Source organism: Lonchura striata, chromosome 9 (assembly GCF_046129695.1).
Source record: "Lonchura striata isolate bLonStr1 chromosome 9, bLonStr1.mat, whole genome shotgun sequence".
NCBI lineage: Eukaryota > Metazoa > Chordata > Aves > Passeriformes > Estrildidae > Lonchura > Lonchura striata.
In genome coordinates, this window is record NC_134611.1 from 25,061,766 (window position 1) to 25,311,773 (window position 250,008).

The 250,008-nt window shown below is 37.6% G+C and overlaps 4 protein-coding genes across 12 annotated transcripts; 3 read left to right on the forward strand and 1 right to left on the reverse strand.

The window, feature by feature from the left end:
• Positions 1 to 4,217: 4,217 nt before the first annotated feature.
• Positions 4,218 to 84,698, reverse strand: CAMSAP2 (calmodulin regulated spectrin associated protein family member 2). 4 transcript variants are annotated; one of them, XM_021547206.3, is made up of 18 exons: positions 84,198 to 84,698; positions 71,610 to 71,869; positions 44,853 to 45,014; positions 44,106 to 44,189; positions 38,149 to 38,181; positions 33,915 to 34,056; positions 30,666 to 30,805; positions 22,898 to 22,991; positions 21,718 to 21,811; positions 18,986 to 19,056; positions 18,404 to 18,473; positions 15,400 to 17,596; positions 14,199 to 14,335; positions 13,486 to 13,706; positions 12,383 to 12,482; positions 10,324 to 10,439; positions 8,985 to 9,103; positions 4,218 to 7,484 (listed from the first exon to the last, which is right to left on the reverse strand). In XM_021547206.3, the coding sequence occupies exons 1-18, from the start codon at positions 84,334 to 84,336 to the stop codon at positions 7,179 to 7,181; spliced, it is 4,485 nt and encodes a 1,494-aa protein (XP_021402881.1). In that variant the 5' UTR covers positions 84,337 to 84,698; the 3' UTR covers positions 4,218 to 7,178. The 4 variants fall into 4 exon arrangements, with proteins under 4 accessions (XP_021402881.1, XP_021402890.1, XP_021402899.1 ...); XM_021547215.3 differs by having other exon boundaries at positions 12,383 to 12,455; positions 84,198 to 84,697; XM_021547224.3 differs by lacking the exon at positions 38,149 to 38,181.
• A 301-nt stretch (positions 84,699 to 84,999) lies between these two features.
• DDX59 (DEAD-box helicase 59) lies at positions 85,000 to 110,019 on the forward strand. 6 transcript variants are annotated; one of them, XM_021547250.3, is made up of 8 exons: positions 85,000 to 85,095; positions 102,880 to 103,703; positions 104,869 to 105,036; positions 105,608 to 105,697; positions 106,080 to 106,331; positions 106,495 to 106,647; positions 107,128 to 107,256; positions 108,882 to 110,019. In XM_021547250.3, the coding sequence occupies exons 2-8, from the start codon at positions 102,891 to 102,893 to the stop codon at positions 109,143 to 109,145; spliced, it is 1,869 nt and encodes a 622-aa protein (XP_021402925.1). In that variant the 5' UTR covers positions 85,000 to 85,095; positions 102,880 to 102,890; the 3' UTR covers positions 109,146 to 110,019. The 6 variants fall into 6 exon arrangements, with proteins under 6 accessions (XP_021402925.1, XP_021402957.1, XP_021402943.1 ...); XM_021547282.3 differs by lacking the exon at positions 85,000 to 85,095 and adding an exon at positions 85,689 to 85,712; XM_021547268.3 differs by lacking the exon at positions 85,000 to 85,095 and adding an exon at positions 91,697 to 91,887.
• A 2,060-nt stretch (positions 110,020 to 112,079) lies between these two features.
• KIF14 (kinesin family member 14) lies at positions 112,080 to 133,611 on the forward strand. Its single transcript, XM_031505518.2, has 29 exons — positions 112,080 to 113,217; positions 113,581 to 113,835; positions 115,235 to 115,322; positions 116,761 to 116,859; positions 117,760 to 117,812; positions 118,161 to 118,191; positions 118,546 to 118,653; positions 119,779 to 119,895; positions 120,514 to 120,632; positions 120,939 to 121,111; positions 121,440 to 121,587; positions 121,688 to 121,751; positions 121,955 to 122,139; positions 122,855 to 122,957; positions 123,172 to 123,332; positions 124,110 to 124,257; positions 124,880 to 125,032; positions 125,623 to 125,749; positions 126,339 to 126,432; positions 126,935 to 127,073; positions 127,465 to 127,568; positions 127,981 to 128,075; positions 128,795 to 129,016; positions 129,163 to 129,347; positions 129,919 to 130,077; positions 130,604 to 130,723; positions 131,653 to 131,727; positions 132,382 to 132,520; positions 132,641 to 133,611. The coding sequence occupies exons 1-29, from the start codon at positions 112,139 to 112,141 to the stop codon at positions 133,000 to 133,002; spliced, it is 4,905 nt and encodes a 1,634-aa protein (XP_031361378.1). The 5' UTR covers positions 112,080 to 112,138; the 3' UTR covers positions 133,003 to 133,611.
• A 39,481-nt stretch (positions 133,612 to 173,092) lies between these two features.
• ZNF281 (zinc finger protein 281) lies at positions 173,093 to 177,957 on the forward strand. The gene has a single exon (XM_021547583.3). The coding sequence runs from the start codon at positions 173,163 to 173,165 to the stop codon at positions 175,779 to 175,781; it is 2,619 nt and encodes an 872-aa protein (XP_021403258.1). The 5' UTR covers positions 173,093 to 173,162; the 3' UTR covers positions 175,782 to 177,957.
• Positions 177,958 to 250,008: the final 72,051 nt, after the last annotated feature.

Here is a 250,008-nt window from a genome sequence, read left to right on the forward strand (position 1 = left end):
ACACTGAGTACTACTATTTACTTCCAAACTACTTGGTGCTTAGTTGCCTTTGGAGGTGCTGCTTACGAGAAAATGTAAATATAGGAATGAAACTGTTTTCCAATACATTAGATGTCGTTAGAGATGATAAATCAGAGGGAGTGTGGAAAAACAAGATGACTAATTGTCTAAACTGAGTGCTATGTATAACTTCACTGAGCATAGATACAAAAAGCCCATTTAAAACTTCGTTTAACCTACAAAATTCTAGGTAAACATACGTAAGCTTTTAAATTTAATCTTGATTTTACAGTGGTTTTACAGTAATTTACTAATCTTTTGTGCAGTTGTTTTGTTTTCAGCGGAGGTCCTGAGACCAAATGTCTGGATAGCAAGAAAGATAAAGCTTCTTCCCACTTATGGATCTAAAAGAAAAATTATGACTTTAAAATTATTCTGTTCCCTGCTCAGAATGGACCTTTCACAGGTAAGCAGCAAATTCTTAAACTCCAAAAAGATATTTCAAGAACTATCAGGAAGAAATATGGAAGAATATGTAGCAGTAACACATGGCCCTGCTTTGGGGGTCAATCATACTATTATTAACTTTTGGTGAAGATACATTTAGTAGCATTCTATGGGAAGACAGCCAATGGAAGATCTTGTTCTCTGGTTGTTTGCAAGTCTTTGCTTAAGCATAGAAACGTGTTTGGGATGGTCTCAGCTTGCTTTGAACTCCCTACTCATTAGAGCAAAGAAGGTAACTCCCACAAACAGCAAAGTTTTTGGGTGTGGGTTTTAGAGAGCTTGAAAATCAAGATTAGTGGAGGAGGAGATCTGCATTGCCTAGTGACAAAACAGGGCGCTGCAGTCTGTGCTTGGAGCACTTCAGGAAAGAAAATAGTAATTGTGTGACTGCTTTACAAATGTTGCAGGTGAGAAATGAGATACTGGAAAGCAGCACTGTGGAAAGGGCCCTGGGGGTCCTGGTGAATGGCAAGCTGGAGACGAGTCAGCAGTGCCCTGGCAGCCAGGAGGGACATCCCTGTCCTGGGGACATCAGGGCCAGCAGAGCCAGCCAGGCAAGGGAGGGATCGTCCCGCTCTGCTCTGGGACAGCCTCACCGCGAGCGCCGGGGCAGCTTCGGGCGCTGATACCGAGCAGCCCCTGAGCTGCTCGGGAGCTCCAGAGGCCACGGGCACGGGAAGGGCCCGGGGGGAGCCATGGGCAGCGGCCGAGGGCACTGGGTCCGTTCAGCCCCGAGGGGAGAAGCTGGGGGAGACCTCAGGGCAGGTACAGCTTCCCTGAGGGCAGGAGGAGCGGCGGCACTGCGCTGGGGTGACAGTGGCAGGACCCGAGAGAATGGCCTGAATTTGTATCGGGAGGTTTAGGTTTGATATCGGGAAGGTTTTTAACCCAGAGGGTGGCTGGGCACTGGAACAGGCTCCCCAGGGCAGTGGTGACAGCGCCAGCCCGACAGAGCTCCGAAGTGTTTGAACAACACTCTCGGGAAAACGGTGTGATCCGTGGGGATGGTCCTGTGCAGGGCCAGGAGATGGACTCAGTGATCCTTATGAGCCCCCTCCAGTTCAGCTGATTCTGTGTGTTGGCCCTAAAAATACGCTAATCTCAACTTTTCTGTACTTGTAACAGAGCCAGTTAACTCCTTACATTTTATATTTACATGTTCTTGTAAAACCTTAGAAAAAAGTTCTGTTCAAAACTCTAGTCTGAAACAGTTTTTACTCATTTCAAGAAGGGATTTCCAGAACTTTGAGGTGACAATTCAGCAGAATTCTTGCATAATCTATAGAATTCTTTATGTCAGCACAATAGTTCCAGTTTCAGGTAGCTTAAACAAGAAAAATACTGAGTGAAAGTATAATCTGGCTTCAAGTAATTTAAATAATTGCAGGTTTGTGGGGCCTTGCCAGGTCTTGTATTGCAGACATTTAGATCTGAAGATGAAGAAATGATGAGACAGAGCTGCTGATGGAAAGCTCCATATTAGCTTTTAGTCTTTCTGCGATGCTCCATTAACTGTGACATAAAAATACATATAGATATTACTTAGTATGTCTCCATGAAGTTCACATACCATTAACTGCAAACTTAAAACACATGTGAAAAAAATATTTTAGTATCTTGCTTAAACAAATTTGTCAGTGGAAAATGAAATGCTTAATTATCCCTAAGCATTTTATATATCAAGTTGTTTATAATGTTGAATAGGAGTCTGCAGTGAATGCTTACCTTATTTTTGCTGTTTTCTGCCTTTTCTTGAATCCTGATGGTTATTACCTCTTCTGATCAGTGGCAGTTCTAACATCCATCAGTCTTATCCTTGAATTCAGAAATTTGATAAAAGAAGTCCATCTCCCAAAGACTTTGTACTGAAATGTGCATGTTGTAGATTATTTCCTTGTTTCTTACAGCAATGGTTTTGAGTGTAAGAGCTGCTTTTCTTTCTTGGTAGAAGGAACTAAGCTCGAGTAACTTCCCTACCATGTTTGACTCATTGCTGCAGTTGTCTAAATAAAACATGTATTCTTTATTCTTTATGTAAGCAAGTAAGTCTGAAGGTAAATGTGCATTTGTACATATGCATATACAAACACACATCAAATATATTTACCTAAATGGAACAGATTGCTTTTAAAAATAAATTTCTTATACATGTACAAAGATGTACATGTTAAATATATATTTTCCCCCTGCCATCTACACCTGGAATAAGAGAGTTTATAGGGGATTTTTTCCTTTTGTGTTTTTCATTTATTTAACCAGAAAATGTAAAAGCAGCTGTAAAGGACTGTGACTGTCAAGATACATCTTTATAGCCACAATTCTTCAAGCTGCTTATTCAGCTCATTAAATTAGTAGCAAGGCAGCAAAGAAATGCTGATTTGCTATTTGAAGAGATCTAAATAGTTAAAGTTTAGCCCTGTGTCTTTTTTAATAAGTTGTTGGAAAAAAGATATCTGACATCAATCTGATCAGTACAGCTGGATTTGAGAAACAAAGCCATTTTTTGCATCATATTTGTATGGCAATCAGTCCAAAACCTTCTGTTCCAAGCATAACTCTCTACACTGGATCCCACAACAGCACAAATTTTGAATCAGAAATTCTGTACCAATTCAGGCACAAAGCAGTCATAATTATGTTAAATTACCAGGACATGCACTGAAGTTTCTCAGGGATGGTGTTATTTGCCAAAAGATAGAAGAAAACCAAAGTCTGTTCTACAGCAGATCTGTACAAAGGCTGGTTTTAGATGAAAATTTTGAGCTGGGCTCACCCCTGGAAAAAATAGCTTTACTGGGTGCAATTGTGTGTTTGTGTTGCAATATAATTCCTTGCTTGTGTCAGCCTGTTTGTGATGCTGTACAGGGAACTGACTGAGTTGCCTGAAAAAGAACCAGTTTTCAGAGGAGGGAAAGCTATTAATTTTCTTCCACAGTAGCTTTCAATTCAGCTTTAAAAGCCCTACTGTCAGATTGCTAGTATTCTTGAAGTTACCCTTCAAACAGCTCTGCAATTCTGAGATTCTTTATCTGTGTATCAGTCTGCCTGTTGACAGTGAAGGGATGTCATGGCCACTTTCAGCAAGTCCTTGCTCTTACTCTGCAACCCAGCAGGACAACACAAAGCTCCAAAAAAGGCATTATTTGGACTGGAAAAATTTATAATTTACAAATCTGGAAAAGGCCCCTCATTTTTTTGATAGTGTTGTGTTCCAGATAGCATCACTAGCAAGTACAAACTGTTTCACTAGAAGTCATACACATGCTTTATACAGTACCTTGACAAAGATAATGTGACAAAGGTTGTCACCTTGACAACCTTTCAGTCTGAAGCAAACCTTTAACCTGACCAGAAGTTTTTGTGGCTTTGGAAAAATGGAAGCTAACCAGACCCACCAGACCCCAAAGTTTATAAATTACTTAAAATTGTGAAATTCACTTCTGAAGAGAACTGGGTAACACCTTGTTGTCCTCACAAATGAAATATGAAACCTATTCAATTATTCAATAGCCTTCCTCTGAGAACATCAGAATCTAGATTATCTATGGAAGTATGACCAAATGTGGTAAACAAAAGAAGAAATTGTAATGATGCATATTTCCTACAATTTCCACATTGCTGAAATCTGAGAAGAAACAAGATTTAAACTTTAATGTGAACATTTAATAATTTTAGTTTATATTTAGAGGTAAGCAAGAAAACAAAAAATGTTATTTTGGTGCCATGCTTTTATTTAAATGAAAGGAAAAAACTACACTGTACCACATAAGTAGCAATGACAATATTTTACAGCACAGCATTTGGAAAAATATGGAAGCTATGCTCCATAGAAGTGGACAAGTAAGCACACAATACACTGTACATTTTTCAACAGTGCCCAATAAATCATAATTAAATAGCTGAATTTGGCTTTAAACAGCCAAATAATAAAAACTAACAGTCATACTAACATTAAAAAAAAAAAAATCAGTAGCTATTATGACTGTTAGAAGATGAAATTTTTGCTCCAAAAACTAAGATGAGAGTTTGGCAATTCAGTCGTAGCAACAATAATAATACCCCTGATGAAAGCACCAGTGTGTTCTGGAAAGGTCAGTGATAAATACTGGCCTTTATGGAAAGCTTTCTTTTTTTTTTTTTTTTTCTTTTTCTTTTTTTTTTTTTTAAACATGATCCCAACCAAAGATCCACTGTAGTTAGAAAATTTGCAGGCTTAAAAAGGAAAAGCATCTCTAGCTTTACTTTTCCTGTATTAAGTAAAACCTTATACTGCGAGCAATGAAATTTTCAACTGCATTATTCACATTCTACTTTTAGACATTGCACAAATCTTTAACCTGTTGACAAATGCCAATTTCATAATACATTCATATTTTTTTTAATTACTCAAAGAATTCCTGTCACGTATTTAAGCTCACTTTGATTAGGTTGATGCATGTGTCTTTATGGTGTTGCAAATCTTCAGTTAAATCATAGAACAGATTTTAGAAATAAAAAGCCTCCCATGATAAAACTTCTTTTGAAGTTATTCACCATATGTATGTCAGTTAATTCCAACCTCCTGGTTTCTTGAGTCACTGTATATTATACACAGTTTCATATTGTTATTCAAGATGTTCCTACAATGGTATCTGTAGGAAGTGTCTAACAGGCAGAATGTGCAAACCCTCTTTTCCCCCCTTTTTAATATTATTTATATCCTATATACACAATATGTATACACTTGAATTATAAGAGTTACATATCCTGGTGATATACATGCAAACAGTAGGAATCAGCTAACCACAAATATTTTTGAGCCACATACATATTAAACATGTATTTTAAAGTGTTTTTTCTTTTTTTTTACAGTTTTAACAAATATACATAAATATAAGAACATAAATTACAGTAAACTGACAGCATTTTTGAGAAAATGTTTATAATCCAGATGCACTGATGCCTAAGGCCTTATAATAATTTAAAAAAGTACTGTTCTAAACTGCTTAATGACATCTCATTCCTGTGCATCCTTTCTGTAAGTAAATGAGCACATTATAGTAGTGAGGCAGTTTCTCTCAAAGCAGTTTGATGAGAGAAATACGAACATCATTTTTGTCTCCCATGAAACTGAATGGACTACATACTTACAGCACAATACTGTCTTATGTGAATGGAGTTGTCACAACACTGAAACAGAACAGAATCACAAATCATTCAAGTCTTTTCCTGAGAATGAGATTTCCCTCCCCCCCAACAAATTCTCGGGTGTATGATGTTATCAAAATAGCCACAGATGTAGGGGAGGCTTCAAGTTTGTGTTTTCTTTTTTTTTCAGAACAGTGTTATGTTAAAAGCAAATTATAAGAGAAACAAACACTGAAACGGGGTAGTGATTTAGAAAATAACCAAACACTGTTTTGAAATAAAATGCAGCCCTTTATAAATAATACTGAAATATGCTTAGAGTTTGGTTTTGGTCATGTTACAGATTTACTGAAATGTCAGTTAGGCTTTTAAACCATATGTACTTGAAAATTGCTGTGTCACAAGACATCACCTGTTAGTGTCAAGAAAAAAATTTACGAAGACACACTGAAAATTCTTACCAGATGTCTGTTCCCTAGAAAACTGCTTCAAGTCTGAGTTGGCAGATCTGAAGGCAGGAAGTGGCCTGGATATTAAAATCAATGGGAATTAGATACACAACTTCTCAAAGATCTGTGACTTAGTGAATTCTGTGATTCTTCTGAATATTTAGTGCTCTGTTAGGCAACATCAGGGATCTAGTTCTGAATGTTTCATGAGTCCCTATTCCTTCCTTGAAGAAACAGGACCTGACCGTGTGCTCTCTCTCCAGCTGGAACAGTGCAAAGCAATGAACGCACACTTGCTTAAACCATTTCAGAGACCTACCAAATCTTTGTACTTTTGGTTTTACTGATGTTATGAATATGCACATGGTCAGTTATTACATCTCAGATGGCAACTTACTGAAACAGAAATAATTGCATCACCTTTACCCTGAGTTGTTAAATAATTCATTTGAAGAAAACTTCAAGCAGTTCAAAGGTTTTTCCTTTACTGTTTAGTTTATAAGCAAATCAGTACTATTGAACTGAAAAGGAATTATAAATACACAGGGGAATGAATATTGATTTTGTTACAGCACACAGTAAGGATCTTGGAGAACAGACCCATACAGCTGTTATTCAGTGACATACAATTTATCACTTAGTCTTTACTGTAAGTCAGTATGCAAAGTTCAATGGTATTGAGAATATTAAGAAGTCTTTCTTTAGTGAAAGAAAAATATTTCAAGACAAGCACAAATACAAACATATAAGGCAACAGATGTAAAAAATGTAGTTTGAGTCACTAAAGAGGAACATTCAGTGCTTCAGTGTATCTAATCAAAATACAGAGCAAATATACTCTATATGTTGCATTAGCACATACAAATCTCCACACAAGTCAAACATTTCTGTAATCACTCATAATTATTCACCTAAGAGTTATCTTCTGCACTCCTAAACACTGTGTTTACATTCCAGTTGGACATGATAATAGAACTTGGTGTCCAGTTTTAAGTTCTAAGAGTCTTGTTGGCAACTAGAAATCTATTTCCTATAGGCAGTAAAGATGAAGTGCAAGTTTATCATAATTGTCTCAAGCAAACTTTTTCCCATCTACTATGCCTTGGTGGGTAAGAGTTTCTTAGGAGTTACTGGTCTCTTGGTTTGCCACAAATGGCTGTGAATAGTAATTGCATCAACACTGGCAGACAATGTTTTGGCAGGTATGTGGCTAAATTGCTTCCTGTCAGAGTTGTATTTATACAGTCCCTCTATCATTTTCTTTGTGATAGATTTGGGACCTATTCCTGTTAATTTATTGATTTCTTCAGTATCAGGGCAGTACGTATACAGAGATCTGAACTGGCAGCCTGAATCCCGGAACAAGATTAAGAAATTATTGGCATCAGATTTTTCCATTTCCTTTAAAAGAAAGAAAGAAAGAAAACATTCAGAATATAAATTTTGCATTGTAATTAGAAAACATTTCAATTAATTAGATTTAATTTTGAATCAGTTTTCTACCAGAGATGAAACTTATGTCTAACTCTGTCCACTAAATACCTTATTTTCAATCATTAGAATTTGCTAAGCTTCACCTATCTGAATTTTGATAGGGTAGATAGCCATGTCAACCAAAACCCAATTTATTTAGACAATTTCAGCTATACTTGTTTAGTTGTACTTCAAGAACAGACATCCCAAAGGTCTTTTTGTAGACCAAATAAAAATTCTCTTCATCATCCATTTCATCAAGCTGGTCTAATACTTGCAAGTTTGGGAACAGGGAACTTGACACATGTCTTATTATATCTGAAAGATCCTCTGGTGCTAGAATGGAATTTCAGTCATCCCTAAATCCACTCAAGCTTGGTCAAACTGTGAAGTCAGTTGAAATGTATTGAACAAAAGTTCTTAATTAGCTGAAATTCTCAGATTCCTCTTCCTCCTGACAGACCTTCTATGGGACATGTGTCCTGAACACATACAGCTTCTATCAAATGATGTATGCTTCATCCTTGAGTTAAGCATGACATTTTTGCAGCTGTTTTTTTCTGGGATTTCTGAGGATCATTTTGCTACCAGTTACTTAAACTGCAAGAGTGTGTGCTGATTCCTGACTTGGTATTTCCAAAAAGTGTTGGGTAGGATGGAGAAAGCAGCATCTAGACATGGATGCAGAAGGATTATGAAGAGAAGAAAGGACAAGAAATACTGCTGTGAAGTTTATTCCAGCAATGAAATTCAGTCTGAATTTCCAAGTGTCTTGTGAGGTTTGATATCAGTTAATTTGTTGTATTTGTCCTACTTGATAAATGGAACAGTTCTGTTACTCTCAAGGCTCAGACTCTGTGTTACTTCTTTTGTCTGGAAACACTGTCCTGGAGTTTTTACACTATCTGTGCATTTTCAGAAAGGTTTCTAGCAGTGTAAGAGAGAAGACTATAGGAAGGCACCTTCCTATAGTAGAAAGTCCTGAATTTGCCTTACTTCTTGGAAACTGGAGAAGAGCCTAGAAGGGATGTATTTCAAATCTTTCTGTTCATGAGAGTGTGTGCTTTACTTTTAAAGTTCCCAACCTGAGGATCTCTATGTATAAGGGAAAACAACTTTGTGAGCAAATTATGAAAGCCTAGATATTGAAGTTCTCCCATAAAACAAGCAATGACTATTAAATTAAACATGCAAATTAATTCAGCTCCCATGCTGCATGTACAAAGTTACAGCCCTTATTTCTACAGCACTGGAGAACCTTTCTGCCTACACAGGAAGCAAGTCACAGAAGTTACTCAGTCTCTTCACTGATTGCTGCCATAATTGCTAAGGTTTCCTTTCAGTGTCTGCATTTATGCTTTAGAGTCTCCATAATGCTTGACTTTGGTTTGATGTAGGTTTGTGGTTTTAGGGGAAAAATATTCTTACCTCCAGGATCTTTTTCTTTTGACCTTCATTTACTTTTCCAGCCAGGCAGCAATGTGCCAGTGCATTCTGAATTATATACTTATTGGATTTAGCACTGGGTTCTTTGAAGAGCTTTGGTCCTATGCAAAAGGAGCAGCAAATAAGCTAAATTAGCAATAAGCCAACAAGTGTTATTTTGAATGCTGTGAAGCACTTCTGGTATGGAACTTTTGCATGCATAGAAACACAAATCCAGGAATAATACAGAATAAAGTTAGACACCACAAAATTCACAAACAAGTAAAGTGTAATTCAAATGTCACTGGATTCACTTACAAATGTGTCTTTCATTATTAAATCATTATTATTGGCAGCCTTGGTAAATATTTTCAGAGGACCTTTTCTATGAACAATGAATTTTTTTTTTTTCTAACCAAAATTTTAGTTGTCCAAGAGAAAGCAAAACCTTTCTTTTTCTACACCTGTGATTTCAAGGGTGCAAGGTACAATAATGAGACATATGCAGTGCTTAGAGTAACTGTTGCCTGTCCTCTTTGGAATGACAGGCTATTCTGTCTGCAAAATGATTCATCTGGTTGAAGGAGAAATCTCCTGTTTTAATTTCTGAAATGTCTGTGTACTTGGGTCAAGTCCATTAAAAAAACCCAACACATGAGTACCAATTAGGAAAATAATATGCAAGCATCAATTAAATTTAAAATATCTGTTTGTCTAAACTTTGGGGGAACCCTAGAAAATACCTAACCTTATGCTACTCTTCCCACAAACAAAGTGATATTAGGTTGGCAAAAGTGGAGCTTGTATAAGCCTGATGATGCAAGGTCTTGGCAGTATCACGTGTGGTATAGTTAGAGAAAAGGGGGAAAATACCATTATTGTTTGATTCATAATATAATACCAAATGAGTAGTCTGATCATAAAGTTCTTAATAAGCAACAAAAAATCTGTTAGGAAACAAATAGTGCAGAATATTTATATTTGCATTGCTAAGAAGACTTTTTGCTGCTGCAATTTGGCTTTTGAATTTTGTAACACTGTTCTAAATTGAGTTGAAATAGCAACATTTTGTGTGCCTTGCTAGAGACATTATTGAAGTACAAAATTATGTGTGAGTCCATGTGCTGTTCTGAGCCTGACGGCAGTTTACTGCAGTTATCACAAATGCTACTGAGTCAGAACTTTTATTTTGGATTAAAAATGTGAACCTTGTATTATTAGCCTCTACCTTGAAGGGTAAATCTCAATCAAGTTTTGAGAAGCCAAATCAAGGTGACTAAAAACTTTTCATACATAGAACCATTAATAGGCAGGTTCTTTTCTGACTATGGTTGCCACTGACCTGTGTATTCTGTAGCAGAGGCGACTGAAGAAGTTGTAGATGCATTTTCCCAATCTTTTTCTCCGTTACGACTCCCACAGCGACTCGGGGATAAAAATCCTTCCACAGATTCAGACCTAAACATTAGTTTTAAAATCTATCAGAAAATTCACAATGTTCAGCTGGGAAGCCTTCTGATATGAAAAGAAGGCAAGGTAGAACACAATTATTTGAATTATAAACTATAAACCTAAATGCACAATATTTAGTGTGTTCTGAGTAATGCAAGAAGTTGGTCTTTAGGTGAGGTATATGTTAATTTTTGGGCTACATCTGACGGACAGAAACCTAATAGATGTTCTTGTTTGTCTTGGTTATGAAATAGAACTACTAAGTGGAAATCTGTGTTACTTTTAACATGTACTGGCAAACCAATGTTATCTCATGTAGTGAACAAACCAGTTCTTGATAGAATAATGAATATGAAGTAAAAATTTAATTCATTTATATTTATGACTGCAACAACTGGTAGTGAGAACTGCTGTATTTAAGACAGAAAAACAACTTCCTGTCTAGTTTTTGTTTTCACAGACAATAACTTCTGTTGCTGTAATTCTTGAGGCTGCACTCAAAAGTGGATAATTTTGCATTTAAAGGTTTAAACAAGATTGTAAAGTTTCCTTAAATTTTTACTAAATAGTTAAAATTTTTTGATTGTCGCCACTGCAAAATCCAGTCAAATTTGCATCTTGGAATGAAAGTTTTCTAAGTGAGAAAAAGGCACAGAATAAGGAAAAAAAAGTGGTATCATATAAAAATTTGTGTACATGCTCATTTTCTGTAAAATTAGCAACAGATGAAAATTCAATTTATAATACATCCTACACCTTTTCTGATTAGCACTTGCATGAAGGAGGTGACAAATGTATCACTGAGATTCTCAGTGGATTCATCAAAAACAATGGTGATGGGAGGACGAGGTGACAATATGGGTTTGGAAAGATACTGAAAATCCTTTCAACTCTGTTGCTTTTATAATGTTTTAAAAGTCTCAATCCCCTGAACAAATCCAAAGGGTGAGAAAGATGCACTGCTCATTGAAAACATAGTACAGCACTGTACAACTCCAGCTCCATACATAGGGGTTATCTCCTGCAAAGCCTGTGTAGATGAGCAACATCAAGCCTTTTGTAATAGCTAACATAGGTGGAAGAAATTCCCCTCTCAATTAAAACTGATAATTTTTAAGAGATGACAAGAGATATTAGGCTAGTTGAATCATTGATGAAAGTTTCTTATGTAATCACTGGAAAGTCAGTTCTTGAGACATCAAGGTAATTGAGAAGTCAACCGAAGCCAGCTGCAGGTTTGTCAAAACTGATAAATAATGTGTAGTGGCCATGAAAACACAACATGCAATATCAGAAAATGTAATACTCCTTATCAACCCCCTTCTCCTGGTTTGCTTTTCTTCACTTTTTCTTTTTTTATACAAAGAAAATAGTATTTGTCTGAATATTATCAAGTAGTTCACAGAAACAGTGATTTTCCTCTGAATGACAATATGGGGTTTTGTATTAAAAAATATAATTTTTTCCTGTTATTTCAGGTGGTTTTTAATGTAAAATAAATTCTGGTGTTTGGAAAAAGCTGAAGTCCTTGTGACCATTCAATAATTCCCTGTACAACTGCTAAAGAAAAAAAACAAACAGAAAATAAACTTCTATGCTAAAAAAATAAAAGCAGCTATGCAGTTGCACATAGCATACAGGTTTAGAAAAAATATCCATAGGTTGAGACTTAGATACAAGCAGATGAATTAAAGAGGCTGTGTGAACAGCATTTTGTTTTGACCTCATTTATACCTGCCCAACTGGTTTACTTGGTAAAATTTGCAAAACAAATGACCATGGCTTGGTTCCCGAATGTCTGACAGTGGAAACTATCCATGTCTCAAATGAGGAAAACATACCCGTTCTCAGAGTACACAGTATATATACACGACCTCTAAAAAATTCATGCTAGTTTTACATAGCTGATTACAAAATTTTATTACGTGAAATGGTTATTTTAGCTTTACCTTGGTGTTCTCTTGCCTGACTGCACACTCTCATTGTCCCCTGTATTCAGCGATGCCAATGAAAGACTAGATACTGAAAAAACACGATAAAGCTGTGAACCTGGATAAAAACAAAGTTAAAGCTTATAAACCTATGCAACTAGAAGAGTCTGTTCATCAGACCAACACCAGCATCTGAAAGTCAGTAAGAGCTTTTCGACATGACATACCTGCATGCATATGTGCTGCACTTCCTGTAAACACTTGCTCCCACCCAGCCTTTGGCACCCACTGGGGATGGGCTAGGCTAAGCACTAATGGGAAGCACGAACATTTGCACTATGCAAATCAAAGAATGCAATTAAAGTTAATAAGTCCTCTTGAAAGAGCGCTTGAGAGACTTAATTTAAAGCTTGGGATGGATTCTTGGAAGGTGTTAAGGAAATACTTTAAATGATACTGGAAGACAGAGGGAAGCAGCCAGCAAAAATGTAGCATAACAACAAGGGTAGAGGAGGCTGTAACAAAAAGGATCACCAAGCAATCTGATTATTTTTTCTAATTGTAAATTGGCAATACTTCTTCCAGCCATTACTGCAAGTTAGATACTGTTGTAGCTAAAAAAATGCTAAGTTGCTCCACATGGTTAGTGTTACTATGTTCTTAACTATACATGCAGCTGGTGAGCAAAATAGAAAAAAAATAAATATAAAAGTAAATTTCAAATTTTAATTTTGTCCATATTGTGTGAGGTTAAGTAGTCTTACCTTATGGTCACCATTTTAGTTATTGATCCCTTATCTCCCAACTTTTATTCATTCTTAGCTCTACAGGTGCAAGAAAAGATTAGTGAAGAAAACATGGGTGTGCATGAAACTTGCAACACATAGTCGGCCCTCCACTGGGGTTTCAGAGCTAACATTTTTGCCTGTTGATATATGCATGCATAGCAGGTAAGTGACATTCATCTTTCCATTTCTATGCCAAATTTTGCTTTCCACTTTGGACACGTGCAGTTTCAATGTAGCACAAGACTCTTATAAATGCACGTGCTCGTTAGGACCAAAACCCAAGCTGGTGTTTTTAGCATGAACAGACTCTTTTTCCATGTAAACATTTGTTACCTGGTGGACCTTTGATTGGTGTCTTAGGTGATTCAATATGATCTCTGTGAATAGATTTTGGACGTGGCTTTTTCTGTTTGATTGAGAGGGAACGTGGCTTTATGACAGTATCCATGTCTTCCATAAGCTTTAGTTGTTTCCTTCTCATATATTCCTGCTTAATAAATTCTCGCCGTGCTCTTTCATCTTCCTTCTTCTGACGTTCTTCTTCTGTTTTGCGTCTAAAAAATGACCAAAAAAATTCAGCAATAGAAACTTTCCAAATAAGGGATTCAGCTAGCACAGTGAGGACAGCACAGGCATCAGATTTTTCGAACTTCAATGTTCTCAAGCATCAGTAAGAGACAATCACTTTTCAATTTTTTTACAGTTCTCAGAGTTTAAACTTTCTGGGATATTGCTACTAAGAAAACCAAATGCAGTTTTATGAGCTTCATTGCTGTAACTGAGTGAACATTGTGCACTTGTGCAGAAGGAGCCCTGAGGGATAGAGGCTCCCTCAGAACCAGCACAGCTCCCAGCCTGAGACAGCTACAGACTGGTGCCACCTGCTGTCCTGCCAGGCCAGCTGGGCTCCTCTGCACAGCTGGCTCTAGCAGTAAATAACCAAATATTAACATGCAACTTTTTAACATGCAGGTTACACTTTTAACTAAAGCAGACATTTCTATGTTCACCATAACTGATCATTTGGATTAAACATGTAATTTTACCTTGTCTCTTCCTTCTTATGTTCTAGTTCTGCTTCCAGCTGCTGCTTTCGAAGCAAAGTCTCTCTTTCCCTTCTCAAACGCTTCTCCAACAATGCTGCTCGTTTCATTGCCATATCATTTTCTGCCTTTTGATCATCCTAGAAACCATTTTGGAAGGAAAAGGACCAAAAATATTAAGATCTCTAAATTCAGCAACTGATTTGGCCAAGTCATTAGACACTTAATTCTGTACACTGGGTATCCTAACATACTCTTGCAGTACTTGGAGTAAGTTTATTATTGAAGAGTTTTCTTAAGATTCTTAAAAACTTCATAATGGAATTTTTCCTTCCTGAGCCAAACAAAATTCAACACTGATATTAGAAAACTTACTAAGTGAGGTATTTTAGTTTTGAGTCAGATCCCACATACCATAAACTACTTCTTTCAGCTTTGGAAGAGTCTACACGTATGAACATGAAAATAAGTATCACAAACCCCAATAATTATTCACCATATAAAAGTAACTTCTGAGCAAACCAGGTGTTTTGTTAGAACTGAGGAATGCTTCTAGACAAGCTAGGTCCATCTAGGTACATGATACAAAATTTTTGGGTATTCAAAGATGGAAATAAGTCTAGACCACTGTTTTACAATATGCATTATAGTTAAAAGTCTGTCTGAATACAGCTGTCTAATAAAAAGTCTCCAAGGAGTGCTCCTACATACAAACTTCAAAAGGGAGTCTCAGCAGAGACTTATACTTCCTTATCCAGTTGAGAGAGGGAAAAAGGCTCTCCAAAGTGCAATTCAAAGACGTGAACAATTTTTTAAAATGCAGGTTGTTATGTACTTCAAAAACTTTTTGTTAAATTTGGGAATGAGGTGAGGAAGTGAGGGTGAGATGTGAGCGCGTTTAATCAAGATCACCAAAACATATGTTAAAAAAAATCTACATTCAGCATGGATCTTGCTCACCAAGACCTCCAAGCATTCTTCCATAACTATGAATGGAAAGGGATACTCTGACATGCTCAGAACTGCATTATAGTAGAATCTCATGACTCTTATGATGCCAAATTAATCAGTCAAAAAGATAAGCCTGCATATTTAAAGTTGCAGTACCATCTGCTTTGACTTCAATCATCAGCATAATCTATGTTTCAATTAAAGATTTAAACAATGCTTAACAGCTGACATACACATCCACTAGTTCTCTTACCTTAAAAAAGAATCCACAACACACTTTCTGGTCATCTTCAAACTGTTCTCTATCACTCTCACCTTCATATTTCTCGACAGATACCTCACTTTTTTCTGGTGGCTTCAAATCTGATAGGGAAACTTCAATTAAGTTAGCTGTTTTGGGAGCTGGAGGTGGTAAAATTGGTTGGTTTAGCTGCTCTTCATTTGGGGTGAGGCAGACCGTTTCTGTGATAGGCTGAGATAATACTTCAGAAACATTAGATTCAATAGGCTTAATCTCCTTTTCCTCCAACTTCTGCTCACCCTGTTTTGGCAATTTTGCTCCTTCTTCTTTTGCTACCTCTTCTGTAGACTTGACTTCTTTCAAAATATTTCCCTTTAACTGAGGTTCACTTACATGTTCACCATCATCTCCAAAGCAAACAAATGATCTAGTCTGAATGGGAACCTGACTGGGAGAAAACCTCCTCAAACGGGGAAGACTGTCCACAGACCGTGGGGCAGTCAAGGTACGGTTTAGAGGCGTTATTTTCAGTTCATTTGGCCTAGGAGTCCTTTGCATTTTAATGTGAAAAGAGGCATTCTTCCTGTTGGAAGATTGTGGAGACTGATGTGTAGAGCGAGGAGATTCCTGTGAGAAAGGTGCAACAGGAGCTGGAGTTCCCCCTTGCCTTGAAGAAGACTTAAAGTCCCGAATCTGCTTCTGAGGAGAAGGTTGAGGAGGAGAAATAACCCAAGCCTGTTGCTCTCTCATCTGCATCAGCATCTCCTGCTGAAGGGATAGACGTTGCATTTCTTGTTGCAGAAAATGTAGGGAAGAGTTTAGTTTTTCAATAGATTTTGTATATTCTAAGAGATCTCCATCATTAAGATTTTCTTCTGAGGGGCTTGCTAAATTCCATTGTTTTTCAGCATCTCCCAAAGTAGCAGGAGATTTTAACCATTTGCTATGAGAATTTTCTGGGTTTTCTTTTATTAATTCTGAAGTCTTACTAGTTTGGTCATCTGATTTTTGAGTTTCTTTTTCTTTCAACCGATTGCTGTCAGTGAATACCTTCTCATCTTCAGCTCCTGCTGCTTCCTCTCGGAGAGGTGACACCCCATCACTTTTCTTTTTCACAACATTGAGAAATGCTGTTCTTCCCATTTTCTGCCGCTGCTTTGTGAATGCAGCTTCAACTTTCTTCTTCTGTGCTTCAATAGCTCGCCTCTTTTCCTCTAGCTTCATCCTCAGCTGTACCATTTCAGAAGCCAGTAATTGTGTAGTGTCTCTTCCTTGAGGAACAGATGTCTCCTCAGGAATATGAGCCCAAGCAACCATATGAGGGATGTTCAGCTCAGAACCTTCTGGTGTGGTTTTCTGAGAACTGCTTCCACTGCTTTTACTATCTGTGTGATTCAACTTCTTGAATTTCTGCTCAGCAAAGCTGGTCATTTTAACCCCTGAGCTCGAAGAAGCACTGCTGCCTGCCTGTGATTTGGTACTTACTGAGCTGGGACAGGGACTTAATTGATCTCTGTGATTGCTAGCCCGCATGTCGTAATCCTGGAGAAATTTAGAAGGTTCCTCCATGTCAGAGTCCATGCTTACAGTATAATCTCGCAAAGAAGAATCCTCATCCATTGTCTCTGGGATATCTTCTGATGGGACATGTATTCCAGTATCTACTTCTGTGTTGTCAGTCACAGGACTCAGAGCACCTTTAGTGTCTGTGATTATATCTGGGGTAGTCTGATTTGGTTTAATGTTTGAATTCAAGATGCTCATTTCCCGATTGTGAAGAAAGAACCCATTTGTAATTTGGTCTGTTTGGAGAAGTCTGGGAGATTTTTCTGTGTCATGAATTATCTGCAAAGCCTCTTCAATGCTTGGCGTCTCAATCTGATTGCCAAAATCATCCAGAACTGCCCTGTTTTGCAGAGCTCCATTTGGAAACCTATAGTGTCTGCTCTCATTGGCATTTCTTTGATTTGCATTAAGAGACTGATTGGCCTTGGTCATGTCCTTTTCCTCTTCAATGTCTTGATTCTCCTCTTCTCCATTGACTGGTTTGAAGGACAGGTTTTTTCTAGAATGCTTTGGCATGCGGTTGATGTTCCCTGTAAGGCCTTCATTGCTCACAGATCTGGGAATTCCTCTGTTTGGAGTAGGTGCTGGAATGCTTTTCTCTTTGTCAAAAGGAATGTCAAATGAAACTCCGTGTACTGATGACCTAATAGAGATCAGAATAAAGAAATTGAGAAACTCAGGGTTATTAATAAAAGCAAGGAAATACTTGTATTTGATTTTAAAATTATTTTAAGATGGTAGTATTAAAGGCACTGTTAGGTGTACTGTATTTTGCTTAGCTTCTAATATAATAAACATGTATATATTTTTAGATAGATACTTTTAGATGGATAAATAGATATAAGTATAATGAATTTATAAAAAGCACAATAGAATAGAATGCAACATTTTCTCCAGACTCAGACAATACTTTTTATTACTTTGGAATAAAGTCTGGGCATTTTAAGAGTACAGAAATTGCCACCATAGATCAGAAGGAAGGTGTGAAAAGACACAGTTTACAAACCACTACAACTCTTACCATTTTAACTTTGCTTTATACCCTACAGATTAAGAGTTTATGACTGGTCTAACTGAAAACTAAAACATTCAGCCCAATTGTGTTAGCATCCCCAAAATAATACAAGCTTAAATGCTACTGAGATCATTAGCCATATTATTGTTACCATGTTTAGTTCACTGTAATAAGTAAATACAAACACATTTAACACCAACAATTCAAAAAGTATACCTCTTTTAGTGTAAAGAATAAATTATTTATTTCTGAAGATCGTTTCCTATTGACCAGTTTTCAATCCACGATATGGTTTTATCTTTCTTTTACTACTTTTTCAAGCAGCTTACAAGAATTCTCATTATAGAACTCTGAAAATCCAAACTACAATTGAGCATTTACTACTACTCATAACCAAACCCCAGTATTTTGTAACCAGCTTGTAAGATTACTTACCTTTTCTCTTTGGGCCATGTCCCTACTTGTCCATCTACATAAGACATAGATGTGGACCTTCTGATGACTCCTAAGTGAAACAAAAATTGGACCCAATGTAACTACTGTAAAAAATTATTTTAATATCACCTTCTGTTGCTTTAACAAATTGATCTGCTTCACTACTCAGAACACTGCAATGGCAAAAAAGTGTTTATATATTGCAAATACAACTAGATCAATTAAAGCAAATTTCTTCCTGAATGTATATTTTACCCCTCACCCCTCAAAGAACTTACTCATGTGTAAAATATTATACAAATCCTACTAAAATATACCACCAATACTTGTTGTAAGCCATCTTCCACATAATCAAAACAGAAGTCAAATTAAAAAAACACACACAATGCATTTGGTACAAACACAATCTTCCCACTTGTATATTTTATAAATTACAGAAGTAAATTATGTAAATGAATTAATTTTTCATGTAAAGATCTATTTCTGCATAAATGATGTTTGAATAAAAACAAGCAGGATAGCAATTTACTCAGAGGACGACACCTGTCTCATTGTCTCTCCCAGCCCTTTGTGAATTGTTACCTGGAACAGATGAATAAGGCTGCTGGGGTGTATGCATTTGGTGAGCGGGTGTGTAAGCTGGGCTTTCCAATCTATAAAGCAAGAGACATTAGCTTAGAATTAATACATCAAAAGCCACAATACAAAGGCCAACCAGTCACCCTGTTGTTGGCCAAGACAAAAACAGATTTTTTTTTTTTTTTTGGTGATGGGAAAGAAAGTGAGGTGTAGTTCTCTTCTGGAAATATTAATTTATCAACTAAAAATAGAACACTGTAATAAACCTTGGACTGGGATAATGCAAGTGGACCAAAAAGTCAAAAAGGTATTTTTCGTACATGAACAGCTACAGACCTGCAGCGTAAGTTTTATTACTGTACTTGTCTCCTGATTTATTTCATGTAAATGTCTCTAGTACAAGGCTCCATTTTTTAGGCTTGATTTCAGTAAAAAGTCTAAACAAACATGAGCAAAATGAGGCAGCTCCTACTGGCCTCAAAACTGAATGATTGCAGCCAATATCACATACTTTCCATGCATTTCTATTTTCAGTTGCTTAATTTGAAAATACTGCTTTGTGTCTGGACTGCCACATGCACTAGAATTGGATAAATAAGATTTTGTGATAGGTATGACTATAAGTAAAAAAAAATATTCACTACTAAAGGAGTAATTATAGAGATTTCCTCTGTTTCCACTTACACAGAACTTTCTTTAGTTTACAGAGAAGGTCTGTAATTGAGTAGCTGTGTTAATCCAGGGTGGGATTAACATAATTCTATGTTTTGATCAAGGTGCCTTTTCATGATCAGAACAAAGACACACACATAAAGACACATGGATTTGTATGTAAAACACTTCTAGAGAAGCCAGACTTCAAAACAAGCTGGATTAAATCCTTTCATGTTTTGAATTTTGTCCACCGAATTGAAGAGAACACTCCCAAATTCACATTTTTCAGAATAGTTGTCTAGTGTTATTATATTATACATGCTGTATAGTGTAGAAATGGCTCTAAATAATATTTGCAAGAAGGATATTCACATCAATTTAAGAAAAATACAATCTACAAAAGCATCTTTCATCTTTCTATATATTAAATTATTCAATATAGGTTCCCATAAATTCCTCTTTTTTTTTCTGTGTCAATAACACTACATGCTAGCTACATGACATATCTGTTTTAAATGGTATTCAAGATTTCTGTGAAAATTTTAAAATCCTGATGGCTGTAAATTCCCTTAAAAGAAAAGCATACTTTCCAAATTTAACCTTGCAACCTGTGAAAATTTGCTTCTATGAAGAAAATCTATACACTTAATTTTCCTTGGGGAAAGACTGATTCTGGCACCAAGCCTGGGTTCCATGGCAACCCCAGACATGTAACTGCTCACTGCCGACTAGTCCCACTCCCTCCTCTGTGCTGGCTCTGCCTCTCCAGCCGATCCTCTGAGTCATTCCAACAAGCTAAGGCAACAGAACATTCACTTTTTCCAACTGGGGTAGTTTTTTTCTGTCTTTGTGTGCTGAAATGGCAATTCAAACACTCAAGGGGGCAGGAATGCACAGTTGGGACAGGCAAGAAGGCCTGGACTACAAAATCCTGCAGTCAGGTCTGTTCTGCCAGCCTGTGTATTAGACACCAACCATCTGAAATTACTTTTTGGGCCCCTCCTTTGTCCTGCAGTGATGTGTCATCAGGTTGGATGAAATGCCCTGGTTTATGAGGAGAGATACAGCAAACGGCTTTGGGAGCCCCTGCTTCAAAGGATATGTTCAAAACTACTGGTTCTTGCTCTCCTGGCTTATATGCTCAGTTTAAATGAAAATAAAATCATTATCTACGAGAGGAACACACTTTGGATACATACAGGGAAAGGATTTGGAATCCCAGCATTTAATGGTAGCAAGAAATATTACACTGTTATTAAAGTCAGCATAGATTCCGGAACACCAAAAACATACTTAGGAACCTTAAATCTAAAACCCAACCAAAGCCTCAACCCTCTCTCCAAAAACCCCATCCAAAAACAACACAAAAGGCTAAACAGGATTATCTGGGTTGGAAATCAACCATTTGCTAAATATGCAGTAAAAATACTAATTTTATCCTTCTCCTCTGTGTCAGTTTAGATATATTCAATAAACCAAAATAAAACCCTCAAAATTATAAATATATTGTAATGCTGTCTCTCATTCATTAGGTCCAGATCAGATCACTGGAAGGCTTTCTTAACCCTGACAAAAGAAAGATTAAAAACAAGGCCTAATGTACAATTGATGTCCCTTATCATAGAAAGAATAGGTTGAACAAGACCTTCAAGATCATGAAGTCCTGCTGTTAACCCTGCCAAGGCTTAACATCAGTGCCATAAGTGCCATATGTATACATCTTAAATACTTCCAGGGATGGAGGCTTTATCACTCTCCAGGCACCCTGTTCCAATGATTGACAGCTGGTTTTGGTGACAAAAATTTTGCTAATATCCAATCTAAACCTTTCCTAGTGCAAATGGAGGCTCTTTCCTCTTCTCCTATCACTTTTTCCGTGGGAGAGGAGACAATCTCCACCTGTCTACAGCCTTCTTTCAGGTAGTTGTGGAGAGTGATTAGGTCTCCCTTGAGAAATTAATGTATGATCAGCTACAGAACATTAGGGAAACAGAATGTTTCTATATTGCTTCCTAATCTGTACCAGTAATATTAAATATAATGTTTCACATGGTCTTGTACTAGTGATTCTCTGACATTACCTGGCTACAAAGTCAGAACCAGATGGACCATCCATGTAATTTCTTCTGTTAGCATTCAAGCTGCGAGCAGAAGCTGCATCTTTTGCAGGTTCAGCTGCCACGAAGAACAAAGTTCAAGTTATTATAGTTTAGTATTCAGTTAAATTACATAGTAAAAAAAGCTGTCCAAAATAATCTGAAATAATGATTTTCAAAGATTTAAAGAATTTTCATTGATTCCATTATTCCAGTTTAAAACTGTCACTTCCTTTCATCTTTACATCCTCCAAAGCTCCCATACTAGCACTAATTAAAGAAATGAAGACTGACAAAATAGACCAGAAAAGGCAAGGGAAGAACTAATACAGAAAAACAAACTAAAAAAGAGCTACAAAATTGAAAGGAAACAAACAGTTTTAGCAAAAGTTGTTCTGGAAGAAGTGTTTCTGATAAAAGTTCTCCCCAAACCCTTAGACTGACTAGAAAAAAGGTTTTTTTGTCACCCCCTAAACCAGTTAGCACTATTTAAAGATTTATGTCAGGTTTGTATGTGCTATAAAGCATAAAAATGAAGAAAAGTTATAACTGCTACCCAATGAAAATCTCTTCCTTGTGCATGGAAAGCCAATTACAGCACTGCTGTATGAACATTTCAGTTACCTGAAATGTTAGCTACCTGAAAGTAGTCATTAGCAGATCTCAAGATCTATCTGAAAGGTGGACTTTTCAATTTGAGAATTGCTGATGGAAGATGGTGCCTTTGCACTGGGTACAAAATGCAATTTTACAATTAACTCTCTATTCACTTTGCCCAGAGTTATGATTCTTTCTTTTGGTATCTTCTCAGCAACATAAGCTCTTCAGGCTAAATTCTGTTCTTGGTTTCTTAATATATTTGTAATTCTTCCATGGGCATAAATGGATTCAAGGCTTGTTTAGGTCAGGAAAATTTGCAAGGGATTATACCACAACAATTTAAATGAATTTTTGGTAACAGACAACAAAATCTAATTATGATTTATGAGATGAGATGAAATGAAGAGTTACAATGAAGAAAGAGAATTCCTTTCCTTCTTTAAGGGGAGTTGTACACTGCCAAATCCTGTTAATTAAAATATTCACTGCATCTGTGAACACAATGGCAATCTGTACACACACATATCAAAACATGCATATTAAGGCCAATCCATAACATAATTACCTTGGGGATGCACAACAACACGGGGTTGTACAAATGATGGCTTCACCACTTCAAACCACCAGAACAATTCTGCCATGAACACCATGTAATTGCTCTACAAGAAATAAAAAAAGAGATGGAGAGAAATTGATGTTAGAACACAAGCCTGCAAATAAACAGATTAAGCAGCATTTAGGACATGCCTGTTTCAGCCAGTTTACAATCTCCACTTATTTTACAATCTCCACTGTTTTTTTTAGAAATAGAGAGCAGTACAACTGATCTGTAGCACCAATACATAACTTGACCAGATTGCAACCAATTGGGTTGAAAAGTTTCATAACAAGCATATGCTCAAGCCTGATGTCTTGCAGGGAGGGCAGAATGGGTGGAAAAAAAAGACTGCCAAAGACCAGCCTTTTTTATTAAAAAATAGCAGTGAAAAGCCTTTTGCAAGGATAGGCAATGCTATTTTCAGATATTTTGAACATGAAATATATGGTAGCCCTTTGTTTTAGAAGGTGGAATCTGATTTTGGCTTTCGTGTTAAGTATGTGCTTTTACTACACTTGTGAAGTTCTACCCAAATTTACAAGCTTTTAATGTAAAACAAAAAACAACAGAAGACTTTCTTGACTGCAGGTTAGAACAAGGTTTTAGCTCCAAAGGTTTATGCTGCTGATATGTATGTCCTCTACTGTATGTTCCCATTATGAAAATACACAGTGTGAGAGCCACCAGATAAAACACAGGGGGAAAACAGATGAAAAGGAAAAAACAACTGGCGACAAACTGCATCAACAACAACAACCAATAGAGGAAAGCCAGGCAGGAGCAGTTGTTTCTGCTGCAAGAACACATGAGGAGTGCAAAAAGCCAGAAGGTTGTTGGCTGTGAAGGCTAAGGAGTTCAGAGGCCGAAGCTTCTGCATCTTCAGTGCCACTTCATATCTAGAAATATCAACTGAAGGAGATCTGCAAATATCCAGGTTTGAGCTGGCTCAAGCGTGCACAGACCTTTGTCACCAATCTTACAAAGTCTGAAAATGTAAACAATGCTTATACATTAAACTGGGAAACCATAATTAAACAACTTTTTAAAAGAGTTTAGTTGAAAAATTTGAAATGAAGATGTCATTCTAATTCAAAAACAAACCACAGGCATTAAGGATAAGAAAATAATTTTAAAATAAATAAAATATTTACTAAAAATCCTTTTATAATAAATGAGATAAACTCAATTCTGTGTCAGTATATTTGCAAATATAATTTTGAGTATCTGTTTGACACTTTTGCTTCAGATTTATTTTTCCTGAAGATTTCTAACATCGATAAGCCTATATTTCAGCAAAGGGATACTCAGACCAAAAGCTACTCCTACACTGGTGAAGGGATCAGGCAAATATTGCAGAGTTATTACACAGAAGTTATAAATAGAATAGGAAAAACCCCATCGCTGTTTATTCAGCTTGACAGAACTGAATGAGGAAAAGTGCATAGCACAATCTTTTCCATTCAAGTAAATGTCAAGAATAGCATTTCAGTATCACACACTGATTTCATTAGGAAGCTTAAACCAAGAAAAACTCAGATGTACTTCTCAGACAAATGTGACTTTTAATACTACAATTTCAAAATACTATAAATTCTCTCTGAATAATTTTCCCCTGCCCTTGCCTCTCCTTAAACTTCCATATTTTTGACTTTATTTTTTAGCAAAAAATCATAAAATGTTCTAATTATAGCTTTGTCACCATCCAAAATAATATTGCATTTAGATACTCCAATTTCTCATGTTTATGTTGAAATGCTGCATTTCAACAAAAAATAGACACACAATAGTGTGACTATTTTATGAAGGACAGATATTCCTTCTGCGAATATCTTCTATGCAGTTGTGAGCTGCTGCAAGACTGTTTTTCTAAAGCCACCAAAGCAGTATTTACTGAACTAAAAATGAAAGTGCTGCACAACCCACTGAGAACACAGGCTACTTTAGATGTCCAGTGGCGAGCCATCATGATGGAAATCACGTTTTCTCACAGGTTATTTTTAGTCAGAATGATCAAAGGGAAAGACTGATGATCAGTAACAATTTTTTTTTTTTAAAAACTAGAAGTGGGTCTGTAGTAATGTTGCTATCCAGGACTCAAAAGAATGTAGATATGACTTCTTTACATTTTTGCCTTGATTATGGTGACAGAAATTCTAACAACTTGCCATGTGATTATCACATGCACTTACACACAACAATATTCAGGAGCATAACAGTATTTTAACAGTAATAATAACTAAGGAAGCTCTGAGCAGTCCAGGCTGGCTCAAGACCCCTGAACAGCAGATGGCAGACTTGCATCTTCAGAGATCATTATTAGCTATACACTCTAAATAATTTAATCTCATTTAATTTCAAATACTTCAAATAAATTATGCCCTCCTAATTCCTGTAGATTTTAGATGTGTATATTTATAGAATAACCACAATATCATATACACAAATGATACATATAATTTGTTGTCAGACTTGCATCCACTAAAACTGGGTGTGAGAGCAGCTGTAGAAGCTTTTAGAATTTCTTTTTAAATGAACATAAAATACACTGTGAAATGATGCACATTAAAATCTCTGTTCAGTGGGCCAGGAAAGGTCATTCCAGTGAAAACGCACAGCTTTTTGGTTATACAAGTGCCAACATAAATGCTTCAAGACTGCAGAAAACTGGAGTGTCAGAAACTGTCTCGACAAGGCCAGACTACAGCTGTGTATAATCCAAGCACTACGAGTTTGTCCCCTGTCCTGCCACAGGCTAATAAATGCCACAACAACTCAGTTTTAAAATCCACTATGCTTTGTTTCAGACCAGAACTGAGAGGGAAGAGCGGCCGATTAACATCAGTGAACACAAACCATGCTGCTTCCCTTTAAATAATGAGTCAGGAACATTTGGTCCCTCTCAGGGAGAAATTGTCTCAAAAAACTGTTCCCTAGTTGAATCGTACTTTTAATTCCTCATCCTCAATCGTTTTAACCCAGCCAGATGGGAATGAAATGGCTGAACTGACTCCCACCACACATAATAAGTGCCTCACCAAGCACAGCCAGCTGCTCCCCCAAGTCCTTAAGGGGCTCCAGTTGCCAGGTCTGGCTGAGGTGAGCAGCCTGGCTGGCAGTTGGAGGGAAAGCTCTGCAACACGTGTGAACTTTGTGCAGCCCTGAATTTCTAGGATTTATCTATGCAATGTATTTGAACACTATTTTTCATGTCTCTGATGCTGATTACAGCCACTGCTTATATTGTTTACAAATAAACACCATCAATATTACATCAGAAAGTACAAGCATTCAAAACTGCTCAAGTGCAAGAAGTATTTTTTAACATAAATCACAGAATCCTAGGTTGAAAGAGACCTTCAAGATCATCAACTCTTCAGATATCTTATACTCCTGTTCAATTCAGCAGTGAGGAAAAAAAAAAAAAAGAAATGCTGGATCTGAATCAAAAAAGATTTGACAGTGCAAATGTTTTTTTCTGCCATTCTGGTTAGTAATCAGGTGCAAAAATAAGGTACCTATTCCATGTGCTTATTTATGATTCTGCACAGTTTGGAGTCTGGCCCACATCTAGGTCAGAGGAACGCCCCTTCAGCCAAGACACAGCAATCATCTCTCAGATTTGCGTCATTTCACGTTCTGAAAGCTTTCATTCTAACAAACATGCCTTCTGCATGAGCAGCCTCTACAGATCTCAGCACAGAGCAGCCAGAGAAGCAGCATCTGTGCTCAAGGACATGCAATCCCCCCTGTAAGAACCACGAGGCCACAGAACCCCATGGCCCTGCTGAGTGCCCAGGAACCCACACGCTCCGAGCAGCAGGACTTGGCCTGCTCCTGATAGGACCAGCAGTTATTACAAGCAAAGACTGTATGTACAAAAAATTATATGTATATACACTCCCCAAGGGCAAATGGACCCCTTGAGAAAGTTTCTGCACATGTTCCTCAAAGCCACTGGTGGGCCACTATGAGCCCCTGCTTCAGGGAGACCACGGGGCTGGGCTCCAACCCAGTAAAAATGGCTCTGTGTGTATGTGCACGAGCTCTGTGAGCAAATGAGCGTTGTGTGTGAATGGTTATCTCTTAGTAATAACTGAGTCATGCTACTGATAATGGCAGTTGAATTAATAAAAAGTGTTCTAATAGTGTGATCTGAGTCTCACTGTCAATCCTCTACCAGTGAAGAGAGAATGTACACGTGTACATTGAATGAGTAGCAGAAATTTAGGATCACCATTTAGAAAACAAAACACAAACCCACACATTTGTACAGGTTTGGGTTAAAGGAACATTTACATTTACAAAAGACAATTAACAATTGATGCAAGTTCCCATGTAAGCTCTCAAATCATGGCAAACATTAAATGAATCCAACTGTCGGTCAGTCCCCTCTTTGACAGTTAACCTCCTAAATTACTTGTTCTTAGATCTGAAGACTATGGCCCTACTAGAATAAAGTGGCAGAGGATGATCTAAAATTATCAAGAATATAATCAATTACTACCAAAGATGTGTTTTTTAACTCTTTTAGAAATAATTTCCATTTATCTCATGTGACAAATGGAACATGTAAGATGTTTATTTTAATTCTTTCCTTTAGTGACCATAAAACATCCTTATAGTAATATACATTCCACTGGACAATCAAAACACAAGTGCTACCTACCTCCTATTATATGACAGTGCTAATCAACTGTTGGGACAAAGCAATAAATAAGTTTTTAGGGCTCTTCAGGGTGCTTCATACTTCTTCTGATGGCACCTTATGCAAGGTTTTCTACATCTACAAACTTGTTCTTTGAAAAGGCAATACAAGTGCATGTCAAGTCACAATAAAAAAGTTCCTTCAGCTCTGTGTACTTTCCCTGATACAGGTGAAGAACAAGATATTTAAAAATATATCCTGTCTGAAGATAAAACTGCTTACAGGAGAAGGGCAATCTGTACAACTAAAGACAGACTCAAGATTTCTACTATTTCCGCTTGTTAAATATGCAGGGAGAATTCAGAAAACATTGTGATTATTTTTATGTAATCACTCTCTACTTGTGTTTGTCTGTCTCAAAGGAAAACAACCAAGAACCAGTATGGTCCCCTGTTGGTGCCTCAAGCATCCATGGAATGTATTGAAATATTTTTTCTTTAATATCAGTAGCCCTGCCTTAGTAAACATCTTATGAAGAACTTTACAAATGCATTTTTCTTAGAGGGGAAGAAATAGGCAATAAGAAGCAACAAAACTTTCTGCTTCCTTTGATTATGACACATTAAAGCTGTCTAGAATTCCAGACAAAGCTTATTTCTCCTCTGTGCTAAACCAGAACTAAGCCAACAGTTTCATCTGCTGGGAAATCTGAGAGCGTCTATCAAAGACTGGATGCTTAAGGGAAGTCACTGTGTTTCTGTGCAGTTTGATGGAAAAACCAAAAGCAGGCAGTGTCACCTTGGTCAAGTGCTGCACTAAATTTCTGCATCATATCCTATGTCTAAGCTCCCTTGATTTAATGTACCAGGGCAGTGCAGGGTGCCCTGGGAAGAACATAAGGTATGCAGTTTGTGCTGATCACTTAAGAAGAGGTTCTGCTCTTTTCCTTCTCAAGAACCAGCAGCAAGCCAGGATACCTACTGTAATTTCTAGGACCACACAAGGCACAGCACTGTAATTCCAAAAACTCTGCTGTGATTTTTTTCTTGAGGCTTAATCCAGTAAGATATCAGCAATTGGTATTTTTTACTTTTTCTGTCACCACTATGAATTCTGTCACCACTAAGAAATTTTTCAGCCAAAAGCACAGTGGCACCTACTGTGCAGTGTGGGCCACTCTGAAAACAGACAGGAATTTCTACTGATTAATGAACACACACCTCTATAAATCCTAAGACTTCATACTATGTACATTTTGTAGGCTGAGATGAGTAACTCAATGTGCAATATTTAAAATATCCATTCACAATGTTTTTTTAAAGTGACAATAAAATTCACTGGAGAATAAACACATTTATTAAAACTAACTCTAATCAGATGCACTGGAAAACTGAGGAGGAACTCCTTTAACAATGAATTTATTTTTAAAACCAATTAATCCTTAACACTGGAAAAACAGAGTTTACAGCACTAGCTGAAGTTTCCATACCAAGTTTTGGAAGAAAAACTTGGCAGTGTTGCTTGGTGGCATTTACATCTAAATAAGCATCCATGCCACAGCAACTTGTAAAAACATGATCACAAAAGGGCTTTCTCAGATCTAGAAATACTCTAACTCTTTGAAAGAACTCCAAATCCTATCTAACCAGTGTTCAGAAACAGCAAAATCACTAAGTTAGAAGTACAAAGTCTGATGCATTGAGATACTGACAAAATATTTACTATGTTTTTTATTTTATTTAAGCTTTTTAGTGCATACTGGTTTGAAAAATAATGCAAGCCATTACTATAAAAATGGTCATGGTCATCGTCATGAATCAAAACAAGAATGATCAATTGCATTTATTCCATGTAAGCAAAGAGAAGCCATCAAAATGCAGTGAAGGAGTCCTGCTCCAGACCCCCGAGTGTGGCTGTAGCACCAGGAGGTGCAGCCAAGGCAGACTGCAATGCAGCAGACTTCAGCAGCATGTAGGTAGATCATGCATGTGAAATTCAGCAGCACCAAAGGCTGACTGAAAGCACCCACTACACAACTTTGCATACACAAAATAAACCAGCAACAGCTACGTAGTCTAGACTTAGGTCCTACTGCCCTTACTCACCCTGGCAGCTCATTACTTATTTGAAAAGGATTGGGCTCAACCCTACAGGAGACAAAGCTGTATTCAAGCTATAGCCTCTGTGACTCTGCTTGTGAGATTGCTAGAAAATCATAAAAGAAGTGAAATGACCCAGATATTTAGAAAGCAATTACATCCCATCTGCAATGGATATGCTGACTTCAGAAAAATAATATTTCATTCCCTAAAGGCAAGCCAACAAGAATCTTAAGCAAATGAAGTGCATTTTTTATAGAAGAAAATCTTGGTGAAACATAATAATGGAAAATTAAATTTACAATTAGGCAAGAAATCATTCAGTTGCTCCTTTTCATTCTTCACAGGCTTAAAGAATTACAGAATAATGGTTTATTTTCCTTTTTCTAAAAAAGTAAAATCTTAGATGGAATACACTTAATTGCTTATTCCAACAACTGTATTTGTTGAAATTGTGTTACTGCTTGTATTTGGGGCATCAAGCCATTGGTTTTTCAAAAAATTTAACCCAGAAAGTTACACTTTTACAAAAGTGAAAGAGCTTTAATATTAAAACCCATTAAATTGTGTATACAGAAATTAGTAAGAACAGTGAGTAATAATTCCATAAACAATTCCTCAATATTTCCACCCTTTGTTAAAGCCTTGATACATTGAAACTAATGCAGATCACTATAACATTTCAATAGAAATATTGCATATTACAGACTTCAACCATTAAGTAATAAGAAAGAAGATAAAGTGGGAAATAGTTTTGCACAAAATCAAAGTTTTTACAAATCCTTTCACAAGTGCTTTTTTAAAAAATACTTTGAAATTACTAGGAAAACATAATGGCCAAAAGAAGGTGGCTTTTCATTCTGCTGAAATTTGTGTCTTGCATGCTATGACACAGGAGAAGCCACACAGCAGCAGACTAAAAAAGACTAAACATATCATTAACAAAATAATTCTGTGCATGTTGCTTGCAGTTTAATTATTTTATTTTTACCTTTATTGAAGAAGCTGCATAGAGCATATCCTCAAGACTGAAATGGCAACACTGGTTGAGGTATTCCTGACAAAATTCTTGAATCAACTGTAGATTATACAGGCTGTCGGCTAAAGACATTGTATCTTTCAAACAAATATCTAAAAAGGAAGAAAAGAAGCAAATATTAGATACAACTACAGATTTGCAAAAAAATAGTTTTTGGCTTTTACAGATTCAGAAGCATTTACTGGATAATTTCAGACATAATTTCTGCCCCACTCCTCCCCACCAGAGACTTTTATTTTTCTAATTCAAAAACAAAAGAAATTATTAATTTATGTTTTATCTTTGCATTTTTAAATATTTAGATATTTTTGTGAAAAATATTTTTTTTTTCACTGTTGAGAAGTGAATTTGTTTCTGTTTTGCCTTTTGTGAAAAGGTAAAGTTATTCTCTCACGTCTACTATTTCCATGTAATGAAAAAATACAATCACTAATATATTTTTTTTAATAATTAGATTTTCTATAGAGCAATGGCAGTAAGAAAGAAACACATTTTTGCATACATTTCTCTGTACATATTAGTTCTTTGTCTTTAAACAGGGACCCAAGAGCACATTTTAGCATCAAGAAGCCTGGATCTTCACAAAAAACCAGCCTGGTCTTAGGTATTCATGTTTGTGGATTGAGATGTTTGAGATTTTCCAAGGAGCTGAAGGCTGCTTTATGAATTATCACTCTCTGTTTGAAAGTGCTATTTAAATACAAAGAAGTGGTGGCTGTGAACAGACTTGTGTAGTTACACAGTATTCTCTGACTAGTATTTAAGCCCAAATAGTCTCTGTTCTCTTTTTATAACTGCATCTTGGAAAGGTAAGTAGCAATAATAAGTACCATGAAAAAAACTAGTCCTCTTAAAAAAAAAGGACTGAAGAAAATAATTAAATATACTTCCAGAGCATGCATCAGATTTTATTCCTAAATCAACAATGTATAACAGAACTCCACATATGTTTTGAATTGTTAAGGACAAAAGGTTTCTTCATAAAAGGAATCTCCTTTGATCCCAGCAGGTTAAGGGTTCCCACACTGAAGAAAATCAGACATAGTCCAAATCCACAGATGATGCTCAATAGGACTAAACTGACTGAAATGAGATTAAATTCAGAAATGCAAAATGTGAAGTCATAGATTTGAATCTAATAAAATTCTAATGTGATTCACTGACTGAAGGTGATATGGAGCAGGGAGTTATCAGGTATTAGCCAGTGTAAACATCTGTGCCTTTGGTGTCATGCAGCTATGGAAAAAACAAACATGATGATAAAACCTATCAGAAAACTCATTTCCAGCAGTGACACAGAAGCACTGCACAAGGCAGGAATGCAATGTCAATCTGGATTTTTCTGTACAATTACAACAATCCATAGTCAAGAATGGTAAAACTGAACAAGCTGCAGAGAAGACTACTGAGGATAACAATGAAAATGGAAATCCACTTCAGCAAGGGAGACTGAAAAGGCTTGGTTCAGTAGCCTGGGCTAAAAGAAGAGGAAGAAAACAAATAAAAAATGTGAACATCAGATTAGAAGCTATTCAAACCAAAGGATACTGCTGCAGGAACAACAAAGGCACGTAAGACAGGTTAAAGGCACACTTAGGTAAAAACCAAGAATGAAATTTAAAATCATGTAAAAAAGTGGAATATTGGGTAAGAAGAGTATTGATTTTCAAGAGTGTGACAGTTTTAAGATAGAACAAGATAAATTCATGAAAGGGATCATATAGTTTTGTACAATAGTCAAATTCTTGACTCAATAGGAGTCCTTTCTAGTTCTGTATTCCTTCAAGGAAACCTAGATTTGAAAGTGAAATGAAGACTTAATGAGAAGAATTTATCTATTTCAGACTACAGAGAACCCTGGAATACTTTTTTCTTTTTTGTTAATGCATATTTAAGCATTTTTGCATATGTATTTTTATTACCTGCCTTCTTCAGTTTCAGTACAGAACCAAATCTCAGTAAAATTCAACATGCATCAAAAATTGTATTACCTAAGTACAGGGAAGATGAACAAAATCTTATTAAAGTGTTTCCAGTTGCTTTGGAGTACCTTTGAATTTATTTCTGAGACAATGACATGCACATTTGTATCTTTAGGGAAGATGATGTCACCTAACAAGAATATTAAAGCTAAAGTTCCAAAGATGACGTGTGCCTTGCCCTGTTCAAAGCCAGGTGCTGGAGGAAGGTGCAGGTCACACAAGGCACACAAGACCTTTCAGAATGTTCTCAGCCATGCTGGAACAGGACAGAGGCACCAGGTGTTACCACAGTCAATACCACCCAAGTTTTAACTCTTCCCTAATCATATATAATAGTATGCATTTGGCTGCAATGTTTATGTAAACTGAAAGTTTTATTTATCAAAATTCTCAAGCTGTAGAAGAAAGGTGAATGAATGCATCTTTGTGCCTTTCATCTTCAATGCCTCCTGTGCTGGAAGCTCCCTAAAAAGTGGTTGTGAATATGAATTCCAGATTTCAGTCCTTAGCAAGCTCTAATTCCTTCTTCATATTCCTGTATTTCTCAGGATGTTTCTGTATAAGTGTTCCCACGACATCAAAGGTATCATAGAAAGAACACAGGCAGAAAATGATGGGTGTTAGCTGCCAAGACATTCTACAGCTCTTAGTTGCCAAGAGGAAGGTATAGCTTTACCAGGCTGCAGAGCAAAAGGATGAGATGAAGCTGCTCATCATCACAGACAATTGCTTTTATAGAACAGCATGACACCAATACAGTCTACACTACACATTTTTGGTTACTCTATAAATGATCCAGGTAGGTGTCAGGTGAACTAAAAGCCCAGAATACAGAGCAACTATTTGCCATGCAGTGAAGCTATGCAGAACCTAACTCTAAACGCTGTTTTACCTGTATGTGATTTTACCTGTATATGTTCTACTTTATATGTTTTATCTGTAACTGCTCAGATGCACAGAAAGCACTTATGCAGCTTCAAGAATAAGAGTTTTGCAGGTAGTTTCAAGTAGGTTTATTTTAGTGTGGCAAAATAAAAGCAAGCACACCAGGGAAGGACATCTGGGCTCCTTTTATTTAAATGTAAAAAGAAATAGGCCCAAAGTTTATATTAAACCCACCACATTCAAATTATGCCTGCTGTATACTGCACAGTTCTCAAACACAAACATTTAAACTTTTATGGCCGCATATACAAGCCGAGAGACATGGCAGACATACCCTCCAGTTTAATGATATCTGGGCAGTAGAAGTGGATCAGGGCTGCTAGAGCACAACCATCTGTACCATCCTTCAGCAGATTCTCCACCAATGGAATGCATGGCAGCTGTTTCAGCAACGTTTGCTCCTTCCGGTAACGAGCCTACAATTTCAAATGGAAAAATTTAGAGAAACAAAAGCTCTGAAACATATGAAGAAACGTATTCATACTGTTAGTGAAAAAGCAGTATTCAAGAAATAGCTGAACAGTCTCAGAATTTATTTCCTAAAACTATTCATATCATGCTACATTTTGAACAGGATAATATGATATCTAATATTCTAATATCTAATAATTTCTTAATAATATCTAAGAGGAAAGGAACAATGCTAATACTGAGCTTAGTCTTCAAAATTATCAAGTTTTGATGATCTCTCTATAGCACACTAATCTAAATAATATTCTATACCTCAAATAAAATTTAACAGTCATTATTATACAATCAAAAATTATCTATGTGCAAACACAGTGAGACAAGTCCTTAGCTACTGCGACTTCAGTTTACTGATAAGTCATATGACTCAACACACCTAAGTATCTTGCCCAAAATCTTATTCATATAACTGACTTAATGACAAATTCAGAAACAAGGAAATCTGCATTTGATCAACTCCATTTTTGTTACTAGCCTGTGTAAGCCATAAATATAGAGAAATATTAATGGTCAACTGTTATGCTCATGAAGTGATCCAGCAATAAATGGAAATATTTCAAAATTCAGTTAGCATATAAAGAGATCATTAGATTAGAGTATCAATATAGCATTTATCTGCAGTGAATATATTTTCAATGGGTTGTGGGGGTTTTTTGTGATAGCAGAGGAAGGCTTACTGAAAAAAGTGACTTAACATCTTTCCTATTTTTTTCCACATCTTCCAGGGAAAACAAACGGAAGTGGAAGAAAGTGGTATAGATTTTCATTTGTTATTATTATTTACCAAGACCTTTTTAAAACAGTAATGAAGGGTTACTGCTGTATTTACACTACAGAACTACTTACAAGCAGTAGAGTGTTTCTGAGTTAATATTATGCTATTTAAATACATCTATACACACTGAACTGCAGGTCTTTCTGTAGGAACTCTCAGAAGTCTTTGTGAAAATCACTCTTCCCAGCAATGCTAAAACTGACTGTTCCTACCTCCTACTCGCCACCTTTTGGCTGTGCTGGAGCAATTGCTGTAGGAACTGTACCAAAACCATTGGTCCAGCTACTCTCTCCTCCTTTGCTTCTGCAGTGAATGAGTGCATGAGCAAGGAGGGAGGTTTTTTGGGGGTGGGAGGGGGTAGGAATTGTTTAAGCCATCTGTGCATGCAAAAAGGTCTGTGGAACCACAGACTAACCCTGAGGGCTGTACTTACTGTCTCTGGATTTCTGTCAAGGATCACGTGGCATTATTTTAGTGAATGTCAGCGTCCCCTAACTGGCCTAAGAACTAAAAGACTAATCTGGCAACAGCAGCCACATCAGTTCTAGAAAAAAAAATGGGCCCAGAGAGCTTATACCTCAACCAATTAATATTTTAAAAACCCCTGAGACTTAGTTGTTACTTCATGCTTTTAGTGTAGTCATATTTGTGCACCAAATACGCTTTATAAAAATGAAAATCCCATTTTTGTGTGCTAGAGGAAACATTAACACCAAACAAAAATCATGTTCCTGCTATGCATTATTAATATTCTTTTCTCCATGTTCTTAATACTCCCTGGTATCTCTAATGAAATAGGCCAATTATAATTGTAGTGAAAGTTTAATCTCTCTCACTCTGTTCCAATCCAGTGACCCACTATGATGAAAATGCTCTAAGTTTAAAATTCCATGATATTATGTCCAAGTATGTCCTCCTCAACATGATTGAAATTAAGTCTATGAAATACCACAATTTAATTATGATTAAGCATCAATAATGGTAACAGATACAGGATACAGATGGACTGAATATCATGTTTCTACAATCTCTGTTTAATTTATACATTCTTTTGAATAGTATCTTTTAATGGAGTATTCAAAAATATTTGAAATTGACATTATAGTGGTATTGCACAGTAAATCCTGTGAAAAAGTACACTGCACTTTGAAGATGCCTTCACTGGCCTCATGAACAGTGCTCACCCATGCTAGTAACTGTCATATCTTTGAAGTGGACACAGAGGATTTAAGTCATTGTAGAGAATGCTAGGCACATTACTTCAGGAAAGATAAACTCACATAACCTGATCTGCTAGGTTCATTAGTGTACAGCAGGCATCATGTTTCAATTTGGTTGAAAAGATAAAAGAAATTCTACTGAGAAAATGAAAGCACTGGTAATTGCACTGCATTTTAAATAAACTTCCATTTGAAAAACTTTTCTCATCAGCTGCAGTGTTTGCTACTAAATATATATATATGCAATAATGCAAAAGATGAACTTCTACATTATAAAGCTCTAGAGCTAATTGAAACACAAATGTTAATACAGGCATCTTGTTTCTGAGATTCTAAACCATCCTGATTTAGCATCTTTGAGCTTACTCCACTTAACCTAGTCTAGCTATAGTTGAGACACTTGCCTAGAAACAAGGTCAGCTAAAGATGAACGAACAGCACACCAGCTGCTCTCTCATAAGTGCTTGTGTGTATTCAGAGCTAATCATTAACAATGAATGCTCTTACACATTTACCATACAGTAGATGACATGTTATAAATGTACTTATCAGAGTTTTTAGCTGCCTCTCCAGTCAGGAATATCTGTCACTATGAGATGTGCTCTATTCTAAAGGGGAGAGACAGAAGACTTGCTGAAGTGATAGAGCAGCCTGAGTATTATCAGTAGCACTTGGGGTTTAACTGCATCTCTACTGAGCTAACAACACAAAGTAATATAAATACCACTAGTTCAAGTTGTTTACAGATAACTGGCAGGCAAACTGGAGTTAGCTTCTCAACAGATGGAGTATTGCAGAGTTGAATATCATTTTTATGCAAAGGAAGGTACTCACTAGTAAACCAACACCACAGACAAAAACAACACAGACATTCTGAAACTGTTTTCAAATAGCCTTACTTTGACAAAATAAAACAAAAAAAATTGTGATATCATGGTCCATCTTATATTTTTTCTGCAGCATTCCCTCCAATTAGTTACACTACCTTAACTCCAAAACAAAATTAAAGGGCTGTACTGTGAAGAGCAGAGTATCTATGTGTCAGAAGAGTAATAGATCCCTTAATAGAGACTGTCAGGAGTCTCAACACTGCTCAGGCTGCTGGACATAGTAGCTTTAAACTACTTTGCCAGACACAGAGTAACTTTTCTTGTTTCTATACATGCAACAGCCTTGTTATTTTCAATTTATTTTGCAATGTATGAACAGTGTTTCATTAGTTACGGCAACAAATATCTGAGGGACTGCTAGATCAATTATTTGGTAATCTTTAGAGCAATGATAGATGGGAATTAGATCTTTGGAGTTCAGATCAGAAGTATGCAATTCTGCATATACCTGAACAGCTGTTCCCAGCCAAACCTTGCCAAATAGACAACCTGAATGCAAATCAAGTGTGAATTCCTACATGATAGAGGAAAGCAATGATAACCCCAAGGTGACACAGCACAGAGAAAACAAACTTTATATTATTGCAGACATGAAAAAAACTGTTTTATTACTTTTAATGAAATTATAGGCTCACTAAAAGTAGGCTGCTTTGGGTCATTTTGTGTGGGGAGAGCTTAACAGCAGTCTTAAATCAGCTGAAAAAATGGGGAATTCTAGATTAATGCTGTAATGATTGCATATGCTTAGAATAAATAAGATTTCAGATTGCATGTAGCATCAACAAACAAAGCTACTTCTGCAAGTCTCTTTTTAGAAGACAAGTGATATAAAATAGTATGTGTTTACTGAAAGTTTACAAAAATGTAATTTATAATTGTTCATTGGACATGAATTAATAACAGGTAGCACTGCCTTGTACAAACCCACTGACTGCTTGAAAAGTAATTCCTAATCCAGCATCATATCTCACATTTCTTTTGCACAGATTACCTTGCAAAACAGGCTTCTGCAGGTATGCACTTCTTTGCAGGGCAATCTCTTACAAAATTATCTCATACAGATAAATTAAATGAATGATTAGACTAGCATGACATGGACAAAGCCATTCCCAAAATAAGCAACTTGATCAAAGTGAAGCAGTTGGGCAAACTTACAGGAACCAGTTTCCAAAACCATTTGGTAGGAGACTTCAGAGGAAGCAGTAGAAAAAAAGGATAAAAGCAAAAAGCAAAGGGGAAAAAAAAAAAAAGGAACATTTTATCAGATTTCATAAATTACTTTTATGAAGCAATTTTCTTTAACATTCTCAGTTTTGTATAACAGTGCGTTGTAATTTAATGGCAAGCATAAGTGCACCGTAACCTCTGCATATTGAACTAATTAGCAGCAATAACACTGGAGAAATATGTCTGCACTCTTTGTAGAGCAATGTTATAATTTTCCCACATGAACAGCTAAGATTGTCAGATCAATGCAGTTTTATGAAATGCTTTCACACATCTAATTGTACTCTACATATGCAATCTGACTGAAGAATTCATTTGAGACTTGAAGTCATGATATCACAAGTATCAAAATGAACTCCAGCAGCACACATGGGGAAGCAAGGAAGCTAAAGCAATGAAAAAAGGCATAAACACACTGTAATACAGTACAACCAACTGCAGTGAAGCTTGTGTTAGTTTCTTCAAGCCAAACAGTAACATTCAACAATATTTTTGAACAATCATATGACAGTTTTCAGGACAACAAGAGGTACAGGCAGTTATATTTTTACAATGACAAATCACATTAGCATCAGCTGCATGATGTGCAATGACCTGAAATGTAGACAGAGTTTTGACTACTGGCAGAGGAATTATCAGAACTAATACATAAACCTCTCAACTCCTACACAATCAAAAACATACTAATCTGAATCACACTGATTTTTTTCTGCAATTTTGTGGATTACTCTGGCATAATACTTCTAGTACTAAGAAGAAAAATACTATGTACCAGTAATATAAATACACACAGAAAATGTCACCACTCCATTGATTTAATTGTAGAAAACTAAAAATCAAACCCACTACTAAAGTGCAGGAAACAATTTATTTAGTTTTTAATGAAGAGAAATATTTTCTGGAAATGGTAAAAATGTAGTTTAAAACTACCACAGAACAAACTGCTATGGAACCCTATTATTTTATATAGTTGTTAAAATACTATGCTTCTATAAAACCTTGAAAGTAACTGTAGTAATGATACAGAGCTTTTATGGAAAAAAGCTATTGTGCACTAATGTGTGTGCAGTAATAACACAGCTATTCTCAACATCCTTCTCCTCCATTTCAGTATACTGTAGCAGGAAAGAATCCCAAAGGCACTTAGAAGAAATCAGCTACAAGATGCATGTCAGTGTGTGGCTCTGGACATTTCTGTCACACTCATTACACAGGATTCAGTTTCTCTTAATCTCACCGAAAAATAGTCAATATATGGAAAACCATGGAAATTTGAAAACAAATTATCTTAATTTTCAACTACAATCAGGAATTGTAAACTGTATCATAGAGCAAAGTTTTGGCTAAATTGGCTGAGATCACACCTAGGCTGCCTATTATTCTATTTAACACTGACAGGAACATTGTTCTTGCATTTATCAAAGTGAAGTGCATTTCAGAACTGCACTCAAAAAGTCCACCAATGTCTATTTAATGTTAGGCTGAAGAAGTACTCTTTGGAAAAAAGCAGACATTAATTTCAATTCCAAGGACCAGCTCTCCCTAACAGTAACAACTCAAAACCACAAATCCAATATATATTTTTATTTACCCACTTGGTTGAAACTGTGATTGATATGACTATGAGTATGCTTCCAAGGGGTGAAAGACTTTTAAAATTTAAATTCAAACATATCATAAGATTTATAAGTATACATTCTCTAAGGCCACATAAAGGAAAAGAGATTAAAGAAAAGCTGAAGTCTCTTGGACAACCTGGGAATTCACTGGCTGTTGAACTGTCATTTCAGATCAGCAAGAATAAACTTTTTTGCCCTGGAACTTCACAAAAATTATTCACTATGAAACAAATTAAGCAAAGAATCCTGGCTGACTTCTTCCCAGTGTTTAAAATAACACCAACAAAATAAAAGCCCACAAAACAACCAACCAACAAAAAAAAAGCTGAACAAACAAAATAGTCCCACAGGTTGAGACCCTACGGCTTTACACTGATTTTCTTTATTCCCCCTAACAAAAAGTTTGAAACATCGCTATGATAAATTTATTTCCACATAAAGTCATCTTATGATGCCAAAACATGATAGTCATGCCTTTCATTAACTGCTTGTTTCTGCTGTCTTCCTTGCACCATCATTTGTATTCATGCAGCTGTGCACTGATTGGATCAAGAAGCTGATTCTGCTGCAAACTTTTCTTCTTGACAGGTTAGCTTTTGGTAGCAGTGTGGATTTATGAAACATTAAAGTCTAGTGGAAAGGGGAACTACAGTGTTAGTGTTTTACCTTCACACAAGAAGTTGCACTGTTTAAACTGATCTTAACAAAGAGTCTGAAGAATCCAGGTACTTAAATGAAGTTACATTTGTTTCTCTCATAGGATTTGCATTTGACTTAAATATGTTAAGACTGATTCAGTCTAAACCACAGAAGCAGACAGAAGAACAACATGTTTTTGGAAAAGCTCCAACTACACTACTCCAGCAATTTAACCAGTGCAACTGTACATTCACTACATATTATTTAGTGGAAGCCTGAAAATCAAACCTATTTACTACAAAACTTGAAATCCTAATTCTGTAAAGAGATGCAGAGACTCTACCAGAAAAAGATGAGGTTACCACACATCACCAGCTGATCAAGGTCCAAGAGGACTACCTGGAACTAAAAATCATACACACTCCCTTCCTCTCTTATCTTCTATAGACAGCTAGTAGCAGAAGACAGGGAAAGAAAACAAAAGCAACCTCATAATCTGTTAATACTGATTTTATCTATTTTATTTTATCTATAGAAAACAGGTACATCTTATCATTTGTAGTATCCAATAATCTGTATTTGATGTTTAAACCTTTTGTAAATGTATAAATTTACTCTTTATTGCAAAAAGCTTAATCACAGTTCTATAATAACACATAACACAGTTTGGCAGACTTGAGGGCTACACGGAAATTATTTTTCAGAACTGATTATTTAAAAATTTACATGTAATCTTTCTTTCACCTTATAGACACCTAATTTTCCTGCTTCTTTGCCAGAAATTAAACCTAAAGAAGAGCTGTCCCTATTGACTAAAATTATGTGTTCTTCCCATGTTTGCTTGGCCATCTCTAATCAGCAGAAGGGGCATTCAGAATTTAAATTTAGTTCAGATTCAAGACCTGACCATACCTTGGGAACTCTAAAACTTAAATAAACAAAGGTTTTGTCTAGAAAAGGGAGATAGCAAAACTTCTTAAATTTTCATATAGAGTTCACCATTTGAACTGCTAAATGCCTTGGTAACATGGAGAACATAAAAAGTTCCAGGCTTAAAATTATGGTGGAAGACAGAAAAGCTGAACAATGGATAATTCTAGTTCCCCTTCATGCTAAGCTTTAAAAAACAAATAGAAGCAGCAATTAGAAATTTAAAAACTTCAAAGAAAGAAAATAAACCAATTCAGATACTAATAATTAAGCTATAACTGTAATATGAGCATAGAAAATGCTAAACATAATATACATAAGCATAGTTTAATTTTTCTAAAAAATGGAAAATCATGTCGTAGGGCTTTAGGTGATACAATTTACCCTGGCCTATCTTTTTTAAATCTAATACCTATTGTTACTAATAATTAAAACCAAGCACAACATGCCATGAAAAATTAGGTATGTATTTCTACAAGACCCAAACCTGATACAGGAATTCAGCTACAGTTATTTCCCAGCTTTGCCAATACCATCAGTGGTTCTGTGCTTTTAAAGGAACACATGATACAATATGGAGACAGATACTCAGTGTGAAACACCTGGGCATCCAGGAATGAACACGAAGAGATGCTTGACAGGAGCCACATGATAATTTAACAGAAACTCCTGTTAAAAATGCTTCTGAACTTGATTTGATGCAATGGACTCATTCAGTGCATCTGCATTAGTTTTCATTGTAAAGCCAGCATTCAGTACAATCCTCAGTTAGGAAATACAGGGTTTAGTTGGGATGTTTCATGTGTTTCTAAACCTCAGATATTTGCATGCATGCAATGACTATTACCTTTAGGAAGAATAAGTGGAAACTTGGTAAAAACTGTGAGACATATAACTAAAAGAAAAGCTGAGATATCAGAGCAGTAAATTAACCATCAGTTGAACAGTTTCTCAAAGAAAACCTGGAGTTAAATAATCCTCATGGTAATACAACCCCCAAGCACAGAATACCTTACTTGACAATGTAATTTATGCAGCTGAATCCCTAGTGAGGTAAAAAACATAATTTGTATCTGGGATAATAGTATAATAAATTCAGTGTACAGAAGAGAGTGCCTTAAATATATGCTTTTTCCATGATATGACAACTGTTGCATGATTTTGCTATTTTGCATTTACCTTGGCCAACAAAACCAGGCTCTTGTGTTCTGTTACAGCTTCACAAATCATCTAAAACACCCCAATACCATTTTTTAGGTAAATGTGTTATTCCCCTGCGTCCATTTATGGGATCAGTTACAGACTATATAAATCTTTTAATAAACTAAAAATTTTATAATTTTACTCCTAATATAAGTTGCAAACTATAAGTGAAAATAAATACTACTGAATTTTTACAAATACAGATAATTTTATGGAATTGCTCTGATAATAGTTTTCACTTTGATATATATTTTTTTATCATACTAAGACACTCATGCAGTTTTGATTTTCAAAAATGCTCTCATCTTTCCAAGTGACCTACAAACCACATTAAACATCCTACTATTATTTTCAGGAAAAAATAAAACCACTAGAGGACAGAGGAACACAAGTTATCTCCCTGGCCTCTGTTTACTTTCTTTTATCTAAATTTGTGAAATAAACTTGCCAAAGATATCTTATTCTCCAGATTTCTATGCTTCTATCACTACTGAACAGAGTTTAAATTTTCCATGGCAGGGTATATGCACCAGGGTCACAGTATTATTGTAACAACCACCATTTTCTTTTGCTGAGTCACATTACCCTTCATTGGCATCCTTATATTTAAAAAAAACCCTACAAATGCAAAGATATTCACTACACTCATGCTTTTTGAAGCTGAGCATCTAATCCAGGCTGGTAACCTGCCACTCCCTAAGAGTGGCAGTGAAAAGGAGGCAGCATCTTAGGTGAGAACAGGCCAGGCTGGGAAGGAGGATTACAGCCTTGCAGCAGCTTGGAAATCTGCTCTGCATTCATGGGCAGGGATAAGACTAAAAGGTGTTCAGACCGATTACCAATTCTTCAGTAATAATTTTATCACAATAGGGTAAAGGATCTTTCTGAAGCAAGGAATTTTACATACTCTGGAACTCTGCTATCCCTATGTATTTTGATGGGCACATAATGCTATTTAATTAACCAAGCTCTGCAAACAAAAAAAAAAAAAAATCCTGGCAGGAAAGGGAGTCAAACATAATCTGTTTTTATTGTATAGATAATAAAACCTGTAATCAACCACTATTTTGGATCATAGCCAGAGCAATCCTTCTCATGATATCATGCACAGATCTCTCTTTTGACATTCATGAAATACACAAGGAAAAAACTATTAGAAACCATGAAAAAGAAGTTCTGGTCTTTTCTCAGATCTATCTGGGGTTTTAATTCACTCAAAGGTAGTCATTATTCTTAAATTCCTTAGCACAAATGTAACAAATGTTTCCCTGCCATCAAAGATTCATTTGTCTGAAAGGACAACTGGTTATAAAAAGTGCAACTCTGCTAGTTTTACTTTTAAATGCATATTTTCATGAAAGTGATAAAACTAATAATGAAATGAATACTACAAGTTTGCTTTCTTTAACAAGCAGTTAAAAGCTCAATGTCTGCAATGTCTGTTCACTGATAATTGCTTGTTCTTGTTTAAAATATTTTAACTCCTCCACCTACCTTTTGACCTCCTGCAGATTCTGCACTGTGATGCTCTTTTAGTTTTTGTTCCTGCTCCATTATGTCTTTCAAATGTTCATTTACCTAGAGACAAAATAGTTCATTCAGTTGTCTGTTCTAAGAAACAAGTCACAGAAATTAGAAGTTCTTCAAAAGGTCTATAAATCACAAACACAGCACTAAAGAAATAAACCAAACATTTTAAAGCGTAGCCCTGAATCAAATGTCAGTCTTGCATGCAGTCTAAGGTCACTGCTTGTTAGCTTTACATTGTACAAACTAACCTTTTCCTTTTTATGCTCAGTCACATTTGATTAACAGGGTATCCTTGTCACTTGATTTGATTATGCAGTGAAGGTAGATCACTTCAAGCAAGATGTGTTCAAATAAAGAGAATACCTTTGGGTTTCAATTGTGACAAAGTACACAATGAGATGACAACTTACCAAGAGCCAAAAAGAGACCTTGAGCGGCCACTGTGGCATCTCAACATGACAGTGACACCTGAGATGTCACATGTAGTATATATACCAGCATTAATTTAGACTTCCTATTTTCTAGGTTCACACATGTTTAACTTATTTCTGCAAACTTTTCTTTATTCTATAAACAGCAGATGTAGGAACAATCTGTATCAGAACAGTCCTGATATACTCACATACACAAATACACATCCTAGCCTCTCATATCCAATTGAATCATACAGATAACAAAGAAAACCCCAGCTTGTTTTTCCAGCACTCATACCTTGTTTATCCAGTACATGACAGCATCCTCAATGTCATAGGGTACCTCTGTAGCTTGGAAGAAGGTTGAATACTGCTGAGTGCATGTGATGACCTTCTCGACGCTGACCATCTCCACAGTGTAAGCCATCATGAGGGTGTCGATCATGGCCAAGTGAGCGCTCTACAATGACAGACACCAACACCTGATAAGTTTGCAAATCAACAGATCTTTCTTATGTGCTGCTTCTGAACATAGCCACATGCATGGAAAGATCAAAACTGTAAATGCTACAAGTTTTCTGTCTGGTTGTCAGTTTTAAATGAAAAGCAAATGAAAACAAATATAACAGACTTGAGAACACAGATTAAATTGCAAATTAAAATACTTCTATAAAAAACCCACCAAACTTAAAGAATTAAAAGTGAACAGAATAAGCAAGGTTAATGAATGATTCAAACATCACATCACTTTGAACAGAGTTAAAGAGATCTTTTAAATTTGTCTCCATAGCAAAACCAAACCCCCATGTCTGATCAATGTTACTTGTACTGGAAATAAAAGCTGAAACTTGGGGATAGCAAAACAATCTTCATAATCATGAAAATGCTACATTAATATGTGAAAGTTCATCTCTATTTATAATGTCCTAATCCAGGAAGAAGACATGATTATACCAACCTTTAGTAAAAATCCAACGAAATGACAGAAAAACATCTAGTTTTCTTCTAGTAAACATGTTATGCAAATGTAAGATAGGTGCCACAGCTATAGTTACTCAACTAGGTTTAAAATAATATATCTTCTGAATAAAGGAGGAGGTACATTTCTTCTGGTGTTATATATTGAAAGGCAATGGCTATTTTACAGTTTGTAATAGTTCAAAATAAGCAAAGAATCCTCCTCCAACCCAACACAACAGCAAAAAAAAAAAGAGGGTAACAAGGATTTACATTAGATTCTTGTGATGGAATAATAAAATAATGGTGGCTTTTAGAGGCAGTGCCTACAGCTAAACACATTTCCTTCTGCTTCATGATAAGAAAAACAGAAACAGCTTTCTAAGAATTAAGCAAGATTTCCCGTGGATCAGAACAGTTTCCAAAGACAGTATTTTTAAAACATTGTCTTTAAACACAGCTCACAATGCAAACAAAGATCCTCAATACTTGTTAACACCACCACTTCAATACTATTAAAAATATTCATATAAACATCTCACAAGGTAGCTGTAACAGCCATGGTAACAGCAATGAACAACATGAGTCACACAGCAATATGCTATCTAATCATCCCAGTTAAGGTAGTTCATGCACATCACTTAATGTTGAATTCCCAGCAGGAAAAAGAACAGATCCAGACTATGTGCTGCCTTAGGAGCTTATCTACAGACCTTTATGGACAAACACTGATACAAGCTCCTAGGTGAATGAAGGAAGGTGCTGGGTAGCTGAATCTTGCCACTCAAAGTATTTCAGAAGGGAAAGGGTATTGCCTGTGTGCAGCCTCATGAGGGGTCAGCAGCCCAGTGTGCAGTGCAGAGGAAGGTCCAAACCAAGTATCACACAAACTGAGTACAGCCCTCCAAATCCTTGTGGGGGATTGCAGAGCCTGGGACAGCCATACAAATCCATGCAATTCTGGTAGGAGTTCCCAGAAGATTGGAGAAAGGTAGTTTAGCACGTGTAACACACAGCAAAGAAGGGAAGATTTGGATCATCTCTGACACCTGGGGCCACTGCTCTAATAATCCTTCCTTGCTACATGCTGCCTAGTCTGAATAGCACCTGGGTTAAAATCTTGTGTTATTTTCAGACTGTTTTCAGAATCTCCCCCCAAAAATAAAAAGGAGACATTAAAGCAGCAAGGAATACTGGATTTGCTTTTTAAGAGGAGGTAGTGCACAAAAATGTGTTTTCCAGCCAGACGTAAGAGTGGCTTCATGGAGAACGCTACTGCTGGGAGTCATTGTGGCTGATCTAGGACTGTTCACACTGCCTGCTGCACAAGGGGATTCCTTCCACCCTTTACTCCCTGCTTGTGTGAAGGGCACTGCCTTCCATGTGAGGTCTGACAACCAAGGAAGCTCCCAGAGGTGTGAAAGCAGCATCCTCTTGCCCAGCTGTTGATCCATGAGTAGAGCCCTGGCTACTACACCTGTGCTCTGAGACCAGCCTGCAAGAAAAACCACCACTGAACTTCCCAGAGGGAATTTAGTAGCCTTCACCTCCCATGCTGGATCATCAGCTGCTCAGGAAAACACCTACAAAGGGGATTGCCAGTGGAGAGAGAAAGCCACTGAAGTGTTGCTAGAACTAACAATATTCTCAATACATTATAAATCTATTATAAAAAGTAAATTATTTACAATTAGTTAACTGAGACTCATTTTCAATGCTTCTAGCAAATCATTAATGAAGTGCAAACTACTTAAACAAACAGAGGGAAGAATGACCTTAGATAATACTTTGTACTATCAAAACTAAGTGTAATAAACTTCTACCTACACTGTCTAGATCCATGTTAGAATTTGTGACACAATTTCATACAAGCAATCAAATATAAGCATCTTCAGTCTCAAAAGTGACTCCAAGGTATTTTCTTTATAATCCAGGAAGGACAATCAGAAGACTTTTAAAAAACAGTAAATAATAAAAAGAAGAATGAATATTATCCTGAGAAACAAACAACGAATTGCCACTTTTTCTTAGCTAGCAAAAAATCAAACTTTTGATATTATTAATAGTTTCTTTACTAATGAAAATACTCAAAACTAGTAACATATATGTATTTATTCCCTTAGAAAACTGCAAGTAATGAAATAAACATACAGGATAACTTTTATCTAAAATAGCTGTTTGTTTAGTTTGGTTTGTTTGCTGGGTTTTTTTAAAAGGAGTAACAAAAAGAATGAGTAAACTATTTAATTGCACATACAGCCCTACTGATTTTCTTCCATTTATTTTGGGAAGAGCACACAAGCTGTGCTCTTTTACATGTCTTCATTCACTATAAGAATGAAGACAATAAGAAAGAGTAAACTGAAAACTGCCTTATAAAAATAGCATCCTACTCTTCCAAATACAGGTTTTGTCAGCACAACTGCTAAAGTTCTCTAAAAATCCCAAGTTTTAAGAAATTCTGTTGATAGCAATTTTTTTTTGCCTCTCTCACTGAGCAGCATATTTTAGGTACAGCTAAACAAATTAGGTACTCCCTAAAAAGAAGGAGAGTTCACTTTTGCTAGTCAGATCCACATTTATGAGTGAATTATGCAAGGAAGCAACATTTCATATCTGAGGGAGAACCAGAAACCACTTTGAGCTGGGCAGAAGCCAGGATCATCTGCTCCAGACAAACCTGGACACAATGCTCGAAGGAAGTGCCCAGGAGCAGCTGACAACTGGGATGAAGATGGTACATTAAATTTTGGTATTTCCTCTGAGGTGGCACCATTCAGATACACAGCTTAAAAACCCAGGCAGGATTTTCATGCTGTCACATACCTCCCACATCCAGAATTGCAGCAAGGCATAAATAAAGAAGTACAATTCCAAAAAAAGAAAAATAATTTTAGAGGAATAGTTTCAAAACTCCCCACACAGTAACATAAAGTTATACAAAACCATTAGAGAAATATATTTTTAAAAAGTCAAGATCAACACAGCAGCAGTGAAGAACACAGGAAATAATACACTTTTCCCATAAGTGCTATGCAGAGATTTGGTTCAAGCCAATTCTAAAAACTCGTTTTCCTTTATTGCTTCATTACAATGGTGCAAAGTAATAAAGCTTTAAATATAACACAAAAATATAGTAAAAAATACAAAACGCTAGATTCTTAGAAGTATTTTATTTTCTAAGACACAAATGTGCTTTTGTCTTCCCCAGCTACAGCCTGCAAAGAACACAAGAGTTTTAACTTACTTATCTTAAATATCTCATGTAATTACTGGTTAGTTTCTGCCCTGTAATGTAGGTTTCACAGCTTTTCATTCTACTGCTAAATAGTTCAATGAGAAGCTTACTGAACTGCAGAAGAAAAATTATTCTGAGCATGGCTGCTAATGCTTTCCTGTCTGCCTAACATTTGATTAGAGAGCTTTCTTCACCTCCATTGAAGAACTGAAAACAACTTCATTAAAAACTGCACTAAGCAAAAGGTGTATATGATACTGTACACACAGATACTTATGGATAAATAGCACAAATTACAGACAGTTCCTACATTCTTACCTGCTAGTAAGGATATTTCTTATATTCCATTAAATGATATTCAGGTCAGGAGTTCCCTTTTGAACTCCCTCTTTAGAAAAAACATAGACAAATCCACTTCCCACTACAGTATTGGAAGAAAGGGGAAGAAAGAAAACTGAGGATATAACTGTTACCTACATGCTAAACAGAAATAAATAATTAATTCACTCTTTCCTGGAGATTTTTCTTGTAATAAAAGTCCCCTAAACTCACTATGCTTTGGAGAAGAAATCTGATCTTTGACAGACCGGCTTTTGTAAACAGAAATATGTATTGCACAACAAATACATATATTTCTAGCTAAATTCACTAGAGATTTTGCCTCAACTGGATTAGGCACTTGAGCAAAGAACACAAAAGGTCAGCTCTCTACACTTAGCTGGGAGAATTTTTGTATCTCCCTTGCATCAGTAGTTAGCATGTAACCATCTTCTGCCTTCTGAAGACAGAGGTTTGGATCCTTCTGTTTCCTGAAGACTTTTCACACTCCAGTAAAAAGAGCCAGTAATTCCAATGGCTTGATGAAAATTAACCTTAGTATCCAGAATATAGATGGAATAATCACTGTAGGACACACACTTTAGGAAAAAAGGTAAAACGAGTTGCTCATATCCATGGTAAAAGAGAGTAATAGCAGGTGAGTATGTACTTAAATATACAGGAAAGCTGTGGAAGAGCACAGCGAGGATCTCCTTACATACCACTCTAACCCACATCTGTGCACCCAGCTTCCTTGCAGGTTCTGTAAACAGCAGTTTGAGGAGGCTGGCTAGGTTAAGCCTCCAGGCCCCTTTCCCAGAGACCCTTCCCCAGATAATCCAAGTCTCAAATAAATCTGCTAGCATAGGAAGATATAATCTAAAGTGTAAGTCTCAATTAAAAATTGCAGAATTCCAGCTCAGGGAAAGTATAGGCCAATGCTTGAATACTGCAGAAGGTGAGGAAAGAATTAATGAGCAGAGCCAATAGGTGATAACTCTATTAAAAACTATTGCTTCATTTGACCCTTATTTACAGCAAAATGAAGACAATTTTGATACGACAAAGGAAACTAGTTCTAGACTATTTCAACCAACAAAATGGAGCAGTCTGAAGTAGTTAATTCTGCTCTGATGATTTTTGGATGCAATTCTTCTCTAGCCTCACACAGTACTTTTGCTTAGCACAACCTTAAAATAAGCCCAGCTGTCTAGTAAGTCTTGCCCTGCAAGGGAATGATCATGCTGAATTACCTCCTTGCTGCATTGCCATGAAAAACAAGGGCTTGACGCTCACAGGATGCTTACTCAGCAAGAAAGGCATTACTGAGTCATAGTAAGCACCTTGAGACAGGTTCTGCAATGCAGAAGGAATAGTTTTTTATAGCCTTCTCTATTTGGTTGACTTTTTAAATTTAGTAACCTATTATATGAATATAAATATTCAGAAATCATTGTTGGGCTGACTAGATGTATTTGACACAGGAAACATAATTCACTTCTATAAAAAGGATTTCTCAGATACAGATACTGGCTGTGTTAAACATTTTGATAGCAATTATAAGCTTGACCTAAGGTTTCCTCATTATGCTCATTAGGGAGCTTCATAATTCGATTTACTAACACAATCCTAACTAAATATCTAACAGAGATTCCCAGATTTTCTGGATGACAACCAAGAGAGACTTTGATCTACTCCAGGACATAGTGAAACAAAATACCTGCACAACACACACTGGAATCAAGAACCAGCAAATGGTGTTCATCACATTATTTGAATTTTGACTTATTTTATAGTTTCACACAACCTACTTTGAATTTTTTACATATACTTAGCCATTGCAAGGTGCCTGTTCTTATTACTGGGATACTTAGCCATTGCAAGGTGCCTGTTCTTATTACTGGGAGAATCGAGCGCCTAATGCTAAAAACCACAAAGGCACTTCAGTGTCTTTATACTAAGCACCCCAAGTTTCAAAGATAAATATTGGGAGTTAGATAGTTTAAACTAAAGTAAGAAAGTAATACAGGATGACTGGTAAGACAATTATACACATTTCAACAAGCAAATAGCAAGAGCCTCAAGTTTCCCACAGGACTTTGTTTTGGCAGATAATTCAGGATTTTCCTAGAACAAATTGTCAAATCCTGTCCAGATAAAACAACTCAAAAAACTCTTACACAAATTACTTATGTGCATTGTCTCCTTGCTCATATGCGGGTTCAAACCAAGAACAAGCAGTAATCGTATTAAGTATAATCTGAATTTCTTATTATCACAGCAAGCTCCACTACTCTTTAAAGAACACAGGAGTGGGAAAAAGAAAAACAAGGCTTTGTCTTATCCATATATCAAAAAAAGGTAGTTCCCTCTGCCTGACTCACTCATACCTGCATAGGAATGACATTAAAACCACCAGTTTATCTTCTCTGGCAGCTCAGCTAACACCTGCAGAGGCAGTTATCACCAGGAAGTATCAAAGCATATTCACCTCAGAACATCTGCTGAAGAAACCCAGCCTTAGGAGTGCTGGAGAACTACCACTTTCTCATGGACAAGCAGGAGAGTGGCAAGACAAGGCAGATTTCTGCAGAATTTGGGGTGAAGTTGGGTTACATGCTTCTATACAACAGAAGTAGGTAAGAGGGGATGTTCGGCAAAGAGAAAAAGAGGCAGAGATCCCAAAATAAAACGTGTGTGTAGGGCTGAGGTATTAATCCATGGAGATGAGACTCAAAAAGGAAACTGGGATGTCTTCTCTAGTGCATGAAGCCTGGCACTGAGCCACAGCATCCTGCAAGCCCCACTGACAAAGCCTCCCTGAGCCATGGCTCAGTCTGGGGTCAGAGCAGACTACTTCTGAAACTTTACAGCACACACTTCTAGTTCATCTGTTTGACAGTTAAATATTGACAGCCAGGTCTGAATAGCAGTTTTTTTAGCCCAAGTAACTGGTATCACATACTTTCTGACTTACTTGCATTTCAATTTTGCTTTTATTTTTAGATCAAACTAGGTAATTACTTACATCATTTATCTCACAATCCTTAAAAGGTTTAAGGACTTGAATGAATGTAAAATGCTCATTTGATAAAAGGCATGCAATCAACTTGATATTATAATAGCAATTTACTAAAAAACCACCTAAAGTAATACAGAGCATATTTCTCGTAATTCTCAACATTTAGCAAATCTACAGCCTTGGTTTCTGATGAACTGAATTGCAATAATGAGCTTGTCTGCATATAGTACTAATGATGCTTTATTTGCAATGATGAATAGTACAATATACTGGTTTGATCAATTAATCTGTTTCAGAAACTGAACTCTCAATATCATAATGTTTGTAAAAAATGTAAACAAAAATGACTGCTATTCTACAAGAGAGGAGATGAAGTTATATGTGTTTTTTTCCCTCATTTCTCCAACTAAATGAGGATCAAAGTAGGGCCAAATTATCAATGGAAATCTCCAACTGAATCCCACACAGTTCTGGGACTGGCCTTCCAGGGTATGTTTTTAACATTCTACTCAGTTTCCTCAGGAAATGTGCCTCCCAGCTGGTACTTGTGTGAGACACTTGTCACAATATAAAACTGGAAATACAGACTTAAATTCTCCAGGAAGGCATTTTATAAACAAATTTAGTTGTAAAAAAGATATTTGGGGAGTTTTGTTGCAAAAGCCATCTTTGTTTTTGAGAGTTACCATCCTTCTTGGTTCAAATTTGCATTTTTACAATGTATGGAGGAAATGTGTATTATTCAGCACCTTAGATACAGAAAAAAAAGGTGGTATTGAAGCTAAGGCTTCTGACATGTAAGCATCAAAGACCTAGGGACAGCTTCATTCTGTCACATGTCAAATACCACCATATTTTTACAAAAGTGCTGCTGAAGAACCTCTGAAGAGCTTCTGTGCTTTTTGTTAAATTGCTGATTCACAAAAATATTTTAAACGTGAGAATCTTTGTTAGTTAATCTAGCAAAATATTGGCTTAAGAAATCAAGACATGTATATTCACTTCAACATGCTACCTTCAAAAAGAAGAAAACTAGTTTCAATTTTTACATGAGAACATAATACGAAATCTTCCTGCATGTGCATATGAACAGGCACCGGATAATTTCCTTGCTATTTCTTTATTAACCATACAAGGGAAAAAAAATGAGGTCATTACATTCATTACTGTAATGGCAATTACATTAAGGATAGGAGTTATTTGACCTTTTCTTCAATGGTTTTTAGGAATACCACATTTATAGACCATAACACAGCACAGTAAGACATGAGAGGGGAATTAACCCAGACAACAGCCAAGGTCAAAAGAAATTTCCTAGTCTCCTACTTTAAATGAACTCTATCAGTAGTGTTAAATAATTAAAACAGACACACAAAATTATACTGATCGCAAGAAATCTGTTTCTCTATGGCTGTTAATGTAGTAAAACCTTGCAAGTGACAAGCTGCTGACTAAGAGCATTACTAAATTAGACAGCTGACCAACATTTTTTCATCTACTTCTTAAAGGATTAGGACAGGCCAGCCACAACAGTGGTTGCTAAACACAGATATAGCAGAAGTAGGAAAGGTACTTCATGGTTGTTTCAATAGACATATTCAAAAGTGTTTCCACTTGTTTGATTAATATGGATTAAACACCAAACTTCTGCACAGATCTTGAACCTCTGAAGTAGAGTATAGGTTCTTCAGAGAAAGACTCTTACATATACACACAGGCATAAAACAATTGCTTTACTGGAAAACTTAAGATCTGTTTTCTCATCGTTCAAAGCTACTGTACTAAGGAATACACTTTATTCTTAAGAAAGAGCAATCTGCATGCCCTCATAGAGATCATGCTGTACCAATAATCCTTTTTAATAGAGTACTTGGACACGAGGATGTCCACTTCATCTACTGCAGCAGATTTTTGCAGGACATCTGGCAGTAGTCTCTATCACCATAAGCTTTGTTAAGCACAGGGTCATACCCAGGCTACCCAGGCTCTGTCTGCATCAGGAACTGCTGCAGACCAACAGGAGCAGATTGGTCCCCAGGAAAGGTTTGTACTGAGGACAGGATACCTACAAGAAAGACTACAGTTGCCAGTTTTCACTCTACTTAAAAAAAAATCTGGAATTCAAGCAGGATACTAAATAAAGCAGTGGACTATCAGCATTTCACAAAAATGGAAAGGTTGATGACATAGTAACTAAAGCTTTTCTTGAAAGTTACTTTGGTAAAGGCATGAAAAGTGGTTATTGATATGATGCCATCTTCATGAGGTACAATTTCTTAAAGAAAACTTTCTTTTGAAAAATTAAATGGGAAATTAGCTTGCAGCCTATGCAGAGAAAATATTAAAATGCTTTATCCAAAGGACTAAGATAGAACAGGAGACCACTGTGAACTAGAGGCTACTTCTTAGTTAACTGGCAAGCAAGGTAAAATAGTGCCTATTCTCATGCTTCACAAGTATCTGTTTGTGAACCAGCATGTTTCAGGGCATGGAAATGAATTGGAAAGTCTCCTTCCTCCACCTCTCTTTGGTAATGAAATAACTGCCAGTTCGTAAGTCTTTTTAAAGATTAAAACAATAAACCACACAATCTTGTTCTCATTCCTCATGCATTTTTGGTTTATAATGTTATTATTCCAGGACATGTTGCATAATTACTAGCTCTTACAGTGAAGTTGGCTGGAGCAGTAACCTAGTCACACTGTAGTAAACAACCATTTTCTTAGGGAAAATATCCCTCCCCCTGCTCTCCCCAACAAAGGCATGCTGAGTAAAAGAGCATGGTGATAAATGAAACAAAACAGAGAAACCCTCTGAAGAGAAAATCACAAGGCAGAAATTGCTAACTCCTATCCTTTTATTTCCCAAATCATTACTTAAGATGGCAATAACTAAATTCTAAGTATTTTCTTTGTTTACAAGAATACCAATAAATATCAACATCTTATGCTACAGGCATAAGATGTGTCAATGCATGCTGTCCAGAAACCACACAAGCCCTTCTCAAGATGAAATCTTTCTTCTGGCAAAAGCAGTGAGCCCCATACATTAAACTCACCTTGTTAATGGAAAGAAGAGGGAAGATGAATGGAGGGAAGGAGCTGGGAAGTATTTTTTAGTTGTCCTTAAACAATGGATTCAGAGACCACAAGCAGTAAACATGAATAGTACCCAAAGTGCCACGCAAGGATCAGTGCAGGCCCCGAGCAAGGTTCAGGCAGTTCCATTGATTCTCAGCATTGTTTCACCAGCTAAAAGTGTAAAACCAAAGAACGAAAATCTCTGCTGGGCAGTTTGGCTATTGAACATTTGGAGGAAACTAGACAGGGTTTTTTTTGATGAGGTGGAAAAGAAACTGGTATAAGCACTGAGGAATGACATCAAACCAGGCCAAAATCCCTGGAGAGGAACTGCTGCAAGGACTCAATTCATGGGTTTTTGATTGGAGTGAGTAAAGCAAAGAAAAGTAGAAATTGTTGCTTCTCATTTTTTTCTTAATTTCTAAATGCCTTATTTTGCTCTGTGTTTCATGTCTGTGGTTTGTTTGGGTTTTTTCCAAACCTCTTTCTCATTAAAATTAGAAATTGCCTGACATCTGTTCTTTCTTTTTAAGCATCCAAACTCTGAAATCCCATAATCCGTAAATGGGAAAGGGCGATTACTGAGAAACTTGGCTGAACTACATGTGAGACACATTATGGGACATTTCAGCAATCAATTTTAAATCACTGGTTTCAAGTGTGTTATTTCAGAATTGCAGGCAGTATCTGTAACTTATGTTACCTAAAACACCAAAAGGAAAAATTTATCAAACATAAAAAGCTGGCTGTCTGCATAGGCAAGTCAATCTGTAGTATTTGAAAAAGAACAAGATGGAATGGGCACTACTAGAAAAGCTAGCATGCAGTTTTCACTGAAGAAGAAATATCACAGGACATATATTATTGGTCACAGCTAACAGGCAGGATATATTTCAGTCTGATCATCCAGACATATGACAAGCCCAAATCAGTAAGTAATTCTGCCAACAAAAATTCTTACAGTACACATTACAGGTGCAGAACTTTATCTTAAACATGAAAATTTGTCAATGTTTTAAAATGCACTTCAAAACATAGTTTAGATAATTAAGAGTTTGCTTAGAAATATTATTCATACTTAACACAGAACAGTTGCTATTTTCAGATGTATTACTTCCAAATTATGATTATTTCAAGTTCTGTGTTGGATACATATGGATACACATCAAGCAAGAGAAGAGGTACTATAAAGGTCCAAGAATGAACCCAGGCTAGAGGAATGCCAAGCCTACAGAAGAATGTACACATGGTTTCTCCCTGAACAGACGGCTCTGTGACATTTTAGCTTCCAGTACTTAATGTGTACTCTGTGTATATAATGCAGCTACAGCAGATACATTGATTTAATTCATTATTTTATTACCCATGAGAGACTAAAGGTGTGGGTTTAGACCTGGGGTATCTCATTAATTAAGAACTACTTCACAATCTTATAGTTATTGATGGAGAACAGTCACACATGCACCTTTAATCCTCACCTAAATAAAAAAGTTTCACTTCAGAAAGATTTTAGATTGTTCACAGTGCTGTAAAGAAAAAGGACAAATACAAAAACTATTAGGATAAACTGTTATGAATATTCACATTAGTACCCATGCTTTCTGTTGTGTCTGGAAGTCTTCCCATTCATCCTCTTTGCACTTGGATGCAAAACAAATACTAGCCATCAAAGAGTGTATGGTGTAACACTTGCTACATCATTTGGATAGTTCAAAAGGCACTATCAAATCCAAGTAAATGTTTAATACAAGTTGCCCATACCAGAAAAAAAAAAAAAAAAAAAAAAGACAAAACAAAATCAGTTTTGCATGACCAAAGAAGAAGCACAGAGAGGATTAACCAGAGCAGCTACTATAGACAAGAGGAACATGAACATCCCTCACTCCTTTTGTTTCATTACAGCCTGCAACTGCCCTGTGCCATGCAGGGATGAGCAGCCACCCAACAGCAGAGGCGCTGCCAGCTCCATCCCTCGGGCAGCGCAGCCCAGACAGGCCCCAGCAGGGAGCCCTGGCAAGACAGGGCTCAGACCCCCATGCCCAGAGCCACACTGACCTACCTGAAAGCTACAACGATGAAATGCTGCAAAATAAAGAAAAGGCATGGTAATGGTGATTCTTCAAACCTTTTACTTGGGTGCTCTTTAAAATACTTCTATCATTGATTAACATGACCTTTGCAATGACTTTTGAATTAATCCCTAACTGACTATACTGGGATTTTCTTTACATAAACTAAAGATTCTTTTGGCAATGCATGCTTTATCAATGACTATAAAAATTATTTTGAATGCGGTGTCTTCATCTGAACTCTGCATTCTAAAGTGTCCTATTTCCCTTCTTGTAGATCTGGCTCAGTAACTCTCACGTTTGTTTACATATACACATTTACACACCAGTATGTCTATAGGAATGACATGTCAGAGTAGCTTTGAATACCCACAGCAAATGATGTTTGCAACAGGCCTTAATGAGAATGGATCAGTCATTCAAATAGCATTATCCCTTTGAGATATGAACAGGACAGGTTGCCACATTTAGAGGCTAACATCATGCTTTTGCCATAGTTCCAAGATTGCAAATGAAGATGCCACTTTGGCTTTTCCTAGCTTTCCAGTATTTGGCACTGCCAGTAATTTTTTTTAAACCTTTTTTCATGCACAGTTAAATATATAAATAATATCCTCAATTCCACTTTTATAGATACTAATATTGATATTAAAAATTTATTTTTTAAACAGATCAGTTGTATAGAAAAACCAACCATTACAAACACCAGCCATTTGTTTAATAAGTCCTGTTCAGCTCTTTATATTTTATGTATATATATTATGACCTTTTCATTCCTCTGTTGCCCTGATCCAACATTAAAAGTCACTGTTACATCCTGGTGTGTCAACAAGACACTGGTAGAAAAAAGTTAAATTATCTTCTAATTACTGATAAACAATGTACTGTCTAGTACTGAATGCATTTATATTTGCAAATATAATGCTATATACTTATGATAAAACATGCTGCTTGGTGAGATAAAGACAAACAATTCTTTCACACAAGTAAATAATTAACACATACATATATAGACCCGAGTCTTCTCACTCAGCCTCCACATTTCATCCTACATTTGATTAATTTAATAAACATTTCACTGAAATAGTAAGCAGCCGTACCTTAAGCACTATGTATTACATTCTGACATTCATGACAGGAGAATACAAGTGACCCACCAAGCTTTCCAATTTCACTTCAAACCCTCATTCATCTTTCAATATACTTATATATGTTCAAACTCCTTATGCAAATGCAATTAATTGCATCCTCTAAAAAGGCATCTGAAATATGTAAAAGAGTGCAAAACCAGTTTCTGTAAATATAAGCCTACTGTAACATGCTTTTTCACAGCAGCAAGTACAGAAGGTAAATAATATAAAAAGTTCAAATAAAAGTTAAATTATTATTCCCATACTTTTCTTCAGGATTTTCCTGCTCCAATATCAATCCATTATTTTGCTCCCAGAAATTATGACAAAAGTAGGAGATAATGGCATATCTAGTTGCCAACAAACTAACAGTGTATTATTTTAATCTGTAAAGCACCATGTATTCTAATGCTGTTGCAAAAAGCAGAGGAGGAGTGGTGGGAGTTACACAACAGGAGAAAAAAAAATTATCCCTATTCTGGAAGAAGATATTCCCAGCAATAAGGCTGTATCACATCATGCCTACACACAGATCTGGAATTCTCTTCTTTATTGGGATTGTCACAGATTGATGATGTCCTTTTGACAGAATAACAGAAGAGCTTTGGGGAAACACCTTCAAGCACTTGGCTGTGATTATCTTTTAGTAACAAGGTGAAGAGTGTGAAAAAGTTGAAGTTACTCTGTATCAGCAATGCTTCGAGAATTGATGAACTGTAAGCTCCAGTCTCTGGAGAAACTTCCTCTCTCACCCAGCCATCACACTAAGCCCCCTTGAAGATCTAGCTCCCCTCCTAAACCCTCTTATCTCTCATATTTTTTTTTCCTCAGACCTACATCCTGAAGGCCTCCTTGAACTATTCTCAGTATGTGCTGGCTCAGGAAGGAAACTCATCAGAGTCCACAGCTATTTGGTTGACACTTCAGCCTTCCCTTTGGCAAAGGAGTGAATTTGGCTCACTCTCCTCTAGTCCAACAGCTATCTCCAATATGCTTGTAAGAACTTGTACAAGAAAGAATTTGTAAAATAAATAACCAGTAGAAGAGAGATACAGGCCATCCCTAAGCAGAACAAAAGACAAAATCAAAACGACATTGAACTAGGATTAAATATGAAAATTCAGATCATATTTTAAATTCTTTTCAAAGAAGTTTTGGGAAAGGTACAGAAGCAACACAAAGAATGAAAAATCAGCAGTATACGCCATCAGGAAAACTAAAATGAAAAATTAGTCAGTGGCTGTACTGGAGAAATGGTAGGTATTTTTCCAGATAAAATAACTGCCAGGAAAAAAACACAACCCACCATTTAGAAGACTATGATTTGGACAAGACAACAAAAGTGACAATATGGTCAAAATAGAATATATTTTAGAATAATATGAAAGCAGTCTTGCATGATTTATCCTTATTTTAGTCATCAAGATGGCAGCTTACATTAGTTACAAGTGAATATGAACCAAGACCTACTCCATACAGGGAAAAAGTGATGTAAGTGGCAGGAGAGACATGCAGTTATATCACTAAACACAGCACCTTTTTAAACCACTTAAGTGCTGGCAGGCTTTTGTGCTGCCATGCAAGGTTTCAGCCTTAAAAAGCCAGCTTGTAGCTCCCTTCTTTGATGACTGAGGACAGGGTGGGAAATACTGGCCTATAGAGAAATATCTCAATTTTGTTAAGAGTTAACATACTGACCTGCAAGCTGACACTAGTCATGTATTTCCCTTTTTTAAAAGAGAGTTCTAATTCAGCCTTCTAGATAGTCTTTGGATTATCTGCAAGTCTGCCAATTTCATGCTTAACCTAAATCTTCATCTCAGTCTGGAGCAAACAGGGGAAAAAATGCCATATTTTTAACACTACAAAAGGATTAAAGAGGAGTAGTGTGTACACATTGAGCTATTCTTCCAATAAGTCTAAGAACACCAGGAACATTGCAAAAGATTAGAAGACACAAAACAATGGATTTTTTTTTTTTGAGAGTCAACAGACAGTACAAATAATTTTAAAGCCCCAAATCCTCCTTCTGATCTCATGTAAAATAATTTCAGAGTCAACAAGCAGTTTGATTTACACAAAATGAGCACATGCCAATTTAAACATGAACTAACAGAATATAAGCCACTCTCTAAATTCACGTGAATATAAGTGAAAAGTGTAAGACTTATTATGAGTGTAAGGCATATAACTTGACACTAATACATTCTGATTAAAGAGACTTCTTAATGCTGGATATATTAAACTGATTTATAGTGCAGCCCTGAGCATAGAATCAACAATTAATTGGTGAATTTTTCAAGAAACACCACATGAATGAGTTATCAGCTCACCATCTCTTACTATTTTTACCAGTGGCCTGGAAGGAAAACTCCTCACTGATCAGGGTTAAAGAGAAGGCAAAATTTGTGGGAAAATGATTAATGACAGGAGCAATCAGTTCCCCCTCTAAATTTGGTAGGGTAAGAAGAAAAATAAGTCCCACAGAAATAGAGGGTCCTACCTTAGCTGAAAAAAGGCAAGCTACAATAATAAGAAAGGTACTGCCTTCTCTAATAGGAAATACAGGAAAGTTTAAAGTTGTTTGAGGAATGCAATTTAAATTAATTGACACTACAGCCATAGATATGATAAGAACATAAATGTCATTAGATCTTGTTAGAACAAGCAAGGATGTATTATCCCTTATTCTTCTCCCACAAGCAGTACAAGCCAATAATACTGAGGTACATGTAGCCTTTTACGTAAGTTCTCAGTTCCCAATGCTCTGGGAAAACCAGTTAACTTATCCCTCAGTGCTTAGAGGCATATGAGTATTTTTGGTTGTTGAAAATATATAGTACTTTAGGAAGATTGGGGCATTCTCCCCCAAAGCTTTGACCTGAAATTTTCATACATTGATGCATCATACTTTGAGAATCAGGATTTGCTTCTCTCCAGCAGTTCTTTGGTAGCATGTATACATATTTATTTATCAACTTCAGTATTACCATGCTATTTTCTTCCCAACTGCATAAGATAAGTGCTCTTTGTATTTCTTCCTGTTGCTAAAGAAAAGCTAAAAGCAGGAGTTGGAATAAGTTCATCCTTTGCAATTATCTACCTTATAAGATACATCTTACCATAAAGAATTTATCAACACAGAAGTTATGAGACTTCCCTGACAAAATTATATATTGAACTACATTAATTTACAATTTTTCTATAGGCAGTCACAACATTATTTTTAATCTCACATACACACAGCTGTCTTTACAGTGAATTCTAAGTACCATTAGATGGTTTGGTTTTGCTTTTAGGAGCAGGGAAGTTAAGAACAGGGGTAAGGAAAAGAAACAAACAAAAAATTAAAACATTTATAATCGTGAAGTTAATTTTCTTTCCATCAACCTTCTGTCCATTTCATTGCTTCTCTTATGTTACATCGTCCTGTAATTCACTTTAAGCTTTTTTTTCAGTCCATGCTTCAAAGTGAATTGCCTGTCTTGGCAAAACAATGCCCCAGAAACATACCAGTGGGATTTACAATTTACACAATTCTGTGTAATAGACCAGGAAACTTTTGCAAATGTTTATTACCTCACAGAGTGCCCTTAAGAAGGGAAATCAAGTGCATGGTATTTTCCACCAAAGCCTGTTTCAGCAACATATGGTATAATCAGTTCCAAATTAATCTTCCTATGATGGAGAAGAGAGCCAGAATAAAGTCTCTATTAAACTTTTGCACTGGAGGAGACAGCACGTAAGTAAATCGCTGGTCAGCAGGCACGAGCTGAGGTTAGAGATTGTCACCACCTGAACAGGCAATGTCACTGCAGGACAGGCAGCTGACACACACATGGGTCACCTGCAGGCTCTTGCTCACAAAAACACCCCGCAAGCCATGTGCCCTACAAGCCTTGACAAGGTCACTTGGAATCCTGGGTCCAGTTTCCAGCACAACCTGTCAAGAAAGCCAAGAAATGGAGGGTGTTTGGAATGAAGAAAAGGTTTGGGGAACAAAGGGCCTGAGAGACATTACCTGCCCACATGTAAAAGAGCTGCTACAGAAAGGAAGGGAATAAACTGCTTGTGTTCACACAGGCACAGTAGAAATTAAGGAGTTGATGCAACATAATAGGTTTTAGAAAGTCTCCTTTTCCTCAAACTTCTTTCTGATGGTAGGGTTCTTCTGACAGCTGATATGGAAAAATAAAGCCCCCCTTGCCCCAGAATCCCAGGAATTAATTTATAATTTGCAGGTCAGCATCAGTAAAAAGAGGGTGAGGTGGTACAACTTCTGTAACTACACCTTTGAATAAATGCTGTTGACAAACAGGGAGAAAATGCCATCTATCTTTCAACAGCACTTAATTGGCACCTACTGCAGTGGTTTGTTGCCTAAATACCACTTACTGCACTTTACTTCAATATATGAGTATCCTTTAATAATGTAACAGACACATTAGTTACTTATTTAAGAAGCATGTTCCTATATAATGAGATTTCATATTACATACTATATATATTTAATAATTGCATCATGTAAAATGAATCTGATGGCCCACTACAAGCTTACCCAGTATCTACATATTCTCTCTGCTTTTCTTGTATTTTTCTTCTTTTAAAGGCCATAATATTTTTAACCTGCCACTTTATGAAACCAAACAGTTAAAAGAATTTCAATACACACTTCATATAGTATATACTTATATCATAAATATTGATTGCTATGTCTTCTAAATTGTATTCCAAACACTCAACTTCGATCTTATAAAACCTCTTGCCGTTTCAGCTTTAGAGGGATGTCACAAGTCTTGACAACAGACTGATTTGGATCTCTGGCTACTGCTAGATGATTATATAAATTGTACTAAACATAACATTTTCCATTATTCTAAAATAATAAAGCTGCAGAATTTCTCTCTAACATATACTTTACTAATTTTTCCACTGGTCTTAGATTCATGGTTTGAGAAAGCAAAGAAATATACTGGGAGACACCCCTCCTCATGACCTTCTGATACATGGGGGAAAACGGAACATCATCTCCATTTATACTAGATAATCAGTTTCCTACAAAGGACTATTATAGTCAATTTAAAACTTAAACTATTCACCAAGTTATCAGATAATCTTTTAATGTAAATCTTGTTATATTTACATAGGACACATTCTACTGGATTTTGCTTTGGTGATACATGTCTGCAAGGAAAGACAATTTTTCACTTGTTCATATAAACCTACCAGTTCCTATAAACAATGGACATACACGGCTATTTACAGCATTTCTCCAACTGTCACACAAGAAGAATAGATACAGTATGGAGACCTTAAGATATTTTTTTCATTCAACCTCAGGAAAAGAAAATTTCATGATGTTAAATTCCATAGAGTTTGTAAGAACAAAGATTTTGTTATGATACATCTACTGTGATGACAGAGTGTGTTCTCTGCTGATAAAGGCGGGCAGATTGCCAGGATTATGTGTGCAGATTAACAAATGCAGACTCAAAATGTTCTTTTGTACTAGACTAGAGCAGCTGCTGCATTTTGGGGAGTACAAACTGTGTTCCTTCAACAGTCATTGTGGTTTTGTCCCCTTGTTGCTGTGTGTATGTACTACACAGAGCTGGTAGTGAAGCTCTCCTTATGTTTACATGACTGACCCACACCTCCTGCTAAAAGCTGCTCACTATTTTCCATAATAGGAAGAAAGCAGTGCTCTTCAACTGCCTGCTACAACCATGTAAGATTTTTAGCTTTGTGCTAGCCAGTACAAGGGATTTCTCTTCCTTACCATGATTCGAACAAACTGATCAAGAAATTCCTCCTAGGTAGTCTGTAAAACAATTCATAGCTACATCTTTTCCTAATAGCTCAGTTAGCATGCTCCAAAATATACTTAACCCAGTAGAAGTAAGATCATTCCTAAGCATTTATTTAAATAAGCATTTTCACATATTTAAAGAAACAAAGAAAATTCACAACAGCAAATCAACAGCCAAAAGCCAAACCACACTACATAACAGTGTTATTGAAACAGGAAGAAAATGTTCTTAAACTGTGTTTAACAAAACAGTCCTTCTTTCAAGGTTAATGAAAATACTTCCTGACCTTTTTAGAAAGCATTTTTACATTGTACCTGGCATTCTTTTTGGGCTTAATTCATTACATACTTCTTTCATAATTTACTCCTCCTTTTAACTGGTTTTCTTTTTGTGCTTCAGGAGTGGATTTTGGTCTGCTCTCAGCTGGTTGTTTTGGATTTTTTAAATTAAATCACCATTATCACCCCCTTCTTCTCCACCTCTTCCCCACAGGTTAAAAGCGTCACAAGACAGAATAATAACCAAGAACACAATCAGAAGTTCTTTGATTCAAAACTTGAGTTTGTTCAAGGCAGAACAAAAACTATTTTGCAAGGAAGTGAACAAGATAGACAACAGACAGTAATAATGCATTGCATTATTTTCTCATGAGAAGCATGAGAATTGACTTTGGGAGATACTACCTTCTCTTGAGGTTCATTTAATTTCCTGTCATTATTCCAAAAGGACCAGTGTGGTTTAGTAGATCATGTATCTTGTATGGAAAACATATTGTCATATTCTCTCCTCATTTTAGTAAAAGATTAAATGTAGTTGTGACAATTTTACATTAGACTAAGCATGATGTGCTGCAATTTCTAAATATTTCCTACTATGTTCAACTGGCAAAGGCCAGTGTAAGGGCAGCTCTGTAAACATCTGTATTCATCATGGATTTTATGGTGGTTCTAAGAAGGCACTTTCAAGGCAATACAGGCAGCATCGTTTATTCAATAGCTCTGCACAACTGAAACCAACTCTACAAGAATTGTTAAAAAGAACAATCAGATTTAGTTACCTTCTAGGCAAGAATTCTTAATAATACAAGTTAGAAATGCCAGCTATAGTGCTGGAACCCTAAGACCAAAACACTACATCGATTTTTGTACTGAAATTAAGGATGCCGGATTAAAAAAAAAAAACAAACAAAACTAAAACACACACACAACAACAACTAAAATTAAAGCTAGAGAAATCATAGAAAGCCTTAGAGTTTTTAGCATTAGAGTTGCTGGAAACAACCAGGAAAGCATCCCTCCTTTGTATTCTTTTATAGACACAACTTTGATGTCAGTAGCTTTGCTACCTTCCACGTTAGTTGCCACACTTGGTGTACAAGTTGAGCAGACAGCATTCCATGAAAACCCAAAGAATGTTGCAGAGGCCTTTGTGGTTATCTAAGTCTTCCACAAATTTCTGATATTGATATACAGAAGTACAACAAACCATACTATAACTCACACTGATAACATGCATGTTTTGCACTACTAAATTTTTGACAAATGTAATGGAGAAAACATCCCAAGACACAAAAAAAAGTGTTTTCTACATACAAGAACATAATTAAATGCAAGCAGCAAGCAAAACAAAATACCCAGGCTATGAGTCAACAAATATTGCTTGGAAAACAGCTACTAGGACATTAAGTTCTAAATTAAAATGGTAAGTGCAGAATGAACTCTGTGGAGAGCTGTAGCAGTTCCTGTGGCCCAAGCATGAACTGGCACCCTGTGTGTGAGGGAGCCTGGTACAACATTACTGTGGCAAACTGGTCTTAGTGCAGTGTTGACTGAAGTGGGATGGTGCATTTGACACAGTAAATCCAGCAAAAATAATGGATCCCTATTTTCAAGCAAATGAGAACTTTATGAAGAATGCATGTGAAGAGATGAGAAATGGCACAAAAAATATGGAACCTCTAAAGATTACATTTTCCCAGCCCAAATCCTCAGCAGACTGGTTCTACACAATGCATCAGACTCACTGAACTCAGGTTCTATTTCACCACTATATTTGCTTATTATTTTAATCTTCTATGAAACATACTACTATCAAAGATATATCACAAGGTACTTAGAATCTGGTGCTTTAACTAACAAATTATGGTATCTATAGGCTCAAGTCAAATAACTGCAAATTCTTTTTATATGTCTTCATCTAATAACTAATTTACAATAGTATGGAATGGAAACTTGTTGCATCATGCCTAAAACTAGAAAAAAAAATTCTTCAGGGCAGAAACCACATCTTACTTCTTTGTTGTGTGAAGTGCTTAGTACACATTGTGCTGCTTTCCAGACCAGAGTCAGTGGAGCTCTACAGCCTGGAAGTGCAGAGACTGCAGCATGTAGCTGCAAGTAACCGGGTGAGCTGCTGCAGCCCTTCCTGAAAGAGAAACACACCACTGATGAAAGGCACTGTCATTTCCAATGAATGCAGTCTGCCAGGGAGACGAAAAGTCTGGATTGCAGGATGAGTTAACCACTTACTGTCTGTTATCTCATCCAGAAAGAGAGCCAGGTTCTGGCTGTGGGTACCTACACACCTAGCACTATCAATCCCCCAGTCCTCCTGCCTTCCACAGGAGTTTCGCTGGCTTGGATTAACTCTACAATCAGTCTTGCACAGCAGAAAAGCCAAACTGGTGTAAAGGTCTCTGGACTTGTCTCTGCTCTCTCCCCAGGGGATTCACTTCAGTCAGCTGTGCTCCAGTAATGAGTACCCCTTGGCAAGTGGGCTACCTCAGGTGTGATCCTTGAGCCCAGCTTCCAGGTTACATGCTCAAAAAAACTGCATTTGTGCTCCCTGAGACGCCCCCACACTGCAAACCACGAGAGCAGTAACTGGAAGAAGTACAGGTGTTTGCCTCAAACATGCACTCCTGATGACTACTAACTAGCTAATACAGGCACATCTAATTATACCTGAGTTATAGTCCAGATTGACAAACTGCTACAGAGAAACTACTGCCAGACTTCCTCACAAGACAACTTCAAGGAAGAAGGCAATTTGCAGCTAAATGGATATACAACTTGCATGACAGCATGCTACTTCTTATATTTAAACCCCATACACACAAATAACAGCTCAGAATTAAGAAAGTAGCAAGTTTTATTCCTACCAGCTATTATGGACTTACTGCTGGGGTTTTGCAGAAGCCTCTCATTCCCCTTCCATCTTGGCTGAAAATTGTAGAATTTTATGAAGGATTTAGGTGTTACCTGATTAATGATAGTAATTATACATGGGTGTAAGTTTAAAGTTAAACCAGCTCAGCTGGTTGACTGTCTTGCAACACTATTTTTCTGAATTGAGAATTCAACTCTTGATAAAAGTTATGCTTTTCGATTATATTAGGCTTAGCATGGCTTTTATACTTCCCCACACTGAAAATATAAAAAATATTTGTATGGCATATTTTCTTGGATATTTATACACAGGATATTCACTAACCTTTTCCTAATCACTAAATTTTATGTAAGAAATAAGTATCTTCAACTGCCTTGCAAGTTAATAACTAATTTTTGTAGTCAGCTGAGAATGTTTTATCAAGATACAATAATAAACTTAGGCAAATAGATTTTTCTGGTGCAAATTTGGTAAAAGTCTGTAATATTACTGTATTACCCCCTAACAACACTGGTTTTAAACAAGTATTCAAGATTACTGCTACTACTACTCCTCAAGCTAGAAATTCAGATTGTTTTGGCCCTGTCACATTAGAGACAGAAGTCCACTGCTGGGGCAGTTATGCAACTTCAGTTTCACTGCAAAGTGAACTGAGACACTGATTTTTTTATTCCTTTCCCCACATGGCAGAAGTGCATTGCAGGGACTTGAGGGAAGGAAAGCATTCCTTAATTCCTCTCTGAATCTGTTTATTCTTCCCTGCACTTGAAGCAAATTGAAAGAGACCATATGAATACCAAGTGACCAGCCTGATTAAATATCAGAATTCTTGTAAAATTAATTGACATGGAAAATAACTTATTTAGTTAATATAAAATTCTTGTTATAATGGAAATATCTGCGTAAGTCTCCTCTGACCTATATTCTATATAAGGACATATATATATGTTTTTAAAACAAAGAGATCCAATGCTTATATGAGAAAAAATATGAAAAAATCCAAATTGCCTTCCTCTGGTGTATCTGACATTTGAAGGTTTAAGTCAGTTTGAGTTATGAATTAAATACAAAATTTTAAAAAATACATCAGCAAAGAAAAACAAAGCTAAGCTTGACTTGAACAGTGATCTACACATATTATAGCTGAAAGCATTATAAAACTATTGCATCATTATCAGAGTCATGCTGAAATCTCATGCTATTTCTGATTTCTATAGCAGGTCAAAATCTTACATTTCCATATGGGGGTGCTCGCTGAAGACAGTTTTTTATGCTACTGGAACTTCCCACCTGACATAAATATCACTGCAAATTTTTTTACAAGTTAGCTTCCATAAACTTTAGAAACATCAGATAATTCCTTTCATACAGAAGTATAATTTCCAGGAGAAAAATACTCTGGTTCTTAGTTCAACACTTTCAATTCCAAGCTCTAGACTATTTCTGCATTATTTGAAGTCTAGCAGAGCAGAGCAAGACCATATACATTTCAACCAGAAGAGAAATAACATGCTATTTGGTTCTTTTGCTCCCCTATCAAAATGAAAAACAAGATGATCCTATCAAACACAGAGTTAACAAAAATAACCATAGAATTAAGTTTTAATATCTTGCAATACATGGAGAACAGAAATTGAGATACCACTGAATAACCCATTTCACCAGAAATGAAACAGGAGATGTGTACAAGCTAAACATGAGAAAGAGTGAAAGAATGAATCTGATTACACAGGGGAGGCTTTAACAGAAGTCTTTGCTGCCATGGGTTAATTTCATGAGTATATCTTTCCTACGCCATTCCACCAGGGTGAACTGATTTGTATACATGCATAGACCTATGTATGTACATACACAGAGAAATACACAAACACAGTGTTTGCAGCCTCTCAATGACATACTAATGCTGCCAAGTCAGTTGTGACTGCCAAGCCAAGTGCCATCTATCCTGACCCCTCCCAAAGCAGCACATCCATTTGCTAGACTTTTCAGACTTAAATATGTAAAGTGCTTCCAAGAAAAGTTCCACCTAAGAGAGAGAAGACCAAAATGCCTGCTTCGTTAAATAGTCACATGTGAACTAAGTCAACAATTAATCCCCACAGACGTCACTGTGCAAACATCCAGCCCAAGGAATTCCAAGTCTGTTGGCCACAGCTACCCACATTATAATACACGTGTAAAATTAAAATATACTCAAATCTCTTTCCATAGTTCAATTTTATATTATAACTTGCCTCTTTTCAGCTAGAGAAAGTATAGTACATCTCAGAAGGTAACAAGAAATATTCACTAACAAACACCAACATCTTCCCCCTATTCTTGGAGAAGACCGGTTAGCAAAGGGAATGACAGCCATACTATGTTCTATTAAATTACTCAAAATTACATTTTACATGGGTTTAACACAATCTGGTGTACCAGAGGAACATATGTGTTAATTACAAATGAAAAAACTTTCTGTTCTACATAACTGAAAAAGAAAATCTATTCCATGCTCTAAAACAGGATATACATTTAAATTTGTAAGACTTGTAGAAACTGACATATGGAATAATAGGAAAGGGTATTGGAAGGCATCAAGGGAAAAGACTGTCAATACTGCAACAGCCAGATTTGAAGTTCTCTGCCAACTTTACTAATAGTATAATAAGGAAAAGGGTTGAGGCTTTCCAATTCAAATACAATACTGCTCCTAGGAGCTTGCATAGGAACAAGAGCATGGTTTGACAAAGTAAAACTCCTAGGCTTGGGATGTTAGCATGGATACTACAGCTTCACAGTCATTTATTTGGTAGCAGTTGTTTTGCACAAGGCTGTGTTCCTGCCCAAGCCAGTTGTGTTCCCTGTCCTTGTCACAGCCCAGCTGCCTGTGAACTGACAGCAGCAACAGTGCACCCATCTGGTACTGGTACTGGAGTGGGCACCAGTGCCCTGGGCACAGCAGAAACCTGGGGACATCAACTCTTAGGATGTTCATGTGTCAGTAACTTCCTTCTGACTACACCTAAACAACACTGGGAAAACACACAAACAGCCCTATGAGCATGGGGGAAATAAAAAATGACTACTGAAATGCATTTTTAGCAATATGAATTACTAAATCAAACATCAGCAAACCAAGCTAGGTAATAGTGACATCATTTTTTTAAACTAAGAACTCTGGGAAAACATGACTCTTACAACCACTCTAGACAGGGATCAAATTAAAATAATCAAATGGTGTAACCAGAGGCTCATAAATGCAAGTCATTAACCTTATTTTCCTTCAGAACCAAGAACAGAATAAAGGTCTGCAAAAACATAAATAGTCAGAAAGTTTGTTTCTTAAATGGTTTGACTTCTGTGAACATTAGGAACACTCCTAACCACCCACAAGTATTGCAATTATTCTGCAAATTTTGCATCACTTAGAAATAGAATTATTTAGATTGGAAAACACCTCTAAGATCACCATAGCTATATTCATTTCCACACACCTTCATTCTAGAGGCAGCTACAGATCACTGACCACAAATACTTTGTGTACTTAATTTAGTCTGTATATTAAATACAAATATAAAAAGGTGAACATTTAAAATATTTCACTTTAAATTAAGTGAAATTAGCATCTTATTCTATCATACTGTCATTTGCTAAACAAACATATGTAGACATCCTTTTAACAGGTAATTTTTTATAACTTGACTCCAAACAAAGCAGAAAACCCATAACTTAGTAGCTTACTAATAGAATCATTCATCACTGGAACTAATGTTTTAATTAGCAGTTATATAAAGCAAAGACATATATTTTGTTGTGTGTTTTACATTGACTTAATGTGCAACAGGTGACTATTCAATGTAATTAGGCTGAATTGCCTGCCATTAAAACTTTTTTTCAAGTTTTTAACCAGATTTCTGCCTAAGAATAATGTTTCCAAACTTTTCCAACACAGAAATATTCACTTACAGTCAGCGCTGTAAAACTGAAATCAAAGTGATCATATTGTCACTGCTATACTTAAAAATGTAACATTTTAACTAAGTAGGAAGATAGGTGTATTCCAGCATTAATACAGAAGAAATACACCTACACTGACAGCTGATGACATGAAAAAAAAAAAACCTAAACCAAAACAATTATAAACTTCCCAGTAATGAATCCCATTGAACTCCAGAGAAAAATACTTGCAACATAATGATGCATTTTAAAAGACAGATCTGTAGGTATTGAGAGTACAGAGACAGAGAGAAGAGACGTAACACACAACCTTTGAGCACTCACCATCTGAATTGGTTTTTTGTGAAGATCTCGTTCAGTCACCAACTTTTCTTGGTCAGTGACATAAAGGCCTTTTTGTGCCAGGGCTTGTATAACAGCATCATGACCTAGAAGTGGTTTTGCAGCATCACTCTTGAGAATAAGGCTCCCAGCACGACAGTAGAGCTCAGCAGACAGCAGCAGGTTAACAACAGGTGGTTTAATGTGCTCCTGGTCATACTGGTCTGTGTAAAATGGTTCTCGGAGTTCTTCTGGAACATTTTCTACAAAACACAAAAAGAGCACAGGTCAGTATCAGAAAGGACAGTTAGAGTATTAGGGGATTTTTAAAAACTATATGTGAACTCAAAATTATATTAAAGGAAGCTTAACCAAGGGGAGGCCAAAGTCTGTACCAGCAATTGTATTATAAAATACTAGGAAAAAATTCATACAAAGGTAATGTTTGAACTATAAATAGAAACTTGAGAAAAATTCAGAGTGTCTCACACTGCAAAGGCCACAACAGAAGACCAACCTGTGGTTTACATCATCATTACATTAAAATTTCTTGGCTTCTCCAAATACATGTCCAAACATTCTCATTTCCTTTGGCATAATATTATATAGGTCAAACATACAAAGGCAGAACAACACCCATTTCAACACAAACCCTGGACTCTATTACAATAACAAAATGGAACTGAAACATGTTTCAGCACAGAGAAAGTCAAGACAAAAAACAGCCTTCTAGTTTCCATATATGCAGAAGAATTTTGATTACTATACTGTTTATTTCAAAGGTCATAATCCAGCAGTTAAGCATAAATATATGGGTTTTTGATTGAAATTAGAAGAATGGAGAAAGAATAAAAACTATTATCACTTTCTTTCTGACAAAATACTAAGTTCTTATTGGCCTTGTTCTATTACTGACTTCCCTTAAAATTGTGGTTTAAAATTTCCTCCTTTTTCAGTGAGCTGCCTTAGCACCCACAGAAAGCTATGCAAGATTTTGTCAAATCTATGCTGAGATTTTAACTCCGAAACTAGCATTCCAAGACAATCCAACAATTTTTTCAAATACTGTACATAACACAAAACAGACAGACTATAATTGTTTACCACAAATGAAACAACTATACATTAATTAAATATGGTATTAGATCAAATTAAATTAAATCACGAGTCAAATAGAAAATAACTTTCAGATTTTCAGGCATACACACTGCAGGATGCTTCATTTTCCTCCTGGAAGAATTTCATTCTCTATCATTGTAAAATTAGTTAAGCCAACAACATTTATGGGATAAAGAGCATGTGATTCTTTTCCTGAGTCCAAATGCAAAAATCCTATTTAATTGCTAGTAGAAAAAATAAGTGTGTAGGAAAGCATTGATGCAATTCTAAGTTGCTATTCCCTTTGCCTTCAGCTGGATAAATGGCTAAACAGACAAGGTTTGAATCAGTCTGGAGTAAACAGCCCAGTAAGGGTGGAGTGGGAGAAGAGAGAAAAAACAGAACATGCCATCACAAGATAATGACAGATTATCTTCTTCCTCATACATATTCTATTGCAGTTCATGTACTTCCATTATGGGCCTTGGAAGGTGCCAGCTGCCTTCTAGTTGTAAGGGAAGATATGTTTTGTAGAGTGCAAAAAGTGAAAGAAATATTAACACATGCTTTAAATGCTAGGATGGTAGGAAAGGGTAAGATATTGCTACTTCTTTTGCCAATTCAGAGTATCAAGGGAAAGAGATATAGTTTGTCATTTGCTTAAATCATGAGTCTAAATTTGGCAAGAAAACTGACAGCTCTGCTTTAGAATACAAATATACCATCAGCACAACTACTCTGCCCTTTAAAACACAAATCAGGCCAACAGCACAAACACAAAAAGGCCCAACAGCCCTACTTTTTTACAAGATGATAATGAAATAGCTACCAAAAATATCAACCAGTGTCAGGAGACATTTCCAACTTCTCTTCCACTTCCCAACTTCACCTACTGACTACAGGATCCAGAGTCATCCAGTCCAACATAATTGAGGACCTCAGAGCTGCTAGATACCTGGTATTGTTTTCATCTATCTTAATTCTACCTGACCTTCTTTCTTTTCCCTGTTTGTCCACACACTGTCTATTTAAATATTAAGCTTGTTATTTCTGAAGTCCCTAATGATCCATCTCCAGTATCAGGAGCTTAATTCTCATCAGGACTTTATTTTCTACAATTCCAAATGCCAACACTTTAGGCATCTTTATGCTATTTCTTCAAACTAAAGAGGAGTAGAAAACTTTTTGTAAATATCTCACAATGCACAAGCAGCAGATTTTATTCTGAAAAAAAACAAAACAAAAAAAAAAAAAAAAAAAAACACAACAAAAAACCAAACCAACCAACCAAATAAAAACCCACATCCACATCCACACACCCCTGTTTTGAAGTACGTGAGAATTTCAATGGGGATGGGGGAAAGCAGGGAGGAACAGATAAAGTAATTTGTAATTTCTTAGAAAAAAGCCTCATTCCTATATGGGAAAAAAAAACCCTCTTGAGGCAGGAATACTTAGCTATACTCAAGCAGAAGTCACGCACTCTGTGGTTCACATTTACTGAAGAGGAAGACCAATTTCAAGCCTGAAAATTTGAGCCAAAAGAGAAATCTCAAGACAGTTAATAACAAACCAAATGCTTGTTAATTCTCATCTTCTGTATCACTGAAGCACATCCTAAAGTGACAAGATGCAATAAATACATTTATCATGAAAGAATGACATCCACTGCTGGGACTTAGTAATTAAAAACTCAATACAGTTAAAAAAAAAAATCAACATGATGACTAGTAAAGACATAGAATTATTTATAAAGCTCTGCTTCTGAAAATATAGAAAAATACAAAATCATATGTATGCCATTTCTTTTACTACACTGGTGTACACAAAAATAAATCCGGAAAAAAAATCTTATTGGCCTTCATAAAAATAAAACCAGAAAAATAAATTTATTAGAAAAATAGAATAAGGAAACAAAGGGCTAGGAAGAGAAGCTGTGACTACAGGCATATTCTGAATGTATAAAAAATGTGAAAGCATACAAACAAGAAATCTCTAGTGCAACAAGATCAGAATTCTTTACAAAAATTCCTGTCAGACTTCCCTCTGCACACACAGAGACATAGCACTTTCCCCCACCTCATAACATACATTAAACTTTTTGATATCAGAATAGCTCTGATAGAAGATTCAAGCTGTGTTCTCTGAGTTAAAAAGAAAACAAAAACCCCCACAGCAGATAGGTAACAGACAGAGAAAACTATCTCAGAGTAGAAATCCTTCCAGAATTGGCATGTGCTGCCTCTGGACTCCTGTGCAGGGAATTTCAAGGCTCCATCCAGTTCTCAGCAGATTACCAGAACAATCAGCAGGGTCAAAAGCTGACTAGGGTCTAGTCTGTCAGGACTAGAGATTGTTAAACAGGCTCTGCTAGGCAGAGAACAATCTTAATATTAATCTTCATTGTGCGCATTTTACCAGTCCTTCCTTTGCTCAGCTGACAAAGAGGAATCATCAGAGATTAACCTCTGAGGCAAATGACCCATTTTAAAAGAAACACCTTGTTGCACATATTGCCAGGAAGTACCACCTGACCTTGCAATCCCAGGTATTTGTGTCACTGGGGTGTACTGGGGACACAGAGGGCAGCGAGCTGAACACGCGCACGGCAGGCGGGAGCAGGACACCGCGTGCGGGACCCGCCTGCGGTGCCAGCCCCAACAGGCCTTGCAAACACGGGCCTGGTAAAAGCACTGCTCACGGGCTGGTGCAAGGGAAAGGTTTTCCAAGAGAGACCATCAGGGCATAGCTGCAGGTTGCCCGGGGACCCAGCTGTGAAACTGCCATCCACAGGGACCTTCAAAACAAGGCACTGAGAAACCTCTTCTAACTCTGAGGCTGGCCCTTCCTGGAGAAGGAAGCTGAACTAGACGACCACCCTATTTTTTTCCTAGAATTATGAGTAGGACCACAGCTCTGGAAATAATTTTGACATTTTGAAATTTGTAAATATATGAAGAGAATAAATGAAGCTAATGGGCAAGTTCAAGACACAGAGAAAAGAACAAAAAAGAAATAATACCACATGCGCCCAAAACTGTAACTCAAATTTAACCATCAGGCTAACTTCAAAAAAGTAATCAACATATTTTCAGATAATTTTTCATAAATGATCAAGGAATAAAAAGTCCTGCAGATGATCTTTCTAGAAAAGAAAGACAAATTTAAAAAATTTAAGAGCTTATTCAAAGCTTTAAAGCAAACACAGGATAATTGTTGCTCCCTGTTGTGGTTTAATGCCCCAGCTAAGTGTCCCAGCTGCTTGCTCTTTACCCCACTCTCCCTGCTGGGATGGGGGGATAGGGAGGAGAGTTGGAAAAAGGTAGATCCTGCAGGCTGAGATAAAAACAGTTTAAAAACTGAAATAAAGTAAAATATTGTAACAATAATAACAATGAAGGGGAAAAAGAGAGACAGCCCGTCCTCCAGCAGCGATCAGCCCCTCCCAGCCAACTCCCCAGCTCATGCTGAGCACAGCAGCCGTGGTTTGCAGTGTCCCTGTGGCCAGCTCAGCTCAGCTCTCCTGGCCACGCTCCCTCACAGCCCCTCCTGCACCTCCTCGCTGGCACGAGGCACCCAGAAGTCCTTGACTTGGAGAAAGCACCAGTGAGCAACCACTGAAACACCAGCGTGTTATCAACAGTGCACTGACACTGAATGCAAAGCACTGCACCAGCTCCCAGGAAGAAAATTCACTCTATTCCAGATAAAACCACCCCACTGTGAGACAGAAATGCAACTTAATTTTCCATTTAAACAGATAATTTTAAAGGAAAGGTCTAAAATTAATTCATGCATAACACTACTGAATTTACCTTTAAAAGATGCCTTATAAAAAAACCTCTGCTCAGATAGGTATGAATTACTCCTTGGAAGACAGTACAAATTCCTTCTTTGGAAAAAACTGCTTGCATTAATGTGAAAAGTCTACATTTTCTTTAAAAACAAATTGCCTTTTTTGTAAAGTTTCTATACTTCCACAGAGATGAATACAATCCTTTACACAACTATTAAGGTTTTCAAGTTAATATCAGTGAGCAATTTCAGATTTACAAATGCTTGCCTTAATAATGTCCAAAAGCTTATAAGACTTTGTCAACAAAGTTGCCATGTTGTTTGTTTGTTTTGGTTTTTTAATTCATGAGGACAATAAAACAAGTTAAACTATTTTGCCATGGGCTTTCTAATTAAATTATGCCATCACTTTTGGGAGCCACAAGTCCACATTAGGCCTCAACCTAGAAAACTTCCTCTCTACAGGTTACTGACGTCAATGCATACAGACATTAAGAAGAAAAAATTATTTGTAGAAGACTGAGATATAATACAGAATTATTTAATGAAAATTCTAATACCTTTAACCACCTCCTAGTGCAAACCACTAGACGAACGTATGCCAGATCTTAATGGACTGGATGGTTTTCTGCAGGTCAGCAAAGGTATGCTTTTGCCAGGAAGTGACCACGTCAAGTTACCTCATTCAGATTCCCACTTGCCAACAAGGATTCTGGTGCTATATTTACAATCTGGGCACAAGGCAGCAGAGCTTGCACAGAAGTCAAGAGTCCAAGAATTGGAAAACAGGTCAGAGAAGACAGAATTACATTATTTAACTTATGGTGAATTTTTTAATAGTGGACTCAATAGAAGAGGAAGACATTTCACTTTTATTTTGGAGACACCATCAAGAATGGTGTTTTAATCAGGAAGTAGAAAACAAAATAAGAGAGTAAAGATTAGAAAATAATTTTTATTTTTTTTGTTTGTTGAATCAGTCTCAGTCTGCCATTTCCATTGTTCTTGGCTAGCAGGCTGTAGGTGTACTTCTGTCTAGAATCTGAAAGGCCAACACTCAATTCATAGCACACTCAGCCTCAGTATAACCATTCTTAGCTTTGTCCACCTTGCTGAGATGAGATTCTTGAGATTAGCATCACAGAAATATCATGAATAAACAGATCTTACCCTCCTGCCTCTAGATGCTAAAAAATACACCATTATTCACTGCTTCAACAGCTGTTCTGACTTAAAAGAGATTCCTCATTCCAAAACAAGGAAACAAACAAAAAAAACCCAAACAAAGCCCCCAAACTAAAACGAACAAAAACCCAAACAAAACCCTAAAAAACCCCTCAAAACTCAAAACCAAACCAACCCCAAAACACTTAAGGAAAAAACATGTACAGGCTCTACTTTTATAGCCTAACCAGACTTCAGTTGTTCTTTGAACACTGCAGATCATGTCAAAAATGCTCTATTAATTCTCACACTTAAGTGTCTATCCTATCTAATATTCTGCCTTCAGTAGCACAACAGAAAGTGCTCCTCACAAAACCTGTGTCTGGTACTGGCACTTCTTATTAAAATGGGAAGATTTGCATCTAATTTACTAAAACCTGTGTATTGATTCAGGTTTTCATAAACAAAATAATGACTTAGAATTAACCCTGCCAATAAGGGGATCAATTTTCATTAACATAATTGCCTTCAGAGCTTATTTTTGGGAGAGGTAATTTATGAGACATGTAAAGATAATAGTATAATTATAATCCTATCTCACCCAGCTAGCACCTTGATGGCTATTATAGACAGGTTATGACTTAAATATCCTATAGGGTATGAAAGAAGCTGTTTCAGAAAATTAGAGATAAACATATCTTGAACTTATTACTAGACTTTATTAAGCCAGAGAAAACTTTTTGCCAGCCATAAGTAGATAGATGTGAATGGACACATCTTTTTTGGTGTCTGGCTTACAGGTTCTCTTAGTGTAAGACTGCTTTTAACTGAATAAAAGAAAACGTAGGAAACAGCTAGAATTATATAAATCTTACATTTGGCAAATAGATTTCAAACATTACATTTCAATTCTGTAGCAAAAATGTTTATTATTACCACCTGATGCAGTAATAATGTATTGTCCAATTGCACAAAACGAAAAGGAAGGGGAGGGTGGAACTCCCTCTACTTTGCTTATGAAGTCTTGAGAGCTTTTCACTTCTATTGTCATTTTTCAGAATGATCAGCAAAATCAATAATTCAGAGCTCTCAGTTTAGCAGAGCAAGTATAAAAATGTACTAATTTCAGAAGTGGTATCCAGTTGTGCTAGCTGTAGAATGGAAATTACATACTATCTTATTGAAAAAGTGACACATTCCCAACCAACAATATACAAATACTCTTCAAGTTGGAATGAGAGCCACCTTTAAACATGGAGTCACTCAAGCAACCCAACAGATGACCCTAAATCATAGGGTGAAGGGGAAAATTTTAAACTATATCTGCAGTAGTAACTGCAATGGTGGTCAAAAAATATAAAGAGAAACCAGGTATAGGGAGAAGAAATATATTTAATCTCATCACCTGAAATCAGTGAGCGTTTGGCTACAATCTCTTTGTCAGATTTGTTACATTCTGCAGACAAGCACTTGGAGTTGTAAAGGCACTGAGTCATTGAAAGAACAGATTCCATACCCCAAAGGAGGTCCATTGTCTACTGCCAGTCCTGAAACTGTCCCCTTACTGATCACCTTCCTCTACATTTGTACACAGTCTACCTCTTCAGAGGACTCTGCCAAACCTAACAGATCCAGAAGTTCATACAATTTTATGTATTTACTTCAAAAAGAGTGATCTACAGTCAAGCTACATTACAAATGTGTTCTACAACCACCTTCCAAGAAAACATCTCAGTACATCATTTGTCTAATCCACTGATTTTAGTAGGACTGACTGAAGTATCAATTTGTCAGCAGCTATTTTAGAGAGGTGATGGAATCTATAGTCAAAAAATTCTCACTAGAATATCAAACATTTGTTTTTGAACTCCAAATCCTTCTACAAGGTTTTGCTACTGCCAGACTGAATACAAGTGAAGAAATTACTTCTGCTTGAAAAAGATTAAAATGTGTTCTGGCCTGTAACATCCAACACAACAGATGAGTGTATTTAGCTACAACTTGTTTCTGTCAGATACACAGTGTTCATTTCCTCCCTTCATGGTGCTCCTGGCAACATAGGCAAAGAGCAGTAAGTAGCCACATACAAATTCTGAAAACATTAATCATCAGGAGAAAGCTATTTTTAAGTTTCTTGGGTAATACTTAGTTGCAGATGATGCAATTGTAATCTATTGCTTCAAACACCTATAAAGGATATGTTTAATGTTAAATTTAATGTTAAAAGGTATATGGACTATTTTATTTTGACATCAAAACAAAAATGTTTACGACAATTGCTCAGACTTTTGCAGCTTTTATGTAGCTTTTAGTTTATTTCTGTCAAAAAAAAAAAATCATGCTAACCAGATAAATGTATTACTGAAGCAGAACAATATGTTGCATGGATAGTAAAGCAGAAACTGATTTAATTTGACTTAAAACTGTTCCCATATTTTTCTGAAAATCAGACACAAAGATAAAAAACTAACTAAAAATTGGATAAAAAGATGTTTGAAAAGCCATTTTCCAAGAGTACTCAGATGTCTCCTACCAAATGGGAAAAACATGTACTTCCACGTTTGAGAACTCACATTTTTCTTCACACTAGACAAGGTTGTAGAGAAGTGATTCCAAGCTACAAAAGGATTGAAAGCACTTTGGAGGACAAAATTCTAATTCAAGATCATTTTGATAAGTGTAAGGAGTGGTTTGAAAATAGGATGCAGTTATGTAAGTATAGCTGCAAAGCAGGAACCTACAACAGTACAATTATAAGATGGGAACAACTGAGTAGGCAGCAGCTCTGCAGAGAAAGATACAGGGCTACAGTGAATCACAGACTGCATGAGTCAACAATTCTAGGCTGATGCAGAAATGGCAAACATCATATTTTAGTGAATAAATCAGAGTATTATAGGTTGGGAATATTAAATAATTTTTCAAATTCACCTTGTGTTGGTAATGGTTTAGCTGGACCAACAGATCTAGATTTAAGTACAGAGCTCATGTAAACCAACCACAGGAAAAAATTATACAAAACACCAACCAAACAACAAGAAGAAACCAAACCCAAAAAAGAACCTCAAAAAAAAAAAAAAAAAAAAAAAAAAAAACACCAAAAAAAACCCCCAAACCAATCCCTAATGAACACAGCAAAAAAAAGTTTGACCTACAAAAAAGAAGAAAAGTCTGTTTTGTCTAAACAATATAACACACATTGCTTTTATTATATGACAGCTGTTATAAAAATGTAAGGTGCCCACCACTCTCAAAAGCACCAGGAAGAGGGTAATCAACAGCTTAACAACGTAGCAAAAGACATCAAGATTCTGTTCAAGCATCTAAAAATAAATAAGGTCCTAACTGACTAGAAGACATACTGTTGAAAGTCTATAATTAGAGATTTTCAAAAAACAGGCTAAACAAACATCTGTCAGTAATGACGTATATTTAGCTCAGCCTGTCTTTAGGACCACGGATGGATAACAAACTTTTCAGGCACATTTTCTACTACTATAGCAGACTGAGAAGGCAAAAACTTCACATTCCAAAATAGTGAAATCCACTTCTGTTGCTTTAGAAATAAAAAGAGCACAGACTACCACAACATCAAGACGTTTTCAACTTATTCCTATGAAGTAAATTCCATCATACTTTTTAAGTTGAAAGTTATAGTGTCCAGACAGTTCATCCAGTTCTTTGGGAAGAAATTTTTCTGTACAGAAATTTTTAACTGCCAGCATTGGGAGACAAGGCTGAAATTAAGTATTTGTAAATTTAACTTCTAAGGTCAAACATTCCTTTTATATTTCACACTTTTTAATTTTCCCCCTTTCAGTTACTGCAAGTTGTGTCACTTAAATAATTCGGTTATTACAAAACACTTAATCTGACATGTCCTAACATCAATATATTGCCTTGCAGCAAAACACCAAGGCGCAAAATCTTACACACCCTCAACACTTAAATATGAATTCCTTCTTCAATTAGTATTTCTTAAACAATTCTTCATACAAGATGCCTTCAATATGATTATTAATACATTCTTACTCTCCTATGACACCTCACTAATTGGACAACTTCTTTTGACCTGCCTGTGCTGTGAGCCAAACTCTACACTTGAGGTTTCATCAAGGACAATAGCAATAGAAAATTTGTCTCTCAGTTTTTGGACCCAGGTATCAATGAAACACCAGAAGTCATTACTAATGTTAATGAACAGTACCTATTTCAGTGTCTTTTTGCAAGAGCAAATCCACAACACATAGTCAAGCTGTATCCACAACTCTAATTGTACTGAAATATGGTTTTAAGACTGTGAAAGCCATCCACTGAAAGATGTACTCCTTTGACACATAAAGATTTTGATTTCTTTAATGGATACATGATTGTAGCAACCTATGTTTTTCATTCATGAAAGTGAACTGCATTACTTTGTTTCATAGATGGTAGGGAAAAACCCTTCACCTTCCCCTGCAGGCTTAGGGAACAATACTTCAGGCATAAAAAAAGAAATAAAATGTGGCACTCATGAACACACCAATCATCCTTTGTATTTCCTCTGTACAAATGTATATAGCAATAGTTAGAAGACATGACTGAGGCTGTGATTTATTCCCCAGGAACTAAAATAATTTAACAAACCCAAACTTCCTTCCTTCTTGGAAAAGGTGAAGGTCAGCTCTTCTGTTCCACTCCAAGTATAAAGGAAGCATTTGTACTGCAGACATGCAAGTCCTGCCTTTTCCTACTCCAGCCAAACTTTTCTTTGACATTTCTAGTAACATTAACCTAGTGGAAGAACTGGGACCAGAAACATTACAAATATGTGTGTGCACCTCTCTTCCTACTGTTACATTACCGCAGTATTTAGAGAGCAGATGGAGCAATTATTCCCTCTAATCATGTTTCATTTGAACATCTCAGAACAATCCCAGTCACGAAGAGAAAGAGTAAAGGAATTGGTTTTGGATCACACTTTCTACAAAAGTAGCAGAAAAGTACCCTGCAAGTGGCTTTACACAGCCAATAGAAACTCAACCACTATAAACCAAGACATTTCAACCATAGGCTGAAAATATGTCAAACTCCAGTAGAAAAGTTTTCAGGTTAGAAAGCTAGGTTATATAATTGCACAAGCATTCTTCTATAGTCAGATTCCCATTAGCAGACCCTATAGAACTAAGGTACCTAAAAATATAATGATCTCTGAAAATGTTGAATTAAGTACTTCCAAGAATTTTCTCTACTATTTTACCTCTCACATGCACATAGCTAATAAAGCCATGTATCAAAATACCACTTGTCCAGATTTCAGAAAGTAAACAGTTTATCGACAAATCTTTATATGGAAAAAATATTTTGATCTTTTCTTTCTTTTTAAAGTGATGCACTCATTGAAATTTCACCAGATTCAAGCACTTCAAAAGTGGTTTTTTGTAAGCATTGCATCAAATACGATGCATTCCCAGTAGCATGTCCCATAAAGACATGCTAAATGCATACTAACCCTGGCTAAATACATAACAGCACCCTGGCCCTAAATGTAAAAGGTGCAACACTCTATAAGGAGGAACCTTTTTGCTGTTATTTTATAAAAAACAGGGGCAAAAGTAATGGTTGTTGATATCTACCTCACCTTTCAAAAAATCCCATTATTTTTAATCAACATAGAATTAAATTATTACAATATTACAGCTGTACTAAAGCTAAAAAACAAACAACAAGCAAACAACCCCATCTCCCCCAAAAAACTAAAAAAAATAACTTAAAAAAACCCTAAAAAATCCAAAACAAATAAACAAAACCAAACAAAAACCCCCCAGCTTGGTAAATTTTCAAAATGCTTCCCTCAGAAGACCTCTGCAAGTCTGGTATTCCTCAAGGCCCAATAATATTTCAGGCACAGAATAATAGGTCTGGTATTCCTCAAGGTCCAAGGTTTTCAACGACAGAGCACTGATGCCTTTTGGAGGCACTACAGATCGATTCCATTTACACTTACAGACAAGAAGAGCCTTCTGTATTGTGCAGGCCAAAACCTGGCACTGAACGGCCTTTTTCCTTAAACCCTTCTTATTGCTTAACCACTCAAATGGCTACAGGCTACTGTCACACATGTCAGAACTAAGAGCATGCTCCCATTTCCATTGCTAACCCCCAATTCTGCTCCTAAGCAATACTAGGAAAAATCTCAAGATGACAGACAAACGTGTATTGCTGGGTTTTTTTCACATTGTAGAAGTGTGACCAGAGTAATAAATAAAATACCGTTTACAGAGATCGATTCACTCATACAAAATGCCAATACACAAAATTTACGTGCTGATGGAAACAGTAGGACTACTCCAAAAAGACTAAGTGTAATTAAGGAAAAACAAAAATCCTCACAAGGGATAAGAGATCTTAAGAATCAGGGAACAGACCAAAAGCATTTCCCACACATCTCCCCCCGCTTCTCAGCTCCTCAGGGAATGGCTCGCACGTCCTCAGTAGCGAAGCAACCAAGCAGGAACCAGCATCAAAGAAAGGGAAGAAGGAGACGCCACCTACCTGTCCCAAAGGCTTTGGCCACCAGCCAGGCCAGATTACAGGCGATTTTCGCTCGAGAGAAATCATAATGGTCAAAAGGCTTGATGGCAGGAACAATGAAAGTCTTCCTCATCTCCTTGGCGTCTGCGGCATCCCCCATCTTCTCACAGGACCCCCGGCAATTGGGAACTTACATGGTTGTTTCTCCCTCCTCCTCCCACGGCCGGGAGAGCCGGCTGTAAATACGCCGACAGCAGCTGAGAGCAGCGCCGGACCCAGCTGTCCGTAGAGGGCTAACACCGCCTCCCGCCTTTCTCCGCACAGGAATGTAGCCGAGTCCGAGTGTCCTCTTCTTCCTCCTCCTCCTCCTCCTCCTCGCTCTTTGTTCAATTCACTCACGCCGCCGTCCCTCCGCCTCCGAAAAAATGCCCCCGGCGGCCCCGGCCCCGCGTTCCCTGAGGAGACCCTGCGGCCAGGGCTGGGCGCCCCAGGCGGCCGCCGGTCCCCGGCGCGGGCCGGGAGCCGCCGGCAGGGCCCCCGCAGCCGCCGCAGGCCGGGACGCGGCCCTTCCCAGCGCCGGGATGTCAAAACGCCGGGGTCCGGCCGCGAAACGCCGCACGGCCCCGCACCGCCCCAGCGGCGGCGTCTGCGGGCCGGGAGCAGAGCCGGCTCCCCAACGCTGCCCGGCGCTCCCGGCGCCCCCCGGCCGGCGCCCCGCTGCCCGCGCCGCTCGGCGATGCCGCTGCGGCTCTCCACCCGCGGCTGCCGCACTGGATGGGCGAGGGCGGCTGCGCATGTGCCGCCGGCTCCTCCCCGCCCGGGCGGGGCGGCGGGAGCCCGAGGGGCAGCGCCGGGGCGGGCCCGGGCCGCCCCCTCCCGACGGGGGCTGCGGGCGCCGCGTCAGGCGGGGTCGCTCGAGGTGGGTCCGGCCTCGGGTGGGGCGGCCTCGGGAGCGGGGGCAGGCCCGGCGCAGCCCAGCCTCACCCCGGCGGCAGCGGGAGGAGGGGGGGCGTGTTTCCCGCGGTCAGGGGGCGCCGGCGGTGCTGGGAAAGGCTGGGAAAGGGCGGTGTCCCTCGGCCGCGGCCCGCCCGCCCCGGCGTCGCCGCTCTCCACAGTGCGGCCGGACGGGCCCGCTCGGTGCCGTCGGGGCAGGTCGGGATCAGCCCCGCGTGTCTCGTCTGTCAGGGGGGCTGAGCAGCCGCCTGCATGCAGGGGAGTCCGGCGGGCCGGGATCGCGGTGGCTGGAGCACAGAGCTCTGCCGAGGAGGCGAGCTGAGCATCCCCCCATCTCCAGTGTATTTGTCCCTGTTATTTTAAATCGGGTCTATATATAACTTTGAGAATACTCGAGTAAAAAAAAAATGACAAAGCCTTAAAATGGTTCGGGGCCTTGTCACGTAATCACTGTAATAGCAGCAAGAGCGGCGATTTGCCCCGGAGACCATCTCCTGTCTTGCCCACCTGTACCTGGGCTGATTTGGGGAGCTTGCAGAAGCACTGTAACAGTGGGCTGCGTGGAGGGAAGCATTAGTCACGGTAGGAAGCAGCAAGTGCGTGATGAGTGACTCAAACAGAACTGGATGGGTTGGCTTCCAGGTGCGGGTGTGAGGGTGCGGCCGTGCTGCCGAGGGGAGGCGGGCGGCTCTGCCTCCCTCGGCACGGGCGCTGTGTCACGGCTGACCCGCCGCGCCAGGGTGGGAACCGCCACGTCTTGCAGCAAATAGGCTATTTTGGTTACCTTGTTATCGTATGTATATATATGTATATCTACGTCTATATATATATGTATATAAAAATATATGTATGGTTTGGATTAATGTCTAAGTCTGCCCTTCTTCCCTAATGAATAATTAGACAAAGTCTAAGCACGACATTTTAAGATTTCATATAATGTTCCGGCTGGATTATTTCTTTGTGTTTCAATGGACTGTGAATTGATCTACACGGAGGTTTTTCCATTGCTGTGTGTCTGTGTGTGCTTCTAGCACTTCAGGTGCACAGGGAGACAAACATCATTGTTGAGGCTAGAGTACAGTTTTACTGACATGTAGCTATATTAATTAGTAATGAGTAAATGAAGGGGTTGTGGAGGTCAACATTTGAAGAAATTGTTGCTGAGTATTCCCCATACACTCTCTGGGATGGGATTCCCAAATTGTCATGCATACCACTCATAAGTCGTGCATGCCTAGCTACAAAACTAGGAGCTGCTGTGGGCAGTACTCAGCAGAACGGAGGAGAGGAGGAAAATTGAGAAATCCTTGCTTTAGCAGTCTAAGGACTAAAATTTCCAGATCCTCTGCAGCAGAAATAGTAATAATACCAAATTATTATACAGGTGCACTTGGAAAATGTTCTCTATTAAGAAAGACTATATGCTTAATTTTCAACAATTAATATTTCCACATGTTCCTGAATTATTTTTTTATGCGTACTTTGGAAATAAGTCACATTAGACACTTCACATTATTTTAACTATTTTTTACACTGCCAATAGAATTTTTTTACTCTTACTGCATATTTAATAACAAACATCTGAAATTCATAAGCTTTAAAACCTCAAATGATTAGAGTGAAGAAGAAGGAAAAAAAAAAACCAACAAAAAAAACAAACTATGTTCCAGATCCCAATTCATTTGTTTCTTGTATAACTGAGAAAATACCTCAAAATTAGTTCAGCCTATAGGAAAACATGTTTAGGGAAACTGTAGGGCCATTATTTAGCTATAATGGAGTTTTTCGTGGGTGCAGCGCTTGTGTTGATGAAACCTGTTCAGAGTCACCAAATCAAATCTAAAAAAGCTGTCTTATGCTAATTGCAATTAGAGGGGTTTCACTTGCTTAGTGCTCTTAAAAGAGAATGCATGAATATAAAATCTAATATAAGTAAGTGCAAAAGAAGACATCCCCACTGTTTGCTGGAGTGCTCGTGCCAGTTCTTCTACTTTTGCAAGCATGCCAAAATGTCATCTTGCTTATTGCATTGCCAAAGATATCAACAGCCAATATGGAAAATAATTAAAATCTGCTCTAATTGCTCAGAGTAAATAAACAGGAAAACTGAATGAGGAGTCATCTCTTTCTGCTGTGATCCTGTTTATACATCTTGAAATATTTCAAATAGTGATATTTTTTCCTGTATGCAATCTTTCTGCTGCACAGTGTTCTATACTTTAGTGTTAATTCCGAGCACAAAGGCAAAGTATTAAAACAACCATCTCACAGATTTTTATTTTGTTACCTACTTTTTCCCTTCCTTTTGCCTCCCTCTACCCCAAATTAGAATCCCATTTGGCTCATTTTCTCCTGTGATTACATCATAAGCCTGATTGTTCACTGTCATGTGTCTGGCCATTTTCACAGTGTACCAAGCCTGTAGTGAGCACCAGGCAACAGGAACCCAATATGACCATGAAGCTGTGAATAATGGTGTGGATGGCAGTTGTTCTAACCTTGGGAGATAGTGGAACGAGTCCTGACTAACAACTTCATACATTTTTTCCTCTTGTTTTAAGATTCACTTAGCTTCTGAAGAGGCTATGTGTAGAGTAGGAGCCTGTAGAATTATTTCAGGCTAGCACTAGATTACAGTGTTCAATCTGGAATAACATTTCATGCATAGTTTCTTCCTTCACAACACTTGATGATAAAGGCAAAGTAAAATGTTTTTAGTTAGAAATACCATGACTGTTTTTGCAGTGGCACAGTCTGTAGCCAGGCTAGGTGTTAGTGAACAGCCAGTTATCAGGCTACCTATGGAGGACAGTAAAAACATTCCCACTTCAGTTTATCTGGTTGTATTAGGGCAAATCTACAAACACGGCAGTTCACTGTAACTATTCTGCTGAGTAATGCTTCACTTTTGAGGTTGGAAACAGACTTGGAATAATACTGTGGGCATATTAATTGCTGTTATCAAATTTGCCTAATTAAGGTGATCCCATCTGTTTTCCTGAGCTGAGAGGATATCAGTCATGATAAAGTGGTTTGGCTGAGGGGAGGGGTGCACCCTGTGGCCTGTAACCTCTGCAGTGAAGCTGCATCACAACTTGATGTGCTGCTGTCAGACAGTCAGTGTACAAACCAAGAACCAGTCATGTCCCATGGGATCCCTGAGGAATGGGCTTGTTGACTGCAGCAGGTTTTGTGTTACATACCTGAGGTTAAACAGGTATAAATCATTGTGTGAGGTTATTACAGCCTAAGGATGACTTATGAAATGGCATTATTGATATTCCAGCCTCTTAAACCATGATATTTTATTAAATATATTCCTTTATGGGTAGTGGTAAAACTGTAAGAGTTAAGAAATTATATTTTTAAATTGCAATCCAGTGGCTATAAGCAATCTAGGAGACTCCTGGAGTCTGTAGAGACATTTTCCTGGTCCAGGCATTACATGAACCAACCGGAAGAGAAGGATTTTAGGAGCTGGTGCTTACCAATGCAGATGAGCTCATTAGAGGGGCTAAGACTGGTGGCAGCTTGGAATGCAGTGACCACTCCCTGGTGGAGTTTGTGAGGACTGTGAGCCTGGCAAGGAGCTAAGTCAGGACCCTGAACTTGGAAAGAACAAACTTCCAGTTGTTTAGGACTTGGTGAATGAGATTCCCTGGAAAACTGACCTTAGGGACAAAGAAGCTGACCAGAGCTGGCAGCTCTTAAAAATACTTTTCTTAAAACTAGGTGATCTTTAAGGTCCCATCCAACCCAGGTTATTCTATGATAATTAAGTGAATGATTGTGTGAATCATTAAAGTGCTTTGCCATTATTGCTAACGTGCATGTATGTAGTTTCTGCAAGATAGGAGTTTTCTCAGAGCATGATTTTGGAAGGGAACGTATTCTTCCTGTTTCAGGATGATACAAAAGTACAAGAATAGTTACATAATTAGTGTCTTTCAAATTCTTCTATTAATTTGTAATCAGAAAGTGCTGAGGGAAGAAACTAGTTTACCAACTTTATACATTCTAGTAGTCATGAGCCAAAGGGAAAATAAAGGTTTGTATGACATTTTACTTGAATCATCTGTGATTTTTGATACAATTAAAACTAAAAGAAGAAAAATTGGAGTAATAGCTACTTTAGCTCATTACTGCTACTGAAAGCTGTGAAACCAAAAAGCTGCTCAATGAAAATCAAGTGTGGTTCCTAACAGTCACTTTTCTTAATACTTGAACACTACTGATTTCATTTCCTCAACCTGACTTTAACCTAATGTAGCTCTGCAAAGGGAAAAAAAAAATCTGCATCTTCCCCCTACCAGTTCCACTGGGTCACCAACCAGACAACAGATCTGTGGCAAAACCTCTAATCTCTCTCAACACTCAGGACTGGTTGGTTTGTTTTGTCTTTTCTCTGGTTGCTTTGGTGTCTTCTTTTCTGAGATTATAAAATTTGCTTCTGATTTTTAAAATCTGATTTCCAGATTTCCACTGGCTTCTTTTGTGTTCTTCCCATCTGGTGGAATTGCTCTTGTTCTAGGGGGTTTTAGATGAACTGTCTTCCCACATATGCTGTGCAATACTCCATAATTCCAGGTCTTTCTTTTTATTGACATTCCACCATTGCCATGTTGTCTGTGAAGAAAAAAAAATACCCTGCTATCAAGTTATAGCACTAGAAACTTGTACTATAAACTTTAAAACATGGAACAGATCTATCCTCTTCCCTTAAGTGAAAGATCTGCACTATATCTTTATGACCACCTAGTACCTGATGTGTTTTCTACTGAAAATTCTGAGGGTGATTTTTAATTAATATAACCTTTAAAGGGCTTGGCTGCACTGTAAAATAGACCTATGGTGGGAAACTTGCACTCAGAAAAATACTTTGTACAAAAATAAAGCACCATGTTATTATTGTTCTTAGGTAATCCTTTATTTGCATCCCAGTTTAGAGGAAAATGGACATGACTCTAGTTTTCAAACTGTACATTCAGGTAAAAGAAGTTTAAATCAGTTAGTAAGACTTTTTCTCTAAGTCTGAATGAGAGTGAATACAAAATTGTGCACTTCTTTGTGCTGTGACTGGCTTTTTTTTTTTTGTGCTGTTTCTACATGTGAAGAAAGATCTGAACATTCATAAAAGCTCATTTGTTTTGAGCATATACATCATTTATTAATAGAGCATGAATAAACTTCAGTTTCCCATGTTTTGGCCCTGCTTCCAGTTTTCACTGAAGCTCATGTGTGTCTGAATGAGAGCAGCAGTAAAGAGAATGCTGTGTTTGAACAGTAAATTTCTGGTATCATTCCATTGCAGTGAAATTCTTTTTTTTTTTTTTTTTTTTTTTTTCTGAAGAGGTGGTAAAGAAGATGAAAGGAAGGGAAGGGAAGGGAAAGCAAGGGAATAGCATGGAAGACTATCCAATGAAGTTGGTTTGGGTTTTTTTTTTAATGTATTTGAAGCATCATAATCCAGATTTTCTCTGATACTTTTAGGGAGTTTCCATTTCCCTTAAATTACTGAGAAATTGTGTGTTATTGAGGATTTTTTTTGTTACTTGAGGGAGCAGGTGTACATAGCTGGTAACTGTTTAAAAATCAGCCATGGAAAGTGTTTATCAAGAATTTTTATTGTAACCATTTATGCATACACAGTATGTCATCACAACCTGAGTGTATAGAACTCTGTTTTGTCATAATTTAATCTTTTTTATACTTTCTGAGTAGCTTTACAGGGTGTTTGCTTTATGATTCATTTGAAAACATGTTCAAGATAGAAAAATGTATAGAATATTTAAGCCATATACTATTTGATTTAAATACTCCCCAATTTTAATATATATTAGAAACATGGAAAGAACAACAATTATTTTAATACTAGCCTTAAACCAAATGTTTGTTTGTATGTATATATATATTTAACAATAAAATCTTGGCTCCAACAAGGAATTTTTTAAAGTTTAGGTTAATCCTATGTGTTGCTCCCATTTGAAATCTCTGGTGCTACAGACATAATTAAAGATAAATATATATATAATTGGTTTTCTGGATTAAAGGTGTCATGCAGTTTATTTGTAATTGAAGAAAAAAACCTGGGTGGTCTCTTTCTTGTAGAAAGTTTCAAAAGAGAAATTAAGTACAAAAGTTTGCACATCTCTGTGGTTATTCTGTGCTCCTGTGGTATTCTTTCTCTACAATATACATGGCTCTGTTAAAGCCTGGAGAGTTATCTCTGCTATCTCACCTGGGCAGGGGACAGTCTCTGTTCCACTTGTTGGCACAAAGAAGAGAAATGTCCATCATCTTCATGGGTGTTGGGAACAGAGCTTTGTCTGATCACCAGCCTGAGACAGATAAAGTTCCCCTGGGACTTCCACTTCAGCACAGTCAGAAAGTCCCCCATAGTACAGGGTTTGTTTTGACAGCCACAGTTCAGTTCTTATGGATCATAATTTACTAAAGGAGTAGAGAATCACCCTGGGGGAGAGGATGCTAGCAGGCACTGTTGTTGAATTAAAGGGATCATTCCATGAAACAACAAAAGTAACACCTGGAGATTTTATACAAGGAGGGAAACTTGTTGGGGTTTATACCTATTACCTTTGATCTGGCAAGTCTCTGTGTTTGTTGTCAAAGTCTTTCCTCCTTTTTCATTTGTTCCTAATAGAAATGAAGCAATTGTCAGACTGGAGAAAGTAGGGCAACAGAACAGATTTCACTGCAATGTGCCAGTGTGTGATACAGATCCAGTTTGTTCAGATGAGTGAGTATTTTGCTATGCATTGGGTAACTGTTGAAATGGGGTACTTGCAAGTCTCTGTTGCAGTTGGTAGTCTGCACTTTCAGAAGTGGGAAAAACAGTAAATCATGGTCACCAAAAGTGTTGGGGAAGCCAAAACAGTCTCAGTAAGAAATCGTGTTCAAGATAGAGGGCATGTAGCCATGTTTTATTCTCTGTTACCATCAAGGTCTTAAGTGGTATTGTACTGGTATAATTAGGAATAAAACTTGACTTTTTTTGGGTAAAGAGATGAACTGGAGATGGAATAGTTCAGTAGAAACAGAAAAACAGCCCAAACCACATGCTATTGATGTTGTAGCACGTCATAGGACTTCTAGTCAAAGACAAATGGTGCAAATGCTGGACAAACTGATGAACCATTTTAGTTCAAGGTGAGAATAATACAGGTTTTAGATATTGTAAGACTGGGCAAATGGTAACAAAAAAAGGCTTTGATTACTACATTGCTCTGATTTTGTCATCTAAGAGAGCCCAGTCCCACAGAAATATCCTTACTGCTGCTACAGAACAGGTTCCTTGTGTATCAGCAGAAGATTAGGAGCCATCTGAATGGAGATGGTGTGTCTGTGCTTCTGCTGGCTCTTTAATCATTAAAGAATGACATGTCATGCTTCCCAGAGCCAACACCCTCTTGTAACCACTGACTCCCTTTGTGGCTCCTTGCACAGCAGACAGTGTCAGTAAGACAGGAGCCTTTTGGCAACCTTGCCTTTTTGCTTCAAGTTCCAGTTCATGCAAACTCTCCAAGAATGGTAATGTCTTTATACACCCAGCATGTTAGCTGAATTGCAAATAATCTCAAAGGAATTGTGGTTTCATAGATTTCCTTAGTTTTGATTTGTCTGGAACTGTAAGGTAGGTAGAGATATTTTGGGAGATAATGTGACCTAGGGGAGAAAAACCAAGATAGGAAAATCAGCAGAAACTTTTTTAAGCTACTCTGTCTCTATTTTTTTTTCTGGCCCTGTTCTTCCTAGTGTTTCGTTTGAAATGACCCCACCATATATATTAAGAAAAGTTTATAATATATTGATATTGATCACATTTATATGTTTTGATTATGTCCTTCTAGCTTTGAATTGCTGGGCGGTTTATTCCTCATAGGTGTAAGCCTAAGCCACCAATTCCTTTCCAGTACTCAGGCAACTATTGTAGCCTTCTTGTTTCTTAACACCCAGCTATTACCTGATAGAAAGCTTCCTTAGCTTGGGCTGAAATCTGTTTTGTGCCTGGAATCTAAATTCTGTATATCATGTAGTTGCCGCAGGAAAGAATGTTGTATTGACCAGGAACTCTACAAAATAACCTGGTTGTAATGGGTCAAGAGGTAAAAATTAAATGGGTATGGTGAAATTGGACTTTTGTGTGGCTCAAAGCTTTGAATCATTTGTTCAAAAACAAAACAAAAACAACCTGACATAACTTCACATTGAAATTCTGGGCTAAATGTTAAATAGCCAGTTTTTTTCACTACCTGGCATTATACCCAGGTCAGCTGAGTTTTATTAAGAATTAGCACAGATTTATTCCACTGAGTTGTTTGGCAGATAAAATAAGGAGTGTTTCATATGTATTTCATACAGTCTTCCTTAAAAAGAAAATACACTTCAGTGAAATCTTGACCATACAGCACAAAGTCTCCTTTCACAGTGCAGTCCTTGAGACTTATTTAATACCCAAGAGTTAGAAAACATAAAATTATCTGGAGTGCAAACTTGATAACTACAAATTTTCTTTCAATAAAGCAACAAAAATACATAAAGTGCTAAAGTGTTTACCTTGTTAAGTGTAAATTTAATTTGTTCCAAAACTCAAAAATGTATTTTAAAGCTTATAGTCTAAATTCTTTTGAACTGGGTATCATGCTGGATTTTTTTGCCACCAAGTTACAGATCCCAGAAAAATAAGGTTTGCATGAAACGTTCTTGGCAGATCTCTCTTGGAACAGCACAAACAACACTGCTTAACAAGGAGGCATTCATTATTTCTGTCTTGTTACCCTCTGCTATTACAGTCACCAGCTGTAAGGTTACTGGCATCTTTGAATCTTCCTAATAAAAAGCATGGGGAGCAGTCATTCAAGGATGATAGTGAGAAATATGTTGCATTTTTCAGGTTTGCTTTTGTTTTTTAATAGGCATTGTGCTTGATCAAGCTGAGCTAATGCATTATCTGCATGTTCTCACAACAAACAAAGTTTAGGAAAGTAACAGTTTCAGAAGGACAAACCTGTTAGTCTTGCTTTCACAGTCTGAGATCCTTGAGTGTGCAATTAAAAAACGTGTTTTGCTTTTCAAAACTAAAGCCATCTGGTATTTAACTTTTTTGTTAAAAAATGTCATGGATAAATGTCCTTATTGATGACCATACATTTCTAATGCATTACAATCCTTTTGGAAAAACTTTTAACCACAGTTGTAACTTTTTTTGGTAAACTAAGCCACAGGTCCTGTATCTTCTGTTTTACTTTGTAGTTATGTACAATGCCTTTTTTAGCACCTGACAAAATCCTCTGCTAGTGAAATTAGTGCCAGGTATGCCACAGTCACAATGTCTGAGCCCTGTAGTATGACTTGTTAGAAAACAAAAATATCCACAAGGTGAATTGTTAAATTACACTATTAAAACTGTATTTAATACTCTTTACACAAAGAGTGATGTTTGAGAACTTCAAAAATCTGTCTGCTAGAGCTCAACAGAAGCAGTCACTTAGAGCAGAGGTAAAGGCTGACATAAAGGAAACTTTGAGACCTGGATCCTGGAGCTGCGCAGCCACCAAGGCCACTGCTGATAGAAATTCCAGGAGCTGGAGGGATCCTGCACTGGAGAGAGGCTGCCCCTGCTTCCACAGGCAATGCTCACAGCTGGCAGTCACTGTGTAGCAGGGACCCCCTGAGTTTGGCTTCTACTCTTGCTGCAGCAAGGGGTGTTTTGAAAGTGTAGTTACAGCCTTTCTGTGCCCTTTAGTGATTTTTTGGTGAGGGGTTTAACAAGGGCAATTTAATCCTTCATGAAGAGAGAGGAGCACCAAATGTAATGTAGGGAAGCATGAAGGCTAAACTCAATGGTTAATACTGGCATCTGTTTTAACAAGAGAACTGATAAAAAGTCTGGTTTGTAGCAGCTCTCTTGCACGTATTCCAGGCATTTTTTGCGGTGGTTTCTGCTGCCAAAACTAGCAGTGCTGGTAGAAGCTTTAGTGGTAGAAAGAACAATTTATTAGCCATTTACTCAAAAAGTGTATGCCATAAATATTTTCTTTAGTTTGTTACAGTATTGGATTTTAACTCTATGTTTCCTTCACTCCCTACAAATGCAGTGATTACCAATCATATTTGTCATAGTTGCTGATTAATTAGAAAGGTCTTCATCTCAAGTTACATGATTGAAAAGAGAGTTTATCGATGGACAGGTGGCAATACACATTGGACACAGGTCATCTGACAAGCTGGAGCTTGATGATTCCTGTTGTCGCTTGTGGAATTTCTTCTCTCCCATTCTTTTGTGTGAGACCCCAAAGGAGGAGGAAAAAAGGGTTTACTTTCATTAACTGCATGTTGTGTGAATATTATCTTACTGTTAGAAGAGATGCCAATCTCTTTTGCCTCCAGGCTTATTAATTGGAACACAAGTACATCCTCTCAGAAAGAGATTAACTCAAAAGGGGAGAATTTTTAATTTTAATTACATTACATTTCAAGATTTCTTTAATGCTGTTATTTTCCACCTGAATTCTCTAACAATCTGGGTTATAGTTTGCTGCCTACTGAAGTCCCTGGACTCTGGCAACTGTGTTTGCAACCTTTCAATCAAATCCTTGTTCTCTAAGTCTCAGAGAGCTGACAGAGATTTGTAATTTTAAATTATTTTAAATTATTCTCATACCCTAAAATCATTCCTTTTAATTGCAAGAAGTTAGACTATCTTGTACACAAAGGTTAGGACTTGTAGTCACTGTAGTTTTTATAGCTGTAGTTTTTATATTTCACAGTATGGTGATACTGAATTAGGGAGTCCATCAGTTTTCAAAGTAAATATTATGTGCAGTATTTGAGCATATAATCACATATATTAATTATGTTCATAATTTTTTCATGAATTGCCCTGTAGAGTTATTTCCCTATGGATTAGTGGCATTTAATGCTAAAGCTTCAGGGCAGGATTGCTGTTGTGGTTTTTCTTTCTTTTTTTTTTACCTTCTCTGTAATATGCTTTAAGAATTCAGATTTAATGAGATTATTTTTAAAGTTCAAATTTTACCTTGGATTTCTGCAGAGACTTAATATTGGCCAATGTTTCCTTAGAATGTGGCTCTTCAAACAAAGAGACTGCTCAGGAAGTCTGAAAATATTAGTTCAAGTCTTTTTTAACTTATTGTTTACTTTCAAAAAATGTAGGATTTCCCTGTTTAGATTAAACAAAATTAGAAAAACTAAGCCTCAGAATAAGCCTCAGAATAAGTATACTGCATGCAATATCATATAAAATTGAGACATTTTGTATGAATATGAATTGTCTAGTTAATGGTTAGCCACTATTATTTGTTTTTAGATTTTCTGGATTTTTCCTGTAGGGTTCTAAAGCTGCAATTCAGAAACCAGTGGAGTAATTGACTCAATGGCTCCTTCAATCAAAGAACTATTCATTAAATACACCTTGGCTTAGAGCTGCAGTTGATTACCTACCTAAAAAATCTGCTGAGCAGTCAGCTTCAAAATCCCCAAGCATTAAAGAAACAACAATATTTAGTTTTATGGCATCAGGTGGAACAGTCATAGGCACCATTGCCCCAATAAATATACTGTGGCTTCCATACCTCCTGAACAGAAAGACATTCTCCCTCCCTTCCACCCAAGCAGTGGATATTTTGTTAACTCTGATTAGATGTAGCACACTTGAAAAAACAAACACAGAGAGCAATATTTTATTCTTTAATTGACATCTTCATAAACTTAATGTTCTTCATTAATTATAATGTAATTGAACAACAACAGTAAGGCTCTTGAATTCCCTAGTTTAGAATAATGTAACATGGGATACATATAGAGATATTTAAAAGAATTAATAGCATAAAGAAACCCCAAATCTGTTCCTCTTGATGTGATTTTAGACACATTTTAATTGTAAGATCTGTCAGTCCTGGCACTTGCCACTTGAGGGAGTGATGCACGAGGTGCTGGTTGGAGTCCAGTCTGAACCCATTCTCAGCAGATTTGCATATGCTGGGAGCTCACTCATGGTGGAAAACTCACACATTGTGTGAAGATATTTTGGCTACAAAGGAAACTTGAAATGCTCTGTATTTAAAATGTTTTTGACAGTTACCCTTTGGGATGGTTTTATCTGTTCCTCAAACCCCTGTGTGGAACTTGAGAAGACCTTGCTTGCCAGAGGTTTGGTTCAGGTCAGAAAGAATGGGGTCACTCTGGGTGGTATCACCATGGGGAGCTGAGGTGGATGGTACAGTCAGGCAGCTCTTTGCAGTGCTTGTTATGCTGTCTCTGAATTAGTACACGGAATGCCTGTTGCTTATGGATTTACTTGCCTGGGAGTAGAGAGATTTCAGTCTCCTGCTTTAATCCAGTCTTGTTTTACTGAATTATTTATTATTTGCAAGAGCTGGGAAAGGTTGAGTCATGCTTCAGAAGAAAGGCTGTGAGACATTATAGGGCAAATGCCTGTTTTTAAACTGAGGGCAGGAATCCTTTCTGTATATTTGATATATAAACCTTGAGTGAACATGAAAAGATCTTGATATAATTTAAAATAGATGAAAAAGTGGGATACTTACTATTAATAATCTGTTTGTTAGGGTTTTCATTATTTCTTTTGACTTTTAATCAATAGTTACTGTTTTTGTTATTCTAACAGAAATTTGCATAAAGTTGAAATAATCTGTTACTGTATATTTATGTAGTAAATCTGTCAGTATGTATTGGTCCTTTTGTACCCGTGGGGTTGAGTGTGCATCATAACATTTCTGTAGCTCCTAATATTTACTTTATTCTGAAGAGACACTTTAATTATACAAGGAGTGTATTTGTGCAGAGGTTTCTAATAACAATATGTGATACTTCCTGAGCAGCTATTGTACACGAGTGCAGACAAGATAGGAATATTGTAAAGTCTTGGTGTTTTGCTAACTCAGTTAAATAGCAATATAATCACACAAAATGCAAATGCTACCCTACTGCCCTGGAAACCTTAACACTTTCCTTTATAACACCCTCTGATAAAATGTTCAGAATGAGAAAAAATTAATGTTCATGGTTTTCTAGCAGGACTTAAATCCACCTTTTTCAGCCAGTGCTTGAACTAACTAGTTTTTAGGAGGAAAAATACGAAGACAAAACCCCCTATAGCATATCTGAGAGCATCTTGTCTGGGACATTTCATGTACTCTAAAGGTACAAAGTTCGGAATTTAAAAATCTTATTAAAATTCCATTCACCTCAGATCTGATTAGCAGCATCAAGAGCTGAGAGGATGGGAATTAAATTCACCAAGGCACCTCTTACTCTTATATATTTGATCATTCTGAAATAAAACTTAGGCAAGTGACTGAACTAGAATGTTTATGCTTTATTCCAGGGAAAAAATATATTCAGTGAGCTCACAAAGTACAATATCTGTTTCAAAAGAGGTTTTGTTACATCTATACTGATTAACTTCTCCATGTAAATAAAGAATAACCTACTGCATTCTGTGAGAGCTTGCACTTCTTTTCAGCAGTGAGCATGTTTTATAAAGAATGTTATGATATTTGTTGGAAGAAATAATGAACTACCAATAGCTGTCCAGACTTTATGAGCCACTCAAGGTACAGTAACTCTATTGTTACCTGTTATTAGTCATCTCTTTTCCAGACTGTTGAGTCAACATAGTTCTTTCTTGCATGGAAGCCTTTTCATGCCTCTGAATATCCTTAGAGTCTTTTTCTAAATTTTTTTTAATATCTACTGTAGTCTTTCTCACTCAAGAGGAGAATTTCCTACCGAGTACTTAGTTTTTTCTTACTGTTGTTGCACACTAAAAAAATTAGAAAAAGCTGGTATATATAGGATGTTTGCATTTTAGTGCATGAACTGTATAGGGTATGAAACAACTCATATGCTATTAAATATTGTTGAAATACTGGTCTTTGTTTAGCAAATGATGTTTTGAATTCCAGGAAATGACCTTGTAAAAATGGAAGTAAGAAAAGGAAATTTGCTTCTGTTAGGGAGGGAAAATGAAGGAAAGAAAGTTAGTGCAAACAAAGGGAATGACAGAGGCTGAATCAGAGAAAGGTGGGGATTTTCACAGGAATGTATGGAGTATGGGTGAAAGGTGTCTGCGATTTTTTAAGTCTAGTGATGCCCACTTTCCAAATGTTCAATAATCTTTTCAATTCTACCAGTTAATTAAAAATCCCAGAGAGACCAAACTCCCCTATTTGCACTTTGTATTGCTACTGTTGTATCAAACTACTACAGAGGAATCCAAGGTACTTTAAGATAGGCCATGTTTCATGTGTGACTGCACTTGAATGTTATAGAATGCTGTAGGCAGCTGCTTGAAAGCCCCAAGCTTTGTGTCTGTGTTTTGACCCTCATCTCACTGTCTCCTCTGACTGGTCCTCTGGGCTGCCATTAAATTGTGCTTCCAAAGGGGCTGTTAGGATCTATGATTTTCTCTTCAGCAATAAATGGTGATGGTGGTAGCCACCAACAAAAGTCGTGAGGCAGAAATGGAATTCCCCATCAAGGTAGATGCTTTCAGGTTAATAGTTTAATGTTGGAGTAGAGGGAGGAGGTAAGGTTTAGGTCATGTGGAGTGCCTGGGAGTACATCAACCCAGAGAGTTCCCTGCAGGATATCTTTGCCATGCATCGAATCATTTATGGTCATAGGGTATACTTTTACTTTGCTCTGGTCCTCCTGCATGATCCATCCCAGGATCTGTACAGACACCGTGACACCATGTATGACAGGACTTGAATTTGTAAGGGAGTACCTGGGACAGGTTGACTGACCTCCTGTTGACAGGAGTCCTTGGAAAGTGAGTTGGTGGCAGTGACCTCCCTGTTCACAACAGCCAAGCATCGGCCTTCTCAGCAGACACACATCCAAAGCCAGTATTCTTCCATGAACGTGGGTCTGCCTGGGGCAGCAGTCGCATCTGGGCTGCCTTGCAAAGCACAGCTTCTGTATACGTCTGAAAATGTTTTCTGCCCTGTAGTGAAATGTGATAAATTCTAGGTTCTCATCCTTGTAATGTGTAAATATGCTTATTTATTGTTGAAACTAATAACTTACTCAGTTTGAAGTACATGAAGTGTCACTGTGTCCATCATAGCAGGTTGGGGCACGTACTGGACTTTTATCTTGCGTACCTCATGGCTCCGTTGTGTGCAGCTGGAGCATTTTCCTCATGTCCAAATGTGTGTGTCTGCAGCATCTGTGTCTGTAGGATCAATCTGGGTTGTAACTGCAGGAGTGCTGGACATACCCCTCTGCAGAGCAGGTGTTGCAAAATGTGGAATATGTACAATTTTCACAAGAAAGGTTGTTCTTTGTTTGATCTTTGTATACTTTCAAGCCTAATCAACAATAAGGGAAATTTAATCCATGGAAAAAAGTTCTAAGTGATGTCCAGGTGTTAGAAAAATAAATTACTTGTTGGTGGAATTACTTTGTCACAGTTTAGGGCTTGACATGTTCCACTGATCTCAGACCTATGGGAAGGTTGCCAAAGCCTGGGAAGAAGGATGTCCACTGATACTGGACACAAAGAATACAGGATTTACAGGAACTCAGGATTCACCAGAATTCCCAAGATAATGAAGAAACTAATAAAGACAACTCAGCAACTGTGCCGAGTCAGCTCTGACTGGGTAAAAGGTTAATTGTGGCAGGGGGAGATCACAACCTCCAACTCATGGCCCACCAACCTGAAAAAGACTGAGCATGCAGACTAATTAGCACGAGAAATGAGGGAATCATTAACAAATAAGATAGAATTCTGATAAATCAGAGAACCATGTAACTTGTAGCTAATGAACACTAATTTCTTTGTCGGCTAGAATGTATACATAGTACAAAGTTTTGATAATTGGCGTGCTTGATTTATAGAATAACACCGCGCACCCAGGCTCGCCCAACTCTGAGAGAAATAATCGACGTCTCTCTCGCGTGTGTAATTATTGCCTTGTTGCATACTGAACAACGGATGCGATCCTGGCGGGTAAGACCCGCGTCTGCGGGCGCCGAGCGCAGGCCGGGCCCGGCGGAGCGCGCAGGCCGAGCGCAGGCCGGGCCCGGCGGAGCGCGCAGGCCGAGCCCGGCGGAGCGCGCAGGCCGAGCGCAGGCCGGGCCCGGCGGAGCGCGCAGGCCGAGCGCAGGCCGGGCCCGGCGGAGCGCGCAGGCCGAGCGCAGGCCGAGCCCGGCGGAGCGCGCAGGCCGAGCGCAGGCCGAGCGCAGGCCGGGCCCGGCGGAGCGCGCAGGCCGAGCGCAGGCCGGGCCCGGCGGAGCGCGCAGGCCGAGCGCAGGCCGAGCGCAGGCCGAGCGCAGGCCGGGCCCGGCGGAGCGCGCAGGCCGAGCGCAGGCCGAGCGCAGGCCGGGCCCGGCGGAGCGCGCAGGCCGGGCCCGGCGGAGCGCGCAGGCCCGGCCGGCCCGGCCGCGGGCCCGCCGGCGGCTGTGGGCGGGAGCGGCCCGCGCGGCCGCCGCCATTTTGTGCGGAGGCGGCGCGGGCCGGCGGCAGCGGCTCGTGAGGCGGGGCGGGGGGCCGGGGCCGCACTCCGCAGGAGCGGGCGCGGCTGTTGGGCAGAAGAGACCCCGCGCCCCCTTGTTCTCCCGGGGGGTGGGTGGCTCTTGGCGGAGAGCAGGGCTGGGAGAGACTGCCGTGCTGCCCGGGGTCCCCGCGGGCCCCTCCGGAGCAGCGTCCGGCAGCTCTGCGTGAGCGCTCCCCTCGCCGGAGAGTAAAGAGGTTCGCTGTGGGAGGTTCTCTTTGTGCGCGAAAAGTTAAATGGTGATATTTGGCTTCTGGTCCGGGAGGGCGGCAGAGCAGCGGCCTCCGGCACCCGCGGAGCTCCTCGGGACTGCTCCCGGTTACACAAACACAGCTGTCTGTGCACACAAACACAGCTTGGTGTATCTTTAAAAAACGCGTGTAAGAAATCCGTAGAGACTGGTAGGTACAGTACAATTTACTCAGAATAAAATTGCTATGTTTTGTGTACTTTTTTACTGATTGTATAATAGCAAACGGTTGGTGAGTATATCTTATGCTTTTGGAGACAAGTACTGAAGGTTTCAGAATATAAAAGATGGTTACTTTTGAACACTTAATATGGCTTGTGTTACAGTGTATATTCGGCAAATTGATGGTGTGAGTCTGCTTGTTTCTGGACACTGTGAACAAGCAGAGCTGAATTGTAAACAAATCTCAAAAGTTTGCAGCCTTATAATTTTACGTGGACTTTAAAAAGAACAACAAAAGGAGTGATCTTGGATGGATCCTGTATTGAATTTGACATCCTTTCCAAAACTGATAGTTTTATTTGGTTTAGGTTGGTTGGGTTTTTTCCATAGCTTAGAAGAATGTTTGCATCTGTGGTTTCATCTCAGAAATAGGTGAGCTCTCCAAGGATTTCACTGACTTGTGAAATGGATAAATTTCTACACGGTGAAAAGCAAAGTTTTTACTCAGCTGCAAAGGCCTAACACTGACAATTAACTGTATTCTCTATATTGTAACATGCTTCCACTGTTATTTTTAAATTCTTCACGGTTGCATCACCAATGTTAAGATCAAGATAATTTTTAAACAAGGCATATTCTAGATATTTTCAGGGATTGAGAGTTGTTTGTTCTGTGTTTGCCAATATTTGCTAGATTTTTTTTTTGATGGTACCAGTAAAATGTACTAGAAACTAGTAGTAGTTTCTAACAACTGTAACCATTTTCTTTCTAGTGTACTGAAGCATGTTTTTACCACGATCTGTTAAAGTCAAGAGGACTGCTGATGAGGACAAAAGTTGTACAGCTAAAAAAAGTAAACTGTCTCCTGGAGGATCTTTGCTAGAGCAGACCACAGAGTTCCAGGATTGTAAGTCAGCTGGAACAGAAACTTCTGCTTCAACAGCCAATTCATGTGAAATTGTACAAGAGCACACAGAGCATGCAGCTGCAGACCTTGGTGTTGCTAATGCACCATTGGCAAAGGACAGCCAGAATACTGAGGATGATGGCTCTTTGGAAGAACCCATAAAATCCTTCAGCAAGTCCCAGCGCTGGGCAGAGCCTGGAGAACCTGTGTGTGTTGTGTGTGGCCGCTATGGGGAGTACATCTGCGATAAAACAGATGAAGATGTTTGTAGTTTGGAATGTAAAGCCAAGCACCTTCTACAAATTCAAGCAAATGAAAAGCAGCTAACATCTGATCAACCCACAGATTCTCAAGCAGAAGCTCACCTGCTTAGTGCACCTTATTTCTACAAAGATCATTCCTTTATTTTAGGTTTGCAAGATGAGCAGGTTGAGAATCTTAAACTTCAGCTGGGTATTGCTGTCCAGGGCCAGCAAGTTCCAAGACCTATTGTAGAGTTTGAACACTGTGGTTTTCCTGAAACTTTAAACAATAATTTAAAGAATTCTGGCTATGAAGTCCCAACTCCCATCCAAATGCAAATGATCCCTGTTGGACTATTAGGGAGGGATATTCTGGCTAGTGCTGACACAGGCTCTGGAAAAACAGCAGCTTTCCTGCTTCCTGTTATTATGAAGGTTTTGAAAGAGGTAATGAAACTTAAGACAGTTAGTCAAAGCAGTTTGCAGCTTTGTCTGTTGGATTCCCAATATAATGGAGAATGTGATTGCAGTGTTTTTCATTAACATTCAGTGATTTATTTGACTTTTGATTGATCAAGCATTTGGTTCTTGGAGGGGGAGGTGCTAATTATTTTTAATTAAATTGTTTTTTCACTTTGGTCAGGAGATGAAGCAACTCTATCAATATTACCTCTTACACAGTTCCTGCTTGTTGAGAAAGTTAATTAAATTCTGTGGTAGACTTCCTAAATGACTTAAAATAGAAAGTGAAAATAATTCACAGGCCTCTGTAAGTTCTTCCTGTATCTTCACATATCAAATGGCTCAAGGAGATTTGTTGGAATTTGTATAACTTCACAGAGTAATTTCTCTTGGAATATATTTGGTTGACTGTCAAATAATTACAGAAATTAGGGGTTAAAAAAACCCCTGAAATCCTGTAGTTACACAGTCTCCAATTTTAGAATACAGGAGAAAGAATTAAGTAAACTTCTGCTTTGTAAGAATATGAATGTATGATTAGAAGCAATGGCAAATAGTATTCTGTAGTTTGTGTGTAGTTCAGAACTGGTTTTTGCTTTATGCTTTAATACTGTTTTTGTTATTCAAAAAGAGATGCATAAAAACATATTACAGAATTCTGGTCATGATTCTACTGATGCTTAACTGTTTAGATACCTTTACAGAATGTATATGCACACAAATGTGTATAAATTTTTTTTCAAATGAAAAATTGAAAGATTATTTAAGTAACTCTTATATTTTTTAAAGTACTCCAGCAACTCCTAAACTCTAGTTTAAGAACTAAAGCATTACATAGAAGTAGGTAAGAAAGGTGTATACACTCCAGCAGTTCCTCTGTCTGATTAGCATTAAAGTCTGCAAGACAGATACATGCTAATAGTAATATGTGCAAAATTGAAGTCTTGATGAAAAACGCATCTGTACGCAATCTTTCTCATTCTTCATCTTCAGGGCACTGTACAAGTTAATATGTATATTGAGAAGTAATTTTATTTTACTTAAAATAATTCTCATTTTAATGTAAAAGATTACTTTGGGACATGTGAAAGCTTTTTATCTAAATAATAAAGCAATTCCACATTAATCAGATTTTTCCTCTCCTTTCTAGACAGAAACTCCATCTGCCCTTATTTTGGCCCCAACGAGGGAGTTGGCAATTCAGATCGAGAGCCAGGCGAAGGAGCTGATGGCCGGGTTACCCAACATGAGGACAGTTCTGCTGGTGGGAGGTTTGCCGCTGCCCCCGCAGCTGCACCGCCTCAGGCAGAGTGTGAAGGTGAGCTCTGACTGAGAGTGGAGAGCCACGTTGTCATCGCATTCACAGAAAACAAAAATGTTACTGGTGACACCTGTGAACACACAAAGACGGCTTTCTCCTAAGTCTAAACTACTGGAACATTTGTTACCTCCTGAAACTTTCACAGTTAAAATTTTTAAAAAGCTTTTTCACTTCTGATTAGACATCTAATAGGTTTTTTGTTTGTTTGTATTTAAAAAGTTTAATGTATGATATTGCTACTTTAAAAGACTGAAATATGCCAATATTTTACACAAGGAGTTGTAATTGAGAGGAAAAAGTAGTTTGTTTCTCATGCAGATTTTATTGCTTGTAACTTAGACACCTCCATTAAAGTTTTAAAAGGTCCATTTCCTCTTAGGTCTTCATAATTTGTAAGTTTTCTAGAAGTTTATTACTTGGATGCAAGTTATTTCATTCATTACTGCCGCTGTTATGTATGTGTTGGAATTTTATGGCTTTTCTAGGATGGTCCTCTGTCCTTTCATGGAATTTCTTACTCCTGTGAGGTTTTTCCTCTCCTCCTTTTTTTTTTTTTTTTTTTTTTCAGGTGATAATAGCGACACCTGGAAGACTTCTTGAGATTTTAAAGCAAAGTTCTGTCCAACTGCATGGCATAAAAATCATAGTGGTGGATGAAGTAAGTATTTATCAGAGCTCTATTATCTCTACAGAGGTCCTGGCAGAGTAATGTGAGTGGCTAATCTCACTTGATAAAACATACAGAATGTTTGTTATAAAAATAGAATATATTTCTTAGGAGACAGTTTTATTTTTTGTCACAATATGAAATGTGTTCAAATAATAACTGTTCTATTGCTGTAAGGATTTAGGTACCTGAAGGATAATGCTGTTAGACCAGTATGAACCATTTGTTTTTAATTTTCTCACTTAGCTTTTCTTTGGACTCTAAATGCTCTTGCATTTGGATTATTACATTATGGTTCTTCTGTCAGTTTAAGTTCAGGGATCCTGCTGTTCATGGGAAAAAATGTGGTACAAATGTAGTATTTTTCATTTAGGTGGATACCATGCTAAAAATGGGTTTCCAGCAGCAAGTGTTGGATATTTTGGAAGACATCTCTCATGATCATCAAACCATACTGGTTTCAGCCACAATTCCAGTGGGCATTGAGCACTTAGCAAACCAGCTTCTGCACAATTTTGTCAGAATAACAATTGGAGAGAAGAATCTGCCGTGTTCCAATGTTCGGCAAATTATCTTGTGGGTAGAAGAACCATCTAAAAAGAAAAAACTGTTTGAAATACTAAATGTAAGTTTAATATTTTTCTCATAAGAGGAATTTATAAAATGATTCATGTGTTTCCTAATCTCTGTCAGGTTCTCGTCTCATGATCAGGACAAATTGAATCCATGCTGATGATGAACAGCTAATGGTTGTAATCCCTTTTTAAATAAACTGTTTAATTTTACAGGATAACAAGCTCTTCAAGCCTCCAGTCTTGGTGTTTGTGGACTGTAAACTAGGAGCAGATCTGTTGAGTGATGCTGTTCATAAGATTACAGGATTGCAGTGCGCAGCTATGCATTCTGAAAAGTCTCAGGTGGAAAGAACAGACATATTACAGGTTTGTACCTGCTCAAGTTCAGTGTGTTTGGTAGATTTCAAATGGCCTTTTTTTAAAATGTGGCTTCATTTGAATGACTGAAGTCATAATTGACTGCTTTTCTGCAGTAATACCTGAGGTATTGCTGGGAGAGATGAGAGAGACAAGACTAAGCAAAGCTGTAGATAATAAACCTATTTTAAATGTAGATAAATACAGAGGCTGTTTCTCAGATTATTTGAAATGGGAATTTAAATAAGCATTTAACTGTAACTGATAGTCTTTGCAATTAAAGTTGTGGGTTTGATCTCTCTTTGGTTATCTCTCTGAATTATATTCCTGTTTAAATCAAGAATACAGGGAGCCATTCTCTTCTACAATAGAATAATCCCACTGGGTGTGTTCTTACAACAAATAACTAGGTGTTAACCCATGCTTGGAGAGATTCAAAATACAAATAGGGAAAGAAGAATTAATTTTGGGTTCTTCCTTCCTTGCCAGGGATTGCTTCAAGAGAAGTATGAAGTTATAGTAAGTACTGGAGTCCTTGGACGAGGGCTTGACCTTGTCAATGTCAAACTGGTGGTGAATTTTGATATGCCTTCAAGTATGGATGAATATGTACACCAGGTAAATAAATAAATTGTTCATGCTTTATTTGAAAATTTTATTAAAATATGACATCCACTGTGGAAATCTAAATGTAAACAGAAATATAATTTTCCTTCTCGGAATTTTTTTTATAGGAAAGGAAAAAAAATGGTGCTGGATATCTCTTCTATAAGTCTCTTATGTAAATTACTCAAATCTAGGATAGTGTTCCTATTATCTCCTATATACATTAATAAAACCTAGAAGAGTGTCTTTAAAACACTTTTGCAGTTTACTTCCTGTTTTGTAGTTTCGTACTCTCATGTATCATTTTGTGTCTACAGAAAACAAAGTTTGCTTTTTTTAATTGTGTGTAGAAAGGCCAAATGCCCCTTTTTCAGGTGCAGCTCATCTGCAGTGTGGGATATGCATTAATAGTCAGGAAAGTAGTCATGAACTTGATTTCTTCCCCTCTTTCTAGTCAAGCATCTCCTCTGATATTTTTTTTTTCTGTGGATTTGGTGCTTTAGAAAAGATGATCTGTGAGTTTCACGTGTGTGTGCATTTATGTGTGCAGTCCCCAGCCCTAGTTTAGCTGGCACATCAAGAGAACTCATTCTTGCCTTCTTTGTGGCATGAGGAAGACAAATTGTTACTGTGTGCAGTTCTGAGAACATCAGCGATGGGAAAAGGCAGCAAACTGGAGGGAGTCCAGGTGAAGTCAGGGGGCTGGCGCACGTGACACTGCAGGACAGGCTGAGGCAACTGGGCATGTTTGGGCTGCACTGGAGACTTAATTGCTGTCTTCCATTTGGGTGATTACAGAGGAGACAGAGCCACACTCTCCTTGCCGATGCCCGGGGAAAGGCCAAGAGCCAGCAGTTGTAACTTTCTGCAAGGGAAATTGTGGCCTCATAGCGGGGAGAAAGGCAGTGATGGGACTTTTGTGCTTCAGACACTTGAAACAAGGCCTTGAGGGAACTGGTCTGACTTTGAAGTAAACCTGGTTCCCAACAGAGGAGGACCTCTGAAAGTTACCCACTGTCATGAACTCCTCAAGTAGCCTGCAGAATTCCCCTCTTGGTTTTAATTATCTTTCTCCTAAAGTTTCAAGCATGTATTAAGTAAATAGAAATGGTCTTTCCTAGCATCAATACAACACCAACATTAACAGTTTAGCTCTTCCTAAATAGGGAGTGTTTTTAGATTGTTTTCTAATTTGTTCAAACATTTTGATAATATTGGCAAATAATTTAAAGTTACTAGGACATTGAAAGTAAAGGGTATTTTTATGGCCATGCTGGCACATACTGTGATTGCTAGGAAGTATAAGTATTGGGCATCTCTATGGTATTTTTTAAAACCTTTTCTTTGGATCAGATTTACTGTAAACCTTTGCCTTGTATCTCAGTATCAATATCCGACTTCTATTATGTCCCATAAACAAGTAGTAATTTTAAATGCATTTCACCTACAGCTTCAGATCTACATGTCCTGAACTCGGGAAGTTTATTGTAAATACATTTGTGCTAAAAGGTTGAGAGAGATTTGGTCCTGTCACATAGATCTATTTGCTCTTTTGTAATAAAAAAATAAACTTCTGAGACTATTTGAAGGATTTCCATTTAATATTGCTAACTTAAAATGAATTTATGCTTTTTCAGGTTGGAAGAGCAGGGAGATTGGGTCACAGTGGAACTGCAATTACTTTTATCAATAACAACAGCAAGAAACTCTTTTGGGATGTTGTGAAGAGAGTGAAACCCACAGGCACCATTCTTCCCCCACAGCTACTTAATTCACCATATCTCCATGACCAGAAGAGAAGGGAACAGCAGAGACTTAAACAGCTACATAATAGCCTTGTAACAGGAGATAATATTATGGACATTATTAAAAAACACAACAAAAACAGTTCTCAGAGGTAATAAAGGTATATTTATAGTTATGTAAGTACAATAAAATGATGATGAAAATAAATATTAAATGCTGCCTTGTATACTGCATTTTTAAAAGAAATTTGTACTGTTTTTTAAAAAGTCCCCTTTTTACCTCATCTTTATTTTGAAATACAGGCTCTTGTGTGCTTGAATTACTGTAGTACCTAGTAAAAATACTCTGTAACCCTTTTTCAAAGCCAGTAATCCTTGGTCTTGTTGGCAAGAAAAATACATTAGTGGCAGATTAGCCTCTGCAAATCTGTTCCTGTTAGCTTCAGTAAAATCTTCCACTTGGGACTGTTTCTCCAAGTGGTCAGTATGCTCTCTTGGGGTTTTCCAAGAACATGCATGCAAGTCTTGTTTGTGAACAGTACTGAAAATTTAGTTTCTCTATTAGTGCCTGTGTACCAGCTGGAAGTTCTGCTGAAGGACTTTGCAATACCAGAAATAGTTTGTTATTAATGTGACTTCATGTAAGAGAAATAAGATAAAACCTATCATTATTATTTTATTTAATCAAAATGATGTCTTCTTTAGAGATGGAATTTGTTGAGTTTTCTGTCTCATTTGAAATAATCCACTCCTGTCTATAAAATGTTGTTGTGTACCTCTTCTGTGCACACCAGTTTAGACATTCGATGCATGGGCATCCCTGCTGTACCAAAATCTCAAAAAATGTGTTTAACAGTCATGAAATCAAACAAGAGTTCTACATCACGTTTGCCCCAGGAACTAAGTGCAAGTACAGGTTGTGTAAAGGTAAAATTGTGTCAGCAAGCCGGTTCAGATATCTTGTAGCAAGCTTTCTCATCGTTACTGGGTTTAAATGGCTTCATATAATATATTTTATTATCAGTGGGTCTTTCATGGGCACCTGTTTTTTTATTTCTTCCCTGGCGCTGCTTGGAGTGCCAACGTACCCCGAGTGTCACAGCCATCGTGTGTTCTTTTGATTCCTTTCGCAGCCGTTTTTCCCTGCCCTGTGGCTGTAGAGGGCAGTGCGGTGTGAGGCCGCCGGTGCGGATCGGGCGGGCGGGCGGCCGCGCTCGGTCACCGCCCTGCGCTCCGCCCTCACACCCGGCCGGCGGCGCGGGCCCTGCGGGGCCAGGCCTGGGCGGGGCCTCGCGGAGCCAATCGGGCGCGCCCGGCGCGTTCAAACGGGGCCCGAGCGGAGCGCGGCGGTTGAGGAGGGGCGCGCTCAGGTGAGGGCCAGCCCGGACCGACCCGCCGGCCCGGCGCGGCTGCCCCTCTGCGGGCCGTGCTCGGGCGGCCGCGGCGCTGTGGGTCGGGGAGGTGCTGCCGCCGCCGCCTCCTCGCCCTGTCCCTGAGGGCGGGCCCGTGGCCGTGCGGGGTCTGCCGGGGCTCGGCCGGCGTGGGAGGGCAGCTCTGCTGAGGGATAACAGAGATGCCGGTTGTTCCAGCTTTGAGCGCTTGCGTTTCGTATCTAGTTAGTGGTTGTGATTCTTTAAAAACGAGGAATGAGCGTATTTCTCGTTCTGAGTTCTCTCGAGCTGAACCTCATTCCTTATTTTAGAACGATCGAGCCTTTATTGGGGAGTTTCACTTTTCTCCAGAAAGACTTCGTGATTATTCGTAAGGCACAGCTGTGGTAAGAGGAGGGGAGAACTTAAAAGGGATATGTTAAAGCTGTATGGAAAGGATGGACTTTCCAGAAAACACACCATTCATAGCTTACATCCGTGTTTCTCTATTTACTGACTGTTAGAGGTAACCACAAAGTTTGTATTTTACTAGTCATGTAACATAATTTCCTGTCTCAAACTGGATTGAGCAATAAATACACTGCTCTGAAATGTTAACATTTTCCTCACAAGTTGTGAGCTATGAAAACTGTACGGTCATGTTATCTGTAAATGGATGTAGTTGCATACAGTCTGAGAGTACTCAGAAAGCTACTACTTAAAAGTGTAGCATCAAAGGAATCTTCCATTGGAGCAGTGGTTAAATGATTTCTTCTACATCACTTGCTCTCATCTTGCTTTCCTTTTTTCCCCCGACCATGTACTGCTGTTGTTAATGATATTGCAGCTTTGAAAGGATCAAAAGCAGGTGACTTCTTGTTAACTTGTAACCATTACTTAATTGCAGCTGGCAAGTCTGCAGTGGGTATTGATATCAGACCCATTACAACCCAATAACTGATGGAGATGCAACAGGGAAAACATACTTTCTTATACAGGTTATATATAGAGAGCTTTCAAAATATTTACATGTAGAAAAGACAGGGAGTATACTTACAGTTTTCTTTTGTCCCCTAGGCCAGGTATCTTTTGTTTTGCTATGTGTCTATGTACCAGAGTGAACTAAAATGACATCCAAAGTTACTACTAATAGTCGTCTTTATTAGCTGTCCTGTTCTGAGACTGGGTGATATATTGACTATCAAAATCCTGGGAAAAGATATTCCTTCCATGTTCACAGACTTCCTATTCAAGGTTAACTTGGCTGTCCTGTTGGAGTCTGATAGCTGTGAAACACAAAGAGTGTAAATAGATGTGAGTGAATGGAGACATGATCTGGAATGTCCTCAGCTTGGAAATCATGGTAGACTATTTGGAAGAAATATCCATTGTCATCTTTGTTGCAAAATAATTAGATTGTTCTTTTTACTAACTATTGCTTCTTTGTGATGCTTGGTTTACTTTCTGAAACAAATCATAGAACTCAATTAATCAAGTCAAATAGCCTTTTGTTGGAAGCAGACATTCAGATATAAAGGAATTGTTTTTCTAAATACCAGAGGTGAAATAGGATAGTACTTGTTCTTAATGTTTGGGAACATGTACTGCAGTATATGTAAGGATTTCCCCTTGGAGCAAAACATAACTCACACTGCATATCAGCATCATAAATTATTTGCTTTGTCTCCCCAGATTCCTCATGAAGCAGCAACTAGAAATAATCCTTTAGGAAAATGCTGTACTTGTTAACATTTGGATTTTAATTAGCTGGAAGACAAGATGCCTATTTACACAGTTCCTGCCAGGAGCCCTGCTGGGACACGGTGCACAGCCACTTTGCAGAAGCCTTCCTCACAGGATACCCTGGCCAGCAGTAAAGCACCTGGGCAGCCACTGAGGTCACAGGGAGAAAAGGATGGTTTGCCTTCATGTCCTCAGAGTAAGAGCGAGGAAGTAAATAGGACCTATGTGATTTCAGCTTATGCAAAAGTCAGTGATGTGTCAACTTTTAAACTGGAAGGCAGATTGACACTCCAGAGGAGAACTGGAGCAAGCAAAAAATCAATGTCTGGTAGTGACACAGCACAGAGTACAGCAGAGCTACAAACAGAGAAAAGACTTACTCTGCAGAGGCGTGTGAGGCCTGGCTCTACAGAGAAGAGTAAAATTAATCAGAATATTGTGCCTAGAAAAGGAAATGATGACTTTGATGCACAAGGAAATGACAAGATTGCACTTACACAGAATATTAAGGGTACGGATGGTGTTAAACCAAATTTGAAGTTAACTGAGAGTCAGTCAAGTACCAAGTTGCAGCACAACCTGAACAGCAAGGATTCCTTTGGTTTAGTTGGTGGTGTCTGTGAAGATGCTATCAACAGGCCTTTAAAAGGTAAGACAAGCACTGCTAACACAAAGTTTGAAGTTCCTAAATCAGAACGGCTTGTTACCTCAAAATGTGCTAATAGGATGTCAGGAGAGCAACTGAATGAAAAAGACAATATAAATAAGCTAGCTGGAAAGCAAAGGGTACAGCCCTTGATGATAAAACACAGCAGCTGGGAAAGACCGAGGACACCAGCGAAAGTTTTAACAGAAAGATTTGCACTTACACCAAAGAACAGCACTTCTCAAGACCAACCATCCCTCAAGCCAGCCTCAAATGAGCAAACACCTCATCTGCAAATTTTAGCCAAGAAACTCCCTAGTGTCTCCAGCTCTCTTCCTGTGAGTACAAGTTCAGAAACAAAAGTGAACCCAGAAACTTTAGCTGAGAGCAGCAGTACTGGGGAAGATGTCTTCAAAGTGAAAAACAGCAAAGTGATTGTAGCTGTGCGGGTGCGGCCCTTCAGTAACAGGTTTGTATCCTGGATTTATTTCTGGTGCTAACAGTTTGTGTTGAGTTCTACTTAGTTCTTGTTGAGTTATTTCATCTTTGATCCAACAAATAAAGATATAAGAAATACTTGGAAATTAGCTGATACTTCATGCAACACCGAGATAGATTTTTATTAAGAAACTGAATTGACTTTATTGGTGTCTGGGTCTGTTTTTTATATATTCATTGACAAAAGTGCTTTGAGCCTTAATACTTTGTATGTTCCTCAAATAGGTATTTTTTAGCAATGATCACTGATTTTTTTATTTTTCGTTAGGCAGTGAAATTACTAACTTAAAGCATGCAGTTTATATTTTTTTATTTTCCCACCTTTTCCATTCAGAGAGAAAACTGAAAACTCATTCCCTGTGATCTCCATGAGTGGTTCAGAGACAATTGTACAAAATCCATCCACAAACCAAGTTTACAGCTTCAGTTATGACTTCTCCTTCTGGTCTTTTGACAAGGGTCATCCCAATTTTGCAAGCCAAGCAATGATTTATAAAACTTTGGCACTGCCACTCCTTGAAAGAGCTTTTGAGGGATACAATGCTTGTCTTTTTGCTTATGGGCAGACTGGCTCTGGAAAATCATACACGTAAGTTGCTAATAATATTGTCAAAATTCTGCCAATTATTATGCAGTGTTAAGTCACATAAGAATAGAATGGAATAGATTGGAAAAGAATGGAATAGATTTCAGAGTGAATGAATTGTGTCCAAATGTTATTGTGTATTTTAAAAATAATTAAATCAGTATTTATAGCAATTCAGCAAAAGTTAACTTTAGAGTATTTTTATGTATGTGACCCTGACTTTGTTCTACTTTTAATGGAGAAAATAAAAACTGTTCTGAGATTTTAGTGAAAAAATACCATTTATTAATGCAGAGAGATTGTCAGACTCTCGGTGTTTTTCACCACTGTTACTTTGTTCATGAAGTGGCATAGTAAAGTATAGCAAGTTTTTTGGAGAAGACATTTAAGAGATCATTATAATTACAGTCCTTATGCTTCAGAACTTTAAATAAATCCATATGTTTGTGGCACTGCTTATTTGGAATCAAATCTTTGCACAAAATAATCCCACATAAGTAATATTTTTAGGGTTTATAGCCAATTGTGTATACCTTATTTATATTTTGAAATAGAATGCCTAGTGAGCTGTTTGGTTTCCAAACATGCATCTATTAAAACTAATTTGAGTTTTATAATTCCTATCAGGTGCTTTTAATAAATGTAGTTGAGGACCAGAAATGTTTTGGTTCCATTTACAATAAACATATAACTTACACAGAAGTAAGTTCCCTCTCAAGTGGGTGAACTTCCATTTTAAGTGGATGAACTCAGTTTTTACTTACAAGTGTTGTTTTTACCTTGGCCTAAGAGAAAAACTCAGGATTGCAACTGTTATCCTATTTGTAGGTTTGTTGGGTTTGTGTTTGGATTTTTTTTCTTTCACTTAAACAACAACTTACCTTCATCCCTTTGTGTTTTGAACAAGGCTGAAATTAGTATCAGGGTCCTCTGGTCAAGTTTACAAAACAAATTTGTGCTGTGGTGTGCTGTGTGTCTCTAGACTGCAGGGGAATTAGTCCAGGGCACTGATGTGCTGCTGTGGCAGAACTCAACAGGAAAAAACTGCACCAGAGCTGGAGACAGGCTTAGGTTGCACTGGAAGGGTGCAGAGAATAGAAACTACAGGCATTGTAAGATACTGAACATCTTTAGGTTTAGACTCTTCAGCTGCTGTAGAGTCTTTGTTTTACTTGGATTTTCAACCTATTTCTCAATGTATCAAATAGAAAATACCTCTGGATATCACCTTGTCCAACTCCACACTTAGACGAGCACCAAATTTAGATCAGGTTAATTTCTGTTGCTTATTGTTGTATAACTTAGAAGTGCATGGCATGGCAACTGTAGAGCTGTACAGTTGATATTAAAACTGTCTATGGAGAGTTACAAAACTAAAGCACCAGGATTTTTGTGACTGCAGGATGATGGGATTTGATGAAGACCAAGGAATAATTCCAAGACTTTGTGAAGATCTTTTCAATCAAATAGCACAAATGGACAAGGAGCAGGTGATATGCTTAAGCCACTGACATTATATTGGACTATGTGGAAAGTGATACTTTAGTGCTGATCCCTTTATAAATGTTTGTATTCTTTTTCTGATTCAAATTTTATTTGTATTGATAGCTCTGATTCATGGGGTTCCCTAAACAGTCAAAATCAACATTGTTTTGCTTTCTTAATGGCAGTAATGTGAGGAAGAAATATGAGCATGATATTTTTGTTGCATCACTAGACTAGGATTCTTTCCTCTATATTACATGTCTTACATTTTAAGATAAATGTAATAAAAGGCAAAACAAATCCCCAGTGGGCTCCATACTTTCAGTGAAGGCAGTAAAATATAGCTCAAAAATATGCATTTATTGTTAAACATCATGTATCAAAGCAATATACACTGTAATAGTATGCCACTTCTAGTATTCCAGCTCAGTATCCTAGCTGAAAAAAAAAATAGCTACCCTCACTTTCTTTCTATTTTTTTCTTTGTGATTTTTTGTGTCTGTAATGACTGACTCGTGGTTCTCTACACCTTAACATTCAGTTAATCTTGTGCAGGCAAACTTTCCCATTTTTAACTATTCCAAATCTCTTTACTGTTTTTTATTTGAATTCAAGACTTTGAATCCTAATACCTGTGACTGTCTAATATTCTAGTCCTCCAGCAGATTTGATAGACACTGAAGAATTTAGAGAAAGTTATTTTTCACTGAGTTTGGCTATAGAGTACAACTTCTAAAAGATGCAGAGCTTTTTGTTATTCCTTTGCTTTATGCATTGTAAGTGATTCTGTTGCAGTGAATTGTCTTGAGTCTTGTCTTTCTGATTCCAGTGCTTTAGGGGCTTTGCTGCATTCTTCCTTTTCTCTTAGAAAAAAATTAATTATTCTTGAAAATAGAACCTTCAGAAGGAAGATACGTGTTTCATGACAGTATTGTTGTGGTGTTTTTGCCTTTTTTAATTGATATAGGTAGAATCAAGGTTTACCTTTCCATTAGGTCATTCTGCTCCTTGTCAGGATTTTGACATCAATCCCTGCCTTCCCTGTGACAAATACCGTGCTGTGGAAGCACAATCCCTAAGGGAAAGAGATGAGCACAGGTGCAAACAAAACAATATTTTCATGTATCACAAAGCTAACACTGAAACTTCTTAAGTAGATATATATACTTTTTTTTAGTGCTTTTTAGCTTCCATCTGGAAATGTCTATGGATGGAATTCCAATGAACTGTATTTTTCATCTTAGCAGAGGTGTTACAGTAGATAACTTTTAAGGGTCCCTTTCAACCCAAACTATTTCATTATATCATTTCTTAGAAAATCCCTTCAGGACAAATGTTTGTAACATTGCAAATCAGGATCTGGTAGTCTAAGTTAATTTTTGAAACAAAGGATGACGAGAATGTTTTATGGACCATATTAATAACTATTATTAATTTTATTAGGTTTTGTATCATCTTGAAATGAGCTTCTTTGAAGTATATAATGAGAAAATTCATGATTTGCTTGTCTTTAAAGCTGAAAATGGACAGAAGAAACAACAAGTAAGTTGCTCACAGAATCAAGTATCTGCATAACCTTTAAGGAGTGGCATTTGTTCTGAAAAAAAATGTACTAATGGCAAGTGATCATTGTTTTTAGTCTAAGTACATTAGTTATGGACAATGGGATTCAAGTAAAAAACAAAAATATCACCACATGACTTAAAGAAAAATGCCTGTCGCTGGACAAATGCTGAAATAGAAACAAAAGTTAAAATCTGCCCTTATTTGCAAAATGAAGGTGATCTTATGAGCCTTTATAAAAAGTCTCTGAGGATATATCTAAATCTCCAGCTATAATAAGAATCTTCTGTACAATATAACTTGAGTTATAGTATTGTAATTTAGATGGAGTTTTCTTTTTTTGTTGTTACCTGATTGTCCCTTAAGGAGCTGGAGGAGGGGGAAACAAGATTGGACTGATTAACTAGTCAAGTAACACTAGTTATACCAGTTTAGCTAGTGTTTATTGGTTGTGTATTAGAATATGTAAAACTGTAAATTAAAGAAATTTGTCTTAAGTAGTGTATGTAAGGAAGGAATTTATTATGTCTGATTTATCAAAAAAAGTACTTTCTGTGCTTTGACATTGAGCACTATCCTGGCCACTTGTGTGTAAATTAAATATTACTTTATGCAAAAGTTGCTATGCAACATCCAACTTGCTGTTGAAGTTAAGTCTTTTAACCTAAGCTTAGGTGGATTTCTTATAAAGAAATTAAGACTCTGTCTTGTCTAAAGCAGGAGAGCTTTCACTCTGAGAGTTTTGTTAGTGATTTTGGGGTAAGCTACTTAGAAACATAATAGATTTGTGTTATAGAATCTTTTTTAAAACATATTCCTGAGTACTAAGTCTAACTAATGCACTCCTGATAATTTTTATTTTGAAATTATTCTCATCAGCTTCGTGTAAGAGAACATCCAGTGTTGGGACCATATGTGGAAGGTCTGACAGTGTAAGTCTTATTTGTTAACTGTTTGTTATCTCTACTTATTTTTATAGATGTATGGTGTAATCCTGAAAAAGGAAATCTTAAGGCTCTGTGAAAGCTTGTGTACTCACCAGTAAATTAAGCAAGATCCCAGTGTTATTTAGTTTTAGAAAAATGCATACCCATGACTAGCTTGATATATTTTCTTAATTGCCTTAGTGAAATCTAAAAGTGTGGAAGTCTCAAGACAACTGCATCTTTCATTATGTATTTGTATTCTGTCTGTAACTGGGAAAATATTTCAGAACTCAGGGAAATCAATAGAAAGAAAAGTATCTGAACCCAAACTTTCTAATTTTCCCCCCACTCTAGGAATGTTGTCCGTTCTTACTCTGATATTCAGGTAAGAGCTTTTTGGTTACTAAAAGGGAATATAAATATTTCTGCTTTCGCCTTTTCTGCTTACTGCTGAAAAATAAATTCCATGGATGGGAAGAAAATGTTGAACAGACTGTCCAGTAGTCTATGATATTTCAGCTGATTTTGTAAAAGGGTGATGTAGACTAGTTTTGTATAATGGAGCTAAGTAGATTTGTACAGTCAAGTATCACTGTTCACATTGTTATTTCTAAAGTTTAACTTTTAAGTCCTCTCTTATAGTCATAATTTGTCTTAACTGTATTTGCAAACATTTAAATCTTCAGTTAACCATCCAAAGTAGGGTTTGGTTTCATGTCCTGGCTGTTGTCTTTTACAGAGTTGGCTTGAGCTAGGAAATAAGCAGAGAGCAACAGCTGCTACAGTAATGAATGACAAGAGCTCTAGATCTCATTCTGTCTTCACCCTTGTCATGACACAAACCAAGGTATTGCTGGAGCTTTTTTGTATCTGTTCAAATCTGGTAGTAAAAAATTCTTTTGTGTGCTGCCTACAAAGTTGTGAGAATATACTTGAAGACCTTTGAGTAAAGCACAGGACATTTTAACATGGCTTTCTACACTGCAAAGCTTGTTTTATTTTACATGCTTTGAGTAGATTCTGATGTCTTTGTGCTAAGTATATTTATAGCAGCAGTATAAATATGTCTAGGCTGACAGATCTAGGAGTAGTTCCAAGATTCTCAGTGTGAATTTTGAGATGTAACAGGAATCCTAATTGAGGCTAGATTGACTTTCACACTGCTGCCAACACATCTTAGCTTCTAAGAAGGTTAGGTCATGTGAGGTGTGTGGCTGAGCTGAGTTCCTGCAGGCAACAAATTGGGCTACTGGTAGGAGACGCAATTTCTGCTCAGTTTCAACACACTTCACTGAATAAATGTTTTCTTGCTTCAGTTTGCCTCTTCCCCAAGTGTCTCCAGGTTATAGGGACTACAACTCCTCATCTGATTTACAGATGCTTAAAAGACAGAACCTGACTTAGTGACGTGAGCCTGAAGACAGAAATGGAAGAGGTAGAGCTCCTCAGGAGTTTACAGGCTGTCAGTTTTCTCCATTGACAAATGACTTGTTGGTTCTGGGATTTTTGTTCTTGATTGGCTTAACTTTTTTGTCCCAATGTCCTGGATTTTGTCCTTTCTTCTTCCCCTTGCCATTCTCACCACTAGATTATTAATTTTTCTTTATCATAGCTGGTCCCACTGACTCCTTAACTCATCTTCATTGGTCTAAGTCAGTAACAGCTTACTAATTTGCATGTTTATTGGATAACTGCAATTGGATTGACTGCAGTCATCAAACTTCAGACCAAAACCCCTAGTTTGGTAATCTGTTGGGTTTGCAGTTTGAGTCTGCAGTTATTCAGCCACCACTAACTGATGCTATAAGTCTGAGCTTAGTCTCCTTCAAGGGATATACACAAGAGTATTCTGTCAAAAATTAAATAGCAGCACAATTTTTTTATTTATTTAATGTGAACAGCTTGTCTAATTTCTGCTCATCCTAAGGCTTTTTATTTTGATTTGAATGCCAGTATCTCCCTTTCTTTCCAGATAGGATTTGTGAATGAAGAACAGTGTGATCGTAGGCTCACCAGTTACATAAATCTAATTGATCTAGCTGGTAGTGAGTGCTGTACAAAGGCTCAGACCACTGGAGAAAGGCTGAAGGTAAATAAAGAGTGGAAATCTGTGGAAAGGGCTTGACTCCTAAGAACACCCTTTAACTCCAAAGCATGCTCACCTAACAGCATTTTTGGGCAGAACTGTAGCTATAAAAGGATATATATAACCCTTATGCTTATCAGTATTGCATCACATTTTGCCAGTGAGAGAGAGTGGAGGGCCTGAAGAATCTGTTTGGACTATGCAATGTGGCAGATCTTGCTTAGAACACATCGACTCATGCTATGTAGGTGTAATGATCCTGCAGAAGGAGTGAGGGGAAACTGTTTGTGTGACTTTGGAAATCATGAATCTAATATCAAATGGAGTTGAGGCTTGATCCTTTTTGCAGCACCTAATTAAACAGATTTTTCTAATAAGAGACTTTATTTCAAGCTGCCTTCGTAAGTTTGATGGTTCTTAACGCTACTTATTTTAAAGGCAGGGTCTTTGTTCTTTTCAAATGAAGATGCTCTTCCAATATTTTTTTAATAACTGGGGACATTTAATGTGGTACAGCTGTAGCATACATTGAAGAAACAGAATTGATCAACAGTGCAGTTGATAACATCACACAAGAAACTGCAACTATATTATAAATGTTTTTATTTTTGCTTTGTGTAGGAAGGTGTGAGTATCAATAAATCACTGTTGACCCTTGGAAGGGTTATTTCTGCACTGTCTAAACAATCTCAAAATGGAAAGAAAACTTTCATTCCTTACCGGGAATCTGTCCTCACTTGGTACGTACATTGTACAGCGATTGAGGATTTCTGAGCTTGTGGTTTTCTCATCTATTCATAAGGCATCTTTTCCCATCCTTTTTCTTCCCCTCTCTCAAATGACCTGTGGAGGGAAGAAATTAGCCTGTTGTATCAGATAAAGACCAAACAGGAGCTTGGTTTGTGTTTTAAACAGCTAATAGTCCCTCTAAAATAAGTAGCAAATCCCTGGTTATTTTGTATTTAATCTGTTCCAATTGGGATGTTTTGAATTTTTCTGTCAGTGTGAGGGCCAGGGATTGACTGGTATTCTCCTGTTCAATGAAGGCTGCTAAAGGAAAGTCTTGGTGGCAATTCCCAAACAACCATGATTGCCACAGTGAGCCCAGCTGCAAGCAGCACAGAGGAGACGCTCAGCACCCTTCGCTATGCAAAGCAGGCTTGTTCAATTATCAACATTGCTAAAGTAAATGAGGACGTGAATGTCAAACTAATCAGAGGTGAGCTTGACATCTGCAGTCTTTCAGGGTTGTCATTTGCAGGTGTGTTTAGCTTATTTCGTATAAGAGTTGTTACTACTGTTGTGTTGAGTGACCTCTTGTCAATTAGACTAATACAGCTTGGGATATCTTCCCTTTAATATTATTATTCTTTGTGACCTTTTTTATTTTCCAAATGCAAGTGATATCTTAGGCTATACACGAACTGGAAATAGAGAAACGTGTTTTGATTTTAAATAAATAACAGGAATAGTTTTGTGCTTTTGTACCAAAGTGTATTTTGCCTTCATTTTTTACATGTACTGTATGTCTTATTTGTCTCATGTAGAATTAAAAGCTGAAATTGAAAAACTGAGGGCAGCTCAGAAAAGTGCTCTGAACACTGATCGTGAAAAATACAGGCGTTATTTGCAGGAAATAACATCTCTGAGGGTAGAATTGCACCAGCAGGAGAGAAATATGGCAGAAATGCAAAGGTCAGGCACTGATTAATGTCTTAATTTAAAATGGAAATGGTAAAATTTATATGCTGTAATTTTCTTCTAATAAGTTATGTTATTTTCTCCATATATTAAGGGCCTGGAAAGAAAAACTTGAACAAGCAGAAAAAAGGAAATTGGAAGATATAAAAGAATTGCAGGTACATTTTTTTTTTCTATAGGACATAGTACAGAAAATAGAACCTCAGCAAACCTTGCAGAAGAATGAGAGTAGCTGTAAGATTTGGTTTCCTTAATAACCCCCTTACAATAGACTGCTGTGACTTCTTAGACAAATTTAATGCAGACATTTGAATGCATTGAGTAAATAGTTTTTTAATGCGGAGCTCTTTTTTTTATCTAGAAAGCTGGAATTGCATTCAAAATGGACAATAATTTACCAAACCTTGTCAATCTCAATGAAGATCCTCAGCTTTCTGAGGTGCTGTTATATATGATCAAAGAAGGAGAAACTACAGTTGGAAGGTGTACACCGAATTCGAAACATGATATCCAGCTTTCTGGAGTGCTGATTGCTGATGACCATTGGTTTGTTGTGTTCTTTTTATATTTTAAGATTCTTCTTACCCTTCCCTTTCTTTTGGAGTCACTCTTCCCTCTGTCAGTAACAAAATATAGTCTTCTAGCCAAGTCGATACTATATAGGGATATTTTTTGTACTGCTCAATGATTAAGGCAGCTGCCTTCTGTTCCCTCTAGAAATCTGTTAACTGAGGTAGTTCAGTTTCTTTGTTCATTACATTCATGTAGCACAGGTTTCTTCTGCAGCATTTCTACATGAATAAGACATGATCAAATGATGCTGTGTGATAGATAAATGTTACATGAAGCTCAGTGGAAAAGTGAAATGCCTTGACAGGTCTTAATTTAATAAAAATAGCAGCTTGTCTGTACTGCAGAAATATTGCTCAAAGTCCATTCCCTGCAACTGATCCCCAAAAAAATGCTGTAAGAAATGTAACTAAAAACATGTTACTAAAAACATGAAAGTACCATTATTAAAGAAATTCTCAGATGGCAGGGTATTGCAGTAATTTTCTAGCAGTGGATTCCTAGATACAAATATAGATTCTCTACTAAAATATAGATTGTCATTCATTAGTTGTGTGTTGTACCTAAATAGTATGAAGACAGCATGCACCTAGAAAAACAATAGCATAAGAAGCTTGCATTTTAGTCTATTAAGAAACATCACTTGCAATTATCATGAGCTGCTAATACTACAAATGTTTCTTGTTTTCAGTGTTATTAAAAATACTGTTGGCAAAGTAAGTATTATTCCACTTAGAGAAGCCAAGACATATGTAAATGGGAAATGCATTTTGGACCCAACAATTCTGCATCATGTAAGTAATTGATCTGGTAATAGTAATTTGTGCATGTGTGGGTTTCTTTGCTTTGTTAATATCTCAGCTTCAGACTGCAGGTTTTCTGAGAATGCTCTGTAACCATAAATATTTGTCTCCTCCTCTTTGATTTCTAGCTTCATCTGCATGTTTTAAGAACTGAAAATTTGCTTATAAATCTGAAAATTTCAGCAGAATTTTTTCCCCCCAATAGGGTGATCGAGTAATTCTTGGGGGAGACCATTATTTCAGGTTTAATCATCCAGCAGAGGTTCAGAAAGTAAAAACACCTTCTTGTGGGACTTCGTCTTTGCATGATAGTCCAAAAGATTTTGAATTTGCAAAGAATGAGCTACTTATTGCACAGCGAGCACAGTATGTATTGATTCTTCTTGTTCTGAAAATAAGTTCAGTTGTTAATTCAACCATGCAATTAGTTTTAGAAGTAACTGAAGATTATTTCACAATGGGGGAAGTTGGAAAATAGCAACTTCATTAATAATGGAAGTCACAGACTTGGCTGAAATGATGTACACCTCTAAGGTTCAATCACCACAAGCTGATCCAGATACCAACAATGTAGACCACTATTAGAGAAACACTGAGCTCCAGGGGTCCTCAGAGTAGTTTATCTCTTTAATTGTGTTTCTCTCCAAGTGTATGATGAGTCTGAAAATGACTTTTGATGTGTTAAAGAGATTTAAAATCTGAAAAGTAAATCCTTAGGAAAATGAGAAGAACCCAAAGTAATAACCTTAGGTCTTCTGTGATGGAGAATATGAGACACAGTAAAATGTTATTTGTACTTACTTCATTATGAGGTGTTATTAAACCAAAAGACTCATTGATTTAAAATTTAAATTTGCATCTTAATGTGTTTTAGTGAGTTTCCATTGCAGTCTTTAAGTTTTTAAATTTGGGAAAATGATGAAATAAAATAAAAATGGAAATTGAGTGGATTTGAAATTCTGGAATGTGTTTCATATTTACACTGGAAGTGTCGACATTTTGTCTGTGAAATCAAAACCATGTAAAGTATGTAAGTTTTATTTAATTCAAAAAAATTAAACTCTCATGACAGAAAAAAGATTATAATCTGTATGCATCTTATAAGAGACAAACAGCAGCAATCTAAATCTATGACACTTGTAGGCTTGAGTCAGAAATTGAAGAGGCACGACTCAAAGCCAAAGAAGAAATGATGCAAAGTGTCCAAATAGCAAAAGAGATGGTTCAACAAGAACTGACCTCACAAAAAGAAGTGTATGAGAGCAAAATAAAATCCCTGGAAGCAGAGGTGGTAAGTTGTTATTACATCATTACATGAAATATATCAATAAAGTAAACCAGAAACTGTAGTATGTGGTATCTTGTTTTTTGGTGCTTGGTTAGGCTTGGTTTGTGTGGTATTGGTTTTCTTTCTCTTGCATGTTATAGCAGCATGTTAGAGAATGCAAAGCCTCAAAAAAGTCAGCCTTAGTAACAGAAGAAGTAGTAAAGTAGTTATCCTCTTCAGAGTTATTCCAAGGATTGTAACTTGTAAGGAAAGCAAAATACCTACAGGATCTACCTTATTGTATGAGGCTTTTAATTTACTATACTGAATTCATTAATACACTTTTATTTTTTCTTTCCAAGCTTGCATGCTGCTTTGTAATTGTTTTTTTCAGTACAGTTGCAACATGCATAAGTTGACATAGAATAGTACATCATGGTAAAAAAATAATGATGTATCTCATATCTTACATACTCTATAGAAGACCTAAAGTGATTCTTGTGAACTGGGATATAACCATTGCTGATGTTGGACTGTGTAGGTCGGAGGCTGCAAGTTTTAAATGTATGGGATATCTGCCTGAAGGATGGGTCAGAAATGCTGTAGAAGGAGTATTCCTCCTCTCACTTTTCCATTTTGATATTAGAGAGAAGAATCTCGTAAGAAGCAAATCCAAGAACTGAATAACCAAAAAGCCACAACCAAAATACAGGAGCTGGAGAAGGCAAAGAAAAGCCTTGAGCTAGAACTCCACTTCAATAAGAAGCGTTTAGAAATGGAGACCTTAGCTACCAAGCAGGTAATTGGAAAAAAAAAAACCTTTTAAGGTAATAAACTCTGGTTTGGTTGGGGGGCTTTTTTGATTTGTTTTTTGAAAATAGATTATTGTAAAGGAAATTATTTAAAGTACTTCTATGTGATTTTATGTAGAATAACTGATGTTTTGTTTGCAACCCGAGTACGTTAATGTATTAATGTTGGGGATTAACTAATGCTGGCCTTATTTCTTAAATAATGTGGATGGTTTTGTTCCTGCACCAGAATTTAGCAACTGTTGCCTTTGGCAGAAGTTATTAATCCAGACATTAATGGAAGTAATGACTAAGTTTTGGCTGGTGTTCATATATATCTGACTGCTGTAACAAATACAGCTTTTTAAAAAAGCTGTTCCTTTTTAATTCCAGTAGTTTTTTTGAGCATTGCAATATGTAAGTGAACCCAGAGACATGTAATTTTGAAAATTAGTTATTTTATATTAGCATAGCAGATGTCCAGTATAAAATTAATTGTGTGAGTCTTTAAAATGGCAGGAACAAAAAATTTAGCTTCAACAAACAGCATTAAGAGTTTTAGATTTTTTTTTTTTTACCATTGCCTATTTTTGCCCAGGCTCTAGAAGACCATACTATTCGTCATGCAAAGATAGTGGAAGCTCTGGAAGCTGAGAAGCAGAAGATTGCTGAGGAAATACACGCCCTTCAGAATAATCCTGGGAGTGGGAATAAACCAGTAATGAGTATGTATATGCATAATGTTACAAAGGCAATGCTGGCTTCTCTTTTTCTCAGTGGACATGGGTGATGGGTATTGATACAGGAACTTTTTCTGTTCCACTGATACTTCTCTAGTGACCCTGAACAAGAAGAACCTTCTAGTTATTACAGTCCTTTCTATTAATCAGCTGTATGTATTGGACTGTGTTAAAAGCTCTGGGTGGTTAGGTGGACATACCTGGAGTCTGTGTTTGTTCCAGTTACTGAAAAGTTCTTCCCTGTCTCCACTGGTCAGGCATTAACTCATTGGGTAAATGAGTAACAAAATTCATTTTCTTCAGTTTCTTATCTTGGATTAATAATAATAATATAGTATCTAGTCTTATTCCTTTGTTTCTGAAATACCTTTTACCCAACCATTTAAATGGGTTATCTTGCCTGTAAGGGTAATGCTCTCCCGATGTGTTGGGAATTCTTGGAAGTACTGGTGGCTGAATTACTTTTTTGCTTTTGGGTTGTGGTTTCTTTTCTGCCCCTTATTTTTTTAACCCTAAAATTGTTGCATCACATAGTTTGGTTCACTAAATCAGTATGTTCTATATTCTTTATTAGCTCCACTGAACTGGAAGTCTCTGAAGCTGTCTGTGATGATTAAAGAGGCTAATGCCATTAGCAATGCATTAGGGAAAAACACTGTTTTCTGCAGGTCAGTATCTGAGTTACCTAATTATTATGTGTATATGTAACAGTTATATAATTGTATATATCTGGGGGTGGATTCAGGATGTGCAGTGAGCTGTTGATGTTTCTTTTAACAGCCTTGTGCAATTAAACATGATAAATTTATTTTCCAAACTATTGTTAGTTAAGTGTATAGCTGAGCCTTGGTATTTTGAAATGAGAATTTCTAATTTGAATTTTAGATCAAAACTTTAAAAATATGGTATAGACAGATAATTTTGAATTTAGTATACTTTGAAGGCAAATCTTCTGATGCCCATGTCCATCTTACTTTGGTTTATGGACTAAAGTGGTCCTAAAGCACAGTAACTGAGATGCATGGTGTCCAAAGAAATTTTTGTGTGTGTCATGTTTTTAGTCTCTGTATAATCCTTGATTATACAAGTATCTTGTTTAATTTTACAATATTAATGTGGGTTTTTTGTCTTGATTTTTGTTTGTTTTTTTTAACTTTCTCCAATTCTTAGGCATGACAAAATTGATGATAAAACAGGAACAGTGTCTTCTATTCAGGTGCAGGTTCGTAACATCAAACTGGGAATAACAACTTTTTGGAGCCTAGAGAAATTTGAATGTAAACTAGCAGCAATGAAAGAATTCTATGAGGTCAGTAACAATTAAAGAAGAACCATTAGTAATCAGTAATATTTTATCAAAGATAAGGTTCTGATAATGTATACAGGAGGAAAATCCTGGTGATTTTTTGAGTTGTATATCTTAAATAGCAAGACATGTTACTGCTTTTCACTAAAAAGATGTCAGATGCATTTGTCCATCAAACAAAAAGAATACAATAGAAATAAATTACTTTATTCAGGTCATTTTGTGTAGAGAGTAAGAAGAAGTAAAGCAAGGACTGCTTTTTTGTTCTTTTGGTTGTTGAATTTCTAAAGGTATCACTTGAGTTTTCATTATTATGTTCTGTAGATCCATATGTTGAATACTTTTCCACTTTTTTCTGTTTAACTCTCCGGCTCCCCTGTGTTTATTTTTTCAGAGTAATGATAGAAATAAAGCTGCTGTTGATGTGTTTTATGATCCTGCTGATGAGTGGGAACCTGACCTTTCAGATACCTCCATTTCCTTGCTTTCCAGAAGAAGGTAAAAGTAATTTGTAGCTACTCTCCTACACTTAAAGCAAAAAGTTGTGTAGCTATCTAAATATACTTGTGTTCCACTCTCATACACCGTGTCATCTGGTGAGTCTTCTCTTGTATTCATTCATTCTCTTGGATTTCCTCCATGGACAAAAAAAAGGAGCAGAAGTTGTATGTAGAGCTTTACAAAGCATCAGTGCAGCATGAAATGTGTAGTTTTTAATGTTTCCTTCCCACTTCTAAACTACCAAAGCATTGTTTTTAAGGAGTACATTGCATATCGTCTGGGACCTTGCATTTGAAGTTTTAGCCTTATAACAATATTTATAACTGACTCACATTTGTGCAAGCTGTAGCTCATCATGGAAATGGTTTCGTTTCAAGGTTTTTCATGTTCTTTTATCATCCTTTCTTAGAAGCAGAAGCTTCATGAAGAACAAGAGAATTTCTGGATGTTTATCTGAGATAAAATTGAAATCTATTCAGAATAAACAGACTTCCTATATATCAGGTACTTGATAAATGGCAGAACACCTTTCATTTCATACTGAGAATTTGAACCTACTACATGCATAAAATGTAGGTGCTTCTGATGGTTGTTTGAAAACTGTGGGTTGGAAAAAAAAATTAAAATGTCCTGTTTAGATGCCTTCAAATTTATAATGTCAAGCTCTTAACATAGAGGTTTCTATATTTTTAATTATCCTTTCTTAGGGCAAAAACTTCCTGACGAGCTCTTTATGAGCCTAATTTAAGAAGTTATTCTAAAACATTACTATGCTTAACTATGTGGGTTAACTGGAGAAAGAGGCTGAATCCTAATACAGTAATATAAAGACTTCATTTGCTTGACTTGCTATTCGTTCAGTTACTGAGGTTTTCCCAAGATTTTGGCCAGGTTTTACAACCTTTTTTTTCCTGAAGTATAGGATGCTTTAGTCTTCCAAATATTTGAATGCATTCAGTTATTTTAGATTGGTTGGATTTTATTTTTTTATTTCTCTATAGATTTGATTGTTGAAAAAAATGTATTCATGTTGAAGAACTTCACTATGGAATTTTTCTTTGTACTAACAGAACTTATAAACTATTTAGAACATTTTACACATTTTGTCTGAATGACTGTCTTGAGTATGTGAATGTCTATATAAAAGCCATTACAAAGACACATGGACTGCTCACTCCTATGAAGAGTTTCATGCATGCATGTTTTGCTTTTACCTTGTACAGGTTCACTGAACAAGTCCAGCATATGCTCAAGCATTTCTGAATTGTTTCTTCCTGGAATTTGCAAGGAATCCATAAGTTCAGCTTTAGATTTGCTGGAACAGAATCATGAAGGAGGAAAAAACATAGCAGATAGTCTCCTAACTAATTTGTTTATAATTTTTTCTGGAGCATCTGCCATTTCCAAAGCCTATGAACAGCAAGATGAAGAATGTCAGGAAAACTGTAAGTCTCATTTTAAGAGTGGCTTAAACATTTCTAATGACTTGTCTTTCAGATGCATGAGCATTTATGTTTGTCAGTCACAAGAATTAATGTTTCTGTGTTCATTTGCAAAGGAGATGGATCTGATAGATCTCTTTCTCTTGTAGTTTTCTCTATTGATCGTGCTGCTCAGTCCTACAGCATCAGAATTGTCTCTGCTTTTGACCAGATTGTGGTTATAAGTAAACTCTGGTTTAATAATGTCCAAAAGTGTCCTGGATCTAGAAAAGCTGATGAAGAAATGAAACAGGAAATAAAGAACTTGGGAGGTTATTTACAGTTGCTGTTACAGGTAAAACATATGAAAGAATTTGTCTGTATATAGAAAACTTCTCTGCATTAATTTATTACAGACTTGCTAAAAGCACTTTAATGTCCAGTGTGTGTAATGACAAAATAGTGCAGTTAAAGAAGATAAATAGACAAAGCTGCATTTTTTTCTGGCTAAGCTGGTAGGTCCATGTGCTAGTGGAGAATAATGCAGGCTTTCCTGTGCCCAGGCCCTGACAGAAGCATTGGTTCCTACTCATAAAATTAAACATGTAATAACAGCAAATGATAGTTTAGGCCATGAAGTGCTGCTGTTTATACTCATAAACTAGTGGCCAGTGGACATTATTTTTATGCACACTTGTAAATAGTTTCTTTTAAAACTATGCAGTATAATAGTATGGTTGATCAGTGGTTGCAAGGCATGATTTTTTAACTGTGATAGATAAGCTATTGGAAGTAGGAAGATGTAAAACTGAAAGTGCCTGAGTATTGTGTGCTAGGAACTTTTGCTGTATAGAAAGTGTGTATTCTTTGCATTTGCACCAGAGGTGCTTTCTGGCATCAGTGAAAGATGTGCCTTTCTTTCCCAGGGGTGTTCTTCAGATATATCCTCGATGGTAACAGAAGCATGGAACAAAGTAAACCAAACAGTGAAACAAATAATGAAATACATAGGACACTTGGCAGTAGTCACAACAACTGATATTTCTTTTCCTGAAGAGAGTAACATTCCTGCCTCTAGTTTACAGGTGAAGAAATGTTTCTTAGAAATGCTAATTATGAATAGTAATTCTAGTGTTGAGTTCACATTTACTATCAGTAACTGTACTCAGCAAATTGTTCCATACGCCAACTTCATCAACTGAATTAAGTATATTTAGAGTTTATCAAATACTTCAAATTTAGGGTTAAAATGGATGTAATAATACCCTTGACTTTTTTTCTTTAAAAACCACAACTTTTAAATTGATGTAAGTTAAACCTATGAAGAGAAAGAAGTGTACGGTGCTTTTAGGACTGTACCTGCACTGAGATGATACAAGTCTATCTGTTTGACTGAAATTCACTAGTTAATTTTAGTAATCTGTGTCTAAGTACATTAAATATACAAAAATCTGACCTGAGCTCCTGTGGTCCAAGGAAGATATGTGTCTGAGTAGACCTGCACTGAATAATTTGCTATAAATAAAATTATTCCTAGTCTACTGTAGAAAATCTGTTTTAAATCAAGGCCACATCAGTTTCTTTAACCATTTTGAACCTTTGTTTTAAAAGGAATTTGTACTTGCCATTTATGATGGAATAGGCTCAGGACTGGAGTGTCTCATTGATGCTGTACAGGAGAAAGCAAGAATAGTGCAGAAAGAACTTGTGAAACAGTGTGCACAAAATGAGGTGAGATGAAATGAAGATTGAAAACTGCTACTATATCTTGGAGGAACTTGATCATGTTTTCTTTCTTGTGCTTGTATTTTAAATTGTGAAGATGATACTGTAGGGAGTTACAAAAGTAGAGAATAAAGTATAAAGAATAAATCATGAAGATGATACTGTAGGGAGTTACACAAGGTAGGGAATAAAGTATAAGGAATAAGCACCATGGCTAAAAATATTTCTGCAGCTGTTTGAAAATTCCAGTAGGGAAGTTAAGGTACCCCTTGGAAGCACACCACTTTCTTAGTGGGTAAGCCCTTTTGACAAAGAGCCTGGCTGAATTCCAAGAAAATACTTGGGAAAGACTGAAATCTTCTCAGTGATAAATTGTTCCTCTCAAGGAAAGCAAAAATTTCTTCCTACTCTAGTATTTGCTGTTGTCATTCTTAATCCTACAGATAGTAGTGAAACCATCCAAAATACTTCATTTCAATGTCTTTTGCTTAACTCACAGATGCTTTGGGATTCCAGCAAATGGAACTGAGCACTCTGCTTTCCAAATAATGCTGTTCACTTGCAACTAATTCTGAAGTATCTGCTGTACATGCTTGTCTCAGCTGCAACTACTGTAAGGATGGAAAGAAAAGGCCAGAGCTACCCTTGCCACTTAGAATGACATATCTACAAACTTATTCAAAGTTACAGGACAACCTTTAGTGAATATTTAAATATGTTCATTTGATCCTCCCCTAGGAAGGGGTTTAAAACCTTGGAGATGTAATTAACATTTTCTACCAGTTAATGTTTTCTTTGAAAAATTCCATGTTTAGTTGCAGAAAATGCTATTTCTTTTGGGTATTTCTCTCTTTAGTATGTCAGTGTTTGTTTTTTTTATTTAATGTACCTTGACTTGAATAAAGTGTACAATATAATTCAAAGTTTCTTTGTAGATTCAAACTCGAATAAAGGATAACGTGGTGGCATTAGCCAGATTGCTTGAAAATAACATGTCCTACTGCAGAAAGGTAAGAGAAATGCTTCCCAAAATATATGCTTTGAGTTTGGTATTTAAAGTTTAAGGATGCATTTATCTAAGAAGAGATATGTGTGTGTATATATATTTATATATACACACACACACACACACATACTGTATATTTATGATTGCATGATAACACTTCTTGTCACAGCAACATTCCCGTGACTGGAAAGCTAACTGTCCTTGCTACTGCATTTCCACTCAAAGCTCTATTATTTTAATTTTATTTAAGATAAAGAGCACTTTTTGTGCTCATCTTGAACAGTCTAACTACCTGTTGTATTTTTTTTTTTTTTTTATGTTGAAAGATCGGCTTGCTAGTGTAATTGTTTTATAACTACTGCCATAGTTTATGACCATTAGTTACTGGTATTTTGAATTAAAAGCTAGGATAGGTGACTTATCTTCTAAGCAGTTCCTGGATTGTCATCTCATTTGCTTTTTTCCTTCTTTTCCTAACCCTGTCAACCATGTGCAGTTGTGCATTCTTTTCAGTGCTGTTTTATATGACATGACATTGATTTGATTTTGTGTTTCAGCGTTGGCTTGATCTGTGTAACTGAAACCATAATAGGCATGTTTAGCAGTTAATACACTGTGATGTATTTGATTCTCTTTAAATTGCTCTTTATTAATACAGGTAGAAACAGAATCTCAGCTGCCAGAAGAAGAGTCTCTGTATCGAGAAATAAAGAAAAGCACTAAGATTGCTGTGAAGTATTTGGAATTGGAGCAGTGCCTGACTGAAGTCTGTCAAATTGTCTCTTCCATGTTACGAGGTATTAGCTGAGTTACCACCTGTAACCTACAGGCTACAGGAGACTTGCAAAGCAAGGGAGAGGGCTCTTTGGTACCTGCAAAATGCTGCATTTGATTCTTTTTGTTTCTGTTTCTCATAGGGTTATACAGAAACACCAGCCCTCTCAGGAGCTTTGCAGAAAATATTTCTGTCATTGCTGGATATTTTAACAACTATTTCAGTTTATTTGCCTCGTCTTCTGTGAACAATGCAATCCAGAAAATGCATGTGCCTTTTATGAACCTGGATGAATTGGACTCTCTGGTTGATGCCCTTATTATGAATTTTGAACATGAACAAGGACAGCCATCACTGCCATCTCAAATTATTTGTAATGAAACTGCTGAGACTCGAGGAGGACAGGTTGAAACAGGTCAGGTTGAATTTGCTTGGAAATGGAATGGGGTTCCAGAATGCACACAGACTCCAGAGCTTTCACCTGGTAGGATAGAATGGGTATAAAATGTTGTTATCAAGAAATTAAAGAGAACTCTTTCCTATTGCAAAATATCAAAAAAAGCTAAAATGTATTGCTAATATTATTAGTGAGTGGTGCGAAAGTAAAATGCCATGTTTGTGCAAGTACCCTATATTTCACCAAAGAAAAAATAATTCCTTAAGAGACTGTCAAACTTGAAAATAGAATTCCTTTTGTTTTAATAAAAGTCTATTACTACCTAAGTTTATAAAAAATAATTTGATTTTTTGGAATTTTTGCTTCACCTCAGGTGCATTATAATCTAGTAGTGCTACTGCAACTTGAAAGTGTTTTTTATGCCTTTTTTAAACAGAGCAAAAACTTTGTATTTATTTATGTAGAGGAAAACAACAGAGCTAGTAAAAGTACTTTACATCCTCATTTGATGAAAGTTTTTTAAAGTGGGTTTTAGTTCATTGAAGAATCTGGGCTGAAAGTATCAATGATGATGTTCAAAATGATCTGAAGTAAGTTATTTTGGGTTTGTTGCTAGTGAGCTATCTTCTGATTGCTTAAATAATTTTCTCTACTATTCATATCAGAATAGAAGCATATCTGTTCCTAAATAACATAAATTATCCCAGGTTGTAGAGAGCTTCCCAATCCACTACTTCCTTGTGCTTGTTATCATTGTTTAACATCTTACTTTTGGTCTGATGGCTGAAGTTAACAGGAAGGAGGATGGAAATTAATTTGCATAGGTTTTAGGAGGCCTGGTCTGAGCACAATTTACTCACAACAGTGCTGAGAAATTAAGGTAAAACGTAAGGTTTTTTCCTTATACATCAATGTGTCAGTCATGATTTAAGCCCAGCTGGAAACTAGGCACCACAAAGGCACTCCCTTGCTCCCCCATCAGTGGGGGAGAATCGGAAGGGTAAAAGTGAGAAAAATTCCTGGCTTGAATATAGACAGTTAAATAGGGAAAGCAAAAGCTGCACACACAAGCAAAGCAAAACAAAGAATTAATTCACTGCTTCCCATCGTCTTCCCCATGGGCTGCAGGGGAATCTCTGGTCCCATGCCTCATCATGGGCTTGTGGGTCCTTCCCATAGACTGCAGTTCCTCACTAACTGCACCTTCCACAGGGTGCAGTCCTTCAGGAGCAGCCAGCTCTAGTTTGGGTCGCCCATGGAGTTACAAGTCCTGCCAACAAACCTGTTCCAGCATGGTCTCCTTTCTCCACATGTCCACTGCCCAGGTCCCTGCCAGGAGTCTATGGCATCATTGGCTTGCCCTGGCTTTCCCTCCATCAGGCTCACCTGTGCCAGTGTGGGCTCCTTCATGGGCTGCATGTGGATCTCTGCTTCCACATGGACCCATCCACAGGTCCCAGTCTCTCTGACTTGTGTTCACACTGGAGGGAGTTCCAGCATGTCTCATACAGCAGCGATGCTCTGGGCATGTGCCAGTCCCTGTGCATCACCACTGCTGTCCTCAAAATGTCCCCAAGCACAGCAGAGTGAGGGGATCAGCAGCACAGCAGTGGGGAAAGCAAAAAGCAGCCACAGATAAGCACTGCACTAATGTACTGTGCAGGAGTCTGCCCAAAGCAGCCAAAGAGCAATAACAGCTATAAATTCTATCTAACCCATTCCAATCAAAGCTGTTATCCTGAACTTTCTGAGCCCCATGTTTGGCATCAAAAGGAACTCTTGTGGTTTAGCCCCAGCTATCAGCACAGCCCACAGAGCTGCATCCTCACTGCCTCCCGGTGGGACTGAGGAGAGAATTAAAAGAGTAAAAGTGGGAAAAATCAGAGGCTGAGATAAAGAGAGTTTAATAGGAAAACCAAAAAATTGTTTAGCTTGGCTTGCCTGCACAAGAAATCAATTCACTTCCTGTGGCCAGGCAGGTGTTCAGCCATCCCTGGGAAAGCAGGGCACCATCACATGTAATGGTTACTTGGGAAGACAAATGCCATCACTCTGAATGTTCCCCCATTTCTTCTTCTGTATACTGAACTTGATGTCACATGGTCTGGAATATTGCAGCTGTGTCCTCCCCACTTCCCAAGCACCTCCAGCTTCTTCATCGGCATGCAGTACAAGAAGTAGAAAAGGCCTTGGCTTTTTCAACTTCTGCTCAGCAATAATAATAAAAGAACCCCTCTATTTTATTGTGTTCAGGACAAATCCAAATAATTGTTATATACAAGCCACCTTGAAAAAAATTCATCCCACTTAAGCCAAAACCAGCACAGCTTCCAAGGTGGATATTCATGGCTGTAATCTCTTCTTCCTAGGGAAGATGTTCAACATCTTGAGAATTTCAATCTTTGAAGACATGTAAAGCTCTTGGAACTCTTTTATGTGAACAGACTGCAGTGGAATTAATCATCATTTCCTTTTGAAATTTTTAGTTATAATTAATGCTGTTATTCAATGGTTTTGTGCTTTTCTGATGCAGAGGAAATGGGGAAGGCAATTATGCTGCTCCAGTAACCCACATATGTATTTCCTGAAGAGTAGTGCACTGTAGTACTTTCCCAAAAAGTATTTAGCAGTGCAGACCTGCCACCGAAAACACACAGCACTTTTTTTGCAGTGAATTTCCCTCTCACATAAGGTGTGATGTTTAATTGCTTTCTTGCTGTAAATGCCTTTGCAAATTTGCTCAAGGGTAAAGAAAGTATATTCAGTTGTTCAGCTTTTTATGCTTTAAAAATGAAGAGAAGTCTGATATATTTCTACTTGTGTAAATGTGTTATTTTGTATTTGCCTGAAGTTTTTAAAATGTAGCTGGTCTTCTGTGTTGTGTATCTAAGCATGGGAAATGTAAAGAGTAAAACTACATCATGTACCTGATCACTGATTTTTACAACTCAAAGTGTAAATTCTTTGTTAATTTTTTTCAAGTTGTCTTTGAGATCTTCCTTTGTCACTGAGAGTATTGCTTTCTTGCTCAGAAATACTGTAGTGTCAAAAAATGAAATGTTAATAAGAGGTGTTTTCTGTAGTTCACAAGAGAAGCAAACCAGAAAATTTCTTTACCAATCTAAAATTTCTTTCCTCTATCAAGACACATTAACTTCCCTCAACTAACAGCATACATCTATACACTGAGTGCTTATGAACTAATCTATGTCTATTAATGTCAGAACAGCCAATTCCTTTCAATATCTGCTAGAGAAGATTATGGTGTTATGTCAAGTTTTCATTGCAAAATTACATTCAGGTGTTAGTGATATTCCACCTGCTCACATGATTAATCATGTTAGCTTTTGTTCTTGTATTTAATAAGAAGCATTACTCAGAAAACATATTGAGATTTGTAGCTCTGTATTGTTATGAGATTTTTTTTTCCCCTTTCTGTAATTGAAAATCAAGTTTTCCCACAAACTTGAAGCTCAAAATGACTTTGAGTTTTTAGCATTTTGGAAACTCAGGAAGTGACCATGCAAACTAATGGGTTTTTGATAGACTTTTAACTGAGGTATTGGAAAGCCATGTTTATAATGAAATTTAGCTTTTGCAGGGTAAGTGCAAATGTGCCAATAACTTCCTTCTGCTCAGTTGGGGTTTGTTGTTTTGGGGCCTTTTTTTGCTGGTTTTTTGTTTGCTTTTTCTTCATATCTGTGCTAACCAACTGTGTCTAATCAGTCTCTCTCTTACTTCCATTGTTAATACACTCTTTTAGAGTAAGATGTTGACAAAACCTACTTCTGCTAGTGTTTTCTTCAGCTTGGTGCCCTTGTTGCAGTTATACATCACTGAAGTGCCTCATTCTCACGATCCATAGAGTGCCCATAGATCAGCAGTGAGCCAGAGCTCTCATACCATGCTGCATTAACACATCAACATGCCTAGCTGAGGCCCCAGCCTTCTATGGATGTAACATACCATAAGGTGAGGTGTATTTATAACTATAGGCTAGTGTATCTAGAAATTATCAATACCAAGGAACTGGCACCACAACCAATATTTATTAAAACAACTTTTGCTAATGGTTATTAATGGAATTCCAGCAGGTAATTGTTCACGTGGTACTTACTGCCTCACGCTTGCACCCACACACAAAAATCACTCATGGTTACAAGGCTGGAGCAACAACTGTGAGCTCCTGACTCTGAGGTAGAGGCTCAGATTTGCTTTGAAGAGACTTTGATGTGCCAGGCACCTCAGCATGTACACTGCCTCTTTTTGGCTGCTGTTTTCTAGCTACTGTTTCTTCATCCACAGCCACAGGTGCCTGTAGAACCATTCACACACACTTATACAGACAGAACTTTTGTGGTTCAGGCTGAAACTTACTCAGTAGCTGAAGTCATGCTTCTGCTGAAAGCACTAAATTTGGTCTCCAAAGGCTTTGGGGTTCTTAAATCTACAGCATTCAGCACCATGACACTGAAAGAAACTGAGTGAACAGTCATGAGCATGTGAGAGGAGTGGGAAGTGCTATGAAGAAATGTTTAGACACCCGACTGAGATGTATTGTTTTCTGCAGTTGTGATGAATTTACTTTGTTATATGAATTTATGTAATCTGTGATTTGTGGGTTGGTGTGGGGGTTTTGTTGGGGTTGCTTTTTTTTATTTTTTTTTTATTTTTCTTCTCATTTTCCGCCAGGAAATTATTCTTCAGTCAGCTTTCAGGTAAAAAGTAATTAGAACTATAGATACTTGACCCAAGGGTTTAATGGCTGACATAAAAGGAGGGTGGGCTTTGTTTTAATTTAAATGTAAAGTGGGGAGACAGAATACTCAGACTGCTGTACCCTAGTTTAATTTGAAAATGTGAAACTAAGAAAAATCTAACCAATTAAATACATTCTCTTTACAATAGAAATCACTTTAAGAAATGAATAAGAAATTGTTATTAATTTCCATACTTTATTTTAAAAACAGTACTAATTAATAAAAAGGCATAATGATTCTGAGAGTACCAGTTAGCCTATCTTTATTGAGACACATTGTGTGTAAATGAGGTTTTAGAAGAAAGTGTGGTCTAGCTATGCTTTTTAAAGAATGTGTATTAGTGTATTAGTCTTAGAAATTAAGGATAAATAAAATCTTCTGGTACTTGCTTGAAAATTCTAGATGAAGGAAACCAGCAAGCTGCAGTTTAGATTTAATTTGATCCAGTAATGGCATCTGCAGGCAGAAGAGGAGACTACATCTGATTTACCTCTGCAAATACAACCTGTTATTTTTGGATAGGAAATTTTTTCTCATTCTTCATTTAAGTGAAAATACTGTGATTTGATGAGTCCTGTCACTTTTTTATGTTTTGCAGATCTTATGATTTCAAGGTAGGTTTTTGCTTTGTTAAGTTTTGGGGTTTTTTATATTATTATTTTAGGATTTAATTCCCTTCCTAGCTTTTGGTAGGATCTGAGAAGGTTTATACCTTTTCCCAAGAAAAAACTATGCTTTTTTTCTTAAGTCTTGATTTTTAATTTTTCTGTATTAAAAAACAAAACCAAATTGCTGACTTTTCTTTGTTTTATGCTGTTTTTATGACCTGGAATTGGTACAGGTAACAAGATTTTTTCTCCTTGAATTTTTTCCTAGCCCGTTTTTGTTTGTTTGTTCTCGTTGTCTTAGTATGTTTATGTTCATGAGTAGCATTGGCTTCTAGGACAGGAAACAATTTATGTAATCTAATCAATATTCATATGATTTGGTTATTACAGTGAAAACAGAACAAACCAGAGATCTTCTGAGCTCATGCTTCATCAACAGCAAGCACCACAAACAACATTAAAAAACTATTTCTTCAGGTATCTTTCAAAGTGAGCTAGAGTGGCTCTCCTCTCTCCTTGTAGGATTGTGTTCTGGGGCACCTAGCCAGGAAAATGATGCTGATTAAATACCCCCATAGCAACTGGGGAGAGTCTCACTGCCAGGGCTGACTGCGTAACTCTCTATCCAAAACCATTTCCCATTTATTAACTAACACTTTATAATCATCTCAGCAGTTTTCATTCTGCTGCTTGCCAGCACCATCCCTGAACAGCCTTCTGAGAAAAACACGGATGGTAGTGAACATGTGTGCACTTTTATAGCTGTGGATTTTGTCCTCTTAGTTTAGAAAAGTCCCGCCGCCGATGATTTGCGTGTTTCCCGGCAGGATGGTGTTTGCTGCGGAGCTTTGCCTTGCCCGGCTCGGGAGCTGGAGGAGCGCCGGGGGTGGAGCCGCGCCGGCGCTGCGGTGTTCCGGCGCGGCCGCTGGATGGCGCTGCTGCCCAAGGCGAGGGGCCGCCGCTCCCGCCGCCGCCGGGAGGAAAACTCCGCTTCGGAGCGCTCCGGGAACAGCTCCCTGCTTCATTAACTGTGGGACGGCTTAAAGCATCGCTGCGATGTATGCACAGAAATAACTCTTCTCTCACACTTATTTTTCGCGTTTTTACTTTAAATGTTAATTTTCTTAAAAGTTGTTATTAAGAAAAAGAAGCATCTAATTTTCCTGTGCATAATACAGTACAGTAATAATTTTTATCAAAATCAGGAGTAAATTTCGAAAACAGCATGCCTAACTCTATAAGCAATCTTATGGAATAGCTTTTCCTGTCATGTTCACATGAACAGCACAGAAAACTAAAAAGCTCAGGTTTAAAAATGGGATATGTAAAGCTAGGAGAAATTATGGCTAGTAAAGCAAATTTTATGCCAGTGTGACTTCATTCTGAAGCCACTTCTAATTACCAAGATGCCTATAAATAAACTAATGTTTTTCTGCACGGGGCCTTGGGTCATTCCTTTATTCACCCTTGTGTCTTCTACAAGTCACATATGGGTTGAGAATGAAATTCAAAAGGGAACTCTGAAACTCTGGTTTTGGAATTTTCTATTGTAACTGGTAGGTAAGAAATATCTTAAGATCTTTTTGGTTTTAACAGGTAAAGTTGGTAAATAGAATTGTTGTAAATGTGTTCAAATTGTGAAACCAAGGTTTCTTAATGTTTATGTTTGCATTGAGTATGAGACATGTTATTGGGAAAACCTCTTAATGTCTGCAGAGACACTCAATACTTAAGAATTATTTATTTAGTAACTCTTCTGTCCCCTGTTTAAAATAATCCCCAGTGCTTGTTAGCATGTCTTACATCATAATTTCAGACTGTATCCAAAAGTCTAAGAAGATCTAAGATAAACTATACTTGTCTTTCCTCTAGCCCTGACTATGCTTCATGTGAAAGTGAGGTTGTAAATCAGATGGAGAGAAGGAATTTTTTTTTTAAAATCTTTGTTTAATGGGTAATCCACATATGTGATCAATCTCACCTTTTCAATAAGAATATAAAAATTGGTTTGAGGCAATCCAACCTGGCAATTATTGTGCTTACAAAACTTAGACCACAGGTTTAGTAACTATTTTATTAACTTTGTCTTAGTAGCATAGAATTCTTCCAGAATTGTTTTGTCTGCATTTTAATGGCATTGCAATGGAATAAAGGAGTTAGCCCCTTCCACAAGTACATGTGGAATTAAAGCAATGGTTTTAAAGCTGTCTAATCTCTAAAAAGATACCCAAACTAACCAACCTAAAACCCAATTTGTTTTTCAAATAATAAGCATTATGAAATATTATGTTTTGCAGACAGATCAGTAAGACCAACATTGGATACATCTCCTGATGTATGTATCAAATCTTGCACTAAAGTTGTGTGGGTTTTTTTGTTTTTTGGTGTTTTGTTTGTTTGTTGTTTTGATTTTTTTATTTGTTTGTTTTTTTGTGGGGATTTTTGTTTTATTTGGTTTTTAGAAAGACAGAAGTAGGTACTTTACTTAATAGATATATTTTAAAAAGAGGATTTCTCTTAGCAGAGTATTAGTATACTTGGACCATAATAGCTGCAGCTTGACCTCTCCACTTCAGATGCTATTGAGTCATGCTAATTCATCCTGTTCTGCAGCTGAAACTGCATGAAAATCTACAGTGTTCCTCATCTAGTAGATTTCAAAGTGCTTTGAAAAGGTGAGAAACTCTTTGTCATTCAAAAGATGGAGGAGAAAGTGTTCAAATAGGTTAGGTGGTTCCTATTGCTCAGTTGCAAAGCAAATGAGTGATCTGCTTATGAACAGATCTTATTGAAGAGATAGATTCTTAACTTTGTGGGGATCTGCTTAGCTGAGGTGGTATTCTTTAACCTCTAGGGAATAGACTATGTATAAGTTGTTTTAAGAATTCAAATATTAATGTAGTGCACCCTTGGCATAGATATCATTACAGCTCTGTAAAGGAGTTTTGTGAACTACAGCCTGGGAAGAGACAGGCATCCTGGTATAAAGTAACAGAGAAAGTAGGCTTTATCCCTTGAGCTTAGGAGCACTGCCTTAGGTCTGCCCTGCAGTTTTGCCTGCCCATGCTTTTTAATATTGACATTAGATGAACATGTGTGACTGTTCTTACAGTGCCTGGAACTCTTGTGGGACCTGCTTTTTAATCTGACATTTAACGGCCTCTTTCCTCTCTGCTTGAGACTAGACTTCCATGCTATTAGTTTGCAGCTGTGGTCCAGGAAAGATGAGGCTTCACTAAGATATACAATACATGAAACACATTTTTGACACATTGCACTGGCAACCCTCTATTTGTAGGCTCTGCTGTCCAGGGAATAAAGATCATTCTCTGCTCTGTGCTTTAAGGCAGCGCTGCTGTCCTGAGAGGGCAGTTACAGCATCCTCTGCTAAGAGAAGTGAAGACATCAGTGATGTGTTCTTCACAAACGTTGTGTGTTAGCCAACAGTTCTCCTCAACTCTCAGATAATTGGGGCTTTCAGAGGAAAATAGGATTCTATATATGGAATAAGAAATCCTTGAGGAATTTGTTTTTCACGGTATCTAGAAAACTGTTTTGTAAACAGTATTGAAATTCATCACAGTATTTTGGCAACAGCAAACATTAAATACAAACAGAGAAACCTAAAGGTTCTTGTGGCTTAAATTGCAAAGTTTCTTTGAAGTTAAGGTGCAATTGGACTGAAATATTTCTCTGCCTTTTCTAGATGTTAGAATGTGGGAGCCATGTATTTTAGCAGGATGCGGATATCTTTTACAGTTACTTGAGGTGATAACTGCTTAGCAGAAATTCCCATTATGAAATGTCTTAATTTCCTATGTCTTTTGTAAAGAAGGAATCATCTGCTAGGGATTTTCAACAGGAAATAATTAAGTCATAGGCAATGCAGTGCACCAGGACCATTTCCCATTTCTTTCTGGGATGTACAGCAACAATAGGATGTACTTTTATCACTATGGAATTTAAAATATAACTGAATGTACAAAGTTCACATTTGTGTTGAATAAGATAATTTTATTTTGGCAGTCACATGTACCGATTGTAACATTTGAGTATTTGTTTTCACAAATTGGGAGTCACATGTATTTCTTTTGACAGTTTCAGTGCTATTTTTGTGATCAAAGAAGTCACTAAAATGATTTTCATTTTCATATTCCTGTTCAGTTTTTCTAAGTATAGCCTGTGATGGATTTCTGTGCTAGTATATTTTTATAAATGAAGAGTAAACACATTTTTATGGGTGTACACATATTTGTTTTCTGTTACTTCTGTACTCTTAAATGTCACTATATCCAGAGCACACCAGTATATTCCATCTTCATGGGATGCTTAGTTCTAAGTTGATGATGCCTGTACTTTCTTTACCTGTACTTTGCCCACTGGATGATGATTTTTACCCCTTGACTTTCTTGTTAATTTTTGCATGAGAAATGTATTGACTTTTCTATTATAATGTAAATGAAAAATCAGATTGTAAGAGTAAATCAAATTGAAGGTTTGAAAAGCTTTGTTAGATCAGTAATGCAGAGGCTGCATCAGGAGTTTGCTTAGGTAAAGATGTTCATTATTATTTAGACTTCATAAATGCTCATTATTTGATAGGCAGTTTCCCATTTTAGAGGAAATTTATTTCCCAAGGACTTTAGACTAAATACATAGGGGAGAAGAGGAAGGATTGAATTTGTAAACTATTTCAGGGCCTGAGAATTAAAATTCTTTTATTTTATACAGACACTATTTTTAAATTATGCTATTGTTCCTAGAAATGCCATCTAGAAGAAGAATGAGTTCTATCTGTTTTGAAGGGAGGAGAAAAAAATCCTTAAATCTCCAATATGATGAATATGACTAAAGGTAGGAAGATAATGTATATTAAAATAAATAGCAATTTTAGTTAAAAGTATCATATGACTTACATGATTTGATTCTAAATTCAGAATTTCCACAGCATGTTTACTGTGTCCATTCTGTAAAGCAAATACAGCATAGCCATCTATTTGCCAAAAAGAAAAAGAAAACCTAAAAATAGATCTTATGCTATTACATGATAACATGCGTCACATGAACAGCATATAGGAACTTTCAGAATTCTGGTAATAAATTAGATTTAAAATCAGCATGAAAGACTTTGCTTGACATTTAGATAGTTCATACCATCCTATTAAATAAAGGGTAGAATTCAAAAGCTAAGTAAGTTCCATGCCAGTGGTAATTGTGGAATACTGCTCCCTTAAATAAGTAGTATAAATTGTGCTTGATGTTCTGTATTATAATACAGTAATTATACTAAGCTCTTTCTTTTGCTTGTGGATCAACTTTAAAACTGTTGATGCTGTGTAAATAATAGCAACCCTGGGCAAATACACCTTTTGAAAAGGTGCATTTGTAATGTAATCCTTGAAATTGCAATGCCATTCTATGGAAATTAGAAAATTCGACAATTGCTGCAACAGGCATCTAGTTCTTGTAAACTCATACCACTCTTACAGTACACAGCTCTTTAAAAGAGAATACAGTTATTCAACGGTGTGACAGCTGCATAAATATGAAAGCTGCTGAAGTGGTGTATCATAATGGGAGGGTTTGAAAAACCTGCCACATTCTGTGGGTGCATAAATACCATTAGATAGTAAAGGGACTCTGGCTTCCAAATCTGTTTGGTTATTCTGAAATACCCCTTGCAAGGTTGAAACTGAGTCTGCAAAGAGATACACAAGTGCACTTAATCCTTCTAAGTGGTAGCTTGAAGTAGGCAGGCTCGTGCTGAAGTGCTTTCTTTGATGCAAGGTTGAGTTCGACACTTGTGGCCTGTCACCACGGCTGTGTGACACCGCGTGCTGCGGCCACGCGCTCGGGGACTGCTGCTCCTCCTCCAGCAGCTCTTATCGGCACCTTTAAAGGTAGATTTCCAAAATCTCTGAAAATGTGTTCCCTTGGTATCCTTTAACGTGGTGGAGAACTTGCAGTTTTCCTTGTTCTGCTTCTAATTCACTGATGTTACGATGTCTGAAACTGCAGCTTTTTGGTGTGAACAGGCCTGAGGCTGACAAAAGCATGAACCAAATGCAGCAAGGACTAGAAAATGGGTGAATGAGCAAGCAAACTGGAGAACTGCCATGTCACTTGGTCTAGTGAACAAATATTACTGCAACTCAAGTCCTGAAGAAATTGGACTGCTCCCTACGCCTTCAAAACTTGCAGAATTTGCACATCAGGTGAGCTGGAGATACCCAGTCAGTGGGATCCCCTCAGCTTAGAATAAAGCTCAAATTCATGGTAGCAATAATGTCAATGGGAAGTAAACTTATTACAGCAAATTATAAAAATAATAGGAAATCTACCATGAGTCAAAACATAACACCTTATATTTCAGTTAGTGAAATTTGATGCATTCTATGTATTTATGTAGTCTGCATTTTTAATGTAATTCTATTTTTTTTTTAATGAAGAACTATATGTGAAAAGGGATTATTTTTAAAAGATAGGGTAAAAACTATTTATATTCTAGGTTGTTTTAAGGATATAGAACTGCAGGTCTACTGTTGATCTCAAGTTTACTAACATTTACATCTATGGTATAACTTAGAGAAAGGAGAAGAGAAATTCTTTAATTTAAAATTACACACCAAAAAAAATCCATATAAAATTTTGAACCGTTTTGATAAGCAAAGCTGTGGATGTTTTGACTGTTGCTCAATTAAAAAAAAAAAAGTAAATATAATAGGTTTTTCAAAATAAAATAAATAACACAGTATTCCTCTGCTGTTTTTTCAGATGAACAATTTTTCAGGAAGATTACAAGGCTGAGTAGTCAGTTTTTGAGAGGTGGAGTATAGTTTAGTTGGTGGGCCTGCTGTGATTGGAATTGATTAATGGGTGTTGTGATAAGCATAGAAACAGATCAGTGGCAGCTTATCCTGCTTTCAGCTGTCACAGCTGTGCCTCTTCACTCTTCTTCTGGCCCTATCACACTCCCTGGCAGCCTTTAAAGTACCTCCTTCCCAGTGGAATTTCTGCAAATCATCTACTCAAATGCCAAGATACCCTAGAAGCAGCTGTGTCTGAGAAAATTTGTTCAGGCTCACATATTTGTTGTGATGAAGACTATTACATTAGAGAATCCTTTCCTCCTGCAGGAGGAAGCACGCTGTGCCATACCCTGAAAAGAGAGCTAAATGATGATTCTGATGGGCAGGTGGGCTCCTTAGTCAAGAATTTTCAATGCTGCTTGGAACAGGAACACAGTTTGCAAACCTGCTGGCTAAGAGATATCACTGCTGCTGCTTGACAGTTGCAATAAATAACCACTGGATGTTAATTTTATTGCTAATGGCGTGAGAGAAGCAATGCTATCACGTTTAAAATCCTGGTAGCTGCCTTTTTTTGTTGTTGTTGCAATGTTCAAAAGATTTTCAAATGCACGTTTTACAAGTTCTGAATGTGCTTTAAAAGTATTTCCCTGGTTTCCTTAATGAGAACTGTGATCTCCAGTGTGATCACTGATGCGGGTAGTTTGGTAGGAATCATGCAGTTTTAACAGAAAAATATAGGTATGTGGATTTTATAGACAGGATAGATTTCTTAAAGAGGTGAGGTCCCTTCCAAGCTGGCATTCAATGAGCCAAACTTTTTACGTAACTTCATGGATTTGAGGAGGATAGCCTAGGAATTATGTGCTTTTCAGGATATGAGACTTAAATGCTCTGAAGGATTTCTCTGATTAGTTACAAAAATATTTTGTTCCTTTTATTGGAAAGAGAATAAGCCTAGAGCATGGAAATAACTGAACTACACTTTCTGGACATTTTGCATATTATAATACTTAGGTTGTAGTCTTTTTATGAAGTCTGGGTGCTGTAAATAATTTTTGGCTTCTCTATATGCTCTAAATGCTTGAGGCAGCTATCCCAGCATTATCAATAAATATTTAAAAATGTTTTTATCCAACACAGGCAAATTAAATCTGAATTGAAAAGCAAATGATGCACACAAAAGGTCTCATCTCTGGCTAAATCTGCAAGATGTCTAACTGATCCACCAAGGTAGTGTACAGTTTATCCACTGTGGCAGACTGTGAACAAGAGTAAGTTTAGACTATTTGGGAAAATAAATACTTACAACTAAAAAAAATGATTTGTTAAGTTTCTAGTATAAGTGCATGTACAGTTCCAATGTTGTATATACAGTCAACTAATTCGCATTAGGGGGAAACTACTTCTCAATGAGACAAAAAAAAACCTTATTGAAATTTAAAATTCTTTTTTCAGAGAAATATATCTAAGGCTGTTTTGTAAAATCATGTTATTTATTTATTCTATGATTATATCATATGTCAGCTGTATTTTGTAATGTCTTCTGGCATACAAAAGCAAACAAAGTCATTTTACATTAATGACTTGTCTGAGACTGCTTGCCTATAATTCCATGCTCCTTTGCTATAGAAAAAACATGACCCTGAATCTTAAACAGCTTTTGAATAAAGGCACTTACAAATATGATATGATTAAAAAAGTCCATTGGTTTATGACTTAATGCTTTCAGTTTTCTTCATTTAGTGGGTTTTGCTTCAATTTAGATTTGCATGTCCTGCAATAAAGAAAAAAGATATTTAACTTAAAAATTCCCTGTTTCTATACTATCTAGTGCTGCCAAAATGGAATATTTTAAATGAGTACTAATTAAAAGGAAAGAAAATTTTGATTATATGTTGCTCGCATGTAGTGTACTTGTTAAGTTTTCCACATCTTGATCTGCTACAGGGGGACTTGTTCTTTGAGAATTCAGCCTGCACTTTTGTCCTTCCTGTGATTTCTTATTTCAAGCTTGATAGAGAAAGCATCCACTGTTGTATCATTTCCTTAGTGCTAACAGCTTTTATTCTCTTCAACAAGTGTTTACAGAAAAGTGTTGATGCTTATTAATCTGTTTCTTGTCTTACAAATGTGCTTATGCATGATTTGTGGTAAAATTGGCATTTCTGACAGCTCTCAGTGTAATCTGCATAGCACAACAAGATTGTTACATTGAACAGATGTGGCTTGGAGTTGTTATTCTTCATAATTACCATCATTAAGTGAAAGCATGTGTCAATCAACTTTGTACTTTAAACACACCACTCATTTGTGAGACACATGCATCTGCATTTCAGATACAGATCTAAATTACTTGGGTTTGAAATTTATTTCTGTTGTTTCTATTTAATACAATACTCCATGAAACACAAAGCCCAAAGATGTCAAAGCAACAGATCATCAAGTTAAGAAAGGCTTTACTGGGAGTCTATGTAGGTATAATTTTCTTTTTGGAGGGGGAAGAGAGGAGGGTGATGATAATAGATTCATCTTCCTTTTCTTGTGTAAAGAAAAGGCATTTAATTTTATAAATTTCCAAAGTCACTCTCCTATTTTGATGTTTATGACTTTCTTATTTGAGGGAAGGAGGTTCTGTTTGATTATTTGGGGGCAAAAATGAATCTGCATCAGTAAACTGACATAATGCCTTCTAAGGATTAATGTTTGGGTCATTAATGTCACCAGGATACCTTGTAGGGTCAGAAATGTTCATACTGGTAACAAACAGGATTAGATCAGGAAATTATATTTTGAGTAGAGTTAAAAACAAAGGGTCTTAGCCTGATTGCCCAACAAATGACAATAGAATCTGACTGAAGCACACAAAAGCAAGGACATTTGGAGATGACATTCACTTTCTCCTTGTTTCCTTCTATGTGGACTTCAGTTCTTTGTGTCAGGGACAGCAGACATGATGGCACCTATGTACTGGGGGTTTGTGGTTTTTCACCCTGTCCCACGATACTTCTTCGGTGCCAAATAAGATGGACTTGTGTATGAGGCACAAAGTGACACTCATCACATTAAGGTGGAATTGCCTTCAATTTTTGAGGGTATTTTAGCCTCTACCTTTACAATTAAAGCATTTGTTCTGTGATTTTTTTTTTTTTAATCCTCCCAAATTAATGAAAGAGAAAAAAAAATTACTGTTTTATCCTTTGATTTTCTTTTAGGTCCCTGTCTGCTGCATTAGAAATGATTCTGTTATCCTGGATATGGTGTGTGACTTGTATCTACTTTCTGACAAAAAAGAGCATTGTATAACTATTCTTTGGACTATTTCACGAAAATATATTGTTTAGATCCTGGCAGAGGCACATAAGATTTCATATGAATGCTCATTATTTTTTAGACCCTAATCATCTTATCCTTATTGAATCTTCTAGAAGTACTGAAATAGAAATTTAAAATAATCTATTTGAAAATTAGAAGCCAGATTAGCTACAGTCAAAGAATAAATAATAAAGAACTAGGAAATAACTCTTAATTTAATTGAATTTTGAAGGAAAAAGATGTATTTGCAGTCCAAATCTAGTGCCTAATATAGAACCAGAGAAAACATGACATGGGGAACACAGCAGTAGAGTCTGACAGTGAAATCAAGTGTCTGTTCTAATTTCAGCCCTTTCAGTTAAAGAAGAAACTTTCTGACAATCACTTGCAAGTTATCTGATAGCTGTGTAAAACCACTCACTGGGAGCCAAGAAAACCAGGTCCATGCATTGATTAGTACTTAAATGGTCCCAGCCAATTTTGCACATTTAGTAATTTTCTTTGTTATTTCTCCACCTGTTGATGGAGATGATATGTGGCTACTTGGAGTTTATCACCATGCTGATGAAGCAGTTTAGCAGTGTTGGAAGTCCCACAAAATTGCAATCTGGGGGCAGAGGAAACCCTGGCTGCCCTGTGACTTTGGATAATTGTTCTTTATACTTGCAGATTTCAAGCTGCCCTATGTGGGAATGACTGGACTTTTGTAAGCACACAGTTTGTGGCAATTGGAAGTGGGGCTGTGGGAGCCTCATCCCCAGTGGGCTCAGCTGTGAGCAGCAGGTGAGCAGCACTGACAGCAATGAGCCAGGGAGTGCCCAGGTGCACTGAGCAGCCACCAAAGGGAACAGAGGCACACAGGTGCAATGTGTGAACATGAGGGGATAAAAGGCTGGGCTAAAGAACAAGAAGGGCAGAGCTTGCAGCCTTCTGAAGTGATAGGGTGTTGCTCTGTATGGGCAGACACCTGAAGCCGTCTGATGAGGGAAGGTGTTACTCTGTGTGGGGTGAAGCTTTCTGCTATTGTATGGTGTTACTCTGTGTGTGGTGGCTGTCTGGACTGCGGCATGTGCTGTGATAGACTAATATTGGAGCCACGTGCTGGGAAGAAGATTCCCTTATACACTTCAGATTTAATATAATTTTGTTCAAAATAAGGAATTGAACTGTTGAATGGGCTGGAATTGAATATGCCCAAAACTGCCTTATGTAGACCCAGCTATAAGCAAGACATGTGAGATGCAAGGCAGCTTGCAGTGGTGGTGTGCTAATCAACCCTATTGCCCCTTGTTTATGAGCAAGGTTATAGAAGCTAGAATGCCCTGATTTTATTTGCCCTTGCCCTCATCTCCTGGGCTTGTGAAATTCAGGGTAGATATTCTGATATTTCTTGAATGACTGCATTGTCTTTCAGCTTTTTCAAGTATAAGATACAAATAATGAAAACTTCCCATTTTCCTCAGTGCGGAGACTCGTACATGAAGTACTATATACATGCCAGTTGTCTGTTATTAATGTTATTAAATTTTTTCACATATCCTGCCAAAAGAAAATTTGATTTCAAGGAGCAGGGCTTAATTTCTGATGCTTTTTCCTATTTGGTGGTTTTCTTCCTCTTAAAAGTTCTCATAGCCTATCATTGTTGAAGACAGCGTTACATCTGCTTTTATGTTTTGTTGTGTGCTTTATTTTAAATGTTTTAGAGCATCTGTGTAGTATTCAGGAAAGAAATGTAGGACTGCTGCAAAACACAGTATACAACAGATATAGTCTGCTTCCTGCAGGCACACCTATTCTTTCTTGTATATTGTTATTTTAATGGTAGAACGTTCCGGGAAACTTGGCATGTTTGGTGTCAGACATCAGCTTTATTTTCGTTATTCTACCATGTTATGCTTTCAGTTACTTAAAATGTAAGGAAATACTACAAGGAAGTAATGCAAGTAATTAACTTTAAAAAGAGATACCAGCTTTACTTACATATATGATTTTATTTTGGCAGTTTACTTTGATTTCAAAAGTTAGTGTATTCATTAATTAAGTACTCTGCTTTACAGCATGATGTTTTATTTTTTGATGTTGGACTCCTTCTATTTATTTATATGTATAAAATGGACAATTGTTTAAACACAATCATTGATCATAAAGATAACATTTTCATGGCATGAGGGCAGAAATAAGAGAATAATCTGAATTGCATGCTACATGCAAGCAGAGCAAATATTTTATTCAGTCCAAACTTTAACACTTGCATTTTTTAAAAAATCTGTTGTATTTTAGGGAAGTTGTACTATTCTGCTAGAAGAAGTTTGTAGCTTCTTGAAGTGGGTGAAATGAAATATTTACATATATATGAAAAGAGAGGTACATTCCTGGCCTTCTGACCACTGAGTTCTTCTGAAGTAGAAGCTAAATTAGGAAGAAATGAGCATCCTCTTGAGATGTTATTTAAAAATAAGCTGAAGGCATATTTTTAAAAAAGTTTTGTTTTGGGTTCACAAGAAACAATGTGCTATTAGGCCATGTTTAACAAAAATTTCTATATCCTTATGTCAATCCTTAGTGCTCACAATTTTTTGAGAATTTAGAACTCGGAAGAAGTTTTAAATATTATGTTCTAATCCTTCCTTTTCCACTTGCCCCCATGGTGATATTTAAATGGGGAAAGGCAGCTGAAAACATCCTTGGTTTTGTTTTCAATTAAATATCAGAGTAATTTATTATACTCTAATTAGACGCAATGAATAAACTCAAAGGTCTTTCCAAGAGTAAAGGATACTGTGGTTCCATTAAAAAAATCCAGCTTTTGTTAGGGACTTCTTATTTTATTATCTTAGAAATGACCAAGGTTATTTTCTTTGGAAATGACAGCAGAAGAAATTGTACATTTATATCAATTTAACTTATTTTTAGTACAGAAAATTAAGAGTTTGAAAGAGTAGCTTAAGTTACTCTTACCCTCTGAAGCTATGTAAGCTTGGAAGTTAAGAAAGACATAGAAAAAAAAAGTTGTTTGCCAAGATATTTCACTCTTCCATATGTGCACAGAGATAGGCTTTTGTAGACATTCAGTGGTATTCATTTCTGTTATGCATGTTTTATTTATTTTACTTTTTAATATAGAACCACAAACAAATTTAGCAGTAACTATTTAGGGATGTTGTATGTCCCTAAAATTGGATGTGTTTGAAATCTGGGGCAGGCATGTGTTGTGTTGAGAACAGTAAATTTCTTGTAGAAATCCACCTATTAGGGCATTTTCTCCTCTTGAGGTGCATATATAGTTTTCATGAATGTTAATGAGGTTTATAGAATTGCAAAGGAAAATGTGCACCAGACTATATGTTGTATATATGATATTAACATCCCACAGGACTTTTGTTTTCTCCTTCATGTGCTATGGAACCCAGAGATGCACAAAAGGCCAGCTTAAGTCTGACATTTTGTTTGTTGTATTTGGCAAAATTGCCTTTGAGTGCAATTAGCTCCTGACAAACCTATTCCTGTCCCATTTTGGCAGCGGTCTGGATATTTATTGATACATGTACATGTGAGCAAATTTAGTTGCCTAAATATGAATTGACAGCTGAAAGAATGCTTTGGCTTTCCCAATGGTCTATGCTGGGTTAAATGGGTATTAGGAGTTGTTTTAACTGTTGAAATTTCACTTTTTGTATTCCCAGTACTTTAGTCTTGTTTTGCTTGAATACTAAAATTATCTTCAGAATATTAATCCAGTGCCTTTGATCCCTTATTCAGTAGCCACAACTCAAACAGATTTGCTTGAATTTAAGATCTATTCTAAAATGTGAAGGAAGCATTTTACCTGTGGGTAATGAGATCTGACAGTACCTGAGCTGCAGAAGGAGATGAAATCACTATCTATAGAAAATAATATTTTTTCTACATATTCAGGTTAAATGTGTGCACATCCTGGTAGCTGAAACATCTGTTTCTAGCTTGTTGTTCCTCATGGCTGCTTCTCAATTGGATTTCCTCAAGCAGGTCCAAAGCTTGTCACCTTAGCCAGGGTCTGTTAACTATCACCACTGGCCCCACATTAAGTAGGAGGTTCAGGGCTAAGCTAATAACTCTCCTGCCTTTCTGACTGATCACAGTGATTCTCCCTGTGGCTACTTATCATGCTGTGTTCCTATGGGAGAGTTATCTTCTTTGTCTCCTCTTCAGCTGGGAATTATTGTTTTCTTCATTCCTAAGTTTTCAGGTGCTAATTCTGAAAGCCGTGTCGCTTTCTCAAGCAGCTATTTGATTTCCATCCATTATTTCTCCCTTATCAGTTTCGTGCTCTCTCACATATGTAAATTTTGCTGCTTTCCTTTTCTCTGGCTGTAAATGTGGCTGCTAATTTTCAAAGCAGAAGTTGTAACTAGACATGAGGCAGAATGGATGCAATAGAAACATGAACCTAATTCTAGTTTGTGTGAACCTTCAATCAGTTTCCGTGTTGTCACAGGTGATTTTTGCTGTAGTGTAACAGTGCTGCTTAACATTTTAATGTGTCCTGTGTAGTTTATTAGGCTGTACCTACCATGAGTTCTCTAAGACAGCTCAGGAGAGCCGAGTGAGAGAGAAGAATCCATGGAACTGCTGATCTATGGTCATTGCCTGCCTCGGCACCTCACGTAAAGCACTACTGAAGTCCATGAAATTGTTTCAATTGGCTTTAACAGGCACTGAGTAAGGCCCAGAACGAATATTAGAGTATTCAGTGGAGGCTTTTTGCTTATTGAGAATGTTAGAAAAGATGGGGGTAATGCAGGCATATCCATGTGTCTTCCCTGGAAATCTTTCTGTGGAATTATAGAGTTTGTTGTCCTATGATTGGAAAAAAAAAAGCCAAAAATAAAGAACTTTAATTAGTTTCTCAAAGTGTATCAACAATTTAAGAATATATACAGTTAAAACTTACGTTTTTTTAATTCTCACATTGGGGTCTGGTGTGCAAGTTTGGCTTTTAAATTCTCCCTGTCTTGGGTATGATGCTTTATATCACCTGTATTAACTGTTCACGTGATAAATGGAAAAGGCATTGGTGTAAAGTGTTTGACAGAATTTGTGTTTCAGGAAAAACTCAAATTATGTGGGGGAAAAAATTTGGCAAAGAGAAACAATATTATTATCTCTCCTGTATTTAGGTCTGGAAAAAAACATCCTGGGTCATGAATAATACTGTGGAGAAGGGAAATGTTGTTTTCTTTTACTGAATGAAACTAGTTTGTCATCTGATTCAGCTTGGGTTTTTGTCTGCATGTAAAGAGATCAACACAAGGACAACCCTGTGTCTTGTGAATGGTAGCTTTTCAAATTGCAAAGAAGGGTGAGCCTTGCATAACTCTCACACATTCGTGTTTCTCACTTTTTAATTTACTCCACTATGGTTAGCTTGGGATTAGTCAGATCAGTCACAAAACTTGGTATAAACAGGGGCATGAAAATATAGCTCCTCAATGAGCAACTAGTTTTTCATCCTAACAGGGTCTGCTTGCTTTCACTTTGTCATGCCAGTAATTGTGAAGGCTGAACTGAATTATTAGGCACTCTTGAAAAATTTTAATGATTTAAAATAAGATTTCTCCAAATCTGTTAAGCAGCAACTGTATTTTTAGTCCATGATGTAGTACTGCAAACTCTTAGATCTCTTTTTAAGGTAATGAAATGAAAGAAAATTGGAGATGGCAGCAAATGGGAAATGCAGACTGAACTGAGACGCAGCCTAAAGAGGAGTGATCCCCAAACTGTTCATGAGATAAGCCTTACAAGGTTGCATTGCATATGTCAGAAATAGCTGTAAGTGAACATAAGAGAACAGCAATGATAAAGAATGTTGGAGACTGAAATGTGAAGAAAATAATGGCAAAATTAATAAGGAGAGATGACTGGGAAAAGATTACAGGAAGAGGTAGGGATGTCTGGGAAACATGACAAAATAGATAAAAAATCAGAAAGCAATTGAGTACTCAAACCTCTGTGATTGTGCATTCCATTCCAGACAAACATGGCAGACAGCAGAACAAGAGAATTAGGATTACCATCATAAAAGTTCTCTTGCCAATTAATGTTCTCTTTTTTAATTTCTTCTTTTAATTTCTTGCTCATCTATGGGTAGTAATATCATTGTTTCTTACTGTCCTTTAGTCATAGTGTTCTTCTGAATCTCATCTTTTCTGACCCATCCTCCTCTTTCCATTCTTAATTTATTGCTCTATTTTTCCTAAAATATCTGAACCTCTCATCTTTAAACACTATTTGGGTCACAAGTGGTGTGGAAATGTTGCATTGAAAGGACTACTAGAAGAAAATTATTGCCAGAATTTTTTTTCAATTTTTGTTATATAATGTTTAAATATTTAGAATGTTTTGTAAATATAAAACATTACTAGCCAAGCTCTGACTATAACTTACTCTGTCTCATTCCTAGCTGATTAAATTAGGACAGTGATCTACGTAGTCAGCTCAGCTGAGCAGTGCCAGACAGGAGATTTATTATTTCAATCACTAAAACTTGCTGGGGAGTTTAGTGAACCTCCCACCCAATGTAATGGCCATGTTTTGGCTTAAGTTGCGTGTGGTTTATTCTCTACAGAAAGTCTAAACTAGGGCACTTGAACAAAATTATGAAACTGAGAAGCTTTTATTTCTTGGATTTTCTTAAAATTTGCAAAATCAAAATAAATTTAATAGGAATAGATAGGGCATTACAAATAGTAATGAAAAGTAAACAAGAATAATATTTGTCTTTCTGTAATTGTAGTCTGTATAGTCACCTAAGCACACAATACTAAAAAATATTGCTCAGAATAAAATACTGCCTTCTAAAACATATTTTAATTCTGCAAATATCAGAAATATGACTCTGACCATGTAGAGGAACTCAAAGAGGGGAATAAGGAGAGGGGAAAGACGACAGAAAGGTTATTAATAGATTTGTAATGATCGGAAGTTTATTCTAGGGTTGAGGTAAAACTTAATGGTTCATAAATAGCAAATTCATTATGTTTTTAATACTCAGGTTATATTAACACTATATAACATCTTTATGGTACCATTAGTACAACTTAATCCTAAACTAAGTTTGGAAATAAACATTTCCAAATCTTTTTTTCATGGAACAATTGGCCAAATAAATTATTTTTACAATAAATATTATCTGATTAGTGCATGGCTCCTTCAGTCATGAACAGACTTATGAATGTTTTATGCCAACTCTTGCACAGTATTCTTAAATGTTAACAAATAAATTTATTTTAAAGGCCATATCAAGGTGAAAACACCAGGGCCTAAGGGAGCAGGACAATACATCACGGAGCCATTTCTCATTCAGTTACAGTAATGGCAAAGGATATGTTAAGACATAAAATGTGATATGGTTTGTTAAATATTCATTTATAATTTGCATTCATTATTAAATCATGTGTTAGAACTAATCTTTAATCTCAAAAATACATAATGTGTCATGAAGTCTATTTGGAAGCATAACAATAAATATTTTATGCTTTTTATGTTGCTTTTTAAAGGTTGACTAGAATACACCAAAATGCTTGTCATTAATGTAATTTAATTATTCCAAGGAGATTTGGTCTACACTGACACTGATTTCAATAATTTATTTCAACCTTTAGGTCACCATAAAATAAATACCTGTTTGGGAGATGGGTTGTTCTATGATTAATGACAATTGAGCTCCCCCAGCCCACCATCCAACACTGTAGTTCATTGTCTGAAGCCTTGCGGTGCAATGCGGTAGCTCCAAGAGGTTCATTTTTCCTGAGCAGTTTGTTTGGTGATTACAGTGCAGCTGCTTCACTGCTTGTGACTGCTGGAGATCTCCTTTAGATGACACAATGGCTTAAACACTTGTACTGCTGGGAGCTGCACTGCCTACAGTGTCCTATTTCTGAATATCCATGGAACTGCTATTCGGTTTCCAGTTCACACCCTGCCTGTATGAGAGGGGCAAGGGTGACGGAGAAGTGATTTGTATTACAGGAGACTAGGAGCTACTCAACGAACCATGTAAAAACAGTTCATTAAAATGTTGATGTGCTTGGATGGTTAATGCAAAGAGAGCTTTATTGCTGTCTTTTAAACTCAGTAACTTCAGATTGGAGCCAGATCAATGCATCCATACTTGGTAAAAGATTTTTGGACAGAGCTACCATGTGTCAGGATTTCTCTGGATGTTTTCAACCCCTACATGTCTGTTAGGTGGGATTTGAGGTGTTTGGGCATTTGCTGATTCTGCAGCACTTGTGGCCAAAGCTCTGGGAATACTTAGGATATTCTTAAGGTATGTACTGTGTCCTGTGTGTGCCCTTTACACCACATCTTATATATGGCTCTGGAAGAATTCTGGTTATTCTATTTTTGGAGACTACTGCAAAGAAAAAAGAAGTTAAGCCTCTAAATTATACTTCTCAGTTAAATGTTGACTTGACATATGAGTAAGCGCTTATTTGAAAATAACTACATCAGTGAAATAGCCTTGTTTTTAGTTTGTCCTGAACAAAGAGTGTGATTGCTCTAATTAGATGCTATGGGATTAACATTAGCAACAGTAAATCCGCAGTAAAATTAAGTTTCCTGGTTCCTGTCAGAGGCAGTGGCAGAGAAAACTAAAGTTGTTCACCCCAGCTTAGCAGGCAATGGGCAAAGACTCTGCAAGGAGAATGTGACATCCTGGAGATTGTCCAAAAGCAAAGGAGCTGGCCTGCACAGGAACCTGCAGGAGAGTGGGTGGAGCTGTCTCAGAAGCATGCTGGGCTGCATAAGAACTTAAAATGAATTGGGTGGTAATTAATAAAATAATGAAGGAAACCTCCCTCCCTGAAAAGCAATGCCCTCATCGAACAGTAGGGAATCTTTTCTTATTACTCACATTCTTCTGAAAACTGCTAAGAGAGGAAAGGAATCTCTTTAAAAGATGCATAGTCAGAGCAAACCCCTGACTCCTAATCAGCCACATCCTCTCCCTATCCTTCTGGAGAATATGGACCATCAATTTCCCCATAAGATGAAGGGGAGGCAAAGCAATAGTTTAGCATCCTATGCATTATCTCTCTTTTTATGATTACAAATAGAGCACTTATGTTCACTGACCCATATCTCATACCAGACATCAGTAGCCAGGTCCGGATTCAGGTTATTGTTCCAGCATGGGATTAGGCCATGTGATCAGAATCAAATTTATCTAATATGATCACTTGATTGTGACATTTCTTACCGGGGCTGTATGTATGCACAGCTGAAACTTGAAGACATAAAGCAAATGCTCTTAAGGCCCGAAAGAACAATTCTCAGTGCTTTCACAAAGAGCTTCAGAAAGGTTGAGGAGACAATCTCTGTTGGGTTAATTAAGCTGTCCTTTTGCTTGCAAGTTTAAAAGGGAAAAGTGAGTTTGCTCCCCATGTGGCTTTCCCAAACTCTTTCAGCTGTAGCTCTATGCTTAAATGACCCTCAGTCCTGCAGCATATCAAATTGATGTGTATAATTGATTGCTAAACATTTTTTGCAGCTTGTTAAATGGTAAGGCTAAAAAAAACCTAATATGTGAATGTTGATTAAAGTGCTTTTGTAGAGAGGGGTCAGAGATATTAGCAAGTTTAAAAGAAAGTGTGAGCTCTGCTGTGGTATGGTACTTCTAACCTGCATGCTTTATTTCGTGTAATTGATCCCACATGTTTACTCTAAGGACATTTTTGTCAGGTTTCAAACTGCAAATATTAGAATGCATTTAGAGTAGGGTGTGCTTCAGTAAGGACACTATGCAGAATGCTCAGCAATGTAGATTGCTGGTATTATAATGGCAATTATTATAAAAGCAATAATTACAGTAGCTTTTAATTTTGTGGTGAGGTAAGAGGAAAAGATATCAGGGTGTAAAACCTCAGAGTAACTGTAAATCTGAAATAGATGAGGACAGACATTCAAATCATATTTCTCAACAATTTTGTTTTCATTGTAATTGTAGGGTTTCTTTAATAATTGACATAAAACACAATGTGTTTTTCAGGGGTTTGTGATATCTGGGCAAAAAATAGAATCTGTCACAAAATCTTTGTAACTTCTTTTATTGAGAAAGGTAAAATGCTGTTACACGAACAGACTGGATAACATTCTGGCTGTACATCCAGGAGGTTTTTGCAATGACTGGGTATCTGCAACAGAACCAATGGTTTATAAATTTGTTAAAAGGCAAAGAATAAATACTCAGTCCTTGTCTGGGAAACAATGCCTCAAAAGTTTAAAAAGCACAACTTTTTAATAGTGATATGATTTTCTATATTTTTTCTTTGAATTATTAGCACTGTTAAAGAAAAGGTGGGACTTGCTAGAGTTGCCCAGCCAAGTTAATTATCAGTGAAATTCACAGGTTTGGAAGAAAAGTTTGGTCATTACTATTTCTCTCTAGTTATGCCAGTTAATGCTAGTCACAGAAACCCATTCACTATGAGTTGTACACAGACATATCTTACAGTGCATATAAACTCAGAGTTTTGTGTATATATTGTTGAGTAACTGATGCATAAAAGTAAGTTCTAGTTTGCACCAATCAAGCAGAATTTGAAAGATTCATTTGGGGGTGCAAATTTTAGTGTTTGTCTTACAGAACTTCTTAACTGTCTCCTTCCTTTACATAGCTTGGTTTGTCTGTTTTTTCCTAAAAAGACTAAATCTAGAAGCTTTATTATATGAATACTTTAAGCATAGATAGAAACATTATTTATTCTCTGGAATGTGGTAGTTCAACAGTTATTTTTCAAAAAAAATCTTCTATATTTGTATCTGTACTTTTGGAAATTGGACAGAATATTTGTCTGGATGGTAAAGAGTAGCCAGGATTTGCTATTATTAAGTCATAGCATTATTTTAATTTGTAATAGCATCTGCAAATTACATGTACCACATATAAGAACAAGACTCAACTTTTAAAATAAAGTGATTTATTTTAAAAATTGCTCAAGTAGTTATATTTCACTTCTGAGATTTTAGATTAATTTATTTTTCATATAATCTGAAACTATAAATGTTAGTAAGATGACCCTAATGTTATTTCAGGTCCCCCATTTATCCATAAATAGGAACAATGCTTTCAATGTTGTAAGTTTTATTTTGATATGCTTAAAGATAAGACAAAATGGCTATAATTAAAACAAACCCCAGTCTTTATTAGGGTGCTACTTCTAAAATGTTTTGAACCTGTCACAACTTTTTAGCTGCATAGGAATTAGCTAAAATGAACTTAAAATCAAAACCAGAAAAAAGCTACTCACAATAAATCCTTTTGTAGAGGTAAAATGATTAAGAAAGTGACAAGAGGAAATGAGAAAGGAACATCTCTCTTAACATGGTCTGTGTTTTTATTTTTTAATTTTGCAGAAGGTTAACAGTAAGACTTTTTTTAAAACTGCACAGTATCTTGTTTATACATAATTATCTATGTGCCTGACATTAACTTGAAAGCTTTGTAACCCAGACAATGTATTTCTGGAATAAGTTACATTTAAGACAGAACAACAGTGAAGTTAGAAACATGTTTGTGTCTTTTTTTTCATGACTAGCCCATGTCTATTCTCTATGAAATTGATGTCAAAAAAGTATTATATATTTTCAGTGGGAAATAGAAGGCTGCCCTCTACTATCCTTGTCAGGACGTCGTATCCCTTTAATCATACTTTTCATTTCAGTACATTGAAATTTCCGTTACCAAGGACAACATCATAAATAAAAGTGTTTGTGAAATTTTTACCTGCAGCTTCCTAACTTTGTGCATTAAGCATGAGACTAGCAGAGAGGTGGTCAAATGTGAAAATTTATAATCATTTATTACGTACGGCTGAAGCGAGAAGGGAATAAAAGCGTGAAGGCATACATCTATAAACTGGAGCAGAAAAGCTTAAATGAAAAGTAAAGTGAATTTCTGTGTCTTGTCATAAAGTAATGAGAAGCTAGAGCTTTATTCATAGCAACCCAAGATGCATTTACTCTCAATCTAGCTTTAGCAGTAAATGCTTCCCTGATGTATTGCTTTGGACTTACAAAGAAATATTTGTGCTCTACATAATAGTATAGTTAGGAGAATTACTGCATGGCTGAGGAGATTCTATAAAGGTTTATAGCTGGTGCTGTTACTGTAATTTAATCACAATGTAGCTAATGTAGTACTTTAATATCACACGTTACTTTTTTATTTACCATTTATTAGTAGCTGACAGTCAATCATCACCACATCATAAACAAATCATGCAGGATTCTGGAGGAACCCTGAAGTTCCAGAACAGATGCACTGTAGCTCTTACATGTGCTCCATAACAAACTAGATATTAAATTATTTTTTAATGGAATAATCATGTAAGTCAGGGTTCTTGTTTTCATTCAGCTCATTAGCCAAAGAAAATGTTTTTTTGCCATGAATACAAATAGTGTTGCACATTGTGCATATGTGTTCGAGTTAGCATTCCTCTACAAGGAATAGAGGAGAATGTCTTCAAAAACATGAATATTCAGGTAAAAGGCACCATGTACATACTGATGAATGCATTTATACAGACTAAGAATTGTGCTCTCTTGCTTTCAGCCATGTTTTTTTTAGGTTTGCTCTGATTTGTAAATGGACAAAGGAAATGTAGCAGAGTCCATCAAGAGCTCTTGAGGCACTGAAATCACACAAAAAAAAGTTGCAATAAGAAGGATTTTTTTATCTTAAGAATGATAATTTTATTGCCCTTTTTAGATGCACTGTAGGATCAATTTATCTCAGATTTGATTTAATGATCAGGTTTTAGTATAGAATCACAGTATTTCTGAAGTCACTTGTGTTAGCAACATTAAATGCTGGTTGGAACTCTGAAAGTACTGCCTCTTTGGACTGAAACCTGTGCTTCTCTCAAGATCCTAAAGATATTTTAATTGCATTAAAAAATCTTTGTTTTCCAGTCCTCCCCAGCTGTGGGGGAATGAGTAGTAACCACCATCAGGCTGCCATGCTGATTAATATGGAGCAGTAAAAAGCCCCTCAGAGATGTGTGTTTGTGGGCTCTTGGTGCATGTCCTGGGTGTGCCTGAACACCAAGGGCCTTCATTCACATGAAAGACTTGCCAAAAAGTCTAGTAATGCACACCCTGGCATGGCTTACTGCTATTAGAACATGTCTCTTTAATTCAAATTTCATGGAATTTACCCTTTGATGGTGAAAAATTATTCCTAGAAGAAAAATGTAAAATATTTGGAGGAGGTATATGGGAAAACCCCTTGCTTTTCCTTTAAATAAATTAGAATATTAAATCTCCTCTTTCACTCAGCATTGCATTGCTTATGTCAACAGGTTCTCCAGACCAAGAAGGCATTTCCAAGTATTAAATGTGATGTAAAGGGATTATTGTAGATTTTATTTTCTTCAGTGACTTTAAAAACAAAACAACTCTCCCCACTTTGCTATTATGAGAAGACTGTGTGCACTCTTCTCCCTAAAATTACTGGACAAATATTTTAGATTAGTTAGTTTAGGTATTTAGTGACTCTAATATATTTTTAAAAGGAACCTGAATCACTCTGTATTCCCTTGTAGTTAGCTCAGGTAAATGGACAATTGTGCCAAGTACAGCCAAATGAAAATTACTACCAAATGTTTAAACGTTATCAGTAATATGTAAAAAAATATTGTGAAAGAAAGAAACCGGGAAAAACCATTCTCATTTCTGTCTCTAGCTTCCTTTTTTTTTTTTGAATGGCTCTCTGTGTACAGTCACTTTTGGTACATTCTCAAGTGGCCACCAAAGATCCAATTTAAATCACACTGCACGGAGATCCATTAATTTTTAGACATTATGTGCTATTCTGACTTGTAACTTCCAAGAGCACTTTCTGGTTAAATTTACAATATATTGAATTTCAGACACTAACCTCTATTTTTGAAAGGAGGATTTAATACCAGATGCATTCAATTAATGCCATTGTATCCCTATCTATTCAAAACCTATATTGATCCTTGAAAGCTGTAGAATGATTATTTCTTTACAGAGTTGTTTTTAAACAATTACTTTGCTGCTTATATTTGGGACAAAATTTCTGGCATTTGGTCCTCCTGTTCTAATCTAATTTTATTGTACCTGCCTGAGCAGCCTGATGCAGTCTCCTAATTGATACTTCTCTTGTTTGACTCTTTTCTTGTCTCTGTTGTCCTCACCTTTCCTCACAGACCTGCTGATCCTGGTGTCCCCGGGTTGCTCTGGGTCTTATCTGGGGAGTGGCTGCTCTCCTTTCCTTGTCAATCATGTGTGCAATGTTGAGAAGGATGCCACGCTGTGAGGAGTGGGAAGGCTGGCAGGAAAATATTCCACAACAGTTCTGGATGGTCACTGGGATCTGAAAGAGATGCTGCAATGAAAAGTGAGATGATTCTTTGGAATATAAAACTTAAATGTCTGCTTTCCATAAAATATATTGTTAGAGCACTCTGTCTCATTTACAAGATATTGTGGAAATAGACCCTCTTACCTTACCACCTTAAATTTTCTTAACGGAATTATGAATTATTTAATGCTAGGCAGAAATTAAAACTCAATTTAACAGAAATGTTGCATGAACTTGCATCGAATTCTCAGACTGCTTTTCTCAGAATAAACCTTGAAAATGCGAGTTGTTTTTAGTTGTAAATTATTTGGTTTAATTGGAATTTATTCACCTTTAAAAAATATACTTCTGCGAGGTCTTTAAAAACTCCCAAATGAAGCCAAGTGAAACTTAAAAGTTTCTGGGATGTTTTTTATTGGTATCTGGAGATGGTGGGATTGTTTTGTTCCCTTAAAATCCTCCCCTCCCCAGCTGAATTTTTTTTTATTTTGACATGAGAACAGAGAACATATGCATTTTGGGTCAATCCTGATGTATCAATTAATTTCAGCACCTATTTTGAGACAGGGTTTTAAAAATCAATTATTTATACAGCCATACAGTTCAATGATGTTTTTAGGGGGGAGAGTAAGGTAAAGTGCTGCAAGTTTTTTATTCATTATACCTGAGATACTGGTTTGTATTTAGTGTTTTTCAGTCTTTTTCTAAAGGTTAACTATCATCCTCAAGTGAGCAGTTTAAGGATTCATTGCATACTATACGAAAATTATGAAGAGTCCTTCAAAGCACGGGGCACAGTGGGTTTTATTGCCACAACACAGGACTGACAGCAGAATTTCAAAGGTGTGTTTGGAACCCAATAGAAATGTAAATGGCTGAGATAGCTGATCATGCATGAGGAATCAGAACCCATCCTGGCTTTCACAATCATGTGGCAGGGCTGCCTCATGAAAGAACTCCAATTGTAGACTGCACATATTTGCATTGCAACAAAGTGAAATGTAAGTATGACCCTTGGAAACCATTTTCACATGAACATTTTTAGACTTAGAATAAATTTCCAAGTTTCTCGCTCAAAACAATCTACTGTACACTGGACATGTGGATCTTTGGAAGATCAGATGACTTTTTCCTTTTTCATCTGAATTATCATCCTTTTGAAAATACAAAAATCTAGTATTTGTAACTTTTTTCATTTTGTCATGAAAACCAGGGCCTATCTTGCAAACAAGGATTAAAAGACAGAAAACAAACAGCAGTAAAAAACCCCAAACTTGCAAGTCTGTTTCTGGGTAGTTGATCATTTGGGTAAGTCTCAGACATCAATAATTTAATACATCATTTTGAAAATACCATTGTATTATTATGGGACCACCAGCTATTTCCCAGATCTGCAATGGTGGTCAGATTCCAACTCAGTGAGACATTAATTTCAAAATCAGTACAACTGGAATGTTTGAAGACCTTTGAAAATCTGGGCCTAAGTGACTATTGTCTCTCCCAGAAATTCAGAAATAGAAATGTGTTATATCTGTTATGAAATTACATTAAAATTATTTTTTAGGACAGCATTTTTTATGAACATATTTTTAAGTTTTAGGGCAGTTGTTGCATCAAAAACAGGACAACAGTAATGTCTGAAAATCACCAGATACAGTGATCTCCCTTCACAATAAGAGGTGAGGATTATTCAAGAGAAGGATTCGCTGTCCTTGCACTGGAGGAGCTACAGGCAGCACATAGAGTTATCTTTATGCCTTTTTCTAATAATTCAAGAGGGAGTTTGTACCAATACTTGTCTTGTTGAGTGCCAAGAGCATTCCTGTACTTAGGCACAACTCCTGTTTGAAAACCCAAAGGGGCTTCTGCTCACTGAAGATGGCAGCACCAGGAACCTAAACTGGTAGGAGAAGATGTATTTAGAATGAGGCTTCAAATAATGTTTCTTTTACTGTATCTCCACATCTGATCCACACAGAATTGATCTGCTGTGAAAAATGGGGGAGAGGCTATGCCAAAACTGTTCAGTCACATAATACGAAGATTAGGTCTACGAGAAATAGTGTCCATCATGAATTTATCTCCCTGAAGAGAATTTAGATAGAAGGGGTTTATGAGGGCTTTTTTTTTGACTTATAATGAAGTCTAGGATGAATATCATTTCATCTAGAATGTGTGAAAATGTATGTGCTTTTTTCATCATAAAGGAATATTTTAAGCTATACAGATTCTGTCTACAATTAGTTTCAAAAAATTCCTACACATTAAATCATTAATCTAAAATCATTATTATTGTACAGTTTTTGTTACAGTAAAATAAGAATGTTTAGGATGGAGTCTGAGTAACTCTTCTAAATGCTTCACATGTGTAGAAAAGATTCTGTTAATTTGAATGGGCAACATTGGAGTGTTTTTTAGCTATTCTTTTTAGGTTTATAGGATTCTGCTTCTTATTTACAAGGAACTCAAGAAAATTTGAAAAGTAGACACTGAATTCAGTATAGTTCACTTAGGTTTTTCTGATTCTACAGCTTCAGACAAGCTGTAACCTTAGGCTTTAAATTACTATAAAACAAACAAACAAAAAAAAAAATAGAGCAATACACAGTGGCTTGCAATATGTGTAACAGCTTTGGGATCTTTTGCAATACAATTCCCTGTTTGTGTATATAAACTGGAGAAATTCTTGCAAATACAAACTTGTAAATTGCAATAATACTGGGATTACACTGTGTCCTAGCTTTCCTATAGAGATTTTACAGTGATTCTTACAGTATAATCTACACCACTGTAATTCTAAATATTTCCCTTCCTAAGAAGTATCTTTTTTTTCTCACCTCTAACAATTTGTAATGCTCTGAGTGATCTAGCCTAAACTCATTAACCACCCTGTGAGATGTTACTAAATGTAAGGAATACAGAATTAAGCTCAATGTGGTATGAATCAACATTTTTTGCAGCACACACACAACACATTGCAAATAGGTTTTGTGTTCATTTGTGTGTGTTGACTTATTTTGGGTGGAGCAGACCCAGAGCACAGATTAATTTTTTTTGGATTAAATATAATCCACTTCCATGTGTGTTCCCTAGTTCAGTAAGGTACTTAGGGAAAGTTTTATAAAATAAGAAATTTGGGGTTAGTGACAAAAGGAAGTAATCTTTGAGTGGATGACAAGTACAAGGAATAGATGAAGTTGGAAGAAGTTATAAGCCTGTAAAAGAAGGTAGAATGAAACTTGCAGTTCTTTCCCTGCAGCCAATATTTTAAGTACAAAAATGTATATAAAGACATGTTTTGTACAGCAGTGGAATCATGCAAAGGCATAGTAAGACCAAGGTCTGGGTACACTGGTTGTTTTCAGATCACTATGGCTGTGAAAAACAGACTACTGAAAAAAAAGGACTGAAGCATGGATCTCCTCTCTCTGTGACTGAAGCTGTTTAGATTTTTGATGTATATGGTGATGGTGTGATTATGGTAATTAATTTTCTCAGAAAAAAAAACACCAATTGGCTTCATGTCTTGGCTTTTTCATGCTCTGAAAATATATCTTGATTTGTAAAGTACAACTGGGAAAAGAAGAAACAGAAGCAGGAAACTTTTTCATAGTATGATAAATTTCCTTTAAAACTCCTTAATCCTGTAGCCCTGACTGTAATGCTTATAGACTTATTGTAAAGGTCAAGAATTCTTCTTTAAGGACAGGCAGAAAATGGATCCTGGTCACCTCAAAAAGTAGATTATCACAGGCTTGTCTAAGTACTCCAACAGGATGTTGGTAAGGGTAAAAGGTAAAAAAATCTGTTAGAGGACACATTTACCTCAGAAAATTGTTATACCTGACATATGAAAACTTCTCTTGATACTTAAATATCCTATGTTTGCTTATGCAGAGATGTGGCAGCTGACCTCTCTAAATCCATTCCAACTTTTTTTTAAAAAAAAAGATATTTCCTATCATCCTAAACATACCTTTGTGCAGAGAGGTTATTGCTCACTTTATCTAAAATAAACTTTAGGGCAGGCTTACATTTGGCAACATGGAATGCTAATCTACTATGGCTATGGAGAATGAGCTGTTCTTTTGATATCCTAGATCCCAGTTATTCTACTGGCACTTATAATTTCATGTACATTTTCTATGTAGCTCCTTAAAAACTGTTTTTGTACTTTATTCCTTGCAGGGATTCTCCATGTGGAATTCACAGCTACACTCAACCTGTCCATTTCCACTTCACCTGAGATTAATAGAAATATCTTTTTAATGTGGCTCAGAACGAGAGATGAACTGTCGGGTTCTCGAGGCAACTGAGGCAAAGCACAATGTATCTCTGAGGCCAAAGCCAAGGCTCTGCTCCAGGTAAGTTACTGATCTGCTCCAGGACCTTTGCTATGACACTTTATTACTACCAAATTTCTGTGGATCTGTTAATTAGCATTACAAAATTTCAGATGTTTTTGGTTTTTTTTTTCTTTTTTACTTCTAGTTTTTATAGGCAGGAAATCCAAAGCAGTCACACAGTTTGCTCCCATTTGCAAAGCCTTCAAGTACCAATTGAGTGATAACAAGGAGAGCTGAAATAGTTGCCTGTGGGACAGTGACTTTGAAATTTCACAACAATGCTCTTTCAAATTTCAGACTTCTTAAAGGTTGAAGTAAAGATTTCAAACTTCTTCAACCATGGTAGAAAAATCCCGTAATTTTGGAATTTGATACTCTTTGCATTAAAACTGATGTTGTATGATAAAAGTTTCCTGAGGCTTACAGTTTCTAGCACTAGTCTAGATTTAAAACAAACAGTAAATCCCTAATCTCTCCTTGCTGACACAATTATTTGTTTGTTTGGGTTTTTTTTAGGATTACAGAAAAACTGCTTGTGTGAGTAACAGAAATTCTATTTGCAGGCTGCAATTTCCATTGCTGCAATAATGTTATTTTTTAATTTATGGAAAAAAAGCAGTCCAGTATAGCTGCATATTATCTATCTTTATCTCTTCCATAAATCAGAAAATTTCTTGCAATCCAAACAATTTAGTGCTGGAGATTTTGAATGCTTTAAAATATTGAACTATTTTTATTAGGTATTGATTTATTTAGACTATGTATAATTGATTTATATTCTTCTACAATTCTTATATATAGTGTTTACATAAATATGTTGCTAATATGGTTTTATTTAATTGATATTTTGAGGTATTACAATAAGGATTTTAGTAGCTGTGATTCCTTAAAAATTCTTTTCAGTTGCCAAACAAATCAGAGACCAAATGCTTAAACAGGAGAAGGATGAAGCAATTCCACATTCTCAAGAATGTGTATATTGAAAAAATGCTGAAATTAAAAATATTGAATGTATCAGTGTAACAGTCTCAACACACCAAAAAATGATTTCAATTTATTGTCTAATCTTGAATGAAATATGTCCATTAAAAGGAAATGTCAAACAGTATCTGAAGGAGACACAAGTGTTAAAATCATGTAAAGAAACTTCTGATAAAAACGACTGCCATGCAAATTTCTGTTGCCCTAAAGCAGAATGAACTTGTGATAAGAGTGTCAAATTTCAGTGGTGCCACCCAAACTGGAACAGATCCTGACAAACTGGCTAGAGATTAGAACTGTCCAGAGACTGATTTATTCAAGATAGCAAGGACAATTCAGGCAAGAGCTGCCAAATTTCAAAGCTGAGCAATCCCTTCCTACCCTGCCCAGAGTGACAGTCAGAGATGTAAGTAAGCAGTGATTTCCTTGGATTCCAAAAGGCAGGATTCAAACTCTGCTGAAGGTTTTTGACTTCTCCTTAGTCTACCAAGAACACATCCTACTTTGGCATGAGACCTGAAAAATGACAGGTGTGCTTGCATGTTCTCTTTTGTCCAAAAAGGCCAGATTTCCTGTCTAGAAACTTTTACCTTTCCAAGGCATAGATGGCTTATTCTGAATGTGTATGGATTTGTTACTGAGCACAAAGGGCTACAATTCCTCTGGGGGTTCACATGGCTATCAAACACAAAAAAGTAAGAATGAGCTTTCTGTGCTTCTTCCTGAAGGAATTTTATTTTATTTTATTGATCCCAACAGGTATAATAAACAGTTCTGGATTAAACCACTGGCTTGGTCACAACACTGTTTAATTCTGAGAAATCAAAGAACACCTGACCAGCCTGAGCAACTGAGGCAGCTGCTCACAGAACAATGCTGCTGCTGACACCAGGGCTCACTGAAAAACCAGAGAAGCTCTTTTTGCAACTAATGAGCTAAAGAAACTGAACTATCAATTATGTAAGACCACATTATTAACATTTCAAACCACCTGAGACTGCACCTCTTTACTTTCACCACAGATGGACCACACACTATCCTGTACAGGTAATTGCTGATGACAGCATTGTGTGGAAAATGACCCCTCATTACCAGTTGTGGGTGCCACGACCTCGTAACTCATTGCAGACAATAAGTAAAATCCTTGTTGGGCTGATTCTATTAGAATAATTTGATGTTAGAGGACATCCCCACTCTGAGATAAAGCAAGACAAAAAGCTCCCAGAAGTCTACAAGAATTAAGAATTAAGATAAGAAAGTCCACAGCACTTCATATTTTTACCAGTTAATATTCAAAGGACCTGTTATCAAGTTCAAGAAAAGCAAAAACTTGGCATGCCAGTTTAAGACCTGGAATCTTTAATAATTTGTTTCAAATTTTCTATAAGATTAATGAATATCTAAACTTCAGTAGTTAACTAGTTTGTTTTTCTGGGATGATATGATATTCACAGATTTCAGAAAAGACTCAGAAGCAATTAAACACATTCTTTTTTGCACGCCTAGGTTAAAAACAGCATTCTAGTCTTGAAAGCCTAGAATGTATATTTTTTAAAAAATATATTACTCTTTATATCAGAGCAACCAGTATTGCTTGGAACTGAGTTTTGGCAAGAATTTTAACTCATGAAAGCACCTGAAAAACAAGCAGCATGTGGTTTTACTCTCTCTTCTGGGATCAGCCTGTGTAAAACTTTTTTTTTCTTTCATCTTAACAGCTGATTATTTGTTGTCTCCCTCTCTAAGACAGCTACTCATAGCAGCCTCTTGCCTGGGATGGAAATTCCTAAAATCCTGTGAACTTGAAATGAAAGTAGGAGGAAATAAAGGTGTAGCCTTTGTACCCCCTCCTCTTTTAATGTAGATTTCAGATGATTCTGTGTCAGGAGACTCAGACTGGTCCACTAATACTATATTACAATATAGAAATTACAATTTCTATATTGTAATATTTATTGTAGGATATATACTGCACTCAAAAACACAGCTCTCTTTTTGAATCTATTCTTACTTATTGTTGAGTTCATTGATGTAACTTGAAAATAACTGAAAGGAAGAGTTAGATTTTAGCTTCTTTGAAAAATTAAACAGAAGAAGTTAAGAAGTTCTCTCTCCCAAGGGTGTTGTGCTGGCATTGGGTAATCCACGGAATTATTACGTATGAATGGTACCTCTTATTTCTCCCTACTTAATAAGATAGTGGTTTTGCTGATGAGTAAATCCAGAATTAATGAAAATGTCTTCAAGTAATTTGCATGTTGCATTAAAAGGTTGCAATTTGTTTGCTATTCAAATGCAGTTTCTTACCAGAAAATATTTTCAGTTTGAAAATCAAGAGTTTTTTCCCCTGAGATATTTAAGCCAATTTTAGGTAATAATAATTTTACAAAGTTATAAACCCACAGTGAATCTTAGTTGCAGAAGCATTTTCATAGCAAATGATATATATTTTGCATTTATTTCAATTTGTTATTGTGTTCTTCCCAGTAATTTGAGTGTGTTTTTCAGGATCCTGCCTGCAGATTGAAGGAATCAGTACCAAGTTACATTGTTAACTCAGATCCTGGACACAGACTCTTCAATAAGGCGAATATGTTAAGGCAAACTCATTGAAGTGAGTATTTTGTTTGGTTTTAGTTTGAGTGAGTATTATAAAATACATTTTTGAGTATTTTGTTTAGTCTACTAAGAGGCTAGTGTGAAGCAAGCCCTTAAAAGACCTTTGGTGATTCATGTATGTTTTCTGCTTGGGTTATTTTTTTTTTTTCTGTTCTCATACATTTCTTATTTTCTTCCAATTTAAGTTTCTACAATAATTAAGTGTATGCATTTTTCAATACATGTGTGGGAGTATAGTTTTAGTTTAGAGTTTGGTAGTATGTTTTCTTTTAATTTTACAGAAAGAATTATCAGAAGTAGAGATTGCTCACTCCTCAGTTTGCCTTAGCATCTTCCTATTTTCACTTTTTGAAATAAATTTATTATGTTGGTCGAAAGACCATTCAAATATAAAATTAAATTTTCTAATTAATGTTATAGATCCTTCGGTGCTAAGTTTTTCATTTTCAAACAGCTGAATATCACAGTATAGTTGATGCACTCCCATGTTATCAAATAAATGCTCAAGGTACAGCTTATAATGTTGAAAAATAGAAAAATAAATTGACCTTGATGAAGTGTGTCTTCTTTTGTCTGTTCCCAGGAAAGTTTATTTCAGGTATTTCTACTGCTGAAATGATTAGAGTTAACAGCTTTTTCCCTCCATTTTATTTTACAGGGTCTCTTCATCTTCCTGATATATGGGGTGTACAACACAGAGGTAAGTCTGCTTGGAGTATCTCAAGGCTGACAGAGTGAATGAGAGAAATGACAGGTTTCTTATCTTGATAACTGAGGGACAAAGTTGGCTTTCCATACGAGTGTCCTACTGCCCTTCATGCTTGGACTGGCTTATATGCATCCCAGCTTACCATTAAACACAGACACCCTGAATAAAGGGACAGACTCATTTCTCATAGGCATTGACTAATATTTTACTGCTGCTTTAAGTTTTTTGAATTCCTGGTCTGTCTTTTAACACTTATCTAAACCTGAGTCTTTAACTACCATTATCTAATGTACATTTTGAAATTAACTCTTAGTTTACATACTATAAAATATTTAAATTATAAAAAGAACTAGTTTCACTTAACCAAATTTTGAAGTACAGAAATGGCAGAAAATTCCACTTTTTTGCATCAATCAGATATGTTTAAGATTTGACCCAAGCTTTTGTACCAGTCAGAGTTATGAAAAGTACTTGCTATTTATAGGCTCATCTCTCATAAAGGAAATTTTAAGGAATCTATCCACCTTGTTTTGTTACTTCCATTGCATCAATAATAAAAATTAGTGTTAATATATTTAATTCCAGGTTTTTAAGCTAAGGTACCCCTGATGTTTGCATTTTAAAATCTTACAGAAATGCAAAAACCTTTTGAAGTAAATACTCAGAAATTCAGCAGAACTCTATTTATATTTTATTATCCTCCAAGGAGGGCATGGACTATTAGACTTACAGTGTAAAAGGTCTCCTGATTAACCAAAGTAAGGTACTATTTCAAAGTAACAATATTATCTCGTTTCTAGTATAAGGATGAATTATTTCCGTAGATGCAGCTCAACCAAAGAGCATCATTAGAACGGGTTTTGCTGTACCAGAGGGCCAAGGAACCGGGGCCGTGGCCCCGGGAGCGGAGGTGCCGGCGGTGTCCCAGCGCGCCGGGGCCAGGGCTGCGCCAGCGCTCGGCCGTGGCCGCAGACCCGGCCCGGGGCAGCGGCGGAGCCGGCTGTGCCCGGTGGGTACACTCGAGCGCACACCGGCAGCGCTCCGGAGAGGGGCGGCTTCGTTATCGCCGAGGCGCTACGGGCATCTCGTGTCACCGCTTTGGCACCACACACCCCCGAGCCTTTGCTAAAACCCTCGATTTCAGCCTTTCTGCATCTGCCGCTGCTCCGCCGGGTCACGGGCGCTGCTGAGCCCGCAGCCGCTCCGCGTTCGGCGCTTTGCACCGCGCGGGACCGGCCCTGCCGCGCTGCCGGGGCAGCACCTGCGCTCCGCCCCTGGGCGAGCGGCGGTGCCCGGTGCCGTTATCGGGCGGTGCCCGGTGCCGTTATCCGGCCGTGCCGCAGGGACCCCGCGGCTCCCGGAGCGCCGCCGGCGCCCGGCCCGGCCCCGCGGCGGGCAGCGCCCACCCGCGCCCCGCGCCGCGCCTGCGCGCCCGCGGCCCGAGCGGCCGGGGCTCCCAGCGTGCCGCGCGGCGCGCATGTGCGGCGGGGCGGGCGCTGCTAATTCCATTGTGGAGCGGACGCGGCGATATTTGTAACTGGCGGCGGCGGCGGGAGCCGTAAGTGCAGCCGGGCCGGGGCCGCCGCGGGCGCGGGGCGGGAGGCGGCGATGCGCCCGGGCGGCGGCTGCCGGGCCGCCCAGGGAGCCGCCCGCTGAGCCGGCGCGGTCCGGCCGGCCGGCCGGCGGGCGGGCGGCGGGTCCCGCAGCCCCTCTGGGCCGCGCCTCCTCTCCGGCCCGCCTTCCCGGGGGATGAAACTCGGCAGCGGCTTCCTCGGCGGCGGCAAGAGGGCGGCGGCCATGGAGCCGACGTTCCCCCCCGGCATGGTGATGTTCAACCACCGCCTGCCCCCGGTCACCAGCTTCGCCCGGGCGGCCGCGCCCCCCGCGGCGGCCCAGCACCCCCCGCAGTGCGTGTTACCTCCGGCCGCCGCCGCCGCTTCCTCCACGGCGGCGGGCGAGCCCCCGGCGCCTCCGCCCCCGCAGGACGTGACTTTCAAGAAGGAGCCGGCGGGAGCTTTCCCCTCCGCGCCCTCCTCGCAGAGGAGCCCCTGGGGCTTTCTGCAGTCCCTGGTGAGCATCAAGCAAGAGAAGCCCAGCGAGCAGGAGGAGGAGCAGCAGTCGCAGCACCATCACCACTACGGGGGGCTTTTCGGGGGAGCGGCGGAGGAGAGAGCCCCCGGCCTGGGCAGCGGCGAAGGAACCGGCCAGAGCGTGATCCAGGACCTCAGCCTTCTTCACCACCTGCACCAGCATCCCCACCGAGACCTGCTGCTGACTGGCAGAGGCGAGGGCGCTCCAGGGAGCGCGGGTGAGCCAAAGCACGACGCCCAGGTCAAGAAGGCAAAGAGGCCAAAGCCAGAAACTCAGGGAATCAAAGCCAAGCGGAAGCCGAGCACTTCATCCAAACCCCCCCTGGTGGGAGATGGGGAAGGTGCCGTCGCGTCCCCCAGCCAGAAACCTCACGTCTGCGAGCACTGCAGTGCTGCCTTCAGGAGCTCCTATCACTTGCGCAGGCACGTGCTCATCCACACCGGGGAGAGGCCTTTCCAGTGCAGCCAGTGCAGCATGGGCTTCATCCAGAAGTACTTGCTGCAGAGACACGAGAAGATCCACAGCAGGGAGAAGCCTTTCGGGTGTGACCAGTGTAGTATGAAGTTCATCCAGAAGTACCACATGGAAAGACACAAGAGGACGCATAGTGGAGAAAAGCCATACAAATGTGACACTTGTCAGCAGTATTTTTCAAGGACTGATAGACTGTTAAAGCACAGAAGAACATGTGGTGAAGCCATAGGTAAAGCAGGGGCTGGAATGGAGCCCGGATCATCAAATAGCATGGGTAGCTTGGCTGCATTGTCTCAGGGAAATACAAGTTCCTCAAGGAGAAAAAGTAAAACAAAAAATACATCCACTGAAAACAAAGGAAGCAAGTGTAGCAGCAAAATCGCTGAATCTCAAGTTACAAGTAATGTGGCCATGGCGAGTTACGCAGTTGATATTCCTATTGTGTCTTCCAGTGGTGGTCTAGTTGGCACAGGCGTAGAAGAACTTCAGAAAAAGGTGCCAAAATTGGTCTTGAAAAAAACAAGCAGAAAACAAGGAGACAAAAATTACCTTAATTTTGTATCACCACTGCCAGATATTTTGGGGCAAAAACCACTGTCTGGGAAACAGAGTGGCTCTCTAGGCCTAGTAGCCAATACCGGTGTAGAATCTATTGGCCTTCTCCAAAGTACAGGTGGTAAACCGGGTCAAATAAGTAGCAATTATGATGATGCCATGCAGTTTTCAAAGAAAAGAAGATACTTACAAACTGCAAGCAGTAACAGTGCCTTTTCACTCAATGTCGGACACATGACTTCCCAGCAGTCCGTCATCCAGTCTCCAGGTGTTAGCGTTATGGATAATGAAGCTCCTTTATCTCTTATTGATTCAGCGTCTTTAAATAGTGAAATAAAGTCTTGCCACGACAAGTCTGGTATTCCTGATGAAGTCTTACAGAGCCTTTTGGACCAGTACTCTCACAAATCGGAAGGCCAGAAAGAAGATCCGTTCAGTATAACTGAACAGCGTGTGGACTTGCACACCTCAGGAGAACATTCAGACATGGTTCAGGAAGAAAACTTGAGCCCTAACTCTCAAACAGTTTCAAATGATAAGGCAAGCATGTTGCAAGAATACTCAAAATACCTCCAACAAGCCTTTGAACGAACAACCAACAGCACTGGTTTTGCTTTTGGACCCAGTTTCCAGTTTGTTAGCTTGTCTTCAACTCTCCATAACCACACTCTGTTTCCAGACAAACAGATATACACTACATCTCCCCTTGAGTGTGGCTTCAGCCAATCCGTTACCTCAGTATTGCCAACTGCGTTGCCAAAACCTCCATTTGGGATGTTGCTTGGCTCTCAGCCAGGCTTTTATTTGTCTGCTTTGGAGGCTTCGCATCAACAGTTGACTCCTTCTCAAGAGCTGGATGATCTCATCGATCCGCAGAAAAACTTAGAGACTTCGTCGAACTACCAGTCAACATCTCAGAAACTGACTGGCCAGAAGGAACAGAAAAACTTAGAATCCTCAACGAGCTTTCAGATCCCATCTCAGGAGTTAACCAGCCAGATAGATCCTCAGAAGGACGTAGAGCCTAGAGCAACCTACCAGATTGAGAACTTTGCACAAGCGTTTGGTTCTCAGTTCAAGTCGGGCAGCAGGGTGCCAATGACTTTTATCACTAACTCTAATGGAGAAGTGGACCATAGAGTAAGGACTTCAGTGTCAGATTTCTCAGGGTATACAAATATGATGTCTGATGTAAGTGAGCCATGTAGTACACGAGTAAAAACCCCAACCAGCCAGAGTTACAGGTAAGGTCCTGACTCTGACCAGGCTGTGGGGTCTTCTTAATGTAATTTGTTTTACTTGGACAACACTGCCATTGGAATGTTTCTACACGGTCCTTTTAAGAATAATGTAACATGCCCTTTCAATGCAACTTTTCATATTTAGTTTATTTTGTTAGTGTGATTTTTTTTAGCTCTGTTTATTATGGTTTTTAATCAAAAATCAATAGTTTTAAAATAGCATTTTTGTTCAAGTGACAATGTTTAGCAATCAAATTTACATTATGTAGATTGTCAGGGAATAGCCCAAGATTTTAAAATGCAAAAAATTAACTTTGTTCCTAGGACTAAAGTTTATTCTAATTGCTTTACTCTCAGGAAAGTGTAATGAAGCATGGGAATTCTATGCACCACAAGTGTATTGGAACTTCCAATTTACAGATGATTACAAATATATCTCAGCTTTTTGAGGAAGGGATCTTTAGCATTTCAAATTGCTGTCTCTTATGTCAGCTGATCTGAAAGAATTTTGCTACCTAAATCTTGTTGTTTTTAAAGTACTCCCGTTCTTCCAGGTGATGCTCATTCCAGGCAGGTGGAGCAAATATTCTCGGGTCTGCACGATGAGCCCAGCACGGTAGCTTTAATCTGAACAGTAATGTCCCCAGAACTTCTGTGTTAGACTGTAATTCCGTAAAGAGATTCTGTTGACACAAACCGTGAGAACAAAATGTGTGCAGCTGGTTCATGTCATTAGAACTCCAACTTGAAACTACAGTCCTAATCCAGATAGTGTTTGGGGATACGTTATTTGTTACACACGGTTCAAAAAAGTCCATCTCCTGCTCTTCCCCTTTTCCCATTCTTTTAGTGTAAAGGGTTCCCTCTATTTTATTATGTTCCTGGTTCCTATGGACTTGATCTTGGTTGTCTACCTGACTCCCCTGCCTCCCCTTCCCTACCCCCTTTTCTTTCTTTCCCTTTTTCCCACTTACTCTCTCATCTAATAGCTAGCATTTAAAAAGATTTACATTCCAGAAAGTGCATATCTTATGATGTGCTTTCTGATGTCTTACGACATCAGATGACGAACAATGAACACCCACCTGTTTTAGAACTATGTCGAGGTTTCCACGTACGATAAGAAATAATCTACTCCCAATTGTACATAGCGAGGCCCCTGTCCTGCATCAGGATCAGCTACCACGGCCCCCTGTGCCCAGCAGTGTCCCGGTGGTGTCACTGGAGCTCTTGATGGAGAGAGGGGCTTGCAGCAGTTCATCATGGCAGGCTCTTAGGGCCTAAGGCTGCAATTCCATCAAAGGATTCTGGTGATGGCATCAACTACAAAAGTAGAACTTGAGTGGCTTGTTAATATCAACAGAACTTTTCTTTGGAATTATTGCCTTACTTTATGTATATTTTGTGGTACATTATTTATTATATGTGAATCCTGATTAATGCCTGTGGAGCCATGGAAACCTGCTAGAAATACTGGTGGCCATTCAAAGCTGCTGAAATGCAGTGGCACTGCTCTAAACCACTTTTTGCAAATGAATTTTTTGATTAGTTTTTTAATGTAATTTTGGTGATGTTTATGATGATGGTTTTTTATGTACTCTTGGTGATGTTTCAGTCTTACGTACTTTTCTGTTGTCAGGAAGGTACCAGTGGTTGTTTGCAGTCTTATTGTGTAATCAGCCTATTACAGGCTTCCATGTATAATAAAGTTATTAACATTGTGCAAGTGTAAAACACTTCTGTTATGAAAGTGGTGTATTATTAAAGGAATTGTTACAAAAATCCTGGGTAATTTCTCCTGTTGTCCCTCACAACTATGAACTAGAAACTTGAGCCCCATTGGTGATCTCTTTTGCTAGTAAATTTTCAGCCCCCTCACTAACCTAGAGTTTGTTCTCATAGAATCTGTGTAACTCCATTAACTTTTTATTTATACTTGATTCTGTATTTCACGCTATTTCAGTTTAAATAATCAAACAACAACTGTTCTCTAAACACAGAACCCAGCCTGTTATCAGGGATGGAATAGTCCATAACCACTGTGTTGGCTTTTTTAGTACCTTTTTTTGTTTTACAGAGGTTATAATTTACATTCTTTATATTGTGTGTAGTAGAAGTTGCATATGTATTGTTCTGGCTGTTTGCTTTAACTTAATAAAACCCATTATTCACAAAATCATAAAGGCATCACTTCTATTATCCAGTCATGCTTTTGAGGACTTAGTAAGGAAACATTAGATTAGATTTTGAGAAGGAATTTACTGGAGGGTTTTCAGTTCGTTTTCTTCTGTTTCCTTTTGAGTCAAACAATCAAAATGTGCTATTTTAGACATCAGGAGTCTTAATTTATACCTTTAACTTAGCAAAACTTAACAAATTTCCTGAAGTTAAAAATGTTTATAGAGCCTCATCTTTTCAAATCTGTGATTTTAGTTAAAAACACCTAAATTGCATATTGTTAACTGCAAAGACTTCTCATAATTAATGAAATTTCAGAATGACAAATGCATAATATAGTAGCTTAATTCAAGGTAAAGATTGTAGAAAATCCTGTATCTGCTTTTTGGGCATCTTACTTAGTTGTAATTTCCCCCTCACCCTCCTGTTAATTCCTGCATCATATTTGAAGTTGTATAAAAGGAGTCTTATAGCAAAATACTTTAAAAGCATTCTAGGTAAACTGAAGGTAGGTTGTGGATTTACTTAGTCTGTATTTTTCTTCAACTTTGCATGTGTATTTGAATCAAGGCAGTGTTATGGATGAGAAAAATCCTTGTCATGTTGAAAAACAAGCACAAAAAGCTTACAAAAAGTAAATATGGAATATGCTTAATGTCTAACATTCAGAACGTTGCTAGGAATCATTTAAAAGTATGATGGGAGAATGTAGTGGGATTTTCTAAGTTCTTTGCACAGCGTAGTCATTCAAATGTTTCTAAACAGAGCAGAACAAAATATTTTTCTACTTTATTATGGAGTTGAAATTTTATTGTAATGAAGGTAGGGGTATGTTAAGATTGCATGGAAATTGGGCTATGGCTTTACCTGGTACATATTTGAAAACTACATAGTAATAGTTAACCCACATGAACTTTATATCGGTGAGAGAAGGACAAGGAAAAGCAAAATGGCTCTTGAATTCTTTTCCACTTTATTTCAAGATTTAGTTTGTTGTTTTTTAAAGGAGTTAATGGAGCAGAATGATAACCTGCTGCCTATCAGTATCAGGACTGTAAAGAAGAATTCACAGATGTAATGATAGAAAATGGTGCATAAACTGTTACACTTCTTCTTAGGGCAGTTCATGTAACATTATTGCCTTGGAACCTGGTGCACTATGATACCTTGGACTGTGATTGCACCTCTGTGTCCCAAGCACTGAAAGTGCATGTCTGACCTGCCTGCATATGATCTAGAAGAGCTAACTAAAATTTGTTGTAGTTCCTGAATTACTTCAAATGGATACAGACTTGTGGGAGAAATATTAGAGTAAGAAAGAAACTGCAATGAAGGAAGAATGAAAAAAAAAGTGAAAACACAATGGTGTGAAGGGTATGCAATTTCAGGTTTATGGACTACTGATGAAGAAAAGCAGCTTGATGCCTCATGGAGACCTTGAGAAGCTACTTGAATAATTCAGTGTATTCTATTAGTGGTTTTTTGTTGTTTCAATTGTTTGGTCTTCCCCTCACCCCCAGTGTTAAATGCTTGGTAACAGTGTATTTGTCTGAATGATGCTTCTGCTGTTTTTTCCCCCACCAACTAGAAATCAGTCTCGTTCATGTGATGCTGCTGTTGTGGCTGTGGAAATGTTTGTAACACCCAGGAAGATACACGTGAGAATGTGTGAGTTACCAGCTTGATGCTCTAGTGGCTGAAGAGAATCAGGTCACTTTAAAATCAAAGATCCTGTTTACAGGCCTTGCTGGCTACCAGCTTTCAACATTTGAGCTGTAATTTTCCAGTCTGTCTGTCTCATGCTCTGTGCACTATCTTTCCCTGGGAAACTTCTGCAAAAATTGCCCATGCATTTCCTAAAATTAGATTAAGGAAGAAAACTTTGTTGTTCCACTGGTGTTTTCATCCCATGCTTCTTCAAAACCAAATCAGAATCCTCCTCCCCCAGCTAGGACTTTTAGACTGTGTTGATGGATGTCCCTTGTTGAATCACTGCTTGTGAAACCTGATAAGTTTTTGAAAAATGCTTTTATGTTCAGAAATGTGAAAGTTTGGTAGCTGTATGATCCCTCCAGGACAATGCATCAGCCTGTTTCAATCATTTGGTATGTTAGCCCATGTGGCAATCTTTTTTTCTAATTTGTTGTTTATTGTCAGATTGGAATCTTTTCTTGCTGCTAATATAAATTGCAGAGTGTTCACTTTTAATGTTCTTCTCAGGTGATTTTTGTGCATTTTTTTTTTGTTTGTACAAACACCTAGGAAAATATGGTTTACTATTGTGCACATAATTTGAAACACGGTATGTATACCCTGCTTAGCAAATGAACAATTGTCATGCACTTTGTAGTCTGTGTTGTTTGAAACACATTTCTTGTGCAGCCTCATCCTGCAGAGTCCTGCTTCATGCTCTGAGTGCCATCCTGCTGATGGATACAAACAGCAAGGCAGTGTTGCTTGGAAGCAATTCTCTGTCATTTTGTCATCAGTCTGTTGTACATTCGAGATGGGCTGAATTGAGGAATCAACAGAAGATTCAGCTCTGGCATTTTTTTAACTTAAAATGATTCATAATCTTTACAGTAATGTAAATTTTTGTATATCATGTGCTGCTTTATTTTCATATTGATGCTTTTCAATATTTTGATTTTATTAACTGGATAATGGATCTAGAAATCTTAAGCCCAAGCTTCTCCTTGGTAATGTGATGATGCCACACTAGAAAGCTGTCTGTGTACTTGGTGACCTGGCCTGAAATTTGCTAAAATATTGTGTAGACAGATTCAAAATGAAGAAAGAATTAAGAACTGGTTTAAGAATATACTTTTTGATTATTGTTATATACTCTGTCTTACCTGAAATGTATTTTAAATAGTTTCTTATTTAGTGCTACAGTTAGCAAAACATTTTGTGAGCTAATGAGGCGTGTAGTGGTCATTATGCAGGACCTGCAACATACAGATATTCTGTAGTAGCTCATGTGCCACCTTTGATGCTAAAACCTGCTTTATCTAAAACTAGGTTATTACCCTTCAGAATAATCCTGTATCTTGTTAAGAAGGAGCCTTTACTTTGTGCTGTTTGGCAAAAGATTTAATTTTGATTTTTATCTTGAAGGTCAAAAGGCTGGCTGTTTTTTCATCCCAGATTTCCTCTTATAGCATGTACTTCTCTCTGTGCACATAATCTGTTCCCACAGGATAGGTCGGAATCTTGACTGGGATATGATGTGTGTGGGTGCTGGCATATGGCAATTATATTGAGGATGGATCAGGCTGCTCAAAGATCGAGTACTTTTTTTTCTGAATGGGGGGAACAATACCTTACAGGTGGAAATGTTTCCAGGTGGTGTTGTATTCTGAGATGAGTGGGAATAAAACTGGGCTGAGACCTGCGTAGAGTAGAATTTACAAAGAAATCCATATGCAATTCGATGAGTGACAAGGTTTAGAATCACTTTAATTTGCTTTCCAGTAATGAGGAAATATATAGATGTGTAATATAACATCTTGCATGTTTTGCTGAGGTGCTTTAAATTCTAGTGGGTAAAATATGTCAATGGATCTTCTTACCTCTTAAAGAAAATGATCTCTCGAATGAAAAATACATTCTCTTGGAAGCTGCTTGGTAATACTGGAAAATGAGACTAATAAGGACTAGCTTCTTCAGCTGCAGAGGGCATTCATGTTGTGTTAGCTATCTGCTTGGAATTCGGTCAGGGTGGTGGTAACACATTTCCTCGTGGCAGTCCTGGCCCCACGCTCTCCCCAGGGGCAGAAGGCACTCCCAGGTCTGGCCCTGGCCTGCCTTGTGCAGCTGGGCTCAGCCAGGGGCTGGGAGGTGGCAGAGACAGCGGCTCCGCTTCTCCAGCACTGAGGGGTTTTGGAATCCCTGCTGTTCCCAAGCACTGATTCACACTGTGAAACTGAAATGCAGAGATCTCTGCCAAAAGTCTGCTTGCTCAGGTTTGCCAGAGGGTTGAATAACCCCAGGTTATTCAGCAGTGATCAATGGAGATGTGACACTAAAACTATTTAACCTGTTTAGCTTAAGAAATCTGTGAAAGGTAGCTCAAATTATCTCATGTTCCTGTGCTTGGTCCATAAAGCCTTATATCCAAACATTTACATTTGGTAATCTTAGTGTAGAGTTAAGTCTGTATAAAATGTGTAGGTGATTTAAAAATTTACTTCACGAGCATTCTTAATTAAAATTTCTTTCCAGTAATTTAATATTAGTTTGGGGACATGAGACTTAAACTAATTACTCCTTTTGTGTTCTTGGAACTTGGATTTTTGGAGAGATGGCAATTTTTGTGCAGAGATACTAAATTTGATTATTTATTTTGGAGTTGAGAGACACTTTAGAGTAAAAGCATTTTCATGTTTTGTTTTATGTGGTTGTAGAAATCATGCTTCATGCATTATCTTAAGAGTGGATGGCAAAGGGAGGAAGACTGTTGAAATCATTAGTTTTTACATTTTTTAGCACCATATTCTGATGCTTACATGTTTTGTTCTTCTCACAATGAAGCTAAATTAAAATCTCTGAGAAAGAGGTCCCTCTAATATAGCATAATGAAGGCTTTAAATGGGTACAGTTGTAGGTCATCGTGAATAGGAATGCAGTGACCTTTGTCTTGACAATGAAGCTGACACAAGCTTCTCAGAGCTGTTCTTTTTTTTATTATTTCTCCGCCAGAAAGGACACAAATAAAACAGAGGATCCCCCTTCTCCCATCAGTGAACAAAATCAAAAGACTAGAAAATGTGTAGTAACTTGTCAGTTTGCAAGATCTAGGAATAACACTGACTTCTTTCTCAATACAGACACTGCTGCTGGAACAATTTGTGTCAAGGAGTTGGGAAAGGAAGGAAAGTCTACTTGACTGGCCATATGACTGGTAAATTTTCTTAAGGTGCTTTCTAATAGCTTGTTTTGATTTTAGGATACACAGCAGCAAGACACTCAAAATTGTTATTTGTACCTACTTACAGTTTTGTAGCTAGAAAAAATCACAAATCTTCCTCTTGTTCATTTTGCACTCACTTTTGCAGTACAGTGCAGGCTTGCAGAGCACCGTGTTGGAATCTAGCAAGGCTTGAATTTTTGGTGGTCCATGTAAGAAAGTGAAGCATTTTGCAGAAAGCACAAAAATGTGGCTGTTTCCTATGGGGAGATGCCATTGCTCTATCCACCTTCAGCAGAGGCTTGTGAATTGCAGTGCTCAGCAATTTTCTTTAACCATAGAGAATCATCTGTCATTCTTAAATAATGGCACTATCTGCTACTTTAGGACCTTCTCGAAGCTTCAGTAATGTTGATCTGAATTGTGCTGCCTCTTGTAGAGGAGAGGCATGTGTAGCAGAACAAACTCTTAATGGTGCAGTCAAGGTAACAAATGCAAATGGAGATTTGATCCTTTTGTAAGAAGTCATATCTACAAGATTGGTTCTCTATGACCAGATAATAATTTTATATTTTTTTAGTCAAGGATTAAAACTACATGTTTTTTTTTTTGAAGACAAGCTTGTTTACTCAGTGATGATGACTGATATTCCCATAAGGCCACAGCCAAGGTGAGAAAAGGTATTTTTATTGGGACTGTCCCTCTCTGAGAATATGCTTCATCAAAAGGAAAAAAAGAAAATAAAAGTTTAGAATTTGCACGTTATTTCAGAGCTGTGTAAACTACAAGAGTGAAACAGCAGTTAACATACAATATTTCAAGTTTTTAAAACCTATTTCAGGAAAATAGTACACTGATACCCTATATATGGATCTAATGGACAGTGAGAAGTGGCTTCAATAGATGAAAACAAAAAGGTATGTGGGACAGTATGTTAATGATTGGCTAGAAATATTTAACTTGTTGTTTTCTATAAATGAGAAAACTTACTTATAAAGCTTACTTAATGAGCTGGAACGTGACCAATTTGATACTAGAACAGCAGTGTGCCCTTGTGGCAAAAAAGGAGTCCAGCAGTGCCACAGGGATGAATGAGCACCTGGATTCTCTTTGATAGTAGGAGGGGCTGAGAGAGCTGTGAGTGTTCAGTCTGGAGAACACCGGGCTCAGCAGGATCTCATCAGTGCCTACAAATACCTAAGAAGAAGGAATGAAGATGAAGGAGCCAGACTCTTTGCAGTACTACCCCCTGACAGGACAAGAGGTAATGGACATAGATTAAAACACATGAAATTCTACAAGAAAATTACTGGGAAGGTTGTCAAAGAGAGGACTAAATTGCCAGAAAAGTCATGGAATGTCTGCCTGTGGAGGTATTTGAAGCCCAGTTGCACATGTTTCAGGACTGCTCTACCTGACCTGGCTTGAGCAGGGGATTTGGGTAAAATGAACTCAAGAGGTCCTTTCCAACATTAATAATTAAGTGATTCTCTCTAGTTTTGTTTGATTGGTGGTCTGTACCAAATAGCAATGGCAGGTTCCATGCTGAAGGGACAGTGAGTGTCTCTAGGAAGTAGCACAATGGTGTGTCTGAAAGTGCATTGTTTGATGGAACAAATGGGCTCAGGAATTCAGGATGTTGCTGGAACTCCTGGCAAGTAGTTCAATGTTTGTGATGTCTAGCTTGGACACTTGAGTCTGCATTAACTTGCAGGCCTTTTCCATGACCAGTCTTCCTTAGACTTTTATTAAAGATTAAGAAGAAAAGATCGTGAAAGCATCGTGAAATAAAATGTTTGCTGTTTCTATTAAATACAAAATAACATAATATATACAATAGATAATATTTTTTATTTGTTACTTTGTTTTACTAACTTTCCTCCTTTAATTTCTTTTTAACTGTTGAAGGTTACAAAAAAGAAACATGCAACTGACTCTTAATTTACCTGATTCGAGAGATGGTAATTGCTTTTTCCCTCTTCTCACTGAAGTTAGCTGAAATGGTGTGACTTGAAGCTGCTCTTGGTCAGACCTCATGCAAAGCAAAGCAAGGAGAATGCAGCTTCTGGTTTTGGTTCAGACTTTTGACTTGAAATCTTTCTTCTGGAGAAAGGCCTGCACAGAGCATTATCTTATCAGTCTGTTGATAAGTCGTAACAGCATTAGGCTCTTTCAGGCATTGCTGTCAGCTGTTGTTCTGGTCACGGGCTCAGTTGTTGCAAAAGACTGTCTTGACAGGGTGAGACAGATTTTTTTTTTCTTTTAAACAGAAAGCAAAAAATGATTAAAAAGGATAGGGATTAAAATGTATACAGTGAGTGGATGATAGCAGGAATGTAAGTTTTGTATTCCAGATGTTTTTTGAAGCTTAATCAAAGCTGGATATTATGGCGATGTAATTTGGGTCGTCCTTGGTGGGTCTGGTCTGGCTATTCCCCAGCATCAGGGCAGCAATGCTAAATGGTGCTGAGCTTCCATGTGGTGACAGTGGCCAGTTAAAATGAGAAGTTTCAGAATTTTCACAGATCTATTGTATATCTAGTTTTAAGTAATGGCTTTTAGGAGAGGCCAGCATTTTTCTGACTTACTTGCAATAGGCCTTTCTTTCCTCTGCTCTACGCTTCTTTTGTTTGTTAGACTTGATTTCATCACAGACCTTGGGTTTTATCGGAGGCTGTTGTTTGGACTAACTCAATATTTCCATCTTCAGTTTTCTGGCTTCTGTAAACGGTAAGTCTTTGTTGGTTTATGCTTACAGATAGATATTTTCATGCTTTTAAACCCCTCTTTGTGCATAATCTGTGTATACTGATGTGTATTTGTCAAATATGCATAATGTAAATGCAGTAAAAATTTCTGTGAAAATCCTTGGTTCTCTGAGATGTTGCAATAGGAAGATGTTATCTTTTTTAAAAGGGTAGTAACTGGACTAATATTAATCTAAAGTGTTAGAGGATGTTACCCTTTTTGAATGCAAAACCATATTATTGCTGAATGCTGTGATTATTGATTTTTATGAAACTTCTTGCTCTAATAATGTGGGAAGGCAGCCCTTTATTCTTGGATGTCAGTCTGTAATTGTTGAACTTAGGGGGATTTTTGGAAAATATGAAACAACTAGCATCAGGACAGATTTATGGCTTCAAGTAATCTTGATATTCTTCTACAGTTTTTCTGTATATATTTTTCCTTTTTTGTGTTTTGATTTGGTTTTGGTTTTTTTAAAGATAGCAACCCGAGAAAACAGTCAGAATGCCCCAAGGTGGATGTTGATTTCTGCTGGGGATCATCCTCTGGCTGATCAAGTGCATCTGAAGCCCTTGGATGAGAAGGACCATTGGCATTTGAGCTAGAGAGTGACTGATGAGAGTAGCTGGTTTCACCCTCCATGGAACAGGACCAGGGGAGAGCACACCTTTGAGTTGTTTTCATGGCAGATGTGGATACCTCACTAATGGTGTACATGGTAATGTTGCTCTTTTGCATGGGCTAGGAAGCAGTAACTCAAGAGGATGGACTCTTGTTATCTTGGCCTTGACCCTTGTTCCTTCTGCCTTGTTCCAGCCCTGCTCTCTTTGTGCAGTTAGCTCAGTAAGCAAATACCAGTTGTCTTATTCAGATCTCCCTGCTCTGCAAATCTCTGCCTCTCTCTTAGCTCCTGTTTTGCTATTTCCATCATCCTATGTGTACCCTCCTTCAGTCCTAAGCTTGTTATTTCTTCTCCTGCATTCCTTGCCTGATCAGTTCCTGCATCCTGCCACTTGTTCTGTTCTTCCCTCCTGTTCCAAATTCCTTGTCTCTGTGTGTTATTTCCCTTTGTCTGTGCATAGATTTTATTTCTTTGGATTGATATATACTTGCCATGTGGATGTCTTGCTGCTGTTGGGATAAAGAGCTGTTGTAACTGGCCTTTACATGAAGAGTTTGGTTTTACCCCTCTTGGCAAGGAAGGAGGTACATATGCTAGTCCACTGGAAGAACAGGGCCAACTGCAGGTTTTTCAGATATTTATATCATGTGGATGAATTTAGGTAGATTTTCTTGAAGACACAGACAGTAGTGTATCCATTGTGTAGTGTGACACAATGGATACATTCCTATTGAAACTCAGTCATCTTTGGGAGTACCAGAGAATGACTTTTTTTTTTTTTTTTTTTTTTTTGTGATAGTTGAGACAATGTATTTTTCATTAGCATTCTTCTTGGAAACAAGCAGGGCTTTCTGAATAAGTAATATATATATTTATTTTTATGCACATATGTGCACAAGAAAGCATCTGAGTGTCAAATGTGGTTGATGAAAATGTGATCAGCTTTGCAATCACCAGCTTGACAACAAGACTGTGAAAGGTTTTGGGATAACATTTTAGAAGGCAAAACTGTACACTGTTAATTAGAGTAGATCAGTTGAAATAACATTAAAGGTAATGGAGATAGAACTTTTCACAACTGAGGCATCAGGAATTACATTGCCTTGGGCAAGTAATGTTATCAGATACAATAGGTAGTTTATCTGTTACTGCAGTTTCCATATTCCTATAGAGGAGCTAGTGCTGCAAATTATCCAGTTGTAATGCAATAATCCATCAGATTTCTATTCCTTCTGAACTCTATTTAATTGAATGAACTGCAGTATAACAAGTTGTATGGTTTCATATATGAAAGTAACAGAAGGATGAGACTTCCTTATTCTGTTGCCCTTCCAAACCAATTTTTTAAAAAATTTGCAGTGGAGCATTTTACAAGATATTTAATTGTAGTAAACATCTAAAATATTTATTCTATTCTAAATATCTCTATGTAAATTAATGCCAAATATTCCATCCTTTAAAAATATAATTGGAGTTTTATGGAGGATATTTAGGAGAGGCACCTGCAGCCAGAAATTAGTTTTGGTTTACATGTTAAATTGGTTGTGTTGTTTAAACAAACCACTCTCAACCTGCAGGGAATTCTGAGCAGTAGTTTTGGGAAGTGCAATTGCAATGGCCCAGGTAATGAATTCAATGCTTGTACAGTCTTTTCTCACTGATAAAGAAGATGCAAGCTTTGATGAAGACATCAATTGCACTTAAACTGTACTTTTTAAACCATTTTAATAAAACTTTCACAGTTATTTTGAATTGAACCAAATTAACTTAGCTTAAGTGGAGGAGTTGTCTATTTTAACCTAAATGGGAATCACCTTCACATATTGTAGATTAACCACAGGAAAAATGTTGTGGTTTTATTTTAAAAGTTTGTCATAAGCTAAAACAGTGCATCGCATACAATGGAATATACACCTTCCTGTCTATCATAATCACTGTCTTGTTGTCTAGTGCAGAGTGTAAGAGTATTGTAAGTAAACTTGGTAGCAAATGGTATTTTTTATTCACCTTTTTGTGATGAAAGGAGTAACAGTGTGAGGGATTTAGGCTTTTGCACAGTTGGTGGTCTTGTGTTCTGGGGATGCATTTTGAATGCTTCAAGGTGGCACAATTACTGAAAGAAACCAGCCTGCCTTCTTCAGTCCTTGGTTTCTTGCTCTCTCCAGAAAAAAAAAAACAAAACCAAAAAACAAACAAACAAACAAACAAACAAAAACCCAAAAAAAGGCAGCTTATTTTTCATGTAGATAATACATTTAATCCCATTCTTTTCAGCTCACAAAAATACTTACCCCTGCACAGGTGTGCACGGGGGCACTGCATATGACAGAGCTAGTGTTTTTTTGTGAAAAACTTGATTTAAATAGACCAACATGTTTTTCCATTAGTTTAATTGCTGATTGTTCCTGTTCTTTTGTTGTGCTCTATCTAGAACTTCAGGTCAGGAGGTCAAGTCTGCTGGCATTTTCCTATGCCTTCAGAACAGCGTTGCCTCTGGCCCATGCATTCATCTCCCTGTGTGTTAGTGCTTTCTCTGCTGTACTCACTTTAAAAGCACTATTTATGTGTTGAGATACTCCCTCCAAAACATAAACATGAATAATTTAATTTATATGTGACATCACTGTAAGTGATATAAACATATGTAATTGTGTACGGTATGCTAGCAAAGAATTATTTCAGTTATAATGCCTGTTATTTCTAACTGATTACACTGTGTCTTTGCTAAATCCACCTAAAGGGGAAGAAATGGCAGAGAGCTTCTTTAAGAGCTCACCTTTTGAAAGTTGAGTATTGCTGCTTGATGTATGCACAGATTTTACACTTCTGACAAGAAGAAATCCTGTGTTGTCCTCATTTATAATGTATAGACCTCTCTTTCCATATTTATACTATTTAAATAAAGAATACTGTGAGTTCTCAGAAATGTGCCATTCAAGTGCAGAATGATGGTACCCAGCCTTCTGGGGGTACACTTTGGAATATGATGAGGATCCTGGTGGCATAATTACTGTGTTGCTGCTTTTCTGATTAATGACTGAAACTTTGACTTACTGGACCACCAAACACCATCTGAATTTCATTGTTTCTGAGGACATGCACAGTTTTGAGAGGTCAAGAGAAGGCAAAGATTAACTGACTTTTGGCTAAAATTCACTAATTCCTCAATTGCTCCTTTGAATTAATCAGGTCTTCTTGCTCAGAGAATATCTATAAGCATGAGAAACAGGAACTTCCTAATTCTTCAGTCATTTGTGGTTTATTTAGACAATACAGTGATAGAAGTTACAGAGTCAAAATATATTGTGGAACTGGATTCTCCACAAATTGGCACCTTTTTGAATTCCAGTAGAAGCCCTTGTGTCCGTAGTTAGGACAACTACTTAACAGTTTAATTGATTTCTTAAGAAGGCAGATTTCTGAAGGTAAGAGGGTCTCTGAAAAATGCATTGATTAAAAAGAAATCAATCTCACAACTGCATAATTTTATTATCTGGTTGGACTTGTATGTCTAGAAGACAAGTTGGTTGTTCTGTGGGCTCTGATGCTCAGAGCTGTTACCAAGCATTATTGGTACTGGCTGTGCTTAGCTGGAAAGCCTTCTGCAATTTTCTACTTTTAAAATTGGCTGTAGGTTGTTTACCTACTAAAGTACAGCATATAGTGTATTACAGCATCCCAAATCAAACTTACCTTGCTCTATTCTTGCCTCAAAATTGGATTTTGTTTAGAAGACTATATCAATAAGCTTTTTGAAGTTTTTTGTTTGATTTTTTAAATCGCTGATATAGCACTGCAATATTTAGGATTACCAATATAGCTTTATTTAAAACAAGCAGCTTTCAGTGAAATTGCATTACTTTTCTACTACTAAACGCAGATTTATATGTGAGGACTAGAACACTGAAGGTCTCTGAGTCCAGTGTTATAAATGTGAATGCTTCCAGTAGCTAATATTTATGCTTTTTCTTATTTTCTGAAAGGTAATATTACTTGTTAGATACTCATAGTGGAGAGTTGAATATCCTTTTCTTTGTATGAAAGTGTAACAGTCTTCTCTGACTGATTGTGCAGTCATGACATAGCTGAGGTGAAGATCTGACTTCAAACATTGCAAGATAAATCATTTCCACATTCTTGCTTAAGTGGCTATTTTAGTGTAGAGAAGCACATTTTCTGTTGAGTGCTAATGCCACTGTCTCCTTGACCCAAGGTCTTAACTATTCTGAGCAAAGTAGATTTGGTACTTAGCGTAAGAAAGAGTTTGCAAGTAAAACAGTCGTGCCATGTGGAAATTCTGCAATTTCTGTACCTTGTGGGATTGTCCACTGATAAAAGCACTGATTGAAGTATGCTTTATACAAAGAATTAATAGACATATTCTCCTTTCTTTTTTATAGAAACTGGAGTGGGTGGCTGGGATCACAGCTATGTATAGGACTGTGTAAGGGACCTCCAAGAAGGGTGCATGTTTCTCAAGTTATTGTTTTGGCCAGCTGCTCTGCCCTTGTTTTCAGCAATTAGATCTATTAGCATGAGGCTTTTGCTAAAAGGGGAGGAAATAGGAGTGTTTGATGTTGCTTAATGGAAACAAGACTGTAGTTTTATCTTAATTTTGCTGTTTGAGAGCAGTCTGGCGATTAACTCATGAGAAACAAAGACATGGAATTATATTTGTAGTCTTAGCAGATAAATCTCTGGAATTTAGTTAACTAACAATGCTGGTTAAGCTTCAGTAGCTTTATTGCCACTAGGAATATAATGGCATTAACTACAGTCAGCTACATTTAATATGAGCTCAGGATATGGTCATTTCTGCTTTCAACGTGCCACCTTTGAGATGTGTTGCTGCTTTCAGTCTGAGTTGCTAGTACTGTGTCATGATGTTCCTAAACCTGTTGGGCAGTGGCAGTCCCATTGCAGAAGAGCCTTTTCTGCCCCTGGATTCTCCCAGCTCTTGGTGTCAGATTTTTCCACAGATGCAGAGAGACCTTGAATATCTGAAAGGCTTTCTAAGTTTCAAAGAGGAAGAACACTTGCAGAAACAGGGAGAAAGTATATGCAATTATTCTGCTATTTTTTTGGCTGCTTGTTTTTAGTGGATGCATAAGACAATTCTAAAATTAAGCATTTATGTGGGAGTAAAAAGAAGGATGCTCTTGCCCTGCTGTTAACTGGTGATTCTCTAATTCTTTTTCTAACACAGAACTGTCCAGCTTTTTCTGCCAGCATAGACAGAGCATGGGACAAGGTCTCTGTCTGCTTCATGCTGTTCCTGCCTTTTGCAAGAGTAGTCTTGCATCTCTCAAAGAGATGAGCTATTGTTTGGAAAAGCCTTTTCCTTTTTCTATTGTTCTTCATTTCAAAAAATAGACTGTAGAAGATAGATGACATTTGCCTTTTAATTAATTTTGCTGTGTTTAATTCAAGAGCAACTTCAGTGACTGTTTATCAAATACCATCACACTGCTTACTTTTTAAAGGAAATGGAAAAAATGTCTGAAACAAAGGCATCTGAAATGAAACACTAAATAATCACAGTATATGAAAATCTTACCTACTGGAAATACTGTGTATCAGTGTTAAAAATAAAACATAGACTCATTTAGTCCTGAGCAATTACAAGTAAATTGTTTGAAACTGAAGAGAAAGGATGGAAAATTAGTTTTCCTGGGAAATAAACTTGAATACTTCAACTTGTACTTCTTGCAATAGGTATTTTATCAGTGTGTATAATAAATGTAAAGTTGTTATTTAGTAATGTGAACAATAATGTCAGCAATAATAAGGATGGGTAATGACAGTCCATCAGCATTTTCTGGCTGAGCATACCAAGGGAAAAACTGTTATTACTCTGCAGTTGGTAAAGTATTGTATATATATTTTCTCCTTCTCACTTCCTCCAAGTTGCCTGTCAATCCAGTGTTACTATGCTGGTTTATGTCGGTGCATTATAGGATGGGCTAGAAAAGCTACTCATGAAAGATGCAGCTGCATTAAAAGAATTTGTTTAAAAAAGGAATTCCTTACTGGCTTTACAGGACTGCCCAAAGGAGTCAAACATTTATGGATATGGCAAGTAGCTATTTGGTGGAGCATAAGGAGCCATAAAGTGTAAGTATGGAATATTGAATCCTGAAAAGTAAAAGCAAGTGTGATATATGTTTTGTGTAACAAACATCTTTAAGGATGCAAATTAGCCATAGAGAAGTCACTTAATACCTTGCTTCCCTTTCTACCCCTCTTCAGTTCACACTAAATGTGCAAACTAAATTAGATTCTGAGTGAAAATTAAATACTGAGAGAAAAAACTCAATGATTTTTTTTCCCTTTGGAAACATATTTAATGACACTTGCCTAGCTGCTTCATATTTCTAGTCTTTCTTTCCCTTCTTGAAATGGAAAGATTTACACAGCATCTGCAGTTGTATGAAACATGACAAAACGATTGGGTAATTGTTGGGCACAGTATGCTAAACATATAAAGCTTCATGTGACAGAATAAGGTATAAGCTGCAATTGAAGATAAATGTATACTCACATATTCTGCATACTAATTGGTGAAGTTCTGCTTGAGCTAGCATCTCCCATATTCTTCCAACCTGAAAAATGTTTTCTTTAAAGAGAGGGATCGCAGTAGTGGTTTGCACTTAAATTTAAGATGGTTTTATATTTTTATTTTTATATTCCTTGATTCTATTAAGAATAATTGTAGATAAGACACAGGACAGATTTCCATGTTTTTAGCTGGAGGTGCTTTTAGAAGTATCAGATCTTTTTATTCCTCTTTCAATTAAACAGTGAACAAAAAGTTAAGAATGAGTTACAATGCAGGATGAGTTTATAGTTCTCAGGTAGCTGCAGGTCAGTTTAATGAAAACTATTTTTGATAATTTCTTCAGTGTGTGGGGGGGAATGTAATAGAAGAATATCTGTTATTTCACAATATCAAATATAAAAAAATTCACAACACTCAAAGTGCTTCTGATTACATAAAGTATGTTTAGTGTTAATTTACATATCCAACTTTACAGGCTTTTCATCATAAGGATTTTTCTTTTTACATTGATATTTCCTTTCACCATTGTTCTGAAAAGGAAGGGGAAAAAGAAGTCTTTGAAGTAAGTACCTATAGTTGAAATTAGTGTGGTCTGAATTCAATGTAGCATAGAAGCAACATCACCTCAAACTGGGACACAGAGGAGGAGACATAGCTCATAAAGTACTTGGTGCAGTCAAAATATTTAGTTTGACATTTTTCTTGCTATGGCTTTCAAGGCTTTGATCTCCTTGCAAAAAAGGAGACTTGCAAGGGGCAAATTAGAGCCTAAATATTTAGTAAACCTTATGGTACTTAGAACAATTTAAAAAATGGAGCATTTATGAATTGGACATTAGCATTAATTATTAGTGTGAATAAAAGTATGATTAGTTAAGCTATTATTTGGTACCTTTAGTGTCTAGAAGTGCCCCTTAAAAATTGTTTTCATGTTTGCCTTAAATGCTACCCTTCCCCCCCCCTTCAGATTTATTACAGTAGTACTACATTTGTAGGTTTTCAAATGTAGAATCTGAATTTCCTCAGCCTTTTTCTGTATAGCTTCTTGCCTTCTTGCTTTCTGTTTCACTCCAGTTACCTTTTTATTACCCTGAATCATTGTCTGTTAATTGTTCTTTGTTTCTCTTCTGGTCCAACTATGACTGTGACCTTTAACACACAAAGAAGGCCAATTTCTTCTTTTCTAGTATTACAAATTTATGTACAGGACTGTGATTGTCTTTGCAGAGAAACTACCTCTTTTGTTGGCTTCAGCCAACTAAAAGCTCTGTATTTAAATTCTTAATTAAGACTTCTGTGCATGAAACTTTTTTCTCCAGATCATACACCTCCCATGTGAAGAAAACACACGCTTGCAGGGTGCTGCCACTGCTATTTCCCTTTGACTGCATTGTAGGGATTTTACACCCTTTAACTTTCTCACTGTGGGAGATAACTTTGCAGTGCATGGTGGAAGGAAGCACTGGGGAGCGGAGTAGCTCTGGCTTTAAAGCCAAGTCAGCTGCGTTGTAGAGGCTAAAAGCAAAATTCAGCAGTGTGGAGAAAAGAAATTGTCTGGGAGAAATAGTTTATTTGTGATGGTTCTGTGACATCACTGAACAACTGAAGTAAATGTTTGCTAAGTGTGTCATGAAAGCAGCCCAACATCCTCATTAGAGGAAGTTCAGATTTTTTTTTTTAATAGACAAAAAGATTAGATGACTTATTCATGGCTCTAAATACAGATGGACAAAAGTGTCTTATGTTAAAGTGATTCTTTAAAGAAATGTATTCTGGTTAATTTCTTGCCCCTTATTGCATCAGTATTTTAAATTTTCTTGTTGCTTGTAGCTTTGACACATTAATTTAAATAGCCTAATATTTTTAGGATCTGTCTCCTTGGAATGGCTAGCCTGTCCTGTTTTACAGGAACATACTCCATGCAGATGCTCAGTGGAAACAACTACTTTTCTATTAGTTGCCTCAAAATTAATTTTTTATGTGTGTCCTCCTCCTTTGTAAAGTTCGAGGTCAGTTTTATTAAAAATAGTTGTGTGATTTGTGTCTGTGACTCGGTGCTTTGCCTAGCCCATCAAAACAGAAATGGTAAGGCCACCACAGGAGTCTGCCTTGGGTTAACATCAGCGGTGTGTGAAACGGGGAAAGCTTTAGTACCCAAATATAAACAAGGCTCTTGGAAAGTCCTCAGCGGAGGAACATGGGCTGTTTGTCAGTTTTGTAGTGTTTACATGCTTTTCCTATGGTGACAACAGATTTTATGTCCGAAAGCCTGTTTGAGCCTCCATGTCCATGTGCCAACCCGAGCGGCTCCTTGGGCGCGCGGGGGCTGAGGCGGGACAGGCGTGCGGGCCGCCCCTCATGGCGGGGGCGCGGAGCCCTTCCTGCGCTCTGGAACGCTTCCATCCTGCCTGTCCCCAGCACCTGCGGGCCGGGCCGGGCCGGGCCGTGCTCCCGCGGCCCTCAGATCCCCGGCCCGGCCCGGCCCGGCCCGGCCCGGCCCCGGCGAGCGCTGCGCGGGCAGCGAGCGCTGGGAATGGCGCGGGCGCTGCGGGCGGCGCTGGCCCTGCCGAGCAGCTCCGTCTGCAGCGGGGCCCTGGCGTGGCAGGGACGGGCTGAGGGACGAAGAGAAGCCCGAGAGTTCAGCGTTCCTCTTTCTCTTCCTCTGCTGACTTTGGGGCTCCGAGTACGGTATTTCCTGGCTCATTCCTTGAAAGTAATCAGATTCAGCTTTCTGCTGTTCGAATGAACATCTTAAGGCAGATTTACGAAATAGTCAACAGATGTATGTTCCCTGCCATCAAATAGGAAAGCAGTTATAGTTTGCTTCCCCCGTCCCTTTTTTTTCTTTTTTTTTTTTTTTTTTTTTTTCCCAGTATGTATAATAGAATATTGTCCAAGATGTCCTGGAGGGATTGGGAGTTTCCATGAACTTGTCTTTCGGTATTTTTTTTAAGGAATACTTTTTATTCTTAAAATTTATGTTAGGCAATTCCTCATCTTGCACTTCTCTGCCAAAACGCATGATTTCTTAATCAAGCTTGTACCGTCTGTTTTTCATTCAAATATTCATCGTGATTGAATCCTGTGTTATCAGAGTGACTGTACTTGTTCCCAGTCACTAACAAGGTACATAGTTTGCTGACATCTGCATATGGATAGGTTTGAAACTTCTTGTGTCCTGTAATCACTCCTCAAAGAAAAGGCTTGGTTAGGAATGAGCCCTCAGGAGATGATGGCATTTATGGAGGGGTCGTCAAAATTCCTTTAATAGTCTGTTATTCAGTGGAGTCATAGCCTACGGTTCTCTGAGTTTTGCAAGTTTTGCTCAGTTTTAGAGCATACTGTTATCAAGTCAAGGGTTCTTAGAAGATGTTTTTGGGGGTGTTTTTTTTTTTTTTTTTGTTCCATTTTGAGCTGATTGCTTCAATCCTTTCCACCAGCTAGACAGGGTTGCAATCTATTTGTAGGTTAAGCTGATCATAGTATCTTAATGATAACAGAATTGTTTATTTTCCATATCATGATGATTCTGGATGTTATTCTTTCACTCCAGGGCTTACAGTTCAAGGGGAGAATTTCATTGCAGAAATGATTACTTTCAGGTATTGCTTTAGAATTGAATTTGTGTGGCTCAGATGTTTAGTATTTAAATAATTCCATTTAATGATACATTTTGTAGAAATGATTACTTAGTTGTAATTTCAACTCTGTTTTTCTCATTCCTTAACTAAAAATAATTTTGCAGATAATGTTTGATTTTTTCTTTTAATAATAATTATAGAATGGTTAGGGTTGGAAGTAACCTTAAACATAATTTACTTCCAACCCCAAATTACTAGTTGAGAATATGCAAAATTTCTGCTCAGGTGACTGGGGAGAAGCTGAACAGCTCTTGATGCTCCTGTTTTCTGCCCCAGGTAAGGGAGAAGGAAATGTGCTCAGTATCATGAAGAAAAAGAAACTGCAGTGTTTGAAGAAGCTCAATGAACCCGGTAAATTATTGTCTTGATACCACTGTATGTAAAGGTGAAGGAAAATTAAGAAAAAGGTGTTGAAAGCTCATTTAGCAGGGTCCATCTAAGTGTGATTTCCAGCCTGCTGAGTAAAGAACCCTGATAAGCCCAGATTGTCTTTACCCTCCCTCTGCTACTGAGGTTAGGAAACTGCAGCAAGGGAGATGTGATGATGCTGCTCATTAATTTTCCAATAAATGAGCTGTTGCAGATAGGTAGGAAATAACCCAGGAGTTGGTTTTGTGTTTTTTTTTTAATTTTATTTTTAATCTTTAATAATAGCATTTGAGCTTGTTTCAAGTAGTTACAGATATAACTCACAAATGGTTCAAAAATTATTTCTTTTTTCTTTCTCTGAGAAGTACGATCTTCAAGCAAGGAACTTTTCTCTACCTTTTCTTCCATTTTTGGTTTTTCTTCCTTTGCACTTTTTGACCTGAAGATTTGGGCCAGCCATCTATTATTTTTGCTTTCTAAACAATTTACAGTGATGGTGTAGCTGTGCAGTGTATGTAAGCTGTGTGCCACAGGTTGAGAACAATTTTATTCCTGTATTAATTGGCTTATAATTCCTACTAAACTCTGTAGAATTTAACTGAAAGTAATTTAAAGTAAATGTATTATTATTTCATAATAATGCATCCTGCAGAGGTGTGTAATATTGAATACACATTCTCATGCATGAAAACTCCTGGAGTCCTTTGAGTCAAAACTGCCATTGGTTACAACACGAAGGTGGTTTGTTGTTTTTGTTAGTTTTTTTTTTTTTTTTTCCATTTGGTGGAATTTATAAGTTTCTCTCAGCTTTATAGACTGTTGTAGTGTTAATTTAAAAGGTGTAAATACTAGCACTGAAAGGATTCATTTGAAAAGATGGTAAGTTAAATCATATATTTACTATGAAGTTTTATTACTAGATATTTAATCTTGGACAGATGGAAAAAGTAGTGAGTTACCTGTTTTTTCTGGTTTGTTGGATTACTAAGGGAGATGTCTTCCTTTTGCTACTGGTAGTACTTAACAGACATGTATTCTACTGCTGTTGTGGAAAGCCAAACTGGAAATGGCGAGTAGTGGATTCTTTGCAGCTTCTGAGCAGATGATTCTCTAAATAAATCAGTGGTTAAAATAATTTGAAGCAAGCACGGTTTCACTTCTACAGCCAAAAGAATGGTGGCTGTTGTCATGAGTATTACTGAAGAAGAAGTATAATATGTATGTTTGGGATATTATCCAAAGATTCTAGAGCATAAAATAGAAGTTGCCTAGAAACATTTTGTGTGAAGCCAAGTTGGAGTCCTGAAGTACCTTATTATGCCTAAGAAGTGTTGATATATATATATTATCTTTTAATATTAAACATTGTTTAGAGTAGTATTCAAGAGTCATCCTTAACATTGGTTTCTCTCCCTTTTGGATTAGCAGATATGAAGTAGACAAAATAGCTGCAAACATGTTATCTGTTCTGCCTTTGCTGTGGATATTTGTGATCCACTCATACACACTGATTGGTGTCTCAAGGGCTTTTTTTCCTCATCCTTTCCTTTTGATGTAATAAATTTAGAATTAGTTAAGAGGAAATGCAGAGATGGTCTGTAGTGCCAACAGTCTGGCAGCTTGTCACAGAGACATTGCACCTCACCATTCCTCCTGAAAAGCTGGGCTCCAAAGGCCACTGTCACGCTGTGTTGTCTCTGGAAGTGACTTTCCATTCTGAACAAGCTGTATTGGCACATTCTTTTTCAGAAGAAAATGTATGTGCTCCTGCATTAAGTTATGCTGGCTCTGGATTTTGTTAGATTAAAGTTTACTTCTTTACTTCTTAGTGCCCCTGGCAGTTGTGTTTTATGAGACATGGATAAATCAGCCCCATTGTGTTTGTGTGCTGTTTCAGGTATGGTTTTGCATCTGTAACCAACCAGTGGGTAGTGAACCTTAGGATAAGCAAGGGTTTGTCTGCTTCAGCAGATTGGAGTACTGGTCTCTTCCTGCATGTTCTTGCTAAAATACCCATTTGCTTAATGACTGAAGACAAATGCATTAAGGATACTGTGACCTATGTCTGGAATCATTAAATAGGGTTGTGATGATGAAAAAAGAATCAGGAAAATTAGGTACTCCTTCAAGAATTTTTTTTTTTAATTTTTGTTGCTGAGACCAGCTTAATTCACTAGTCTAACAGATTTTCTCTGGCTTTTCTTGCCCACAGACTTTGAAAAAAAGATGGCTGTTTTTCATTATTAAATCCTATCTTTCTCACGTGTATCAGTGTAGTGGTGACCAGAGAAAAACGGACCGAAGCACATATTATGTTGTTATGCAGTAATTACTTAAGACATGCAGTGATCTTTTTCTATTCCTGTCAGCTGTGTAGCAGGTTCAGTTAATAGATCCACTGCCCTGTGCCTTGCTAATACAGACTTTTGTGGTGTGTGCCCAGGCTGACTTGGAGGAGTCTGGGTTCTGGGCTGTTTTCCTTGCCTGTGAATCATGCAGCCAGTGTATTTTTAGTGCTGCAATGTATTTACGTTCTTAGCGACAGCCTCTCCTGGACATGGGCAAAGCTAAACCAACTGGGAATGCCTCCACAGAAGATGATGCTGATATTCTAGAGGGACTCTTAAGGAGTGTTATGTTATCCATCTGATATCTTAAGAACATCAAATCGTTTAGGTGCAAAACATATGAAAAGTTGTGAGTACAAGAAACAGTCCCAAAGTACCTTAATCCTTCTATCGATAGCACCGCTATTGGGTTACACGGTTTTAATCCCAGAGGAGTTGTTGCCTGACATTAAACTGTCCAAATAGTATTTATATCTGCTGCTGCCCTGCAAGATCACTTAACCCTGCACTGCAGTTTAAAAGTAGTTAATGACAGACCCAGCATGACTTGCCCCTTATGAATGATCACATAAGTTCGACCTGTGCTGTCATGGTTTATGGAGGAAGGCAGTTTGTCCATAGCCTGCTTCAGCCACAGCAGGTAATTTGAAATGAAATGAGACAGTTTCTACAAGCAGATTGATTTGGGAATCTTGCCTGTTCTTCCCTTTGACCCTTGACAAGTTGACACTACAAAGATTGTGACTTTAAAAAATGATTGGGTGCAAATACATTTAGGTAGATGATTTACTATGTGTTAAAGCAAGGACAGTGCATTTAGAATGGAGCTGTGAGGGAAGGTAATTGTAAACTTTAACAACTCGTGTTTTATGCTTCTGTATCTTATTAATTATCTGAGTAGGTGAATCTTTTGATAACAGGAGACCAAGTACTGTATCTAATAAACTGTGTGTGAGAGTCCACAGACTCTGCTTACCAGTATGCAGTATTTTGGTTATGCAGAAATAAATGTGTGGAATTTAGAAATGCAACTAGAATGCTTTCTTTGAGCTGCAAGGGTTAAGTCTGAAGATGAACATCTGGATGTATAGGTTTCCCAATCCAAATATGTCTCTGTTTTGTTATTCTTTTGTAAATGCAGTCATGCAAATACAAATATTGAAATGGCAAGTTCCAGCATACCATAGATAACTGGCAAATAGTGAAATCATGAAAGGATGCCAGAGACAGAGAGAGAGAGAGAGAAAATCACAATTATATGTCTATAAATACTCTGGTTTTGCAAAGCATGCACCCTCTTAGTTAAAAATAATTATGTAGATTTTATAAGACACTAAATAGAGATTTTATTCTAGTGCCTTTTTCTAATTTTTATAATTGGATTTTTCCCAACTATTATGTGATTAATTGCATCATTTGAAAATAAATAGCTAAAATGTATTGCTTCTGAAGAATTACCCTGCAATGATTGAGGATAGTATGAAAAACACAAGTACAAATGTTGCTGAAGTATGTATCATATACATTTCATTATAATTTAAAATTTAATGTTTAAATAACAGTCCTAGAAAGCACAAACTAATCTTTGATAAGCCACCTACATTAAATGTGCTATGAATGTGTAATTGTAAAGGCATAATGCAAAGTAAATGTTTGCACAAAATTAATCTCTCTACAGGTCTTTCTCCTCCTGTCTGTTCCAAATGCTTTGTATGCAGCATTATTTTGAAGATGCTTATAAAAAAATTCTTATTGGTCTGGGTTGAAATTGTTTAATACCTTTTTGACTGTGTCTTTACTGAAGAATATTAAAAGTATTTTGCTGAAATGTTCCTTTATGTTGTCCATTGGTTTTAATAGACGTGCCATTTAATAAGCTCTCTACCTGTAAGGATAGACTATTTGACCTTTGTGACCTGCCAGTGGTAGACATAGTATAAGATTGCTTTGTGAAATAAAGCTGTCGGTAACATCAACAAAATAAAAAATGATCGTATTCCAATACTCTCTGCTCAGTACTATGACAGCACTGAAATATGGAATAAAATTGAAAGTAGATTAGTTTTGGGTCCTAAGTCATGTTTTGACAAGATATAAGAGAGGAGAACATATCTTTGAACTTTTAGTTTTAAAGTTTTTTAATGAAAATATTTATCATTTTGTAAGGTTCCTTCTTTCTTTATCACAACGGGGCTGTATAACCTTAAAACAATCCATTCTCTTATTGTGAGGGATATAAATACTGTACTATCTTTTATATTAAACATCATAAAGGATACATGCACAGTATGAAATTGCTTGACACTTGCAAGTAAAGGACTGTCATGTTAATAAAAAGCTTATTGGAGAGGTTGAAAAAGAAGTCATTAATAAGCCACATATTTTTAAACTATGTAAACCATGTAAATACTGCAGACAAGAAGGCAGGCTTTGCCATATTTTCTCCTCTCTTTTTGAAATACTTAAGGTCTAAAGCAGTAGTGTAAATGAAAATTATCCACTTGCCCCTTCTGTGCTTATTTCAAACTTTGTATGATTAGAAAATAAATGAATACTTTTACTTGCAGTTATTAGTCAAATATTAGTCAAATCAAATGAAGAGTTTGGGGGGAGCAGTGATGATGTGACTGTGAATAATAGAATTTAGTCAACTTGCTTTCAGTCTTTTCTGAAGAAGAAAAAAACAAACCAAAAGAAGAAACATTTAAAGAGGGAGTAGGAAAATCCTATTGCCAAAATCCACTTTGTACTATAGCTACGTAGTGTGCGAGATGGAAGGGAAGGTATATTAAAAATTGACCATAGTCTCTCTGTCTTCATTTATAGAAATCAAATTCATTTCTGCTTGTTTATTTTTTAATACTATGTTTTTTGAAAATGCCTTTTAGTTTGGTTATCCTCATTTGTCTCTTCTATTCCCCAAAGTGCTCAATTGTTAGTCTTTCTTAAAAATACTTTTATATTAATGGAGTGGATTTTTTTTCCCCCATGGCAAACATTTATTTTTGAAGCCAAAGGAATAAAATACCTTTCCTGAATGAAGTCAAAGTATTTCTGCAAAGATACTAGGCTGGGCAAATTACGGCATTCTCTGAGGAAATGTGATATTTTTTAATGGTAACTTATAAACAAAAATACTAACATAAAATCAGGTAGAAAATTCATACAGAATTTCTGTCTTACCCAGTGCCTCTAAGAGAGCTGCAGTGATGTGCTTTTAGCAGAGCTTTATCTTCTTGGAGCATGATACAACTCCAAAGTTTAGTAAAACAATGTAAACCGATAACAAAGGAATGCTGCCCATCCTCAGGCTGTGCCTCAAGTTGTTTGAGTTGGAGAAAAGCTTGCAGGAAAATCTACCTGCTCTGCATTGGACTATACTAAAGGACAAATGCATTTGACTGTGTTATGACTTTGTGGTTTTGCCCTTTCAGATGATGTGAAAGCAATATAATTGGATTATCCTCTGGCCCCACAGATGGTTGAGGTGCTCTGCTGCTGAGATCTTTGGTGGAAACTGTTCTCTCTCTCTTTGAATGAGGTTAATCCCCATTACTGTTGGTTTCTGTGACTGTGAGCCAGGAGCCATGGCCCCGGTAGCAGCATCTTTGCTGTTTTGAGTTCCCAGCACTCTAGGGTCATTTCAATGCCAATGGCCAGAAAGTGGGGCGTGGATGGAGCGCATGGAGTATTGGCCACAGGCAAACACTGAGGAGGAGTCTCCTGCTGGAGCTACCATGTGCCGCTTTCTCAGTGGTGAGAAGCTCCTGGAGAGAGTAAACTCTTGCTGGCACAGTGGGGTATGGTTTCCATGTTGCCTGGCTGGGGTTGTCAGCAGCAACAGGACATGGCTTTGTTGTGGATTCACTTAAGCAATGCTTCTCTGCTTCCTCAGATTTTGCATCAATAGTGTTTCTTGTGGCGGGACTATTTTTTTTCCTTTCAGACTTAGGAGCATATTTTAATATATAGTTTATAATGTTTTTCCTGATTTCTGGTGATTTTGCAGAAGCCTGTTTTGTTGGAGGTGAACTGTAAGGTAGTGAACAGCACAGTGATGAAGCACATGGTTTTGTCTGTAGCTGTTAATTTGCTGTTTCACTTCATGATGTGTCTTCTTTTTCCTACCCTACTGATGTTCCCCCCACCCTGCACAGCCCCTCAAAATATCCTAGGCTAGCTCAGAGGTAAGCAGGCTGTGAAGGGGAGGAATATCAGGAGAAGGCAAAGATTTCCAAAAGAGGCTCTTACCCCAGGTATGTTGGTTCAGCTCTCTTTATTCTGTGGTGTCCCAGGGGAGAGCGGGGCAAAAGAGGACGAACAGGAAATGTCAGGGTCTGTACAGACTTTGGACAGGGTGGGCTTCCCTGGCTCTCCGCAGCCCCGTTGGGGCAGGAAGGAGGGGTCCAGGGTTATCTGATCAGTCACAGGGTCCTGGGGAAGGGGAAATAGAGTGCCCATGAGCTCACTGTAACACCCTACTATTCCTTGCCCAAATTGAAGAAATAGGTAGAATTGCTCAGAAAATGGGCAAGAGAAAATGGTGTCTAGCTGCCCATGATTTGCCAGCAGTTCTTTGCATTTAGACTCCTTGCCTGTCTATGCCAGGTAGTTTTTAGTCATTACATTGCTAACTCCCTGAGATGAACCATGTGGAATTACAAATGGACTAATCCTAAATGTTTTTTTAAGAGTCAGTATTTGTCAGTGCTGAGAACTGTTGTTACAAAGATGATCAGGAATGTGTTACTTTAAACTCAGATTTTTGGAAACCTTTAGCTCAGTGGCTTAAATAGACTGAGAACATTGAAACAATCAAGCAGGTTTTCTTGCCTTTCAAGAGGAACTTTGGGGTCTTATGCCTACTTGACGTGGTATGTGTTTCTTAAAACTTTTGACTTGTTTAAACAGCTGTGTAACCATGTATCTTTTAATTTAATTGCTTTGCATCAAAATTCATAAAGATTTAAGCAGAAGCTCCAGATTCTCCATCATTGACCTGAATAAATGGCTTAAAAATGAAGGTATAAAAAGTAACATCTAAAACTTGACATTAAACCAAAAGTAGAGGGAGGACTGGGAAGCATCAAGAGAAGAGGAATGGGGTAGCCCAAGAGACAATGGTGTAACATACACTGTCTCACAGATCTAGGTCACTCATAATGCTGCATCATACTTGGACAGTTCTGGGTGGTTGTGAAATAAGTCTTAGTATAGTCCAGACACAGTTGTGAAGGCAGCTGTCTGTCACTGTTTTGGTTGGTCTTGGAAGAGAGCCTGAGACTGAATGAAGTGTGGGTAGGTGGAAATTTTTGAGTATGGACCTATTAACCCTATTACAAGGAAGCTGCCAATTAGCCCATTATATAATTTCTGAAAAGAAACCTTGCCTTTTAAGAATGCTAAGTTGCTATAAATCAACACTTGAAAAAGAAGTTATCCCACGGATCATATGGTGGGCTCTGACCTGGATTACTTGGCTCAAGAGTGTTTTGACTGGCATTGTGTAAAAGCCTTTCTTATGAGTTCACTCACTGCACACTGGCACTAGAAATTTAGCTTAGATTTGCCCTTTTGAACAGACATACAGAAGAGTGCAGATAGAAATGGTGAGCACAGTATAAAATACATACAAATACCTAGTGTAAAATAGATGTAAATTATTCACCAATAAGTATATTTCTTTGGAAACTCTCCCAATTTTACTATACAGTATAGAGTTTCTTTTAGCAATTGATCAGCCTTTCTTTTCTTTCCTTTCTCACCCCATCTGTGATTATTCTCATACCTTTCTACAAAAATCATAATAGTTGAATTTGCTACTAATTGCTTGTTCTTGAACTTACAGCTCAGTTCTTTATAACCTTTTTCCAAAATACTGCAAAAGATTTAAATTGCACAAATAGGACTAATTCGGGAAGCAGTATAAGCAGAGGACTCGTGTAATGATTTTTTCATTCCGCTGTGTCCCTGGTCGCTGAGGCCCAGGACGGTGCAGAGCGGTCCGTGTGGGTGTCGCGCTCAGGATTCCAAGGCTCGCGTTTCGCCGGGCGCGGCGGCGCCGCTGGTTCTGCTCCCGCGCTGCTCCGAGCGGCCGAGAGGTGGCAGCACCACCTGCGCGGTCCGTGCGCGGGCCCGCCGTGGGGCGACGAGCGGGGGCAAACCTGGTAGAGCGGAGAGTGCCTTGTGCCAACGTACAAGTGCTGTGTTAGCATGAGAAATGCATTACTGTGCTGTGCTTTGCTGCCTGCTTGTGCTAACAGAGACACAGAAAGTCATGCTAATGATTTTGAGTGTCGCACGCAGGCTCCAGGCATGACATTTCAGTGACTGGTAAGTGTGTGTTTGTGTAAACCCAAATATTCTCTTCCCCGGTGCAGGGAGTGGCAGCTGATAACACAAGTCTCAGTCAGCTGCGTGAGGCCCTGGCACACTCTGCATCTGTGAGCTGCTGCTCCTGTCAGCCAGGGCCACAGCAGAATCGGCACAATCCTTTGCTGGCTGTCTGTTGTTCATGGAAGGTTTCGATTAATGACTTCCAAGGCATGAAAACTGAGAGGATTTGCAATGGTGGTTTGTCTTCAGTTATTCTCGTAATTATTTTTATGAGTAGGACGTGCTTAAATAATGTTCTGCATTTTGACCACGACAGTTTGCTTTGGAGTGCAGCCTTTATAGCAGCTATTACTGCTGCATGTCACTTTTATGATCATAGTGAAATCATCTGAAATACAGCTTATTTGTGTTGTACTGAGGTTTTCTTCTTTTTGAGGATGTATGATTTTTGTTTTTTTTTTTTTTTTTTTTTGTTTTGCCATATTGAGTTAAAGTCAATGGTACTGCTTAAAAGCTGTTCATTTTTTCCTTCTTTCTGCTTCTGCCAAATGCTTTTCCATTCACTCTTTCTTGATATTTCCTGCATGATGTTTTTGGAGGCAGAGGACTTGATGTTATTCCCTTCAAGGGCTTCACCAACTGGTTTTCACCTTTCTGTTGGTAATCTGTGATAGGTGAAATGCACCTTATTGTGTGTGTAATTCCATTTTGTCAGGCTCCAGAGTTTGTTTCAGAGTTAAGCTTGCAAACAGAAGGCACATGCTGGAGTTGGTGGAGGTCTGTTAGCAGTTTGTATTACTCTTTCTTTGTGTTCCTAATATGGAGCAAATGTTAAAGGGCCTTGTAAAATGCCTCCTATTTTCTCAGACACAAGAAAATGGTAATAGACTTGGGCATTGAGAATCACAGGAAACTCCTTAGGAGTGGGAAGCATGCTGCTTTCCCTGTGGATGAATGAGCTGTTCTCCACTACAGTTCGAGTCCCAATTGACTTGGGGAGAGAAATGGGAGACCATAATGATGAATGAAGCCGAGTGTCCCAGATGACAGTGTTGTTCACTTATGAAGTACTCTAAGTTATTTACTGATTTCTTCCCCCCCACAAGGCTGCACTGCTATACATAACACAGGTCAGATCTCTACAAGAAATACTACAGTCTAAGGTGTTCCTGGTACTTCTTTTTCTGCCCTTTCATCTCCTCACACTCTTCCTTCCTTCTCTTCTCCCCACCCCCTTCTGTAGGAGGTAGAGTTTAGATGATGACAAACCCCATCTATCTGACCAGTGCTGGATCTGCCTGTACAGCTCCGTGTTACTGCAGTGCACTATGTAGCAATTGCATGTCAGCTCTAAAACAAAGTTTATGATGTTTTTGAAGACTCTGTTAGTTTCTGCCAATGTTAACCTAGAAACAGCAACAGCAATTCACTACTCTGTGAAGTTATTTTATGGATCTGGTGGTGCTTGCCAAGAGGACTGTTACCCAGAAATGGTGACATCCTGCAAAGAAATAAAAAAGGAGTGGGGTGGATATTCAAGTGATTAAAGAGCTGGGGTATTGCATGGTTTTGTCACTGCCATTATGGTCAAGCCTCCCATGGAACTGCTCTTTCATGCCACCAGTTAGCCAGGGGAGCTGAGTAAGATACAAATGCAGCATAAATAATAGTGGTTTCCTTGCCACATCTATATACCTGGGATTTGTATCTCCTTAATTCTGAGAGCGACTTTAATTGGATGAATTAAAAAAACCGAGCCAAGACATCAATATTATGAAGCCTTATGATGTGTTCCAGCAAGGTTTTTTTTCTTGTTTGTGGTTTGAATATGATTTTTTTTTAGTAATCATGACTCTGTGTTACTTCTGCATTATCCCAGCTGCTGAAAAAAAAAACCCTGAGAAACACGTTGTAATCCTCTCCTTGAATGTGTTATTTTTCTTTCTGCCTCACATAGCAATGTAATAATATGTAAGCACTGTCAATCATGCATAGGCTTATCTACAGTCCTTTGTGGAGGTAGGGAATACTATAGAATGGCACCTAAAGTACAGGGTCTTTGCGGAGTTCACATAGGATGGTGGGCCCTGTAGTTGCTGACTGCAAGACCCATGTTCCATAAACCATTTTACTTCTCTAATATATAATAGAGGTAGAGGACTAAATCTGAAAACAAAACAACAACAAAAAAAGAATCCCCAAATGTGTATATTGAGTGTTGCTCAAAAGCTCTGGATATTTGCAGTTTGAATCAATAACACGCAGACAAGATCATGTGCACGGCAGTCTGTGCACATAAGAAAGAGCTGTTTCTCATGTGAACATGTTTTTATATGGAACTGTAACACCCTTCAAATACTCCTTTGTGATATTTTAGTATAGTGCTTTCATAAGAAGATAAGACTTAACCAGTGTGCTATTAATCCTCTGTATTCAGAAGAAATGCAGCTAAGTGTTGCTTAGTGACTTGTTTCAGCTATTTCTGTGCAGGGCAGCTGGATGTAGCATTCTCCCTTATCTTTTTCTATCTGTGGAAGTTATAAATGCTTTTTTTTTGTAGTTTCTGAGACAAAATTCGGTGTTTTTTTCTTTATCTGAAAATTAGCACTGTATCATGGTAGCATTAGTTCAGCTTCAAATACTTTGTTGCTCAGATTTGTTTTGGATTGAAGTAAGGAGCTGCTGAGTATCCTGATTCCCTTCAGACCTGAGACCTGCTAGTGCCTGCATCAGGGAGTGGTGTGGGTAATGAGGGACAAGCTCTGTCAGTGCAACTGTAATTCCTGCTTGTCCTTCCTGTTTCAGGATAGCCCCATTGTGGGGGTATTTGGTGAGGTTGGAGATGTGGTAATGATTTGTGCCAAGACTGTGTGGTGCTAGCAATGCTTTATTGCTGTAATCCTTGTGTTGCAAGTTTTTAGGAGACTAGCAAAGGCTTGATCTTCCATGAAAAGGAAACTCTGAAGAAACTGTCCTTTTACATGTGGTAATGAAACTCTTCTTTCCCAGAGGACCATGCCATATCTGAAATCCTGAATTGCGTGGCACTTTGATATGGAGGTGGTGATTTGGTTAAATTGCAGACTGTCTTAACTCTTTCTGAGGGGCATCATACCCAGTTTGAGGATTTTTTTTGGAAAATAAGTATCTGTCTTTGCTGGCCTGTTCTGCAGGGTTCATGCAAACTGCTGCTGTCCTCATGTCCTCAGAGCAAGGCTGAGGTCTTCTCTGCAGAGACACTGCCTCTCTTTGCTAATGCTCTGAACCCACTGACAGTCACCTGCCTCGGAGTAGGGCAGAGCCACAGGCATTTCATTCTAAACCTCTGTTTCTCTGCTGAGCAAGAATTTATTTTATATATATAAAATGTTTATAGTAAAATGGAAAATCTGTAATAATATGTATTTAATACTACTAAAACTAAATTTATAAATACACAAGGTCTGTTCCTCATCCTGTACTGAGCGTATATAATATTGAGATGGCCCTTTGTATTTCTTCCAAAAATACAACAAAAATAATTAAGGTGTTGGCTCAGAAATAATACTGTTTTATTTTTAAACTATAAAATAATATTTGGCTTCTTTGGACTTTTTGTCAGGATTTAGAACCTACATGGTACACTTAGATTTTTTTCAAACGCGAACTTTATTTTAAATAGGAATCTTCTGTAATCTTGTCTCTCCATGAGCCTGATGTTAAAGTGAAACATGAAATATTCTGCTGCTTGCAGTAATACTCCGTAGTCTGCTGTAGAAAGCAAGTGTACTATGTGATCCTTAATAAGAATTAGCTGATATTTTTCATGTCTTCTATCTGAATTGTTTGCAGGCTCACTGTGGGTGTGTCCCTGCCCACATAGATTAAAGCCACAAGCCTATCTGTTCTGTAGAAAATGGAATATGAAATAGCCTTTAATTCATGCTTGCTTTTTCCTGGCAAAAGGAAATAGTAAGGAATTCAAGTTGGCATAACATTTGACTTAGAAGAGAAAGATTGGGCCAGTGGATACCTGTATGAATACTTTTAGAAGTATTCAGAAGTATTTTATTGGAAGTAAACTTCTGTATTTGTATGTGAAATAAGGTTTTTGGTAGGATTCAAATTTCCAATGACATGGTGTAGGCCTGTATTTATCTCTTGAATGAATGTGTTGAATAGCTCAAGAAGTAACATGTTTTGTTCTTCAGAATATTCATATTAAATTTGCTACCAGTGTGGGAAAGCTCTCACAGCTATAAGAATACATAAAGCAATGCTTGAAATTGTAGGTGAACGACATAATTATATTCTGTAGTGTTATAAATGTTATGAAAAGACACTACAGAAAAAATATGCAACTATTTAATGCCTATTTAATGTAGAAAGGTAGGAGCTTTTCAGAGAAAGATTTTAAGGCAGCTGCCTTGCTTTTCTGAATGAGGAGAGAAAGGAAGCCCCTGAAGGCAGGAATGGGTGTAGATTTTGGGGATTTGGATTTGGGTTTCGTGTAAGAGCTGCTGCTGACCATGTCACGTATTTTATATGTTTTGCTAGAACAAGCTTTGAAGTGTTTGGTGAGGCCAGAATTTCAGTGCAGGGATAACTTTGAAGTGATGGGGATAAACAGGCCTCTCCTTGAACACAAACAATGTGACTAGCTTCAGTGGAAGGAAAAATCCTTATTCTTACAATAAAGCATTAATAGCACACGTACATGCCATTAGCTTCAGCTTAGGGACGCTGATATTGACAAGGGGAGAGGAAAATTGCTTTGACATCTTAGTGGCCATGTTTGAAAGGACCTCTCTTTTATCTCCATCTGAAAAGGTTTTGTCAGGATAATGCCATTTGGTTTTGCTTGCAGTGATGTCAATAAGTATTTTCCATTGTAACAGGAGAGTGTGTTCAATATTTAGGTTACCTTCTTTTCATTCATATATGCTGTAGTTATGCTGGCTGGCCACAGTACTGTACCCTCCTTTTGTTCCTTGACCTGCATGCTGATGCAGAAGTGACTCTGAGACAGAGGACAGAGCAGTGCAGCCCATGCTCTTCCTGGGACAGCAGCTTCTCTCCATCTGGGGCCATCCTTCCTCCCTTGCCCAGCATACTGCAGTGTGCTCCTGACAAGCAGGACAGCCATGAGGGCCACGTGCCTTCCTCTGAATCAAGTCTCAGGCATGGTTAAGAGGTATTGACTTACCAGCACTAGAAATCCCTTGTGTGTTTTGGGGCAAAGTGGGGGATGGGTTGCCAGCATAAGTTCTTTTTTTTTTTTTTAGTAGTAAAAAATAGTCTAATTAAATAGTAACTAATCTGTCCTTTTGTCAGTGCTGCCATGATGGACTGCCTTGACCAGTCAAGTGCTGTGTACCCCTGTGGCAGTAAGTGGCTATAAGGAAGCTGGGAGGGTAGGAGTGCCTGCTTGCTTTCATCTGGTTGTAGAGCTGTGCATCCTCCTCTGGGCTCCTGACCACCTTGAAGTCCCATTGAGGCAACACAGACTCCTCCTCTGGCCCATAGCCCCTGTAATGTTGTCCATGAATCCCAAGTGCAAAGGCTTTAATAGCTTTGCAGTAACGTGAGGTACAAATGCAGTGTCTGTTGCATTGCAGAATCCCTGACAGCAATACCCGGGCTGGGAATTGTAATTGAGGTCCTGTAGTAGTAGCAAGTTTCTGGATCATGTCACGCAGGGGTAATAGACTGATTCTGCAGCCCAAAGGGAGCAAACTCTGGAGGAAGGGGTTCCAGATGGCTGAGCATGGCTCATTTGGCTCAGTTTGTTGGAATTGCAGTGAGCAAATGACTCAACTCTACTTTAATAAAGCTTTGTGGATACCAGAACAAAGGAGTTGGAGGAGACTGTAAGGTATGACAAGACAATTGAGCCAGGCTACTTAGCTGCTTATAGACCCCAAGAGAATTGCTTATTCTGCTGTGTCTGAAGGTATATCACATACAAATTTATCAGGTGCTTATGCTTTAAATAAGAAGGTTCAAATAAATTATTTTGTATATTTAATCTAGGTATATAAAATATACAATTGTGTGTAATATCTATTTATATATAATGATATGTGTATTCTTTTTCTGGTGGGAAGCTATTTTAAAATTTACAGTTGCAATAATCTCTTTATATGTATTCAGATTTCAGATAATGACTCCATCCCTCAGGTTGAGTGACTGATCTTCATTTTCTCTTTGAAAATGTAGATCAGCTAGGCAATTTAAAATGTGTTGCTTTCTTGCAGGTCCTGATTCTGCAATCCTTATGTGGAACAGTATTTACCTGAATGAATAGTACCATTGTACTAATTTGCAGGAATAATTGCTCTTTGGTTTAGTAAGGGTGACAAAGTTGAGCTTTAATTTGCAACAGCTATGACATGTGCTAGTGATTTTCTCTTTGCTGCACATAAACAAAGAGTCAGCACAGAAGTATACAATTTAAGGTTTTTCCATGTTGGTATTTTCTGTTTGGTTCTGAGGTATTAAAGGAAAAATCTTAAGGCAGCATTTTTTCATTGTATGAGAATATTTGTCTAGACTTGTTAAAACAGGGACCTATTTCTTCCTTTCTCCTTTAAAGAAGCACAACATTGATGTCAGAAAAGTTCTGACACTTAAAATTGCTTCTGCTCTTGGGAAAAAGAAATGGGAAGAACCAAGTACAGATTTAAAAGAAAAAATGTTGATAGAAGCTTAGAATTAAATACTTGATTTTGAAGAAATAGTGAAGTTCAGGCTTTTCATGGAGATTTTACAGTAACTATACTTGAGCATACACGTGATATAATCCCTTATCACACCTCTCGGCTATAGCTGGTCAATTTATTCAGTCAGTGGAAAACCAGTCACTCCTTCCTCTCCATCTTTCCTGACAATATCAGGTAATAGTGTAAAGACAAAAAAACCCTCCAAACAACATGGGGGGTGTGTCATATACAAAAAAAACCCAAAAAAAAACAACAACCCCAAAGCAAACAAAAATTAATTCTTTCACAACAGTTTTGCTTTCCTCTGCCAGATTACACATTTTTTTCCATCACCTCTAAGAAGAAGCTTCTGTCTCTGAAGAAGTAATGAGGTAGAAAAATACAGGGGCTTGTTTACCTTGGGTAAAGCCAGAACAAGTTCAAGAAATAGGGACACAGAGACTGCAGGAATTCCTATTAGCATTTTAATAAATCACAAAGAAAGCAAAGTGTCAAGCCTTTTAGTCTCACGATAAGTTGATGGAGGCTTTTCTTTTTTAGTAGATCAGAAATCCTTATTCTTACCTCCTGCTTGTATATTTTTGTTGGTGAAAAGGTAGAGGCAAGTGAGAGAAGAACATCTTGAACTTTGGGGTTCTTGCTGTTGGATGCTCAGGACAGAGACACTTAATGATATGTACCTAAAGATGCTGAGTTCTACTTAAAACGACCTGATCTTTTCTGGTTTTGTTTGAGGTTTTTTTGTTTATTTGTTTTGTTTGGGTTTTTTGGTTGGTTGGTTTTTTGAGGACAGGAGGGAATTTCTGCAATTTTTCTTTTTTCATTTCAGTGAAATGCAGTTTTGGGTAAAAATTTTCTTTGTTTTGGTGGCACAGTCCCATTATAGGCTGTCTCAATGGAAGTCACTCACAAAAGAAAGGACCTGACACCTGGAAATCTTGTGCTATCACAATAAAAAAGTCCTCCTTTCCCCCACAAATTCTGCATACTTATTTTGTAGAATAAGTCAACTTCAAATAGTTTTTCCATTGTGAAAGAAAAAATATAAAATAGAAAAACAACCATGTCCCTTGCTCTATTGTAACATCTGTTAAATATCACCTCTTAGTTTATTTTTAAAAAAATATCTCAAGTAGTGCTACAGCAAGGTCTATGTAGACCTATTTCTAAAAAAAAAATGCTTAATTTAACATTCTGCTTGCCATATCACCTGTTATTTATCACTGAGCTTCCTCCCGTCTCTTCCTGTAACTTTAGCAAGCTGGACAACAACCTCTTTTGATTAGTATTTATTTAATTTTATATAAATTCTTTTTTTCCCCAAGTTAGATAATTTTGCAAGTGTTAGAGCATTTGAAGAGATTGGAATACAATGTCATAATTGTGACATCCTTGTAATCTGGTCACCTGTAGAAAATGCAGTGCTTCTGGGAGGGGTTAGATCCCCTGAGGCCACAGCAGCTGAGGTACTGGCAGTGGTGACAGAGGTGACAGCTCGAGTTCCCTCTGTGCCTTGCTCTTTGAATACACAGATGTGACCATGCCCATGTTGGACCTGCATCCCCCAGTCCAGTCCTGAGGCCACCTGTTGTTAGCACTGGGGAAAGGAGCCATTTAGAGCTTGTGCTTTGGGTTCCTCAAGGACTGAGCTTTTTCCCTAGACTCTCTGGGAGCTCCCTTGAAGGAAGAAGCATGAAGCAGCTCACAGCATTCCAAATACCCTGCTGGGAACCATTTGGGTTCCTGCTTGCTTCAGAGGAGGAACCTGCTGAACTCTTGCTTGAAGGGGCCAGGCAGTTTTAGGTGTTTTCCTATACATTTCAACCATATTGTCTAAATATCTCTTAATTCTGCACGCACATGTAATGCTCTGGCAAAATGTATGCAGCTTAAAACAGACTGGAGAGGGTGTTCACTTGGTTGTCTTTTCCAATTGCAGAGAAAACATGATTTTAATTCTTACTTCAGGCAAGTTCCTATTTCACAACCTTTAAACAGAACTGTTCCGGAGACATGTATAAAGCATATTGTCTTAGTGGGCTTTCATATGGGAAGAACTTAAGCAACAATTCCATAACATGTAATATAATTTCAACTTCTGATTGTCCCTTAAGAGACTTTCAGTTGTACTGCACTGACTTGGTTGTGGGCAGCCTTTTGCCTGTGAGAATTCAGGACAAATGCATGGAGAGCACTGAGGGATGGTGAACACTAAGGCTGCAAAAACAAAGCACAGTCCTCTAGCTATGAAAGTATTAAATAAATCTCTGTGGCATTTCTTTTAAGTGGACTTTCTTGTATATTAAACTGGTTTGTAGAAATAGAGGTACGTTTTCTGCTCCATGTTTGCTCCCTTCTGCTGAGACAGTGGTGTACCTGCTGTGATGGGAACATTTATTCAGCTGGACTGAAACCATCAATTCATTTTTACAGAGGTCACCAAAAATCCATCAGGTGGTAATGACACTCAGTCACTACTGATGTGGGCTGGATGCAAGCCAGTGATCTAGAGGGGAAAGGCAGTCTAACCCATTACCAATCCCCTGGAGCCACTCAGTCCCCCACTTTTCGCTCATCTTTCTGCTTCTACAGTTCTCATAGGTTAATCTTTCTTTTTCTCTGTCTAATGTGATAATCTTTCTTCTCTTACATATCTGCTTTTGACTTTCATGACAGTATGGCTGACAAACATTCTCAGCATTTTTCCTTCTGATGCAGATGATATTAGTCAGTAGTGCAATGGTCAATAGGGGTTATTAAAAAGAAGAAGAAAAAAAACCAACCAAAAAATAAGGGCTGGAGAGAGAAGGAAAAAAGGCTACTAGACAAAGGGAAATCTTTATTTTAGACTTTCACTGTAGGAATAACTACTTAATATTTTGAAATTTGTATCTTCTAATCAGAATATGGCTGTGAAGGCTTATTGTCTATACTGTGCCTGTGGTAAAGTGTCCTGTAATTCAGGGCAAAACTGGGAAGGGGGGAATAGCCACCTCAGCTACTAGAGGTGATTACACTGGGAATTTGTACTTGTCATGCTCTAGTGTCCTTGATGTGGAGATGTCTGGAGTAATTTGAGTGTTGAGAACAGTCCCACTGTTCTGGACAGCAGCAGTGTTTCAGCACATCAACCTGCTGGGACTCAGGTACAGTGCTGTGCTTGGGTGGCTGTGCTGCTTCTGATGTTTGGGTTGGTTTGAAAACCTGTGTGTCCATGGGCCAAGTGACAAGAATCCAGATTCAAAATGGGATACTGATAAAGGTTTGCCTGGACCATGTTTATTTTGAGAGAATAAAACCCATTAATTATTCTTGACTTTTAGAATTTTTCCTCCTTACTGCTATACTGTATAAATGCATCCAAATGAGTATTTCTAATAAGAAACCAAAAATGAGATATAAACTATTAAATTGTGTAAGTACATATTTATTCTGGAACAGGACTTGCAGACATTCTGAGAATACTGCTGGAGTGTACCTAGTTAGGGAGAGAAAATATCCTGTGACAAATTAATAACTTGCAGGAGTTGCTGTGAATACTTTGGGAGATGTGCTGAGGTGATTTTCCCTAACAAACCATAGTCTATTTTTATGTACTTTGTCAACCTAAAAAAAGCTTTGTTACTCAAATTAAGTCTTGTTGCATCACCTCAGATTAAAATGGATCTTTTGCCCTTTATTGTGCGATATTCTGATGAACTGGGAGTTATAATAGGAACATATCCTCTTGTATCCTGTGCTGTTTTCCTCCCCTCCTCCCCTTCCAAATTAAAGAACCCGGGGCCTACTGTTTCCATTTAGCAGAAATTGTTTTAAATTAGCCTGGAGGTGTGGTTACTCCTGTAATACAGTGCTTGTAAACATGTGATCCTGCCAATAGAACTGCACAGGGTATTTTAAGCTGATACAAAGTGGACCTATGTCAAGAATTTTTTTGGTAGGAATAATTAAGTCTATTTTTCAATGTCATGATTTGCTCTCTTCAACCTCAGTTACAAAATAGTTCTGAAAATAATCTCAAACCTTTTGTGAGGAAGTAAGTTGAAAGTGCTGAAAATTACACTACAGCAAACACAGCAAGCCTCCTTTCCCTGTTACTGCAATTTTCCTTTCATTTACGTATTTGAAATCTGAAATTACTGGAAATGAATTGGTGCAAAGCTAATATTGCCACCACTTCCCTTTTGCATTTTATTACACCTTGTATCTTTTCAGGAACAGTTTGCACTTATCAGTGGAGCTTTAAATACTGCTCTAGTGAATAAACATTTCATTTCAGTAAACAATCCCCAGAAATAGATTTTTACCGCAAGTAGTTTGTTTTTAATAACACGTGTTGCCTCTTGGAGTTAGATTCCTAAAGGAACTGTAAAATGAATTTCTATCGCAGCATCTGACTTCCCTTCTTTGTCAACCTTCTCACAGATGTGTTGGGTTCCCTGTAGCTACAGGTCAGTTTCTGTGTATTAAAAACTAAATCAAAACAAACCAAAAGGAAAAAAACCCCTGAAAAAAAACAGTGGAGTGGGGAAACAGAAAAGGAGTGTACATATACCAAGATACATGCAAAATTGAAAACTTTGGAGTCAAAGCAATTTTTTTTCAAGTAAAAACTCCTCACTTCTGGAACACAAATTTCAAATTCTTGAGTGTGGTATGAAGGCTGATAGGAGTCAGCATCATTGGTCTTTATGGTTCCTCTTTTAGTCAGAGAGTTTTCACTGTCATTTTGATGTTGCCAGCATTTTTCAAAGTTAATCTAATTTCTGAGGAACTGATTTTGAATCTTTTTTAAAGTAATGTAAACAAAGCAAGATTTCCCTGTGCAAAGCACTGTGGAAGCAATGACCAGATATTCAAATCTGGATCTGCAGCAGAAAGCTCCCCTACAACTTTTACTTTTTACATATGGTGATTTGAAAACACTTTGGTCTGTCAACAATTTTCAGGAAAAAAATCAGCTGTGAGATTTTTGTGGACCAGAGGAAAAAAATCAATCCCTTGTGGATTCATAGTGCTTGTGTATGAGGATTAGGCTAATGCAGATTCACAGGCAAAAATCAATACAGATTTCAGAAATCCCTTCTGCAACGATGGAACTGATCATGCAGTTCACAGGCTTAATTATGTATCTTCTTTATGAGACAACAGTAATATCTCTTCACATGGGCATACAAGCTGAATTTAACCTTCACCCTGTACTAATATTTTTCTTACTGGAAAAGTATAAGTAAAGCACTAAATATTATTTGCTTGATCAAAGAGTATTAAAAAATGACAGACTATTGTACAGTTTGTTCAAATTAACTACACTGTAAGGAATAGATTGACTTCTCCGATTTGTCCACCCAAACATCAAATGTAAAGACTATTTCCAGAGTAATTTAATCTACAGAAGTTGCAGCATTAGACAGAGGTTTAAGGTAATTAGCATAGCTATCACACAGATTCTATGCTTTTGTGGAGTAACCTTGTAATCTGAGGGTAACAATATTTCTGAAGGGGAAAAAAGGACACATTCCTTTTAAAGGGATGCATGTTTCACGTGAAATCTCCCAGCTTGTTCTATTGAAGCTATTGAAGAGCTGAAACACAGTGAAACCACTAGTGATTTTTTTTGCCTAGGGATTGCAGAACAGTGCTCCAGGATGGAGTTGTATAAGGGCACAGAGAATGCAGGGATGGTTCACACCCCAGTAAAATTTACCTTCACCATAAGCATATTGATGATTTTAACAGGAGGGGCAGGTCCTGGGGATTTCTTGCACTGCCTGCCATGCTTCATTTTGAGACATGCCAGGCTTGTTGGTGTTAGGCAGATTGCTTTCTCCAAAAAGGGCTTGCCTTCCTTCTCTCTGTTTGTCAGAGTCATCTGTCCTGAGTTTCACTGCATACACTGTTAAATATCAAATAATATATTAAGCCACATTTTCTGCCTTCTAACCCCTTTGATCTGTCTCACTTCTCTCTGCCATCCACCCACCACCCACCACAGTTAGAATTACTTCAGCTGGTTCTGCAGTGCTGTGGGGTTCTGCATTAAGGTGAAACTCTTCCTGTGGTCTTGAACAAGGAGGATGTATTTGAAACCACTGTCTCTTGTGATGTTTACAGAATAAGCTGAGAGTTTTTGTTACCATCCTTTGTGCTTTAATGCATGTGGAAAGGATAGAAATAGTTTTATTTGGTGCTCCCTAAGGTACAAGTAAGGTTCCCAACAAGCATACATTAAGAAATAGATATTTGCTATCTATTAATTACATTTTTTGGGTATTTTTAGATTTAAAAAAGTGAAAACAAACACCTGGGTTAATACAAAATATTTTGCTGAGGTTGAGATGCATCCATTCTTTGTTCCTTCTAGAATAATGCAGCATATGGTGGTTATTGCTGGATTAAAGAAGAGGCCCAATTTTAATTCCAACTGTAATCACCTGCTTTTTTTTGTGACTTACAAAGGCTGATGAGAAATGGATTTAGAATATGGGATTTGAATTTTATTACCCGAATGTTCTCTTAAAAGGGAGCTTTAAATTGCCCATTCTTTATAGATGTGGGTGTGCTGGAGCTGTAATGTTAATGGAAGCTGGGCACAGCTGGGGTTGGTTAGGATCATCTTCTCAAGGAGACTCCACTGGGTCACTGCAGAACGGAGAGCGATGCAATTTGTTAGGTGTTTAGAGTAGTTGAAGTTTATCCATTAGACCTGAGATATAACTCTGAGATGTAATGTATTTCTAACTTACAATGTATAAAAGACATTTTAGTTCACCATTAAGAACTCAAATGAGAAGGGAAACCCCAGAGGTGGTGATAATTAAGCTCAAATGGAAGAAAACTGTCTAGATGGGAGAGAGACCTCTTCAACCTTTACAAAATTGTAGTTTGAGTTTGCCTTGTATCCTGCCATGAAGTGGCCAAATACTCAGTGTTCACAGGGGGATTTTGCTGTTTTCTAAGATTTTGTTGTTTCCAGTGTTATGCTAAAGTTATTTAGGAGGGGATTTACAAGGAGAATAAAATTTATGGATGGGAATTTCCATGCTCTTTCAAGTATATTTGGTGTTTTCCAAAATAATTAAATCTCTTGACCTCATGAATGCTTTCAGATACTTTTCCTACTTCCTTCCTACCCCTTTCAAACATAAACAAGCCTCTTCTGTACTTGACTTTGCTTCTCCTCTTGGTGATTTTTGCATGGTGAAGTCAGATTCTCTCTTCACTACCACTGCATTTTTCTTGAATAAAGTCAATAACGGGTTTCTCAAGGCAAAATCTACTTGGTCTGTTGAGGTGGGTTTTTTTTGGCACTTTTTTTTTTTTTTTAAATACAAACAGTATTGTCTCTGCTTTTAAACTTTTATCCTTGGGCTTCCAGGTTTCAGTCAATGTTTTTCTATTGTTCTTTGCACATTTTCCTTAGTCTTCATGGTTACTTGTTCCTGTTTGGTCTTCTCTGCAAAAATTCTTCCAAATCCTCACCCTTTCTTCCTGTGCTTTCTCTGTGACTGCCTTCTACATTTGAAGATTTGAATTGTATTTTCATGTTGATTGACATCTAAATTTCCTTTGAAATATTTTCATATTTCTCTTGCCTTTTCTTTCCTTGTTCTGGTTACCTCCAGCTCCGTCCCAGTCATTGTTAACTTCCCCAGGTATCTTGCCATTCTCTGGACATGCTCCAGCTCCTCAGTGTCTTCTTGTGAGCAACCCAAAGCAGGATTTGAGGTGTGGCCTCACCAGTGCTGAGTACAGAAGGGCAATCCCTGCCCTGGGGCTGTTTGCCACACTATTGCTGGTACAGGCCAGGATGTTGTTGGTCTTTGTGGCCACCTGGAGAATGTCCAGTAGCTGTCATCCTGAGCCAGCTACAGTCACTGCCTTGACTCCAATCCCTTATCTGCTCTAGTAATAACTCACTTGCTCCTACTTCTTATGGAGTACAGGGGAGAGAAAGAAAGTGAAAACAGCAGCACCTTCCCTCCTTGCTTATGGTGAAATATGGAAGATAGGAGCTTGTACTCTAAAAAATGTGAAGGGGAAGCAAATCTGTTCTTTCCATGGCCTTGCTGAAAAAAGAAAGGAAAAGGGGGTGGAAAAAGAGGCAGGGAGACAGCAAACAGATACTTGAGAAGCTCTTCCCAGAGGAGCTTGGTGAGAAGGGCATGATGGCACCTATCTGCCCAAAGATGTGTTGATTGCTGCTGTAGCAGGACTTCCACTTTCCAGCTTTGCTTGTATCACTAATGCTGATGGTGTGAGCCCTAGCTGTGTGTGTCGGGATCAAACATCACCTCTTGCTTGAGAGTCATGCCAAGCATGATGTTTTTGGCTGTAGCCTAATGAGAGAAGTGTCTGACCAGAGAAGGCAGTGCAGATCAGAGCCAAGCCTTCCACTACTGGGCAGCTTGAGGCAAGAGATCAGTTTGTATTGCCGAGTATGTGAACTGCAAGAGGAACTAAAGCAGTTGTCTATACAGTCACCTTATAGATAGTTTGCAATTAAAAGTTAATTTACTCTTGGGCTCCTGTAAAAGGATGCATGCAAAATGCTGGTGTATAGATTTGTGTTGTGGGATGACAGGCAGCACACAAAGAGAGTCACAGCCATCTCATGCCGCCTCTCCTCTGCCTGTTTTATGTAGCAGTCATGTGAATGTGATTAAAAGGGAGCAATAGAAAATTAAGCAGTAGTTTGTTAAAACAGCATTGAAGGAAGTGGTAAACTTGCTTAAGTCCATCTCACTAACTGTTCTGTATCCTTTGGGTCTATTTGGTTCCACCTTGTTTATACAATATTTCTATTGCAGTCATAAATAATTTCAGATACTACTTTAGCTGTTTCTAAGCTCAGATTCAAAGTGTACATGGCACGTAGTGCCTCCTGAAATCCCGCATGCTTTGCAGTAGACATTTCTCTCTTATATTTACTCAAATAGAAGTAGATATAGTGTTTTCTTCTCAAATTTTTGGTCTGACTCCTGTGACTCTGACTCCAGTAAGTAATGCCAGTAGCATGGGTAGACAGATCTGACAGGGCTGAAAACTAACAGCATGTCAGACGCTTTTCTCCAATGAAGGCTATAGATCAGAGCTAGGAATCTGCTGGAGCTGGAGAGGGTGACAGGGGAATAACATCCCTTTCTCTTCCATCGACAGGGGTAATAACTCCTGGCTCCCTAGGGACAGATTGTAAAAGCCAATAGCCAGAAGCTGTGAAGCAGGGAGGGTAGAAGAATTGAAAATTAAAGAGGGAGTGAAAATTTTGTGGAAGGCTTTAGTGAGATGTTGGAATAAACCATCAAGTGTCAGTCTTTTAATTGCCTTATTGTTGACAGGGTTTTTGCAATGTTGGGTTTTATTAGTTTATAAAGTTAAAATACTAGTAAAATACTAGTTAAAATTATTAATATATGCCATTCTTACTTTTATATGTAGCTAGACATTGTGTATTCTATGCTGTTATTATTGAAAGTATGTAGAAAAAATGTTTTGCAAATACTGCTTTAAAATGAAATCAAACAATTTTGTTAATATCATTACTACACATAAACATATTTTGAGCATGGTGATGCTGTACACTATATAAAAAACTGATCAATTTAAATGACTATATGATTTATAGGTGGTATCTCCATTTATAAAATTCCGTGTTGAATCTCTCATAGCTCACAAGCATTTAAACTTTGGCTGCCTTTGTGTTCAGGAGGAGTGTTCCAGTCCTGATAAATTTTACTAATGTTGTGATACTTGCATTATACCGTGGGTCTTTAATTAACTTCTTTGTGGAGCAATAGCTTTTAACAGGTTAATGACAAACACTTGAAGAAGCAGAACCGTAATAAAAAGGCACAGCTCCTGAACTTTTAAGATATAGAAGTGCTTAAAAGTGTTATTTTTTATATGAGTTGTTCTTGCTTAGTTTTTAAAGTGTGACTGGTGTTTAGTTAAATCTTTTACAGACTCAGTTCACTGAAGGTGACAGAAGTACTCACTTGAGCTCAATGAAAAGTAGACGTGACAGTAAATTTTTCAGTCAGAGACAGGAGATCTTGTTATAGGAGTCAGTATGGGGGTCAGGGCAGAGCCTGTTGATGATTGAGGAAAAGAGAAGTAAATTCATTCTGCTTCATGCACTTTGTCAAGTGCCAGTAGCTTACCATTGAGAACTAGTCACCCGTTCTAGTCTTACGGCCCTAGAGGTCACTCATTTGATATAAATCATAGCACTGCATGGGCTCAGCAACCTATTGCCATTCCAGATGAAATAAAAAGAGAGGAATGCTTCATTCTGAATTAAAATGGCTGTGAATATCCCACCACATGTTGCTGTTCAATGCAATATGTGGTTAGATATTGATCTCCAAAATCAAGTCATTAAAATGTGCAGTTTTTGTTTATTGGAATGAAGCAATTAAATGGTTCAGTTATGCCAGACCTTACCTTTTCTGATGAAAACTATTGATTTCTTGCCACAGCTTTATAAGCGACAATGTTTTTGATTACTCTTGACAAACCTCCTTGGAGTGTTAATTAAAATTGTACCAGATGAGCAGGTGTGGGAGATCATTAGATTGCCCGGATCACACACTGTACTTCATATTCTGCAGCCTTGCATAATGAATAGGGCACAAGAGGGGAAAAACAATATCTTCATCAGCAGAATTAGCATCTTCTCTCTCTTTTCTTTTTTAACTAGGTGACATTACATTTTACAGTACATCCATTTATCATTTATTGAATAACTTCTTCTGAATCTGATAAAATTAAATTTCTTTTGTAATATTACATTGCTACAAAAATACAAAAAATTAAGTACTCAATTATTTTGTGTGTGAATGCTGATAAAATTGCAATACCCACTTCATTCTTTCAAAAACAAAGCAGAAACTTTGACATTTTCTGAGATAAGACATTTTAATAATGTCTGCATTTTTCTTTTGCTTAACTACATGATTGTATAAAATAGCATGATAACTATTGATTATTGGTTTTCAAAGAGCAAATTATTTCATGATTTATTAGTTTACCTTAGATATCTTGTCTGATATAATAGTGATTGGTTGATAATTTTTTAAACCTTAATATTATGCTGAGAAAATAACTGTGTTCTAGTTGTGTTGTACAGTATAAGGATGGTCCATGGTACTGATTATGGAGTCTGTGCAGGGCTGTTCTGTGAACTAGGCAGTGTAAGGGAAAAAATAGGAGTAAAAAAACTGAAAAAAGGATGTAATGTAATTAAGGACGGGATATTTGTTTGCAACAGCAGAGGGAAATAGGCAGAATATGTGATCATAAACCTCTTGGCCTGTAAATAAATAGGTGCCATTAACATCACCAGGTGTGTTGCAGTTGTCACTAACTGGAAGCTTGTGTGATGTGTTTGTAGCTCAGGCCAGGTCTTATTGAACTGTCAGTTTGAGCCTTAGAGGCTTTAAACTGAAAAAAGGGGGGATATGAAAGAAAAGACATACTTGGGATAATACTTGGAAAAAGGTAGTGCATGAGCAGTATCTGGGATAGGTGTTCTCTGGAAGGGGGCCAGGTAGACATGTATGCCCTTTGACTAAGCTGCCTTCTCTGTGCCTGTCTATCTTTCTGGAAATTAGGTAAAAATTAGTGGTTGCAGTTCTTAGTTTTGCAGCACTTATTTAACAGAATAAATAAATAAAAGAAATAAAATAAAATTAAAATAAAATTAAAATAAAATTAAAATAATAAAATTATTTGAAGTCAGCATAACTGTAAATTCAAATCACAAAGAGAGTGGAATTTCTTAATGATTAATTAGCTGTGCATTATGCTTTTGAAAACCTGTCCAAAATGGAAATAATACTGAAAAGAGGCAATCCTATGTTAACTGTTCCTGTTGCAGAATTGTAAAAGCTAGCACATTGCAACCATAGAAGAGAAGGTTCAGAATTTACCTACACATTGGAAGTGTGGGTGTATTGTCTTCTAGCAGAAATCCAGCTGGATGAGTTGAGTTGTCCCATTGATTTAGGTGAGCAATAGAAATGACTGGATATTGTTAACTTCACCTGTACTGACTCCTTTGCAGTAGTAGTGGTCTATATTTGAATGTTGTAATTTGATAATGTTTTGAGCTTGACTATAGAATGTGTTGATCATGTATATTTTTTGACCTGATTCTAGAAGATGTGGATATTTTTGAAGTTCTGTAGAGCATTCTTTAAATAATGAATCTGTTACTTGCTGACCTCATTCACAGATATTGCCTCTGTTGATTACATTTGAAAAGGATGACATTATGCATATAATTTTCAGGACAATTTTCTGTAGATTTCAAATATAATTTGAAAGGTTTTTCAGTAATTTTTATAGAACAAAGTATTTCTATTCCTGTTACTATGATTTCTTTTGGGTTAGACTGAAAGAAAGGGAAGAAGATGTTACTTGCAGAGCAACAAAAATTGCCATTCACATGGTGTTTGCTCAGTAGCTTCAAAGTGAAGATTCATCCTTGCAGGATGGTTTAACATGAATACCTCTAACAGCCACTGTTGCTTGGTACCCTTTGGAATAGCCTTCGGGAGGCTGTTAAAGCAGGATGGAAACTAATCTGTGCTCTCAGCCCCTGTCAGAGCTGAGGTATAATGTGGAAACCTTGGAGTGTGGCTGCTTGTGTGCTACCTTTCTGGTGGATAAATAGGCTACTGCAGCAGCTTGTAAGAGTCAAACAGGTGTAACAGCTAAACTTTGCAGGAAAAAGCCAGTGACAAAAAAGATGACATAATGTAACAGTATAAGTGAAAGAGAAAGGAGAGAAGCTTGTATGCTATGGGCAATTAGGGTGGGTTTCCTTCCCATGTTTTTCATTACATTTGTGCCGGTTGATTTGAGATTTAAAAATCAAATTCTATTTGAACTAGTGTTCTGAATGTCTCATGTGATTTAGTAAATAGTAGTACTTCCACAGATGCAAATCCAGTTCTGCACTATATGATCAGTACCGTAAGAAAAGGCTGAGTGCAACAATTTCAGTTTTTTACCCAAGATGTGAAAATACTTTTTTTGGTATGTGAATACACTTAATTAACTTTCAGATTCCTGCCTTTTCTGCTTTCCAAAAGTATTAGTTGTATAAAACTGAACTGAAGGGGTATTTATGTAAAGATGCAGAACAGTAGTAGTAATAATAATAACAACAACAATAATAAAAAAAAAAAACGTATACTTTTAATTTAAGGAGTCAAAGCATTTCAAAATCACAATTTCATTACAGTTAGTGATTAAATGTGAAATTGTCTGAGTACCTGAAATACAGCTTTGATTGCCAGCTATCCAAAATGCAGGCAGTATATAATGTAGTACATGATAGGATAGGCATGGGAAAATCTCCATGCTTCTAACTGTTGATTTCCTATCTTTTCTTCAGAACAATTACATCAGTGCATTTATAAGTAACTTTTTTCTTTTGTGGCATTCCCATGGCTGTTAGCCACATTGCATGTAAAATGAGTAAAATCTGGAATCTCTCAGGATTAGTGGTTCTCTTTATTCTTTGCTCCGTATTGAAAATCGTTCCTGTCAGCTGGTGCTCTCCAAGCTGCCTGGAAGAACTTTGGCATAGTTTTCCTAACCTTTCAAACAGTAAAAGCAAAATCCTTCTTTGATTAAAAGAGAAAAACAAAAAAAAACAAAAAAAAAAAAGGCAAAAAAAGCCAGAGGACTTTGGCCCTGAGCCATTAAGGATGCAGGCGACTGTGCTGCGGGCTGACGCTGTATTCCACAAGCCCTGCAAAGTTCTCCTCGGGGTCCCTGGAGTGGCTGAGGCACTTTGCTTGTACTTAACATATATCAACTGTCACCCGACGGCAGTCGGTGCTGCACTGAACACAATGGAACATCCAGATGGTCTAAACAAAGCCAACAAATGTTCACTGCTATTAAAAGCTGTTTACATCAACTTCCAGTATTTCATGTGCTGCAGTTTATATTGTGTCACTACTGGGGTGCTTCGCTTCATCCTCAGTTCAGAGCAGGGATTTCTAAACTATTGTTGCTTATGTGTTAAAATAACATTCTGAATCTGCCTTAAATACATGCCACTGAACTTTTTTTTCCTTTTAAATAGGAAATTGGTCATTGTATGCTAATTGCATGCTTTCAAATATTGTAATTGATTGTCCCATCTAATTTCCACTTGCTTTTCCTCCCCGCAGTAGTCTCCTCCAGCTCCTTCCCCCTGGCCGTGCATGTCCCACCCATGCTGCCCCTGTCGGGCACACAGCTGGTGGTGCCAGTCTGGGCTGTGTCACTGCCTCAGCACAGGGTACCCCACTGCTTCCTGGCCAGCTGGTGGAGGTGCTGGTGTGTGGTGTGGTTTGCTTTCATCCCTGAAATACTCTGAGGCATTTCCTGCTGTCCTATTGGTGATCAACACGCGGAGGTGACAAACGGACATTTTACACCTCCTTCCTCTGCCCCTTGTTCCTGGTGTCTGCTTTACTGGAATCCCACATCCCTGCCTTCTACTTGCTGAAATAAATTAATTGGTGGGACACAAGCTTAGATCAGTCTATTGTTTTCCATAAGGTTGCAATAAAATTCTTAGGGAGACTGTGAATGAGGAAATCTTTCCAAAACAGTGCTATATTTTGCAAGTGTGATTTCTGATTAATCATATACTCTTCTTGAAAAAACTGACCAAAAAGTGCTTAAAGCACTAAAATATCCCTTAATTGCAGTGCTTTAAATAATTGAGAAGTATAATATTCTTTCAAATATATGAGTAAAAGATCACATGCAAGCTGTTATTGATCCATGGAGTGTTTGCAAAATAACAAACAACTTTTTTTTTTTCAATTAATTTAAAATGAAGCCTGACTAGCCTTCCCTTCTCCCCACAAGTACCAGATTAAGGCATTAGAGAAGAACAAATTCAATCCCTAGCCTTTTCAGGTAAGAACTTTTTCTTTTGTTTGCACCCTCTACATCTACCTGTTACTGGCCACCATGCTAAAAATAATAAAATAGAAAAAAAGGAATCCAAAAAACATTTTTAGAGCATTCACTACTTTTTACATATCTGTGGTTTTTATCCCAGCATATGTCATTTGCCTGAATGTTACTTGTAGAATTAACTTTCACAAAATGAACAAAAACATGCTTCTTTCTTCTGACAGAGAAATCCCATCACACTTTATGTTTTCTAAATAAATAGAGCTCTGCAGTACTGTAACAGGGCTACTGCAAACATGTTTGGAGATCTATATGGGGTATGCTAGCAATATTCTTTCAAATTGTTTATAGTTTGAAGATTTTTGAAGATGTAAATGTATGAATGAACAATTGAAACTGTCTGAATCTTGCTTGGTGTTTTTAAAATCTTACAAAACTGAGGTACTTCTGTACCTCTGAATGTAATGTGTTATAGAACTATTTTCCTTTTTGACAACAGCAGGTGACCATAGAGTAAGTAAAAAATATTAAATTTTCACTATTAGATGCAAAGGGGCAAATAGGGAATTTTCCTGGTGTGTTCTAGCTGATACAAGACTAATTCCTATTCTCAGAATCTTAGAATGTGAGATTCCCAGGTTCAAATTTGATTTGCAAAACTTTTTATAGTTCCATTTCATTCTGAGTTTTATTAAATATTTAACTTTACGCTGTTTGTTTGAAAATCTTGTTTGTAAGGATTTTCCCCCACATTCCTCAAAGTGTTGCAGAGAACCAGAACAAACTCCCCTGTTTTTCATATTCCTCTCTGTTGAAAATGCAACACCACACCTCTCATTATTTTTTTGTTGCATAGCTAGATCTCCTTTCCATACCCTGTTGTACAAAGACCAAATCCTTGTCTTGGCTAACATCCTTAGGTATAAAGTTACTGCTGTTACTGAATTTCCATGATGTTCCACAATGTTCTTGTTGTTTTCAGAGATGAAGTGACTCCTTGCAGGCATCATTATCTGGAATCTAATGGAAGGGGCCCGATACATCTCTCTGTCAGGAAAGGTCTGTGATTCACCTTATTGTCCTGAGTGTTTCTGGTCATTTTCCTGTCCTGGTTGGTAAACAGCACTCTCTGCGCCGAGATCAGCTCCTGGCATTACGGTGAGGTTGTGTGCACTCTGGAAACACCAGGGTAAAGGTTTTGCATAATGAGGTTGCACGGTATTCAGTTCTTATGGGGTCATTGCATCAGAAATGTGGAATATATAGAAGAAGTAGGGTTAAGTCCTGGTGGAACTGAAGACATAGCATTTGAGATTTCTTTTCTGGAAAATCAAGCTAGTTCCTATGTTTTGCTGGAACATTGCAATAAAAGAACCAAATATTATTCTGCATTAGAAAATGATTAATCTCTGATGTTTCCATCCCAGAGAGTTTATTGCCAAAACTGTAGGAAGTGGATGCATAAGGAAATGTTTTACAATAAAGATGACATCATTAATCTTCAATATTTCTCTAAGCAAGACCTTTCCTGGCCATGCACAATGATAGAGAAAGAAATATTTTACTTTATAGAAGGGAACCCTGAGAGGTATTAGGACTGAAAAGTCTTCCAAAGCCATGGTTTTCATGTTTGACAGGGGTCAAGCTTTGTGCCCGGTGTAGATGAGCCTTTTGGAGCCAGATTGTCAATCCAAACGCAAGCTGCTCCATTTCCTGTTTATGCCTGTGCAGAGTTACACATCCTGACTCGCCTGCCTTCAGCTGCAGGTTTTTCCGCACTCCCTAGGAGATTTCTTCCTTAAAATGGTTTGTTATTTATCATTTAAGTAAGCCATTGGAATTTTGTTAATTCCTGTTTTATTTAACGCATGCAAGATGGTATCATTAGCTAAAGGAAGATAATGTTAAGGTAGTAAGAGTTACTAATACTACTAATTAAATGACCTTTGCAAAACATAATCTGATCAGCCTATGCCTGAATGTAGAGAACTGATGCCAAGTTTACTGCTTCACAGAGGACTGGCCTATTGTATATCTGACCTGAGGTTATCAGCAATTGAAACCTGGTCTAGTAATTTAAAAATAAGCTTTTGTATATTGCACATTTCCATTTTTCCATCTGTCATAAGATTAAACATGTTTCAGCATAAAGGGACATTCTTAGAAGAGCAGTTTGCTTGGTATGCTTAGGAAGCTCCTCCATTGACAGACTCTAAGAATTTTTTATTGTTCAGCAGTATAGCTGCTAAATAGTATTTTTTTTTTTTTAATTCCGTCATCCAGTAAAGTGGACTGAAACCAAAGAGATCTGACAGTTCATGTTGCTTTCTCCTTTGCCTTTAAGCTGGAGCACAATGAGAAAAAATTTTGATTATAGCAAGGTTAGGGCTGTCAGAGTTGTTCTGCATTGGCTAAGTCATGCTTTTCTTTAAAGGTAAAGTTTTACTGAATTTAATGAGCTTTTGTAATAGGTACCAAAGAGCTTTTGCTAATGGTGTGCATGCCTGGCTTAAAAGCTAAAGAAGGGTAGTTACTGAGGAAGGTGATTGCTAATTAGGCCTTATTTCCAAGCAAATGTGATAAAATGACTGACAATGAACTACATATTCCTCCCTCCACCTCTTTTGTTGCTTTACTGTAGCTAGAAATTAGATCTTTAACACATGCTACACTGATTGATATAAAAGGACCATATAGAAGTTGGAAGGGATTTTATTAGTTTAACAGTGAACTTTGCCATAAAATAATTAATATATAGCATGAGCAGAGTGAGTGTGTAATAAAAAGTCATAGTATTGTTGGACCAGCATAATTGCAAGGCAAAAGAGAGCATTTTGCAGCTTTTCTAGAAATTTGACAGAATTAGGAGGAGCCATATTATCACTGTACTCAGTAGGAGCAGAATTGTACATGATATTCAGCTGGAGTCAAGTGGCCTAATTTCAAAGTTAATGGTCATTTTGGCCTTTACACTATCAAATAATATAACCTGTGATAAACTGATAAAGACTGGCAAAAATAGCAGCTGTAATGAAAATTAAGAATTTCTTCCTTTGATCACCTTTTCCTAGTTTGTGCCTAACTCCATTAAACTTAGTATGGCTACATATGTTTATTAATATGGTTCCTATTGGTATGGTATTAAGTACTTCCCAAGGATTAATGGGTTTTAATTTAGTGATACCACCATGAGGTACAAAAACCTCATTGTTCCCATTTTAGGAGACTGAAACTAAGTGACTTTATGCATTGATTTGTCTAACTTAGTGTAATACTCTTTGAGACATCTTAATTCTTTGGTGTTTCCACTTCCTGCTCTGAGGTGGGCTCAGCCACTCCTCTTAGAAATTCAAGTACCAAAGATACACACCTGAAATCTTAATACTGAACTTTGTGCCCATTCAAAACTCTCCTTCTCCCCACAAAAAGGAAACCCAAGGCAAACAAAAAGCCCCCTCCAAAGCATCCCAATCCACAAGCCAGCTTTGGAAAAGTCATTATGCAAAAAAAATTTTTCATATGCACAGCTGAATGAATTCCTTTTCTCCCAAAGCTTGATTATATTTAACGACACGGTAGAGCAGAGGTTTAGAAATTTGGTTTTAATAGATGTTAAGCTAATCATTAAATGGAATCAGCTTTGTTTCCTATGTTATTTGAAGTCAAAAGGGTGGTCAGAGGCTCTTTCCAGACATTCCCTGCTGTCTTGATCATTTTTTTTAAATAACAGCTGATGAGAATGTTTATATCTTGAGTAATGTCAGCATTGTTTGTCTATATTTTTCTATTTTATCATCATTTATTGTTTGCTTCTTACATTATAGATATGCCTGATGTAAATTGCAGAAAATGGCATTTTAAATGCTTTTCCTGAATTGTCTTCTAAGTACCTGTAAGATCATGAAAACACCCTGCTGTACCCAAGTTAACTTAAGAAGGGTTAAGCAGCAATTCCCTTGGTGACCATGTTCACATTGTGAGATACATCACCACACATGTTTTGTCTATCAAGTCAAAAGAATATCCCATTTAGGGCTTTTCCCCACAGTAATCAAGGCTGAAGACAGTGAAACAGCATTCCCTTCAGAGGATGCAGCAACAACATGAACTCAACCTTTGTTAAAGGCTAAGCTCTGCTACCAGTTCCTTTTGCAATATGTTGTAGTGTGACTTAGTTTCCTACAGTGAAGGCAGCCAAGGTAAAAAATACAAGACTGCAGAATAATGTAACAAAAATGTGCTGCTCTGCATAAAGCTCCTGAGTTTCAGACTTGCTGCTGGTCAAAGCTGGCCTATTAACCCCTGTCCACTCTAGCTGAGTAAACCTGCAGGTCTTTGCTAAGGTATGTTTGCAGCAGGAAAGGTCTTGGGCTCTGATTAAATACAGAAGGCATGCAAATAGGCTTTCCAGATGGTTTAGTTAATCAAATTAATATAAATCTGAACCTAATGCCTTCCTTTATTTTGGAGGTGAAAGCAGTGTTGGGAAATACTTGAATCTTTGAAAATGGTATTAAAACATAGTATTTGATTTTCTTTTTTGTTTTGCACTATTTTTTTCACTTACAATGGAATTAATTTTTGCCTACAAAAAGCATTTTGGCTGTCTCTTTCTGGAAAAAAAATTGACTGGCATAAAAGCAAACAGTCTTTGCTGTTTGTGGATTTGGCACGGTGATAAACACAAAGATTTCTCTTCCATTTGCAGTAGAATATTGTATTATGAGAATCATAAATAGTAATCTCACTTCTATGCACCTTGGGACGGCTTGCTGGAGACCACTCAATTTTACTTCAAAAACCAACCAAATATAACTAAGGAAAACAAAACAAGATATGTTCACAGCTTTGTTTTAAAATATCATGGGCATATTTTTACTAAGGACACAGTTTTGACAGCCTCTTCTTTGTAAAATTCTCATCTGTTCTGATCATTTGATAAAGGCTAATTTTTCCAGGTTGCTTTCCTTTTGTTTATTTTATTTTTTTTCTTCAGAATTCTTAACCTTTTCATACTTTCAGTGTATTTTTAAATTATTGCAAAAATTCCCCTTCCTTCTCTGGTGGCTAAGCAGGAAGCCAGCAGGATACCAATACTGCTTACTCACGGAAATTAAAAACAAAACAATAGGTAAGAAAAATAAAGAAATAGAACAAACAAGAGACACTATCTTTTCTGTTAAAGCTTAATGTGTCGTGCACTGGATATTCAATATATTGGACCTTAAAGTACTGAAACCTCTGCAGGAGAGTTTCTGCAGAATTTGACTCTTAGTTATTTATTTCAGTGTCTGCAGCTGAAACATGCAGTTGAACTGCTAGTCTGTCTGTGTGCCCAAACTCCAGGGAGAAAAAGCAGTAAGTCAGCAATGCAGCTTTGCAGTCCAGAGCCCAAGTTAAGGGGTGATAGTTTTTGGAGAGGCATTCATTCTGTGTACTGGTTAATTTTACCATAGCCCTGCCGGTGCCGGTGTGCATGGGGCTGTCTGGACATGTGTGTTCCTCCTACCCTCAACGTGTGAGGTGTCTCACTCTTGTCAAGTCTTTCCTGAGGTGCCTGGACTACTTTTCCCAAGCAGAAGCACTGTCCTTTGAACCAGCTGAGACATGGCACAAACATGTCCCCTGCTTGGGCAGTTATAGAGAACCTTAGGGATAAAGGCAAGGGGAAAGTATGCTTTCATCTTTTTTTCCCTTTCTTCCAGTGATGTGATCTAGTTGCCTATTTCCCCTTGAGTCAAAATACATCTCATTAGGGTGGATATTTGAAACCTCTTCTAATGCAATTACTTAATTTATGTAACTTGTAACTCACCACGCCTTCAAAAACACTGATTCTGAATTCTCAGACTCCTGTTTTTCTCCAGTGTTGCCTATATTTTATTCTTTTACATTTTCATTTGTAAGTTCATATGAATGGAGGCTTGTATCCAATTCAACATCTTCCCTCTAGACTTTGGGATAAATAGACTTCCCCATTTGCCACTGACATGTGCGTGAAGAACAGTTCATAACATGATTGAACTCCATTGATTTTTCATAAAAGTTTAATAAGCTGATACAGGTCAAAAGCATTGCAAAATTTGTTATAAATTCCTGTGGTGATCTGAACAAGACAGTGGGGAGAGCTGGCACTAGATACACTTTGAATTACATGGAGGATAAATACATGCATAAATACGTGTTGAATTATGTGGAGGGTAACAAGGACTTGAAACCTTTTGGTTAATTATTTTGAATATTATGATTCAGATTATGAGCTTTATAACATTGCATAGCTCTCTTTGTTTATGATCTATATTTGTTTACAGGTGATTTGCTCATAACTGCTTTAGTAGGAGATGGATCTTGGAAAAATAATTGCTTCCCAAAAAGAAAACCTTAGATTTACGTGTGAGCCCCCCTAAAATAGTTGACTAACATTGCATGAATCCATTCAAACTGGAGGAGGTTCCAGCTGTGCTACAATTTTTACTCAAGTCTGGGCAGAATTGTCTGATAAGTTTCCTGAGCTGGTTGCTGTATGAGTTAGGTCATTTGAAAATTGCCTGGGCAAAATGCAGAGCCAGTGGTGCATCAGTTACAGATGTCCTTTGGGCTTACAATGCAGAAAACTCAGTAGCTTCTCCAGGAGCTTGGAGATTGCCCCAGGCCCCATGCCCTTCTCTGTGCTGGTCTGGGGGCCTGTGACTGCAGTGGGGGAAGCCTTGCATGGCCCATTGCTGCTGCTGAGCTTGTGGCCACAGGCCAGAGCTGCAATCTGACCACTGGCCACATCAGTCTGGTGTGTCATCCCTCAGGACATGAATCTGTCATGAGCAGCAAAACCTTTTTATGGCTTAACTTTGTTCCTTGAGCGTGCAGAACTGCAGAGGAACAGGATGTTTATTGTATGTACAGTGACCATTCCCACTGAAGAGGGAATCCTTTAGGATGGCACAACGCCTTTGTGGGAAGCACCTCCTGTACCTTGGCACAGGGGTGTAGATGTGGGTCCTGAAGACTTCCAGTGTGTGCTGTGTTCCTCCCAAATGCACTAAGAATAGAATTTTTTACAAATAAGGCGCCATGTTTAATGTAGTCCTCAGGTCAGCATTATCAGATGAGGTCTCACAGGGTATGGTAACATTCTTATCACTAGCTGATATTTTGGTGTCATATGTGCCATATAGATGACTTCATGAATACATGTAGAATTTTCTTTCAAATTCAAAATCTCTACATATAGTTTGTTAAGAACATTAATAGGTTTTTGCCACAGGCTTTGTGGCGTAGTGCAAGTATCCTTTAAAGATAATCAAGAATGCTAACTTTCATATGGATTTAACACAGTGAAAAATGAGCCTTGTGCTCCCTTACTAGCTCACCAGTATAAGGGGAGAATTCAGTGCATGAATCCAAAATCCTCTGGAAAGCCTTTTTTAAATAGCTCCAATAAAGTCCTTTAGCTAGTTCAGTGTGAGCTATTGACACCAAAGACACCTGAATATTCCTTAATGTACTGGAATGTCCCAGAGGGTCACTAGTAAGAATTGTGCATTTTCTGGTATGGCACACAGTTTTTAAAGGTTCCTCTCTATTATCATCTTCATTGCTGTCCTACAGATGAAAAAAAACAGGCAATTTCCTCTTTGCTTTATGTGCTGCCTCAGTGCAACAGCCATGTTCCAGCGTGATGCACTCAAAGTGTCAAGTACAAACCCAAAACTGGGGGGAGGATTCTGCAGGAGCTATAAATTCCCTCTTTTCCAGATGTTATTTCTGCACTCACCCTTGATGTGCAGAACTTATTTCTGTGTTTGGGTTAATGTTTAGGTTTTCTTTATAGGTCATCTTTTATTCTAAAAATTAAATAGAAATCCTTCTGTTCATCTATTAAATTTGTGGGTTCTGTGTACTGTACAATATATTTAAGGGAGGGGTATTTTCTTTTTTGTATTATAGTTCTTCAAGTGAATTGGTTATTTTCTCTATAACCTTTCCTGTCAGTGCCTTCAGAAAGGCAGTCCAGCAAATCACTTAGGTGTTTATATTTTATGGTTAGTATCTTATAATTAAAATATGTTTTAATATAATTTTAATTTATCCAGTCTGTACATCAGGCTCAAGATCTTTGCACAGTGTCTGTTGCTCCTAAGACACAAGAATTTGTTAATAGCTCAGCATCTGACCTGTTCAACATTTCCTTCACACAAATAGGTCTTGAGTATGTTGCCATTGGTTTTTGTTCTGATATAAAGTATTTATAGCAAGATAGGGACCTGCAGATGGTTAGCAGGTTTCAAAAGTCAGTGGAGAAGTGATCGTTTAGCCAAGGTGTCTCACTAAGGAAAAAATATTTTCTGAGCTGGTGATGGACCCAGGAAAAAGGTGTGGAGGACAGGACTTGGTTGCCCACTGGTGGGTGGATGGCACACGTCTCAACTGCAGCCTCCTGCCTTTGCTCCAGCTCTGCTCTCAGGTGTAGCTGGAAGGGCAGGGTCCTAGGACCACCTAGTCTTGTGATTTATGCTGAATGCTGGACAAAGTAGGATACAGAAGCCATTAATTTTCCATTCCTGTTCTGCAATGCCCAAATTACAATGAAATGTTACTGACAGTCACTCAAGTTGGATAAGTTTTGTGTGTCGTGTGTCCCCCTGCCTTAGCTGTAAAAGGGTTTCATCCAGGTGAAATACTTTTTGGACCTACTGGGAAACGAGACTGTATTTATGTGAAACTGTTTGTTGGGATTTTTTTGTGCTATGTGGCCATTGACTTTAGACATGAGAAAAGTTATTTTTATGAATCCTTTCCTACCCTTTGAACATTGAGCATCTTTTTACTGTTGTATTGGTTGTATATTGTAATGCGTGTTATTTTATCCTTCTCTGCAAAGACTTGTGACTTTTCAAATGCATGTGAGTAGCATTTATCCCTCTCCCTTCCAGTAATGTTTTGACTATTTTATGTTTCTGAAGGATTCAGCACTGTGGGAAAACATAGACTGTTGTGTAGAAAAGAAATCAAAAAATATTAATGGATTCAAATGAAGGGATGTGAAAATTGAATCCAGACTCACATTTGCCTGTAAATTATTAGAATAAGCACAAGTATAATTTAATAGTAAGTAACTTAACTGTAGCTTGGTACTGCTGTACTTCATCCTGTGTGTGAATAGTAAGAAATGTGGTGTGCTAGGCAGGGAAAACAGTGTTTCTTACAGTTTGTATTTGACAATTGAAAAACAGTAATGTAGGGAATCTTAGTGAAAAATCCAGAAAAAACAAGTTGACATTTATAAAATTGGCTTATTTGCATACAGACAATACCAGAGCTGCAGTTAACTCCAAACGCTCAGGAAACTTTCAACATGGATTTCTGTCACAGGTCTCTGAATTTTCTTCTTGTCTCTTTTTTGTCTTCTCTGCCCTCCTTGCCATGTTCCTCTTGTTTTCCAGCTCCCTACTTGGCAGTTCCTGCTCCCCTTGCATTGTCTGAGCTGCCCAGGGAGGTGGGCACTAATGCCAGTATGTGGTGCTGTCTTCCACAAGGCTGTCTGAAGGTGGAGGTACTCCAGGAGCCACTGAGGACTGCCATTCTCACAATGCCTTTGTAGCCACAGGTAACCTCCACTGCCCTAAGCAGGGACAGAGGGGCTGCAAGAGATCCCCACACATCAGCACACACCACACAGGCTGTGGGAGTGAGCCTAGAGAGCTGTTGAGGAGCAGTGATCTCTGTGCCAAATGCAGCCACCTCTCACAGCAGGAGCTACAGGAGCACGGAGAGACTGGAGTTTTTGGAAAGCAGTGGGTGTGTAGGAACAGGCCTTGTCTCTAGTGGGACAAATGTGCTGCCTTGGACATGCCACAGTGTTGAGCAGAGGGGGAAGCTCCCTGAGGATGGGCCTTGCCTCAGTTGTGGGGATGCTCATGGGAACTTCAGCCAAGTGCTTTAAAATGAAATGTATGCATGTTTCCTGTATGGCAAGAGCTGTGCCCTGAGGAAATGGGCAGTGCTTTGAATGCAAAGGGCTGGTGTCTAAGCTAACTTTTCTGGTGCCAGAAAAGGAGGAGCGTGGGGCTGAGGAAAGGAAATGCAGCTGAAGGATTTATGTATCTTACTATTGTTTTCAGCAATTATTGTCTTTGAAGTACTTTAAGTTAAATAATTGAAAAATGTATGAATAAATAATAGGAGAAAATACTTAATTTTGGCCATCAAAATATTTATTGACTAAGCTTTTAAGCTTTCATCTTAGTGTGTTAGGCTCTGTAGTACCAAAGAATGACTAAAATGTCATTAATTTTCATTTCCCTTTTACCGTGTAATTTTCATAGTTTGTCAGGGTTTGGGGCAGTAGTCTGTAAAGTGATGGGCACCTTTTCTCATGCAACCTGTGTGCCGAACTCCCTTCTGCCACCAGGCTCTGAGCCTGGGTGACAGGTGCTCTTGGGCTTCTGCTTTGCTGCCTTCTGTGACAGTCTGGATGCCTTGCAAGGTCTGTTAGGAGAGAGGGGGAAAACCTTTGTTTGTCCCTCAAAACAGAGGCAAGCAAATACCAAAATACCTGAAAGCCTGTAAAACTTTATGAGAAAGAGGGAGGTTCAGATGCACCATTCAGTGTTACTGATGTGTCTGAGAGCCCCTATCCTCTGGTTTCTGCTTTTGTTTCTTCTAGAGGAGTGGCAACAACAAAATCACAGGGGCTGAAGTTTTCCTTTGTGGGTGTTGCTTGGGTACAGTTTTTCTGAAAGGTTTTTGAGGAAGGAACTTGGTTTTTGTTTTTCTTCAGTTTATTTGTGAGGACTTTTTTTCTTTTCTCTCTCTATTTTTTTAACTTTTTCTGTTTGCTTCTCAGACTATAATTCTCTTTTCTCCTTTCTGTCTCTATTTTGCTGCACGCACTTAATTTTAGATTTTTGTTATGTTTATATCTTCTGTTATGTCCCAGTGTGTAGGCTGGTTTTACCTTGAACTTTTGCAAAATATCCTTTCCTAAAACACACATGCCTTCATGATCTGCTTTATCTTGTGGATATATAAACTCATTGATCAGACTGGTTTTGGTGTGATTTTGGCAATCATGCAGGTAAACACCAAGAGCAGACCTACCTATTCTATGTGAACAGTGAAATGCAACTATTATCAGAGAAATTAAAGACTAGTTTATCTCTACCAGCATTACCTGTTTTGCCAGGTGATTGATGTTACAATCTGCACTGACTAAAGCCTCTAAATCTCATAGAAATGCATGATACAGATGATCAGTTGAAGTTTTTTTAAGGGGTTTGAAATGGGGTGCAACCTCTATTTAAGAGGTCCCCCCCAATCTTTCTGTAAATAGCCTCTATTAGTAATATAACACACATGTCACTGGTATGGTCTATGTTCTATGTCATGAAATGAGTACAAAAAAGATGAAATTTTCATTTTGTTAAATTCTTCCATAGGTTGCCAGCAGAGGAGGGACATTGGTGGATAGTGCCAGGTGCATAAGTGATGAGTGCACACCTCACAGTTTTGGTAGACCTTTTGGTACATCAGTGCAAATGTGAGCGCAGATTTAAATTAGTGAATTCTTTTAAAATTAATTAAATCCCTTTTCTGTCAATACTTTATTGAATAAGGTTGTCTGTAAGAAACCCTTGATTTTACAGAGCCACTGCTGGTGGCTTTAAGGAGGAGCTGGTTGTTTGCAGCATTTGGGTGTGACTGCAGAGGGGTGATGCCCCAGCACTGTGTGCAGGGGCTCAGGGCAGAATGGAGCCTTGACCAGCACTCCCCTCTTCCCCAGGTGTGTGTGCCCTGGCACAATGATCCACACTGTGGGTTAGGATGTTGTGCTGGTTAGGTAGTGGACTGTGAAATAGCTTCTTAGCTATATCAATATTTATGTTATGACCTTCTGTCCCTAGTAAGTGCTTATTTCTGAGAAATTAAAATGAAAGAGAGAAACAATCCCCCTCCCCCACAACAACAAAAAACCCCACCCAAACTCATAGAATGTAAATAGGTTGAAAACCCCACAAAACTTCTATTGAGAGCTTTCTGGCTGTTGCTGTGTTTTGGAATAATCCATTGTCCAAGATACAGCACTGCTATGATGTATTAGACTAATATATCATAAGAGTGTCATAGCTTTGATGATGTATTAATGGAATACATCATTAAGGTGCCATAGCTCTTATGATGCATTACTCCAAACATGACCAGCTGGGTGGGTTAGCATACAAGCATGTGTGTGTATGAAGTAGTGTTTCTCTACCTAAAAGTTCATGTGCAAGAAAAGTTAGGAAGACCTGAATGTCAGGAGCTTCTGAAGAGGGGGGTTGAGCTGGGTGGGACCAAAACTAAGGCTGGAGCTGTATGCTTGCAAAATCTCTGAATGAACAGAAAACACAGGGAGGGAAGAAGAAATTGTCTTTATTGAAGCAATGATGAATATTCATTCCCTTTCAAAGAGTACAGTGATGTGTGTGGTATTATATGAACAAGTTCAGCATTTTTCAAAAATGTCTTGACAAGTTTTTTTCAGAGTATTCTTTTCAATGTGCTATCATGTTTTCTGGGAAAATTAGGTTGAGTAGGTTTTATGCAGACTTAAATATTTCTGTCGTAGCAGTTATTCATCAGTTTTTTTGTGTATATGTCAGCTATTTCTGATTTCAGAAAAGAAAGTAAGGTAAATTCTGGTAAGCAGTCTTTTAACAAAGTTTGTTTTTACCACATTTCTAGACATAGTCAGCTTTAGACAAGCTTTGGAGAAGCAAAGTGATAAATCCCACTCATTGTGAAAGTGGTATCAAACTTGAACAAAAGGCATTATAAAGCACATTAAATACTGATGATGATACTCACCTCCTTGTTCCCTAACAAAAAGACTTTGTGTTGCGTGTGTTTATACTTACAGACTTTCTTTCTCTTGCCTTTTTAGAATGTCCTGTATTGTCATGTTATGGATGTTACTGACTGCATGTATGTCCTTGAATAGAATCTACTTATTGCCTGGTTTTGTTGAAAATCCGGCTCACAATTGCTCCAGACTTGCAATGGTACACATTTAATAAATTTGAATATTGCTGTTTAATGTAATTAATCTCTTGGGGATTTTTTTGCCATTCATAGAGCTGGATGCAAGATTTGCCCATTATTGAGTCTTTTCCCCCTCTGCCATGCTTTAGAAATAGAAGGATGCAGAGGCGGATGTAAAATACCACTTTTTGCTAAATCTATAGTGGGGAAAGTGTGAGAACGTTTCCAGGTACTGAAAATCATCCTTTCCAGTATAAATTGCTCTTTCTCTCTTTATGATGAGAAGCATAAAATATCCAGTAAAAAAGTTTCATTTTTCAAATTTCACAGCATACAATATTTGCATAACTTTGCCCACTTTTTACACCACAGTATCTTGAACACTAGATGGCATTGGCATTGTTAGTGTAAGTGGGAAGGAGATGGAGGATTTACTCAAACCTTCTCCCTTCAATGACCCCTGTCTTTCTTCCTGCCATTCAAGAAGCCCAATCGGACAAGAAAATCCTCAAGTTCCCAGAGTTACGACCATACCAATGTTGCATTTTCAGGTACCCTTCACTAATTGCTGCCCAGTCAGTGCAGAAATGATCCAACCTACTCAGCAGATTTCTGTTGCTGGGTGGTTTTGCACTGCCTGTGCAGAGCTGAGATTGCACCTGCAGTTATCCCAGACATAACCTGTGGAAGACACTGTGCATGGACTTGCCAGCTACTGTGCTACAATGCACTCACAGTGATTAGCAGACTGCATTTTATCTTGGCTGAGGTCTTGTTTTGTTTGTTTTGTTTTTGGTTTTGGGGTTTTTGTTTTTGTTTTGTTTTGGTTTGGTTGTTTTTTTGTTTTTTTTTTTTTTTGTTATCTGTTAAGCTCTGCAATAGTTACTGCAGTGGCTAATTTCTTCTGATCCTGTCATCACTCTTGTCTGTAAGTACAGGAAATTATTATGTTAGTAAGTATTCTAGGCATCTCTCATTAGAAGCAGCAGGTAACTAGGGATGTTAAGAGCAATCTGCATATATAGATTTGTATATTTTTCAGGCCAGCAGAACAGTGTTTTGCAGCATGAAAGCTGATATTAAAAAGTTGTGTTGCTGTTCTTTAATAGTGCTGGTATGACCTTGGCTTTGTGTTCCATTTTGTTACAGGATTATTTATGAAAACCAAGGTGCAGAGCTTGAAAAAAATCTTGGGAAGCTGGTTATGAGAGGTAATTTCTCTGTGTTGTTTCTGCTTCAAAGCTTGGTGTGAACTGATACCAAGTGACTAAGTCTGGGATTAGATGGCATCCCTGCATGGTATGGGAATTTGGCATCACCTCAGTGATACCTAGACTTTCTTTAAAGTCTATTCTGACCCAAAACATTCTAAGATGATAGAAATTTAATTGTATTGACTGAACCTGTTCCTTTAGGGATGGCTGTGTAAAAAGGGCTGTGAAAGCTATTTGTGCTTGGCAATACTGCAGGATAAGACCAGTAGTAGACCCACAATTCCCTTATTTCAGAAATATACTGTTTAAAACACCCTGGGTAGGTTCCATCCCTTAATTAATATAAATTCCATCTGTGGAATTTATATAAGTATTATAGGAATTGTTTGAGAAGCAATGCTTTGTTCCTACAGTACAGCAGTGTATTTTATACAAGTTGCTGTAGTCTTTGACTGGGAGTCATGTATAACCTAGTATTAGAAGCAATTATTTTAATGACAGTTTAGTGACATGTCAACAGACTTGGAGCTGATGGGTAAATGGACTCCCAGAAAACTGTGCCTTTTGTTCTGTGATTATTATCTAGCTTTTGCTGATTAAAATTAAGACAGGAGGTAGCAAAATAATGAAAGTAGTAGAGCCTGAATCAAGAAAGGGACTGAACTGTTTCATAAGGGAAGTAATGGAGAGAAGTATGAAAGCAGGGCTGTTTCTTGCCTGCTATTCCTTTATTAAGCATAAAACCTTTTCAAATGCTTATTGTGGTAGTAGCTAGAGACTCAGCCCTACGTCAGGGTTTTGTCATGCTAATGATTAACATACAGTTTCCTGTGCAATGGATGAAATTAGTGTTTTGTTTTCTTTAATTAGGGTTGGGTTTTTTTTACACTATCATACAGGTAATATCAGTACCTTATTATTAGAGAGCAGGACATTTCAATTGTAGACATGCTGTATTTCACCTTCTCTGAACACAAAAGCACTCACTGCTGAGGCAAGGTGATGGAAAACTCTCTCATTCTTAACGTACTTCCTGTGTGTTGCATCATCCAGAGCTGGAGTGTGAACACACTTAGTGTTTGAAATGCACTCTTTTGAAGAGCTGTAATAGCTGTGCTCTGTGGCTTTACTTTACAAATCATATGGCACCAGTCACATGGTCCTATGGTTGATGCAGTCCTTATGGTGTGTTTACAATGTTAAGTGTCCCTCTGGAACAGTGGTTCCTCTCTGAGGAACCTGTGAACGTGAGGCACCTGAGGACCCTCCCCAGGAGTTGTGTAGTTTGAACCCTTGGCAGAGTCAAAGAAGAAAGGAGACTTACTCTTAGCTGTTGTTGAACTAGGAGGTCCAAAGCAGAATTTTCTGAGGGATGTATTTCCAGATTTGTCTGCTTTCTTCAAGGAAACTTGGAATTTGTGTTCCAGGAACCTGTCTCCTCTTCTACAGATGAATTTAGTTACCATATTGTTGACACATTTGCTTTAATATTGTAAAATAATCCATTATTTTTACTCTGTTTTCACAGGCTTAATGCTTCTAAAATGTTTGGTAACTTCCTTCTATGGGGAAGGACAGCTGGGCACAGTCCTGCTCTGCTTGCTGTCCTGACCAGCTCTGGCAAGGGGTGGCCAGGCAGTCTCCTGAGGGGGCATTTCAAAGCAAGGAGGTGGGGCAGGGAGGAGAGTCTGATGGCCTCTGTGACTGCTGCCCTGGAGATGTACCTTAGTAATGAAGCATAAACTTTTATGAACTTTTAAGGGATGTTGTCTTGCTTTTTGAAATGGAATGCAATGTTTCAATGCATTTATCTGGCTGCACTGCAAGGTTACAATGGATTTTGAGAGTAAATTCTTGACAATCAGTGGAACTCTCAGAACTTTCATTGTAGTAGTTTGATATGGGGTCCCAGCAAATGTTGTAGCATAATTTATCGATGTCAGTGCTGGCTGTGTGTGCAAATGTGATCTTCCTGAAAATATGCATTACTAGAAGCTGCCATGTTTATCTCTTTGACAAGAGAGGCCGGTTTGGGAAATCAGCATAGATTTTCTATCTGTTAGCTGCACAAGAAGTTCCTTATAACTGTAACCACTGAGACCCAATGAGGCAAGTCCCCTCATCAACTGTTTCACTTAATGATGTCTTTTCTTACAGTTCAGCAACCCAGTTGAGTAGTTGCATGGTGAACCAAGTGCCTCTGAAAGCTCAGCAGTAAAATTTTTGCACATCAGGTGCTGTGGAAATGTTCTCCCATGGCTTGCATAGGCATTTTTAGTGTGGTTTAGGAGAAATGACACACTAGCAAAACAAATCAGGAGAATAAGTAGCCATCAACCTACAAGTAATGATCAAAGATCAGTTTTGTTGAGAGAGGTTTTAAAATGTGTTGATATCACCAAAGACATCTCTGTCTTGTATTTGACAGCAAATACAGAATGAGACCTATTCCTAACCCATTTTTTTCATTTTTTTTCTTTTTTTTTTCTTTCTTTTTTATTTTAATCATACCCATGCAATCCTCCCTCCTGGCTCTTCCTTGCAGAAAAGTGCACTCTTCTGTGGATTGGCTTGGGAGGTTTCCAATTTGCAGTGTGTCAGGGAAGAGAAACCAAATAAACTCTGTTATGTGAATGGGCTGTGGAAATAAATTTCAGTATAAGAAAATGAATTGACTGCCCTGAGTAATTCTCAACTACTTTATTTGCTCTAATTGGTTTACTTTAATTAATTACATTGTTTGCACTTCTGTTGTGATTTTGCCGGGCTTCTCTTTAAGCCTTGCCTTTTATCTTTTCCACTCTTACTGATCTGTGCAACAGGTATGCTAACTACCTTTTAGCATCCTGGCTGGAAAACAGAAAGGTTTCCATCAGCAATGTCTTGGTGGTTGTATCTATTCTACACATGCCACGTAAGTGCTGCTTTTAAACAGCCTGGGCTGGGGCACAGAGATCCTTTTGTAGTTCCAGAGGTAGGTGGTGGCTAGGGAATGAGGCATGGCAAAGGTCTGAAACTCAAGGGATTTATTTCTGGGGAAGTTCACATCCTTAAGTTCAGTTTTGTAACACAAGCTCAGTTTCTTGGAAAAGGCCCTGCTTAGTTTTACGTTAATAAAAGATGTGTATTTGGCTTCATGTCAGAAACAGGAATTCAGAGACTTTGAAAAACCTTTGAAGACTCTTACAGCTGTAATTGGTGTGTTTTGTCTTGGGTGGAGAATTTGAAAGGTTTATTTCGAGAATATACACTCTTAAGGGCAGGAACTGTTACTCATCTGTGTTTGGAAAGCAGCACCAACACAGTCTGGATAACAATGATACTACAGAAGGTTAAAAGAACAATTAAAGAGTGGAAATAATGACCTAAGGGAGGAACACTTAACTTTAGCACGCCGACCACTGCACATCATGTGTTTGGGGAAATCAGAGGGGTGAGAGTGAGAGAGTTTTCAGAGAGACTAATACTCTCAGAAGAAATATGTTGAAATCTCTGCTTACATTTCACAGAAATTATATCAAATAACTTGAAGAAAAATCCTTTGAAACAGAAAGAGGGAATTTGTTCTCATTCGTGTTTCCTCCCAGGAGAGCTTGCCTTGTTTTTTGCTTCTTTCTCTTTCCTTTCTGAATACCTTGGGACAGAGAGAGTCTGTCAATAAAGCAGCATCTCCAAAGCCACTTTACTGTGTGCAGGGACATGCACACAAAACTACTGGGTAAATCCAGCTTCCCAAGGGCACTCTTCCAGAGCAGCCTGGATGCTCTGGAGCTAGCCAGCATCCCTCCAGGGTGGATACACCAGAGGTGTCATGTCTTGATACCACTTAGCAGCTATTTTTTGTGTTTCTTTCAGGTTTGAAGTGTTACTGAGATTGTTGTCTTTCTGGAACAGCACAGGATGTAGGTCAGCCTTGGCTGTGTCCTACAGGTGGGAGGATCAAGGCAATGCATCCTGGGCATTTTCAGGGATTGCAGGCAAGTTTGTGACTGAAGAGAATTATGAATTCCTGGGTTGTGTGCTCTGGATCTCCAGAAAACAACTTTCATATAAGCTGAAATACAGACCTGTGCTTCAAATACCTCATGACTGACAGATCTATTGAAACAGAACAGAGTTATATATATATATATATATATATATATATATATATATATACTATTATACATACAAAATCATAATAATGATAATAAAAATTAAGAATAATACTTTTTAAAATGGAGAGAATTTTCACTCTTTTATCCAACTTCTGGAACATGTCAATTATGTCTGTATATGTTTTTTTCTAAAATAGTTCTTTAAACTACAAACAAATTACCATTTTCTTCCTGGCTACATTGGTATTGTATTGTATTACTTACAGCTTTCATGAGAAGACATTAAAACAAAGCAGAACAACTATAAAGAAATTACCAGGAAGAAAACAGGGTTTTTCTTGTGTTCTTGGCCTCGATTTTATCACCCTGAAGTGATCATTTCCTTTCTGGAGCTTTTCTCTTGTTTTGTGTATATTATTTCTGTGCGTAGTTGGTCACATGAAATCATCCTCCTAACAGAGCCAAAATGTAAATTAAAAAAATTTGGTGAGAAGTGAAGCTAACAGCATCAGTAAAGTGATCCTTTAATAAATCAATTATAGTCTAAATATCTGAAAATACCTGTTACTAAAATTCTGTTCTTTTCTTCACAGCTCCCACAGGCAATAAGCAAACAGTGATTCTGTGCTATTAATTACTTCCAAGTATATACATGGGGAAACACAGTTCTAGAGCTGCAGATAATCTCCCTCCTGTCTGTGTTTCCAGGCTGGCAGCTGCTGACACTGATGTGCTGTGCCATCACATGGGGAGCAGTTGAGCTGTGCAGTGTTTGCTTCCAGTGAGTGCCCCTGTTGTCTCCTTGGAGCTGCTGCTCCATCCTGAACAAGACAGTACTGCGACACCATTGATGCTGCTCTGCAGGACCTTCTCAGGACTCTGGCACACCAGGTGAGGTACCAGCCAGCTTTTCTGACAGCATGGAAAGGTGTCTCCAATGTTTCACTACAGAAAGTACAATGGGTTTTCTTTTTTTAAATTTTTTTTTTTCTCTGCCATATGTCCAAGGGGCAAAATTGGGGCAAAGTTTGATAAATAATAATTAAACCCCCCCCCCCCAAAACAAAAAACCCAAACAAAACAAAAAAAAACACAACAAAAAAAGCAGTATTTTGTTCCCTTTCCTCTTTTTGCCAATGGTTATTTTCTTGGTTATGCTGAACATTGCTGAGCATGTTATTAGTGAAAAAAGGGCTGTGTTCAAATAGTTTAATCCTAGTCCAGATGCCACTGCTCTGTTTAGATTAGTCTATTAATATTTCTGTGCACTTCTTTAACTAAAATTCTGGGATGTTTCCTCTTTCTGAAAACAATGTTTGGTAAGGACTGTAGGTTGTTTAGGTCTGTGGAAGTGGTCATTGTAAGCCAAGACACAGAGGGCTGATTGGTGACCTTGTCTTGCTTTTGGCTGGAGCTTCTTCAGGTCGTTGTGACCAGGCCCAGCAGTTGCTTTCCTGTTTTGACATTGGTGGTCACTTTTCTGCTTCAGACATGTAGACAATTTTATGTCCTTGACTTTTCCCACTCCTTGACATATTAAAAACTCTCCTGAAAATCCTGATACGTTGGTAAAGTTGACTTATGAGTTTTGGTTTTGTAACAAAGAAAAGGAAAATTAAAGTAGAAATGTGGCAGAGGGAACCTGAGTGGTACAAAAGGAGTGGGAACATAACAGAAGGGTCCTGTGAAGAATGGGGGCTCTCACTGGCAGGGTGTGGGGAACATCAGCTGGGTTTTCAGTAACACAACTGAGCAGAGGAGGGACACTGAGACAAAGAAAAATACAAAAACTGTGGGATGTGTCCCAGCCCCACCTTCTCAGGTTCAGCACCACTGAGGTTCTGTATGCAAAAGCATGCAGGAGTTGGGAGCAGGCTGCAACTGCAAATGCAGGTATTGTGAGACTCATAGGAAGGTGGTCTTAGGAAGAGTAGAACATTGCTGTGGAATACTTCAACTGCATTTGAGAATTGAAAAAAACAATTTGACACAGTTTGTTAGGCAGCTGTAGTGTTTGATGCTAAATGAAAGCATACTCCCATAATAAGCTTCTGTTTTCACAGCATGAGTTGAATGAATTGATTAAATAAGTCAATCAATTATTCCATGTCATGTTTTTTATCTGAAATTTATATACAATGAAAAAGAAAATAAAATAAAGTTTATTAAATGAAAATTATGGCTTACTATGGCAGGTCCCTAAAATACATGCATGATAATTCATTTAGGCCTTCTTAATACTTCAAAGAAATTATAATAATCCAGCATATTTTATTTAATTTTTTTCTTTTAGGTTTCAAGTGAATCAAGATTAAATATTTATGAAACATAAATGTCCTCGTGTCTCCTCCATGTCCATGTGCTTCCTTTTTCATTTCACTTTTGGAGCTATTCCTCCCCCATTATCTCTTTTGCTCGCTACTATAGTTTATGGGCTAATCATAACAGACATTTACAATACTCTGTATTTTTTACTGTTGAGTTCAAACATAGGCAGTCCTACAGACCTTCTCTTAATGCACAGTTGTAGTGTGTTGCCTTGGTATGGGAAGCAGAGCTCTTTGCAGAACTTCCCTTCTTTGATGCATGTTGATCAAGTTGTAAAGAGCAGGACAGCTGTCGTAGTGCAAGGTAAAACACCAGGGTATTGATTTGAAATGCCTGCCTCACCTCTCTGCTATTCTGCACCAACACTCTTCTGCTTATATGAGTGGGAGGACACCACTGCAAAACAGGAATTGAGCTGTGTGTATGACTGAAACTCTATGTCCCTCAGGGAGCTGTGCCTCATAAAATATTCTATATAGGAACAGAAGTACTGGATGTTTGAGCATGCTTTAGGAATTCCCAGAGGTGGCATGTGGGGTGTGTGCACACATCTGTAGGCATGCCAGCAGCTGCTGAATGGCTGTCAGCATTTTCTGTTGTACAAACAGGAGCTTGTTTGGGGTCCTTCCCACAAACACGCTTTATTCCCTCTGCTGCAGAGTCCCTGTTTTGCTCCATAATTGCAACTGACAGCCTGGATTGGTGATATCCAGCTAATGTTCAGCAGCATCAGTGGCAGGGTGATTGACATGAACACCACACAGGGAGGCTCCTACTCTGTGAAGGTTCTGATCTGCAGCAGCATGATAAGCAATCAGTGTTTCTGATTGAATCATTCTGACATGCTGCACCTCAACCTGAGAGGCATTTCACCCATTTACACCCTGATCCTGAACACAGGAAGGGCAAGATGTCAATGGACACAATTTTGATTCCAGTGCTGTTTGTTTTGGCCTCTGTTTTATCAGCAGCTAATGGTAAACCCTGCAGTCCTTGCTGAGGCAGGGCAGCAGTGGTCTAGGCCTCCATGAATACAGACAGCTTCAGGAGCTTGTTCTTCACCACCTTGCTTTACCTCAAATCTGAATTATTCCCTGGGGCACGCACAGGATGTTCACAGCAGTAAACGTAGGACTTAGAGAAGTTACAGTGAAATGGAAATGGGTCAGGACCTTCCTGGGCAATGCTGAAAACTCACCTAGTATTGCAAGTTCAAGCTTGCATGCCAGACTTCAAAACTGTCAGTAAAATTGAGAGCATTCTGTTATGTACTGGAGCAAACCCAAAGGTTTGCAAAGCGTGCTTGATGCAGAGAATCTACATCTTGTTCCACCAATGTGTGAATGTGTGCCAGACCAGACTGTAGCTATCAAGTAGTTTGTAGTGCTGCTGCCTTCTGCTGAGATCCACTGGCATCAGAGTAGGCATCAGCTCTGTATTCCATCTGAGGGTCAGGTCCTCTTTTACCCTTATCATTTATGAAAAGTTTTTTTTGTTGACAAATTGCCCTTAGAAGATGAATCTTTTTTCTACTCAAGTGCAACTGAATTTGCTTGACTGTTGCAGAAGTATTTGGGCTCATGCCAGTATCATAATGTAATACAGCTCTAGGATCTGCCCCTAAAAGTTTTATCTGCAACTTTCTTGGTTTGCTAGTCAGTTTAATGCTTTTGCCATTCCAAATTCTGACAGATGCAACTATATGCAATTTCCCTGGAAAAAAACCCAGCAACTCTGTTACTGGTAAAAAGGTAAAAATATTGTTGAAACGCTTGTGATGTATTTAGACTATGGGCTTCAATGTAGGGGTTAATAGAGTGTTATTCAGTATTCCAGGAAATTGTCAAGATCACCAAGTATTGTACTGACTTGACCTGTGTTACATTGAACTCACTCTTTCCATGTTTCCAATAAAAACATACAGCAGATTGTTCCAGAAGCAGTGTCAAACTCAGTTAAAAATAAATCCCCTCATACTTTAAATGTGTAGTGTGTATACTAAATATATCACATCAAAATATATCTCTTGCAAGGAAAACTATCTAAAATATATCAACCCTGAAATCTCCCCTGGGTCTCTGCAAAACCATGGGTTTCTGTTATGATTCCTAGAAGTTAAAATAATCCTTCCTCATTTATAAGCCACCAAATCCTCTGTGTTTTACTCTGCTTCTATTGCAACACTAAACCAGCTTTGTTTCATTCAAGTGCAGGATTTGTAAATAACTAATTATAGCCC

Coding starts and splice junctions, on each gene's coding strand:
- CAMSAP2 (XM_021547206.3), bottom strand. CDS start 84,336: ATGGGGGATGCCGCAGACGCCAAGGAGATGAGGAAGACTTTCATTGTT. Junction 19,057..21,717: donor GGTTCTGACTTTGTAGCCAG/GTAATGTCAGAG, acceptor CTTGCTTTATAG/ATTGGAAAGCCCAGCTTACA. Junction 7,485..8,984: donor AAAAGAAAAAGATCCTGGAG/GTAAGAATATTT, acceptor TTTCTTTTAAAG/GAAATGGAAAAATCTGATGC.
- DDX59 (XM_021547250.3), top strand. CDS start 102,891: ATGTTTTTACCACGATCTGTTAAAGTCAAGAGGACTGCTGATGAGGAC. Junction 103,704..104,868: donor TTATGAAGGTTTTGAAAGAG/GTAATGAAACTT, acceptor TCTCCTTTCTAG/ACAGAAACTCCATCTGCCCT. Junction 105,698..106,079: donor AAATCATAGTGGTGGATGAA/GTAAGTATTTAT, acceptor TTTTTCATTTAG/GTGGATACCATGCTAAAAAT.
- KIF14 (XM_031505518.2), top strand. CDS start 112,139: ATGCCTATTTACACAGTTCCTGCCAGGAGCCCTGCTGGGACACGGTGC. Junction 113,836..115,234: donor GGCTCTGGAAAATCATACAC/GTAAGTTGCTAA, acceptor TTGTGACTGCAG/GATGATGGGATTTGATGAAG. Junction 125,033..125,622: donor AGACCTTAGCTACCAAGCAG/GTAATTGGAAAA, acceptor ATTTTTGCCCAG/GCTCTAGAAGACCATACTAT.
- ZNF281 (XM_021547583.3), top strand. CDS start 173,163: ATGAAACTCGGCAGCGGCTTCCTCGGCGGCGGCAAGAGGGCGGCGGCC.